The sequence below is a fragment of the Chrysemys picta genome, chromosome 2 (genome assembly GCF_011386835.1).
Source record: "Chrysemys picta bellii isolate R12L10 chromosome 2, ASM1138683v2, whole genome shotgun sequence".
Lineage (NCBI taxonomy): Eukaryota > Metazoa > Chordata > Testudines > Emydidae > Chrysemys > Chrysemys picta.
Window position 1 is genome coordinate 102,739,959 of NC_088792.1, and position 288,358 is coordinate 103,028,316.

Below are 288,358 nucleotides of genomic sequence, written 5' to 3' on the forward strand. Positions count from 1 at the left end.
GCTCACCTGGGCTTTGCAGAAAGGGTGCAGGTGGGTTCAGAGGCAGAAGATCCATCTTTGTCGCCAAAAAGTTGTAGGAACCAGGCAAGGTACTAACAAACTTCAACAGGACGTTATTTTTAAAGTGGAAAACTCTTTACCAAGCAGCTGCTGCACCATCCGTAGCTCTCACTCAGCTCTTCTCTGCACTTTCCCCTAAGGCTATGTGATGGAGGAACTGCAGGAAGTACCACCTGGGTCCTAGTGGCTCCACAGTGTTTGATGTGGGGTCTTTCCTGCACCGTTCTGGGCTTAGGGAATTCTGAAGGAGGGGTGGCCCCAACTGGGCCCTATTTTACCCCCGCACCTGAGCCCACCTGTCTAGGGTTACCATATTTCAGCGAGCAAAAAAGAGGACGGGAGGAGCCCCGCCCTAGCCCCGCCCCTGCCCCTCCCACTTCCCGCCCCCCCCTGACCTCCCAACCCTCCCCCCGTTCCTTGTCCCCTGACTACCCCCTCCTGGGACCCCTGCCCCTAACTGCCCCCCAGGACTATCTAAGCCTCCCTGCCTCTTGTCCCCTGACTGCCCCAACCTTTATCCACACCCCCACCCCCAGACAGACCCCTGGGACTCCCACGCCCCATCCAACCACTCCCCACCCACTGACAGCCCCCCCCCAGAACTCCCAACCCATCTAAACCCCTCTGCTCCCTGTCCCCTGACTGCTCCGATCCCTCTCCGCACTCCTGCCCCCTGACAGCCCCCCCCAGAACTCCCAACCCATCTAAACCCCTCTGCTCCCTGTCCCCTGACTGCTCCGATCCCTCTCCGCACTCCTACCCCCTGACAGCCCCCCCCAGAACTCCCAACCCATCTAAACCCCTCTGCTCCCTGTCCCCTGACTGCTCCGATCCCTCTCTCCACTCCTGCCCCCTGACAGCTCCCCCCCAGAACTCCCAGCCCCCTACCCCCCCCCGCTCCTTGTCCCCTAACTGCCCCTCCTAAGACCCCCCCCCAACTGCCCCCCAGGACCCTACCCCCTACCTGTACCCTGACTGCCCAAAACTTTCTCCACTCCCCCCAAAAAGCCCCCCCCCGTTTCTTGACCTCCACCTCCAGAACCTTCCTGCCCCCTGACCTCCTTACCCTGCTGCTCAGAACAGAGTGTTGGGCTCTGTGCAGCCGAGCCGGACACGTGGCTGAGCTCTCCAGCACAACAAAACCTGGTCCCTGGCCCTGCACAACAAAACCCGGTCTGGCCCTGCACAGTGTTGCTGGACTGGGCTGCAAGGCAGCTGCTGGCTCAGAATGCAGGGCGGATCCGGCTCCTCTACAGCTGCTCCTGAGTCCAGCCCGGGACTTCCCTGCAGCCCTCCCAGCCACTCTCTGCTAATCCCGGACATTGTGAGTGCTTTACAAATTCCCCCCGGACGCTATTTTTAGCACACAAAAGGAGGACATGTCCGGGGAAATCCGGACGTATGGTAACCCTACACCTGTCCCTCTGTAGAGACATTCAGTTGGCTGAATGAGTCTGAGTCTTGGGTGTGTATTCTGTTTTGTATGTTGATTCTGAGTTGAAGTGGCTGGAGACAAGGCCGGCTCCAGGGTTTTGGCTGCCCCAAGTAGCCCCCCCCCCCCCCCAAAAAAAAAGCCACAATCGCAATCTCGATCTGCGGCGGCAATTCGGCGGAAGGTCCTTCGCTCCGAGTGGGAGTGAGGGACCGTCCGCCGAATTGCTGCTGAATATCTAGACCTGCCGCCCCTCTCCGGAGTGGCCGCCCCAAGCACCTGCTTGCAAGCTGGTGCCTGGAGCCGGCCCTGGCTGGAGACAGTACTCAGGAAATGTGCTCAGACTTTGTTTTTGCTGTGGCCGTAGCAATGAGGCTGCTGGAAAGTACTTACATAACAAAATTCATTCCTGCATAAAGATATTTTCGTTTGAAACCCAAAAACCTGGTGTGACTCTCTCAATTTGATTGAGCCTGAAATGGGGTCTGCTTCATTTTCATTGGGTGGAAAGAAGACTTACTTGGAAGCTGGTTTCAGAATAGGTCTTCATTTGTGTACACAAGCAGCTGGATTGGCACAAAAGACTATGGTGCCTACAGGAGCTGTTACCATCCGTCTGGTCTATATACTATAGTCTTTTGTCTGGCGAAAATAAATTCCCTGGAACCTAACCCCCCCACCATTTACATTAATTCTTATGGGGAAATTGGATTTGCTTATCATCGTTTCGCTTAAAGTAGCATTTTTTTAGGAACATAACTACAACGATGAGCAAGGAGTTACTGTAACTATGTTTTTTTTTTAAAAGCATACAAATGGATGACTCTCACATATTTTGCAATCTTTCAGTGTTGGACAGACTATCACAAATTTAATTTTCTGCTAGTGGACCACAGACCATGAGTGCTCTATTAGATTTCCTGGAAATTAAAATACCTGCAAATAATGGTATTCTTGCCAATCATGTGAAGTGCACACATAGCAAAAATACTTGCAAAGCAATATTATCTCATTATACAGCAGCTGACTAAAACCCACTAAAGACTTGGAGTGATTACATTACATTGGATCACAGCTCATATTTTTAAGGGTATCTCTTTTCTTTTTCCTTTATTCCTAATTTCAAGATCCTATCTTGTGTTTTCATCTTTAAATTTAGAGCTGTATCTCTTATAATTGCCCACTAAAGTAATGTTACTGCTTGCGTCCTTCTTATATCGCACTGAGGTGTCTTTGATGCTTCTACTACTGATGTATTTTTAAGTTTACTCTTTACTAGTCCCTGCCCCAATTATATACTGTATGCGAAGCACCAACTCATTGGCGTAAGTGATTTTTTTTTAAATGTGTGTAACAATTTTTTTTTAATGTCAGGATAAACAAAAACTTCTCTCCAGCAAGGATGTCCTGCTGGTGTTTGAAGGAGTTTGAGGGGTGAGGGGGAGGGAATGAGGTACATTGGCATGTTGGATTACAAAGAGATGCAGTGCGGCCAACTCCAAATATTCACAAATCATCCTCTCCAAAAAGATTCTTAAATATCATTAGTTTTTTATTTTTAAATTTTGGGTTCTTATTAACTTTCCATTTTTTGACTCTTTAGCATGCACTCAAATCACATTTTCAAGTTTTTCTCTGCAACTATGACAGCTAGAAACTTTTTTTTTTCTTTTTCCATTTTTAGGCAGTGATTCTTATGTATCTAGGCTTTGGAAGGATTAGATTTTTATTGGTAAATGTTGTAAACATCAATTTCACCATATGCACAAAAACAATGAAAAATATTCTGTTGATAAGAATGGAAATTTACAGATAAGCAAACTAAGAAAAATGTGGCTTACAAACTTTGTTCGGTTTAAGGATATTTTGTATATTTTGACATGTAATGTTGACAATTTGAGTTTTAGTGGTTACAAAGCTTTAACTTTTCAAATCTCAAATTCTATTGTCATTAAATAATTTATTGTCTGACACCCCCCCTGAAAAAATCCTGCAGCTGTGAATATTTAAGTAAATAGAAATTTAAAAAATGCTTAAAAAGAAATGTGGGTGTTATCCATTGAAATTATATGTCAGTTCTGCCAAGCCTACATATATTCACATGACTCATGGGGCTGAGGCTTTAGGGGAAAATGCCAAACATCATGAGACTCTTGATAAAATTGTGATAGCTATCAATGACTGCAAGGAGGTAGTGCTTAGGGAACACAGACTGAAGGGGGAAGCCTCCAACCTTCCACTACCACCAAAGCAAAGACAAAGAGTGGAAAAGTCACAAGCTGCCTAATGGAGAGAGATAAATCAGGGGTCCTTAGCCATATACCCTAGAAAAAGAAAGGGGAGAAATGTCCCCTGAATACACAGACTTACCTGAAGTCCAGGAAGGGGTAGTAGGCTATAGGTCTTATTTAGTCCTTATCCAGTAAACACTGCAGCTAGGGTGAGCCAAATGTTGAACTGGGGAGTTGAGTCATAGACCCGCCATAGCTTTGGTCATAGATCTTTATCCAAATCCTAACCCTATTGAGCATCTGATAACAAAGATATTCTCATTAAAATGCCCCCAAATTCACCCAGATGGACAAATGTCCCTCTGATGCCTCCAGGTTATTTGAAGAATTGGATCCCACACCCCCCCTCCCCCCAACCAAATGTTGGCTGCTTTGTGAAAGGGGATATGGCAACAGCTGAAGCTTTATGCAAAACCTGCTGTTTCAGAGCTGGGAGCCAGCATGTTGCTCAGGGCAATGGCTCTCCTGGGAGAGCAATGTCATCTGTTGGTTAAAGAGAGTATGACCTATAAACTTAGTGCGAGGCTTACCAGACACAGCAGCATTACATTTATTCTTAGGTACACCCAGTGCTATAAATATACGCAGTAAGTGATCGGATTGGGCAGCATGCACAAATCCCATTCAGGCTTGTCTGCCTTTCATAAAACAGAGCGGTTTGAGCTGTTACTTAGTTTGCATACCGGTTTCCCAGCATGCTCTGAAGATCTGATTCCCAACTGATGTTGTTTTCTTCCTGAAATTTTCCTTTTATTTGCTCTCATGTCATTCCTACCTATGACAATAAGAAATACATGAACTATGTTGTAAACATAGCATTACACTATTGTCCAAGTTAAACTATCCATAACAGTAAAGAAAAATAAATCTATGAGTTATAAATACTGCTTGGTCAGCTTTTTCTCTCGGCTGGTCCGAAGGTAGTGGGTTATCTCAATTGATTGTTCACAGTCAGTTACAGATTGATCTCCTTGTTCTCTCTTTCCCCCCTTCCCACTACTGCACTTGACTAGTCTTTTGCATCTAGGATTGTTAAATATTTGCTTTCTTAATGCTATTTAAATTTTGTTTAATCAAAACAGAAACAAAGAAAATGTGATGTGATTTAGAAATTGAGCTTTCAGCTTTATCAAAACCTTAAAACTGTACCTATAATCTCAATTTGCCCTGTATTTTATTTTTACTAAGTACATCAATAAATTACAATACTATACTTCCAGGCAAAGCAAAATAGTTCAGTTTACTCAACCCTGCCTGCTGGCTGTGAAAGAAGGAATATACTCTGCTAAATAATTCTGAATAGCCTGATGGCGTATGGAAATGTTCTATTGTATTTGGGTCAGGGGACAATTGCATCCTAACCATGACATGATTGTGTTTGTATTGTAGACAGGGCCTTATGCTCCAGCGCTGTAATATCACATCGAATTTAAAAACAAAAACAAAAAGACATGCTCAAAAGAAAGTGATTGTTTTTAAATAGAAGGGAACAGAAGGGAGCAATTCCTTTTTTTTTTGTGAGACAACAAATGCGCCCACCGTACAATTATATTTTATATTTGTGAGTGCATCTGTCCCAAACTGGCTAACTCTTTGAGGTAACCTGAGTACAGTTCATGAAGCACCTCAGCTTAGCTCGGCTGTGTTTGCCTGTCGTAGACGCACTTGTATTTAGCAATGCACTTTGGGAATTCTGCTCGGTCTTGCTCTGAGGCAAGGAATATGTCCCCCCTATGGGGCAGCTTTTGGTTAAGGGATCAACATGAACAGGCTTATGGAAGCCATATCTATTGTAGTACATGTTTCTAATGTAAATGTCATGTAATTGTTTTATATGAATATGCTTCAGAACTGTTTTGTAAAGTGTGAAGAAATTATAGTGTTGCGCATGATAAATTTAATCTGTTTTATGAGCACGTGCATTGCAAAACATAAAACCCCACCTTGTTTCCATGTTTAATGGCACCTTTACACTTAAATAAAACTGCTTCTTTTTTTGCAATCTTCAAAAAAAAAAGCACTTTTGTTTTGCCAACATCTATAATACTATGTGATCGCAAATGTACATATATTTGGTATGGGATAGTCTGAAAAGAGAAAAATCTTCACATTAGGAAGTGGGCTTTCAAATTTATTGGAACAACCATACAATCATATCTGTAACCTCAAATTGAATGATTTTGCTCTCTTCAACATATTCCTTGATTAAAGTCATGTACATGTTAGTGCTACCACACACTTTTATAGATCTAGCTATAACATCTGATAATGGTTATGTAGATGGTGCATTGTGATGTCTCTTAATGATTGGCTAAGACATTATTTTTGTTTCCCTGGCCCTCGCCATCTGATTCTTTGTCTCATCCACCAATTATATCTTGTCTTTGGGGCAGACATTGTCACTTACTTTGTAGTTGTACAGTGCATAGCCCAATGGGTCCTCCTCAGGCAGAGGCTTCTTGCAATATAAATCTTTAATAATACTTATTGATGCAGGTTTCAATAAGTTGCCCATACTTGTTATTTGAGAGCGTAAACATTGGCAAAATCAAGCTGTATTGTTAGATATAAAAGAAAATTGTTGATGTGAGTGTGAGTTATGCACCACTGACATTTGTTGTCACGTTATTGTGATCAAAGAAAGCAAGCCTTTTTGATCTTTACCACAGCTTTCTTTGTTTGGCTCTCTTCTAGTGCATGGATTATTTACATTACAGGAGTCCTGAAAACAGATAAGAGTCTAAGGTACCCCTCACATTGTGTTTGTAGTATGGTTTGGAATGGAAAGAACATGGGATGTGGGAGAAAACCAATTGGTATAGCATGGTGGTGTGATATGTGAGGAGAAGAAGGAAGGAATATGACATTTTGGGGACCACCCAGACCACTTAGGGGTTCTGTCACTGCCTGCCCTGTAACCTTAGGGGCCTTTGTGCTGTGCAGCTATGGTTCAGATCCCTGATACCAATAGCCTGCCCACAAGTATAAAGTTTCACCCTGGTCTTACCAGCTCAATTACTCTTTGCAGGGTAATACCAACAGCCCTTCCAGTCTCAGGTCTCCCCAAATCCATCCTCCCCAAGTTCTTAATTACCAGACACTTGGACTGTTCCCCTCTGATTTGTTACCCCAGATGGCATGAAACCAGCCCCCCAGATACCAGCTTACTCTGGGATGCACATTCCACACAGTTTGCACACTAGAAATGTGAATGGGCTGGAAATAAACAAAAAAATTATTTAATAGAAAAAACACAGAATCAAAGATGAAATAGGAAGGGAAAGCACAGCTATACAAGATGCACAGAAAATAAACATCAAGATGCAACCTCAGGCGTTACACTTCCATGTTAGATAAAAATCCCTTTACTAATAAAAGTTGCCTATTGCCTTAAAACAGTTTTTGAGCATACCCCCTAGCTATGAGAGGGATCCAGTGTTCACAAACAGCTTCCTGCTTTGAAACTGTTCTCCAAATTCTGAATAAAAGACCCCATCAGCTTCAACCCATTGATTGGGCCAAAAAAAAACTGATGAGGTTCAACAAGGACAAGTGCAGAGTCCTGCACTTAGGACGGAAGAATCCCATGCACTGCTACAGATTAGGGACCGAATGGCTAGGTAGCAGTTCTGCAGAAAAGGACCTAGGGGTCACAGTGGACGAGAAGCTGGATATGAGTCAACAGTGTGCTCTTGTTGCCAAGAAGGCTAACGGCATTTTGGGCTGTATAAGTAGGGGTATTGCCAGCAGATCGAGGAACGTGATCGTTCCCCTTTATTCGACATTGGTGAGGCCTCATCTGGAATACTGTGTCCAGTTTTGGGCCCCACACTACAAGAAGGATGTGGAAAAATTGGAAAGAGTCCAGCGGAGGGCAACAAAAATGATTAGGGGTCTGGAGCACATGACTTATGAGGAGAGGCTGAGGGAACTGGGATTGTTTAGTCTCCAGAAGAGAAGAATGAGGGGGGATTTGATAGCAGCCTTCAACTACCTGAAGGGGGGTTCCAAAGAGGATGGAGCTCGGCTGTTCTCAGTGGTGGCAGATGACAGAACAAGGAGCAATGGTCTCAAGTTGCAGTGGGGGAGGTCCAGGTTGGATATCAGGAAAAACTATTTCACTAGGAGGGTGGTGAAACACTGGAATGCGTTACCTAGGGAGGTGGTGGAGTCTCCTTCCTTGGAGGTTTTTAAGGCCCGGGTTGACAAAGCCCTGGCTGGGATGATTTAGTTGGGAATTGGTCCTGCTTTGAGCAGGGGGTTGGACTAGATGACCTCTTGAGGTCCCTTCCAACTCTGATATTCTATGATTCTATGAACTCTGCTTTTAAAGGGCTTTTTATTTTTCCTCTCAGTCCATGGTGACTCCTGTTTATTCAGATTGGGGAATTACCTGTTGGGTTGATGCTCAGGAGCTGGGATGCTTTGTTCAATTTTGAGTTGTCTCAGTGTCTTTCCTTTAGTTCCAATGGCCCATAATTGTCTTTTTCCTGGGCTGGACAATAGATAGTTACTTGAAGCTGGTTTCATGTAAACACCTGGTTTGGGAGGTGTCCTTTCCTGCTTGACTGCTCATCCGTGATGCATAAGGGGGGCATTCAGGGTCATGATCCCCAGATTTCTGCTTGGCCTGCCATGGGGGACGGAGGAGGCTCTGTCTCTCTCCTGGCTGCAGCTGCCCCCCCACCTCCCACATGCTCAGGCCCTGTCCCTGGCAGCTGGGTCTGGGCAGGGAGCAGAAGAGGCGTAGGGTTGCCAGGTGTCTGGTTTTCAGCCAGAACACCTGGTCGAAAAGGGACCCGGACGGCTCTGGTCAGCACCGCTGACTGGGTTGTTAAAAGTCTGGTTGGCGGCGCAGGCAGGCTCCCTACCCCGCAGTGGCGGCTCCAGGCACCAGCGCTCCAAGCGCGTGCCTAGGGTGGCAAGCCACGGGGGGCAGCCTGCCGGTCCCTGCGAGGGCGGCAGTCAGGGAGCCTTCAGTGGCATGCCTGTGGGAGGTCCATCGGTCCCGTGGATTCGCCGGCGGGTACGCCGAAGCTGTGGGATCGGCGACCTCCCGCAGGCATGCCACCGAAGGCAGCCTGCCTGCCGTGTTTGGGGTGGCAAAAAAGCTAGAGCCGCCCCTGCTACCCGGCCCCTCATGACTCCCAGGAAGCTGCCAGCATCTCCCTCTGGCTCCTAGGTGAAGGGATGGCCACGGGGGCTCTGTGTGCTGCCCCTGCCCCCAGCACCAGCTCAGGAGCTCCCATTGGCCAGGAACCGTGGCCAATGGGAGCTGAGGGGGCAGTGCCTGCAGGCATGGGCAGCACACAGAGCCATGTGGCCCTGCCTCCGCTTAGGAGCCAGAGAGAGATGCTGGCAGCTTCCCCAGGGGCCGCCTGAAGTAAGTGCTGCCCGGAGCCCGCACCTCCTCCTGCACTCCAACCCGCTTCCCCAGCCCAGAGCCCCCTCCTGCACCTTAAACCCTAGCCCCACCCCAGAGCCCGCACCCCCTGCCAGAGCCCTCACCACCCCATACCCCAACCCTCCGCCCCAGCCCAGATCCCCCTCCCACACCCTGACCCCCTAATTTCTGGCCCCACTCCAGAGCCCGCAGCCCAGAGCCCCCCTCCCACCCCCCATGCCTCAGCCTGGAGCCCCCTCCCACATTCCAACCCCCTGCCCCAGTCTGGAGTCCCCTCCTGCACCCCAAACCCCTCATCTCCAGCCCCACCCCAGAGCCTGCACCCCTAGCTGCAGCCCTCATCCCCTCCCACACCCCAACCCTTTGCCCCAGCCCAGAGCCCCCTCCCACACCCTTATTTTTCTACAAATAGAACGTTGACCATCCTAAAGGGGCAGGACCAGTCACTTCTCATGCTGGCTGCTCTGGGTCACTGTTCTGTGCAGTGTGGCAGCTGCCTGTGAGAGCCTGGCTGGGGAGGACGGGGGCCAAGCAAGCCGGAGGTCTCCCCCCACCCAGCACATTTCCAGCTCGCTTGGTCACTGTCCTCAGCAGCCAGGCCCCGGTGGGGAGCGGGCAGCTGCTGCCACCACCTACCCAGCCAGGCTTTCTCTCAGGCAGCTGCTGCACAGCACAGAGCAGTGACCCAGAGCTGCCAGCTTCAGCCGTTGTGAGAAGCCACTCCCTCCTGCTCCCTGCCCAGGAGCTGACAGGGAGAGTGGCCGAAAGTGCCACAGGGCAGGAGCAACGGGAAAAGGACAGAACCCCCTCTCCGCTGACCCTGCAGGTAACTCTGGTGGGGCAGGGAGAGAATAGCAGCCACGGGCTGGGAGCAGGGCGGAGGGGGGTGTCGCTGGGCAGAGGAGACCTATGGGGCAATCATGTGTCCTCCTCTTTAGATTGTAGCTCAAGTAGCACAGATTGAGCTCAGTTTTCTATATACACAAATATATAAATTTATAACCACAGTCCGTATTCATATCTCATAATGACCATCAGGTCAGACCATTACAGGCTTATAAAAGACCTTACTCAATATACTTCTATAGTAAAACAATACAGTCTGCAAGCAGTTGGTTTTAACTGCTCATTTTTGGGGGTTTAAACCTGTTTGCTCCCTAGGGTGTCTGGACCCTGAATAAACGAAGAGATTGAGCACAACCTATTGTCTCCTTGATTTAAACTGTTAGGAAAATAGCCTGTAATATAAGGTCTGAATCCAATCAATTAACCTACCATAGTCGTTGAATTTTAAAGGCAACCTTGCAGAAAAGTGGAAAAGGTGGTTGGATTAAGCAAGTCTGTTTATACAGTGTAATTAACTGGCTAGTGTACAAAGCAATGCCTTCTATGGATTGGTATCTGAAGTACTCACTTGTGTGCAAACAAAGATTTTTCCTTCTGTTGAATTGGAAGGAGCTGGAAATAAATGGAAGCATATCTATTACTAAAGCGTCTATGGAGTTCTGCCTGGTTGTGGTGTGGTGTGCTGTGCTGTAAAATCTAGTTATTTTAGTATAGTTCTAGGTGACCATCAGTTGTTATATCTTCTTGCCACAGCAAAAAAATCAAACAAAAAACAAAAAAAAACCTATATTGCAACACACTTCATCACTGTGCAAGAGAATAAGCAAAGGAAGTGCATGAGACATTTAACGTGGCAGATGAGACAACTGAGTTCCTAAGACAGAAATTTGCTAAATACTGTTACTAATGGCACCAAGGGATAACGTCAACTTTAGGGATGTGTCCTTGTGTCTCCTTGATTTCAGTAAAGACTGCTGCAGTGTCAGCATTGTAGGGTCATGGAGCAAATACCCAGTGAGTGCCTTTTTAGAAGATGTACTTTAGTCAAACACAAGTTATTGGGCTCCAGAGAAGAGTAACTGGATGAAATTCTATGGCCTGTGATACACAGGAGGTCAGACTAGATGATCTAATGGGCTCTTCTGGCCTTAACACTTACAAATCTAAGACCATTTAGATCATAATTTGCCTTTAATAACCCCACCGTCTGCTCTGTTTCCCCTATGTGTAGCTATATCACCTTGGGCTGTGATCTTATAGGATCTCAAATAATTCTATTCTGGTATAAATAGAATTTCAGATGGATTTATATAGTTTTGACAGTAATTACGGTATATATATATATATATATATATATGTCTCGTCTGAGCAGAGATGGGTATGTATCCGTCAAAAACAGGTTGAAAATGCATAGTAAGCAGCAACTGTGAAGAGCCACTAGGCTCTTCAGAACTAAAGTAAGTAGAAATTCAGCTGAAACTTTATTTCTAGCGGCCTGGATAATAGTTAAAGTGTGATGAAACTTCCTGCATCCTTGCTTTGCTGGGTAAAATGCAACTTTAGCCCATGCTTCCTTTCTGCAGCCACTTGATAGTGTAGTGGCATTTCTGAAAGCAAAGTCCTCCACCTTTCAGTCTTAAGTATCCTCAATAATTCAAAGAATAAAATCATTGCCCATATTTCATCTTGCAGATTGCAAACTAGAGAATGGCCATGTCCCTTCAGCTCTGAAGTGGTTCGACTTAAGCAGTGTCATCCAGCATATACAGTGAAAATGTAATTTAAATTTCATCATTAACCCAGAGGTTGCTCAGATGATCAAACACAGTGCATGCTGCAAGGGCCGCTGTAGCATGGTACTTATGTACAAAGTAAGGTGCCCCTAGCATGGAAGCTCCAGTGCTAATGTAGGAAGATGCCCCTCCTAAAGTATGCAAGACAATGATTCAAGAAACTGACAACTGTATGGTGTAGTCTTCCCAAGGCCTGTAGAAGCCAGCATGTAGACTTGTGAACTCCATGGGATTCCTAAGATAGGCATAAGATGTATTTTAGAATTATGGGTAAAATGTGGCTGTGCAAGGGAGTGAGGAGTTGTGTTCTCTTATTTACACCTGCATTGGCATGTGGGATCATCTTTGATTGTGAGAAAGAGCAGGGGTGCACATCTGACACCCATCTGATGGTTGGGGGAGAAGCTGGATCACTGGGCTCCTCACTATCCCCATGCACAGGCCCATGGAACTAAGTAAGCTGCATTCAAAAAAGGGATGTTGCAACTTATTTTTTGTAAGGAATTGACATAAGCAGAATTCAATATAAGCCATTTTACAACTGATTTAAGAGCATCCACATAGGGTTTTGCAGCAGTTTAGCCAAATTGTTTGTTAAACCAACCAAACAAACAAAAACACACCTTGAGGCTACGGCTACACTAGAAAGTTTACAGCGGCACAGCTGCACCTACGCAGCTGTGGCACTCTAAGGGCCACTTAGAGTGATCGATCTATTGAGGGTCGATCTATTGATCGATCTATTGAGGGTCGATTTATCATGTCTAGTGTAGACGCGATAAAATCGATCCCCCTCGAGCTCCCCGTTGACTCCGGAACTCCAGCTCACGAGAAGCGGAAGCACAGTCGACGGGGGAGCGGCAGCAGTCGACTCGCCGCCGTCCTCACGGCCAGGTAAGTCGACCAAAGATACGCCGACTTCAGCTACGCTATTTGTGTAGCTGAAGTTGCATATCTTAGGTCAACCCCTCCCCCTCCCCCCACTAGTGTAGACCTGGGCTAAGCTTAATTACTCCAGCCAGTGAGCAGCGGTAGCTTGTCGGGAGAGTTTCTCCACCGACATACATAAGCACCGTCCACACTGGTGCTTATGTCGGCATAAACTATGTCACTCAGGGGGTGGCTAATTCAGATCCCTGAGCGACATAATTTATGTTGATTTAAGCTGCAGTGTAGCCATAGCCTGAGTTAATCCAGTTCAAATCCAGTTCAATCTCCTCTAGCATCAGAAAAGGCTAACACTTTATATGGGTGTTGAGGAACTAGGTACAGTATTGCCTCCACTGGCAATTAGTGTGACAACTTCAGAGCAGCTTGTGCTCACCCATTCCTGAATACCGGGCAGTGCTAAAATCCAGAAACAGAAACAAACCAACCAGTGTGTAGGCAAAACATTCAAGAAGTCTCTTAATTTAGACTGAATATTGAGACAAGTACTGCAATTTACAAAATTATTTCTAAGCCCAGTGTGTGCGAGGGGGGAAGGTGTAGTTTTTTCTGGAGCTGAAAAAATAGAACTAATCACTGCCATTGAAAGTGGAGATCTAGCCAGAAATGCAAGAGAATTGTATTTACTGTTTTCTTAAAAATGTGTTAGTCATGTTAGCTATTAGTGATCAGCTACAGAGTTTTATTTAATGCCAAGGCCAAACCCATGAAGCCATCCCAGTGCCACACACTTGACAAATTTAGGGTCAAATATGATAGCAGCTCTGTTAATGAAAATATTAACAGGACACAAATGTAGCAGAGGGTATAAATGAAAGGTGGAAGGAAGGGTCGGCACTGGTCTGGGATTGGGAAGACCAGTGTTCACTGCTCAGCTCTGCCCCAGCTTTCCAATGCGACAATGGACAAGTCTGAGGAGAAGAGCACTTCCTCTACCACAGGGGAGTTGTTGAAAATTTTTTGGACTGCTTTGAGGTATTAAATAAAAGTAAATTGTTTATAGCTAACTTTAGCAAAGCATATAAAATTTAAAAAAATTATAACCCAGTAAAGGTTAATAAACTATATTTTGTAACATTTTAAATATTTTTTAGCTATAACAATATGTTAGGGGCACCTAAAACCAAGGTTGCGATTTTTTTTTTAAACTTTTTGTATTTTATTGGCTATATTTTAACTTTAAAATTACATCTTTAATGCCTAATAGCTAATAGCTTATTTTTATGGAGATTACGAGGTACATGATGCACATAATTAATTATGGACCCTGGACACCAACTTTTAAAAAACACAATTACCACCCATGTACATAATTCCAAATTTATTAACAAATGGATTAATAGTGTAATTTTTAAAAATAATTTTTAAATATACATTTTATGGCTGTAAGATATTTGTGGTACATTTACTTTAATTTTACATTATTTTAATTAAGCTTTTAATTTTTAAGTAGATTATCCCAGGGCCTTTTTTTTTTTGTTACCCATGTAATCCATGGGCTTCATTATTATTTGATTAATGTTAAGGCTCAAGGTTACAATGGGAAAACCCCATTATTTCTGCATCAGACATTAGTAAAACAAATAAAGGATTTAAAGAAATCACTGTATTATGGTAAAAATTTTTTTTTTTTTAAAACCAGGATTGCAAAGCTTTTTTAATCTCGGGGTGGAATTTTTTTAAATAATGCTCCCAATTTTCAATGGGACTCTCCTGCTTATACCCTTTCAAATAATATTTATATTAATAATTTACATTTGCATGCATGCCAGAGTCAAGAAACATTACTTTGGAGGGCACCAACAGTCTGCAAGAGGCGAGGTAGTCCTTTATTTGGGATTGCTTTTATTCCTTTAAAACCTGTGCCACCCCATCCTATATGCAGTTTAGCTGATATAAGGATAGCCTCAAGGATGCGGCTAAATTTTTTTAAGTATTGCCCCACTGCATTTATTTTATTTATAACAATTTTTTAATTTCTACTATTAAGAACTTTTACCCCAGTACCAATTGCTCCCAAAATATTCCTTTCCCCCCCAGTTTTTGCAGGGTTTAGAAATATTATAAAGCTTTATTTAATTCCTTCAGCCCTTATATAATCATTGGACAAACTTTCCACAATGGGGTTCTATTGCCAAGATGTGAACCTCACCTTAGCAGACAACTTTTTAAAAATACATATTTTATTGTTTACTGTACAGTTACATACTGACCATAATTTGACTTTTTTTATTAATTTGAACCACATATGCTTTGATTAATTACAGGTGGTTTCAGAATTTACATTTTTATACCTTTTATTTTATGGGTTTTTTGAAGGAGCCATTTTTCTGTTATATTGGACTACATATTAATAACTATGTTACCAAAGCACTATTTAACCACCCTATTATTCAGAATTTTTTTTTTTAAATGTTTGAGGATCCAGGGCCTTCCAAATGGAAGGCAAAAGAACCTTTCATTCCCCTTCTGGTGTCACTATCTGTAGTCTTGCCTCCCCCAGACTTTCCTGCCCAATGTTTGGGTATAAATGGGACTGCTTCAGCCTAAAATGAAGTCTTTCCCCCTGGTGCTGTCCAGTTTGGGATGCCAGTTTATAAATGAACACAAAGGGGTTTACAGGTGGAAAGAGAACTCAAATTTAAGCTAGAGTTTGTCACCAATTTGCAGTCTCAAAGTCCCATATCGGTGTTGCTTTTTTCCTTCCACCAGCAGAGAGCCCTTCATTGTGTCATCTGCAGGTGTGTCTTGGGTGGGGTTACTTCTGTCCCATTGATAACCACTTCCAGGAGGCCACCAAGTCACCAGGGTCAACATCAGTTTCCACTATGTCATTCACTTTGCACACCACTGTCACCCACAGGAAGTTTTTCCACACTGTGGGAACAACAGGTTCTGGATTCACACTATCAGAGGAGTAGGCCTGCAATCCAAATGCCAGTCAAAACAGCCCACAGGAATGCATCATCTCCAAGGTCTTTCAGCATCCACACAATTAATAATCTAAAACAATAAGCAAAAAAAAAAAAAAAAAAAAAAAAACTTTTCCTCCCTGTATAGCGGGAGGTATACATTTAAGCATAATTTAAACATTTAACTAAACTTAACTTGTACTTAGGCCCAGATTCCCTTTTTTCCCCTCCCCCTTTTTCTCTGGGAAGAGGCTCTTTAACTTTTAACTGTGCTTTGATCTCTCATTTGTGCTCAGCAAATTCATTAGCCCTGATTTGCTTAGGGCTTGCTTATGGCATATTTCACTAGGTAGTGGGCAGTTTTCAGTAACATAGGGACCAATCCCACCAGATATTTTCAATGCTGTAAAAGCCCAAACTAGTGCCAAAACCACCACCTCACAGGGGGCAAATTCTCTCTCTAAAGTTTTGGAGACATAAGCTCCAGGCAGTGGTGCTGGAACCAGGGGGGCCAGGGCCCTCCCACTTGTTGAAAGGGCAGGGGGAAGGGGCTGGCCTGTCCACTTTTCACCAGGGCAGACCCCAGCCCCTTTCCCCTAAGGCCCCACCCCCTGGCCAGGTTAGTGTGGAGCCCAGCCAGGGAGTCCAGGCAGCTGCAGTGGACCCTCCACTTGCCCTGGGTATAGGGGGGCTGAGAGCAGTCCTCCATCGGCAGAGTCACCCAATTAAGAGGGGAAAAATCCACTACCAGCCTCTAAGTTCTGCCATCGCTTTTAAGGATGGGCCAGAGGGCAGCTTGATTATTCCACTAAAAACACTTTGGTTCAAAAGCCCATCAATAGTTTCTTTCAGGTTGGCTTCTGCCTCCTTTGGATACCTATACTGCTTCTGGGGTTGAGGATCAGGGCTGTAACTAGGATTTCTGCATCAATTTTGTCATATCTTAGCTTGATATTCTTTGCTGCCATAACTTTTAAAGTTTCACTGGCAACATGGTTTTGTAATCTTAAACCTTCCATTCTCTTAGAGGGCTGTGTTTTTATAGCATCACAGAGCTAATTCTTATGCTTTTTGCATTAAGTTTCTTAAGTGTTGCATTTTGCTGGTAAAGACTTAGCCACCAAGTACAATCCCTGCAACACAGCTACCTTTTCTGGAGTAACACTAAACTTGAAAGATTACGGGCAGCTTTCCCTAATGCTGCCTTGATCATATCTTTCTCTGGTTTCGGCTTCATGTCATTACAGTATACTTTAAATCCCTTATAAGTGGGCTAAAGTGCTTCCTTTCCCTGGAAGGCATCCTGTCCCCATGGGGACGGACTTCATTCCGCTACCCATTTAGCAAGGAGGGTGGGCTCCTCAGCTAGCCCCCACCCTTCCTGATCCCCTTTTTTGATGTCTGGCATGGTCATCCTGCCACTAGGTTTCAAACCTTGGCTGGTAGAAAGGCACAGATATCCTGTCCATCTACTGTGTCTGGTTCTATCAGTTCAGTCCAAATGACTTAGGTTGCCCGCACAATTTATGGGTGTCATTTAGGGCTCCGGGCTCTGCCCTCAGGACACATGCCCATTCCCAGTGGAAGAACCTTCACACAGTGAATAGAAACATGTACATGGCATGATATCAACAGAATACACACACCAAGCATCTAATGCTCACCACTCCCAATAAAACAGACAGGTCGTCCAATGGCCAGTCAGGGTCATGTTGCCTGGGGCTCTAGCTTCTACACAGTCTGATTGTGCAGGGGTTAAAAAGTTCTAGCAGCTTTGGTTTTGAGCTGTATCCCAGAATTAAGTTCCAACAGCCCCTCTCCAAATTTCCACCCACCAGGGATATGGGCTCTGCCCCAACTTTTGTAGGGCCTGTTTCCCTTCTCTTTTCTCCTCTTTAACCCTTGGCTTCCTTTAAAACCTTAAATGGGAGGGTTATTGCTTTAAATGAGATTGGTTCATGCAGAGCCACAGATCCTTATGGCAGTGGTCCCAATCCTTCTTTTGTTTAATTACTGCTTTTGTCAAAACTGCTTCCAAGCAGCCTTATTGCTTGGCAACCATATCTTCAAGGACAGTAAAATACTTTCAGCTGTGGCATTAACTCTTAACTTTCAAAACAAACACACACAAAAGAAGAAAAACAGCAGAGACAGAGGAAGCGGGGGGGAGGGGGGGAGAAAAGAAGTGGAAGAGGGAAAAGGAGTGGGAGAGGGAAGAAGCAGAAGGGGGAATAAAGGGGACAAGAGGAGCGGGGGAAATGGTGTGTGTGAAGAACACCATAAAAAACAAAGTCAAGAAAAGTACAGACAGCAACAACCCTCTCCTAGGCTACAACTCCCTCTGATCCTAGCCACTATTCCCGTTTGCTCTCCCAACATGGCTCTGAGCGCAAAGATTTCTCTTACATTCCCTGTGACCTGCCTGGGTCTTATCCTAGGACTCCTTTGGCAACTTCGCTAAAACTGTCGCTGCCATCCACATTCCCACACTAACCTAGGTTTCCCATTGCTTCCAGAGCTGCAGGAACGCTCTGGGGCCAATAAAGGCTCCAGACTTCCAAAAACCATTACTATGCTCCTGTACAAAAATCAAGTAAGCTGTATTCCAACACTATCTCTAACTTTCCAGATGTTCTGCCCTTCTGACATTTTCTCACTCAACCAGGCTTATTAGCCTGAGCCCTGAATCAGTAATGGAATGTATCTGTACATCAAATCAGGACTACACCACAGAAAATTACAGGTTTGCAACCCTGTTCTGTGTCCTCCTCCCCTATGCCAAACACACAGACCGTTTGTATCAATTGTTCCCTTCCTCTCCACCATGCCTGGCTTGCCAAATCTGTTATCTGGGGTTTTCAGAACCCAAAGCAGTGGTAACTTAACTGTTGCTCTTTAGGCAGTGTCAGGAATAAATCAATGGGAACACAGCAATTCCATCTGATTGATAAAAGCAAGTGTGCTCTTATTTAAAACTATTAGATATTAAGCACACACACGCAGTAAGTTTAGGACATTTACCCATAGTCTGAGGCTTGGTCTACACTAAACCCCCAAATCGAGCTAAGGTACGCAACTTCAGCTACGTTATTCACGTAGCTGAAGTTCCAAGTACCTTAGTTCGAACTTACCTCGGTCCACACGCGGCAGGCAGGCTCCCCCGTCGACTCCGCAGTACTCCTCTCGTCTAGCTGGAGTACCGCAGTCGACGGCGAGCACTTCCGGGTTCGACTTATCGCGTCTTGTCTGGACGCGATAAGTGGAACCCAGAACTTCGATTGCCAGCCGCCGAATTAGCGGCTGGGTGTAGACATACCCTGAGATGGTTTCAAGTGATCACCAGCTGGACTTCTAGGGGCCCTCTTTCTGTCCAGCTCATGGGGAGTGGAAATGTCAGCTCCTTGCGCTAAGAAAAACTCCCTCAGAATGCTCTGAGGTATATACTTTTACCTAATTTTTTATAGCTAACTTAAGCATATAACCTCTAGTGACTCCAAGTGGCAACCTTTACTGCATCACCAATTTTTTAAATGTTAAACTAATTATTATTTAAAAACTTGATATTTTTAGCTACATGTCAGGGGCACCTAAAACCAAGGTAGCTTTTTAGCTTAAAACAAAAACAAAACAACCACACCACACACTCTGGCCCATCCTCCCAGTCTAATTAACAAACTGCAAGTAGGCAGCTGTTGGACTGTCTCAAAGGCCTAAGATTTCCTAGCTATGTGAGGTTTGGTTTTCAGCCAGCAGTGGCTGAACATACAAAATGGCTGACTGCGATACTGTCAAGTCCTGGGGTAACAGGGTGTTGTGAGGCATAGCTAAATTAGAGGGTGTGAAGTGCTCAGCTACCACAGTAATGGCAGACATAGGAGCACCTAAAAGAGAGTAAAGCAAACCACCAGAAGGAAATGAATGACTGGCATTTGGTTTGCTGTACCACTCAGCTCACAAATGTTTGCACACAGTGGGTGGGACAGAGTTATTCTGCACCTCACAGCTGACAAATGTAGTAAGCACTATTACAGCCAGCTCTTCCTATACCTCATCTGATCTCTCTCCACTATTCCCCCCCAGAATAAAATTCAGAATAAAACTCCTTGCACTGCAGATTGAAGTTATTTTCTCCTGTTACTAAGTGTGGATAGGGAGGAATGTACACAAGGCTGGAAAACTCTTCAAATGTTTTGAAAACAAAGCTCAATTCAGGGTCTTCACACACAAGCAGCATCATGAGCATTTTAGCGTGCGCTGGGAGCAGTCGTGCTTGGAGAAGTTCTATTTTTGAAGATGCAGACTTGGTTTGGTTTGGGGGAAGGGCATCCTTCTGATCTTGAAAACTGGCACAAATGTGTAATTGTTAAGATAACACTGAGTATGTTGTAGAGCAACTTCAAAAGTAACAAGGAGTTTGATACCTGCCGCTCTTGGAAAGGAGCCAGAGAAAGCTTTTGAACAAAATCCAACCTATTTTGTCTGTTCAGAGGGACTGTAAAGGCACAAAAGGAAAGGGAAGCCTTAGGCCTGAATGACAAGTGTTGCAGTTCTCACCCTTCCAGTTGCAATTGGGGGGTTAGTGCCTTTCCTTGCTGTCTCTTAACAGATATTCCAAAACAAATACATTTTAACTAAGAGCCGAAAGGGCTTTCAACTAGCAAATCTTGCTGGGTGGCATAAAAACAAATAAGCTGACTAATACTATTTGTTCAGCAAGAATAAGAAATAGGTTAGCAATTCAGACAAGCTGAAATATATTTAAGAACTGAGCACCAAAAAAAAAAAAAAAAAAAAAAAAAAAGTGTCCATTTGCATGTAGAGATTGAATGACTCCAGAGGGTGGGGAAGAGATAGAGGGTTCCCCACTTATTTTCCTGTATCATTTGCTTGAATCTAGCCCTAATCACACATCCTAAAGCCCAGAAGGGCTTAGTTGACCAAACACATATCAGCAAGTGTAAGATCGCAGTCCTGCTTCAAATGCCCAGGTGCTCACATCACAACTGGCAGCAATCAGGAACACACAGTAGGAATAGAGAATGACCTACCTTTTCACACAGGAGAGAGAGAGAGCTCCTGCCAGAGTTGCCACAGTGGCAGGGTGGCATCAGGGGACATTAGGAGGGCTACAACTAATGCTGTTTCTGATTGTGACAGAGTTCAAAGGGTTGCATCTTTCACATTTTACAAGCACGACATTCTACAAAAACCATCTCCGCACTTGTGTTATGAATCTCTCAGTCTCTTTTTCTCCAATGACAACCTCCTTCGCTTTACGGCAGAAGGAAGGAAACAGTCATGGTGGCTTACTAGGAAGTGATCATAGTACCTAAAACCAAAGCAGTGACTCAGACCTGATTGTGTGGGGGGTGGCGAGTAACCTTAGTTCTGATAAATAGGAGTTGAAGGCCACTCAACAGCCCACAATATTTGAACCAGAATATTCTATATAGGTTCTTCTCCTGTGCTCATCTCTGCAATATCGAGCACATTCCAGCAGCAAAATCTGTGTTCACTAGCTTCAATTCAATTCTTTAATAAAAGGAAGTCAGAGGTGGAATGTAAAACTCCTGTAACACGAACAATGAGATATTCATTTTTTCCTAGGTATGTTGACAGCTCAGGCATAACATGAGTATAATGAATAGCCCATCACAGGCAGTGGAGTGTCATATTGCTCCAATAAGAGAGCATAGAGGGAATAAGATAGGAGCATAATTCTGCATGTTACCGCAGATCTTAAGTTTTCTTTTAGACATTGTGGAGAATTAACAAACAAGTTATAAAGGAAAAGTTAGGGGCTATAAGGGTCATTATAGTCCAGGGTAGAGAACAACATTGTTAGGGTCTGGGATCTGCCTGTAAACAGTGTTATACTGAGAGTTTTCTCTGTGGAAATACCTTAAATGGAGCACGCTGCAATATTAAACCTCTGAGAAGAGAGGAGATACAGTGCTCCTAGAGATTTATTTTTTAAAACCTACTTCCTATAAAAGGCACTTGTTTCAAGCACATTACAATCCGGGTTTTTTACAATCCTTCCTCCAATCTAACAAAGGAAAAAAAACAGTCAAGCATGGGGTCTGGAACTGGAAACCGCATACGAGAGAGTCAGAAATTATATGACAGAAGCTTCTTTGTTCCAAATTACAAGGGGCAATTGCCCCTTAATTGGCTTTCATCAGTATCATTTAGGGAAACTCTTAAACCTGAGATTTGGGCAGCTTTCTTTAAAGTAAGCAATCCACCACTATTTCTCTTTACAACCCAACCTTTGAACAATCATTAACTAAACTCTGGTCTATTTTCTGGGTGGAATATATGGATTTTTAAGAGTCTACATGGCACAAAAACATTTGAATCACAAATAAGGAGAAGGGTCACTAGTACAGAAATACTCTGAGCTTCAACACACCCGCCCTCTTGCCCCTCCTCTTTTTTGGGAGGGGAGGGGCGCTAATTAGCTCTGTGGTATTCCCAGAAGAGCCACCTTCTACAAATTAAGGCCAGACTTTTCAGTTTTGTTTTTTAAAAATATTTTTGCATGTTTAACATTAGACACCTGCAGCCTGGTTTTTCCAAAGAATGCCGAGCACTTAAAAAAATAAAAAATAAAAAAAAAATCAGGACCCACACATGTCTAAAGCTGCGCATGCAAAGTTGAGGAGCACTTTCAAGAATTTTAGGACTGAGTACCTGAAGAACAGTCCACGGCAGCTGCAGTTAATTCTGTGGTAACCTACTGCAGGTAGGCATATAACAGTGCATTGTTAAATAATGGGATTCTGTCCATTTTCTTTAAAAGACCACTCTGAACAAAAAGCCCTAACCCTTTGCCAAAAGAAATGAAGCCCATAATGCTTAAACCGACCAGTATGTTTCTATTACTATGGTGATGAACACCAATATAAGAAAGGAGAAGATTTTATCAAGGAAATGGATTTCACGGTCCATATTCCACTAGCTTGTTGTATTAAAAAATTAACTAGCTAGCTAGCCGAGGTTTCAGAGGGTAAGTTTTTTCAGCTGGTGAAGGTCACATCTTCCCTTGTTTGAAATGGTGCAACTACACTCCTTGCTGGCCACCAATTGTTCAAATCAGGGTTTATTCTCAGAATATTAAAGCCTCTCTCTAGACTGCATTACAATACTAAGCAACACACGTCATCATATACTCCTACTTCAAGCATTACACTTCACTTTTTAAGAGTATATTCAATACAGTCCCTGGGAGTAAAGGAGTGAAAGGGGAGAGGGGGTGGAGCCACTGATTAACAGATACATTTTCGTATTTTTGTAGGGAACAGAAGTGTAATCTTAAAATGACATGCATAAAGCGGAAGCAGACAGGTGCAGAAGCATGTTGAGTTAGCACCTTTGTTGTTTGCCTCTGATCTTGATAAGACAGTTGTCTCTATTTTAAAATTCCCTTCTCATCCTTCAAGACAGAAAGGGATACAGCCACATGAAACAGCTGTTCAAATTCAAATAGAAAAAGAACTTAAAAAAACCTAACAAACATGAAGAGGCAGATACAGGCCTGTTTGGCAGATTTTTTTTTTTTTGATAAATCTTAGAGAGTTAAAAAATACCCAAAACAAACTGCACTGTAATCAAAAAATAATCAAGCTCAAAAAGGTAGTCACAAAAAATAAAGACTGTATTTTTCCTCCAAAGATCAAAATTATAACTAGTCTATAACTATAAAGACATTCATGTCAGACAGAAGTTCAGTGTCCAGAATGATTTTTTTGTAATACAGAAATCAGATACTGCAATATTTTTTCTGCCCCAAAATCCCCTTTGCTTAAACTGCTGAATTGTTCCCTCAACAAATTGTGTGAGTAACTTGCTTTCCCTACAACGTACAAAATTCTTTCTCCACCCTCAGCTCATCTAAAGCTCTTCTTTTGTCCTCGTTAGTTTTGTTGCATGTTCCTCTACAAATTTACTCAAATGCTCTAAGTCTCTATTCCCGCCTTCAAATTTAATAGGGTTCTTTTTGTTGTTGCTGGGAGCAAAATAGATGGTGGGAAATCCTTCCACTTTGTAGTGATCATTTGTCACATCATTGGCAGTAGCATCCATCTTGGCAATGACTAGGTTTTTCTGGTTCTTATATTTTTTAGCCAGCTCAGCGTATACAGGTTCCAGTTGCTTGCAGTGTCCACACCAGGGGGCATAGAACTCTATTAGGACATCAGTCTTTGGATCCATTACTATGGCGTCGAATGTTTTACCCACCACAATCTTCACAGGCCCTTTGTTATTTTTTGGTACTGGCTGGGATTTCACAATAGGTTTCAGTTTTCCTAGGGGAAAATAAAACAGAAAGTGAAGTCAACAAGAGAGGCCACCATTAGACTGAATTAAGTTTCCTCTAGAGAGAGGCTTTAATATTCTGAGGATAAATCCTGATTTCAACCATTGGTGGCCAGCAAGGAGTGCAGTTGCACCAGTTCAAACAAGGGAAGATGTGAGCTTCACCAGCTGAAAAAAAACTTACCCTCTGTTTGAAACCTGCGTTAGCTACTTAATTTTTTAATACAACAAGCTTGTGGAATATGGATGGTGAAATCCATTTCTTTGATAAAAATCTTCTCCTTTCTTATATTGGTGTCTATCACCATAATAATAGACACATACTGGTTCATTATACTAGCAATGAATATGAATAAAGGACTGCTGTCATTTGAACATACATATTTCATAAGCAAGTATAAGAAAATTTGGGGCTTACCAACCCTTTCAAGTGACTGACAGACACACACAGTGTGTTAGTACGTAGCTAGAATTGTCTAAATGCCACTGTGTAGTCTGAGCAACACAAAGTTAACGAAGATACAAATGTAAGAAGGGGGCAAGAGATAGCTATCACCTGTCTAACACGGAGTTCTGTTTCAGAAACAGATCCAGGAAGAGGGGTGTGGTGGGGAAGAACAGGACAAAACACCCAACCAACACCAAAACAAGAAACCCAAAAAACACAACCTGCCGTCATGTGCGCACAGTCCCTTCACCACCCCCACAGATCACCAACTCTGTGTTTTAAGTTTTTTACCTTTTTTGAATGCCAAAATGAATTCCCTGAGCACATCAGAGTCAAACTCCTCTGGTTCCATGGCATATTTCTTGCCACCCTCATCCAGGATTGCAGCATTAACATCTTCCCCACTGTCAATCAGCCCCAGATCCTTTATTTCAGAAGAATAATCTTCCTCATCAGAAATGGCAAAAGTATATTCAGGGAAGTCTTTGGCTACCTCTAAGACTTTGCTTCTCCAGTACTGGGTAGCTGAAATCACCAGAACACAATAGGATTAGCAATTTCTCTCTTCCCCAAAGGCAATTATTTTGGGGGACGCTCACGAGAGTTAAACTCACCAACACGATAATCAAAACTAAAGTCTACAGTATAGTAGACAACCACTAGAGGACGCTTAGCATATCTCTTAGCATCATTGGAGGTTTTGCGATGACCAACTAGTGGCAAAGCATGTTTTGCCACGTGATCCTTTATTTTAGACCCATCAGTAGAATCCTGTTTAAAGTAAAAAGAGTGCTGCACTTAGTTTAAATAAATAAAATAAAATTTCAAGTTGTACATTTCTATTATAATACAGATGTATTTTGTATATAAAACATGCACAATAAAACTCTGAGGTCCTTGAACAGGAGAAGTAGTTTATGCCTTCAGTGGGGCCTCATGAAGCCTTTGTGGTGGAAAAGGCACAATTAGAGTGATTTCATTCCACTTTAGGAGGCAAAATAAAAAAAAAGCTGGTTCCATTCTCATTCGTGTAAGTAAGAGAAGGAGTAACTCCATTGAGGTCAATGGAGTCACACCAGCATAAAACCAGAGTGAGGACAAATCAGTCCCACTGTAATTAAACCAAAAGTAACAGTTAGGGTCTGATCCAAAGCCCACCGAAGTCCGTGGAAAGATTCCCATTGGCTTCAGTGGGGCTTGGATCAGGCCCTTATAATCTTAAGGAAATATCTAAATTAACTGGACTATTAAATTCCAATTGGAGGATATGAACTGCTCATGTATATGAATGAAAAGGGTCTTCATACATACTTGTAATCAAGCAAGCAGACTTCATTTTTCCTAATAGCCTGGAAAACTACTCACTTTAAGATCCAAAACATTCATTTTGGGCTCATGTTTTGACTGAAATTTTTCAGGTTGCATGACCACCAGTTTTCCAGGAGTCACTTTCAAGAATTTTGCAATCTCACTGCTGAAGGTGTGGTGAAACTTGTAATCTTCTCTTAAGCCATTAGCTGAGAAATGAAGGTGGGGGGAAAAAAATAATTAGCAACTAAAAGCTACTGCACCGGAGGGCTTGTTGACATGGCCTTGCAATTTGGTCTACGGTGTGTACCAAAGTGCTGCACTGTAACTCCCCCATGTGGATGCTACAGGCATGAATTTAGAGGCTCCTAGTTTGCATTAATTTAATCCTCTTCAAACAGGATTACATTAATGCAGACTAGGAACCTTTTAGGTCATGCCCACAGCAGGTTTAAACTAAACTAGTGTAAAATGGTGAATTCTCTGTAACTTGGAAGTCTTTAAATGATGACTGGAGGACTTCAGTAACTCAACCAGAGATTAGGACCCTATTACAGGAGTGGGCAGGTGAGGTTCTGTGGCCTACAAAGTGCAGGAGGTCAGACTAGATGATCACGATGGTCCCTTCTGACCTTAAAGTCCATGAGCATCCACACAGGAGTTAACACAGCATTTTTTGGTACCCCGCCCTCCACAATCCAAACTTCAGGGCAGTGTAGACATAGCCGAAGATTAAAATCCTTTAACTCTAGTTTATAGAAATTCTCCCCTTGCCCCAAGATTTGGAAAGTAGTGGCATCTTAGAGACTAAACTTTTAGAACTTTATACTGCCTCAGGTATTACTATATTTCCACCCACAGGTGAGAATCTGGAGACAAATTTAGCATGCACCTTCGACTGCGCCTGACCTGAACTCTGCCCACCAATCTATCTCCCCTGAAATTTATTCTAGTATTCCAAAACCCTGAGCAACTTCAAATAGCTGCTTTATAATATTTATTTTAATATATTTTGGAATAGGCACCTTTCAAAGTAATATTTGTGGCTCTCTCCCAAATGAGAGACAGTGCAACCGTTTGCTGTGTTGGAATGGCCAGATTAATTGTGAAGCTGTACTGCCATGCAGGTGATCAGAGCAGTAAGAGCTAACAAGTATGCTTTGCCATGGGGAAAGGAAAGAGGGAATGTCTTGCTGCTCTCTATCCCCCTCAGGTTGCTGCCAAGAGCAGCATTGACTAGTTCAAATGATCTGTGTCCAACCTTCTCCACCAAAGGGAGGGAGGCAGTAATGCTTAGCCTCTTGTATATTTAAATACTGCAAACCTCCCAGAGCACTGAATAGGAGCAACTGGATTGTCAATGATCTGTACTGAGGGACTGGAGAGCAGCACCCCCATCCTCAATACTTCCCCCTTCCTCTCCACTCCCAGCCACCAAGGTTGAGCCCCTATTCTCCAAGCTTCTTCTCCCTCCCCTGAGGAAAGTAAGACCCTTCCCACCACTCTGACTTTGAGCTTCCTCTGCACCCCACTGTCCCCACCTGGTGCTCATACACCCCAACTCATTAACTGCCTCTCAGCTACCAGCCTTGCCTCTCCACACACTTGTACTGCTGGTTCTGTATCAGTTCTCCTCCCACACCTGGCCTGGCCTCCTATTGCAGCCATACAGCCAGCTTCTTCCCACTGGCTCCCTACTCATGGAAGTGTGAGGCAAGTGTCATCTGGAACAGTCAGGAGGGAGGCAGCAGATGTCAGCATGGCAGGCAGGGGAGCGGAGAGGTCAGCATTGGTCTCTCTCAAGAGTCTTAGAGTACGTCAGTTACCAGCAGACAGAAATCCTCCCTCCTTCCCTGGCACTACACACCGCACAGTTGTCCCAAAGTATTACGAAATAGCTAGTCCTCAGAGGACCTCTACCTGAGATGTTAGCCAGTTTCCTAAGGATTAAAGATAAACTGAAAAGCTAAAATAAAAATTAAACTCAGAGCAGAAATAGGTGAACACTCCCCCTAGGCAGTCCATGGGAGAACACAGAAATGCCTTTAGCTTAGAGCTGTGGCGCAAACGTAGTATTTGAAAAATATAATTTACCAGCATCTTGATACAGCTGGTAGGCTTTGTCCATCTCTCCATTAAAGATGCCAATGATTATGACATCATCACCATCCTTCAGAAATTCTTGTACCTGTTTGGTAGCCTGAATCTGTTTGGATGGAGGACCAGCCTGGTCAATCATATAGTCAACAATACCTGGGACAAAAACAAAAAAAAGTTATTCAGAAGATTTACTTGAAAGCAAGGTTCAGGTATTGTGCCTCTGAGGCAATTTCCATCTTGTAAAGACCACATTTCAGTTGGAGATCAAGCTTTCTAAACAGATGTACTACAGCAACAACAAACAACAACAACAAAAAATGCTAAATGATCAAGATTTAAAGGCCCTCTAATTTCAGGTGTTCAATTTAGCATTGCTTTTCAGAAGAGCTGAGCAACTGCTACTTCTACCAAATTCAATTGATGTTGCTATTACTTGGCTCTTCTGAAAATCCAAGACCCGTTTATTTGAAATTGAGCATCTAAAACACAAGACACCACCTGAAAATGCTGACTTTAATTTCTCCTGGGTTTTAACCTGGTTAAGAACAGCACTCACTGTCAGCACTTAAGTGAGACATCTTTGTGTAGCGGAATGGCTGCCCATACTGGCACTGCTGTGTCACCTATATTCAACTTCTTGTTTTTGTAAACTGGTTTGAGTTGTCTCCCATATGAAAAGGTGCTGTAAGTAGGGCCCTAGCAAATTCATGGTCCATTTTGGTCTATTTCACGGTCATAGGATTTAAAAAATTATAAATTTAATGATTTCAGCTATTTCAAATCTGAAATTTCATGGTGTTGTAATTGTAGGGGTCCTGACCCAAAAAGCAGTTGGGGGGGCAGGGGGTGGGGGCGCGAAGAGGTCACAAGGTTATTGTGGGCGGGGGGGGGGGCTGTAGTAATGCTACCCTTACTTCTGCACTGCTGCTGGCGGGGTGCTGCCTTCAGAGCTGGGCACCCGGCCAACAGTCGCCACTCTCCAGCCGCCCAGAAGTAAGGGTGGCAATACCACGACCCTCTTAAAGTAACCTTGTGACAACTCTCCTCCCCCCCCCCCCCCCGCAACTCCCTTTTGGATCAGGACCCCCCATTTGAGAAACGCTAGTCTCCACAATGAAATCTGTATAGTATAGGGTAAAAGCACAGAAAAGAACAGATTTCACAGGGGGAGACCAGATTTCATGGTCCATGATGCATTTTTCATGGCCGTGAATTTGGTAGGGCACTATGATAAGACCCGGGGTTCTGTGAGATTCAGTTAAACCTGTTAACCTAGGCAAAGGACAGAATGCAGTTTTCCATGCCCTATCACTCCAGCTACACCAACAGCAGAATTTACACAAGATTTTTTCAAAAGGTTTGTGGTTCATCCTTCCCTCCTCCCCTAGCCCCCCCAATTCTAACTCTAAATAGTAAGACCCGTTACCATATTTTTCTCGTGGGCCGTTGTAGTCAAAAGGCTTGCCCTTGCGGAAGATTTTCAGAGTTGGATAGCCAGAGACGTCAAACTTCTTTGCGAGATCTGTTTCAGCAATGGCATCCACTTTAGCTAGGGGAATTGGGGGGGTGCGTTTGCTGAGTTCCTGGGCAGCTTTCTCATACTCTGGAGCGAGCCTTTTGCAATGTCCACACCTAAAGGAAAAAAAAAAAAAGGGGGGGGGGGAAGGCAACGATATTTTATAGGTAACAATATCTAGTATGTGCTTCTTACCTTCCAGGCATGTGAAGTGGGGAAATTCACATTTCCAGAATGTGAAATAAGTAGGGATGTTACATTCTTAATTTTTCCCCCCTAGTGACTCTTCAGAGAGGTGCTTTCTTAATGAAGGCTGTACCGGACTTGGTTTTAACCACATCAAGACATGCCCTCAGCCTATTAAAACATGGAATATCTCAGGGAGGATAAGTTGCACAGAGAGTTACTCCTCTAGCTTTTCACCTGCTGAGAACTAGATCTCAGCAAATGGATTAAGTTTTGAGTTTAAAGTGACCAATGATTTTGTCATAGCCTGTGGGGAGGGAAAAAACAAAAACACAAACCACAAACACCAAAGCCACAACAAATAGCAGTTAACTTTTTCCTCAACAGATGCTCAGGACTGGAGTAACGGTGTGATAAAAGTCAGAAAATCAATCATGTTCTAGTGTTGCCAAACACTATGCAAATATCTCCAGGTCTATGGGGCTCTCCCCAATGCTACCTCCCCACCCACTTTCATGAGGAAGAGCTCTTTAAAATATCAAGTTCAGTATAAGGAGTATTCCCATTTAAATACACAACTCATTCAAAACAGAATACCATTCTAAGGATGCTGTCAAGCAAGCAAGTCATTTTAAGAAGGGATAGGTTTATAGAAAAACTAAATTTGACAGGTGGGGGCCCCCAGCTGCCCCTCCCTTCCAGTTTCACAGCCATGCCACATCTGTGAAAAAGGAGAAATTTGCATTTTGTCTTACCATGGGGCATAGAACTCCACCAGCATTATGTCAGCATCATTAACTACTTCATCAAAGTTATCTTGGGTCAACACCAGTGTAGCTTCTGGAGGAGGGGTCCAATTTGGATCAGAAACCTCTTTAACTTTAGCCACAATTGCTGAAAAACAATTGAATACACAAGTTCGTAATGCTGCATATCCATGACACCTGTATCTTTCCTAGTGCTGTAGTGTCAGTTTATGAGGAAGATTTGAGATCAAGAATTTGAGACATGAGTGACTGAGTATTGTCTTGGATTGAGCAGGACCAAGGAACTCCTGAATTCTAATCCTAACTATACCCTTACTTGTTTGGGCTCCTTTTGTGCCTTACTTCCTTGTTAATGGACCCCACAGAAATGCAAACAAACAAAAAGTCAGTATTTCAATTCATGCTCCTCCAGATTTATAGAGCGCAAATACAGTACATTGCAACAAGTTATTTCAGTGTCTCCTTTTCTTATTGAACATTTTGGAATGACAGCTCTGGAAGAGCCAGCTTTTCTCCCAGCCTGGACTGAAGTATAGTAACATCTCCTTAAGTGTCAAATAAGTAGCGGCTTCACAGCCATTGCCAATATACCAATACTGATACTACTGTTAGCTGGCCTCTCTCAGAGCATGAAAGAGTACTATTTTAACAGCCAAATTGCTGTACATTAGTAAACGGGCGGGGGTGACAGGTGAAAGAGAATCCATTGGGTATCAGTGACACCCAATATCCGGTGAAGTCATACTATAACACGAAGCTATTCAAAAGGCCCTAAAAATAAATAAATAAATAAATAAAAAGAATAATCTTGGTCTTAACATTCCTCCATTTAAAAGTCAACTGAAATGAAGGAACTGTGCACTCAGGAACAGACCATACAAATGGATCAGCGTGTTTAAAAAGCCCCACTTATACGTCATAAGATGCCACTTCACCCTTCCATTCACTTCATTACACTGAACTCAGAGAGAGCACTGCTTACCATCTTCTGTTCGGGATCCATCATAATCAACTGTCTGCCCCTTCTTCAGAATTTTGATGGTTGGATAGCCGCTAACATCAAAACGACCTGCCACAGCAGTGGCTGCAGTAGCATCTATTTTGGCAACTGGAATGGGAGGATCATTTTCCTTCAGAGTTTTGGCTATCTTTTCATATTCTGGAGCAAACTGCTTGCAGTGCCCGCACCTGTAAAATCAGAGACATGAATTTGAAGATATAATTTTGCTACTCCGCATTTCCACAGAGCGTTCCACAAGAAGACCTCAGAATTAGTGTGTTATTTTTCTTGCTATGATTTCAGATCTAGAATAGATAAAAGTGTCCAACTGTATTGTTTTAGTAACATTTGCCCCTGCTATACACAATCTCTCCAGTTCTTACAGTCACAACAGTTATCATAAGATAGTTAAACTTAGAACACTGGCCTTCCTCACTATCGAAAAAGGAAAGCTCTCTCTCCATATATTTATAATCGTGCACAGGGATAGGCAACCTATGGCATGCATGCCGAAGGCGGCATGCGAGCTGACTTTCAGTGGCACTCACACTGGTCCTGGCCACTAGTCTGGGGGACTCTGCATTTTAATTTAATTTTAAATGAATCTTCTCAATCGTTTTAAAAACCTTATTTACTTTACATACAACAATAGTTTAGTTATATATTATAGACATATAGAAAGAGACCTTCTAAAAACATTAAGATGTATTACTGGCACACGAAACCTTAAATTAGAGTGAATAAATGAAGACTCGACACACCACTTCTGAAAGGTTGCCGACCCCTGGTATAGATGTATGATTTCCATTGACACCAGCCAGAGGACTAAATCCCTAAAATTTCCCATCAGCATTTTACTCATGTCAAGTTCTTTATCCTGGTCATAATCTAGGAATCTTGATAGGGCTGATCTGCAGGTAGGGTGACCAGACAGCAAGTGTGAAAAAAATCGGGATGGGGGGCGGGGGGGGAGTAATAGGTGCCTATGTAAGAAAAAGCTCCAAAAATCGGGACTGTCCCTATAAAATCGGGACATCTGGTCACCCTATCTGCACAGTCACTTATGAATGGGTTGGAATGAGGTAAGGAAGAGAAGTGAGAGTTGCCTCTTGGTAAGATGGGAAGGGATCAGGTCACTCCATGAGTTGCAAATCCAAGCGGTTGCTTGTGCATAAAAGGTGACATTTTTTAGGTGAAACGGGATAAGGAGACAAAAAATGAACTATATTGCACACAAAGTGGTTTTAGAATGTTGCAGCAGAGACGGGAAAAACCACACAAAACACAAACAAAAAACACAGTCAATACAGCAAATAGTCCTTAAATTGCTGTGCATGTGTGGGCCCACCAGTAGAGAGAATGCAACAGTCAAGTTTGGTGATCCGGTTGTCAGTGGACGGCTCTTGTATGAAGCGAGAGCAGAAGGGTGGTGAGCACTAGTTGAATCAATGGTCTGATCCAAGATGACGGGTCTCATACTCCTATCTTGGAGTCCAAAGTTATTGCTGTACTTGCCCACCCAGTAACTACATTAATATTATTTAACTGATATTGTAAAGTACTTTTGAATGGTAAGATTATTAAGAAGTGCTATCTAGATGGAAGTTCGAGGCTCTGACTTTCAGCCATAGTCTCCATTATGACCTCTGTTTTTAATATCAAGAAACATTCATACTTTGATTTGAAGTTGTCCATGCCCGAAGAGGAGTTTCAGAAAGTTTAAGCAAGATCCATTCAGCTATTATTGAGTTAAAGGGCAACCAGCTCCTCCTATCGACCTCCAAACCACTCCACTGTAAAAACCGTAACCACTATTTGAATAAGGCTACAGCAGAAACAACAAAACTGTGACTCCTGGCATAGATGTAACCATCATTAAAGACTTTGGGTGAAATCCTGACCCTCACTGAAGTCTTTTGCTAAAGTCATAAGTAATGATTATGGGAGGGAAATAAAGACAACTGTGTGAGCATGTGTGTGGGGGGGACCACTACGGAGCATGTTCAGTCAGCAGCTAAGAAGAAATAAAAGGTGCCTAATAGAGTCCCATCCACCTATGACATCACTGCACACTCTCTCTGTCTGGCCATCCTAGAAATCCATACAGGGGCTGGGGCTGCTGGGACAGCCTGCATGACAGAGAGAGTGTTACTCTTATTTCCATAGGAAAATCTTAAATCAGTTTTGTTTAGCATCAAGGCCAGGTGAAAAAAGTTAAAAGAAAAAAGTGTTTCCATCTTTTTCCATTACAAAGATGCAACCATCACACATATGTAACTATGCCCTACAAAAAAAAATTGCAGGCAAATTCCAGCTACAAAGGTGGAAACTCATCCCTGCCTGATTCTATTCAGATATTACATGATGGAGGCCAATATAAGAAGCTAGATAGGTTCATCTAAATGCTAATTGGGACCAAATTTTCAACGTTAACATTAAGCGGAGACCATCTTTCTCACTCAAAAAAAGTGTTTCGCATTTAATTTCCTTGGCTGCTTTTATGTTAATACATTGTTAAATTACAGTTTAAAAAATAAAATCACAAAGTCAGGCAATGCAAAAGGTTCCTGCAGCAGTGCTAACTCAGCATCTTGCCAACAATTTCTGTTCCTAGGTTTTCCTTTTCTTTAGTATATTACTGTTTGTGGTGTAAAATGCACTAGATTAAATATACTGGCCTAAATTTTGTTTCTAGTTGTATCAATATAAATCCAGGGTAACTCCTCTGAATGCACCAGAGTTACACCAATGCAAATTGAGTATCTGCAGAATTGGACTACTGAGATGTACAGCAAAAGGCTGTCAATAATGCCGACCTTAAGCAGGTCAATTTTTAGTTATACCATATTCCTATTACATTGTTCCACCAATGTCAAGTGGCCTTAAAGTGGGCAGAAATAGCCTCACAACAATACCCTTGAACAGGGAGCTCCCCAACCAGAGAAGCACTGGTTTAAGGGGCCTGTCTTAGCCCTGCTCCCAGCCCCCAGTGGAGATGGATGATCAAAGGCTGGCCAGAGTGTACTGTATTATGGCTACTTTCTGCTTCTCAGGGCCACGGAGTACCAAGGGAAGCAAAGCCAGCTGCACCTACTCACAGTGGGGAACCCCTGCATGTCTTTGGAATATAGGCAACTATATACTAAGGTAATTTGAAGCTGCCTTTGCCCCCCAATTCAGTCCCAATTCCAGACGCATTAAGGGGGTAACTGAGAATCAGGCCCAGAATCCCTAGCCATTTTCTGATGCTGGGCTGAATTCTGCCCGGACCTTACCTGGCTGTGCAGTGCGGAGGATGCAAGGGGCCTTCTCCTTCCTTATTCTCCCACATGACCTGCATGAGAGCCAGGCACAATTGCAACGTCTGTGGTCAGAACAGCTCGGTCTCTACTCCCCCTGGGATACACAGTGCCCCAAGAGCATAGAGCCATGGCTCTACCTACAGTGTGACCAGCAGTCAGAAGGAACAGGCTGCAGTTCATACATAGGTGCAGCTCCAGGCATACTCCTAGAGTAGGCTGGGGAAGAGTTCTACTTCCCAGTGCTCCCCCTGCAATTATGCCGCTCTAAGTCACACCTTATTCTAGGCTCTGCCTAACTGGCACAATCCAGACCTGTGATTTTAGCTATGTAGATTTGCATGCTATTAAGCTGCAAGTGACAAATCTGTCCACTGAAAGCGATAAATGGATCACACAAACCCAGCTGAAATATATACACTAAAATAAATTTGACTGACTCCTGAGGAAAGTATTTAATGGAGGGCTCAAACCCCATAGACATATCCATTTGGGATAGAAGGGCTATTAAAATGCTGCAAGTTTCAAACCTACCATGGTGCATAGAACTCCAACAGCACGGTGTCTTTGTCTGCAGTAAAGGTATCGAAGTTTGCATCATTCAGAACTAAAACACCATTTTCTTCTTTAACTTCAGAATCATCATCCTCATCGTCATCATCTTCACTGTCGTCATCATCATCGTCATCATCATCCTCTTTTGTAATAGATTCTAGAAAAGTGGGGGGAAAAAACAATACAGGTTAGGTTGTTTCAAGTTTAGTGATAAAGCAACACTGTCAGGTTAAAAATTATACTTTTTTAAAAAGTAAAAACAAACAAAAAAACCACCACCTCTTCAGAATATGATCAGAGTGTAACCAATGCAGCTATGACTGCCAGAGTTTGCAGAGAGCCTGAAACAATAGCTCTGAAGTGTGGTGTCCTATGCATTTCAATGGCTGCTAATTTAGATGTTAATGAGGATGACACCTGAAATATCAACACAACTGTTCTGCTGCTCAAAGCATATAAAAAGAGAAAAGCAAGTACATTATGAATATTTACATCAGCATTTCCTGACGTGTGGGGCATGCCTCCTTGGCAGTGGGTGTGGGGGAGGGAAGAGAGGCATGGAAGACGTATAAATTAGCATCTAAGTCTTTAATACCACATGGTGAGTGTGCAATTGTTTTCATTTAAATTTTTTCCCCAAAGTATGGGAAACATTTTATTCTTGCATTCGCTCACTGAAATTATACTAGTTAGTTTCACTTTCTTGTTCTCAGTTCAGTAGATTGTTCAATCCACAACAAGATTTTCATTACATTAAAAAACAAAACAAAAAACCCCAAACCCACCATTTTGGAAATTTTATCTAGATACAATGGTTTCAAAGACTTTCTTTGTGTTGTACCCATCATGGCCTTGCTCCTGTATTGGGATCCTCTAGTGCAGGGGTCAGCAACCTTTCAGAAGTGGTGTGCCAAGTCTTCATTTATTCACTCTAATTTAAGGTTTCGCATGACAGTAATACATATTAACGTTTTTAGAAGGTCTCTTTCTAGAAGTCTATAATATATAACTAAGCTATTGTTGTATGTAAAGTAAAGTAAATAAGGTTTTTAAAATGTTTAAGAAGCTTCATTTAAAATTAAATTAAAATGCAGAGCCCTCCTCCCCCCCCGACCGCTGGCCAGGACCTGGGCAGTGTGAGTGCCACTGAAAATTAGCTCGCATGCCGAAGGCAGCACGCGTGCCATAGGTTGCCTACCCCTGCTCTAGTGCAAATCCCTGTGTCCATGTGGAGTCTCCTTAGATGTGCTAGATGTAGTAAAATTCCGTGTGATAATGCAGACAAATCTGAATAAACAAAGAGCTTTGGTTTTGGCCTTGAATTACCTGACAGTGTTTAACAATGATGGAAGAGAGCAAGAGACTAACTCAAGAGATCACGACTCTGGATATATACTGAAATTAAGGCGTTTGCTTGGATTTATACTGAGTGTATAATTTGACCTGCTGATTATGCTGTTGCCAGCTCCAGGATAAATGGGCAATATACCAGCTACAACATTACAGCTTTCATCATTTTATTACTCAGGGTTTATTCAGAGTGCTATTTTAAGAATGAATGTATCTGAAGCATTTCCCCCTTGTTTAAATATGTTGTTTTAGGAGGCAACCATGATTCAGGCTGTAGAACTTACTACCTCAAGTCTACAGATATTGGGGGGAGTAGAGGAGAGACAGAGAGAGAAGAAAGCAGCCATTCTCTCTTGGGTGAAGGTTGTCCTATCTTTGGTTTGTATAGGTTATTTCCACTGCCATGTTCATTCTTGGTTTGGAATTAAAGATGTCGAGTCTCATTAAGATGCCACTTGAGGGATCAAACCACACCAGCATTGGATAACACTGATATCATTCAAGATAAAGTAAGCCTTACTGAAGAACTTTCAGGGAGTTAATTTAATAGAACAAGCACTAACAAAGTCAAAGCTCTTATTAACTGCAGGAAAAAGTATTGCCACTGAAGAGCCCAGATTATTAATTTCCTCACCCATGTAGTGGTGAATGTCCAGTCAGTTTATGAACAAACAGATCAGCATGTAGTAAGACAAGAAACCATGTAGGTACCTAGCCAAACATATCTGTTCCGGGCAGGATTCCCAGCTGGGAAAATGTTCTGGCTGCAACTAAAGTTTGTGCATCCAGGATTAAAGGAACACATGATGGCTAATGGGCAAGGGAGTGGGAATAATAATGGACTACGTTCTTTTCTCAGTTATGCTGGTATAAATCCACTGATGTCAAATGAGTTACTTGGATTTTCAACAGTGTAACTGAAAGCATAACTGGACCAGAGAGCAGTAGCTTCTAGGGCCACAGGAGGTAAGTTTTACTGCAGGGAGAGTGGCATCGCTCAGTAAGTTTCTCCTGTTTTTAACTCCCCTTCAGCCCCAAAGCAGTTTGTATTTCAGGTGGATGTGTGTTACTTTTAATTAACATTCAGCTTTAAAGGGTATCTGATACCATAGCTTCTGATTAAATGAGTGCTTGCAGGAGCCAGAAAGCTTGCAGAGGTTATCTATCTTACAGTAGCTGACATCTGGATGCAGATTAAGTTTCTTTAATCAACACTGACTACTGTTTCACCTGCTCTCAAGCAGCAACTACAAACACAGATTTAAAATTGGTCAATGCACTTGAAAAACGTGTTATTACTTTGTATTTCCAAAGCATTTCCCCACATAGATCCCAAAGCACTTAAACAAAAAAAAAAAAATCTCAAAGCATTCCTGAGAGTTAGAAAGTCTTACTATATCCATTTTATAGATAGGGAAACAAAGAGATTGCATTTTCAGAGCTGCTTAGCACCCAAAGTTTCCAGTAAACTTGTAAACAGAAGCTGCAAGTGAGCAACAAGTTTAAAAAAAATCAGGTCTCCACAGGTGTTGAGGACGCTCATCATTTTTGAAGCAAGTCACTCAAGACTGGATTTTCAAGTCACAATGAAATTCTGTGACAGAAATGGGAAGTCAGTTCAGGACTCCTAGCCTTGTCACTAACTACCAGACCACTCTGTGCACCATTGCTTACTTATACCCACCCACCACCCTTTAGGTTGCAAAGTCAAACATTCAGAGTTAAATGTCAGAATTAATATTGCCTCCACAAAATGAAGTCACAAGACCACGAAAGTTTTGCATGAGTAAGAACATAAGGAGTTCAGGCCTAGTCTTACTAGTTTATTAAATGGAGGTGTAATTTTACTGCAGCTTCTGTAATTACCTCAGTATCCTTAAAACGCTTCATAGCTTTCTACAAAAGTACTCCTTGATAGGCCACACAGATCATTCTACACTGCTGACAGTAATATTACACTACTTCATTCCCTTGCCCCTTTTATTTCACTGTCAGAAACACAAAAAAGCATATTCAGGGCAGATTTAAAAAAAAAAAAAAAAAAAAAAAGGACAATTCCCCAATCAGATTTTCTTTTGATTTTGCTATTTAAATTATAATAAGTTTTTCTTTTTCTAAATAAACCTGTTTAAAATGAAATCTGAATTTAATCCAAAATGTGTTAAGGTCTAAACTTATTATCTCTTTTAAAATATTTAAATAAAAATAAATATGCTGAACCCATGAGCTTCTATCAAAAACTTTAAGTTCAAGGTTGCTTTTCTATATAAAGAAAGAATCAGGGGACAAACATTTAACTTTTGAGGTCAGGCTTTATAAATATGGCACAATAGACCAGCCTATGTAACTTAGGAGACTCATTTTTAAGAGACTTAAGCAAGTAGGAACTTATATTCCAGTTACTTTCACTTAGGCAAGGGCATATTTGAAAATTTTCCCAGGCTGACCTGAAATAGTCAATTTAATTCACTGACTACAGTTAACTTCTCAGGTTAATAAATCATTTAGTTGTAAATGTGAAACATGTTTTGATAAGAGAAGTTTATGTAATCAAAATGTTTAATGTTTTGTTTAATACAGATAAATTTTATATGCTGTTTTGTGTGTTTAAATTCTAGTTGCCATCTTACTGCAGCTGGACACAAATCACGATAAAGTTAATTACCCAGTAAATAAGCAATATATCATTCACCCTCTTCTAACATACTAAAATGTACAATTAAGAATCTGAAAATATTAAGCTTTATAGTTGCTTAAGTTAGTGTACCCTCCTAGGTAGCAAAAAGATGTACTAAATGTAGTGTAAAGGCTCTGTTTAGTTGTAATCAACATTTTTAATGGTTATATCAAAACAATAAGAATGCACCTTTCTTTATAAAATAACTGAAGTACAAAAAGAAAAATTTGATTAAAAAGAAATCATTGATTTAAATCAATCCACCTCTTGCACTTTCAAGAGCAGACTTATAATTCGCTGGTAGTAGAGTTTATCCACTTTTGCCGCTAGTTTCACTAGTGTCATTGCTTCTTAGAGGGACATTGACTGTCTACCTTCAAGTCTGCTGTCAGTGTCAGAAGGATAAGACCTGCTAAAGATGTGATGCAAAAACCACCCCTACACACACAACCCAGTGGATGAAACTTTAAGTTAGAGATTTACATTTTTAAGAGTCAGGTGCCCTGAGAGTTACAGAATGAGGCTAGCCTGTTGAGTGACTACAGCTTAAATTGCAGAAGTAGCAAATAAATATTTGCATGTAAAAACAGAGGTCTGTGTGGAAGGAAAAAGAGAAATAGACTTAAATTTTATTATAGCTATGTTTTTCTTTAAGCTTCCTGCAAAAGAAATTGATGAGGCAGTTAAACAACAAATTTTGTTTAAAAATAAAACCTCATGCAAGCAGTCACACTAAGGGTACGTCTATACCCAGCCGCTAGTTCGGCGGCTGGCAATCGAACTTCTGGGTTCGACTTATCGCGTCTTGTCTGGACGCGATAAGTCGAACCCGGAAGTGCTCGCCGTCGACTGCGGTACTCCAGCTAGACGAGGGGAGTACCGCGGAGTCGACAGGGAAGCCTGCCTGCCGCGTGTGGACCGAGGTAAGATCGAACTAAGGTACTTCGAACTTCAGCTACGTTATTCACGTAGCTGAAGTTGCGTACCTTAGTTCGATTTGGGGGGTTAGTGTAGATCAAGCCTAAGTGACCAGCAAATTCATCAAGTCATTATTGAGGGTTAAACTCTCCCTTCTCATGAATATGGGTAACTTCTGATCACTTCAGTGGGAAGTGAGCACACAGAGGACGGAATTTTAAGAAAATAAACTTGTTGCTTCAATCTTGCCACAGGTCGTAAGAAACATAACCCAAGCCCTGGGTGCATCTGGATGATCTTCATGCATATTTCTGGCTGTGGTCGATCACATAGATAATGTTTGCATATTTATCAGCAATAGGGCCTATTCAGGGTTTTTTTTTTTAAAGTTACATATGGTCCCACACCAAAACCCTGGATCCAAATACTAATGACTGTTGTATCTAGATGCAAATTTCACAGCTGGCTCCATCTCTAAGATCTTGAATCTGAACCAGATTCCATTGAACTCTGAGGCAGTTCAGTCTTGGATTCAAATCTGAACTTTGGAGCTTGGGCCCAGCTCCAAAATAAATATGCATATGCATACGAAATGAGGGAAGGACACTCAATGTTAGAACAAAGACAAAATATCTCCCAGAAACTTATTCACCTGGGGAGGATTCTTTCTTAGTTATAATTAAGGCTCCAATTATGTCACAGAGGTCTCAGAAGCTGACCTCCATGACTTTTTCTGCCCTGGGGCTGGAACTCCCAGCCAGCCCCGCCCTCACTGCTCCCAGGAGGACCCCGTGCAGCTGCCCAGCCATGGCAGGCAGCTGGGGGACTCTGCAGCTACCAGCTGTCTGGGGCGAGGGGACCCCACAGCAGCCCAGCCCCAGGGGCAGTGGGATCCCGGAGCTCCCACGCACCGCATCGGTGGGGGACCCAGGAGCCCCAGCAGGAGTGGGTGCTGGACCCACCTACCCCTTTTGTCAGGGATATTTTTAGTGAAAGTCAGGGACAGGTCATGGGAAATAAACAAAAATTCACAGCAGCTTGTGACCTGTCCCTGACTTTCACTAAAAATATCCCTGACAAAAATTTAGCCTTCGTTATAATGTAGTATGTTCTAGTTCTTATAGTTTAGATGCTCATGCTACATGTTCTTCTAATGTGATGCAAAAATCAAGGACCTGATAACTTGTAATCATTACAGAGCCTATGGCACTTTTAATAATGTCAGTCATTCACAATCTTTTCTGTACCTGTGTTCCCTCTTCCATACTAGGATCCACCTGTTACCACCTTCCCATTTAACAATTTAGGAAGGACATGGTGGCTATGACTCCCAGACACTTGGTCACAACACTGAGCTTGATAAATCCACCTGTAAGAATATTAACTCAGGTGTCCAAGTGGACACTCACGGCAGGAAATGTCATAGCCAAACTACCTCTCTGGTCCCCCACAACTTAAACTATATTTAGTATTCTTCTTCTTCTTCACTTCTGATACAAACTTAGTTAATGCAGAGTAACACTACTTAACTGCTGTATCCCCAGACACGTGGCCGCATTTCAGTGGTGAAAGTAGTGGTCTGAAAATATACCCCTTACTTATCTCACAGGGGTTTTGTGAGAATTAATTAAGATCCGTAAAATACTTTGTGGTCCACAGATGCAGGGTATTATGGGTATGTAATGGATTACTATTAAACTAATGCATATCAGAGGAAAATAAACCTCCAGTTTACATATAAAAGTCTTTGATATTGGCAGTGTGGTACTGTATTCTGTACACCAGTCATCTGCAGATAGAGGGAAAAATTCTGGCCCCATTGAAGACAATGGCAAAGCTCCCACTAACTTCAATGGGACCAGGATATCATTCTGAGATGTTTGTGAGCAAATACTCTGCAAATAATAGGGAAATAAACTCTAGGACAGCTGTATTCTGAAAGCTGACCACAGCAAGTGTTCAGGTGAACAGCCAAGCAGCATGGACAGTGCCATACTAAAGAAGCTTCCTAAGAAAGAGTAAAGGTGTCTCCTGATTGCTGTTCAAAATAAGAAGTAAAACAGAGAGAGCAGAATATACCCTCCCACATAAAGTTCTCCTGATCCTCATATAGCAAAGCTGGAGAACCTTAATTGTTGTGTTTCCCCCATGGCCCTAATCTGGTAAATGCTTATGCAGGTGAGTAATTTTACACACAATTACTTTCATTAAATTCAACTATCCACAGGATTGGGAGCCAAGTGATTATCTCAGAATCTCTGCTCCCACAAAACTACATAGAGTGCCTAACATTTTAGAGGACAAACAAGATTATTGTTTTAATTTGTGTGTGAATAAGGTTTTTAAAAAACTGAAACACCATTTTATATTATGTCCTCAGTCCTATCTAGACTATAAATTATTTCTAATGCAAAGCAGCTTTGTTTCATCTAATTTTGGAAGTGAGGAAATATGCATGGATGACCAAGATACTTAAGATTCAGCAAAACAAAATTGCAACAGATTATTTGAAGTAAGTGTCCTGTGAGAATATAGAGGTTGTAGATATTGTAGGTATTCTGTATTCTTTTTAATTTTGAAACACTCGTTATTTTTAATGTGAAAGGAGACAGTGAATACTGAGGATGCTAGCACTTCATTTTATACTTTGCAGGAGGAGACAAGAAGAATGAGCTGCAAGTCAAAGTACTAATGTCCACAGCCCAGGACAAGTAGAAGCCCCATAAGAATATTAAAACCCTGAAGAAAGCAACCGGCAGAGTTAGCAAATTGTGATGGATTTTTATTAAATCAAAGTAGGCTTTGAGGTCTGCCATTATTTAGCCCAAGAAAAGGTTTAGGGGGGAAAAGACCCCCAGAGATTATTCCACACAACTTCATGAAGTTAATTCTTTTCTACCGCCTATAAAAGCGCTCTCTTTTTATCATGGTAGTTTCTTAATTTGGAAGGTAATAATTTTTAAGATAAGTTGCATTAGGCCAACCACTATCACTACTTATTGATTAGAGGTTTAGACTCATTTCAAGTTCACCTTCGAAAAATAAATGTATGTGTTTAGAAGAGTACAATTTGATCACCACCAACATTAATTTAAGTAGCGGTACCTATTAAGAAGCGAGAAATTCTTCAAATATAAGAATAGTTATTTCGTGGCATTATCCAGTTAACATTATGTTAACATTTCAATATGGAGTTGTTTTCCAGGCCATTTAGTTGCTTCATAAGTTCAAGTGCAATAGTTAGTTCTAGTTATATTAACATAAAAAGATTGAAAAATATATTTTTTCCTCTGCCAAAATAAGATTAAAGATATAGAAGTTTTGAAATAACTTCAGTCTAATTTTTAAACCATGTTTACTTTGCATCACTCCCTCAGGATCCAATCCTAGAAACAGTCTTTATTCACCAACATGTTTGCTAGAATAGGTCTTAGAAATGAAATTCACCCTATTACATAGTATTCACCTAAGGTGTTATCCCTCAAAGTTCTCAGGCCCTGAGCCTACAACTGACTGTGCACAGACACACACCTTGTACTGCAATTAAAATCAATGTGCAGTGCACCCATGTGCATTTAATTGTGCAATTGGCCCTTTAGTAAATGCATAGGCCTCATGCTGATCCTCTGCATTGAAATTAATTTCTCCCTTGGAATTTCTAACCTTATAACAGAGTTTTCATTTCCAGTGTGAGTGACCCAAGGCAATGAGTTACAGAATACATATTTTATGCTTTGTTTATGCTTTCTTTATAGATATTTGCACAAAAAGAGAATAGTCAGTCTTTGGGTTTCTGCAATACAAATAAGAACAGGACATAAGCTAGTTGATCAAAAGCAATCAATGAGTTTCATAGATATTGTAAGGGATGTGGCAATTTTATCTAATTAGATGATCAATAGTCTTTAGATACTCTGGCAAGCATTTTCCTCATTTAACCTCAGGGTTTTAGGATTACAACTGTCACCTCCTATTTCCAGAGATTTTGGCTTTTTTACACGTTAACCCCTGTGATCCACTAACTGCCCTTATTTTCTCATACTTTTTCTTGCATTTTTTATCATTACTTAACATTTTACTTTTCCACACATCCTCTAATTCTTTTAATTGCTTCCCGACCAGCCCTTGCTTCCCTCCCCCCTCCACTAGTTTTAATCTATTCCTTTTAACTCAACAAGAAACCTCTAGCATCTGTATAACAGTACCTTCGCAGGGTACAGCGGATTTTATCCCTTTACCAATCCCTCCTCCCTTAAATGTTACAGACCACGACATTCTAACACAAGCCCATTTCCTTTTCAGACCTGAGACAAACCAGCTCTCATCCACTACAGCAGAACTAATCACACACTCACCTCCACCTTGTTCTTCTTCTTGGCAGCTTGCTAATATAGCAAGCTGAGCCAGCCCCAGGAGGAGCACTAACAGGCAGACTTTACTGACATTCATCCTTGCATGTACTAGCAATACCCTAAAAATTGCACCTTTCACCACCTGACTTGCTTTGCGTCTCTCTTTTTCCCCCCTTCTTTCTCTTCCTCTTAGGGGGCTGGGCCCACACTACACGCCTGCTCTGAGGTGCCTCTCTCCAATTGGCTGTCTCGGGGACCACCAATCACCAGCTGCCACTAGTTTCAGCTGCAACAGTCCTGAAGCAGAAGGGGTGGGAATGAGAGGCGAGAACAAAGAAGAGGAGGGGGCGGGAGGTAGAAGAGGAAGGGGCGTGGCTTCTCTGCGCAGAGTGGCCACTTCTCGCGTTGGGATTGGTGGGTAGGTCAGAGCGGGAGGCACTAAAGGGGGCGGGGCGAGGCGGGGGCGGGCGCTAGCAGGCGGCTAGCAGCCCGTGAGGGTGCAACACGTGGGGCTTGCGCGAGCGGGGCTGGGTGCGGCGCGGCGCGGCGCGGCGCGCTGGGCTCTCGTGGGGGGAGCGGGGTGTGCGCGTGGCTGCTGCAGTGCAGTGAAGTGCAGGGGGCGGCTTGGCGGCTGCTGAGCGAGAGGCGCTGGGGAGCTGCGTCCCCAGGCACGAGCTGCTAGGGCCAGGCCCAGGCTTGTGGGGCGCTTGGTTCTGAAACGCACGCTACACAATCGTTGCTCGTCACATGTAGGGGAGGGAGGAACCACAAGCAGCTGGAAAAGCCCTGGTGCCTGAAGCTAAAGCCAGGGAGGCCGTCTGCACTGATTAGCTCTGTGTTTCGGCCGTGGTCTGCAGCTTAATCTTGCTATTGTAAAGTGTCCGCTTTCTGTCCCTAGGGTTTGCTTTCAGTCGCTCCCCCCTACCCCAAAGGCTGTAGGGAAGGGAGAAGCGGTTAGCGCCTTAAGAGGAGAACCCTTTTTGTTGATAGGGGATATCCTCTGTTATCTTTACACTCATGTAGGCTCCAATCTGACCAAATATTTTTTGTAAAAAGTAAAATACACAGATGTCAAGTATTTTCATTCACTTCAGTTTACTTCAGTAAATGAGTAGCGGAGAAGGGGGCATATACTACAAAGGAGGTTTCTGGAATTATGCTTCTCCACATACACCTGACTCATCTGCAAATGTTCAAACCAAATTTCAGTTACTAGTGTGACCTAAAACAGCTGTGGGAGATTAGAGAGGATGAGGCCTTAGAGCTCTATCTGTGGCTTGCCTTAACTCCCCCTTCCCAAACTTTTCTGAATTACTAGAGAGCACCACATAAACAAGGTGCTCTAGAAAGGGCTAGAAAACTGACACTCCCCCACCAAGTGTTTGTAATCTGATTTCAAGATGTTAACTAGGGTAATGGCCCAAAAGCAACTCAAATTTATTTCAAATATTTAATAGCATTAGTATATCCACAATTTCCTTTGTTGTTGCTCTGAACAATTTGAGTGAGGATGCATTGAGGATTATGTGTGAACAGCAAATTAGATAGGAGTTTGCAGCATACTTAATTGGACAGGGAGGCACTATACTAGCTCCTCTAGTGAGAGCAGAGATATAGAATCTATTAGGGTACCTCATTTCCAGAAAGGTGTAGACAAATTTGAATGAATCCAGAGAAAAAGCAACAAAAGTTGGAGGATTTAGGGATTGACTAATGTCAAAAGTTATACTTTTAAGGGGTAGAGTACCTGAAGGGTAGAAAACAAAAATAATTATTTAGGATTGTACAAACTTGTAATTAGGAGTAACTAGGTGCAATAAAGAAAGGGAATTTTAAAATCTAGTATCAGAGAATTTCCAGATCGGTTTACTTGTGCTGTAGAATTTTTTCCCCACTGTAGCCTTATTGGAAAATGTGGTGCCTGCCCACTTCTAAAGGCCCCCTCCCCCCAGCCTAGTGGGAGGGACTGCTGGACCCAGGAACCAAATGAATATGGGAGACAACTAATGAAAAATAGGGAGTGGAGTGATGGTCAAAACAAGGGTACCGGATGGGGACACTGAGCAGAGGACCCCGGACAGTGCCCACTGCTCCTCAAAGGTGTCTAGGGAGCCAGTGGATGCTGCCCAATGGAACTCTGCCCGGAGGCATGAGACCAGGGAGGAATGGAAATAGGCCCCACAGTCGCAGAGCACCCCCTCGTCCAACAACCTCCTACTGGTGTTATAAATGGTGACTTTGGCCAGAGCCAGGAGGAGGTTGATGAGGAGGCCTCGTGACTTTGTGGGGCCACGGATAGGATGTGCGAAAATGACCAAGCGTGGGGAAAAGTGCAGCCAGAACCTCAAGAAGAGGTTGTGGAGGAGCTGGAATAGGGGCTGCAACCTGGCGCATTCGAGGTAGGCATGTGCCAGGTTCTCCCTCACGCCACAGAACGGGCAGGCCTTGGGCATGGGGATGAACTGTGCCAGATACATACCCGTGCTCACGGCTCCATGAAGGAGCTGCCAAACGAAGTCCCCGGCGGGCCGTGGGACCGAGGTGGAGTAGAGACTGGCCCACCGGGGCTCCTCACCCTCCACAGGTGCTAAATAGTCCTGCCACTTGGTGTCGGGGCGGGCCGAGAGGATGAGGAAATGCAATGCGCAGAGCACGAGCGTGTACGGTTGGTCCCTGGATGCGGTTCGGAAGCGAACCGGCTGCAGGGTGTGCAGTCGACTTGGCGTATGGGAATGGGGAAGCTGGGGGGGCTTGCGGAACAGGGGCCCGATAAAAAGATCTGGAGGCCCCAAGGTGAGGGGTGAGCGGGGAGCGCCCTCTTGCAGGGTCTGCCGTAGAAAGACAAGAGGAAAGGGGCGACAAGGCAGCGCCCACCTCCCACTTTTTCCCACTGTAATAGGTTGGAAGCCTTATTTCCTAAGATATTAAACATGGGATAAAATGGTTAGGAATATACAATGGTGAGAAATCTTAACGCTACTGCAAACTCTCTCTTCATCTCCTTTTCTGATATTCCTCTTAAGGATCAAGATGTCTTGCTCCCATCCTATCCTTGATAGAGATTCTTCTTTTCTTAAAACAGCTGCTGAACTTCTCTTTTGAAAGCCATGTTGTTAGAGTGGGTTCAAAATGCACTGAAAAATGCCTTGTTTTTCCCATTTATGAGTGTATTAAATGGAAATTTTCTTGATTAAAGCAACTTTGGTTAGAGCTTTCATCAGATAAATATTTAAATGTGAACTTGGACAATATTAGAATTCACATTTTAAAAAAACTGGATTTTAAGAACAATTTACAAAACAACAGGGAAGAGATTGTATTTATATAGCTATTTTGCAGGCATTTTTATAGATGAAATACATGGACCTGTTTAAAACTTGCCACTAATCTTCCCCTTAAGTTATATTTCTCCTTAACTCCTACAATGTTTTCTTTATCTGACCAGTTATAAATGGTAAATATTTCACTTAGTTGTGCAGTCTTTTGCACATGTTCACTATTTTTTCCACAAGTTGTATGAGGGTTATTACCATTCAGCCTTAGTATGTGCATATACAGTCTACTGATTTATGCAGGACTAACATGGTTGACATAGGATGATAACTTTAATTTTCTCTTTTCCCTTTTATATGGCAGCATTGCTCTGGGATTCTATTCAAAACAGAAGCAGGTATCTACCTCCTACCTATATTGGTTGTGGGGATGCAATTTTTGTAAGCTTGCCACTGAGAAACTTGGCAACATTCAGTGAAAAGGTAGTATAATTTTAGTCATAGTTTTAAGTACACTACCCCCAAACAAAGAACCCCCCTGAATACACAGCACAGCATGGTATAAAGTTGTGACCCATGAGTACAACACAAGCTGTGTATCTATTTTCTCCCTCTACAATTAAAAGCACACTATGTAACTTACCGTAACAATTATCAAACTGGGATTTATGAACATCAAGTACAGGAAGGGAGATACCGAGTGGTCAGGACTCTTGGGTTCTGTTACCAGCTGCGCAACTGGCTTGTTCTTGTTATTTTGGACAGATCACACAAACTCCTTGTCTCAGTTTCCTAATCTGTAAAATGAGGATAATAGCTACCTCACGAGGTTAAGTATTTAGTCTGTGATCCTGAGTCAAAAAGGCTGCATAAGAGCCCCTTTATTTCATTCAGTTCACAATACTTGCACCCTGTCATAAAAAGATGTCATAGGTGCCAAAAATTTTAATATCATGCAGTGATTAGCAAGAATTTCCAAGTATAAAGAAATATTTTAGTATTGGGAAAAAATTTAGCATGGCTTAAGGAACATAGAAGATGTCACACTGGAAGACCATTAATCCATCTAGTCTGGCATTCTGTGTTTATATGAGTGGCCTGTACCTTATGGTCTGGAAAAAAGAAAAACAAACCACACAACGCTCTGGCCAGTTTTGCAATGCTAGACTATAGGGTAAGCCGCCAATCAATATGCCTTAAAGAAAAGATGGCAGATAGGGTGGAGCTTGCATCACAACTCTTTCTCTTGGTCTTACAACTTTTCAATTTAGTTGCTGAAAATGCAGATATTAATCCTGCCTGCAGAATTCATTCAATCCCTTTTAAAATGTTAATGTATGACTGTTGTTCTGCTGGTTTCATGATGCTTTTGTCACTTTTTACATTAGCCAACCTGTTTGTCTCTCATAAAATGTGATCCTGGTGAGAGCTTGAAGCTCTCTAATGAGGTCAAGCTACTCTATCATGTCCTGTGCCTTCTCCCTTTTTGGTTACTGGGCTGGGAGCTTGTTCTGTTGATTAGTTAGCAGTCTGTCTCATTGAGGTAGATTTTTTTTCAATAACACATTGACAGTATTTGGATACAAAGCGTTCTTAATGGGGAAAACATTTGAGATATATGAAGTCCCTTTACATTCAAGAGGTCAATATGTGCTGCGCTGCCAATTTTTTTGGTAACGATCGTGCCACTAGTCAATCACTGGTGACTAGAGGCAACTGACATACTTCTAAACACTGTTAGATAAAATGCTGTTAATCAGACTACAGGGCTGTGAGAAAGTATCTACCTGGTCACATCTAGCTTGCAGTGTATGTAAGTAGCTGGTGCTGCCCACGGAGGCTCATTGTTCCCAGATATCAAAGCAGTGTATTAGTATGTGTAGGTGATGAAAGGAGTTCCTGGGTTCAAAACTGTGGGATGAGTTCTGAAACAGGAGCCATTTCTAAACTGGTGTGTCCAGCCCTGCAGAAGAATCCAGCTGATGGTTATTCTTGTATGCTATCCAAAACTAAGGCTACATTTTTAACAGAACATGTTCTCACATCAACCATATCATATTGTATTCCATATAAACTTCACCTTTGATAGCCCAACATGTTTCAGAGAGATGACACATTATGTGGTCAATAGAATGCCTTCCCAGTACTTATGTTAGTCATCTTTAGAATCAAAATCATGTATGATACCCCCCACTTTCCCCCCCAAAAAACATCTGCACATGTGAAATATCCTAGTTTAATATATGTTGGGTCTGCATTCCCAATACTTACTAGTAATGTACACAAATAATTACACAAATCAGCTTATGAAAACAGCGGTCATGGGAAAAACAATTGCTATTAAACTTACTTCTGATAAATCACTACAAACAACTTGTGGCGCCACACCTTGTCTCTTGAGGGCATAGATGTTGACAGAGAATCAACATTGTTTTAGACTCAGGCCAAGGTCATGCCACATGTCACAACACCCTTGCTATATGCTGCACCCATTCTTATACGCAGTGCCTACAGGCTTTAAACGGTGTGGTGCTTGCCTCTCCCTGGGTTCCTGTGTTGCTACAGACACTTGACTAAGACTGTCATCACATGCATATTCTTTGTCTAGAGATTAGGTAGTCTCACTAAGCTAAAGTGTTGAGGCCCTAAACATGTTTTCCATTTCTCTCTGTAGAATCATGGATCCCCTGAATGCATCTCTGGTAATAGTAGATCTAGTTATAATTGGGGGAAAAGGCAGGGTGATTAAGATTGCTCTGCTGGAATTGCACCCACCTGGCAGGTGGATCCAGGATATTATGAAGAAAAACACACTGAGAGCGCAATTAGGATTGTGGGTCTTGCTTATGAGCACGTGGAGACCATGCGGAACTTCAGGTTGACTATGTGCTTGTTGAGTTCCCTAAGGTCCAGAATGGGTCTTATGCCTCCTTTTGCCTTGGGAACGAGGAAGTAGCGTGAGTAGAAACCACTGCCCCATAACGCTTGAGGCACTTCCTCCACTGCCCCTACGGTGAGGAGTGTCTGTACCTCCTGGATGAGAAGTTGCTCATGAGAGGGGTCCCTGAAGAGGGACGGGGAAGGAGGGGTGGGGGTAGACCGGAAGTGGATAGAATATCCCGCCTCTATTGTGTGAAGGACCCAACAGTCTGATGTAATAAGTGACCAGGAACGGTAGAAATGGGATAGACGATTCAGGAAGGGATATCTGGATGGGTTTTGCACTGGTAGTCCGTCCTCGAGCGCACCTTCAAAATGGGCGCTTAGGGCCTGGGGGAGGGCAGGGAGGCCTTGGATTGGCCCTGGCTCTGTCCCGAAGGAGGGCGTGATGGTCTACGCTGTGGGTACCTGCTTCTCCTACAGGAGAAGTCCTGCCTAGGTCTGGGCGGGAAGGGGCACTGTTGCGGAGGCTGAGGCTTAAACGGCTTTCTTTGAGTTGCCGGGGTATGCATGCCCAAGGATTTTATGGTGTTCCTTGTGTCTTTCAGGGTATGCAAGGGCGAGAGTCAGTTTGCTCAGCGAACAGGCCCTGGCTGTCAAACGGAAGATCCTGGATGGTGTGTTGCACTTCAGGTGGGAGGCCGGATGACGAGCCAGGCGTTCCGACGCATGGCGATGTCGGAGGCCAAAGTGTGAGCTGCTGGGTCCGCGGCATCAAGGGAGCCCTGGAGGGAGGTTTGGGCTACCAGCTTGCCCTCCTTGGCAATGGCCCCCAGTTCTGTGCGGGACTCAGATGGGAGGAGTTCCTGGAACTTAAGGATCGCAGACCACAAGTTATAACTGTATCTGCTGAGAATCGCAAGCTGGTTCGCGATTTGAAGTGAGAGGCCCCCCATAGAATAAATTTTTCTGCCAAAGAGGTCCATGCATTTCGTCTCCTTTGATTTTTGGGGTGGACCCCTGTTGGCCCTGTCTCTCCTTTTCATTAACCGTGTCCACTATGAGAGAACATGAGGCAGGATGAGTGAAGAGATATTCGTATCCCTTGGTGGAGACAAAATACTTTCTCTCCACCCCCTTGGCTGTAGGGGGGGATGGAGGACAGGTTTGCCAAAGTGCTTTGGCATTGGATTGGATGGTCTTGTTCATCGGGAGGGCCACCCTGGAAGGACTGTCTGGACCCAAGATGTCTACCATGGGGTCATCTTGCTCCACAACCTCCTCCACGTGGAGGTTCATGTTTAGGGCTACGCGCCTGAGTAGCTCTTGTAAGACCCTAAAGTCCATGGGAGGTGGGCCAGCCGCGGATGTGCCAGCTATGGCCTTGTCAGGGGAGGACGAGGATGACGCCACCGGGAGAGCCGGGTCTGACATGGCCCCTGAGTCCGTCATGCCCGGGTCTTCCTGGGTCCATGGGGTAGCTTCTACCGCAGGAGGAGCTGACTCCGAGGGTTGGGGCTGGTCTGGAGGTGGGTGGCTGAGGGTTGCCTTGGGGGGGGTTGGTCGCCTGAGCATGATGGCGGGTGGGCAGTGGGAGGGACACCTTGGGCCTGGTGGTATGCCCAAGAGGTCCAAAATTGCCACTGAGGTTGCCAGTGTGGTGCTGAGGAATCCTGTCCCAGGCTTCCTGGGCCCGACTGAGGGATGTCCGATCTGATGGAGGGGGACCGCTAGCGCGACGGCCAGGGGAAGCGGTGTGGGAATGCGTGGAGGGGGGCACCGATTCCCTCAAGGGGCGAGGATCATGTGATGACCAGTGCTGGTATGGGGAGCGGCGCTGAGAGGGTGATTGGTGTCCCGCCATGGAGTGGTGCCGAGATGGTCATTCCACATGGTCAACATGAATACAAAGTCTAGTTCTTGCATCTTGTTTGCAATGTTTTCTGCCTCTCATATAGTTTCTCCCTTTTGTGATTGGTCTTCAGCTATACTTTCTAATGCATTCACAATCTTTGAGTAGGACTCCAGAATTGCATTTGTTGCCACTGCCTCCCAGCAAGTATTAGAAAGATTTCAACACACGATCATTGCCCAAATATGTTTTAAGAACTGCCCATCGGTGTGTTGAAGCAGAGAAAAATGTATAAAGTAACTGGACTGTTGAGAAAAACCTTACTGCCACCGGACAATAATCAACAGCACTGCGGCCAACAAGATTGAGAGAGTGTGCAGCACATGGTATGAATATGGCATATTTGTTCTGTTCTAAAAGCTTCTTCTGCATTCCTTGATAACGCCCTGACAAGTTGGCAGCGTTGTCATAAGATTGCCCTCTGCACTTTGAGAAATGTATTTTGCAAACTTGGCACAGATAATGCAGTACTTGATTTGCCATTTCTTCACCAGTGTGGCTTTTCAAATTGAGGCATATTATAAATTGTTCAACTGGTTTTCCATCTGTGGGAGATACATATCTTAGTACAATACTCAATTGATCAATATGTGAAAGATCAGGTGTAGAGTCGACAGATAAACTGAAGTACCCAGCAGTACTTATTTCATCCACAATAGCTGAATGAACTTTGTCATTTGATCCCCGGAAAGACAGCCCACGTTCAGCTAATGTTTGAATAACAGCTATAACACGCTGCAAGACGTTGCCAGTATTCACGCTCCCCTTTAAATTGTTCTTCCAATTTTTGTGTCAATCCAAAGCCCTGTCTTCGATTTAAATATGTCAACATTGAATCTCTGTGAATAGTGCTATTTTCATGTTGTTCAATTAAAACAGTATTCCGCCAGTCACTAAATCCATCTGCAGCAAACCGGGATGTTGAAGGTTTATATGCAAAAAGTTTGCAAACAAAACAGTACACAGACCCTGTTGATGGTGAATACAGTAGCCATTCTCGAGTGTATTTCTCACCATTTGCTTTCATGCCGAAAAATATTTTTTTGTGGACAATATCTTGTTTGTTTGCCATTGGTAAAAGTCCGACGTGATTTCTCAAATGGCCCAGTGTGGTGTTGACAGTCATTTGGTCCATGATCTATCCAGTAAGCTACATCATCGGTACGGAAATCAACCCACATACCAGGATCTTTTCTCCTATTATTTACAGCATGAGCAGGTTCAGTCTCTGACACAGCCACATGTTCTGGAATGGTGTTTGTTTCACCAATAGAAAAAGGGTCATTCTCTGAAACACCTACAGGTTTTGGAACTATGTCTGTGCTACTGAGAGAAGATGTTGCTTCTGATGGATTCGCTTTGAAAAATTATGTCAGCTTTGGAAGATTTTGGAAAATTTCACTAGTTTTTTGTTTTCTTCTGCCAGTTTACATTTCTGTGCTCCACTCAATTGGTTACATTTCATCCTGCCCCTTATCTCAGTTATCTGAGCTTAAAACCCCCCCAACAAATTACACAACATACACTATTTTTATGTGTGTATATATATAATATATAAAAGAAAAAAACAAATCAAGTATGTATAACTCAGAAGACTATATCAATAATAAAACAAATTCATTGCAATACATGACAGGATCTGATTGCCTCACATTATTTCCATTTACGTTAGTAGGACTCCCCCTGGTTTAGGTGGGGATAAGTAATAAAAAGAGAACAGAAAAACGGGGGAAGAGTGTAGTGGAGTGTAAGGAAGTCTAACAAAGTTCTTATTTTTCCCATGATGACTACTTCGATGCTTTTTTTGAAATATCAAATATCAAATTTTTTCAACCCTCCCCCCCCCAAAAACCCTCTTTTTTTGGTGCCCCCTGCTTTGCTGGTGCCCTAAGCACATGCTTAGTCTGCCTGTTAGGTAATCCAGCCCTGACCACCAGTGTAGTCCCAGAGGCAGGCTGTCAGTGTTGTCCTTCCTGTGGCTTCAGCCCAAGTCCCTCAGCTTAGCCTGCACCATCTGCTACCTTGTTGCTGTATACACATGTTGTGCACCAAACTCTGTAAAATACCAAAGCAATAGTTACAAATGTGGGCATTTTGGTGGCATTGCTGGTTTTTACTTTAGTTGCCTCATATAAAGATACAGGCTCACATTTTAAATCAGAAAAAGAGAGGAAAAAATGTGCTCATTCACCAATAGGGTCCCTGTAGGCACTATTCATAGAGTACTCCAAGAAAAGGTCCTCCACTTCATTGTCCTAGTCTTCTGTGCTTGAACTTTATCTGATTCCTGCTGCTGGTATGCAATGCGTTGAATCTTTGTAGAGTCTCCACCATTGGTGGGAAATCCTTGGAACACATCTAGTCTTCTCATTCCATAGACCTCTGAAAACAAGCACATGCCAGTTACAGTGGATTAAAGTGAGGCATGTAAGTATCAAAAAAGACATTCATATTCCACCTCCCTGCACACAAATGTAAGCAGGACGTATCCCATTCTACTGCAACCCCCTGGAACAAAATCAACAAAATAAAAAACTCCCAGACAGACCCCTGGATGGTGCAGGGTGCCTGAAGCAAGTTAATTGCAAGCGGCTCAGACCTCCAGTTGTGTGGCTATGTGCCTCCAGAAGTCGAAGGGTGGTGGCTATTGTCAGCAGTCTATCAGTGTTGCCTTTTCTGTGGGTTCAGTGCTATGGCCCTCAGGTCTGCACCATCTTCAAGCCTTTTTGTCTATGGTTCTCCTCTATTCCTGGGGTCTGTTGTAAATCAAACTCTGTTAAATACAGAAAACAAACAATACTTAGAAATGTGTTCATTTTGGTGCTGCTACTCCTGAATTTTACTTTAGTTGCCTATGACAAAAGATAAAGCTTACATTTTTAAACCAGAAAAAGAAAGAAAAATGTGCTCACCTCTCCGAGTATCCCAACTGTAGGCATTAATCCCGTTCCAAGAAAGTCTTAGGGCTGGTCCACACTAACCCCCCACTTCGAACTAAGATACGCAACTTCAGCTACGTGAATAACTTAGCTGAAGTTGAAGTATCTTAGTTCGAACTTACCGCGGGTCCACACGCGGCAGGCAGGCTCCCCCGTCAACTCCGCGTACTCCTCTCGCGGAGCAGGAGTACCAGCGTCGATGGCAAGCACTTCTGGGATCGATCCGGGATCGATTTATCGCGTCTAGACAAGACGCGATAAATCGATCCCAGAAGATAGATTGCTTACCGCCGGACCCGGAGGTAAGTATAGACATACCCATACTCCCTGTCGTCCTGGTCTTCTGTGCTTGAACTTGGTCCTCCTGCTGCTGCTTCCACTGAGCCACTGTACACTGATGTATTGAATCACTGTAGCATCTCCTGTTAGCTGGAAATCCTTGCAGCAGATTTCTGGTCTCTTTTTAATCTACAGTGGATATGCAATATGCTAGTCACTGTGTTTTGTCGAAGTTGATTTCTAAGCTTAGATATTAGTGTTCATTTGAGAGAATATCCTCTCCACATCCGCATTGCTTAGTGGCATTGACAACCAAGAGTGAACTGTGCAAGTTCCATAAAGCGGTTCTCAACCATTTTTCATTTGTGGACCTCAAAAAAATTTCGAATGGAGGTGTGGACCTCTTTGGAAATGTATGTGTGTGTATAGTTGAATTCTATTCAGTCATTCAGTCTTTTGTGGACCCCTTAGACATAGTCCACAGATTGAGAACAACTGACATAAAGCACTTCTAACCGCTTGTATTAGTGTGTTTGTACACCTATACCCAGAACTGTAGGGCATTCTTGTCCTCTGTTTTGAGCAAAACTTGAGCAAGGCTTGAGAAATGGCTTCAGCTGTCCTCTCCTCCAAGGTAATCAAACCAAGAAACACCTTTTTGTAAATGTTTTGCTGAAATATCAAATTATAACACATAGCTGGCATTGAGCTCTACATCGCAGTGTTGTCAGGCCGCCGGCTTTGAATCTTGAGGCCGCCAGGAGAAATTTTGTACACCTGAATTGATTTTTAATTCAGAAATTGAAGTCAATTGTTTTGGTGCAATATACTTCTTGGCATCTTAGACTTCTCGCCAAAATTGGTGCCTGTTGATCCATAACGATCGGCAATTATTTCCAGTTTCTCGTAATCAAGAAAATTTTCACTCTTTGGATCACAAGCAGAAAACAAACTGGAGTTGGAGGTGAATCATCTGTCAAGTGCAGCAAGAATTCTGTCCAGAACAGGATAGTAAAAATCAGATTTTATAGATTCTTGAGTGCTCTTTGGAACATCATGCGTAGATGACTGACCCAGCCTACTAGGAACAAAAACCAAGGCGAGCTTGGATGATATTTTTGTTAGGTCTTTTTGACGTTTTTGTATCATTGTGCTCAGCAGTTGTGACTGCTTGACCCGGAATAGAAATTTCAAGTTACTTGGCAATGGTTTCAACGTCATCAAATAGCTCCTTCCATTTGCTTTCAGATGTTCTCATTTCTTGAAGAGCAGCAACATTGCTACCTTAATTACTATTCATACTATAGCTTTAACTTTAAAACATATCCCTATACCTTTTGTTAATGGGAATGTACTAAACTTATTGTCTTTACTCTGGCTGCTTGTTTATATGCTTCAGCAATAGATTTTGAATAGTTGCTGCATCCCTTGGTCTCATGCTTAACACATTATCTAATACCTAATTGAACCCAACCCATTACATACTTATTTCCTAACATTACTATCTATCTTATATCCTATATAATTTAACTTATTTACTATATAATTATTTATTCATACTTTATCTAGATGCTCCCCTATTAAATTCCACATATACAGTAGCTCTTCCGCAGTTATTCGTTTGTAGATCATGCTGATTTACTGGCAGTATCTTCTACTGATATCAGGGAGATAAGGGGTGCTCCATATTCCTATGCCTGATCTTTAAGGCTAGGTAAAGTTGTAGATATGTTATTTTCATGGTTATCTAATCTTTGGCGCAATTCTTCTGTGGGTAAACCATCAATTTCATCTCTAGGCTCATATTGCAATAACTTTTTCCAGAGCCAATTTCTTCTTGCTGTTTTTCCTGTTACGTCCAATCGTGGAACAATGTTTCTTTAGATCAGGGATCTCAAACTCATATCACTAAGAGGGCCACATGAGGACTAGTACATTGGCCTGATGGCCGCATCACTGAAACCTTTTCATACAACGATACAAAAGTATGTAAAAAATGAAGAGTAATGTAGTATGCTATTAAAAGTCAACATATTAACTTTTTTTTAAACTGTAATGCAAAAAGTCAGTGCTAATTTTGACAGTCATTTCATTTTTGGCCACTTAGCTGGAAACGTTTTGCATCAACCAGAGCATCATTATTAGGTTTGATATCCTGAGACAAAACCAATCTCAGTGTTGCTTGCAAATGTTCGACAGTGAGCCTTGACCTTAACACAGATTTGTTAATCTTCATGGAAGAGAAAAACTGTTCACATTTATATGTACTTCCAAACATTGCCATTACCCTTGCGGAAGCAGAGAAAAACATGGGAAATCTTTCTTGTGAAAGAAGCCGGTAGAATTCTGGAATTCCAACATCTGTATATTTCTTCAAAATGGTATCACACTGAAGCTCCACTAACCATCCGCATTTCCTGTGCAACATTGTCGTCAATTTTCACAGCAAATGGTGTGGAAAAAAGTTGAAAATGTGGTTCAAGTGCCTTGAAATCTTTAAACCGCACATCAAACTGTGTAAGTTAGAAATAATATCTGCATATTCTTTCAAGGATTTGGGTTCAAGTTTTCCTAAGGAATTCAGAGTCAAGAAATGGACCAAATTGCCAGCAGTTAGCTGTATCCCCCTCAAAGTAAGCTTGACTTTGAATGACTTAACATTGTCATACATCTGTGTTATCACCTGTTTTCTACCCTTAAGTTTCAAGTTCAGTATATTCAGGTGATCAATTACATCTGTTGGAAAAGCAAGGTTGCAGATAAAAGTGGAATCAGCAAGCTGTGGAACCTCCTTGTTTTTCATTTTCATGAAGGAATCAATCTCCTGTCTAAGTGCAAAAAAACACTTCAAAACATTTCCACGACTCAGCCATCTAATTTATGTGTGATACAGAAGTTCCCCATATTCGCTGTCCATACTTGCTAGAAAAGAAGTGAACTGTCAGTGATTCAGCCCTCGTGCACGTATAAAATTAACGGTGTTAACAACTACATCTATATCTTCCTTCATTTGTAGACTTTTACTACACAGGGCTTCTTGGTGCAAAATGCAATGTATACTGGTGAAGATAATTCCTGGTATATTGAGGCTGTTCAGTTTGTTCTTCAGTAATCCAACCACACCAACGTTTTCAGAGCACATTGATGGTGCACCGTCCATAGCCAAAAATACGAGTTGTTCCATGGCAGTGCAGATTTTTCAATGCACTCTTCCAGTGCTTGAAATATGTCCATCCTGTTGTGGTACCCTTCAGTGACATTAAGTCTAGCAATTCTTCAGTTATATTCAAATTACAGTCCACACCTCTAATGAACACTGCACACTGTGTAGTATCTGATGCATCTGTACTCTCATCAAGAGCAATTGAAAATGCTTTGAAGTCTTTTGCCATTTGAATAAATTGTTTTTGCACATAATCTGTTATCCTGCAGGCAACTGTATTGGCAGACAAGCTTATGCCTTCAAAAACTTTCTTCCTATCAGGACATAAAATTTTGCTGGCCTTCACAAGACATTCTTTTATAGATAGGCCTTCTGTAAAAGGTGACGATGATTTAGCTATCATTTCGCTTATCACAAAACTTGCTCTTACTGAATCTTCGCTAGACTTATTAATCTCTGAAAAGAAATGTCTTTGGTTGGCAAATGCTGCTTTAAGTTGCTGAACTTTTTCCTCTTGGATTTTTCCGGTGAATGCATCATATTTTTCATGGTGCATCGTGTCATGCCGACGCACATTATACTCCTTGGGAACTGCAGTCGTTTGCTGACAAATGCATTGAATTTTATCTTTTACCTCTGTGAAAAAATAACTTTTCTTCCATGAGTGTTCTTTTTTTCGATGCTGAAGTAATTTCCGAGGGGTTTTAATAAAATATAAACACTCAGTAATGCACCTCACTCAAACGACAAAACACGCATTTACTTTTAGAATTACTTCCGTTCAAGATGGCGGTATCATCAGAAAGACAAAGAGTAAGTAAGTAAACACACTTACAACTAGGGCTTGATATTGTATGTTGACTGTTCTAAATATAGATTTACTGGTAAATTGTGAGCATGATCAAAGGCGTGCGCAGCACATTTCATTAGGGTGTGCACCCAGGGAATTTTTTTATTTTTTTAAAAGGCGAATATTTATTGAATACTCAATCATAAAGGATGTTATTTTTATTCATCAAACAAACTAAGGAAACTAAAACTTAACTAAACTTCTTTAAATTAACAACTAAACTTTACTTAAAAAATACAAACTAAAAAAATGAGAGACAAAATACCAAATTTTTGCTGTAGTGATAACCAGGCGTTGTGACAGACCCAGACCAGTGGGGTACAGGAGTCTGGTAGAGGGCAAATATACTGGTCACTGGATGCGTAGTTTTCTGTTCCCTGAGTGACCAGAGAAGGGGCTGCACTAGAGTAATCAGGAACCTGCTAGAACCAGTTAAGGCAGGCAGTCTAATTAGGACACCTGGAGCCAATTAAGAAGAAGCTGCTAGAATCAATTAAGGCAGGCTAATCAGGGCACCTGGGTTTTAAAAGCTCACTTCAGTTTGTGGTGTGAGTGTGAGGAGCTGGGAGCAAGAGGCGCAAGGAGCTGAGAGTGAGAGGGTGTGCTGCTGGAGGACTAAGGAGCACAAGCATTATCAGACACCAGGAGGAAGGTCCCGTGGTGAGAATAAGGAAGGTGTTTGGAGGAGGCCATGGGGAAGTAGCCCAGGGAGTTGTAGCTGTCATGCAGCTGTTACAGGAGGCACTATAGACAGCTGCAGTCCACAGGGCCCTGGGCTGGAACCCGGAGTAGAGGGTGGGCCCGGGTTCCCCCCAAACCTCCCAATTGTCATGGACTGTGGGTTCTTCCAAAGGGGAAGGTCTCTGGGTTGTTCCCCAACCCACATGGTGAATCTCTGAGGCAAGAAAATCCGCCAATAAGCGCAGGACCCACCAAGATAGAGGAGGAACTTTGTCACAGCGTATACAAAGATACAGTCAATTTTCATGATCTTTATCTTTAACCAGATAATGAGCTAACCCAAATTGATCAAAACAGATTAAGGTTTCGTCATCTTCCTGACCTAGAGAATGAGACATCTCTCACCAGGTGTTACGGACTTAAATTCCTCAATCACATCATTGTAATTAACTGACGAAGCCAATTCTTGTTCAATGTACAAAATCATGAGTGAGTCGAGGTGCTGTTGAGACATTGTACTTCTTAGTTTATTTTTTACATGTGCTAGTTTTGAAAAGGCTCTTTCACATGAACAGCTTGTAACAGGTAAGACTGCAAAGCATTGAATAGATTTGTAAAAGGCCTGGAACATTGAAGACCGATCGGATTCCTTTAGCCAATCAAGCCACTCTCTGGTGGTGTTTGTAGTGCTACCTTTAGGAACAGATCCGTCATAACCCCGAAGCAATCTGACTTCAGCTTCAAGCTCATCCAAGGACACTTTAAATTTGTTGGTAATGATTCTCATATCGTCCCTGCCGTGTCTAAGCTCAGCAGTTTTCCCATTGCAGTCACAATTTTACAAGTCTTCTGTTCAAATCGCTGGTCAATGCAGGTAATCATTGAGTCTAGGAGTGGGTAAAATGAAGTTATTCTCTCCTGCTCCTCTTTTGTATCAAAGTGATGCTGGGACTCAAATGCGTCATCAATACGAGTGGACGTTTTTCTCTTCTTAACTGGGGGAATTGATATGTCATTCTCTACACACATTTTCACACTGTCATTGAAAATTGATTGAAAATATTTTGGGCCATTTATATACCAGCTAAACAGCAAGCACTCGCACTCCCCAAGCTAGCTACCCTACTGCCCTGGCCCCGGCCGAACAGCCGATGGCTTGTGGGCCCCCACAGGCTCCATAAACAGTTGGCTGGTGGGTGGGTGCCCCTGCCCCCTATAGGGGCATGCCCCGACCGATCCCCTTCTTCCCCAAGGCCTCAGCCTTTCCTCCTCCCCAGGAGCCCAGCTTGCTGGAGCTCAGTTCTTTCCCCCTCCCCGCCTCGCAGATTAGCTGTCTGTCTCCCTCCTGCTGGGAGACAGCGGATCGCCCGGCAGGGAGGGGACAGGGTTTATGCAGCACACTAGGGGAAGCCGTCAAAGCCTGCCTGCAGGAGCCCAGCTTGCTGGAGTTCAGTTCTTCCCCCTCCCCTCCCCGCAATCAGCTGTCTCCCTCCTGCTGGGGGAGACAGCTGATGGGCAGGATATGCAGCATGCTGGGGGAAGCCGGGCAGGCCAAGCTTCAGAGCGGAGCGTGGGCCCCGCCCCTGGCGCCATGGTAACCCCGCCTAAAGTGCAGCTTTTTTTAAAATGCTGAAGGGAAACGATGGCTTCCCTTGCCCCCCCCCCCCAGCTACGCTACTGCTCCCTGATGCCATCTTGGATTCTAGACCTTTCTAAAATCCTAAATTTAGATCTTCACCATTTTAATCTGCCATGTTGGATTTTCTAAATTTCAACTATCATTAATTTCTACTTAACGAGAGCCTTAATCTTAAAATTAATTATTGTTTTATGCAAACCAAAGTGTCCTGATACTGTCACCACCTTAATTATGTCGTGAGGGTTTATGCCCCTGGTTGCAGGGCAGCACGGCCTAATGGCCAGAGTCCATATAACCACCCCTGGTTGCAGGGTGTTGAGATGAATTCCTGTCTGCATCCTGTAAAACTTGCCCATACCGGTATTGCCCTGGCCTCTTCTTTTGTCATTCAGTGTTGCACGCATTCTAAAACAATATGCATTTCCTCACCTTTTGGGGGCGAAGCCAGACTTTGAGGCACCTGCTCCCCTACTTAGTGTAAACTTTGCTTGTGCCAATCAGAAACGAACACAAACAGGTTTTGGGCCCCGTCCCCTATGACACTTCTATGATGTCATAGTTGGTACTTTATGAGCCTGCCTGCCATGTGCAGGCCGGGAGAGGAGAAAGAAAAACGAATCCTGTGTATCCTGTGTACACCCGTAACCGAGCCTGATCACCTCGAAGCCTCTCTCTCAGCTCACGTGTTTCAAACAGAGTTTCTATCTTTGCCGGTCGTTATGCGTTGGTTTGTATTTGTAAGTATCAGTTATTACTAAATGCTGCATCTTTGTTTATAAATATTGTTAGTAGATATTTTAGTCATTGTGTGGTTTAGGTTTCATTAACTCTATTAGCTAATCAAACGCTGCTCCCTTACCCCTTGTAATTATCCCCAATAAAACTTTAAATTGATTAATTTTAGTTGTTTGTGTGTGTGTGTGTCTGCAGTTTGCATCGTGACCCATATTCTCCTTGCATCCCTTACCAATATAGTCTATTGCCACGTGCAGCCTGGTAAATAACTAGGGTTACCATCCGTCCGTATTTCCCCGGACATGTCCGGCTTTTGCGTCTCTAAATAGCCGTCCGGGAGGAATTGGTAACAAGGTTAAAATGTCCGGGGTTTTTTTCTCCCTCGCCTCCCTCCCTCCCTTCCATGCAGAGTGTGGCTGCTGATTGGGCGGCTAGGCCGATTGACCCACTCCCATTGGCCTCCAGCAGCCAGAGCCCTCCCCTGCTTCCCCCTCCCTCTCTCTGTAGTCCTCTGTAACACACAAACCGACCCACATGGAGCCAGAATGGTAAGAGGAGTGGGCGGGGGGCAGTCAGGGAGTGGGGGAGTGTTGGATGGGTCCCCAGCCTCCACCTGCCACCCCCCCTCCGTGCATTCCCCCCTCGGTGGGTCCCCCATTCCTGTCTGCCTCTCCCTTGTCTGCATGTGCTGGCTCTGGCAGTACACGCAGACAACTGCTGTCTGCTGCCCCCGGGTCCTAGCGTCCCCCATCCACTAATGGGAAGACAGGCTGCCCTTACCCTGCCCTTCCACCCTAGCCCTGAGCCTCTCCAACACCCCAAACCCCCCAGCCTTCATCCCCACACACCCTAATCCTCTGCTCCATCCCTGAGCCCCCTCCTGCATCATGAACCCCTCATCCCCAGACCCACAGCCCTCACCCCTGCATCCCCTCCTATCCCCAAACTCCCTCCCAATCCCCCTCCCTCTTCCCACACACCCCCTCCTGCCCTCAAACTTCCTCCTAAAGCCTGCACCCCCTCCCTTTGCACCGCCTCTCACCCCCAAACTCCATCCCAGAGCCTGCACCCCTCACCCCCTCCTGCACACCCACCCCCTGCCCCAGCCCGGAGCCTGCACCCAGCACCCAAACTCTATCCCAGAACCTGCACCCCTCCTGCACCCTAATCCCCAGCCCAGGACCTGCACCCCAGACCTCCTCCCCCCACCCAACCCCCCTCCCAGAGCCTTAGGCAGGTGGGGTGGGGGGTTCTGGGCACCACCAAAATTTCTACAACCCTGCCACCCATGCGAGTGGATAAGGGTCAGGGCAGTCAGGGGACAGGTAGGGTCCTGGGGGGGGGCAGTTAGGGTAGGGGGTTCTCAGCAGGGGACAGTCAGGGGACAAGAAGCAGGGGGGGTTGGGGTTCTGAGGGGAGCAGTCAGGGGGTGGGAAGTGGGAGGGAGTGGATGGGGCGGGGCTAGGGCGGGGCTTCCCCCCCCCCAGTGTCCTCTTTTTTGTTTGTGGAAATATGGTAACCCTAAAATAACAGGCCTGCATTTTCTTTCGCCCCTGAGTGCCCACGACAATCCACACAGGGCAGCACGGCCTAGTGGCCAAAGTCCATATAACCGCCGGTGGTTGCATGGCAGCACGGCCTAATGGCCAGAGTCCAGGAAATTAGCCTTTGGCTACAGGGCAACACGGTCTAGTGGCCAGAGTCCATAGAATGAGCATTGTGACGGTATACACCCCTCGTCACAGGGCAGCACAGCCTAATCGCCAGAGTCCAGGGAATTAGCCCTTGGCTACAGGGCAACACGGCCCAGTGACCAAAGTCCATAGAACAAGCCCTTAGTTACAGGGCAGCAGGACCTTGCTGCTGGCTCAGCGGGGGTGGTCCTACCGAAACACGCTGAGGCTTACCGAGGGCAAGGTACCAGTCTGTCACCCACCCCAGGTTGGTTCCTACCGGTTTGGGAGTCGGGGTCGCCCACGAATCCCAAGGTCCTCCGCGGGTCTCCGGGGCCGTCGCCTCCTCTGGTTCCTCCCCCGGTAGGGGTTCGTGCTGGTCAGAAGAAGCCCCCGCTCCGAGCGGCTCTGAGAGCGTCGGCTGGTCCTCTGTAGGAGTTGCCTGGTTAGGTCCTTCAGCTGCCACCCCAGACTGAGCTGAGTTCCCTCCTTTTATACTCACGGAGCATTTGGAGCATGCCCAGTATGGGGGGGGCGGGACTTCCGCTGACAGAGCTACCTGTCTGTCACTTCCAGGGCTAGTGCGGGGCAGAGTTGCCCCGTCACATATGTCAATTGGAAAAAGTGAATTTTATGGTGTTTTAAAACCCCTCTGGGGTTTTTCTGCAAGCCTTTATTAAGGTGCTGCAAGGTATTTCAGAACCTTGAAAGCAAAAATCTTGTTACGCACAGATGCTCCATCATACTTAATATCAAGCTTCAAATGCTGTAGTTCTTCAACAATCATTTTTGAAATGGAAAATCTAAATGCTGAATCCATGTGGGAGCAGCCCAGAGTTCTTTCCTGAATGATTCCTTTTCAATGGCTGTGTAAAAGGAGACACAGCTGGTTTTTTTTGTTTGTTTGTTTTTTTAATGCATCTTTAGTTTCATCAGCAAAGACAGAAAATACTTGGCTTGTCTGACCTCTTCAAAATGTTTTCTCTAAAGACTTCTACAGCAGATGTATTAAATCATTTTGGTACTGGTGAGAAGTATAGTGTCCATACCTGGATACCTTTAAGGTAAGATGACCATATTTTACAAACCAAATCCAGGGAGAGACAGGTGGGAGCACTGCAAAGTAACTAAGACTGAAAATGTAAGTTGCGGAGCATAGTGAGGCAACATTTTTTTTTTTATCATATAACAGTTGCACATGTACACTAAAAATACAAAACAAACATGCATATAATCACTGCAAATGTGATGTCACACTAAAGAAGTGCATTCAGACACTGGTTACAATCAATACAAAAACCCTGTTCAGGAACGGCAGTTTTTCGTACCCACTGTCCATACAGCTTATTTAAAGAATCTCTTCACACTGCTGCCACTGCCATGTATTTTTCACAGATTTATCAATGAGTGCTGTTACCTCTGCTTTTCAAGAAAACCAGCATGATTATTGGTGACCAGATTTCTACTGTATCAATAGCCCAAAGGCACTTAAAATGTAGCCGAAAACACTAGCCCAATCAATTTATTGAAAGTTTTTTTTAATTAACACAGTGATCTATACAGCCCCCAGCCTAGTCATGCCATTGTCCCCTATAGCCTCTGCTCCCATTCCCCATCCATGCCACCGCCACTTGCCAACCCCCCTCTCCCTCCAACCCAAGCCCTTGACCAATTCACGATCCCCTTCCCCCCACACCACACACAGACCTCTGTCTCCTGCTGTGCCATCCCCTGCCCTCCCAGCCATGCCACCAGCCCCCAACAGACCCCCCCCACCACAGGTGCACCATACCACACACACAGCCCAGAGTTGCTCCCACTTCAGTCTGCTTAATAAAATAATAATAATAATAATAATAATAAAGGAAGTGAGAGGAGCCAGCCAACCTGAGCCACAGTTACCTACTGTGTGGCGTGGTGCTGAATTTGCTAGAGATCCGTGTCGTGTGACCATCTGGAGTCCACAGCCACTCTCCATTCCAACAACAGCCACTTGATTGCTTTGCTCAATGGTCCGAGGGACTGTCCGAGTCTGTCTGCCCGTTGTCCGTTCCGCCGCTGCCTGCTAGGCTCTTGTTGTGCACGACATGTGAACTCGGCGGCAGCTGTGATTGAGGAACCACCTCCCAGCCAGCAGGGCTGGCTTTAAGGAAGTGCGGGGCCCAATTCGAACAGTTTCGGCAGGGCCCCAGCAGGGATGACTTAAAAAAAACAAAAAACCCTCTCATTTCTTCCATGTATTATTTACTTTCCGTGACTATATAAATAATAACAAAATTATATATTACATACATATTGCATCATATATTATAAATATCAAGTTCATTAAGAGGAACTGTATTCTACATCTCACCTATATGTTTTTAAAACTTTATCTTCCTTGCTTTTTGTTTGACAAAATCTTTCAGTATATTGCCTAACTCTAAGCTCTTCATTACTTCGCATTCAATTGACATGATTACAATGCAGGAAGACCGATTAAACAATTTGGCAACTTCTCAAAGTTAAAATTGATAAAAACATATCTGTGTTCAACAATGGCGCAAGAGATTTGTTGGACTGGTCAATATCAATAGAGCATTGAAATAGCTGGAAAACTGCATCTAAAAGAACTAGTGACTGAATTTTCAAAATTAAAGCAAGAAAAGATATGTTTTAAGAGCACAGAGTGTTTTTTTATTCGGAGTGTTTTGTAAATGCAGGTTAACTCTCCTGCCAGAAACCCCCATGCCCACCCCTAGAACCCCTGCTGGCTCACTGCTCGCCTCTTTGCCCACCCGCCGCTTGCCCACCTGCTCGCCCCCGACTCGCCGCTCGTCCCCCCCCCCACAAGTATAAAGCCTCATTCAGAGACCCAGGGATCACTATATTACTGCACGCAGCAGTCAATCAATGCAGTTGTAGATAAATCTCTGCATTATGCATTTTTGTATAACTTTTATATGACTTTGTATTGAACCTTGGTAATATAATATAGCAGGCCCCTAAGGTAGTATAATTAAGGGAGAAGAAAAATGTCTTTTTGCTAGAAGTAGAATAAGAACTTCCCCCCACTTTGTAATCAATTGCCCTGTTGAATGAATGAGGTGTGAATGAGGAAGGTGTGGAAGGCAGGCACTTCCAGACAGCTGCAACCCTTGGAGAGCTTTGCCCAGGGCTGAGTGGGATGGAGTTTGGGTGCTGGATGCAGGCTCCGGGCTGGGGCACAGGGTGGGGTGCAGGATGGGTGGAGGGATGCATGCTCTGGGAGGGAGTGCGGAGGGGTGGGTGCAGGCTCTGGGACAGAGTTTGGGGGCCGGAGAGAGGGTGGTGGGTGCGGGGGGGAGGGGAGGGGACTGCCATTACATGTGGCTTCCTTCCTCCCCTGCTGCCGCTCACCATCACCTCGGTGTGGGATGGGGCTGCCCCTTGCCCAGTGTTTGCAGGAGTGGTGGCTGGGGGGAAACCCAGTCAAACTTGGTTTTACTCTTTCGCCGATGGGTCACTTTAACCCCTTACAAACACCTTCCCGCCTCTCTCACCCCCCTTTTCTACTGGGCTTGTTTGATCTTTTCGGTGGAGCCAGCTGAAAACCACAAACCCCAGCGAGAGCAACAGGCTGGAAGACTAGACTGAACCCACCAGCCAGCCTAGTCCATCCCAGAGCCCAGGACTGAGGGCAAATGTCCGCCCACCCCCGGGCCACCTGCTTCTACTCCTGGCCTCTCCCAGCGCCGCCAGCGATTCTGTGTGGCTGCATCGGACGGGATTTCAACTGGAACCCCCCCCCCCGCTAAATTGACCCCTGTTTTGCAACCACTTTGCACCAAGAGCACCTTCCTTCCTTGCCCTAGAACTGCTGGATGGCTAGAAAGCTGAGCTGGGCGTTTGATTGATCCGGAATATTATCGTGCCCCCCCTCCCCAAAAAAACCCTTAATGTCCACACAGCTTTGTGTGTGTGTGGGGGCTATTCCTCCCCCCCAAAGCCGGTCTATTTTATTGTTGCAGGGCAAACGAAGGAGCCAGAGTTTAATGGAAATATTCAGCCCCTACAGCGGTCTTGCAGCAGGGGAAGCAGAGTTGATGGGAAGGGAACTGGTTAGGATAGGAGCCCCCGTCCCCTTCCTTTGCAAAATAATTTGGGGAGGGGAATCAGATCACTCTGTGCCTCAGTTTCCCCTCTCTTGGGGGGGGGGCGAGATAAGAGTCTCAGCCTGCCTGTTGTAGACCTTTCGCATTCTCCCCTCTTGATGTATTTGATTTCCTCGTCCAACCTCCCCCCCCCCCCCCCCCCGCCACCTGGAATTCACAGCACTAAGTACCAGCTCGGGGCTTTCTTCCTGGGTTTATTGGGTTACATGATCCTGAGTTTAGTTTTGAAACAGACACAGGCAGGTACAAACTCACCCTCAAACAGCAACACCACCGAAAACCACAAAACCAACCCAATATTACAAACCTATGGGGAATCACGGGGTCAAACACTCACTGACCGAAGCCCCAGCAGCTGCTCAGGTGAGTGAGGTCCACACTGCAGAGATTCCTGTCTCCCACCGGACCGGAAGTCCCCTCGGTGTCTCCTCCAGGTGAGTGCAGGGGGGAGGGGAGGGAAAGGCTGCAAAGCACATGTGCCTTCTCCCCCCCCCCACCTGCAATAGCCTCTGCCTCTGCCCTCTGCCGGCCAGCGTCTCTGGTTGCCTAGCAGCAACAGCTGCTACTTCCGGGAGAGCGGCACAGCTCTGTGCGGAGCCCAATTCGGGGAAATCGGCCTAAAGCCGGCCCTGCCAGCCAGGCGGTGAGGGGCTCCCCGCGGGAAGGGGCAGCGCAGGAGTGGCTCCTCTCAGCAGCACAGTTAGAAACTTGCTCCCTGCTGCTCTTCCAGAGGCACCAAATCTGGGCCACCTCCTCATCCTGCGGTGCAGGGGTACCCCCCCCACGCAGGAAGGGTCCCCTGTGAAGGTTCCCCCTGCCCATCCACGGCTCTCACCCAGTTGCTCACATCCTGTGCCCTGCAAGGGGAAGCTCAACCACACCGAGCCCTGTGCCTGAGCTCACCAGTCGCCGCCATCTTGTGCAACCCGCGCCACCACATGCGCTGCCTCCCTGTGATGTTGGGGGGGGGGAGGGGGAAGGAGACTTGGACTTCATTATGTTCATCTGAGAAATTAAATTATTATTAAAAGTACCATGACTGGGTGAAGCATTATGAACCAAGCAGCACATGTCTCACTCGCATCTGTACTAAAAATACCTTCCCACCAGTGTAGTTTCCTCCTTTACTTTCTTAAGGATTCGCTTTATATTAGCTACAGAATGATGGACTGTAAGGAGGGTCTTAAGACTTCTGACCTTAAGTTGTTGATGTAATACGTGAGCTGTTTATAATGTAATAACCTTTTGATTGCTTCTAGGTCAGCTCCAATATGTATGGGCTCAATATAGTCATACAAATGATATTCTGATTGAATAACCTAGGGTTACCATTCGTCCGGATTCCCCCGGACATGTCCGGCTTTTTGAATTAAAAATAGCGTCTGGGGGGAATTTGTAAATGTCCGGACTTCCCCCCCCCCCATGGAGAGCACGCACGGCTAACAGGGCAGCCGGCTGGATGGTGCCACTTACATGAGGCTCTGACAGCCGGAGAGAGCCCCTGCTCCACTTCCCCCTCCTCGCCCCTGCAGCTGAGAGCACTCCCTCCTCCCTGCATTCGCAGATCGCCTCCGGCAGTCTGGAGCTCCTCCCCCGCCCCCCCCTCCACTGCTGCCCAGCCTGCCAGGACGAACGGCTCAGGCCGTTGTCCTGAGCAAGTTCACAGAGACGTTAGGCGAAGGCCAACAACAAGGGAGCCAGGGGGTCGGAGAAGGGGCAGGGAGGTTTTGGAGGGGGCAGTCAAGAGACGGGGGGGGCTTTCTGGGGGTGGGGGTGTGGATAAGGTTTTGGGCAGTCAGGGTACAGGTAGGGGGTAGGGTCCTGGGGGGCAGTTAGGGTGTGGAGGGTCTTAGGAGGGGGAAGTTAGGGGACAAGGAACAGCGAGTCTTAGGTAGGGGGTGGGGTTCTGGAGGGCAGTTCTGAGCAGGGGTCCCAGGAGGGGGCAGTCAGGGGACAAGGAGCGGGGGGAAGGTTGGGGGTTCGGGGGGGGGGGGGCGGGAAGTGGGAGGGGCAGGGGCGGGGCTAGGGCAGGACTAGGGCGGGGCTCCTCCCATCCTCTTTTTTACTTGCTGAAATATGGTAACCCTAAATAACCTCCGATTCTAAATCATGCAAGGCGACATTTATGTTACAACACCTTAAACTAAACACTTTGCATAAACATATATTTACGGTGAAATTAACAATGTTATGGAATCTATTTACAGTAAATACTGGACACAAACTTCTTATGCATAAACAATATTTATCTACTTGCACTGTGGCGGACTGGTTATTAAGGGAGTGGTGGTGCAATTCATAATTATGTGCCCCTGACTGGAAGTTTAGGCACACATGGGCTTCTTCCAGTGTTCCAGATGTACAAGTCTACCCCAACCCCTTCTGCTCAGTACAGGCTTGTAGGTTGATTGGCTTATATTCCTTGCCTTTGAGAGGTACCCATTTGCAATCTTCGATTGGCACCAGTAGGGACTGATTGGCGAAGAGTACCAATGGAACCAGAGGGTGGATGTTCTCCTCGGTTGCTGACTTCAATATAAGTACGAGTGCTATGATGGTCTCATTGTGGGAATAATATGTAAAATTAACGAGTTTCCACCACTCATTATGACTGTTTTTCAAACTCATTGGAGTTACTTCTGATGATTCTCTTTAACTCCAAGGGCATGTCTCCATTTAGACCATCTCTCACAATCGATTTTACTACACTTGCCGTTGCTGGGCTTCCACACAGGTAAATACCTCAGACAGGTTTGACTGGAGGATGCCAAGAGCTCCCAATACTTGCAGATGATCCTGTTCCTGTATATCTAACCAGTAGGGAAGGATGTTTACAATATTAAATTCAGTCTTTCCCAGCCCCATCAATGCTGATGACACGGGCTCTGACAAGGTGGAAACGTCATGTCCTAGATCCCCTATTCTCTTGGTGAGGAAGTTCTGATCCACTGCATTAATTACTTAGCTACAACATCCCTTCTCTTCCTCTGTTGTGTGGAGGGTGGCAAAATCCCTTCTAACCATGCCCTCCATCCCATTAGCAGAGGCGTCACATAAGGTGCGCAAGGCAGGTGCAATGGAATGATGGAAAGTTGGATAGGCATTATTATTTTCTTTAGAGCAAATTGAGGATCTATCATCATGACTTACCACATCCTTTTTAATAACAAAAGGTCCCACATAGCTAACTTGCGGAGGTGGAGCAATTGTTAGCTTAAACAATGTTTCTACTTCAAATGGGCCTTTAACTGTCCATTGTCCAGTATGCAAAGTGCTAACATTGAACATAAGAGTGCCTGTGCAAGTAATATTGTGATATATTATTGAATCGTCTAACTTACAAAACTTAGATGAAACAAAACCATTTAATGAGATAGAACATTGATTTCTGCAAATATGACAGAACAGTGTAAGCGGGCGCAGACTCACCCGGCAGCGCCTCCTGCTGGTCGCCTGTGGGAATTAGCTCACCAGCTCTCTGGAGCATCCTCTGTCGGCCTGTGATCCGCTACCGCTGGGCCCCCGTGTCCCTCCCGGACCCCGGTGCCCCTTTCTCTGGGTTGCTGCCCCCCCTGGCATTACCCCCACACTCTCGGGTTCTGGGTCTCCCCACCCAGGGGAACCCCCACCTCGCCTCAGTCTGGGCTACTTCCAGTCACTATCTAGCCCCACTCCCTGGGGCAGACTGCAGTATAAGCCACTCATCACAGGTAGGGTGACCAGATTGCAAGAGTGAAATATCAGGACACATTGGGCGAGCGGGGAGGGGAAGAGGACGACAATGACAGACACAGGTGCACAGAGCCATGAGAGGGGGCCCTAGGAAGCTGCAAGAGGGGTTGTATGGCCCCTGCTGCAGCCTGCACCACAAGCCACAGGGTAAAGACACCTATTGAATTCAATGAGAATTTTGCATGTAAATTGATGTACCTAGTTCTGAGATTATAAAGCCAGAAGGGATCCGGTGATCACCTGGTCTCACCGCCTGTATAGCACAGACATAGAACTTTCCCAAAATAATTCCTAGAGGATAGCTTTTAGAAAAAGCTTTTAGAAAAACACCATAACCCTTAGAATATTGTTAATCGTTAATTACTCTCACCATTGAAAAGGTATGCCTTATATCCAGTCTGAATTTGTCTAGCTGCAACTTCCAACCATTGGCTCATGCTCTACCTTTCTCTGCTAGACTGAAGTGCCCATTATTAACTATTTGTTCCCCATGTAGATACTTACAGTCTATAACCAAGTCACTTCTTAACCTTCTTTTTGTTAAGCTAAATAGATTGAGGTCCTTGAGTTGATCACTGTAAGGCATGTTTTATAATCCTTTAATCAGTCTTGTGACTCTTCTCTGAACAGTCTCCAATATATCAATATCCTTCTTAAATTGTGCACACCAGAACTGGACACAGTATTCCAGAAGTGGTTGCACCAGTGCCAAATACAGAGATAAAATAACCTCTCTACTCCTGCTTGAGATTCCCCTATTTAGGCATCTGGTCACCCTATTTCTGTATGCATTTCCCCAGGTTTTTTTGTAAAAATCAAAACTGAACTGCCCCAGAAATTCTGGTATGTGGAATCATCGTGAAACTCGCATGGCTCCAACCCTGCCAATGAACCTTTAGATCCACTGCACAGACTTCTGCCACTTGAGCTAATGGAGTAAGTGATGGCAGAGGCAGTAGATTGTCATCCTATATGTGATAGATCAGCTCTATAGGGGGATGAGACACTTTTTTTGCCACTGGGTTTCACAGATATCTGCTGACAGAAGAGGAACTGTGAAACTCGGGAATCCTGGGTCTATTCCAGGCTCCTGAATGGAGTGGTCTCTAGTAGTCAAAGACCCTTCTTCCCCATCCCCTCCAGTCTATGTCTATCCTATTGCTGTCTAACCTGCCCCAGCTCCTCATCTGATTTCAACTGCCCCCCACTACCGCTCTGGATTCCTTGTCCCAGTTTCCTGGTCCTGTCTCACTCTCCTCTCTCCCCGCCCCCATCCCTCAGATGGGATGTTCGTTCCAGACTGGCAAAATTATAAGGCTTCCCAACATTTCAACACTTCTCATTCTAAATTTTCGGTTGCTTAACTATAGGCTAGTTCTGCCTACAACAAAGCATATTCAGAACCTCTGATTAAGGGGATTATAAGTGTAGCAACCTCCATCATAGCTAGTCACCAAAGATTGAACCCGAGCCATCCAGACTTAAAAGCATGAGCTTCTACAACTTGAGTTCAAGATATAACTCCCTTAGCTGGTAGCTACACAGTTATCCTTTAAAAATCCACCAGAGGAGGGCACAAAACACATGTTGGACAGTGAATTACAAAAGTGCCAAATATTATTATTAGACCTGCAATACTTTTCACAATGAACATCAGAGGGGGATAAACTGGGAGTTTAAGAATATTTGGAAAACAATTTTAGAATAACATTCAGTTCTGTGGTTTAAAAGAAAAAAAACTGTTAAAACTCATAACTTAGCAGTATTCAGTGTTTGAAAAAAAAAAACCCCAATTTTTAGGAGCTATGGGATACAAGTTAAGAATGTTGAAACAGGAAGATGTTATGCTTAGTTACCACTTGGGCAAGGCGGCGTGCTATGTAATACTTGCAAGATTTCACTGTAATGTTTTACAATATATAGCAGCGCAATGCTGATTCCATTGATATTGTTGAGCAATTCATGCTTATTTTATTTCAGCCCACATCTTAATAGTTTTGAATACTATAGATCACAATTTTCAGTTCAGTTGGTCTGAACATGCAGAGTTTTAAAACTGCTATGCTCTAAACTGTATATTAACTACAATTTTATAAACCTGCATGTCAGAGAACTGTCTGCCACTACTACTAGACAGTGGCACAAGGCAATTCAGTGTGAATCACAGAAATGTAGGACTGGAAGGGACATCAACAGGTCATCTAGTCAAACCCCTGCACTGAGGCAGGACTGAGTAATAACAACACTAGACCACCGTTGACAGGTGTTTGTCTAACCTCTTAAAAAACTCCAATGACTGCAATTCCATAACCTCTCTAGGTAATTTGTCCAGTGCTTAACTACCTTTACAGTTAGGAAGTTTTTCCTAATGTCTAACCTAAATCTCCCTTGCTACAATTTAAGCCCATTGCTTCTTTTTCCTGCATGTCCTGAGTGGGACGGGGGTGAGTCCAGGCAGTGGGATTGGGGGGAGGGAGGTCGAGGAAGTCAGTGGGTGTGTGGGGATGGACCAGGGGAAGCAGGGTGGAGGAACTGAGGCGGACAGGACTGGGACTGGGGGAGTCTGGCGGGCTAAGAGGGATGGGACAGGACTGGGATGGGGAGAGCAGGGTAAGGGCTGAGGGGAGCATGAATGGGACAGGGTAGAGAGCTGTGTAGAGTGGGGCGGGGTGGGGGGGACAATGGGGCTGGGCTGGGGAGGCTCGGGGGGGTTGGGGAGAGGGACAGGATCTGGAGGGGATGAGACAGAGGGGAGCAGGACTGGAATGGGGGGAAGTTGAGGGGATGGGACAGCAGGGGGAGCGATGGGGGTGGGATGACGGGAGAGGCTGAAGAAGAGATTTGGGGTAGGGCAAGGACTGAGGGCAGTGGGTTCGGGGTGGGAGGTACAGGGGGGACTGTGGGGGAGGCTGAGGGAACAGGGTCAGGGTGGGGGCTGAGGGCAGTGGGTTGGGTCTACACTGGCACCTCTCAGCATTGCTGTGCCGGGCGGCAGACCTGTGCCAGCGCTACCCTGGCAATGGAAGAGTCCTCAGTGGAAATGCAGACTTCATGACACAGACCCTCCTCGTCACTTCAAACCTGATGCTGCTCTGGTCAGTCGCTAGGCTCTTGTCACTTTCAAACCCATGCAGGGTATCTGGCTCTTTTTCAGTTCTCAGGTTAAGAAAAGCCTCTGCATTTTGTGAGGGCTTCAGCATTCACATTCCTACTTCACAAACTGTCTGCCTGACACATTGCTCCCAGGGCATTCATCTTTATTCATTATCGGCAGGTCCATCAGATTAAGGAGCAACACAGAGGGAAGCAACACAATGGTGTCAAGGATTTTTAATTTTTCAAACCACTTTGGTCTCAACAGGGATAACAGCAAATCTGGACAGAGTAGATGGGTGTCAGGATGGGTTTGGGTATTTATTTTTTTATTTTTTTAAGTGAAAATGTTTGGGTCTGAGCAAAGGCTGCAAACTTCCCTTTGGAAACCTCTGCTGATCTTTTGCCCCAGGGGCTAACGACAGCCTGGAATCCGGGAGAGATTTCCACATCCATGCAGGGTGAGATGATGGTGAGGGGAGAGAAGGAATGTTGGGGAGGCTGTTGGAACAGGGGCAGGGACTGAGGGTAGTGGATTGAGGGTGGGGGGGCACAAGGGGGACACTGCGGGGGAGGCTGAGGGAACAGGGTCAGGGTGGGGGCTGAGGGCAGTGAGTCGGGTGAGATGATCGGGGGGAGGGGAGGGACTGTGGGGGAGGCAGAGGGAACAGGGTCAGGGTGGGGGCTGAGGGGAGCCCCCCCCAGAGGGACCTGCCAGGGGGCCAGGTGAGCCCAGCAGTGCTTACCTGGAGCGGCTCCCAGGAAGCATCCAGCAGCCAGGTCCCGCTCTGGCTCCTAGCCTAGGGGGGTCGCGTCGCTGGCGGGTCGTGTCGGGTCACATCGAGGGGAGCAGGGGGGGACTCAGTCTCTATGCCCACTGCTGGCGTCTACAAGCCACACACCCCCAGCATGCAGCGGAGCTGCGGAGAATTCCTCACTGCCTGCCTCACCTCTGTGTGTGCCTCGGGCTGCTGCTGCATTCTGTAGGTTCCTGCCGGCTGGCAGGCAGACACCAGCTGGGAGCTCAGCTGTGCAGCGCTGCCCCGGGGGCCTCGGAAGAACAAGTGAGTGGCGCCGGTTTGCCGCGGTCCCCCGGATATCGGGACAAAGTGCGTCCTGACCGATGTAAGGTCGGGACGCGGGACAAGTCCCCTAAAATCAGGACTGTCCCGTCAAAATCGGGACGTCTGGTCACCCCAATCACGGGCAAGGGGGTTTGGACCTGCTGCCTTCCTCTACCACCCAGTACCCTTTTAGGCCTTAAACCAGGCCTTGCAGCCTGGGGAGTTGCCAGCCAGGAGCTCCTCTGCTCCTTTGGCCTTTCCCCAGCCCTGCTTCACTCCCAGTATCTTTTCTGCTAGGCAGCCAGGCCCTGCTCCCTCTCAGAGAGAGAGAGAGAGAGAGAGAGAGAGAGAGAGAGAGAGAGAGAGAGCGCCTTCTGAACGCCTAGCTGCCCTGACCTTTATAGGGCCAGCTGAGGCTGCCTCCCAATCAGCCCATCTTTTCTCTCAGCCTCTCCCAGGGGTGACTTTAAGCCCCTCAGGGCAGGAGCAGGTGTCTACCCCGCTACACCCCCCGCCTCAAAATCCCCACCCCTGGGGATCAGGGTGGCCTTCTGGCCTGTGCAGCCCGGAGGTGTCCCGCCAGCTGTTCCCGCCTCTCCTCAGTGTCCTTTAATTTTAAGTCCAGGTCTTCCTTCTCGTGGCAGGCTTTTTGGAGTTCCGCCTCTGCCATCTGACAGGCCTGCTCTGCGACTTCAGTGATGAGCTGCCAAAAACTTAACAACCGGTTCCCTCCTCACTCCATGAGGGGGTCGTGGCCTGCCCCCCAGGACTCCTGCCCCATCCAACCCCCCCCGTGTTCCTTGACCCCCCCCCCGGGACCCCTACCCCATCCACCCCCCTTCCCTGTCCCCGATTGCTCCTTGCTGCCCCATCCAACCCACTCCTCTCATTCTTGATGGCCCCCCGGGACCCCTGTCCCATCCAACCACCCCTTCTCTCTGTCCCCTGACTGCCCCTGGAACCCCTGCCCCTGACTGCCTCCCACCGCCCCATCCAACCCCTGCTCCTTCCTGACTGCCCCCCCGGGACCCTTGCCACCATTCAATCCCCCTGTTCCCTGCCCTCTGACTGCCTCGATCCCTATCCCCACCCCCCTGAACTCCCCTGCCCTCTATCCAACACCCCCTCCCTGCTCCCTTACCGCGCTGTCTGGAGGTAGCTGGCGGTGCTACAGCCACGCCGGGCCGGGCCAAGCTTGTAGCCCACCGCCCAGAGCATGCGCCGGCAGCGGGGCGAGCTGAAGCTGCGGGGGAGGGGGAACAGCCGGGGACTAGCCTCTCCGGCCGGGAGCTCACAGGCCGGGCAGAAGGGTCTCATGGGCCACCATAGTGGGTGCCCACCCTGCCCCTAAGAGCCAGAGGGACCTGCCAGGGGGCGAGGTAGGGAGTCCGGGTGGTGCTTATCTGGGGCAGCTCCCAGGAAGCATCCAGCAGATCCCTCTGGCTTCTAGGGGTGGGGTAGCGTAGCTGGGGAGGGGGAAGCAGGGGGTTATCTGCTGCGGTGCGTGGCCCTCCTCGCACCCCCTGCCCCAGCTCACCTCTGCTCCATCTCTCTGGGCCTGGGCACAAAGCCGCTGCTTGCTTCTCAGCCCTCCCAGGCTTCCTGCACGAACAGCTGATTCACGGGGAGCGGGTGGGGGGAGGGGAGGAGGAGGAGGAGAAGCGAGGAGGAACGTTCAGCAGTGGTGTAGCCAGGTTCTAACATCAGGGGAGCAAACACATAAAAAAGGGTGCCACCCGACATATCAAATTAAACCTCTACCTTGAGGTAACGCGACCCGATATAACACAAATTCGGATATAACGTGGCAAAGCAGTGCTTCGGGGGACGGGGCTGTGCACGCACCCAGTGGGACAGCCCCTCTCATCTCTCCTAAGGGGGCTGCTCTGCAATCTGTGGCCCCTGGAAGCAGGCAGCACACAGGAGCAAGCGGGGGGCACAGCCCCCCGCATGAGAGAGACAATCGGACAGAGGTGGGCAGGGTCTGTTGGGGGTTCGCATGGGGGAGGCGGGGGAGAGGGGGTGGAGGGCTGCACTGGGAGACTCTCCAATGCAGCACCTAGCCAGCTGGCTCTAGGCATCATGAGGCCACTCAGGAAAAGGAGGCAGCAAGAGCGAGAGACAGAGGTGCCCTTCCCCTCCCAGCTGGGTCTGTGAGTCCCTGATCTCGCAGAGTCTCAGCGCTGCAGGCACCCAGCCCCCAGGTACTGGGCTGCAGTGCAAGCTAGAGGGGCTGATACAGAGAAGTCAGGACCAGTCAGAGCACTTCCCATGTCATCATGAAAACTCACTCCTGGAAAGCTGGGTGAGGTAATATGGGGGGGAGGGGAGGTAATATATTTTATTGGACCAGCTTCGGTTGGTGAGAGACAAGCTTTTGAACTTTCACAGAACTCTTCTTCAGGAAGAAGAAAGAACTCCGTGAAAGTGCCAAAGCTTGTCTCTCTTTCTCACCAACAAAAGTTGCTCCAATAAAAGATATTACCTCACTCACCTTGTGGCTCTAATTTCCTGGGAACAACAGGGCTACACCAACACAGCATACAAAAAATGCAAGATTCACATGAACAGCACAGAGTGACCACCATCACACCAGGACACTATTTTCAGGATTCATCTTAGCATAACGTCATCATCACACCAAGGAAGTAGCACTATCAGCACAATGAGATAAATATAGCCACCTGTGCATGCCAAAAATTCACAGTACAAGCACACTGGGATCCACACAGCAGGAGAGTAGGGTCAGTTTAGCTCTCAGTTTAGTGGGGATACACTCAGGGACTGAGTCCAAAGGTTCAGCTAAACACAAGGGCACCTGCAAATAGCTGTACTAACAGCAGGATCTACACTGGCACAATAGGAGGAGTTGCATGTCAGGGCACTAATTCTCAATCCCAGTGCAAGGCAATATGGGCTCCAGGCACCAGGTCTTTAGTACCAGAATTTGTACTCCCAGGATGGAATTATACACGTTACAGAAGGCAACTCCCAAGAAACAACAAGGCCCCTTGACCAAATGGCTGGGTGAATGTTAAACAACCATCACCAGCCATTGTGCGGCAAGTGAATGACAATTAGCAATTCAGTGTACTGGGCTATCTTGATTATCACTTCAAAAGTTTTTTTTCTCTTAATTAATTGGCCTCTCAGAGTTGGTAAGACAACTCCCACCTGTTTATGCTCTCTGTATGTGTGTATATATATATCTCCTCAATATATGTTCCATTCTATATGCATCCGAAGAAGTGGGCTGTAGTCCACGAAAGCTTATGCTCTAATAAATTTGTTAGTCTCTAAGGTGCCACAAGTACTCCTGTTCTTCTCATCACCAGAGAATTACTCAACCCTAGGACTCAGCAATGCCCCCTCCAACATGATCACTAGCCCTTCCCTTAGGAGACAATTCAGGTTTCCCCTTCCTACCTCCCCCCCAACATGGTGCCTGGACTTGTGTTTGCCAGAGCACATGGACTAAACACATAACAGGAGATAGTTCCAGCCTTCCCTTGGGAGACAATTCCATCCACACCCCCAAGGCAGAAATTGCACTGCTAGGAAGATTTCCCCTGATAGCCTCAGTCAGTTCCCCTCTCCTACCCGCCCCCACCCCTATCCCTTCCCCACTGCCTCTTCCCTTCCACCCCCCACCCCCTAAGAGGCAGTCACCCAGATGCCAGGGAGGGGGACTAAGCGCACGATATGGACATGGCCACTGTCTCTGAGAGGCAGGCATCTCTGCCTAGGCAGGGAGGGCAAGCAGGAGGGGCACCACACCCTGCAGGAGACCAGGAGATGCCCACCATGCCCGTCCTGGTCCAGCTGCCTGGCAGGGGCTGGTACTCTCAGTCTCTCTGTGCTGCGGGGGTGCAGGGGATGTTTTTGGAGATGCCTCTGGCTGAGCCCTCTGCCAGATGCAGAGAGCTGGGTGGCAGCTGGTGCCCCCATGCAGACGGCCACCCTGCCAGCAGCCAGGTGCCGGCTCTCAGCACAGCCACCTGGGACGGGGTTTCAGTCCCCCACCACAAGACCCCCTTTGAAATACACTTACCAGCTGCTACTACTGGCTGCCTTTAGTTGGGTGAGAGGTTAGGAGCTACAGAGCCAGAGAAAGCACGCCTGCCACAAGAAGCAGGTAGGAGAAGGAGGAGGGGCTGCACTGCACAGGTGGGGTCGCTCAGCTGAACCCTGGGCCCTGCTCCAGGAGCAGAGTTCCCCTCGCTGATTGGCTGGTGCCCAAAAACCAGCTAAACAGCACTCCCCTAGCTACCCTACTGCCCCGGCTGAACAGCTGATGGCTCACAGCCCCCACGGGCCCCATAAACAGTTGACTGGTGGGTGGGTGCCCCTGCCCCCTATGGCTGGAGGGGCATGCCCAGGGGTGGCATGTTTGTAGAAATTTTGGTGGTGCCCAGAACCTGCCCCTGCCCAAACTCCACCCCCCCACCTGCCCAAGGCTCTGGGAGGGAGTTTGGGGATGGGAGGGGTGCAGAGGGATGGGGTGCAGGGGTGAGGGCTGTGGCTGCAGATGAGGGGTTTGGAGTGTGGGAGGGGCTCAGGGCCAGAGTAGGGATGTAGGGGGTGAGGGCTCTGGCTGGGACTGGGGTTAAGGTGTTTGGGGTGCTGGAGGGGCTCAGGGCTAGGGTTCAGGGTGTGGTGTGGTGGTGAAAGCTTTGACTGGGGGTGTGGGCTCTGGGGTGAGGCAGAGCTGGGGATGAGTTTGGGGTGCAGGCAGACTGCTCCAGGACAGGGGCCAGAGAGGAGGACTCCCCCCAGCCCTTTCCCTGCTGGCAGCAGCAAGCTCTGGGGGAAGAGGAGCCCCCCTTTCCTGCCCCCCCCAGCAGCACACTGTCACTGCATGTGCTCCTAGGGCCCCTCTCAGGTCCAGGAATCTCCCTCACCTCCCCCATGGTGGGTGCCGGGGGGTGCTGCGTGCGCCTCCTCCCCTGCTGTTGCCCCTGACTAGCCTCACTGGGGGTGAGGGATGGGGCTGCCTCCTTGCCCAGCATGGGGCAGGAGCAGTGGCTGTGGGCGGGGGGCCCCCTGTGCTGCTGGAGGGTCCTGCTGGAAAAGGGAAGGGTCTGAGGGGGAAGGGCAGGCTCAGAGTCAGTCTTCCCTGGCAGTGGAGATGGGGGGCACTAGGACCCTGCAGCAGCAGTTGTGCCGGGAGGCAACATGGAACTGCACACGGAACAGCCAGGGACATTGCTCCCAGGGCTGTGAAAGGTGGGGGCAGCAAGTCAGGGCCAGGGGACACTGGGGGAAGGCGTGGGGGGGGCCGCAGGTGGGGCCGGGGGGACACACCCGGCCCCAAGTATTGCTGGAGCTGGGCCCCCGCCTCTCCTCCTCCCAGGAGCGGCCAGCTTGCTGGAGCTCAGCTCTTCTCCCATTTGTTTCTATAACAAATCAACCTCCGATTTCGATTAGAAATAAAAGGCTGTTTCCCTGGCAGAGTTTCCAATCAATTGAAACATTACACACACATAGTATTTATAAAAATAAAGTTATACACAGGCACACACATAACACAATCTATATTATAACATTAGGTTTTATAAAAGTTTATTTTTTTAAAATTCTGAATGTTGTGGTTAATCTGACCTTATCAGTGACAGCGACTTCATGCACTATTGAAATGTAATTACCTAGATGCAATCTTTCTGCTTATCTAGAAATACTTTCCGGCCGTGTATGAAATTGAACAGCATACATGTTTTTTAGTTGTCTTGCTAAGTCTCCAGGAAGGTTCTCCTTGTTGCTTCGGCTCCTGGCATTTTTAAATCAGGAAGCTAACTTCAAATGCTTATGGATCGAGGAACACAGGGTTTAAATATTGATGAAAATGAGCAATGTATGGTTTCCCCCCCGGATACGATCATGCAGAGATGAAATGGCAGCATTAAAACACATTCAGCATTTGCTTAAGGCTACTGGCTATTCTGTCCTGGAATATATATTTTATTAAAGGGTAGCGGCTGCCGATCTATACATATTAAATTTTAAATAACACATTGGCATTTGAGATAACTCATGATGTCCTCAAGAAAATGTGATGAGAAAAGGTGTCGAGGAAGATATCTCAGCAGAAGTTTAGCTCACGCCAACTATGCTCGGAACAAGGGATCCCTGGCAGACGGTGCCTGCCCTAGACAGCCTGTGGGTGAGAGTTGCCAAAGAGAAGAGAGAAAAAGCCCAAACTTCCCCCTTTAAAGGAGAGGTTTGAGACTACAGCTTTACTGATCAATGGGCAACCGGGGCCCGCCCCTTTTCTGTTTGGAAGGGGAGACTGACGAGAATAGGATTACTGCAGACAGACAGATGGACACACGAGCCAACGGAGACAGACCCACAGACACAAAGGCAGGCACTCAGCAGACAGGCACATAGGCACGCTGCGGATGATCACCCAAGGAGCCACACAAAGACACTGAGGCGCTCAAGAGGCTCAGATAACACACAGAGAGACAAGCACACACACAGCTAGCTCCCTGCTGGTCAGTTTCACGCTCGCCCCAGACAGCTGTGCTTGCCTCTGTGGTGGGCCTCCCCCTGTCTCCTCCTTCTCAGCAACCTCCAGCTGCGCGAAACTTCCCATCGGCTGCCCTGGAGGATCCCAGAATAGCCACAACAACATCCTCCTCCTTCCTCCCAGTCCAAAGGCGAGCCGGAGAAAGGGGGAGGAAGAAACAAGGCGGGGGAGCAGGGGTGGGCAAAAATGGGAAATGGAAGTTGGAGTTGATTGGTGCTGCTGAGAGGCTGATGATCGCATCTCAGGGTAGGGAGGGGGAGGAGGAGTGGAGCTGGGGGAAAGCTTGCACACCCGCCCGCCCAACCTCAGTTGCCGCTGGTTCTGCTTTGATGCAAAGGAATGAAGAGGGGTTTCCTGAGGGGAGAGCGTGTGGTTGATCCGAGGTGTGTTTGCTGGTGGCTGCAGACCTGCCGCCCTCTTTCCTCCCCATGCGGGCGCTTTCCCCCAGAGGCTCTGAGTCCTGGTTGCTCCTACTGCGGGATGGAGACACATGCTTTCTGGCTAGTGCAACTTTTCCTTTTCGCGCTGTGGGGTAAGTAGCTGGCTTGCAAGATGATGCTCAGAACATCTCGGGCAAATGGTCAGTAAAAAGCACCTGGAGAAGTTATTAGCACTCCTCATTTACTAGCATGTATGAGTCTCTGCTGTTCTAGGAAGGTGTTTTGTCTTAAATAACTTAAAGCATTTATTATATTACCCCAGCAACAAAAGTGTTTAAGGTACTGGTTTGTGGGTTTCTCTTACAAGATAAAAGGAACAGATTTTTGCTAGGCATCTTTAGCTGAATGTAAATGTGGAAATGTAAACCCTTTCTACAAGTCCTGATTCTGCTGGAGAAGCAGAGCCCTTCCAGAAAGGTGATTTCATAAGGGGTTATTACATGCCAGAGAGAAAACAATCATACACAACCTCCCCCTCCATAATTCCCATCTCACTTAAATTATTCGGTAACAGTCTGAGTAAGGGAATCTGAAAATAAGCTCTTCTCTAAGGCATTAATGAGTTTGTGGCTGTCCTCGAGGAAGATGTGCTGAGTTGTATTTTGTAAGGTTAGTGGCTTTTTAGTGTCAAAGGCATTTTTGTGAGACTATATTAGCTGAAGTCTGATTTTCACCTCATTTGCTGGAGCTGTATATTAAAAATAAAGACTAGGGAAAGGCAACTTGGGTTATAAAAGAATAGATCATCTGTTTGGGAAGAGGATTTTTCTAAGAGCAGAAGGAATCTCTTCCTATGATATCAAGCACCGGGAACAGACCTCTGATAGTGTCCTGGTGAGAAAGGAGAAGCTGTCTCCAGCCCTCTCCTTGTTTCCCCACACACGCCTTATCAATTAGTTACAATATGAGAGATGTGTACATTTCACCCAGGGTGTTGATGATGCTGTGACAGGCACGGAACCACCTCCTTTTCAGCCTTGCAGCAGATGGCTGCTGTAAGACGGAGAGAACAAGAGTGAATAAATGTAAAAATAAGATGCCAAATCCTGAAAAGCATTGAGAACTGAATTGGGGTTAGCTTGCATCCGAAGAAGTGGGCTGTAGCCCACGAAAGCTTATGCTCTAATAAATTTGTTAGTCTCTAAGGTGCCACAAGTACTCCTGTTCTTTTTACACAGGAACTGTATGGCTTTCCCCCCCTTTCTTCTTGCAGTGATATTAACTAAGGTAGCACATTTTTCTGTAAAATAGTTCAAAATAATCGTCTTTGATATGGTAGCTGGCTGCGTATAGATTTGGCCAATTCCCGAAGTCCTCACTCAGGCACAGTGGTCATTTTCCTTGAATGAGAGCTGCAAGATTGGTAACTTAGGTTTTGACCACCAGCCCAACATCCCGTAAGCCAATTTTGCCAGGAGATGAGTCAAGACATACATTACTATAGACGCTCACTTTCCAGGAAGAATGAATTGACTAACTTCTGAATTATATTCATCCTTTTCACACCAGCTTTAGTGTGGGCTCCCTCCCCTCCCTTTGGGAAGCAGGGAATTTTCCTGGTCCGGAGGCTGGATGATTCTATTTAGGATTTGCTCAAACAGTTACTTGTAACTGTGCAGATACCTTTCAGATTTTTCACATTCTTTAACTTCAGTTTATACTATGTTGTTAATCATTGATATTTCATTTTCCCCCCTTGTAGCTGTCTTTAGGAATTCAGGATTTAAAACCTTATAGTCACATCCAAAGTTACCGTCAGAATCTTATTCTGATCTTATTTACACCAGTCTAACTCGGGTGATGACAGTGGAGTTACTCTTGATTTACACAGATGTAAGTGAGAGGAGAATCAGGTCCAGAGTATTTAGAAGGGTATTCCATGTACTTTATAGAAGATAAAAACTTGAGACCAGAAGTTAGAGATCTTTACATGAAAAGGCCTATAAATAAAAGGAACATCTGGTTCTGACAATTTTCAGAAACGATGGGCCTCTAGTAACATTTTTTGCTTTAAAAAAAAGTAAAATGTCCATTTTGGTGGATTTTTCTCGCAACATTGTTTGAAACCTACCTTATGCAGTCAAATGTTTTGTACATTTCCATTTAAAATGTATTTCAGAATACAAACTTTCCTGACACCTAATGGTTGATTTCTTTACTGCTGAACATAGGGAAATAATCAGTAAATTTTGAGTAGGAGAAACTTCCAGTGTTAGATTTTGCCATGACTCTCACAAGTGAAACATGTTTACTAAGGATTTATTCCCAGAGAATGAACGGACTGAGGACTACTCTTCCTGTACCTCCAACAATTACACACAGTTCTCACCAGAGACACTAACAGGTCAGTCCCAGACTAGAGTTTCTTGCCTAGGCCATTTGCTCACCTAACTGAAATCTACTGAAGAACTGATTTTCATGGTGGTCTACAACTGACAATGGATTGCTTTTGATGAAAAGCGAAGGGATAGATTTTGCATGAACAACAAAGATGTAAATGGAATCAAACTAATTCCCTGATTTAAAACCAACTTTTTATGATTACTAAAAAATTCACAATGTGGAATCTGACTATTATAAATAATACTCAATAACTGTAGTAAGTGTAAGCCAACTACAGTTTGTGCTGATTCTTCTGATGGCAAATAATACAAACATGATTCCTAGCATCAGTGATTCCCCAGGGATATTGATTATAATTGAACACTTTGAACCATCATTGTTCCTGCTTGTTTTTATTTCCGTAAGATCCAGTTTAAACACTGACCCTTGTGCCTTTTCTCTTTCGGTCAAATGTTGTTATGGTTGATCAGTCAATGCTCCCGTTGAATTACTCAAAGTATATATTTTGAGAGCCTGTTCTGCACATCTATTTATCTTAGGTAATTTACATGGCACCCATTACCATAGTATATGAGTGCCTCACAGTCATTAATGTATTTTCATCACAACATTCCTGTTAGGTAGGGAAATGCTATTATCCCCATTTTTTTACAGATGGGGAACAGAGAAGCTAAGTGACTTGCCCCATGTCACACAGGGAGTCAGTGGTGGAGCAGGGATTTGCATGCACAGCCATTTAAGAGTCCAGTAGCATATTTTACAAGAGTAATTGTTCTGGCATCCTTTTTCAAACATTCCCCCTCCATCCTGTAAAGATGGTTGCTTATTAGTAGTGCTGTGTCTGTAGGTAAGGATGAAAGATGCTATATAAGTGTAAGAAGTTATCATTTATATTGAAACTTCATATTTTTTTAATTGTACAAGCATCTGTCTCAGCAAAACATGTTAAAGTAGAAATGTGATAACTATCATGATCTTTAGCACTTTTAATGCCCAGATCTTAAAACATTCTACAAAGTTGTAAAGTATCATTACCACTGTATTTTACAGCTGGGGAACTGTAGACCAGAGAAGCGAAGTATTTTGCCAGAGTTGCCCAGCAAATCAATGTCAGATCTGGAAACTGAATATGGCTCCAGGCTCCCACTCTTGTATCTTATGCTCTGGACTACACCTCCACACTGCTAATTATCACTAGAGCTGTATAAGAAGGACCCAATCCTGGAAGGTACTTGCGTGCCTTTTGTAAATACAGAATGCCCTCAAGTTCAACTCCATGTAAGATTGGATTCTAGTGAGAAAGAGAAACGCATGAATGATTTTAAAAAAAATTGATTAAATTTGAAAAAAACGTCCCTATCATCTTAGTGATGAATCTAGTCCACTGTTTTGTGGCTGAAAGGGTTGGGATGAAGGGAGTGAAAATCAGCGTGGGAACGACATTGAATACAATAGATCAAGGTGTCAGTCAGTCAGACATAAGTACGAGTCTGTGTGTACTCTTAAAATGAGAACATCTCATTTTGAAACAGACCAGACCAGCTTAGCAATACACTACTCTGCTGTTTGAAAACATGCAGGATCCCTAACAAACGAGAGCAGCGCCTTGGCAATCAACAGGAAATATAATCAACGAACTCTATTGCTATCACTTTTGAAGCAAAGCAGACAAATTCTGATGCAGCCTGTGCTTCCAAGTTGCTGTTAGATCCTGGCACAACTCCACCATACTTCACCGTTTCCATCTTCCTTTCGCCTCCTCTTCCTCTCCCCCCGTAACCTGAAGATTTCTAAGGTCTGCCCAGACCCCAGACTCATACTCGGTACAGTTAAGGTGACTGGAAAAAATGTACTGTGTTCATAAGAGAGAGATCTTCTGAAATGTACATGGATGTGCTGTGGGTGGCAGCAGAGAGCATCAAATATTCAAGCAAAACCAGGCTGGTCCCAGAAGTCAAGAAGAATGACATTTACAAGATTAGAGGTACATTCCAGATTAAAGATAGGAGATAGACGGACACACACAAATTGGCAGACTGATTCTGATCCCATTCCACTGATGCAATTCCACTTAATTCAGTGGAGTTACTCCTGATTTACACCAGTTTAAGTGAGAGTAGCACTTGGCTCTGACTCTTTTTTTTTTTTTTTTACATGGGAATGAAATCGTCTCGTAGTGTGTGATTTAAAAAAAAAAGTATGTTGTGTATATATACAAACACATACACACAATTTTATAAGGATATTATTGTGGACGAGTTCCTGGTGTAGGACAGCATGTCCTCAGTAAAAAGTGCACTAGGTGTGGTGGTTCTGCTTTTTAAGCCATATTTCTTTATTGCGCTGTCAAATTGTTATTTGTTTGAGACGCTGTTTTTCCACCACCTCAGTGCTGATTACAGAGCTTATTCACTGGTTGCCCTAATTGCAAGCAAATGAAATTCCACCTACTTCCACCAAAAAAAAAGGAAAAAAACAAAAAAACAAAAAGAAATTGCGCAAAGGGGTCAATGAAAAATTTCACTTGCCAAATACCATTTGTCATCAACTTGTGGCTTTGTTTACTTCTCACATCTCTCTCTCATAGCAAACTACCTTCCCCCATATTGGTTGTCCACATACACATTTCCACTGTAATAATGACACCAATCTTAATTCACACCTTTGGTGGAAGTCTGTATGTGGACACTTTCTGATTTAAAAATAAGAGTCCTATTTCAATAAAAAACAAAATTGAAATAGGACACTTATTCCAAAATACAATTTAATTTTGAAATAAGAGTGTCCATACAGACTTGCACTGAAATAAAAAGGTTGTTATTTTGGTGCAAATTTATATGTAGGCCAGCCCTAAGAATGCTATGTGACTAGCCCCAGAAAAGAGGTGGGAATGAGGCAGAGATCTTGATTTTAGTATAGCTTTTGACATACTCATCACATTCTCATAAATAAACTAGGAAAATATGGTCTAGATGAAATTAATAAAAGGTGGTTGAAAGGCCATATTCAAAGTGTAGTTATCAATGGATCACTGTCAAACTGAGGGATGAATCTAGCGGGGTCCTGTAGGGGTCTGTCCGGGGTCTGATGATATTCAATATTTTCATTAATGACTTGGATAATGGAATGGAGAGTATGCTTATAAAATTTACACACGATACCAAGCTGGGAGGAATTGCAGGCACTTTGGAGGACAGGATTAGAATTCAAAATGACCTTGACAAGTTGGAGAATTGATCTGAAATCAACAAGATGAAATTCAATAAAGACAAGTGCAAAGTACCACACTTTGGAAGGAAAAATCAAATGCACAACTACAAATGGGGGATAACTGGCTAGTTGGTAGTACTGTTGGAAAGGCTCTGGGGTTATAGTGAACCCCACACTGAGTATGAGTCAACAATGTGATGCAATTGTGAAAAAGACTTGTATCATTCTGAGGTGTATTAACAGGAATGTTGTATGTCAGACACGGGAGGTAATTGTCTCTCTCTACTCAGCACTGGTCAAGCCTCAGCTGGAGTACTGTGTCCAGTTCAAGCACCACAATTTAGGAAGTATGTGGATAAATTGGAGAGAGTCCAGAGGAGAGCAACAAAAATGATAAAAGGTTCAGAAAACCTGATCTATGAGGAAAGGTTGAAAAATCTGGGCATGTTTAATCTTGAGAAAAGAAGACTGAAGGTATGTCTACACTGCAATTAGATACCCATGGCTGGCCTATGCCAGTTGGCTCGGGTCTGCGACTGTTTCATTGCAGTGTAGATTTGCAGGCTTGGGCTGGAGCCTGAGATCTGTGATCCTCTCATCTCACAGTGTCCTAGAGCCTGACTCCAGCCCAAGTCTGCAAATCTACACTGCAATTAAGCTGCCCTTCAGCCTGAGCCCTGTTAGCCCACGTCAGCAGGCATGGACCAACTGCAGGCTTTTAATTGCAGTGTAAATATACCCTAAGGGAAACCTGATAACAGTTTTCAAATATGTTACGTGCTGTCAGGAGCGGTGCCAGGGTTTTTGCTGCCCTAGGCGGCAGTGCTCCTCCTCTGAGCATTTGGTGGCGGGGGTCCTTCTGCTCCGCGTCTTTGGGGCACTTCGGCGGCGGGTCCCGGAGCGAGTGAAGGACCTGCCGCCGAATTTCTGCCGAAGACCCGGAGCGGAAGGACACCCCGCCGCCGAATTTCCGCTGAGGGCAGCAAAATGCCACCCCCCAAATCCTGCTGCCCTAGGCGACCACCTAGGGTCGCCTAGTGGAAGCGCCGGCCCTGCATGCTGTTACAAAGAGAATAGTGATCAGTTGTTCTCTATGTCCATTGAAGGTAGGACAAGAAGTAATTGGCTTAACGTGCAGCAAGGGAGATTTAGGTTAGATATTAGGAAAAACTTTCTAACTACAAGGGTAGTTAAGCTCTGGAATAGACTTCTAAGGAAAGCTGTGGGATTCCCATCACTGGAGGTTGTTAAGAGCAGGTTGGACAAACACCTCTCAGGGATGGTCTTAAGTATACTTGGTCCTGCCTCAGCACAGGGGGCTGGACTAGAAGACCTCTTAAGGTCCCTTCCAGCCCTACATTTCTCTGAGTCAATAGGAAATGTTAATGTGAGCCAACAAAAGGTTTCCTAAAACTTTACAGGACTGCTCTAAGATAATATCTTGACTTAATGTCTTCTCTGAAACTAATCCAGAAAGTACTGGGGAGAAGATTGTTCTTCACTGAAGTGAATGTCAGAAGTGTGTGAGCTATTCCAAATAGTTCAATGGCTAGAAAGGAAGACAGCCTCTGTCTTGAGAACAGCATGACCTTATCTCATTGGTGTCACTTAGTAATGGCCTTCATTTCTGATGGGAATTCAGAGCTATGTTTGCCAAATGCTCTGTTTTTTTTGTGTGCATCCTCTTGTCTGTTGAGGACTACATGTTTAAGGATCTATCCTTTTATTTTCTGTATTTTCTCTACGTTATCTTAAAGTAAAGGGTATTGTGTTCTCAGTGTGTTGCCCACCTGTTTTCAGTTCTGGGGAAGCGGTGACTGGGGAAAGGGATTAATAGCCAAGTTGCTGGTCTGAGCATATTGAGAATTGTTGGATCAGCTGACAAGCAGTGATGCTGGAACAATTTTTATAACGGGGGTACTGAAGGAGGAAACCATGGATTGTTATTACTACTTCAAGCCAGGGGCTGTAGCAGCACCCTAATTCCAGCACATATGCAGACAAGCCCTCCAGAAATTCTCCTGGCATGGTCTAAAGGCAAGCAAAGCACCAAAAGGAGCATGGATAACGTCCCTGATCCTTCAGACTTTAAAATCTTTAGCTAAGTCTTTATAGGATTGGGCACAAAAGAGCAAGAACAGCGAAGTTGTTGACATGCCTGCACATACACAGCCCCAATTCTATCTGCTGCTGTCTGTCTGAGTGGCAGAGTTGTGCACTAGGGAGTTTTTCGAAGGCTGGGAGGAAGAAATTCCCCTGAGCGGGCAGTGCAGCAACAGGAGTTTGCTGCTCCACGGCCAGTCCTACATTCTGAAGGCTGAAGTAGTATTTGCAGCATCTACAGCCTGCCCTGCGCTGGGGCAGGGAAATGGCCGTTTGATCTAGGTAGTGTCTCAGCCGTATCACCAAATCTCTGCTGCTTGGCAGTGCACAGGGAGCTTCTGTGGAGCAGGGTGTCTGGTTAGCACACAGGGAGAGCAACCCCAGCGTGGGCTCCTGCCCCACTCCCTGAACAGTAGAACCACCCCAATTTTGCTACTAACAGAGCTCTTCATGTCACAGGAGAGATGTGGCCAGATGTTCCCTATATTGTGTTAATAGATTACTGCATTTAATAGCATAAATGTGCACATTCATATAACTGCATCCTTAATATTAATGCAGCATTAGGCTTACACAGTTATAAAAAACAAACTGGGAAATAGAAGTTAAAATTCCTACAACAACATTAACTGTCACATGGCACATGCATAACCTCACCTACTCCTGTTTTACTGTTAAATGAGCAGCCTAATATAGTGTTGTTAAATATATACCATAAAACAGGAATTCTCAAACTCCCATTTATGCCATAGACTTTGTGTGACCTTTGGCAAATCACTTAGGCCCAGATCCACAAAGGTATTTAGGCTCCTAACTTCAACTGATTGCAATGGGAGTTAGGAGTCTAAATATTTTTCAGGATCTGGGTCTCAGTCTCTCGGTGTCTGTAAAATGGGAACAGTGGTACTTATCTACCTGACAGGGTGGTGCGAGGATAAAGACATTAAAGACTGTGAAGAGCTTTGAGATCTACTGATGGAAAGTGTGATATAAGAGTTAGGAATTATTATTGTTAAACTTAAGACCTAATGTACCACACTGAATATTCAAACCCACCTGGCATCCCAACTTCATTTTGATCAGCAGACCTAGAAGGGATTTTTATTCTGATAAACCAACCTGCATCCCACCTGACTGGCATGCATCTCACCAGTGGTACATGTTCCCACAGTGTCAAAACAGCTACCACAGAATACTCACTAATGAGCAATGGGGCGAGTGAATATTGCTGGAGGAACCTCGGGCCTGATTTACACTCACCTATGTCAGTGTAAATCAGAAATAGTTCTATCAAAGCCAATGCAGTTACACCAACATGTAAGTGATGTGAGAGGAGAATCAGGCCCCTTAAAACATTTGAATTTCCTGGCTTTCTTTATCTTAATTCAGTGATTTGAATGTCATATGAATGTAGTTTTTTGATGTTTGCATTTGATTGATTTTAAGACTGGAAGAATATTCCTGTGCTTAATCAATAACGTTACCTTTTTAAGACTGGGATTTCCAAAGTGGTCTAAGGGCATCAGGTGCCCAACTCCTGTTGTGCGGTGCCCTTCTGGCTCTGACGCAGGACTGGAATGTTGTAAAAGAGTTTGGGTCTTCTGCTTAAGATCTTGGCTGTTGCCTACTGAGCAAGCTTAGATGTGGGTTTGTTTTTCCACCCAACCGCTTTGTACTTTATCACCAAACCAATTTGTTTTAAAAACTTGTTTGTAGACATAGGCCCAGATTTGTAGGTTTGGCTCCACTCAGTCTTTCAGTGCATAACTGACTTAGGAAACTAGTGCCCAGAGTTTTAAAGCTATTTAGGTGCCTAAGTCCTATAGAAATAAATGAGAGTTAGGTGTCTAACTAAATACCTTTAAAATTGGGCCCTAAGTCTCACTTTCAAAAATGATTTAAGCACTGAGGTGTCTAAGTGTCATTGAAAGTCAATTAGATTTATACTCCTAAGTGCTTAAGATGCCTTTGAAAAAAAGACTTCGGTTCCAAGTCAATTAGGCATTGCAATGCAGAGCAGAGCAACAGCTAAATATCTTTAAAACTCGGGGGCATGCTCCAGAATGAACACTTCGCTGGGGATGGGGTGGCTATTCCACCACTTGCAGTTTTTAAGTCAAGACCGGATGTTTTTCTAAAAGATCTACCCTAGCTCAGACAGCTGCAATGGGCTTGATGCGGGAATTACTGGGTGAGGTTCTATGGCCTGTGTTTATGCAGGAGGTCAGACTAAACGATCATAATGGTCCTTTCTGGCCTTAAAATCTGAGCCGCTCTATACTTTCAAAGTTCAGCCATTTTTAGTTCTGTATAGGAAAAATGGTTGATTCATTTGGGGGGGGGGGATGGAGACGTGCCCCTGCTTCTTCTTCTCCAGCTTCATATAACTCAGCAATGGCTAAAAGGGCTTCCTTCAAACTTTCACCAAAAAAATCGCCTTTTGTCTGAGATCAAGCATAGAAAATGTCAGTCTAAGAAGAATGCTTTGGGCAAGTGAAAGCGCGGAGATTACAGATACTGATTTGCAGCCTTAATTATAGCATTTGTACCAAACATATCTTGCATTGTGAAGAGAGATAATAAACACCTGGCTCAGACTGTGTCAACACTTCCATTTTAAATCATATTTGCCAAGCTGAAACTTCTTTGCATTCAATCAAGTGACCAGAGAGTTTATGGATTAATCCTTTCTCAAGCAGTCAAGGCTAGAGTAAAGCGCATGCTATTAGTGCTGTCGATAAAGAATTATGAAAAGTCTCCTGCAACAATGCAGGGAGTTTGCTACCTTAAAATAAGCAATTGGTTCCAACCCTATTATCTGTGCCCCAGTTGTAAAATAGACATTCTAAGCCTAGGCGGGAATAACATAGGTACACAATTAGTTCTGATGCTTTTTTGAGAAACAAAACATACTTTTGCTTTTGATTTCTGACTTATATACAGACGTATATTGTTCCTGTACAAACAGGCACAAAGCTTCTTTTAAAATCGGAGATTTTGTAGGCATTTTAACTATTTAATCTACACTAGTGTCCTATGAGAGTTTGAGGGAAAAAAACATGTTTGAAGATGGTTTGGATAGTGTATAAAATGAAATTGCTGTGTAGTTATTATGGTGCTTGATGATACTGCTTTGGATCAAGGGATCATTATCCTTGAGCTCAAAGGAGAATCCATCTCAAAGCCTGTCCTTGAGAGCAGACTCACTTCTGTTTTCCAGCCTGCTTTTTAGGTACTTGAATATAAGGCATTAGGGACTTTTGTGTACTTTCACTGAGTTTGGATTACTTCCAGGGATCCAGGGGAAGAACTGAGTTCCTTGTTTTCCCATATAGTGTTTTATTTTTTTGTTTCCCATGCGTGTTCATTGGCATACCCCTAATACAGCCCTTGTTTCCCACAGTTTCCAGTGTGGCTGCAGAACATCTCCAAATAGAATGTCTTTTTGCGCTTGGGCTGGGAGGTGTTGTACATGTTATCTTCCTTCTGATTTTTTCTTAATAACATGTTGAGATAAAATACAGCAGAAAGGTAAATTGACAAAAGCAAAGAAAGCCATAGTTTAAAGGTGAAACACAGACTAAGTCATCTTGTTCCTGTAGGTATAACTTAAGTTCTAGAAGATGTTTATGGAACACTTAACTGTGAATGGCCTTGGTTTTATTGTTTTCAGTCATATCTGTAATAAATCTGCAGTGTAGTTCTTATGCATGAAGATAAGGAGGTGGGTAGAGAAAAGAAGTGACAGGATTAACCCTCCATCTAATGTTTCTTTGTCCTGAAGTGTTGTCTTCACCACTGAAATTTTTTAAATGGACTAGTGGTATTTTGTAAAACATGAAGATCAAAGAAAATACAGATCTTCAAATATTTGCCTCCTCTAAAAAGAACCATCACAACTTTCCCTTCCTGGAGAAAACTTAATTCCATTAGCCCCAGTTCTGCCCTCAGCTGAACACGTGTAAATTCCACTGAAGCTAATGAGTGACACCAGTGTAACGGAACTGGGCTCTGTCATTTGGGCTCAAGTCATTAGGGATACTTGGGTTCTTTTTTGTGCAAACGTGAATTGTTGCAACCTCCTTCTGCTCCCCCATGTCACTTTAGTATGTTACAGAGACAAGGTGGCTGAGATAGTATCTTTTATTGCACCAGCTTCTGTTGGCGAGAGAGACAAGCCTTTGAGCTTACACAGAGCTCTTCCCTCGGGGCAGGGACCTATTATTTTATTTATGTATTGAGTGCTATGCATACCTACCGTATGATGCTATATAAATAACAATATGTGCCAAGGTCTGGGATCTTGTTGCTACTTTGTGACTGCCATGGTGAAAGTACTGTTCTGTCATAAAACGTCTTATGTGCTCATATGTGACCTGACAACCTTGAATTCAGGGAGGGAGGGATAGCTCAGTGGTTTGAGTGCTGGCCCACTAAACCCAGCATTGCAAGTTCAATCCTTGAGAGGGCCACTTAGGGATATCTGGAGCAAAATCAGTACTTGGTCCTGCTAGTGAAGGCTGGACCCAATGACTTTTTAGGGTCCCTTCCAGTTCTATGAGATAGGTATATCTCCTTATTTAAAAAAAAAAAAAGCTTGGGCAGTTTAAAGAACCTCAGGCTCAATTATTCCCTTATGGTACATATGGACTTTACTGGAAAATTGACTTTTGATGAAATTACATCAACATTAGTACATTTAACCTGTTACTGGTTAGCATGAACAGGCTGCAAGAAGAGCACACATAAACCTGGGGGTGGGCAAGGTAATTAGGGTGGTAATCTTGTTGCAAGGAAAAAACATTTCCCTGATCTCCTGTGATATCAGGATCATGCTTTAAAATGTCTGCTTCTCAGGGGAAAAAGAAGTTTTAAACGTCTTTAAGTATCCCATGCTATAAACACTTCCTCAGGAGGGAGTGTGCTGTGACCCTCGTGTGTGAAACTTACGTGGGTCACTTCCCCTTCCCAAGGCTTAAAAAAATATAAGCTCATTTGGCTGTCCCATGCAGTTCCTGTGACTAAAGTCCTTATTTGCCTTGAGGGACTCATACTGTACTTGACCTTCACAGGTGAATAGATGTCGAATTAAGCCAGTATTGGGCTGACCTTTATATTTCCTTATTATAAGTAAACTTTATGCCACATCACCTTTGCTTTAGTCTTTTCATGCTTCTTTGGCTAAAGACTACGTAGCATCACACATGCTAAAAATATTTGCTTCCTGGTAATCATGTGGTACATTGTAGATTGGTAGGCCAAGGGTCATATACCATCCTAGATTCCCATGATCATCTTACATTGCAATTAGTGGACTGAAGGCAATACCTCTATAGGAATAATTTAGATAGCTGACATTTTTTGTACTCCATTTCAGCTGTTACCTCTTTTTTTTTTTTTTTTTGCACGCACCTTAACCATATGTTGCACAGCCACATCTCACATACACCTTTTAGATAGAGATGTTCATGACTATAACACACTTCATTTGGACAGAAACTGTTTCTTTGAGACAGAGGGAGCTGTGATCTAGTTGTCCTGGCACAAAACTGGATGTTAGGAATGCATTATCCCAAACCTGATACTGACTTCCCTCTGTGGTCTTGTGTAAATCACTTAACATACTCTGCCTTTGTTTCCCTGCTTATAAAATGGGAATAACAAAAACAATACTTCACAAGGGTGTGATGAAGATGTATAAGTTCAAATGCTTGGAAAATAAAATATCCAAAATATTATGGTGTCTTTTCAAACCCTTGGCTTTCCCCCCTTTATTGGTATTGTCCTAGTATAATAATATTGCCCACTTAACCCTTTTGCTGCTAGCATCTACCATAGCAGGACATGGCAACCTGCAGTGCACTTGCTGTTAACAGCTAGGATGACCAGATATCCCGATTTTACAGGGACAGTCCCGATTTTTGGGTCTTTTTCTCACATAGGCATCTATTACCCCCCACTTCCTGTCCTGATTTTTGACACTTGCTATCTGGTCAGCCTATTAACAGCTCACTGAGGATTTTAGCACCTGGATATTGCACTGATTGGTGCGCTATAAAGGCCCATGAAAAGATTTACCATGTACATATGGGAGCACATAGGGCAAAATGCATCTCCCTGTTAGACAGCGCTGAAGTGGTTAAAGGAGTAGCACTTAAAATAATCCACTTTTAGTGCTCCAGTCACAAAAACAAAACCGAAAATTTAACTGGTAAAGGAAGGTTATTAAGTTTGCCAGAAAATGTAACTATCCAGTGACTTTGATATTTTTGTCAAACTATATTTTATAAATTAGCAGAGCCATTCTAAAAATAAAGGTCTCTTACAGAAATGAATTTATTAAAGAACAGTTTTGGTGTAAAAATGGATGGCCAGGGATGGTCCCTAGCCTCTGTTTGCCAGAAGCTGGGAATGGGCAACAGGGCATGGATCACTTGATGATTACCTGTTCTGTTCATTCCCTCTGGGGCACCTGGCATTGGCCACTGTCAGAAGTCAAGATACTAGGCTAGATGGACCTTTGGTCTGACCCAGTATGCCATTCTTATGTTATGTTCTAAAAATTAAACATCCAGGCATACTCTATTGAGAAATTGTGCAGAATATAATAGGGATGAAACCAATAGAGTTCTATAGAAGCTACACTAAAAACCCATATAATTGAATAGAAAAAAAAATCTCTTTCTACAGTTTTTTAAACTGTCCTTTAAAATTCTATAGCTGGAATAGAATTTTCCATAGAATGGTCCAAAAAGCCTATAGGAATGTCCTCATTTTAATTAAATTCTACAGAACTTTTCCATAAGGTGCATGTGCACTCAAGAATCAGAGTAGAGTGTTTGTAGTTCAGTGGCACTTAAAGATCCCAATCAGGACCAGGACTCTATTGTTCAAAGCAACACATGAACATAGAGAGAAACACCAGTATGGTCCTTAAAGTTGAATTGAACAGCTTATGATGAGCCAAGATCTAAGTTTAAGATTTAATGTTTCTCTCGCAACAAAACCACTTGCAAATTACAGCGCTCCATAGACAGCTGCAGGGAATGTCAAGGTAACATCAGTGGGCGTAAGATCAGGCCCATTATGTTGTATGGGAAACACGGATCATTGGTCTACGGTCTTGTGTGGTAAGCAAAGGAGGAAATAATTCCCCCCTCCCATTTTATTTGAAATTATAATTATCTGTATTTTTAAAGTGCATACACATATTTTCGGCTAAGGAAAAATTCATCCCAGTGCAAAGAGCTTGTGTAAGGCTCTCCATACCATTTTACACCCTTAATGTGTGATTCTTGTGTAGCATGCAGGGGCCTGTACACAGACGTGAATTCAATAATTAGCGATTTAGGAGTGTTTGAAAAGCTCTTCTGCTTGCCTTTGAACAGGTTTACACTGGGTCATCTTTTGATTAGCTTAATTCTCTGCAATTCTGCACTGCTAGACTTGAATTGATGCAGACCTCTTGGAGAGTGCACCATAGACCCCCTGCATGTGGTGCTGGGAGTCAGCCAAAAGCAGTTCCTGATTCCACCAGCTCAGTTATACTTTTGAAACAAAGGGATTTTTTTTTCTTTTTGGAACAGTGTTCCTCTGGGAAGGATTTGAGCTATGGTTCCTGGGAGGGGAAAAATCTACTTGAGAACTAATCTGGATAATTGTTTGTGTCACCATTTAAGAACGTGAAGTGAATTTACTTCATGCAAATGATAACTGACACTAAATAATTAGTTTCTCTGCCAGCTACAGATTAGTTGTTGTGAAGACTGTCACGTTATATTTCTTTCTGTAAGAATTACTTCATCTAAATTTGAATAAGACAGAAAATTTATGATGGAATCATAATTTAACATCTCTGGTTAAGTTTTTGTTGCTGAGTAGGGGATTTAGATGCATAGCTCCCAAGATAAAATAGAAATTTTGTGTCTATAACTTACTAGTCACCTTTGAAAGTCTCTGCTTGGAACAGTAACAGTGGGTAGAGCCCTGCACGGACACCAAATTTATATCCGCAGATGCGGATACCCGCGGATATAAAGGGGGTAGCCGAGGAGCTGCAGGGCTCTACCGGGAACGGCAACAGCGAAAGCAGCCGCACGTCTGGTCACTGCTCGCAGGAGCCAGCACCCCACGCAGGCAGCTCCTCTAGCATTACTGTACCGTCCCCAATTCCACCCAGTCGGGTTGGCACCAGGCTCAGCGGCTTGCACACTCCTGGACTAGCGTGACCAGGGACAGCTGCTGCTGAGCCTGGTGCCCACCCCAGTGGGCGGGGTTGGGAACAGTACAGCCACACCAGAGGACCTGCCTGTGAGAGTGGGGTGCTGGCTCTTGTGAGCAGCGGCCGGATGTGTGGCTGCTTTCACCGCTGCCATTCTCGGTGGAGCCCTGCAGCTCCTCGGATATCTGCTTTATATCTGTGGATATCCGCATTCATGGATATAAATTTGGCATCCATGCAGTGGTCTAACAATGGGTAAGTCTACACTGCAATAAAAAACCTGTGGCACTGAGTCTCAGAGTCTGGGGCTTCGGCTGCAGGGCTAAAAATTGCAATGTTGACATTCAGGCTCAGACTGGAGCCTGGGCTTTAAAACCCACTTCCCTTGTGGGGTTTCAGAACCTGGGATCCAGCCTGAGCCTGAACATCTATACTGTCATTTTTAGCCCTGCAGACAAAGCCCTGTGACCCCAAGTCAGCTCATCTGGCCTGCTGTGTCTGTGCCAAAGGTCTTTTATTGCAGGGTAGATGTACCCAGTAAGTAAAACAGTTTAAAGTAAAGAAGCAGAAAATCTATCTCAGAGACTTTTGGGAATACATATTGGTTATTCAGAAATTGTCAAGTATTTATATATTGCCAGCAGTGAGTTAAGTGCTTTACAAACAAGTGGGAGGACAGTGTTTCTGACACAGTTGAAGTAAGATTTCAGAATAATTGGCAGGCTTCTTGGCAGTCTCAGAAAGGGTTGGGAAGTTCTGAACTGACAGGGAGACTTGAGCGACTAGTAACATTAGTAGTGTTCCATGTTGAGGTGCACCGATGGATGAATAAGAGAAGTTTGAATTACTCCATCTTCTGCTTTACTGGCTCTGTGGAAGGAGAATGCCAGTGCCCAGGGTTGTTAACCTGCCTAAATTCCCTTACCAATTCAAAAACCAGACAATGATATTTCAGACTCTGACATAATACAGCACTGCCTTACACTGTTAGTTCCAAATATTAAAATACATCACTTAGTACTTGTTTTTCATACCACCTCTACAGGAACAGAAATTGATTGGGGGAAGTAAATAAAAGGGCCAGGTAGTAGGGCAAGGGTCAAAGCAAAATGGTTTTTCATTCAAACCTGGATCTCCACTAAATTCTTCATAGGTTTTCTTTCTTTCTTTCTTTCTTTCTTTCTTTCTTTCTTTCTTTCTTTCTTTCTTTCTTTCTTTCTTTCTTTCTTTCTTTCTTTCTTTCTTTCTAGATTTTGGATTAGCCAAAATAGTAAACTGGTAACACCATCTCTGGCTGCATTCTTTTCATGTGGCCTACAAACAATTAATGCTAACTCACTTCCCCCTCTGTGCCTCAGTTTCCCTGTGTGTAAAACGGGAATAAATGATGCTGACCTGCTTTGTAAAGCATTTTGAACGCTACCAATGAAAGAACTGTAAAGAAGATAGATATTATTATTATTATTATTATTAGAAAAATACAAAGCAGATTGGGGATATGGCCCAGTTCCCTCCAAACTCCCACTTCTAGTGAGCACAAACCACTCACTGTGAGAAATACTTGATCCCTCTTTAAAGTGCTGACCCTAAGGAGAGTCAGCTTACATACTTCTCATTACCTCCCAGCTGTGAGTGCTCCTCTGAGCAGCCTCTGAACCTGTGCTGGGAGTAACCCCCCAGAACCAAAGCTGCTGTCTAGCTTGGATGCAGTGTTGTAGTAGTAGGGGCAGTGTACAGCAGGGGTGAAGGGACCTCTTCTAGGGCACACGATCACTATACCTGCCCTTATAGATTTATTTAATCTTTTCCCTTTTGTCCCTGTTCCCTCTCTGATATAGGATTCCCCCCCCCATCCGAAACTATTTTAAATTGTGCCTGCGATATTTCTTTCATGTGCTATATTTATTATGTCTTGTTTGTTTCCTACTTCCTTCCTTTGTGTTGTGTTCCTTCCATTGCCCAGATCTCTGAGCTTTATTTGCCTCATTTCCTTTGCTGCTTTCACAGTACATTATGATTGTTCTCTCTCTCTCTCTTCTATTTTTCAATAGCCTGCTCCTCTCATAAAGGACAAACATATAATGGACAATTAGTACCAATGAGAACAAAAGATGACTTTCTGAACCATGCACTGGCACTTATAATTTGGGTTATTAAAATTATTGGAGGTGGGAGGCAACCTTTTTGTTCTGATAATGTCATTTTTCCTCCCAGTACTGTAACCTTTATACATGTCAAAAATAAGGATGTTTCATATTAATTTTCTCTTTGAGGGTAGGCTGCCTCATAACCACCTCTCCTCCTCCACATCCATGCACCAGATATATTTTCTTACCTTATTTAGCAGACAGGAACTTAGTACAGGCCCAGTTTTTCAAAGCTGAGATGGATGCAGTGGCACACATTCACTTGTACCTACCTATTTTTCGGTGCAAATACCAAATGTATGCACAAATGTCAGGCATATAGGCAGGTAAATGGCCCACTGGGTACCTTTGCCCCCCTCCCCCTTACCTCTGTTGCTTTCATCTTAATTTAGACTCAAATCCTTCAATGATATTCACACAGTGAACCCCCCTAGACGTCGAGTGTTGCACCATGCATGCAATGGTTTCTGCTTCCTCAGAACAACTTCCAGGACTGAGGCCTCAGAATGTAAATTCTTCAGGGTGGGGACTTTGCACTCTTGTAAATAATTTGCAGGCTAGTGATGTATTGGGCTCAAAGTTGAAGCTACCATCAGGCCCTGTGACCTCATATGTTTTTGTAAAGTGCCCTACTCCTCTATGGTGCTCCTTTTAGGTGCCGCTAATCATAACAATCAACTGAACCATTAGTGTCATTTTTAGTTGCTTCTGTGATGGAAAATTCAATTTTCAATCAAATCTTTGGCTTTTTGAGTCCCAGCTCTAATGCTAAGACACCACTCACTCTTCCACAGAGTTGTCCACTCTCCAAAGGCCTGTGAGGAAGTTGGTGCTAGACACCCAGACCAGGGTGACGTTTCAAACAGAAACATTTGATTGTAACTGTTGTAAGAATACCGTAACACGGCTTGTGCAACCCCCTGCTGACATGTTTGCCTAACACCGAAACCCATGCTAGGACCTTGCTCTGCTCACCAGTGCAATGTGCGGCCAACCTTTCAGCAGAGAAAGATGATGGAAATACAGCCCTGGCATTCCAACCAGATGTGTATAAAATGGACACTTTACACCAATCTCCCTCCCCCCACCCATACTCATGCTGAATATTACTTCTGAGTGTTACACTCACTGTATGCCTGTGCCTACTACAGTCATCAATCATTGTATTGGAATATAATGCAAGAACACATCCAAGGGAAGTAAGCTCAGGTATTAGTGAAATTCTAGTCCTGCTACTAGGAATTTCTGTAGTGCAAAGTTTGTGTAACAGAAACTAAAGCCAGGTGAAACTAGCTTGGCTTTGGGTTTCATTATGAACCTTCAAATTTGGGCCAGATTCCCAAATTTTTCAGGAAAACTGGTTCACTTTTCATGCAAAACAATTTAAAGTTTAGGCAGAAGTAAGAGCACTTAGTTAGACATTGAGAGCAATGACTTGATATTGTTACACTGTAAACATCAATGCCCAGACCTAGGGTTACCATATTTGAACATTGAAAAAAGAGGACACTCCATGGGGCCCCGGCCCCGCCCCAACTCCGCCCCTTCCCCTCCCCCGGTCCCACCCCTTTCCCCACCCCCGGCCCTGCCCAACTCCGCCCCTTCCCTGCCCCCATTCCAACCCCTTCCCCAAAGTCTCCGCCCCCTCCTCTGAGCACCCCACATTCCCCCTCCTCCCTCCCAGCCACACGAAACAGCTGCACCAATTCTAAAGTCAGGCACTCCACTAGTATAGACTCCCATGACTTTAATGAAGCTGCTCAGTGGAGGATCTGCCCCGGCGCTCAGTTTTTGGGAGCGGTCAGGACACGCAGCTCACACTGTTCTGTTTCCCAGCTCCCCAGATGCCTTGGAGCACCCAGTTCTCCTCCCTGCCCGGTAAAATCCCGGACATTTTGAGCTATTTAATTCTTTAATTCTAAAACGTAATTCTTTATATGTAGTGAACTTTGTATTTTCGTTTTGGCATTGTGTTTGCTCCTAGGATCAGGGGCAGCCAGGGTCTCCACGTGCTGGGCCCGCCACAAGCCAAGCTCAGAGGCTCCCATTGGCTGGGAAAAGCTCCAATGGGAGCTGTCGGAGCCAGCCCCTGCAAGCCCTGCCCCCGCAGCTCTGATTGGGCAGGTATTTCGCAGTGATCCACCACACTGCTGTGTCTCATCACAAATGGGGAGCTGAGTGCCATACAGCACACCCCAGCCCCAGGAGCTCTGATCCACTTGCAGGCAAGGCAGCCCGATGCCCATCGCAGCCAGAGCTCTGATCCCTCTGCACACTCCTGCCTTTTTCACACTGCCCTCCCCTCCTCCCCCACCACAGTCAGTGCTTTTTGGCGACTCCCCGGAGCAGCTCCCCCAGCGCTGCCCCCCACCTGTGCAATCAGCGGCGCATGGTACTCCCAGCTTTGCTGGCATCCCTGGCTTACCTTAGAGCAGGCTCTGGCGACTGCTGCTGCTCCCTGACTCTTCGGCTCTGTTTAAGAGCCAAGCTGCCCTAGTGCTACCGGCTTCAGGCACTTCTCCTACCTGGGCTCCAGCTGAGCTGCTCCTGCCAGCTCAGACTGTAAGAGCCGAGCTGCTGGCTTCTGGCAGCCCTCCCCTACCTCAGGACCCAGAGCTGGCTGGACACGTCCCTTCCCCAGCTCCAGCCGAGCTGCTCGGCTCCGCCCCCTCAGACTTACAGAGCAGAGCTGCAGGAGCCAGCGTTACCGGCTTCAGGCAGCCTCCCCCCTGCCTCCGGACCCTGCACCGTGGGAGCAGCTCAGCTGGAGCCGGGTAGGAGAAGTGCCTGGCTGGGGGCTCGGGGTCCGGAGGCGGGGGGGGGGGAGCTGCCCGAAGCCAGTAGCGCTTGCTCGGGCAGCTTGGCTCTGTAAATCTGAGAGAGGAGGAGTGGAGCAGAGCCACAGGGGGAGAGGAAGTGCCGGCCATTTTCCCGGACATGTGTGGCTTTTCAGCAATTCCCCCCGGACGGGGGTTTGATTGCTGAAAAGCCGGACATGTCCGGGAAAAAGAGGACGTATGCTAACCCTACCAGACCAAATGGTTTTAGTACAAACACTGGGGTTTTTCCAGTAAAGGAAATTCTGAATTCTTATTAAGACTTGAGAAGACGGTAGTTTCTATTTAAGCTCCAGCAAGCTACCTGCATGTGGGCTTTCCTATGTTGCCTGGACTTTTAGGTGAGAGTTCTGATTGCAGGAAGGGTGAGTTTAATTCATTTTTAATGACCTACGGCAGGTTTCTCATTGCTTCAGACCCTTCAGGTTGCATGCTTGTGAGATCATCCATTTTCTCTCCCTACTAAGCTAAAGTCACAATCTTCCTGATCAAGATTTTCCAAAGTGACTAGTGATTTTTGGGTGTCTCGGTTTTTGGGTGCCCAACTTCGGACAGTTTGGGTCTGATTTTCAAAGGGTGTGTGCTCAGCTTTTTCTGAAAATCAGGGCCCTTTAAACAGTTCTTAATTTGGACACCCTTAATCATAGTGACTTTTGAACACCATGGCTGTTGTACTGAGCTGTCTCACGCTGAGCTTGATCTATGTTACAAAAAGTTATTTTAAAAAGCACTTTATCCTCTAAGGTGAGCAAGAACTGGATTTTCAAATTAATCTAATTAAAGTAAAAAATTAAATGAATTCTGTGAGAATGACAGCTGTGAAAGCTGAAGTTCTCTGTATGGGCGCAGAACAGGTACAACGTAGACGGCAGCAGGACAAGCGTGGCAGTGCTGCCCCACTCCTAACCTGGAGAGATCTACAGATGGTAACTTAGCCTTCATGGTTTGTTCTCTGCTGATGGTGCAGACGATGCCAGTTGCTAATGTTTCTGTGATGTGATTGCGAACACATGTGTGGTAGGAACAGTACTGACCCCACATAGGCTATCAAACAGCTGATCAGTGATGAAATATTGGTTACTACTGACCTGACTAGAACCAGGCACCTAGACGTGAGCAAACTGTCGAAATTCTCAGCTGTGAGTGAGTACATGAGGACACGGTTGTTAGTAGCCTGGGAAAGATTTTTTTCCTCTAGCTGTTCCAAACACACTTTCTAGTACAGCTGAGACGCAAGCAGATGCTTTGAAGACCAGTCTAGCTATTGCTGTGTAATGACATGGTTGGAAAAACTAGATCACAATGTACAACTTTTGAACTCCTTTGGGAAGGCGAGGAAGGGCTTTACTCTAGGATCACCTGAGCCACTCTGCTCAACACTAAGCCACAGCTCCCTTAAAATAAATGGGAAGCATTTGTGAGAGAGACAGAAGCTCGATTGTTTTACTGTCGATTCCCCCACCCCCTATACCTTTCACTGCTTATTCCTTCTCGTTAGATGTTCTTTAACATGAGGGCCAAGCTACTTTTCCCTGGCTCCTCAGTGACATCCGTTTGTAATGACAGTGCTCATGAGTAGCCCTAACGGTCACTCTCTTTAGTGAGCTGTGTCTCGGCTGTCTGAATGGGAGCTCGTGTTAGAAATGTCAGTCATCAATTTTCGCTTCCATGAGCCTGTTCCAGTTTTCTCTCTATCATCTTGCAGGTTTATGGTTGTAGGCCTAATCCATTTCGCAGAGTTTTGCTAAATTACGATTCAGTCTTTTCAGGTGCCGCATCTCCGTTTACAGCTTAACATCTTACTGTTGTTGGTAAATGAAAATTAGGCTCGGAAAAGCATTGTAAAATCACTGGCTATGTTCAGCTGCGGGTGTAACCCAGGCCACAGCCTGGGATGGTGAGAAATAGGTCAGAAAGGGCATTCACAGTGGTACAAAGTGCCTGAAACCCAGGTTGTACTGGAGGGATGGCTGGCCTTATGACATCCAGTGCAGCTCAGAAAGTGGGCTGTGGTGCCTGGGGAGGAGATGTTCCCAGGGCTCCCAGGAAATGCATTAATTCAGGCATCCACCGGATAGCCACTGCCTGTCGGGTGTCTGTGGAGACCAGTCATGATATAAAGCTTGTTTTCCTTGGCAGAACTCTCACTGAGGGCAGAGGTATAAACACTGCTGTCTTTCCTCTTGGGATGATTCTCTCTGGGCACAGCCCCTGGCACAGAAGGCTGCAGGGTGAATTTTGTTCAATATCTGGGTGTTTGCATTTTCCCATCATATATGATTCATTTACAAGTTAAGCCAAGATGCACCAGGGCAAATCCTCAGCTGGTGAAAATTATCATAATTCAGTTGAAGCCAATTGGACCATGACAATTTACATCAGCTGAGGAGCTGCTGCTTTCAAAAATCCCCCTTTTTTTAATTTTATATTCTTCTAATTTTTTAATAAAAATGTTGAGCAGTACTAACTCAGACACCTTACAGAAGTCTAAGAATATTACATCAGCACTATTGCCTTTATCAGCCAAACTTGTAATCCAACATAAAAAGATATCAAATTAGTTTGACAGGATCTGTTTTCCATAAACCCATGTTGTTTGGCATTAATTATATTACCCCCCTTTAATTCTTTATTAATTAAGTCCCGTATCAGCCGCACCATTATCTTTCTCAGGATCAATGTCAGACTAACAGACTTATTATTACCTGGATCATCCCATTTATCCTTTTTACCTATTGGCTCAACGTTCGCTTTCTTCCAGTCTCCCAGTGTTCCCAGACTTATTGAACATCAACATTAATGGTCCAGTGGGGTCCTCAGCCAGGTCCTTTAAAACTCTGGGGTGCAAGTTATTCAGACCTGCTGATTTAAAAAATTCTAACTTTAGTAGTTGGTGTTTAATATCTTCTGGAGATACTAGTGGAATGAAAATAGTGTTATATTATATGACTACATCATCTATATTTTCCCCAATGCAGAACAAAAGTATTTATTGAACACTTCTGCCTTTTCTGCATTATTATAGATGAACCTGTCACATATGTGGAAAAACCTGTAAAGCATGAATTAGATTCCTCAGCCATCTTAAGTCTGATCAGTGACTTTCATCCTTCATCAGACATCATCCTTGTATTGAGGTTTAGCTGATGATTGATAATTCTACCATTTCCAATTGGTAATGGACCAATACCATAGATAGGATTCTTTATCTGCTTAATATACTATAAAAACTCATTCTTATTGTCCTTAACTCTGCTGGCCTTAGACTTCTCCTTGTGTCCCTTGGCTTCCCTTATCAATTTTCTACATCTTCTGATTTATATTTACAACTATTAACTTCTCCTTTCTTCTATTTGTTATTGTTTTTAACTTTTTGTATAGTTGCCTTCACTCCCCCTTTAAACCAGGTAGGTTAAAAAACCTAGAAGGATATACAATTAATATTGTTGGTTGCAGTATTGTTGTCCCAGGACCACATCCTGAAAGAAATCTTTCCTCAACCCCCACTTCAATTCAAATTGGCACCAGACCCTGCCAGAACAACAGATGCAAAACCAGCTGACATATCTGCACAACACACTATGATGATCAATACCCCCCATAACACACCTTTCAAGATCCACGAGTCCTATACATGTGGCATACCTTGTCCAGTTCACTAAGTGCCCCAATAACAACTATGTGGGTGAAACCAGACTATCCCCATACTCTTGAATTAACTCACAGGAAAAATGACAAAAGACAGAAACACCCCATCATCAATGGGCAAACACTTTTCACAAAACCGTCTCTTCATATCTGACCTCTCAGTGCTTGTCCTCAAAGGCAACCTGCACAACACCTTCAAAAGACGAGCCTAGGAACTTAAATTCATAACTTTGCTAGACACTAAAAAGCATGGTCTTAATAAAGTGGATTGAGGGCTTATTACAACAACCTGTAACCCACTAACTTATTTTTTCATGTCCTATGATTGGAAGGTGTTAATGGGCCCCTTCACCTTGAATGGTCTCTGAGAATATGTGTTGACTACTTATGCTAAACAATCTGTTCCATCTTGTATTTAGTTGTGACACTCTGAGTACCGTTCCAAGACCTATTTCAGTAACAGAAGTTGTTCCAATACAAGATATTATCTCGCTCACTTGTCTCTATAAAATTAATATGGCACACTGTAGCAGGGTGCTGGTGCAAAAACACCTAATTAGCCCCTGCCCAGTCAGCTCCAATCAGGGGAAACAAATTGGAGCTGATGGAAAAGGCTTGATGCTTTATAGGCCTGACAAGCCAAGGCCTATAAAGGTTGGGAGGGAGCCAGCAGGAAGGGAGCAGTCAGGGAGGGAACGGGAGGCCTCCTAGCTGAAGGCTGCCTCTGCCTGTAAAGGAGGAGAATAATCCTGTAAAGCTTGTACATAGATGGACACTGGTGGTGGGATGAAGTTAAGTAAATAAAGACATGGGTGTTGCACAACCCTGAAGCCTCTCTGAGCCTTATTGGGGAGGCAAGTGGGCTCCAGGAAGAGGGGCGGTCGTGAACCCTGTTACACGTGGGGGCTTGTCTGGGATCCTTTGCCAGAGACACAGTTTGGTGACCTGGAGATGGAGGGCACTCTGCAGTTGCTCACGGAGCAACACGGGGAGATGCAGAAGACACTGCAGGCCTTTCAGCAATTCCACCAGCTAGAGAGGCAAGCTTTACTGACTTGGCAGGCCAAGCAACAGTGGGCTTTGCAGGACTTTATTAAAGAACAGGCAATGGTGCAGCAGCAGCAGCTCCTGCAGAAACTGGAGAGTCCTGCGGCGGAAGATGGCACCCGCCACGGCGGGAGATGGCACCCACCCCCTGGGCCTCAGCCTCTGTAAAGTGGCTCTGGCGGATTACCCTGATGCCTTTTTGGGTACCTTTGAGCGGGTGGCCCTGGGCACAGGATGGGACAGGGTAACCTGGGCCCTGCGGCTAGCCCCCATATCTTGCTGGGGAGGCACAAGCAGTGTATATGGCCCTGATGGATGCCCAGTTTAGAGACTATGATGCTGTGAAGGCAGCCATCTTGGACCGCCTGGGGCTTTCATTGGAAAAATACCGGCAAAAGTTTTGGGCAGCCCGGTGGGCCGGGGACATGCGGCCCTGGGCCTTTGGCTAGAAATTGATGGACTGGGCAACACGGTGTTTGAGGCCCAATGACCAAACAGTGGGGCAGATCATGGATCAGGTGATCCTTAAACAATTTGTGCAGTGCAGCTAGCATGCGGGTCTGGGTGTGGCGACATCAGCCTGCCACCGTGGAAGCCGCGGTCAAAAGGACAGAGGAATATGCAGAGGCAGACTTCCCCCCGAGGGAGCATTGAACCCTGCAAGACACAGAGGGAGGCAAGAAATCCCGTGAGCATCCCACTGGGAAGCCGGTAGACAAACGATGGGAGGAGCACAAGGGAACCCCTAGCCGTCCGGGACAGCTTGTATGCTGGCACTGTGGACAGCTGGGGCATAAGAGCTGTGACTGCCCAGTGATGGAATGTGGGGCTGCTGAATTCTGTGGTTGGACAAAGGTTGGGGGGTGGAAGAAGAGGCATGGAATAGCCACCATCCCCGTGCGGGTGGGGAGAAAGCCCCAGAGGGATCTAGTAGATACAACCTCAGCCCGCTCCCTCATACAGTGGCGGTTGATAAAGCCGCATTGGCTTATCCCTGGAGAAAGGATGCTGGTGGAATGCATCCACAGAGATGGGGAGTATTGTCCCGTGGCCCAGGTACCCCTGAAGGTGCAGGGGTAGGTTTGCCTGGAAGCTGGAAGGGGTAATGGAGGGGTTGTCCTACTCCGTGGTCCTGGGGGTGGATTGTAACCCTGCTCCAAAAGGGAAAGAGGGCATGGGGAGGAGACCAACAGAGAGTGAGAGGGAGGAACCTGGAGGGAGGAGACAAGGCCCCTAGGAGGGTGGACCCTGAGAAAGGAGAGTCCCCACAACCTCAAGGAGGAAAAAAGATACGAACCCTAGACAACACAGCCAAGATAGAGACCCTATGGGAGTGACCGATGAGGGAACAGAGGTCCTGGGAGGGGACCATCCAGGGGAGGGAATCCCCATGATGGAGGAAGAGAAGCTAAAGAAAGCTCAGAAAATAGAAACCCAAGAGGGGGAGGCCCAAACTCCAGTTGGCAGAGACCCCAAACCGGAGACTCAGGGCAGCCTCAGGGCAGTTGGCGCCAATCCGTCTCCCCCACCAGGGAAGGAAAAAGAGCGTCTGGGTGACCTGCCCAAGGTTGAGACTGGTGTGATGACCTTTGGGTGGAGGTGGTCTTGTGGGGTGGTGCACCCCCTGCCCAATGCACCTTTGGGTGGGTGGGGCATGCCAAAACCCCACAGAGTTGAGCTGGGGACTGCCCAGGTGGGCAGGGAGGCCATCCCCAGAGTAAAACCCCAGGCCGAGAAAAGCAGGGCCGAGCAAGATCAGGCCCAGCATCAGATTAAGGGGGGAGGTATGTAGCAGGGTGCTGATGCAAAAGCGCCTAATTAGCCCCTGCCCAGTCAGTTCCAACCAGGGGAAACAGATTGGGGCTGATGGAAAAGGCCTGATGCTGGCCTGAGGATTGGCAACACCTGCTGGCCTGACAAGCCAAGGGCTATAAAGGCTGGGAGGGCGCCAGCAGGCAGGGGGAAGCCAGGGAGAAGTCAGTCAGGGAGGGAACAGGAGGCCTCCTAGCTGAAGGCTGCCTCTGCCTGTAAAGGAGGAGAATAATCCTGTAAAGCTTGTACATAGATGGACACTGGTGGTGGGACGAAGTTAAGTAAATAAAGACACAGGTGTCGCACAACGCTGAAACCTCTCTGAGCCTTATTGGGGAGGGCAAGTGGGCTCCAGGAAAAGGTGTGGGTCGTGAACCCTGTTACACACACGTTAAATGGATTAAAAGCTGGCTAACTGATAGGTCTCATGTAAATACGGAATCATATCTAATGGGTGTGTTTCCAGAACCTTAAATTATTTAACATATTTATTAATGACCTGGAAGAAAACAAAATCATCACTGATAAAGTTTGCAGATGACACAAAAATTAGGAGAGTGGTAAATAATGAAGAGGACAGATCACTGATACAGAGTGATCTGGATCGTTTGGTAAGCTCGACCCAAGCAAACAATATGCTTTTTAATGTGACTAAATGTAAATGTATACATCTGGGAACAAAGAATGTAGACCATATTTACAGGTTGGGTGATGCTGTCCTGGGAAGCAGTGGCTCTGAAAAAGATTTGGGGGTCCTGGTGGACAATCAGTTGAACATGAGCTCCTAGTGTGATGCTGTGACCCCAAAGGACTAATGTGATTCCTGGATGCATAAATGGGGGACTCTCAAGCATGAGTAGAGAGGTTATTTTACCTCTGTATTTGGCAGTAGTCTTACTGCTGCTGGAATACTGTGTTTAGCTCTCGGATCCACAACTCAAGAAGGATGTTGATAAATTGGAGAGGGTTCAGAGAAGAGCCACCAGATTGATTAAAAGATTAGATTTGAGTGATGGACTCAAGAAGCTCAATCTATTTTGCTTAACAAAGAGAATGTTAAGGGGTGACTTGATTACAGTCTATAAGTACTTATATGGGGAACAAATATTTAATATAGGATCTTCAGTCTAGCAGAGAAAGGTATAAGCTGGTCCAATGGCTGGAAGTTGAAGTTGGAAAAATTCATGAAACGAGGTGTACATTTTTAAAGGTCAGAGTAATTAACCAGTGGAACAACTTATCCAGAGTTGTGATGCATTCTCCATCACTGACCATTTTAAAATCCAGATTGGATGTTTTTCTAAAGGATACATTCTAAGAATTATTTTGGGGAAGTTCTATGACCTGTGTTCTACAGGAGGTCAGACTAGATGATCTGGTGTCCCTGCTGGCCTTGAAATCTAAGAATCTATGTACTTTTAAGTAAGAGGATAGATAACTAAATTTTGTATATTGAACACTAAATGCTCAAGAGATCAATTTAATGTTTAATTACTTACAAAAATTTAAATATACGGCATGCTGCATACCTACTTGTTAATGTAAGGCCAGTCTTAGCATTTAGCATTAAGATAATATGTGGATAATGGTATATTATATATATTATAGAGGGGAAGCAACAGAATTTTGTAACACTGTATCATAGCTTCTGTCTTACAAATCAGAAATAACTCTTGGCCTGTAGCCACGTCACTTGAAATTGTAATCCTGCTTGTTCTTACAAACTACGTGGTGCCAGGCCAGTACTTGGATAGGACGGCACCAGGGAAGTTATGGGTTCTTTGGGAAGTGTCAGATGGTGATTTAGTAGGAGTCATTTACACCTCTATTCTTCACCTCTAGTCCTATACTAGTTCTATTGTGCAATATTACATTGCTAGGTTTCAGTCCAGATGTAGCTGCATTTCAGTACTGAATAAAGGGATCTCATTGGTTTCTAAAGTTCACTTGTGTGTAGAATATGTTTGTATCAGTGCTTGTCAAATGCTTTGGAATCTTTTGGGAATTAAAGTGGAATAAATATAAGAAGTTATAGCAATATAGTAAAACTTCTGTGATAACAGAAGAATAGGGAAATAAAATTGCTTCTGTCCATCAGTTAATGAGAAATGGGATTGAAGAGAAAGTAATTTTTTGGAGTGGCAAAGACTAGTGTTGATACACCACAGGACACACTATACAGGGTATTCCAATGCTACCATTATTGAGGAAAGCACTGCATACGCATGCCAGATAAAACAAGAGGTACTTCACACATCCTGTGGGAAATATGTAATTCTCTAAAATCATTGAGTCTTGACAGAAATTGCAGCTTCCTGAAGAAATATTTAGGCAAGAGGGAAATATCAGAATAACATTTTCTGTTATGAACTTTCAAAAGGTATGAAGGTCATTACTGAAAAGTGTTTTGGGGCACCTTTAGTAGGTATTGACATTAGAGCGTCCAAATGCTATTTTAAATGTATGTGGCAATTGAAGTACTATATAAATAATACTGTGGGGGAAAAAAGCCAGTACTTAATAAAACCACACTCCCATGAAGGAGTTCTAGTGATAGCATAAATTGTAAGAATGAACCATGAGCAATTTGTCAATGTCACCAGGACCCAGTGATTATAGCCTCACTTTCACGATTATAGTGCAAAAATTCTCCACTTGTGAATCCACACTGTTACTTTCTATATTGCCCTAGATCCCAGTGTAAAACTCATGTTGACATCAGTAGGAATTCTGTGTACAAGATCAGAGTGCAGTGTGTGCAATAAAAGTCCACGGTGCAGCTCTGAGAATCGGAGCTCATTCTGGGGGTATGGCTTCCCTGCCAGAAAGACGTGTTTTTACCATGTGCATTAGCTGCCCTGCTGTAAAATCCTAGTAAAGATAAGGCATTCTAGTAGTTTTACTATGAGGTAAATAGGCAAGATCAATCATGGGGTGGGGAGGTGGGATCTAGTGTTGATCTCACCTACATCATTGTAAAAATGACAGTGCCTTGTCTCCACTAGGGTTTTACAGTAGGATGCATATCACTCATCCCACAGTAAAAACACACCCTTTTTTTGGCAGTGAAAACAAAGCCTTGATGCAGATGATTTTTAAATGTGTGGTAATAAAAGAACACTTGTTTCCTTATTGCTTTTTACTTTCTCCTGTCTCCCTCCCCTGTCATTTTTTTACAACACCTCAGCATCTCCAAACCTGCCTGTGATCAGGTTTCTCCCATGATTTGCTAGAGAAGGGGAAAAAAATCCTCAATTAGAGGCGTGTTCTGAAACTGTGGGGTGATTGACTGATTGCCTCCTGGCCAGAGGGGGTGGAACTAGGTGATAATCCATTAGGTACCTGGGCCTTATAAGGAATCTAAGGGAGCTCAGTTGTGGGGGAGATTATAGAGGAGTCAGGATTCTTCTGCAGGGAGCAAGAGACGCTCTTGTAAGGAAAGTCCTGAGGGAGGACTGTGAAAGAAGTGAGGGGATCTTAACATAGCCCGAGGGAGGAGCAGAAGGCCGTTTTTGTTGATGGCTGATTGGAGCTTGTGATGTTGGACTTTTGATATCTCAGGAGGGAATGAGACTGGAGAATCATCTTGACTAGAGGACTGGGCCACAGAACACAGACAAAGGATGAGCCTATGCAGCACAGAGGAAGTAGCTAAAGGGGGCACTGGAGCTGCAGATCAGTGCAATACTGACTCCTGATGCAAAGAGATGCTATAACCATCAGCAGAGATGGTTATGCTGCCACTTCCCACCCCCGCTGTCCTGTAGCTTTAGCCCCATCTCCAATTCCAAACTGATTGACCCCTTAGCCTCCAATTTCTGTCCTGCTTACTGGTAACCACTGTAGCTTCTATTTATATATGTAGAAAATAAAACTTAGTGGCATCTGTGATTAAACCAGCAGCCAGTTGGTGTGTTCAATCTTAACCTCTTTTTTCAACTATTGGTTCAATTAAGAATGTTTGTGAATGTATCTTCATGATCATTTACTAGTGAAATACTACAGGATCTTTCAACACTGTAACTACACTTTACTTGTAGCTATATATATTATCTAAATGAATTTAATAGTCAATTAATTAGTAAGGTTTTTTAAAGTGGAATACTGGAATCAGCCCTTCCTAAAAGAAAAGGCATGATGTTGAATCACAAGAAAATCGTCAATCGTGTCCCGTTATGGTCTCCTAGTTAAATCTTTGTCAAGAGAGGCATACATGATGTTGCTAAGTCAATAAAGGGTGAACTTCAAAAGGTTTGGAGGTTTGGGGTCTTACACGAACGTTTTCAGACTCTTTTGGTTGAGAATAGGCACAGAAACAATCAGTCTTGTGAGACTTCCCATATTACTTCCTTTTGGTGAGATCAAAAATGCTATTAAAGTTCCTTTTCATTTGACTGATGGTCTTGTGTTTAAAACATGAGACTGAGAACCAGGAGCTGTGTTCCATTGCTGGCTTTGCCACAGTCCTCCTATATGACACCGAGAAAGTCACTTAACCTCTCTCTGCTCTGGTTATCCCACATGTAAAATGTGGATAAATTCTTACCTCCTTTACCTGTTTTCTTATGGCAAGCTAAGTTCTGACTTACCTCGCAATGGCAACGTGAGGAATACTTCACTCATGACTGCAAAACACTTGGAGATCCTTGATAGAAATTTATAAAGAAGTGTAATGTAAGATTTCAAGAGGAAATCAGGAATTGTAGGGGTGAACTTGTGGTTGTACATCAAAACTTTGGTTGCTTGGGAGTGGGTAGTTTTATCCTTCCCAGAAAATGTTTACTTAACCTCATAACACAGTTGCCTGCAATTGATAAAGCACATTTGAAAATGTAGATTTAAAAAAGTTGGTGGGGAATCCACTACATTTACCATTACATTGACAGACTTGAAAAATATGTACTGCTTTTACAAAATAGATACAACTATTAGGTGTATAGTTGAAGCTCACATCCTTATGCTATCAAAGCATCCTGATACTTGCATTCCTGTTCTATTGGACAAGAATTTACTAGAATTCTGCAGAAGTTTGTACTTGACCATAATAAAAGTTTATTCCATAGTAAGGGCTGAATTCTTCTTAGATATGGGTGCACAACAATTCTCATTGAATGAACTGGGGTTTGGGCATATATTAACTAAGATAGAATTTGCATCTATTTAATTTGAGTCATATTCGGACCTCCCACACTGTGCAATCCAGTTGACTTCAGTGGTATTGCACAGGATGTCAATGAGAGCAGAACATAGTCATCTGCATGAAGTTACTCACTTAGTTCCCTAAAAAGCCTGTGTGATTTGTGTAGATTAAAAGACAGACAAGAGGTGATTCTTTTTTACTAAATGTTGAGCAAATGTTAATCTTCCCACTTCTAATCAAAATAAACCCTTATGACAGTACTTAGGGCATGTATCGACTTGGAATGTTCTGTTGAATCATTAACTGTGGTCAAGAGTACTTATGTATTAGATCTAATACTACACAAATTTTCATCATGCTGGAATAAAACCAAGAAATTCTAATCAGTCTCTTCTTTTTTTTCCCTTCCAGTTAATGGTCTAATGACACTTGGATTTACAGGTGAGCTTTTTAAAGTTCAAACATATATTACTTTTTTGTTAATGAGAGCCCTTTAAAAAACACACACAAAACCACAACATAAGTAGGTTCAGCTAGTCAACTCTAGACACTTTTGTCCATTAGCAGTTTGCTTTTAATTTGGAATATATCTGCGGGTTTTTCAATATGTCCTAGTCTTTAACCAGTCTAGATAGTGATGGGAAAACTTTAAAATGTTCCTTGGGTCCGATTTAGCTAAGAAACTTAAGAATCAAAAAGCTGTGGTCAGAGAATCAGACTGAAACGACTGTGTGATCAGATTCTCTCATGAGTTGTGTCCCTTTAGTTTTAGAAGATATGCACTCATCAGGCTCTATTCATTTTTTCTTTAAATCACACAAGTAAAAATATTTAATCTCTGAACAAAGCGAACCAAAAAATCCAAGTCTACGAAAAAGAAAAATGGAGCCCACTTCAGAATCTGAGTAAATAGCTAGATTTTGTATCGTGGCCTAAAAATCAACAAATTTAGGTTTTATCACATCAAAAAATGAATTGTCTTTCAAATTAGACTCCTGCCACTTAGAATACCCTGCCTCTAGCGCTCTCCCACCCCACAGATTTAGTGAACACATCACTGCTGATCTCCGGTTGCCAGACACATTGTCACATCAGTTTTTGAATTTGCTCAGGGCTAGTGTTGATCAACATTAGCAAAATTCTGATGCACAATTTACCATCAGTGCTGCGCCACAGATGGTTGGAAAAGTGGAAATACTAGTGTAGACAGAGCTCAGGCATTTGTTACCACCATTTTGTCTAACCCCGATCAGAGCAGAATTATATGACAAAAGAGTAAAAATACTAAACTCAGCTTCACAGCTTCTACAATAACTACCCCCAGTGATAAATTATGGGTTTGAATTTTTCTAATGCAGACAAAGCCTTAGCAATCTTTCTTTGATAACTGAAGGTGGTGAAAGAAGTAGGATAGGAACGACAGTGCTGTCACTGTTTGAAAGTGCTTGGAAAGTAATGCAGTGCTGTGAGAAAATGTAATGCTACCATCTTGGCTGCACACTTGGGACTGAACGAGAAACCTCCAGAGCTAAAAAAATGAGCTGCTACAAATTGAGCTAAAGAACCAATATCTCTAGCTGCCACTGTAAGAAACACCTATCATCTATGGATGGGGGACCTGTAACATGCACCAGGGAGTTACACAAATATACTTTTCATTCTCAGTGAAGATATTCCTTTATGTAATTAAGTACAGCCCCATCTTAGCTGAAATCGGTCTGTTTACCTGAGTCTGAAGACTCTAAACTATATGCATCCTGTTACAGATGGATCCATGATCAAAGTCCCAACAACTGAAGACTGCAATAACCATGCCATTCTCATTTAGTAATGTTCCTGTCTGACACAGCATCTAAGATTGTAATACAGGGTTGTGTGTGCAGGGCCGGCTCCAGGCACCAGCCCACCAAGCACGTGCTTGGGGCGGCACTCGGGTTTTTATTTATTTATTTATTTAGGTTCGTAAGGGCAGCGCTGGAAGGTTTTTTTGTTTGCGTGGCACTCGGGGGGTGGGGCTTCGGGCGGCGCTCGGAGGGGTGCGGGGGCTGGTGTGGCGCTTGGATGGGAGGGGCGGGAGTTGGTGCGGCGCTCGGATGTGGGGCGGGGGTTGGTGCAGCGCTCGGAGTGGGGGTGGGGGCTGGCGCGGCGTGGCGCTCAGAGGGGGCGGGGGCTTGGCACGGTGCTTGGATGGGGGGGCGGGGACTTGGCACGGCACGGCGCTCGGAGGGGAGGCGGGGGCTGGCGCGGCACGGCGCTTGGAGGGGGGGCGGGGGCTGGCGCGACGCTCGGAGGGGGGCAGGGGCTTCAGGTGGCGTGGTGTTTGGAGGGGGGCGGGGCTTCGGGTGGCGCTGAGGGGCCGGGGGCTTGCGCGGCGCTCGGGGGCGGGGCTTCGGGAGCATGGTGCTGGGGGGGGTGGCGATTTTGGCTGCGCGGCACTGAGGGCGGGTTCAGCAGCACGGCGCTCGCGGGGCGGGGGGGTACGGCGGGGTGGCGCTTTTCTTTTTTGCCTGGGGCGGCAAAAAAGTTAGAGCTGGCCCTGTGTGTGTGTGTGTGTGTGTGTGGTTTTTTTTAAATTAAAAAAGCACCTGGACTTGGTGGTAAAACATCCTTAGTGACAGGCCCAGATTGTTAACATTTGCTATTGTTATAGCAAATATTAATTGAAATAACTGTAGATGAAAGAGATTTGAAAAATCCAAACTAGTGGCAACCTTAAAGGAGCTCCTGGTTAAGTAGCAGTAAAGAGTTTTTCCACAGAGGAAAGCAGGAGTGCAGGTTCTCTGAAATCACAAACAATGCATCTCTCTGGAGCATAGTGGCAGGTTCTTCCTACCACTGAAAGGAGCCCATTCCTGAAATGTAACTCAATAATGAAGAGAAAGCAAAGGTTCCCTTCCCTTCCTGTGATGTAAACAGGGTGCAAATAAAACTTCTCCTTTTTCTGGCTGCAGAAGGAAAAATGCACAAGTGCGAAAGTCTTCCACTTCCTGATCTACAGACTAGATCCAAATAAAAATCCTCTCTTTTCTGAGGTGTAACCAGAACAACCCAGTCTCTTCTCAGGACTGTGAGTCTTGACTTTCCTCCGACAACTGGCTAGCCCTTCCCTTGGGCTTCTTTCATACAAATAAACTGGGTCCTGTAGCACAAGCCCTACCTGCATCCACTTGCCAGTCACGTAGGCCTCTCTCTGTGTGATTCCATGTTCCTGCAGAACTGTCGGCCTTGGCTCTTACTGGGTAGCCCCAGCCAACTTGCCTTATAGGCCTCCTGGGACCTTGACAGCTAGTAAACCCGTCTTCACTCAGAGACTTGTCTAATGCTTTGAAGGCCTTGGCATTTCAAACTCCTGAGATTCTACAGGGTGGAGGTGCTCTCATACATAATAGCCTATTTACAGATCAGATTCCTAAACAGTGCCGGCCCAAAGGTGTTTTAGGGCTTGCCAAAAGTGTAAGCCCAGATTAACTATTTTCTTTTCTTCATGGCTATGTGCTTATAACACCAGTGCCAACTAATGCTAGCCAATCCCTCTAAGCCAGTCCCACGAAGAGAAGAGTCTTCTATCCCACCCTAGATCTGCTTCTACCCAGTCTTTTATTAGTGACAATTGATTTTAAAGTCCTTTGTAGATGAGATGTGCAAACATTCCTGGTATTAAAAATATTATTTTATAGCTACAGCAAAACAGTTAGTTTAATATGTTAAAGCTTGCCAAATTCTTTCCTAATCTATACTCTGACCCAAAGCAAATCTATTTAGTCAATCACTCCATTTTGTCTTCACTAATAAGGCTTAGAAATACTATACGATCGTAAATGCAACAGGTTAGTTCCCTCTATGCTGGGCTCCTAAAGACAATGCAATATATGGTAATGTGGCTCAGTTAGCTACCTCTAGCCCAGAAGGACATGCATGAGTTCAAATCCCACACCAGGAATTAGGCTCACAGTCAGTGATGATTCTGCACTTAAATGATGATTTATTACTTTTTGTATTTAATTATTCCAATCGTTCTACATAAGTGGGTGGGGAAGGGAGTGTATTGCACTATTTAGAGTTGTAGTACTTCCAGATGAGACTTTACTGTCCATCTCTAGCAGCAGCTGGAAACTGCAGATCTCATGGTACTTTTTCAAGATCCGAATCCAAGTGTCATGGCCAAAATTCTTCCTCTCAGTAAAAAAGGTTTCTAATTCTTAGAGTTTTGTGAGTTATCATGAGCATAGTTACTGCTGCCTTTGTCTGCCCAGTCACTGTAGTTCTAACCTATTCCTTAGTAAAATAGTTTGCTATATCTAGAGTATTAAAGGTTTGACATATAAAAACATTTTCTATTTTAACTGTAATATCTATTGCATTATAGATAAACTAAGAAGGATTTTTTTGGATAAAGCATAGGACTTTTAGCCAGAACACTTGGATTCTATTCTTGGTTCTAGCACAGACTTTTTGTGTGATCTGAGGCACTTCATAATGTTCTAAATTCAGTTGTAGTATAAGTGGTTCCCAATTCCCATTGACTTCAATGGGAACTACACCATCTTACACCAGATCTGAATTTGGTCCTAAATTTCTTTGTGCCCATTTTCCTCATTTACAAAATGAAATAAATAACAACCCGAAGTGGTGGTGTGTAAAGTTAAATTCATCAATGTCTGTAAAGTCCTCGGAGATTCTTGAATAGAAGGGGTGATACCTTGTTAGTGCTAAGAGTTGTGAAGAAAATAATTCCACATTCATGTTCCTACCATCATCAGTGTCTTGGGATTTAAAGTGCTATCTGACTTGTTCTAGGTGCACATCAACAAGTGATCGTCTGCAATGAATCGCTCATGTTAGAAAAGTTGCCCAGATGTGGAAAATCCTTTGAAGAGATGATGAAGAAAGTGGACTCTAAAAAATGGTGCAACCTAACAGAATTTATCCCGTAAGTTTCATACTTTTGTCTTTATTATTTATTATTTAAGGGTGTCAACCTTTTAAAAAGTCAATTGCATCAAGTGTCAGGAACAGCTCTATAAATGCCAAGGATGTATCCTACTGCAGCAGCTTGCCAAGTGACACTTTGGGGCTTTCTGGGCATTTGTATCCCGACCCCCACTGAAACCTTAAAGTGAGTTAAAATGTCACGTGATCTGGCAGCATATTAACGACCTAGATACCATCTTCTGTTAGTCTTTGCCTTTGCGCGCACAGTGTCATTCTAAAGGTGACTTTTTAAAATACATATTTTCCTTCAACTTTTAGGGCCTGGGTGAAATCACTGGGGGGGAGGAAGGGGTAAGAGGGAACATGCCTCTCCCACTCAACTTCTTATCCTCTTGTTTATGTCCCAGAAGTGTTTAGAATTAATGCATTCCACTCCTGGCTCCACCCAGTTTTTTCTAATGTAGTTGCTCTCCTGTCCTAAGACCAAATCCATATAGTTGGACTGGGCACTGGGGACATGTGTGGGAGGTGGGTGGAGCAGGAGGAGGAATCGACTTGCTCCAGGTTGTGGAATGACTGCAAAAGGGCTCCATGGAGCCTACTCCCATCTAGTACCTGGAGTAGCCTACACAGCCCTATGTGATCCCTTTTCAGCAGCAAGAGGGATCAAGAAAGCAGCAGATCTTCTGGCGCCACTCCTCCCCTCTATATATGTCCTACCCACACATTTTCCTAAGGCGAGGTAGGGCGTCACTCTAAGCTGGGCTATATGCTATGTAAGGGGGATGCACTCCCGTGTACCATTCACTTAGTCTAGAGCCACCTCCTCCTTTCCCTCAGTGCAGCAGAATCTCTCACTGGTTTTGCTATTGTGGGACCTTGGTAGTAATGGAGGTGAGGGCTGGGTTTCTCACTTGATGAAGAAACTTGTTTCTCCAACTCCAGAGGTCCATATGTGTTGTATTTGGAGGACTGCATTTGATACATGTTAGCAGTGTGACCAGCATTGCCAACTGGTTGTCTAATTATCCCTACACTATGGCCAGTCCTTGCCCACAGACAACCCGCCAACCTTAAGCATATTCTCACCAGCAACCACGCACCGCACCATAACAACTCTAACTCAGGAACCAATCCATGCAACAAACCTCGATGTCAACTCTGCCCACATATCTACACCAGCAACACCATCACAGGACATAACCAGATCAGCTACATCATCACCGGTTCATTCACCTGCACATCCACCAATGTTATATATGCCATCGTGTGCCAGCAATGCCCCTCTGCTATGTACATTGGCCAAACTGGACAGTCACTATGTAAAAGGATAAATGGACACAAGTCAGATATCAGGAATGGCAATATACAAAAACCTGTAGGAGAACACTTCAACCTCCCTGGCCACACAATAACAGATGTAAAGGTAGCCATCTTACAGCAAAAAAACTTCAGGACCAGACTCCAAAGAGAAACTGCTGAACTTCATTTCATTTGCAAATTTGACACCATCAGCTCAGGATTAAACAAAGCCTGTGAATGGCTAGCCAACTACAAAAGCAGTTTCTCCTCCCTTGGTGTTCACTCTTCAACTGCTAGCAGAGGACCTCACCCTCCCTGATTGAACTAACCTTGTTATCTCCAGACTGATTCTTGCCTGCATATTTATACCTGCCTCTGGAAATTTCCATTACATGCGTCTGACGAAGTGGGTATTCACCTACGAAAGCTTATGCTCCAATACGTCTGTTAGTCTTAAAGGTGCCACAGGACTCTCTGTTGCTTTTTACAGATCCAGACTAACACGGCTACCCCTCTGATACCCTACACTATGTTGACACTTGAAAATGATGGCTCCGTATAGCTTTCTTCTCTAGGAGTAGGCAGTAGACATGCCTGCATGGAGGAGCTGAGAGCCTGATGAGTTCTGATGACTTGTTGTTTGACTTCCCTATGCTCTCTCCATCCCCTTCCAACTCTCAACGTTTTACACTATGAGTCTAAAACTGCATGCTGTGTACCCAGGCTAAAAATAAGTTCTCATTCTGTGACAACTACACAGTTGGATGGCTGCACTATATTTTCTGCTCATCTGAAAGATTTAAAAATAGGAAAAAGAAAGAGAAAAATAAAGGAATAAGCATTCCACTGGAAAATTTATTCTGAAAAATGTTGAGGATATGAAACTGTTCAAGTGCTGCTTTGCCTGAAGAAGCCAAACCTGTGGAAGCTGTAAAAGAGCAAGTCTTCTCAGTGGAGAGACAGAGGGTGATAAGTTGCTTGTAAGGCAATAGAAGAAACTGTGATTTGAATTTAGTTGTCCTTCCCCCATTAAATAGGCAGGAAGAAAAGTGTCTTAAATACACAGAGGAATCCTTGTCTCCTTCCAAGGAAAACTTGGGAGAATGTATCTTTATGGTGTAACCTTGGGTACGTCCTTGGACAAGTGTTGAAAGGACAGGAGAGCAGTCTGACACATTGGAGATCTTGGTCTCTTCTTGTTCCCATCACTATAATGGGAAGTTAGCTTAGTTTGCTGGGATCACAGTATGAGTATCCTCTGGATTAGTGTGTTTTGCAACGTTCAGCATAAAACTTCAAGTTCTGGAGCTTAAGCATTGCATTAATACAGATAGTGCACTTTTGCAAGGAAGTATCTGTTTTGACTTATATCTTAATTGCACAATTTCTAATTAAGGTCTCTTCTGAACTGAGATATTGCAGAGATGTTTAGCACTTTGCACTAATACCCATTTTGTCATAAGAGTATACTGGCATGCTACAAAAAGCAACACATTAAGGGCAAATTCATGCACCCGATGGATCTATTTCCTTCTCTAATATTTTCCTCTCCCTACATGGGCAGCAATCTCATTGACACCCCCATGGGAGAAATGTATGTGTGCAAAAAACATAGTGTTGGAATCAAGATCCTGACATATTTTTGTAAAAAGGAATTTAAAATAAGGTATGGAGCAATAATTTAACATTTTAACTCATCAGATAGGACATATTTTCATCTTTAAAGAGACACTGTCATTCTGCCCTCCCCCCCGCAAGAGCATGATCTGCATTATAACTATGTTATGATCTTCTGGGGGAAATAAACTACTTTGAATCAGATTCTGATACCCTCATGTTGAGTAATATCTTAAATTTATGGGACTACTTGCAGAACTAAATACTACTCAACATGAGTAAAGGGATCAGAATCTGGCACTGTTTATGCAGGATCAACAAGTTTCCTCTGCTGACTTTGCTAGAGCTGTTAATTCCTTGGAGAGATTTTAGAAGGCACCAAGGAGACTCAGGCTTCCAATTCTCACTCACTTTCAGTAGGCACTGGGTGCTTAAATTGTCATAGAAAACCTCTTCTCCTATCACGTCATATAGCTTTCCAATATCAGATCAATTATGTTTGTGTACAAAGATTAATTTTGTCTGACAAACTGCCCTTGCTGAACAGCTGTATTCATTTTACTTGACTATACAACACAGTGGGAGAAAAGTATCAATCTTTTCCAATGCAAAATGATACTATATGCAGGGAGGAATTACACTGTAAAAAAAACCTCTTTAAGAAAGAATTTCAAATATGAGCAACAGAAAGACAAAGGGAAAAAAACGCTCTTTAAAAACACATTGGATGGATAAAATATTTATTGGCAATTTCTTGTCAAGACTGCATGCTCTCCTTGAAGTTTCATTGCATGGAGGAAATAGCAAATTCAGTTTCAGCTTTAGCAATTTAAGTGGTAGCCGGAGGAATGATATGATGCTTTGACCTCACTTCATAGGGTATGAAAAAAACACCATGAACTATAAATTAAATGTTGTCCCCTCTCTAGCTCATCTGACAGAAAAATCTTGGATGATGAGAAAGTTATGATACTCAGTTTTTTATTTGGAGTGAAGATACATAGGAGAAACTTGTGAAGAAATGGCATTTTTGGTAATGGTCTCTTGTAGCTCAAATGTTTTGCTGGTAAGCCTGCAATATATAGTGAAGCCTGATTTCAGATCTCCTCTCTAATGGTAAAAATGAGTCATGACACAGCAATCAGTGGAATGAAACTAATGTAAATCCAATATCAGAGGAGACTATTTTTTTGTAGGCATGTTGAAAGGGGTAGAGCAATTGCTGTATTGCACATTCCATAACAACAAACCTTTGCTTGTAAGAATGGCTCTGAGCTTGCAAAATTTAGATCCCTATCAAAAGTTTGAGGGTGTTTGTATCTGGGGTTCTATTTTGGCCCACCTCTGTTGGCTTGTGAAGTAATTTTGTGTCTTCATGGCAAATAGTTATACACAGTGTTAAGTCTTAGAAAGAAAAAAAAAACATTATTGCCAACTGGTTTTAAATATAAAACTTGCTTCACACCTGTTTGCCAAAGGTCCCTAATCCTGAAAATTGGAATACAAGCTTTTCAATTCTCACATGGAATAGGGTCTAGTTGAGAACATATTTAAATATACTATTCATGTTTCAAAAATCAGTTTCATTTAACTTGTATAGAAGCACATTTTGGAGAATATTTCTTCAACAGTTTATGTACAATGTTCCCCTCATATTTATGCCTATTTTTGGGGGGTTATATAAGGGCCCAGAAGGATTCAAGAGCAGATTTTCAAAATGATTTTTTTTAGTTGTAGGCACCTAGTAGGATTCCCCAAAAGTATCTAAGCTGTTTAAGTGCTTAACTCCTATAGATTTCAATGTTTGGACATCATGGTATTAGAGTCTTAGAAATTCCTAAAATCAATAGCTAAGATAGACATGTAAAATCTGCACTTGGAGATATGCATTTATGATAGTGGAGAATGACCAGTTGTTTCTTCATGATCACATTGATGTAGGGTGACTAGATGTCCCGATTTTATAGGGACAGTCCCAATATTTGGAGCTTTTTCTTATATAGGTGCCAATTACCCCCCACCCCCGGTCCCAATTTTTCACGCTTGCTATCTGGTCACCCTACATTGATGATTAGTCTTAAATTATTCTAGTTCAGAAATCTTCCTAGCAGCTAAAATGTAGCAATATATTTTTAAATGCCCGGAGGTAAACACAGCATATCGCAGACAAGTCAAATAGAATATCAAATTTAAGCATACGTAGTGGGTTAAGGACAACAGGTAGTTCTAGAGTGATTGGAAAGGTTTAAGATTTGCAGAAAGCTTTTTTTCATGTAGTATATCAATGACAGCTCCAATCATATTAGAATTTGGTCTATTGCCTGAATACTTCAGTCCCTGATTATAATTAATCAGCTGTGCAATAAAAGTTCTAAAACATATGCTATGTGGTGTGGATGAGTCCCATCAGATCACAATGAGACCATGGTCAGGGTGTTGACTGAAATGTCCAGTTCCTTAAAGAGGTGGCCAGAGGAAGAGAAAGTTACTTACTGCTGTCTTAAGACAGCCTTGATCAGTGTTACTTATGGGTAGTTATGTGGATTATTTTTCTTTTGGCAACTTTTGTTTTGTTATCTAAAAAACCTGGTATTTTAATCAAGAAAACTGGCTCCTGGAAGCAGTTTTTCGAAAATTAACAACACAAAAACCAATCTCTCTGGCAATCAGTCTCTCCTAAACCTAATCTCTTTTTAGGAATATGCATCTTCAGTATTAAACCCTTGACATTCTTAGTGCTGTATTCTCTATTACTCTTACCTTCCAACTACTAGCAGATAACCAGCTAGTCTGAACTCTTCTGTTGATCTCCTATGAAACTGAGCAATAACAACAACTGTATAGCATTGCAATACATAGAGTAACAGTTTAACACAAAGCTGGGGTTTATAGCACCATCTTCTGACTGAAGTATTATCCATACTAATGATCACAACTTGCACTGCTAGAAAGAATCTCTTCACTGATGGATTGTGTTACGGTGACCATAAGTCCCTTGAACAGTCAATGCTCCTGACTTGTAGAGCAGACTGTAACCTAAAATAGAACTAGATATTCAGTTTGTGGAGGGCATTTGACATAGGAAAAATATAAAAAATCATATTCATATTTAGATTTTGTACTAATTTATATTTGATGTACCAAATCAGTTGTAAATTTACATGTGATGAGTCTATATATATGTATATACATGTGTATGTACACATAAAATCTTCTGTAGGTAGGAATGGAGATATCCTATCTCCTAGAACTGGAAGAGACCTTGAAAGGTCATCAAGTCCAGCCCCCTGCCTTTACTAGCAGAACCAAGTACTGATTTTTGCCCTAGATCCCTAAGTGGCCCCCTTAAGGATTGAACTCACAATCCTGGGTTTAGTAGGCCAATGGTCAAACCGCTGAGCTATCCCTCCCCCCATAATTCTAAGTACATATTCTAGAATATGTATAATACATTAGAATGTATTATACATATTCTAGAATACCCATTGGTATTTACAGGGTAATATTTAACTTAAAATATTTAGAGACATTTAGACTATATTAGATAATATAGGGAGGGGAGGGCCAGATGGAACTGAAGCCATTAGGGATCTGAGCATGTCCACCTAGGCTTGTTTTAAGTCTGTTAATTTTTTTTTGTTTTCTTTTATAAATATACTTTGGAAGACACATGATATTTAACTATAGATCTTTTTGTATACCTGATGCTCCTAGAAGCTCAATTGAAGGCTTCATTCATTCAATTCATTCAATTCACACCAATTCATTCAAAACTAACCAGTACCTAATAAATATAGACCATATTCTAGAGATGTGGTTTTACAGTATCAACAGGGAAAAATATGTATCTTTAGAATAAGGTTATATATCTTAATATAACTTTTAAAATTTTGCCATGAATTTTCTAAGAGTATGCTCCTGGAATGTGAGGGGACTTAATCAAGCTTCCAAAAGAATTAATATCCTGAAATACCTCAGATAAAAAAAGTGCTAAGTAGCTTTATTGCAGGAAACTGATCTAGCAGAAATAGATACCCACAGAATCAAGAAGAGGTGGGTCGATATTGAGTATCATTCATAGTTGAATTCTAAGAGCAGAGGCATTTCCATCTCAATTCATAAAACCATAACTTTTCAATGTATACAGTTTTGGTCTGATCCTGAAGGAAGCTATGTTCTTCTTGAAGATGGTTTCAACTCAAAAAAGTTAATCTGAGGAAGCATTTACAATCCAAGTGGAGGTAATACTGAATTTTTCAAAGGCATTGCAGATATTCTTTCTAACAAAAAAGGCATTCTTGTAATGCTGGGAGGCGACTGGAATACTACACTAGACAGACATCTGGACAAGTCCAATTACATGAGACCCAGCTCTCAAAGCACAATAGGCCAACCATCACTATTAATGAAATAACTTGATTTAAAAGGTATCTGGAGACTGAGACACCCCAAGGAGCATGACTATACATATTTCTCTACAGTACATTCATCTGAATCCAGAATTGACGTTTTTCTTGTGTCTTCAGAACTGATTCCAGCATGCCTAGAAGCAGCTATTGATAATATATTAATTTCAGATCATGCTCCAATTGTACTTAGCATCGATGCTGGTTACACATAATTAAAATGTTCTAGGTGAAAGCTGCGAAAAAAGATGCGAAGTTTTGTTCCAAGGTTAATTGATTCACCTCTAATTTCACACAAGAAAATAAGCACCCAGTTACCTCAGATACCTTCCTTTGGGAAACTCTGAAAGCTTCTGTAAGGGGTGAATGCATAAAGTATATCTCCCCAAAAAAGAGAGAGACTCAAGTTAATAGACTCTTTGGACAATGAAGTAGATGAATTGCAGAGAAAGCCTAAAACTGAACCAAATAATGAAAACCTATGTTCTGTAATCAATGCCAAATATAAATATAATGAATGCTTATTCAGCCATGTCGAATTTGCACTCAACAGGGTCAAACAAAGATATTATGAATGGGGAGATAACACAGGTAAACTACTTGCCAGAAGACTTAAGATGGAATTAGCCAACAACAATATTTCTTCCTTAGTGCAAGAAGATGGGAGTGCCATCCTTGAACCAATAGATATCAATTTAAATAATCAATTTAAGCAATTATATTAAACTTTATATAAATTAGACAGTCAATTTGACTCTAATAAATGTGATCATTTCATTGAAGGCCTACTTTTTAATACCTTCACTTCAGAACAAATATTGTTTAGGGACAAAGCTGTCACAACACAAGAGATCAAAGAGGCTATAAAAATATGAATTCCAGCTAGGCCCCTAAGATGGATGGCTTTCTGGCAGATTTCTGCAACACATTTTGTGATCAGCTATCTTCTATTCTTTCAAAGGTCTTCACTGAAACATTCCAAAAAGGAACAATGTCTTGTAAGATGAGAACTGCTTTAATTACTTTAATATTAAAGAACAAAGATGGCTGCAACTGTGGCAACTTCTGCCCCGTATCTCTATTGAATACGGATTGCAAAATAATTGATGGGATCATGGTGTTCAGTCGCCTCACTAAAATTTTTGCACTCATACACTCAGATCAGTTTGGTTTCATTAAAGGAAAATTGCCTGCTAATAATATGAGAAAAATCACTCACTTGATCCAGCAAGCTCAGATGTTAGATGTTCCCTCCACAGCCTTATCTCTAGATGCAGAAAAAGCCTTTGATAGGGTGGCATGACCCTAATAGCTGCCCTAAAAAAAATTGGCTTTGGAGCAATATTCCTGAACTGGGTCAGTGTATTATACAACTCTCCCCTTGCTTTAGTATCAATTAATAGAATTATTTCTCCCACATTTCAACTAGAAAGAGGGACACAACAGGGATGTCCCCTCCTGCCCCTTCTTTTTAAGGTTCCTGTTGAACCACTGGCAATGTACATATGTCGGCATGCAGCCATTGAAGGTGTGACTCTAAACAGGAAAGAATACAAAATCAATTTATATGCTGATGAAATTTTTGTATGACTGAAGAATCCATCCTCATCAATCCCATCTCCTCCCTCTATCCTTACTGGGGAGACTAGAAATAGCCAAAATGAATATCTGCTCAATAGTGACTCGTATCATTAGCCTGTTGCCTTTCAAGGTCTCTCTCTTGCTCTTTGGTCAAATAGGCTTATCATGCCATTTATATGGGATAAAAAACAGCCTCTCTTATCACACAAGACCCTTAAAATCATGGGGTTGCCAGATCTGCATCTATATTATCTAGCATTCCAAATGCATCCTATTGTAAGGTGGTTCCTCCCCAGTAGCTCTGAATATGCACTGGCCTGGTTTGAGATTGAAAAAAGGTTAGTTATGCCAATTGGTTCCCTCTCTTCTTTTATATACCCAAACCTTTAAGGAAAAATCCAATCTTTGCATCTACATGTGACATCCTGCAATGTGTTAAGATGATTACAGCAGCCAATCTTACTAATTCTCTTCTTGTACCACTATAGGATAACCCTTACCTCAGGACCACAGAAAACTTCACATGTAAGACAAATTTGGATAGAAAAGGGATTAACAAAACAAAGATATAATACAGGACGATAGACTGGCCTCCTTCGATTTTATGTGTAACAAATATCAGCTACCGCTATCCCACAGTTCCTTCTTTCAGCAGCTATGCTCAAAGATTCAGATAGGGATAGGGGACAATTGGTCTGTTTCAACTCTCTCACCTCTAGAAGAACATGTTAAGAAACATGGAAACAAAAGTCGCTTTGTAGGAATTACTTATAGGTGGTTTACTGCTTCGCATTACCCTCCCAATCTCAGTCTCAAAGAAAAATCAGAAAGTTAACTTAGCCTTACTATCACAACAGAAACCTGTGGCGATATCCTGCTTAATGTGAAATATACTTCAAATGCCTTATTCTTGCGATTCTTCCAGAACAAGATAATAAACAGGTATTACTGAACACCAGAATATTTGTTTAAAGCTAGATTGGGAACACATAGTGAATGCTGGAAATGCAAAATGCCCCCATGCCAACCTTTCATACATCCTCTATACCTGTCAAAAATGCATGTGTTCTGGAATACCATATTCAGTGCTCTCTCAACAACATTGTCTTGCTATTTTTTCCTTCTTCAACCTTATGTATGTTATGGGTGCTGAATGAGTTGGTATTACCAGTTAAAAAATGGATTGCAGTAACTATTTTAGTGGCCCAAATAGTTATTTTGAGAAAATGGAAATCTGCAATTCCTACCTCATACACAGACTGGCTTAGTGAACTCTCTACTACTGCCTTAATGGAAACAATGACTCTGTCTAATAGAAAGGCTTGGAAAAAATATGAAGATGTCAGGTCACACATGAAACTATTGCATGCTTTTTGCAGTTTAGTATATATTAGTCCCCAACACTCATAGGTTATGTTCTCACTTATTTATCTATTTAATCACTTCAACAATTGATGGACCTCTACAGGGTCAGAGTTTTGCTTGTTTGTTTTGTTTTTGTTTTTTCCAGGTTTTACAAATAATGAACACTGAATTTTGTTATTTATATGGTATTTCAATCTTGTGCATGATTACATATGTTTTGTTTCATTATGTTGTTTATATTTTATATAAAAACAATATAAATAAAGTTTAAAAAAGAAGAAAATGCTATATGTATGCATTTCTTGTTGGCTGGCAGCTATGATAGGAACAAAGATACATTTGTGTACATGGCATGTCATTAGTAACAGTTTCAATAATAATGTGTACCATAAAAATGGAATTTATAAAAGGTTTTGCTAAATTAGAAGTCTATATTTAGTAGCGGATATAATCAAATCTTGCTTTATTACTCTCAGTCTTAGCTACTGGTTCATCCTGGACTGGATATCTCTAAGCACAAATATGTTTGAAAGTTTATGAATAAACTGGGTATTTTCCAAGTCTGTCTTACCTCAGCACAGGTGGTTGTCATATTCTCTACTGCTGTCATTCCCAGAAGTACTCATGCTAAAGTGGAATTTTTAAGAATGATGTAGACTCTGTAGACATGGAAGATATTTTAGTGACATCTGTCATTGGTCAGATATCACCACTTCAGATGGGTGAGCCTAAAATGGAAAAGCCTGCTATCAGGTATTTTTTACAGGTAATCTTCATATAGTTTATAGTATCTTCTTTCTCAGGGGTGCATCCAATAACCCCATGCAGTGACAACACTTCAGAAGAAAATCTTCCAAAATGATCATACATCACAGCATGGGCTAACTAGCTCCTCTAGTGCTGCATTGACATAATTGCTGGAAGAATCACTTATCAAAGGTGTCTATAGGACCAAAACCATTGTGGTGCTCACTGCCATTCATAGGGAAGCTATGGTGGGAAATACCTTTAATGTCCACTGACCACAAAAACACCTCTGGGTTTAGAAGTCTGTAAATTGTTTTTCTATTCTCCTCTGCCTATTACCGGTAAGTATTTCCACACGTACTGATCACAGATTATATGAATACTGTAAGATGTCCAGTCAGCAGCTTCTCTCTCTTTGCCTCTTAATACACTTGGGTGACATTTTTATGTCTTATCATGCCAATAAAATTATATAATTGAATTCCCATATGTGCTTGTGTGGTTGGGGTTTGCCATTTGAAGAATGCAGTCCAAGGCCAGGTTTTCATTGAATCAGATAGAATGGGAGCTTGCTCTCTAGCAGCAGTCACTAAATGCAGTAATTGGTAATAATAATTCAAGAGACGGAACATAGTGCTGAGGTGTAATTCCCAACATTTCAGTCCAATAACCAGTTCTTCAGGGAAGATATTAGCTCTGATAATTTTTTATTGCTATTGGACTGAAATATAGGAATGTAGGATTTGGTTGTTATCTTTTGTCTCTTGATTTAATCATGTATTATATATTTCAGAGCAAGGTATAATTCTCTATCAGTTATTTCTAGCCTGGGCTGCTATTGCAAAAGTCATCTTGCAGGCATAAGAGCACATACCAGTTACCCAAAGGAAATATCATTTTGGGTTATGTCAGCCAGGCAATAACAATAGATCTGAAGGCTGAGGGTAAAATTATATTTGTTGCAGACAGGGAAGCAATGAGACACCCATGCCAGAGTATGGTGAAATGCATAGGCTGCAACTTTATTAAATTATTAGCCAGTTATCCCCAAACTACCTGCCAGGGCCATTTCAGGGCAGAATTTAACTGGGTGCCACTGGCCTTGGGGGGTAGTTTGATGGGTATGAAACAATGTACCATCTATACTCCCAGGCCTGCTTGGGGACCCTACAAGAATATAGAGTCCCAACCCATTGTCCTCATGACACCAGAGAAATGAGATGAGCCCCATACTATGTGAGACATGGAGGTATACCCCCCTCACCAGGCAGGCCTTATGCCGAAGCAGCCCATTGGGTGGCTTGGACCACACCTGAAACCCTTTCTTAGGCCACCAGCTGCACTGGAACCCACCAAAATTGTGATAAATGTAGTGTAAATCCCTAGACCAGACCTCTGGTGCTGGATGGAAGGTGACAGTCATTTGTCAATTTGCCATATAGCAAAACCCATCCAGACCCCAGTTAAAGTGTGGCGATCGGCCTAGCACTTGGCTTCTCAAGAGATCCAGTATACAAGTGGGACAGGGTGGAGCTGAAACAAAAGCCAAATTGCAGAGGGCAGAAACCACCTCTCCTTCCTCGCTCTGCAGGTGGGAGCCAATCAACTGGTCCGCCCTAATCCCAATAATTTAATAGCATCAGGAGAAGGTGCGGGTAGGAGGGGAGAGAGAACTGGCTCAGAGTTTAAACAGTTAGAGCCAAGCCACTTGTCCCTCCCTGCCCCTGAGGAAAAGGAGGGACCAACAGGAGCTTCCCCACCCCAACCCAAACAGGCTGGTGGCAGGGCCGGCGCTTCCATTTTGGTGACCTAGGCGGTCGCCTAGGGCGCCAGGCTTTGGGGGGGCGGCATTTTGGGGGGGCTCCAGGACCCGCCGCCGAAGTGCCCCGAAGACCAGAGTGCGGAAGGACCCCCCTGCCGCAGAATTGCCGACGACGACCGGGAGCGCGGAAGGACCCACGCCTAAGGCGCCAAAAACCCTGGCGCCACTCCTCGGTGGTGGTATGTGGTCTCCATCACTCCTGGGCCCACCAATTATACATGTCAATTAATGAGTGAGCCTTGGTGTGTATTACACCAGCAATCTGTTGAAGGAGTATGTGTATTGAAAAGAAATGGTTTCTCCATTTTAGAAAACATTTTTCTTTGGTGTGATCAAAATTCATCGTATGGAATCGGTTCCAAATAATATCCTACAAAACTGGTGTCCGATCCAGAACCGCTGGCCGCAGAAAGTTATAAATTACATTTTGCTAAGCTCCCTATGCTCCAGGGGTTTTTTCTCCCTGACCAAGGGTAGGTTATGTTACTGCTACCCCCTCCTCTGGAGTATCTGTCAGGTTGGGGCAGCTTTACTTCACACTTGGTTTGTATAAGAATTCTTCCATTTGGAGCTGCTGAGGGAGACACTTAATTAGCACATTCCCTGTCCACCTGTGTCATTCTTCCTTTTCTGCCAGATCCAACTTATGGTGTGGCCTCCGGCTTTATTAAGACTGCAGTGTATTGGGCTACTGCAGTCTCATGTCCCATGAAAATTTCTGCCAACTCACAGCTCCGTCAGCACTTACACTGGGATAAAGTGATGTAAGCGGCTAATGAATCTGGTGCTTGATTTTTAAAATACCTTTTTGGGAACTGAATGGCTCAGGGTATTGACAAAGGAATGCAGAATCTGAGCTACCCATTCAAATCCAGCCGTATTTAGTAGTGAATCAATGAAAGCAGTTGAGTATTCAGTAAAAAAATCACTTGGTGGTCTCTGTCCCAGTCCTAGAAGATGGATGTTCACATCATACAAAACATTTAATTGAGCAGTTTAAGCTGGGGAGATAAGGAGTGAATTGTAACAGAGACTGTAGTATCATCAGCCCATGCACTCACTTCTACACTATCATGCCTCCGGCTCTTCACTGTGACAGATGTTGTAGAATCCTCATCTCTCTGCAGAATTAAACTGCATTTAGGGCCCTCGCTACCAGCAGAATGGACAGGATATTGCCTTTAGCCTGGTACTGTTATGAAGACAGTCACCCTACAAGTGTATGTGTAAGACTGATTCACATCACAGTAATTGTAAAGCTAATGGGGTTATTTTTCACTAAGATTTGGTCCAAGGTTTTGTGCTTACTCCAGTCAATCACCTTATTTTCTATATAGTCTCAGTTTAAACTCCCCAGAGCACTTTACATCAAAATAAATTACATACAGAGAAACAAGTAAGGCTAGAGAAAAGCAAAGATAAGTAAATTAAATTTGAAAACAGTCGACAAAATCTGCCCTTATCCTGCACTGATCTAGAACATTTCACAAAGCAGAGGATCCAGCAGGGGAAAGTAAAAGCTCCAAACAGTGTGGTCCAGACAAATGCTGTTTTCAGAAGTCTATGGGAAACGGAATAGAATAATCTCCCTGGGACACATGGGATCAGTGTTATTTAAACAGCTTGGGAAAGCGGGGGGGAACTATGGGGTGAAAATTGAGCAGACAGCAGCTATAGTGAAATACAAATACAGATAGTTTCTGTGGGGGAAAAAGGAGCAGAGAGGAAAAAGATTGAATTAAATATATACTGTAAATGGCATAACTCACTTTGCTTAGTTTCTGGTGGGGGAGAGGTGGTTCTTCTGTCACTGATTAGGGCTGTCAAGTGATTAAAAAATAATCGTGCAATTGCTCACACTGTTAATAATAGAATACCATTTATTTAAATATTTTTGGATGTTTTCTACATTTTCAAATATATTGATTTCAATTACAACACAGAATACAAAGTGTACAGTTCTCACTTTATATTTTTTGATTACAAATATTTTCACAGTAAAAAACAAAAGAAATAGTATTTTTCAATTCACCTAATACAAGCACTGTAGTGCAATTTCTTTATCATGAAAGTTGAACTTACACATGTAGAATTATGTACAAAAAAACCCTGCATTCAGAAATAACACCATGTAAAACTTTAGAGCCTCCAAATCCACTCAGTCCTACTTCAGCCAATCACTTAGACAAACAAGTTTATTTACATTTGCAGGAGATAAGGCTGCCCGCTTCTTGTTTACAATGTCACCTGAAAGTGAGAACAGGCATTTGAATGGCACTGTTGTAGCCAGGGTCGCAAGATATTTACGTGCCAGATGAGCTAAAGATGCATATGTCCCTTTATGCTTCAACCACCATTCCAAAGCACATGTGTCCATGCTGATGACGGGTTCTGCTTGATAACGATCCAAAGTGGAGCGGACCAACGCATGTTCATTATCTGAGTCAGATGCCACCAGCAGAAGGTTGATTTTATTTTTTGGTGGTTTGGGTTCTGTAGTCTCCGTATCTGAGTGTTGCTCTTTTAAGACTTCTAAAGCATGCTCCACACCTCCTCCCTCTCAAATTTTGGAAGGCACTTCAGATTCTTAAACCTTGGGTTGAGTGCTGTAGCTATTTTTAGAAATCTCACATTGGTATCTTCTTTGTGTTTTGTCAAATTTGCTGTGAAAGTGTTCTTAAAATGAACATGTGCTGGGTCATCAACCGAAACTGCTGTAACATGAAATATATGGCACAGTGTGGGTAAACAGGAGACATACAATTCTCCCCTAAGGAGTTCAGTCACAAAGTTAATCAACGCTTTTTTTTTAAACGAGCATAATCAGCATGTCCTCTGGAATGGTGGCTGAAGCATGAAGGGGCATACGAATGTTTAGCATATCTGGAACATAAATACCTTGCAATGCCAGCTACAAAAGTACTATGCATGTGCCTGCTCTCACTTTCAGATGACATTGTAAATAAGAAGCAGGCAGCAGTATCTCCCGTAAATGTAAACAAACTTGTTTGTCTTAGCGACTGGCTGAACAAGAAGTAGGACTGAGTAGACTTATAGGCTCTAAAGTTTTACATTGTTTTGTTTTTGACTACAGTTATGTAACAAAAGAAAATCTACGTTTGTTAATTACACTTTCATGTAGAAAGAGATTGCACTACAGTACTTGATTGAGGTGAATTGAAAAATACTATTTCTTTTGTCATTTTTACAGTGCAAATATTTGTAATAAAATAATATAAAGTGAACACCGTATACTTTGTATTCTGTGTTGTAATAGAAATTAATATATTTGAAAATGTAGAAAAACATCCAAAATATTTAATACATTTCAATTGATATTCTATTGTATAACAGTGTGATTAATCACAATTAATTTTTGTATTCACAATTAATTTTTTTGAATTAATTGTGATTAATCGGCAGCCCTATCACTGATACATAGCAGACAATTCACTTTCACTAGAAAAAAATATGTGGTCCATTTTTATTTAATTCCCTTTGGAAAAAATTGTGATTGACCTTACACAGAGAAGGAGCCCTCAGTAAGTCTGTAAATCTAAAATGTGTTTGAAAGGTTTGCATAACCCTGAACTCTATTGGATTGCCCCATTCTTTGAATAAACTATTCAAATGCTTACAGGCAATTACTGGAACTTCAGAGTTAATGGGCTGTCAAGTCAGAAGCCAGTGAAGGTCAGATAGAAATGGGAAAATGTGATTAAATTATTTAGTCTGTGTTATAATTGTAGCTGCAGAATTTAAATACACAAGATGATTTAAGCTGCTGAAAGTATCAAGTATGCTGTGGGACAAAATGCAACTCCAATGCTGTCTGATGTGCCTTTGAGAATGTTGAGAGGGAAAAAAGGTTAATAAGGCCATAAATGTAAATACCATGCATGAGTTAAGCTTGCATTCAGCAGTTTAAAGGGATCAGGAGTTGGAAAAAATAGCAGCCACCAAAGAATCAAAATAGTTGAATTATTATTTGTATTACAGTAGTGTGAGAATATTGTAGTCAAATTGCGGCCCTACAGTGGTAGCTGCTGTTCAAACACATCTTAGAGAATATCTCTGCCCCTAAGAGCTTACTGTCTAAGTTAAAGGGCTAAATAAAACCAATTAGTGACCCAAATTTTCGAACCCTGACCAGCGAACACGTCAAAATATGGAAATAGTAATTAAAATGATAATAGGGACCATCAATGAAGTGCCACATAAAGAAAGTTTTCTGAATTCAAAATAAAAGTTTTATTAACTTTAGCTTAACTTTAACTATGCACATTAATAACTAAAGTTATCTAAAGCCAGATGTGATCTAATTGTTTGGACAAAACCTGAAGTTCTTGCTCAATTTTAAAGTCAATTGGAGTTTTGCTGGTGTCAAAACTAAGTAAGAATTTAGCATCCGGCTTATAACTGGTTCAGTTTATTAAAAAATGACGAATTTTCAGAGGAACATGGTTGACTATGAAGTGAAGAAAAAAGATAACATAACATTAACGGAAAAACTAAGCATGCAATAACTACAGTGCGACCTAAGATAAAGTCTTATTTTTGCTTTCAGAAAATTATATATCCACGGTCCTTTTAGTGAACACTGTTGGCTAATTGGCCTTGTTGGCTGAGTGAGCAGAGAGCTCTCCAGCTCAAGACATTGGCTTTTGGCTATGCCTTTTTACCTCCTCCATTGACTACTTCAGGAAGTCTCACCTAGATGCTGGATTGTGAGCGCATCCAGCTGTTGGTTTTACTACATCTGTGAAAGGGTGGCAAAGAATACAAATTTCAGATATGACCACCAGATTCATTCTGTGGCCAAGGTGTGACACAGTTTCATGTGTAGCGAGTACTTTCCCTTAATTACATATTTAACAGACAAAACATATTGGCTTTATTCTAACAACCTGCAAATCCAATTTTGGAATGTTACTAAATAAGCTGCTGCTGGTTATGTATCAGATTTGCTCCTATGGAAGACAATAACAAAACAAGTATCAGAGGGGTAGCCGTGTTAGTCTGAATCTGTAAAAAGCAACAGAGGGTCCTGTGGCACCTTTAAGACTAACAGAAGTATTGGGAGCGTAAGCTTTCGTGGGTAAGAACCTCACTTCTTTAGATGCATCTGAAGAAGTGAGGTTCTTACCCACGAAAGCTTACGCTCCCAATACTTCTGTTAGTCTTAAAGGTGCCACAGGACCCTCAATAACAAAACAACATTACTTTTCTTTTGCAATGCATGCATTTGTTATCCAAAGTGAAGAAAAGCAGTTTATAAATCAGTTAGGCATGGTCAATAATATTAATATAATAATAATTAATCATTATTATCATTCTTTTATTATAAAAGTGAGTTTAGTCTTGGAGCAGTCATGCTCACACCATGCTGGCTGCTGAGAACACCCAATTCTTTATCATAAAAGGAATTCTGCAAGCAGGGCCGGCTCTGGCTTTTTTGCCGCCCCAGGCAAAAAAGCCTCCGGCCGCCCCCCCCCCACCCCACCCCAGCGCAGCAGGGGAGGGCGGCCGGAACCCCAGGGGAGGGCAGCAAGCCCCGGCCGGGGCTCCGCTCTCCCCGGCGGCGAGACCGCTGCGGCTCCGCTGTCCCCAGCGGCCAGAGCGCCGGGGGGAGGGCGGCGAGCCCCGGCCGTGGCCCCGCTCTCCCCAGCGGCCGGAGCCGGAGCACCGCACCGCCCCTCTCCAGGTGCCGCCCCAAGCACAAGCTTGGTGGGCTGGTGCCTGGAGCCAGCCTTGTCTGCAAGATAGTCTTTGCGATCTGTAATTTAAAAATTAAAAATAAAGGAGCCCTACATTTTATAAAATCTCACCAGATTTTAATTCTGTGCCTTGAAATGATCCAAAGTTCAATCTGTGAATACATAAGCCTCCAGCACTGTATGGAGCAGGCCATTCTAACTAAGAAATAAATGTGGAGACATTTTTAAAGTGCAGCTGTACTCTGAAAAGGGACTATATGAAAATTACATTGTGGAGTTCCATTTTTATTTTTCTCAATTATTTCTACATAAAATGTGCTTAGTTTACAAGTAAGAATATTTTTTCCCTCTGACTGCTGGCCCAACAAACTCAACCCGGTCTCTGAATGTCAAACTAACTTCTTTACTTCTCCCATGTGAGGATTCCTTCTTGCCTATGTAGACAGAAAATAAAGCATGTTATTGCTTTCATCCTGGTAGAGACAGAGGGTGAAATATGGTTCCTTAACATGGTTATGATTTATTTCTGTCTGCATAGGCAAAAGGAAAATGTGCTATAATACAATTGAACCATGACTGCAATATTGGACAAATGGTTTCAATAGTCTAAGTGGATATAGGAATCTAGGTAGGCAGCAGAATTTTTCATAAACTGGAATTGCAAACCACCTGGTTTCCATGCAAGAATACTGATTTTGACAGGTCTGTTCCACAGCTTGCAAATGAATTCTGCAGGAAGCAAGATTGCAGAGTTCCTTTTGAGGGTGTAACAATGCTATATATTCATGATGCTTTATGCTGATATAATGTTTTCAAATTGTGATGCAACATCTGAAGGTGATATGGGGTTCTGGTTAATTATCCTTTCTGTTACTTTAAATAATTCTCCACCCATTGTAGAGTCCCATAGATTATTTGGTTTTATTTAAATTTTAGAACGTGTCATGGTTCTTGGGGTACCCAGGACTGTGAGTCACCTGGTTATCTCCTCCCTCCTTTCACTGAGAGGGAGTATTGCTTGTGGCTGGGCGTTAGCTCCCTAACACCACCAGCTACTCAAGCCCTCTCCTCCGGCTGGGCCAGCCCTACCTTTGCCTTGCAGTTAACAAGAGGTGCACCCCAATTCCTGAGGTCCCGTGAACATTTGTCTATGATATCCAGCCCCTGGCACTGGCAAATCCCAGATCCTGTGCCCCTAAGAAACAGTGCAACCCAGTTTTACCTTAAATCACTGCTTCTGTATAATGCACAGCACTTGTAAGCACTTATAATAAACCAGAAGAACATTTATTTAAGAGAGAATAGAGATTCCACTAGAAACAAGAGAGAGTGATAAAAAGAAATGGTTCCCATAAAACAAATCATAAAGTATGAAGTAGGGCCTGCATTAATAGTTACCTTTCCTACCTAATAGAGCTTTCTTGCCTTCTCTGCCTCCTCCCTCCCACTAAATTTCAGTCTGTTGCAGAGCTGGCTGGCTTTCAAGGAACCAGGATCCAATCTTTCACAAAACACCCCCACTCAGCAAGATGTCACCTTAGTGAATGGATGCAGAGTGTCTGTCTCCACCTTCTGATATAACTAATCAATGTTTGTCTTTATTCACAGACAGGGCAGTCCCCTATCTGTTATAACATTCCTGTTTAACCTCCAAGTGGTTTTTATTGTTTGCAGTCGACTTTGATGGTTATCCATTGACTGTTCTGGATTGGGGCAAGGGTAGACAACTAAGCCTTGACTTTACATCACCAGCTAACCCAAGGAGGGGATAACAACTCCATCCCACTTGAATGTGCCATCACAAAGACACATGATTCTCTGATGACTAACTTCTACTAGAAGACCATAAAGCATAATTTTCAATTGTGTTACATTATTCCTTAAATAGTACTCCTACATTCATCTTGCAATGATGATGAGTATTGATAAGTTATAAACTTTCAGTAGAGATGTCACATGCTGCTCTTTATGGATAAAAAACATGAAAATGTTGTGTCAGGTATAGTGAGTTTGTCAGGTCTGAGACAGGAATTGCTTGTAAAGAACAGTGAACCTTTTGCCAGTTGCACCAGTGGCCGCCTCTCTATCACAGAAGCTAGAGCTGAAAAAAGTTGGATTATATTGTAAACTTCCATACAAATATCTGTCATAAAAAGGGAATCCATATTTTATATTTCCATATGGTGCATTGTGTAAGCATGTAAAAGTCCTAAAACCTATTACTAATATTATCAAATCAGTAAACTTATGTGCCAGTGCATTCCTAAGTCCAGTCCACTGCTGTAACTTGACAAGATGTAGAACAGTGGTTCTCAAAGCCGGTCCGCTGCTTGTTCAGGGAAAGCCCCTGGCGGGCCGGGCTGGTTTCTTTATCTGCTGCATCCGCAGGTTCAGCCGATCAGCACATCCCTCGGCCCGCGCCACTTCCCGCAGCCCCCATTGGCCTGGAGCAGCGAACCGGGGCCAGTGGGAGCCGTGATCGGCTGAACCTGCAGATGCGGCAGGTAAACAAACCAGCCCGGCTTGCCAGGGGCTTTCCCTGAACAAGCGGCGGACCGGCTTTGAGAACCACTGATGTAGAAGACAGCAACACACTTGTTGAACCTCTTACTTTATAATGGTACAGTCATTGTTCTAACATTGTCATTTCAGAAGCTTCATGAAACCTGAAGAGCAGTTTGTATAAAACCCTGAGCCCGTTGCTCAGTTCAGCAGCATGATGTAGACCTAGCCGCAGGATAAACTAGCTAAACCTCTCTACAGTTTTTCATCTTTGTCTAATTTGCATGCTTCTCAGCTTCAAACACAGAGAAATCTGGAGATTCCTCTTTACAAAACTTCTTTGAGATTATTATATGGGCTACATGAACAGTCGGAGCAGAAATACAAGCTTTTATGGTCCAGCCATTCTGGTGTCGGACTTCCAGGAGCTCAGATTTGGTAGACATAGAGTTAAAATAATGTTGTTTATTTACATCACAACACAAATATTGTCATGCCGTAGCCTCAGCCCACAAGAGCCTGCGCTCAGGCAAACCATCCCTAAGGAATGGGGAGAAGGAAATGTGATTGGAACACCCTCTTTCTCTTTGGGGTAAGTGTGGCTCTCATCAGAGCACAGGAGACTTCAGGTCTGGCATTGCAATGTGATGGTGCCAACAGAGTCATTTTCTTGATCCTGCTCAGTTTGGCTTCACCAAACTTTTTGGGTTATCATCCCTCTCACAGAAGAATTAACAGGAGGGAGCAGGAAGAAAGTTCACTGACGTTCTACCTGCTGAGATTTCTTCAAATCGTTAGAATAGATTTCCCCCTGTCCTCCTCACCCCCGGGATGAGCAAAAGGGTAGAGTTGGGTCCCCAGATACCTCTAGCTCTGCTGCTGACTACAAGAAAAATCTCCACACTGAACACTGAGCTCTCCATCACCACTCACCAAAAGCTCATCTTTCTTTAATATGAGATTTCAACGGTTCAAATGCTTTTTTCAGCTAATTTTGAAATTTGTTGCATTCCTTCATTATGAACAAGTGATTACAGAAAAGAAATTGAAATATGACACCTGTACCATATATCACTGAAAGATCGTCAATGAAAATATTGATAATTATATTACGTTCTCCTTGAGGAGATCACGTTGGGTATGAGACCTCCCTCCATGGTAGTGAAGTCAAGGTAGGACAAGGCTACTTTTTCTATTTACCTGATTTTAGCCAAGACAGTTGTCAGAGGCAAGCAATAGGCATCAGAGGCTGGTGTCTGTAAACTGGACTCCTGCCTGCTTGTGAGAGAATCAGTACACCAGTGATATCTTCAGGCACTCCTCTTGTTTACAAAGCTTGGCCATCCCATTGGGGAACAGAAAGCATTTGATTTTTTTGCAGGCAGTTCACCAGGAGAAGAACCCAATCCAATGAATGAAATAGTTTGCAACAAATTTAACCAGCTCTAACCACTGATTCAGAGAAGCACTTTTTGAATAAGTTATTGGAAGGGCATACCAGCCAACAGTCATGAGACTTAAGTGGTTTATGAGAAAGGCAAGGATGATTTTATTATGGTGAGTCAATTAAAGAAAAGAATCATTAAGGAACAAAGTATTAAAGACTATTGTATAAGGGCAACATGTGATTTTCTTGTTTGAAAATCTTTTAGGTGGTAACATTTCACATTACAGTTTGTGTAGACTTGTAGCTGTTATGCAAACTAGCTAGCATACCCGACATATTTTAAAAGCGGTAAAAATATTTAAGAAAATAAATCTTTGTTATGAAAATGAATACTTGATACAAACTTTTGATCTAATTTTGTTCTGTCTGGAAGACCTAGTTCCTGCATTATTGTGCTGTGAATCAATCAGCAACGAATATATTATAACCCAGATTAGCTGTGCAAAGGCATAGAGAACTGAGTTTTATTGCTTCAGGCTATATGAGGTGTTACCTGTTGGCAGCACAACAAAGTAGGAGTTAATAGTACTTATTTGTTCAATGTTCGGTGCCCTGTTTCAATTATAAAAGTTTATTATATAATGATAATTTTTAAATGATTGTATGTGGTTAATTGACAAAATTTCTAGTTACCATTGCAACACAATGTATAGTTCTGTGAGAAAGTAAGTTCCTAACCATGAAATGCACAGTGGTGCAGCCACTGCTCACAATTCTTAAGAGATTGGTTGATTTCTCCAGTATATTGTGTAAAAATATATATTGTTGGCTGCATAGAAGAGGTTGAGGACAATTTAAAAAAAAATGAAATAGTTACTTTTAGAAAAAAACTGACATCCAAAAATGAAACCAGTTTTGTAAAATTATAGATTGTTTTTAGGGTAAGAGTTGAAAGTGGAAGTGAAGAGGAGGGCTCCAAATGCTAAATGAATAGCTTGTATGAAGTGTAGTTGTAGTTGGTCTGAGGATACTAGAGAGTCAAGGAGGGTGGGGGTGTGGCAATATTTCTTAGAAGTTGGTCCAATAAAAGATATCTCAGCCACCTTGTCTTTCTAAATGAATAGCTTTAGAATTAAGAAAATACTTTTTTCCATGTTCAAGAATCTGTGACTTGTTTTTCTAGATGTACACCTATCAATGTTTTTCTATTGGCTATGGACAGACTGCAAAGAGGAGCATTCTACACTATTTAAAGAAAGCATCATTTTATAACATTCTATAGGGTGGATTTTGAAAGGGGAAAGGATGGTGTTGTGGCTCTGTCACAGACTCTGTGAGACACCGAGTTAGTCATTGATCCTGATTTTTGTCCCGGGGAAATAATTTAATAGGCAGAGAGCCAGTGAGGTGGTATATGATAAATGTATCACGCAGTCACACAGTCAATAGTTTATCACATTTGTAATTTACCACGTGGATGTTCCCATCACATTTGTGAGGCTTATGAGTATGCCTACACTATAACGACTACACAGGCTTAGCTACATTGGCGAAGCTATGCCCACATAACCCCATAGTGTAAACGCAATCTCGACGGTAGCTACATTGATGGAAGCATTCTTCCATTGACATAGCTGTGTCTATACGGTTCAAGAATGTGATTTTTCATATCCCCTCACCAAAGTATTTATTTCAATTGAACGTTTAAGTGTAGATCAAGCCTTAATGTATGTGCATGTGTGCATATATATATGTCCGTGGGGCTTTGGGATTCTTCAGGCAGAGAGATATTGTATGTGCATAAGATATTAATGTTATATATTATTATAAAAGATGGTCCAAAAATAAGTGTCTGTGTCTTAGGCAATATAGATGAGTGTGCTTCTGGTTCTCTGAGTGAATGATCAACTTTCAGGACCGTTTAGATTTACATATTCATGGTGGAATTGAGGTAACTTTGGTTTTTACATCATCTGAATAGGAATTAGATAACGATCAAAAGCAAAAAAAAAAAAATTACTGGACTGATCAATGATTAAAAATCACCAAAGGCATTATTGGTCTCTTAAGTAACCTTCATGTCTATCACAAATGAGCATGCAGAATGGGTAGGAGACAACAATCAGTAGGGGCAGAAGTAGCCAAAGCAGGAGCTGCTGCTTGGGGGAAAATGAGGCTCAACACCCCTCTCGGACCCAGAATGGGGCAGGAGATAGCTCCTTCCCCCAGGACTTTATTTGCTCTGTACTGATCGGCTGTTTGCTTCATCCCTCCCCTTTCTCAATCTCTTCAACTCCATGTCTCTCCCTTTACCCTCATCTCTCTTTCCCTATTCCGATCACCCCCCCATTCTCTTCAGTGTCCCCTCCTCCTTCCCTTTAGCTAATCCTCTGCTAACTAAACCCACTCATACATCATCTATAGCTGTAGCTAAAGGGGCTAACATGCTGTTTGCTGCCATTACATTGTTCACTTTGCTGGTGAGTTCTACCCATTCTCCCACCTGGTGTCTGTCTTGTCTATTTAGATTGTCAGTTCTTCAGGGCAGGGACAGTTTTGTTCTGTGTTTGTGCTGTACCTAGCACAATGGGGTCCGGGTCCATGACTTGGGTTCCTAGGCACTATGTAATACAAATAAGAATAAACAATAACTACTGGCTCCTCTGCCTGCTTCAGCTCCTCTGCACTGAGGCCCAGAGGATCAGTCAGATCAGAACAGAGCAGCCACTCAGCACAGCAGGGTATCAGTGTGGGAGATGAGGGAATGCATCTCTACTTCACTGAGTGGGGAAAATGGGGAATGCATATTCTTGGGTCTGGAATGAATTGGAAGGGGGAGAAGAGGTGATGAGGAAACTGGGGAGATAGTTAATAACTCTTAATACTACCCCAATCAACTATCTATTTACATATAGAGAGACAAAGTGGGTGAGCTCATATCTTTTGCTGGACCAACTTCAGGTCAGACGTGAAGAAGAGCTCTGTGTATCTCGAAAGTGTGTCTGTTTCACCAACAGAAGTTGGCCAATAAACGATATTACCTCACCTGCCTTGTGTCTCTAATATCCTGGGACCAACGCGGCGACAACTTTATTTACATACAGTAGTACCTCAAAGTTACGAACACCACGGTAATTGAGGTTGTTAGTAACTGAAAGTTTCGTAAATCAGAACAAAATGTTATGGTTGTTCTTTTAAAAGTTTACAGCTGAACATTGACTTAATACTGCTTTGAAACTTTACTATACAGAAGAAAAATGCCGCTTTTAACCATCTCAATGTAAATAAAACAAGCGCAGAAACAATTCCCTTACCTTGTCAAATCTTTTTTTAAACTTTCCCTTTATTTTTTTTAGTACTTTACATTTAACATAGGACTGTACTGTATAGTATTTTCTTTTTTTTTGGTCTCTGCTGCCTGATTGCGTACTTCCAGTTTCAAATGAGGTGTATGGTTGATCGGTCAGTTCGTAACTCTGGGGTTGTACTGTATATACATACAGATCTCCTGTGCAGAGCACAGAGTGGTGGCAGGGGAGGGGGATATCCAGATCCATATTATGCAAAGTATATGGCCTACAGCTTCAAAACACCTTTGCAAACCTAACATACATTTGCAAAACTAAGCACTTTTTTCATATTCAGCTGTTGCCCCATCTGACTTTCATAATATTCTTTAAACCCCTTTTCTGTAACAATCCTATTCCTCTAATCCTGAACTTTTGTAAGCAGATATTGCACTTTTTCCTATTTATGAATTGTCCATGAGCAGGCTGCAATTTTTAGGAATTTGTTTTATTCAAAAATGTAAGAGGATTTTGTATGAACTAATTTCAGCACATGAGTTGCTCACGAACTGTTCTTTGTAAGCTTTGTGTAGACAATATTTGTGATTTAATATTCAAGGTGTATGTTTGGTCATCTGATTCTCAAATTGCATTATTTCTATTCCCTGATTGGTTGACCAAATTCATATAAATAATAACCTCTGTCTCACCCCCAAATTAATTAAATTTTGTGATGAAATTAATTCTGGCTACACGCCTGAAATTCATTTGCTACATACAATCAAACAAAACCTACCTCCTAGAAATACTCACAGAGAGAAAATAAGAAAGACACTGATGGCCAGTTTTATTTAGAAGCTTTGGAACGGTTTGTGGATGATTTTTTCTCTTTGTTCACCAGCTCCAGTGGAGATATTTCTCAAAGCATACACCTGGCTGACCCGTAATTTATGTTCCACAGATGGATATCATTACTTAGTTTCTCCTTTGTTTCCAGTGACAAAACTTTACAGCATCAATTCTTAAAGTACTTGTGATACTCTGGACTAAGTGAAGTCTAATAACAACTGTGTCCCTAGCAGATGACACTTTAATGTCTTAAAAAATAAAAAAATCTGAAAATGTATATTTGTGGATGATAGCTAAAATGAATGCAGAGATCTGTTTATTAATCACTGGCTCCCACCCCTTCTTTTCTCCCTTTGTGTTTTTGCCTCTGGGTCAGATCAATGACTCAGTTCACAGATGCCTTTAGGGTTGGAGTTCCAGCTATGCAGTACTGATCTGGATCTAAACCAAACTCTCTCTGCTTGACTGTCAGCTCTGTCAATCTAGATAGAAAGAAAACACGTAGAGCTGCAGAGGTGATATGGAAACATCTGAGAAATGACAGACTCAGTCAGAGCAGTCATTAAGGGTGGAGAACAAACCCTCCCCCCCACATTGCAGCTTTCCCACAGATGTTATAGGATTAGATGAAAGCCAGTTGAATTTGGAATTTTTTTTTAGGGAGATTATTGTATTTTTAGTATTACAGCTGAAGATGAATCTTTTCAAGAAAGATAGCCAACAGTCTAAACAGAAGTGGAAGATAACTAGTGTGAAAAAATGGCACATGTTCACAAAAACAGTTGGTAATTTTGTTCCAGGATATGTCAGGAATTTCACTTTTCATGTCATTTTCACTTGAAAATAGGAATACAAGAGCAAGTGGGCCTTTTTACTCAGCCATGTGGAATAAAAGTCCTTTCAAGTTCACTGAAGTAACTTGGGATAATCAATCAAAGCAGAACTGCATTATAAATGGATTCACTTTGAGAAAGGTTATTAGGCATGTCTGTAGTTTATTCACATCATCCCTGATGGTTACTAGACAATATTAATATATGACTTTATTAGAAATATACAGAAAGGAATCTCTTCACCAAATGATTCACTGGAGATTTAGGTGGGTAACTCTCAATGAGAGCTACAGTTACTAAATATCCTGAAGATCAATGGCAGAATAGAAATCACTTTCCCTCCTTTCTCTCTCCTCTTTCCTTTTTCTTGTTTCCTCTTTCTCTTTCTCAGGATTGTGTGAGTTGGGCTCAGGATTTCTTTGGTTTCTGCCTTTTTTGAGATTGGAGAAAGGTAGTTTTGGTTTATTTTGGATGTAGAGGCTTTGTCTGCCACCCAGAATGGAGAAAGTCAATGTGTTGGAATGAAACCCTTGAGCTTTGGACCCACAGACATAATTTTTAAGAACTTGCTTCTGGAAAGTGTTTGTGTAAAGGGGTGGGTGCATGAGTGCTCTTGGTAGGAAAGCGTATTGGCTGTAATATAATGTGCAATATAGTTCTTGAATGAGCAAAACTGTGGATGTGTGTGGGAGTAACAGTTTGTCAACACAGGGATGCTCAGGAAAGTTAACCCGAATTCACTAAAGGTGTGAATTAAAAGTGGACTAGCTAAACTGCATTAAGTCCCTGTGTGGACACGTTCATTAAGCATTAAAGAGGTCTTAATTCGGTCTACCTTAATTCAAAAGTGAATAGTGTTTTGCCTTAAATAAGTTTGAATGTGAGAGAAATGTGGAAGATGAGCTCACTGAATTTCTGTCTTCCTGCTGCTCAGCTATTGAGGGAATAAAAGTTTTCTTAACGAGACCAAAGGGAAATGCAGAGTTGACAAGAAAGAAAGTGTTCCAGCTCTTAGTCTGGTTTTGTTGTCTCCTCAGCATATTATGAAGTAAAACTCTACACCTGAGTTTAGCAAAAACAAAACAAAAACAGAAGAGGCTGCAGCAACTAATGACTAAAGTGTGTGTTTCCTCAATTAGCAGCGATGATGGAGTTCTTTCTGCTTTCTCTCTCACTTTCCCCACATGATTCCCAGAGCGATGAGTAAGCTTACATGTGAATCCTCAAACGTTAACGGTTGCAGAGACAAGAAGACACATGGCTGTATTTGAGTATCTGCCACAGAAGCACATTCATTTCTTTTCCATGAGAAACACAAACTGGTGACCTGAATCAAACCCTTCTGCTGATTGACTGGAGGGACAGAAGCTTTTCTTAGTCATGGGCCCACATTTTCAGAAATGTGAAGCCTGGTTTATTTGGTTCAAAAGAAGTTAAAGGCAGTGTGATGGGTGTATAAATTCCACACTGCTGGGGAAGGGGCTAGAAAGGCTCTGAGGGAGGAGGTTACCCCATTTCTCCACCCCTGCAAATCATGCATGGTAGGAAGGAGGCCTTTAAAAAAGAGGAACATGCAGTCAGCAAGGGGGAGGGGGTGCGGAGGACACCCAAAGCTGGAAGCTGTGGGAGTGGGTCCTGAAGCAGCAGGGAGAACTCCCATCCTGGAGACCCCCAGCAAACTCCCAGGGAAAGCCTGACAGAGAGAGCCTGATTGAGGTACCCAGCCACAAGGACTCCTGTAAAACTGCTACATAGGCTTACCCAAAGTAAGTGGGTATTGCTGGCCTTCTTCTCTTGAGTTGGCCCTGAGAAGAGTTTATTCTTAGCCACATTGGAACATTTGCTTCCCTTTTGATCCCTCTCCCCCCTCCCCATGGTAAAGAAATATAAGAAAGCTCAGAAGGGGCGGAGCCCACAACAAGGGCTAAGAGACCTGAGCTGGGTCCACCCAAAGTTGATTTTTGGTCAGTTCATTTTGCTTGATGTTTATGCTCCTGTGGGCAAGGAGAGAGAATATAACATTGAAGGCCTGAATGCTGTTTCAGTAAACTACCTGGCATATGATGTTTTGATAGTAGGGGTATTTTTAATTGTGCAGCTGATGACGGGACTGACAGAAATCGTTAAGAACTTTACCTATTATGCTTTAACCAGCTGTCTTCTGCTTGGCAAGTCAGTTGAGGTGCGGAGGAGTTTTAACCCTCAGATGAGACAATTTACTTGGCGGTGGATACCAGTACTAGTTGTTTTCCTTTAGCAAGATGGGCTTTGTCTTTAAAAAAATCCCATAAATATATTGCACTATCCCTAATGGGTTCCCTGATCATAGTCTGGCTTCTGTATTTTATTTTGTCCTCCATCCATAAACATTGTCTGTACTGGCACATTAAATATTAAACTTTATGTATAGTTTATTGGGCTGTTTTAACTCTTTTTGTGGAGAAGGGGCCAAATCCACGTACTTCTTTGAGGTGATGGTGGTGGGATAGGGTTCACCTTAATATATATTTGTCAGCAATAAATACAGCAGGTATCACTGAGCCCACACCCAACCATGGAAGAGTTAAGCAGAGGTGTCAAACTCATTTCATATGATGGGCCTAAACTGATATCCTGCCCCTGGGCCTGGGCCACATTCAGCAAAAGTTATTAAAGTAGAAATAGATAAAGATAAACCAGGCTGGTAATTACTTACATTTATTTTAGATTTTAGTGACTGCTTCTGCTGCTCCCAGATAGTTGGCATCTCTTAGCTAGAACCGATGCATCAACATTGGGAGCAAGTGACGAGGCTGAGGCTATCCTGAGCATCGAGTTCAGGTGTGTTCACTTAGTTGAGAACATAGTTTAGATTTGTTGATATTAAGGATGTAGAAAACTTGTTCACATGTGTCTGTGTTCCCAAACATGGAAGGAATTCTTGATGCAAAGGACTTCAGTTTGGGATAATATTATCCCAGGTATTGATAAAACTTGGGAACACCAATACTAGAAAATTTGCCCCAGAGTGTCACACTGCAGTTCAATAAATTCTATTTGGAGCTTCTCCGGTACATCATGCAGACTGACAGAAAATGGTCTGCTGAAAATTGTAAACTCTGGTTCCTGAAGTCAGAGAATTGTTCTTAAAATTGCTTTCTTGGTTCATCAGTTTTTCCCATGGCTCTTTATGTGATGTCATCAAACTGAGTTCAACAGTGTTGTACAGTGATTTCAAGATGGGAACATGTTCCAAGTTATGCTGGGAAAGTTGCTTTTCCCACAGCAGAAACTTAGAATATCAGGGTTGGAAGGGACCTCAGGAGGCCATCTAATCCAATCCCCTGCTCAAAGCAGGACCAATCCCCAGATAGATATTTACCCCAGTTCCCTAAATGACCCCCTCACGGATTGAACTCATAATCCTGGGTTTAGCAGGTCAATGCTCAAACCCCTGAGATATCTCCCCCCCCCTTCAGATGTCATATATTCTGTCACTGCTTGGTTGCACCCCTGCATTCTTGTGTTGAGCGAGTTCGGTTGCTCTGTAATAGCTTCCATGAAAGCAAATTCTTGAAGCCATTGTCTGGTACTGAAGTGACATCTTTCTCTTTCTGATCCATGAAACGTTGGATCTCACCACACAATTCAAAAAAGTGCTTCAGTGCAACTCCCTGGCTTAGCCACCGAACTTCAGTGTGATACAGCAGTTCTTGATGAATGTCACTTTTTCCTGACAGCCGGCTGAACTGGTGGTAGTAGAGACCTCTAGCTCAAATAAAATTCACAGTTTTATCATGATTCATTTTTAAAGTTTTACTACACAGAGCTTCTCAATGTAAAATGCAGTGAAAACTGCCGGTTATGGTTGGTAGTTTGCAATTTGGCCTTCAATTTTATCACAATTCCAGCTTTCTTGCCCACCATTGAGGGTGGCCAGGCTCACAGCTCTTTCCAATCTACATCCATTTTGTTTAGAGCTTCCACCAAGTTGTTGAAGAGGTCAGTTGCTGTTGTATTTGCTGTTGTGTTTTTCATCGGCACCAATTCTACTAGCACCTTTGCTATGCACATGTTCTCATTGACTCCATGAATGAACACTGCTAGCTTAGACATGTCACTTACATCTGGGCTTTCATCAATAACAGCTGAAAAAAGCAGCAAAGGACTTTGCTTTTTCCTGGAGTTGACTGTTCAAACTCTCAGCTAAATCACGGATTTTCTCATAATTGTGTTTCTTGAGAGGCTGATGTTTGAAAAAACTTGTCACTTATCTGGACACATGATTTTTGCAAATTTTAGCATACAGTTTCTCAAACATTACTAGTTTTGATGACAGCTATTTCATGGACGGTCACACAGCCCACTTTAACAGCAACATCACTTAAATGATGAGTATTAATAAGCACTGATTGATTTCAGTGACTGTGCTAATTCAGTATATTTATATTTATCTACTCTGAAACCTATATTTATCTTTGTGTAATTTTCCCGTGTACTTATCACATTTCTCACCACAGCTTGCTTCATCATGTCTTTAAATGCGGCATTCTTTTACCAGTTACCTGTTGCTTACAAATCAAGCATGTGGGCTTTCTATTCACATCCACACAGAAATATGAAATTCCCTATTTCTCTTGAAACACATCACACTCTTGATCTACCTTTCTCTTCGTGGATAAAGACACGGTGGCCACTTGTCCCTGCTTTCTTTCTGTCTGTCTGTCAGCCACAATAGACATTCATCCTTTGACTTATTTAAAGTTTCCTTTTCTCTGACTTGCTAGGTTGGGGGTATCTGCTTTTCAGCTGCCAGGTGAGTGTTCTTCAGTGCCATTTCCCCTCATCTGGATCCATAAAAGCTTCTGCCAGACTTATGGCTCTCTACAACACCTGAAACACAACTAAGTGATTCTACACCTGTATGCGAGGTTTTGCTGGATTGCTGCATTGGAATCTGGACTACGGGGGTGTGATCTGTAGAGCACACTAGAGTGCTGCACTCTAACTCTTGCATGTGGACCCTGCTGGCATGCACTAAATGTTCCTTAGTGCACATTGACGTGGTCCTGTTTGAAACAGGACTATATCTGCACACTAGCAGGGTCTACACACAGGACTGCACACTGGCAGGGTCTACATGGGGAAGTTAGAGTGGACCACAGTAGGGCTACTCTACAAATCACACACTCATAGTGTGGACTCTGGATTCATGTAGACAAGCCCAAAGATCTGACAGCCCTGAGCTAGAGAGAATTAAATAATAGAAACAGAAAAGGCACTTGATGAGTGCCTGAAGTATAAGAAATGGACCTTGATGGAGTTGGATTGCAAGGCCCAAGGTGCTCTTGTTAGAGCTCAGTATTAAGGAGGTTGAAGCATCTGCTCAATATTTCTTGGGGCCAGAAAAGAAAAATGCAGAGTAGAAGATAACTAACCATGTGACAATTGCACCTTTGGAACCAGGTTAAGTGAACCTGTGAGGATCCAGACATTAACACTCAGAGTACTTGGACTTGAACTCTGCAGAGGCACGCATCAGTCTTAATCTAGCAGTATCTTGAGGATCTCAGCTTTGCAAGCAGAAGGACTTGAAGAGGATTGAGCTCTTCAGAAACTGACAGCAGCCCTTTGTGAGCTGACTACCAGAGACTCTCCTGGCACTGGTGGCTTTTCTGCAGAGGTTTATAAGGAATTTTTGGTCTTCTCTGGGATGTGATTTAGTGCTGGTCTGCATGGAAAGCATCAAGGAGAGACAGTTGCCTCTCTCACTTGTTGCCAAGAGGGAAAGCTCATTTGTTGCCCCCACCCCCACCCCAAAGAAGATATCTGTGAGCTGACAAATAAGAAACCCCTATGGCTGCGCTGATTGTAAAAACGTATCCCAAAGCCCTAGGAAATAGACTGAAAATGTTTATTAGCTCAGAAGTGCACCTTGATCAGACCTCTTGCATCCCCAACAGGCCTGTTTTGTCTTTTAAACTTCTTCAGGGATATTAATCATTGGTTGAAGCAAAGTGTTTTATCCCTGCCCCCAGTGGAAGGGGTTCAAGGGCTAATAGATCTTGTAAGCAGAGTAGGTGCTTTCTAGCTGCTGTCTCTGCAGAGGCTACTTCAATTGGAAAAAACTTTTACTATGGATGGTTGGCATTCACTTTTCTCTGGCAGGTGGGGAGGGGACTGGTCTTAGGTTTTGATCCAGGGCTTTTTATATTAAACCTTGATAGATTTGATGGTGATGCATATCTGTTCTACACGAAAGTGTATTCAGTGCTTGGAGACTTTTGGAGGTTAGGAGACAGAACAGGCTTCTGCAGTTACTAGGGCTACTTGTAGGACCTCTTTCCAATAACCCTGTTCTAGCTGTTGACAGCTCTAATTCCAGGAGTTTGATTTTCTGTTTCCTTAAAGCAGGTATAACAAAATTGTAGCACATGATAGATTTAAAAAGTGTTAATTGGATCTTAGCAGATGCCCTTGCTGCCAGGCTGCAAAGTAATTCTGTTCACTGTTCATCGAAGATTTTGTTAGTGGTAATATCTGCCCTTCCCAGAGAGAGCAAAGAAGAGTTAGAACATTGTTTCTTAGCGATAATTGTCCCTGAGAAATGTTCCTTTTTCTCACAAACAAGATCCTGTGTCGATCAGGTTACTTACAAAACAGTTTATTTCCAATAATCTTTATAAATTACCTTTGGCATTAAGCACCAGTTTAGCATAGCGGCAGAGACTATGCTTACATGCTTCAAACCTGAGCTCTGGCAGTTATTCATTTCACTGACACAAGGGGTAAATAAAAGAGAAAATATTGCCATTACATTGTCCCTTTTCTAAGACACCCCGACACTGTGTACTTATACTGTCTACCCAACACTTTCAGGGACCCCTACGATTGTCCTAGACATCCATTCCAGGTCAATGACATGATTTATGCTCCGTGACAGCATTCCATTCTCTGAGAATCCTCACCTCCATCTTCAGGTGATATTTTCATTCTTCACTGACCAGCAAGCACCCCAAGTTCACTCCTTTGTGTCCTCCATGCTATCAGCTCAGTGATATGCTCTCTTGCTGTGTCTTTTTGCAAAATGTGCTGATATCCTTGATGTGACACAGCAAATCAAGGCAGAATTCAACCCTTATTTTTTTAATGTATTCACCATAGAGCGTATTCATTGCTTAATTTATACCTCACTTTTGTTGTTTGGTATTGAGTTCTGTAAAGTGTTTTGGGATAGCTCGCATCACGTACTCCATGCAAGTTAAATGCAGATTATTATTTATTGATTTGTATGATCATAGTTACAAGGAGCCCTGATCATGGACCAAGACCCCATTGTGGTAGGTGCTGTACAAATACAGAACAAAAAAAATGGTCCCTGCCTCAGAGAGCTTACAATGAAAGTATAAAACATGAGACAACAGGTGGAGACGGATGGAGGAATATAAGGAAACAATGAGACAATATTGATTAGCATGATATACTATTGTATGAAACACTAGCCATCATCTAATGAACTTACAATGGAATTTAGGCCAGAATTCTCTAGATGCCTAAGTGCATGCTTAACCTTAAGTACAGGTTTCAGAGTAGCAGCCGTGTTAGTCTGTATCTGCAAAAAGATCCAAAGAAGTGGGCTGTAGTTCACGAAAGCTTATGCTCTAATAAAGTTGTTAGTCTCTAAGGTGCCACAAGTACTCCTGTTCTTTTAACCTTAAGTAGTGACTTTAATAACACTACTCAGATGCATAAATTATAGCCCACAAATGCTTGCAGGTTCAGGGTTTTTGTAAGGGCCGGATTTAGGGGCAGGCAACTGCCTGGGGCACCGGGCTTGGGGTGCCAGGGCAGGTATTCAAAAGTTTAACAAATGGAGGAGGAGGGGGGGGGGCACTGAATATGTCCCTCGCCTGGGGCGCCATTTAGTCTAGGGACAGCCCTGGCTTTTGTAGTGAACAAATGCACATCTTAAATTATAGTGTCTTTTGACAACAGATGGCAGCTGTTTTTAACACCTATTTTGTATTATCACGAGCAATTAAAATTTTGTTTTCTGAGAGTTAATACCACAAGATTCTTTACATTGTCTGAGATGATCAGCTCCCTTGCTGACCTGATTCTGTCCTTTACAGCCCCCAAAACTCTACTTCTTCATAATCCTTCAGTGACCATGTCTAAATGGCTGCCTAACACTATTCTTAAATATAAAAAGCCACAATGGAAAGAAATGGCACTGGACTGCACGTGTAAAATGCATATGCACAGATAACAGGTAATTGGTATAATACCTGTAAAATATAGTTGGGTGCAATTTGCAAAACAGGTTTGTGTATATAAATACCTGCTTATGCACATGTAACTGAAAATGTTACTTCTGCAACATAGCCATCTGTTTTTGCATTTAGTCCAGAAAGACAAAGCAAGGCAAACAGGGAAAAATATGACAAGTGTATGAGTTAGTTCATATTTGGGTAGGGTGCTTGAGAAGTCAAAGTCAGCAGCTGCATTGCAATCTTTATGTAGAATGTTTTCCTTTTAGAGAGAGCATTCTGTGCAGTTAGCACATTCACAAATTAGCCAGGAAGGAAAACATATATATTGGAACAATAAGAACTCGACATTTAGCCTTCACGCACATTGTTCGGGTTCCCTCAGTTTTGTTGTATCTGACCCTGCTGATCAGGCGATGTCGTCAACAAATATGTCAGACCCCTTTTCCTCCTGTTGTTAATTTTCATTTACTTTCAGCTGTGCTGGTATGCAAGCAGCAATGGGACAACAGATGTCCTTGTAACAATGCAACTTATTAGTACTGGGCAAATGCTGCTAAGGCATTCCTCAGGCTTTCAGTAGTGTTGCTTTGAATACATTTGGAAGAGAATGAGACTGGCAAAGCACCGCATCAGCCGTCCTGGTTTGCGGCAGTCCTGCTTACTCAGTCTTCAGAAGAATGAAAATGGAATGAATGAATGAAATAAATATTTTACCAATAAGTTGTGGTGACCTCTAGTGATCTCTAGGATCTTAGTAGTGCAGCCAAGTGGAAACTTTCCTCTAGCTCATGTAGTTATGCTCCTGGTTCAAACTGCAGTAGGAGCAGAAATCTCACAGTCTGAAAAAGGTATCTGTCAGATTAAAGAGACTAAGGGTACGTCTATACTTACCCGCTGGTTCGGCGGCAAGCAATCGATCTTCTGGGATCGATTTATCGCGTCTTGTCTAGACGCGATAAATCGATCCCGGAAGTGCTCGCCGTCGACGCCGGTAATCCTGCTCTGCGAGAGGAGTAGGCAGAGTCGACGGGGGAGCCTGCCTGCCGCGTGTGGACCCGCAGTAAGTACCTTTATGTTCGAACTAAGATACTTCGACTTCAGCTACGTTATTCACGTAGCTGAAGTTGCGTATCTTAGTTTGAACTGGGGGCTTAGTGTGGACCAGCCCTAAGTTTAAAACTGTTCAGTGGATCATAAATGTGGACTCCTGATATATTTTAATTGCATATCTTTCACAAAGCCATCCAGCCTTGATCTGAGGACATCAAGAGATGAAGGATCCACCACTTCCCTTGGTAATTTGTTCCAGCAGTTAACCACCCCCTCTGTTAAAAATGTGTGCCTCATTCCCAATTTAGATTTCTCAGGTTTTAACTTCTAGCGATTGGTTCTTGTTACACCTTTCTCCACTAGATTAAAGAGCCCTTCAGTACTTAGTATTTCTTCCCTGTGAAGGTATTTATACACTGTAATCAAATCACCCTGATAGGGTGATTTGCTTTATTAATACGTATACTAGTCCTGAAATGAGATGGTCAAAATAGCATGCAGGGCTATTCCTTCTTCCAGGAATTTCAGCCCAACAGCAATGCCTAAAGAATAGACTCTAATCAGAACCCAAGGCAGAGAGCAACCTCTCTTGCTGCTCACATAACTCCCTTTCTCCATTGAAGCTGCATCTACACAAACTCCATTGTAGCTGCATCTACACTAACACAGCACAACATGTCTTCCCAGGAGTCAGAACTTGCTTCTATGCAAAGAAAAAACAAGTGGAAGACTATATGTAACAGTTCAACCTAGTGATGCCTATTTGAAACATTATATATCATATGCTCGAACACGTCAGCAAAATGTGAATAGCTGGATAAATCTGGGTGATTTCAAACATGGAAGAACATACCATCTCACAAGCAAGTTAGGTATTTAACTAAAAGACCTACCCTCAATTTATTAAGGAGAGTCATTCCTTTTGATATATCAGGCTTCATCCTGTCATACTGAAAGAAGGAGAGAATGTCTCACAACACCACTCCATGGTCACAGGAATGTGATGCTAGAAGCTAGACTTTCCACTCAGCATGATAACAGTAATGTTTTTCAAGCCCCAGCTTCCTTCTGTGTGTGCCTGGGTGTGTGTCTTCTGAGCATAAATTGAAAGTTTCCTCCCATTTTTTTGACAAGGTGACGCACAATGACTGGCCTCCATCTAAATAAAAACATTAATGACCCCACATATGCAGAAATCACTAACACTTCCTTAGGTGTGACTGAATTCAAAGGTCTGGTGTATTGTTCATTTGAATTATGTCTTTCTCAGCTCATTTCTTTATTGCATACCATACATTTTTCCAGACATCAAACTAAAATTTTTACAAGATGTTGTGGGGGGAGGGGAGAAAGAGCTAGATGTGAAAACTGAGTTCTAAATAGTTGTGGCAGGATCACTAATTGTTAAATTCGCTTTAACTGGTTGCCTTTACTGCCTTCTTTTTGATGGATCTAGAAATCATGATTTCAAGTAGTCAAAATGCCCAAGGATTATTTAATAACATTTATTTTTGTAGGCTTTTCCCCATTTTTTTTCACCATGGCAAAAAACATGTACCATAGAAATGAGATATGCTTTCAACAGAGAATCTTGGATGCTGTTTTTCATATAATTATTTATAACTTTCACTCTATATGATAGGTACATGGTGTTTAACCCATGATGCTGTGGGAAGTCTTGGGAAGTCAGCAGTCTTCCAACTGGAGTTGTACAAAACTTACAATGAAACACAAAATTCACTCCAGTTTTTCAACCTATTCATTGAGTTTGGGTTGGTTTTTGTGTGAGCCTAGGTTAACTTCTGGTTTGGGGTGAAAAACACATCAAACTGGATAAATTTGCATGGGTTAGGACTAGGAACAAGGCAACCTTTGGTGGTTTCATTTGAGCTTTGTTTCAAGTTTCTGAGTTAGTTCAACCGAGTGTGTGAACCTTCTCAGACCTAAATGAATTTGAACAAACTCCCTGTGGATGGAATCCACCAATCCCCCTTTTCATCTTAGACATCTTCAAGACAAATATAGAGCAGCCTCCTCTATCTCAAACAGTAGGCAATACTGAGCAGTCACAATTTCAGTCTTTATGTAATACACAATTGATAAGGGCTTACAGATGCTTTCTCTTTTAAAATCTTAACCTTGCATGTTGAAAGATAATTTGTCTTACATAATGAGAGAACTCAGCTGTTGCTGTAATTAAGAATGAGAGAATCTGAATAGGTGTAGATTCAACGTTTAGCCACAATGTTTGGTGGAGAGTGAACCTAACATGATGGTGTTTATAAGCTCTTTAGGACTAGGGTCCTGTTTGCTTTTGTGTTTTGAATCATGCCAGGTGCCCTGATGGGGTTAATACATAAATAATAAATATGCTAGCTCAGAACAGCCTTCAGTCTGGGGCTGGGTTCAGGTGGTAGCAGGAGAGAGCCCTAGACTCAGAAGTGGCCAACTTGCTTCTCCTTCCTGTGTTCTAGGGATGGCTTCTCTTTGTGGCTTGTCCTCTCTTGCCACTCATGCTCTTTGGATGGACATGCAGAGCCTGGCTTCACTGGACTGGCATCATGAGACAATGATATATGATATTCTGATTTAATTTAGCACATTACAAAGGTTCCAATGGGTTCATGTTTTCTTTTGCTCAACTGTGCAGATTTGAGTCTCAGTTGAACAACTTGTTGCATCTGATCACATTGCCAGGGTTGACTCCTGCATACTTGATGGTGCCTAATTCTGTTTTAGTACATGGGACATCACTTAGCTACCTAGTCCTGGGGAATGATTTGTCTTTTTTTGTGTGTGTTTAAGAACCTGGATAGATATATTTCAATCTATTACTACTTCTTTTATGGCCTGGATTATTCATTACTCATGCCTCTGGATGAAAAGTTTAGATGGGGCTCTCTAATTTGCCTGGTCATACATGGACTCACCATGGACAACATTTTCCCCCTGGTATGTATGGCAGATTTGTCAGAAAGAGGACAGGTGCACAGGGAATCTTTCACTTTGCCCTCCAGCTCATCCATGCAGAAACAGAACCAAACCTAGATATAGCACTTCCATGGCCAGCTGATGCCCCTGAAGGTATAGTGCTTGGTGGTTCGGAACTCCCAGTTCCCTGAAAACATTCTGCTTTCTGGCAGCAGGTGCTAGGGGAGTGCACAGTTCTCCTTTTTGAAGAGACCGTAAGGAGAGCTGCTGAGTGTACTGCTTCCAGGCCTCTTCTCCTTTCTGCCTGAGCTATTTGACCTTGCATGGGCAGAGTGGCTCAGTAAGCCTCACATTGAAAACCACCATGTCCCTGTGCAGCTCCAGAACAATGGTAGAATTTAACCCTAACTAAGGATACTTTTGAAAGTGCTCTGCTGTATCTGTCAGTGAGGTCTCTGTGCTCTGTTTTGGAGCCCTTACTACAACATACATATCTGCTTCCACATGAAGAAGAATGTTCTGTTTCATTCAGAGTTCTGAATGGGCCATAGAATTGGGATAAAGGTGATTTTTTTTCATTCTCATTTTATTGTCTTATTTAAGAGGTGACCCAATAGCAGAAGCAGCCCAACATACTTAACTAGGCTGGGATTTCTAATGGGGGTTCGGCACCTAATTTTCTTAGGCTCTTTTTTTAAAAGCCACCCCCTTACTTAGCCTTAGTGTTGCATATTGGCTGAAGCACTGGACTGGGACGCAAGAAACATGGGTTCTAGTCTGCTGGGTGACCTTGGGCAAATTGCTTCACCTCTCTCTGCCTCAAATTTTCCATCTGTAAAAAGGGGTAATGATACTGACCTGTTGTTTTGAGATCTATGGATAGTAAGTGCTTTATAAGAGCTAGGCATTATTAATATTTTATTTATGTTTTACATTACTGACATACAAACATCAGTAATAATATTAACTATTGAAATGGTGCATATAAAGGTGACAATCTCAAATACCATTCGCGTGTCTTTACATAACATATTCCCCCAGTCTCTGGTTAGGAAGCAATTATTTTGTTTTAACTAAGAAGACATTTGAAACTGGGAGTCTTCAAAAGCTATTGAGTCCCCACAGCTGTTTTTATTTATTTCTTCTTCCTTTGATAGTGTCTGGTCTGTCACGCACTGCAGGGATGCTTAGATGTGTCTGAATTTGTACCTTTTATAGCAAAAGTTGTAGGAGATAGGGCTTTCTTTGTTTAATGTACTCGACAGGCTGATGTGTTTTCATGCTTAACCTGTTACCTGTAGCTTGTGCAGCACAGCAGGGGGAGTTGTGAGAAGAGAGATCCTTTGTTGTATGCTTACTTACAACATCGGTAAAGCACTCAGATCCCACAGCGATAAATTGGAGAGGGTTCAGAGAACAGCCACCACAAGAATGATTAAAGGATTAGAAAAAATGCCTTATACTGATTGAGCTCCTTAAATCTATCTATTTAGTTTAACAAAGAGAAGGTTAAGCGGTGACTTGACTACAGTCAAGTACCTACACGGGGAACAAATATTTAGTATTGAACTCTTCAGTCTAGCAGAGAAAGGAATAACAATCCAATGGCTGGAAATTGATGCTGGACAAATTCAGACTGGAAGTGAGTGAGTAATTAACCATTGGAACAATTTACAAGGGTCATGGTGGAGTCTCCATCAGTGGCAATTTTTAAATCAAGAGTGGATGTTTTTCTAAAGGATATGCTTTATGAATTTATTAGTTCTATGACCTGTGCTATAAAGGAGGTCAGACGAGAAAATCACAATGGTCCCTTCTGGCCTTGGAATCTATGAATGACAAGCATAGTATAAAAGAATTTTTCCAAGTACAGGCAGGTAAAATTCAACTATTTGCCATGGGTACTTACATGGCCCCCAACACTGTAGTATTTGAGTGCCACACAGCCTTTAATGGATTTATGTTCACCATACCCCTTTGAGGTAGGGAAGTATTGTCCCGATTTTACAAATGGGGAACTGTAGCACAAAGAGATTTGGGGCCAGATTTTCAAAGGTATTTAGGTGACTAAAGATGCAGATAGGCACCTAATGGGATTTTCTGAAGCTTCTAGGTGCCTCTCATAAATTTCAGTGGTAGTTAGGCACCTGGGTGCTTTTGCATCTGCTCATCTGCATATTCAGTCCCTAAAATACATTTAAGAATCTGATGTTAAGTGACTTGCCCACAAAGTCTGTGGGGGAGCCCACATCACACAGAGAGTCTGTGGTGGAGCCCACATATTCCAAGTCCCAGGCTAGCACCGTTATTACTTCGTCTTCCTCTCTTTAACTGTGTTACCAGTAGCCAAGCATTCCACCTACCCCATCCTCTGCTGAAATAGAATATCCCCCTTGATATGCAGCACCACACTTTTCTGTAGATGATGATTCCCAGGGGAGTGGCAGAATAGAATTCAGTTACAGTGGCATGAATCTTTGCTACAAGCACGGCAAAGCTTCACTGATGGAGGAGTGCAAGTTTGCTGAAATGCACTGAAGCAATTTAGCATTCTCTCTATAATCAGGTTCTCTAAAGGCTTGATCCAAAGTCCAGTGAAGTAAATGGAAAGACTCCATTTCAGTGGGCTGAGGGTCAGGCTGTCAGTGTAGGATGCACAGTATTTATTCTAAACAGTTCAGAACTTCAATGATTTATGAATTATAACTAAAAAATAAAGATGATATTAGCACGCAGTAACTGCCTAAGCCTTTCTCCTTTAGGGACTTGTTCCTGCAAGGTGCTGAGCAACTCCTGGAGATGCTGACTACCTTCAGTTTCCACTAACTTCAGTGAGAAGTGAGGGCACTCAGCATCCTTGTGAGTCAGGCTCTAGATGGGTCAGTTCAAATCCAGTCCTGCTCAAAATATAGGTCAACTCTCCTTACACATTGAAAAATATTTACCATTTTCCACTGTGGGCTTCCAAAGACCGCTGCTAGTGCAATTTATTTTAATGAAGTTAGAAGGTATGTCTCTATTATTTCATCTAGATGTAGCTTTCTGATGTTGGTGGGTAGGCAAGGGGGTAACTAGAACAGCCTTCAGACAGAAATGGCCTGTGCAAAAGTAGTTTGGTGGTTTGCACTCAGTTCCCAATAGACAATTGCAGAAGCCCTGCCACAATAGCAGCTAATTGGCAGCCTCAGCAGAGAGGATAAATTGAATATGTCATGGAATTTGAACCATCCTTATCCCTAGAAGTGTTACATCGGCGTTAGAGTTGGGGAACAGAAGTGGGTGGCAAGTTTGTAGCGCCACCGCCCATGCTGTTCTGTACATAAATGGGGGACTCCATTTTTTAGGGTTGCCAATCACGCAGCTTATGCAAGCACTGTGTGATACACAATTTAAACGAACAACCACAATGAACAGCCCCTAAGCAATCCATCTGCAAGGGGGCTCCAAGAAGAAAAAGTAACAGAATGCTGCCATTCTGATTGGCTAACACATTTCTCAACAGGTAAAAATTTGATTTAGCAGACAGCTTTCTTTTAGTTCTAATTAATCCTCATCCTCCTCTCTGCCTCTCTCCCTTCCTTCTCAGCCATCCTCAGATTTTCTATCAAGTTTTCTGGTCAAAGTTCAGGAATTTGATCTCTTTTTCTAGTCTCAAAACTTTAGTGTGTTTTAAATGACTGCGTTTCTTTCAACATTCAGTTGAGTAACATCTCCCCTCTCAGTGCCATATTTTCTGTGCTCTGTCAAATGTTAATATTACCATAATATTGGCCTGTAAAGGACCAGAACAGACTTTCTTAAATAGTACCAAACGCAGTCCTCAATCTTATTTTCAGTCTTACATGTTAAGTTCTTTCTAAATTCAAATAGCGGGGTGGCTGCTGTGTTCCAGAACAGATTTGATTACAAATAACCTTGGTTTAAAAAAACAGCGTTAGCATGCCTCAGAACTTTAAATAGGCTTGAAACAGAAACTTAATTGCAATCTTAACTAAGGGTTGACTAGTGGCTGCTCTGTCATCAAAAATGGTGTTTCAGCTGAACTTTCAAAAGGCTGTGGTTTGAAAGTGAACACAAGCAAATTCTGATTTAATTCTGCTGTATTTAAAGCATTGATTCCCAAGAAGTCATGACTTAAACCTAGCATTAGACAAACCCTGTCTTTTCCTTATGTTGGCATAGGGCACGTGGAAGCTGAAATGGCTTGTTGCAAGGAAACTTTTATTCACCCTGTTTCAGCAGTGAAAGACATCTATAGTGTTTATGTTCAATCAGCCACACGTGTAACCCATGTTGACACAGTATGGCTCTTATTTCCCTCTGGTGGCAGGACCAGGTTTATGAATCTGCAGCTGTCTCTAAGCTAACAGTTCTGGGCCTTTAGCTCAAGTAGTTCAGGGTACTGATTTTAGATCCAGGAGTCGTGGCTCTGGTCCCCACAGATAACTTGACCAGGAGCATTGTTACATAAAGTAACTATAAAGAAATATGTAAAAATATGCTGATTCAAGGCACCCACCAATCAATGAAAGTAGTTTTTTTGTATAAATTAAGATTCAATCGCCCTGGGAAGCCAGATGATTTTTCTCTGTTTATTTAAATTAAAAATACTTCCTGATCTTTGAAAATATTATTTTTAGGATACACAGGTGAATTGGACACAACCATTTGTTCTAGAAATTTCCAAGACAAGACATATATTTTCCCTTGTTTGTTGAAAGATATGCAGTGCCACTATTTTAATTTTTAAATAGGTGTAGTTTAGAAGCCTGACATATCATGGGTAATATATATAATAAATTAGGGAGATATTTGTCATAACACGGACATTACTAGTACAAATAGTGTGTTCAGTGAACCTCTGTGTATCCTAAAATTAATGTTTTCAAATATCAGGAAGTATTTTTAATTTAAATAAACTAGAAAAAACATCATTGGCTTCCCAGGGCCACAGAATCTTAATTTATAGTTTTTAAAAAAAGTCTTGGTTTTCCCATCAGGTTATGTCATAATTAGGGAGAAGGGTATAAAGCTTTCCAAATTGTTTCATTGACTAGTGTGTGCCTTGAAATAGTATGTTTTTACATGTATCTTTCTTGATGCATTTTTTTCTCCTAAAAACGAATCCCAGATTATTTTTTATGAAGTAGCTCAACCCACTCGCTTGCTTTGGATTATTTGTGCCCCTGCAGAATTTGTGACAAAGCTTTGTATCTTGTGATAAAGAAACAGTTTGCATAATATTTTAGAAAATAATAGCTTCAAACTAGATCAAGTTATTGCCTCTGAAGCTTTTGAGGCAGTGTCACAGAGTCACCGGGGTGATGCTCTGGAATTACTCCCTACAAAGCCAGTCAGGACTCTGGGGGTGCATGCCTCCTCTTTCCGAGCATACTGTCTCCAGGGCAAGAATCTTACACAGCTTCAACCTTCCTGGGTCTGACCTCAGAGCATTCAGCATCCGCTTCCACACCGTGAGCTTCCCACAGCAAGTCTGCTTGGGCGGGGCTCCTGGGGAAGCCAGAGGGCCCTGCCCCTCAGCTCCGCAGTCAGACGTGACTCTCAGCCAGCCGGTAAAACAGAAGGTTTATTAGTCGACAGGAACACAGCGTAGGACAGAACTTGTTAGCACAGAAATCAGTGACTTTCAGCCAAGTCCATCTTTGGAGGAGGGGAGCCCAGAGCCAGGACTCTGGTCTTCCCCCTGAGCCCCAAGCCAGCCGAGATTGACTCGCTTCCAGCTGCCTGGCCCCTGCCCTGCCCGTTGCTCCTCCTCCGGCCTCGTTTCCCAGGCCAAGAGTCACCTGGTTGCATCCCCCTCCTGGGTCTCAGGTTACGAAGGGGCGGCCATAGCATCCATGCAGGCAGCTGGAGCAACCCCCACAAAGGTCACACATGCTTATTCCCACCACCTAGACATTGGTGCAATACTAGGGTTACCATATTTGAACATTCAAAAAAGAGGACACTCCACGGGGGGTGTCAGCCCCGCCCACAGTCCACCCCCGCTCCTCCCATGCTCTGCTCCCACTCTGCCCAGGTCCCACCACCACACCCCTACTCACCCCCTAGCCTGCCACTGGCTTGCTGCGTCCCTCCTCAGTCTGCCACCCACCGCTCGCCTCCTCCCACCTGCCACTCACCTCCTTACTCCCCTGCCAGAAACCCCCATGACCCCTGCTCACCTCTTCAACCCCTGCTGTCCACCGCTGGCCTTTTCACGCCACCCCCCCCCCGCTCACCTACTCACCCCTCATCTACTCAACCCCCACTGCTCACCCCTCACCTCTTCACCCCACCTCGCTTGCCTACTTGCCTACTCACCCCTCCTGCCACAAGTCCCTCTGGTTCCTAGGATCAGGGGCAGCCGAGGGGTCTCCACGGGCTGCGACCATCTCAAGCACGAGCTCTGTGGCTCCCATTGGCCGGGAAAAGTGCCAATCAGAGCTGCCAGAGCCACGGAGTGGGGCTTGCAGGCGCCGGCAGCGCACAGAGAGCCCTCCGCCCCCTTCCAACCCTAAAGAGCTTTCGGTTCATAGCTGTACCGCTGAAACAGAGCAAGTCCCTGGGATAGATCACAGCACAGGAAGTGTGGCTGCAAAAACCAGCATGTATTTTGATAGATCATTTCAACCAAATCCTCTGTTTGGATCTGATTTGTGGTAGGACCCACTGAGAAGCATAAGCGGTCTCTACAGAGATTCAGCCTACCCGGGAGGTTTCGTACTATTTGGTGGTTGGAGTTTATTTACATATTTTAATCCCAAAGCAGAACAGCCTCTCTTTAAAGATCTGGAGAGTCCAATATCAATCTTAGTAATACGTTGCTTTCAAAATTCCGTGCAGGCTACTAATATTAATGGACTAATAAATCTGCGGGGCGCAGAAACTGGAAATAGGTGATTGATTTCAGCTTCCAGATTTACGGCTTGGGGGTGGGGGGGAAATCCAGCTTCCTTTGCAGCTTCTGAGGAGAGAGGCAGCAAAGGAGCTTGTTTGGCAAGCTGCATCATGATCCCCAACCTCCAACAGCCATGGTGAGCCCTTCCAGGGTGGGCAAAGAAACGCTGCTCCTCCAGCCCCAACCTAACCAGAGTCCCTCCCCAGCACCAGGCTCCTTCCTCCCGGGAAACAGAAGCGAGTCTAAGCTCTATGGTTGTCCCAGGGAAACAAGCAGCCTATTCCCTAAGGGGCTTTTTTAACCCTCACTGGACCACCCAGCCCCAAGGCAAGACAATTCCTCCTCTTTCCCCTTCCAGCATTTGAGAACGAGCCGGGTTTTGGGAGAGGATGGAGGCAGGGATGGAGGGATGCCCAAGCTGCACCCTGAAATGACGGGGGTAACACGAGGGGAAGGGGGCCCCGAGTGGCTGCAACTTACAACTCCCAGGTTCAGGCTATCGGCCGTAGGGGTCAGCGCTGCGAAGGTTTCCTGCCAAGCCAGCCAGCCGGCGATGGTGAGGAACGTTTCCCGGGAAACCCCACTCTGCCTGGTGGCCATGGTCCACAGCAGCATCCCTCCTAGTCCTGCGCCACCTCCTGCTGCCGCTCCCAGGGCAGTAGCCAACGCCGGGCTCCAGCGATCTGTGGGGCACAGAGGCGGCGGGCAACATCCGAGCGCACAGCCGCCTCCTCCCCAGGCTCCAACTTTCCTGGCTCCCATCACTCTTCACCACGGGGCCTGAAGCAACTTCCTGCCCCACCGCAGCTCCGGCTGCTGCTGCGCGGGGGAAGCGCCTGGAGGCACACCCCTCATGTTACTAGGGTTACCATACATCCGTATTTTCCCGGATGGTTTTAGATACTTAAAAATTCCTCCTGGATAGTGATTTAAGGACTAAAAAGCCAGACATGTCCGGGAAAATACGGACATATGGTAACCCTATGCAATACACAGGGAAACGGAGGCACACACAGCATTCATGCCAAACAGTAAGACTTACATAGGTTCACATACAACATAACAAGGGGAAATCCCCACTTCTTCACAGGCAGGCTCATCCTAAAGAAAAGAGGGGGAGTGCACCTGTTGCACTGCAATGTTATAACCCCATGGATCGGCTCCAAGAAGCAAAGCAAGCCCTTGATTTGGAAGGCAAGGGTGTGGGATTGACTAGCTGTGCTTAGCATTCCAGGCCATCACATGTATTTTTGTATGTTCTTTTCTTTGTACATTTTGTTGGAAAGAAATAATGTTATTATGTCACCAAGGGCTACACTGTGCCATTCAAGTATGGGACTGAGTGGTGGGTGGTATGGAACTGCAGTGCCACAGAGAGGTGGCCTGGGCATAAGTTACTGGAAGTCCTGGCCCATATTGCTACTGTGTTACTCCTTAGGTTGGTGCAGCTTGCTTACTCCTCTGTAGTCAGCCAGATCATCCCTGCCCTATTTTGGAAGGCTAGTGCCTGTCAGGGTGCTAGCCAGGAACAGACCTGTATTCAGGGGAGTTCAAGGGTGCAGATGGGGTTTACACACCCACAAAGGGCCCAGCATAATCTGTCCCCAAAATGACAGATGGCCAGGAATATATCTATAGTATAGCACATACAGAGGTAGGCCTGGTCTACACTTAATTAAATTGACCAAGCTATGAAAAATTTCTTGCCCCAGTGCCGTAGTTAGGTTGATGTAGCCCCCATTGTAGATGCAGCTAGGCCGGAAAAATTCTTCCATTGGCCTAGCCTCTCAGAGAGGTGATAAGCTCCAGCAATGGAAAAAAAAACCTTCTGTCAATGCATGAAGTGTCTATAGTTCAATGGTACAACTGTGGCACTGTCGTGGCTGTAATGTAGACATACCTGTACTGTAAACTCCCAAGCTGCCTGAGCAGTGCACCTCACCTACAGGAACCATATTTTGGGTGGAAAGGACAGATCAGTCTTCCATTCCACCCTGGTGTTCTCTACTACAACTACCAACCAGAGTGCTAATTAGTTACAATTGTGATGTAGACATGTGTCCGTAGGTATTGGAACAAGGGCTGCTGGGGGTGCTGCTGCACCCCCTAGCTTGAAGCAAATTCCATTAGATACAGGTTTTACAGTGTGGTTGAATGGCTCTCAGCACCCATACTATAAAAATTGTTCCAGCACCCCTGTATGTGTCTACTACTATAGGAACTTACCTGAGACAACCAACTCATTTCACACAGATCAGTGAATAGCCGTATATCTGATGGTAATGACTGGGGCTAGTGGTCTATAAGGGTAAGTGATAGGAAAAAGAGAGGGAGAGTTCTTCAGGGGAGAAAAAGGCACATGTAATGAATTTATATAAAAGAAGGTGAAGTTATGAGCTGTCTCATTTAAATCAAAATAGCCTTTCTTTCAATAAACTGTTCAGACCCTTTAATAGCCTCTAATCGTTTAAACCACTTAAAACTAGCACACTCTTTTGATAAACACCGTTAATTGCAGGGTATTATCCTGGCATCACGGAATTCAATTTTTTACCCAAAATAACTCAGCCTTGGCAATTCTGCTGGGGATAGAGTAGTGGCAGCTCTTCCAATACATACTGCTTCTCTGCCTCAACTGCAAAGGCAGCAGCTCTGTAACGATGGCTCTTAAGCCAAATAATCTTCTATGGGGCAGATTCTGATCTCCCTGGCAGGATCAGGGCCCTGCCACATGAAAACACTGAAGGATGTGTGTGACTTTATTGACCTCAGGAATCCCATTGATGTCAGAGGTGCCCAGAGACTGATCAAATGCTGTAATATAAGTGTGTACAGCATGAGCTATCAAAACAAGACATGCCATTGTGATGGGCTTTAAATGGTCTACAACAGTGGTTTCCAAACTTGTTCCGCCGCTTGTGCAGGGAAAGCCCTTGGCGGGCAGGGACGGTTTGTTTACCTGCCGCTTCCGCAGGTTCGGCCGATCACGGCTCCCAGTGGCCGCGGACCGCTGCTCCAGGCCAATGGGAGCTGCTGGAAACGGCGTGAGGGACGTACTGGCCGCCGCTTCCAGCACCTCTCATTGGCCTGGAGGGATTGCAGTTTTCATTCTCTAGCAGCCTGGTCAGGTGTAAATATCTCAAAAGGAGCCCAAGTGTATTTCTGGTTTTCAGCCCCGAGTGTGTAAATCTGTCATAACGTCATCCATAATTTAATGTAGGAACAGTCAACTATAAAAAGCAACAGAGGGTCCTGTGGCACCTTTGAGACTAACAGAAGTACTGGGAGCATAAGCTTTCGTGGGTAAGAACCTCACTTCTTCAGATGCAAGTAATGGAAATCTCCAGAGGCAGGTATATATCAGTGTGGAGTCAACTATAGTGTATCATTGTCTCAAATGCTGGTTGTTTTTCACTTTCATGTTAATTTCTTTCCCTATGCTTTGTGGAATTTTATTTTCTTCTGGCTGAATTCTGTGTCATTCCATCCAAAATGGAAGATATGATTTAATTAGGGAAGTACAGTCTAATAATAATACCTCACTTCTTATATAGCACTTTTTAATGTTAGAGCTGAAAGTGCTTTTAAAAGGAGGTCAGATATTATTATCCTTGTTTTACAGATGGGGAAACCGAGGCACAGGCAGGGAAGTGACTTGCCCAAGTTCCCGCAGCAGGTGATCTGGATTTGTGTATGAGATTGCTCCTTCTGGCGAAAGGGAAGCACTTTATCTTTGGCAGTGTTTAAGTGAAGGAGGGTGAGATGCAACCACAAGTTCACTTGGTTAGATGTTCATATGAAAGAAGTAGAGATGCATTCCACATCTTTACAGTGTCTGCTTTGTCCAATGTAGCTGTGGGGAATTGTTAAACAGAAAATTAAACTTTCCTTGTGTAGTAATGAGGAAACCTTAAGAGATAATCGGTTGAAAGGTTGGATCCTTAATTTAAAGTTTATCTAAACTATTCACACCCTTTAATTCTGCAACATTTGGCTGGGAATCACACAAGAAGAAGCTTTCTTGTGAGTTTTTTTGGTACTTCCTGCTTCCACTACAGTGGAAATAACATGAGACCAGCCTTTCTCATGGTACGATATTTATAATTATTATTATTTCAGCACTTCTGGTTCTAGTTCTGGCAGGGACATGCAAAAATGAAAGAATAAAAATGAAGACTTTTATCTGAATATTGTTTGGAAGGGAAGCTGTTATTTTTTTCAGACTGGTTTAGCAATTCCTGTTATTGGGTAAATGGCCTGAAACATATGAGCTCTTTTCTTCTGACAACCCCAAGCTTTTTCTTGAAGGCAAGTTGAAAGCATTGTGCTAGATATTTGTTCTATAGTTGTGTTTCTAGCTTGAATTCCTTTCTCCCATGATGGTAAATGAAAAGTCACACTATTGGCCAGATTCATTCCTGATGTAATTCCACTGAAGCAAATAGAGTTGCAACAGGGATAAATTTGTACTATGTCACCTGATTACCCGATTTGAAACCCATTTTTAGTTATGTGACTATATTAGGATGACATTTCTAGATTGGAGCTGTGCTTCTGGGGTGGAGACTCATGTATTTGATTAACATATACTGTTAGTTGAGAGGCATGAAGTGTTTGGATTAATTAAGAAAATTGGTCCACAGAGGTCAGTGCTGTAACTAGAATTTCAAGCAGCTGTTTTTAGAGGTGTAGGTAGCCTTGGTTGGGGTGATTATAGCTTATCCTATTGCCCTCGGGATGTAAAGCTTAGTGTGGCCCATGTCTGGGACTCCAAGGTTCTACAATACTACTGGTACTACTTATATATAAACTGAAGGTTAGCTGAATGAGGAAGCTTGTCCACTCTGAGGAATACAACGAAGGGATTTTATTTCTCTGTTAATTTAAGAGTGCTACAAGAGAGACTTTGGAACAACAAAAGAAGAGACTGTCTCTAGAAACTCCATTGCAAGACTTAGACTAAACCCTGAGAATGCTGGGACAGGACTTTGGGAGTTTAGTCTGTAATGTGTGAATACTCAGAGTGGAAATTTGATCAATAAGCTCATGGTTTATGTACCTTGCTATCCAATTTCAGAGCTTGGTTTAAAGAACTCTCAGGAGCTTAGGGCATAACATAATGATGAAGCTAATTGTATACAGGGGCGGCTCCAGGCACCAGCGCAGCAAGCGCGTGCCTGGGGCGGCTTGCTGGTTGTTGTGAGGGCGGCCGTCAGGCTGCCTTAGGCGGCATGCCTGCGGGAGGTCCGCCGGTCCCGCGGCTTCGGCAGTAATTCGTCCGTGGGGATGCTGAAGGCGCGGCACCGGCAGACCTCCCGCAGGCATGCCACTGAATCCGCGTGGCCAGCGGACTGCCCGCAGGCGTGCCGCCGAAAGCCATCTGACTGCCGTGCTTGGGGTGGCAAAAACCATAGAGCCGTCCTGATTGTATAAAAGGTAGATTGTGACATTATGGTAAAAGTTTTCTTAAAATACGTTACCCAGGTAAGGCAAAGCACTTTCTTAAGCTTATTGCAAAGTGTCTGAGGTTCATAGGCGTATAGTCAAACAGTAAGTCCATAGTCACAAGTATGGGAAGACTCCACAGAGTTAGCTAACTGCATGCATGCTCCATGTGTGATAGAATATTATTGGATTTCTCTGCTAGTTTGTTCAGTAGTTCCAACAAATGAATTTATGGATCTGTCTGATGTGGCTTGACATATAGTACTGTACGTGACACATCCTGATCTTCTATTCCTTTGCATGGAGGTTCCAGAGAACACTTATCAGGACAAATGCACGTTTCTGCACCATTGAAGATAAGTTGAACAACAGCCTGAGACTGCATGTATGAATATTCATTAAAATTTCACCACAGGCAAAAAAAATCACTGAAAATTCATGTTTTCACATGTCTTTCAAAAAATAAACCACATTGCAGTTGTGATCTGAATTATTCTTTGTTTTCTGGAAAGTCTCAAGTGAAGGAAAAGAAAAGCTATTTGTGCTCTGAAAATAATATAATTGTTTTACGAATATGGCAAATGTCTGAGAACTTACAATTTATTCCAAGGAGGAATTTGGCAATTTTTGTTGCTGTGAAAAGCTGTTTGCTAGCATATATTGGTAATAATTTCAAATGTGACAAAATATGCAGTTTCTCGTGAAAGCATACACAAGTATTTTGGTTAATGGAGCATTACTCACAGACACAGTTCTCAAGTAGTTCAGATTTTTCCTTATCTTCAGTCTCACAACTATATGTTGCAAAAGCAGTTATAATGTAGGTAAAACATTAGTATTTTAAGGCATGAGGTGTTAAGTAAATGTTCTGCAGAATTCTACTTACGATAACGTGTGGGTGTGGATTGGCTTTTAGGGATTCAGTCTTTTGAACACACTATACCAAACCTAATTATTTTTATCTTACTATTTGGGAGAACTTGGCAGCTGTTTAATTCAATTTCTTTGGACTGTATTAGATTTCAAATACAAAAGCAGTGGGTCAATTTTTGCTGAAATCAGCCAACAGTACTGAAAAAGTCCTACGGAACTTATAAAAGAATGATAACTTTTCTACAGAATTTGTAAGCCATCCTGCAGAATTTGATGGTAAGAATATAGTACTTAGATTTATAGAATAATTTATATTCATTATACATACACATACCTGCACACCTCAATTATTATTAAGTCCTATTGTCTATTAGGAGGCAGTGCGTAGCCCAATGGATACGGCTTGGGGCCCAGATCCTTCCAGGTATTTAGCCACCTTTCTGCCTCATTAAGCACCTAAATCCTCCGTTAAATTGCCATTGACATTTTCAAAATCACAGCTCAGCTGCTGCCTAATCCCAGAGGTGCCTAAGTCCCCAAGGTGCCCAAGTTTAAACTTACTGGCATTTGTAAAGCCACCTAAGTGCTGAGACTGCCCTGCTGGTAACAAGCAATTCAGAGCCTCTGCTCAAGCCAAAGCCCTGAAAATCCCAAAGTGGAATCTCAAACTAGGCGGGGGAACAACAGTCCTGCTAATGGGACCGATCCCATAGGTAGGCTCTACAACTACTTAAGCCTGATACCTGTCAGACCTCACGGCAGGAGAGAAGAAAGCAGGTCATCAATATGTGGGGCTTGTGGAGCACAGCTCCTGCACAGAAGACACATGGGGGCATATGGAAACATAGGGCCAGAGTTAGAGAGAAAGAGACATGGTTTTGGCTGCTTGGCCATAGGCTAACTAAGGAGCAGACCTGGCTTAGGCACCCAACTCCATGAGAGGGTTTGTGACTGAAGATCCCAAGCAGAGGGAAGCACCTATCTCTGGTTCATTAGCCAGGCACACTAGGCTGGCACACTAGGTATGTCTACACTGCGTCCAGCCCAGGTTGACAAGCTTGGGTTAGTGGGGCTCGCACTAGTGCTCTAAAAACTGCTGTGTAGACAGCACTTTGAAGTTGCAGCCCAGGCTGGAGCTTGGGCTCTAGAGCCCATCACTGTCCCTAATCTTCAGAGCCTGAGCTGCAACTTCAAAATGCTGTCTACCAGGGCCGGCTCCAGGCACCAGCTTAACAAGCAGGTGCTTCGGGCGGCCAAGGGAGAAGGGCGGCACCTGCGGCAATTCAGGGGTGGCAGGTCCCTCACTCCCTCTAGGAGCGAAGGACCTGTCGCTCCAAAATGCTGTGTAGACATATGCTTTGGCACCCAAGCCCCTCTCTTCACCCCATTCCTCTCCTTGCCATTTCAGTCCCTGCTATCGGCGGTGACTCACAGCTCAGCTTGCTGGCTTCAAAGGATGCCTTCCTTATGTGGCTAACTTGTCTGAGCAGTCTGGGCCTAACTCAGGGCTGATGATTCCACTAGGCAGTAGGGCACTGAGTGGAGCATCACTGCAGTACTTTTAAGGATCTGAGACCATGCTTCTATTCCTGGCTCTGTTACTGGCCTGCTGGGTGACCTCAGGCAAGTCACTTAACCTCACAGTGCCTCAACTTCCTCATCTGTAAAATGGGGATAATGATCCTGCCCTCTTTTAAGTGCTTTTAGACATACGCAATATACAAAATTATTATTATAATCGCCAGGATTTTTGAGTAATTTCTCTAGAAGCATCCTTACTATCCATGGATATCTATTTCATTTCTATAGTATACTGAATTTCTATAGAATCCTATTGGTCTCATCCCTATTAAATTCTCTACCATTTTCCATTAGGGATTCTATTGTTCAGAAGGTGCATTGAAGCGTAGTCAGACAGGGGAAAACAACTGAGTTGTATTATTCTTCAAGTCCTTTGGGAATGTCTCTCCCTTATACAGCTAGTCCTCTTTAGATTCTAATGTAGTCGAGGACATAAAGGATGGAAACTACTGGAATGTTTGAAGGTCACTATTAAAATAATTAGAGGATATTATTTGTGTTTTATTTTTAACTTCTTTACTGTTAGTCCCCTGCTGCTCTTGACCATCACAAAAGCTTCCTTTTTCTTCTTAAAATGGTTGTATACTCTACTCAGCGGTTCTCAAACTTTAGGGTTACCATATGTCCGGTTTTTCCCGGACATGTCCGGCTTTTCGGCAATCAAACCCCCGTCCGGGGGGAATTGCCAAAAAGCCGAACATGTCCGGGAAAAATACCGGCCAGGCACTTCCTCTCCCGCGGCTGCTCTGCTCCTCCCCGGACTCAGACTTCGGCTCTGTTTAAGAGCCAAGCTGCCTGAGCCAGCGCTACCGGCTTCGGGCAGCCCCCGTGCCTCTGGACCCTGCGCCGCCGGAGCAGAGCAGCTGGAGCCGGGGAGGAGAAGTGCCCAGCCGGCAGCTGGGGTCCGAAGGCAAGGGGGCTGCCCGAAGCCGGTAGCACTGGCTCGGGCAGCTTGGCTCTTAAACAGAGTCGAAGAGTCAGGGGAGGAGCAGAGCAGCTGGAGCCCGGGAGGGGAAGTGACCGGCCGGGGGCGCAGGGTCCGGAGGCATAGGGGCTGCCCGAAGCCCGAGTGCTACCGGCTTCATGGTTTGCCGGGCAGCCTCCAGACCCTGCGCCCCTGGCTGGGCTCTTCCCCTCCCGGGCTCCAGCTGCGCTGGGGAAGCGCCGGCCGGGGGCGCAGGGTCTGCAGGCTGCCCGGCAAACCGTGAAGCTGGTAGCGCTCGGGCAGCCCTTTTCACGTGGCTGGGAGGGAGGAGGGGGAGTTAGGGCGGGGACTTTGGGGAAGGGGTGGGTAAAGGGCGGAGTTGGGGCGGGACCGGGAGTGGGAAAGGGGCGGGGCCAGGGCCCGTGGAGTGTCCTCTTTTTTTATTTTTTAAATATGGTAACCCTACAAACTTCATTACACCACGACCCCCTTCTGACAACAAAAAATACTACATGACCCTGGGTGAGCCCTGCTGCTCTGTGTGTGTTTGTGTGTGTGTGGGAGGGGGTAGGGTGGGGGGAGTGGAAGGGGGCGCAGGGCAGAGCACCGCTGCCCCAGGCTCAAGCCCTCAGGCTTTGGCTAGCCCCAGGCCCCAGTGAGTCTAATTCTGGCCCTGTCAACCCCATTAAAATGGGGTTGTGACCCACTTTGGTGTCCCAACCCACAGTTTGAGAACCACTGCCTACATTCTCATGCTAGTGGTGATGTGCCAGCGCATCTGGGTGTGGTCTTACACTAGCCCTTAAATGACCTGGTGTTTGCATAGGAAGCTACAGGCAGTGATTTAGAAACTATGCCAGCCCCAGTAGGAAGGGGATGGGGTAGGGACTTTGACCTGTGCCTTTTTACGAAGCCGCTGTTTTCTCCTATGCACATGACATTAAGAAGGTAGCCATAGACCTTATCCATGCAGTGTTCTGCCCCTACATGGCAATAACATGGCAATGTCAATCCTTATACAATGGAGTGCAATCCTTGACCCCAATGCTGAGTGGTTCACCTCCACTACTGCACAACCCGGGATTGAGTCACCATCAGTTCCCAGGGGCGTTATTTTCCTATTGCAGGAAATGTGTCATTCAAAGGCAATTACTGTACTCATATATTGGGTGGAAGCAGGGGCTTACTGACAATAGTGCAGCATGCTGTCCCTGAAGGCATCAGGTAGTCTCTCCTTCCCTTTGAAATAGTTTTACTAAGTCACTCAACATTGAAGGGAACATTGCGAAGTACAACAGACAATAATTCCTTCCTTCCCCTCTCTATATGCAGTCCAGACACAATTCAACTTCATAATTTCCTCTTACCTCTGACCACTCTACCTCTTTCCAAATCACATTGGCTCATGATCCCATCACAATAATCCATCAAATTATTCAATTTAGTTTATCGTTTCCTTGCTCTAAGCATAGCCTGTACTCATAAATACAAACTTTGGTTACTTTTGAACATTATGTGCATCGTTTTGTGTGCTCTACAGTGCTGAGATTAAGTGCTATGTGCTACTGGGTGTAGCAGATCTCTCTTAAGGGTGTAGATAGGCATTAGAGTCTAACTCTGATGTGGGAAAGGTTAAGATTAAAAAAAAAGAATGCTTTATTTAATTTTGATTTGCCCTTTCTCTGATTATTGCATCCATGCACAGCAGGACTGAAATTATTATTCAGCAGTTCATGATCTCATGCTGGGACTGCACTTGGCCTCAGCCTCCTCCCCAACAACAGACTACGCATGAATTATTTATAATTCACTCACAGTTTGTTGCAGTTGCCACATTTGATTTTTATGGGTATTGTTGATACCTCTGCCAAGGGAACTGCATTCTAATTCTACATGAGTTAAAATGAGAGGGTGAACTACAGGCCACATTAAAATCACTGGGAGCTTTGCCATTGACTCCAGTGGAGCCAGGATTTTACTCAGCTTGTCTAGAAGCCTGACCGGGGCACTCGGAGTTAGGAATAGAGTATTCTCAACTCTGCCTCTGACTCGTTGTGACAAGGTGCGTGTGGTCTCTCTAATATCCTGGGAACAACATGGCTACAACTACACTGCATCTGACTCACTTTGTCATCTCTGGCAAGTCGCACACTGCTTGCTTTTTCACAGTGCTGAACACCCAGAGATTCAATTTATTTCCTTCAGCAGAAGTATCTACACTGGTGGTACAATCATATACATTAGACATGTGATAACCATTGTCAATTCTACTAAAACCGTATAACTCAAATGAAAAACACCATGAGGTTGAACAGATTATCAAAGATCCTGTACAAAGGCAATGTCAAAAACACTTTATTGCAAATGCCAAAATGTTGTCCATAGTTACTGAAATAAAATTACTATTGGATAAACCATGTTTTAGAGAACAAAAACACCGGGAATTCCAAAAGGTTTTTTATTTGGTGAGAAAACCAGGGAGAAGATCTATTTACAGCCCATCTGAAATATCTAATAAAACCCCCCAAATTACATCAGACTAATCTTTTTTAAGAGAAACAAAATAATTTTTTATTCAGATTTACTTTGATTTTCTTCTCTCTCTAGGTATTATGACAACTTCAGCCTCTGCACAGAACGGGAAGCCATCGCCGCGAGATGCTTTTGGCCAAACCGACTCGCACAGGGCTTCATCATTGGAATTCATAAACAATTCTTTTCAAACTGTACATCAGAAAAGGGCCACTGGGAAGATCCACCGGATGAAATTCTCATAACTCTGATCTTAATCCCAGTATTTCTGATGGTTACCATGATATCTCTAGTGGTGTGGTGCAGTAAGAGAAGTGACATTCTAGTGTAAGTCATGCCTCCTGGCTTTTCTCATCCCATTCCTCTCTCTCTCTCTTTTCTTTTTTTGTTTGTTTGTTTGTTTGGTAACGAAAAGAAGAATCAGAAATATCAGATCTGCTGTGTTCTAACCTGTCAGGTACTATGGGAGGAAACTGTCCTGTACTCAGAGAAGCATTCTGCCTCTATCTAAAGTCAATGCTTCTATACTGCAGGTTTTTAATATTGCTTATGCAAAGACACCTTTTTCCCCTCAAAACTGATAATCACAGCTAATGTGTAATGGAATTCACATTCAGTTCTGGATAACGGGAGACTTATGATGGAAAGTGAACCTGCTAACTTCAGCAGAGGTAAAGTTTCTTACCCAAAGTTAAAGCTTGTCAATAAGCATCGTTTTCCAGTATGTGTGTGCATATACACAATGGGTGATTAATTTGTAATACTGACAATGGGGCTCTTTTGAAATTTTTATGCTGGACACTTGAGGTTTTCATTTGTGAACCTTGTGACTTGAATGGAAATTTGTCACCAAAGGAACTTAACATGGATGTTGCTGAGGGACACTTTCTTGGTGGTGAATAAAAACCACACCCTACCAAGGACTGGAAGTATTGTCTTGGTAAGAAAGAATTCATATGGCCAGTGGATTATCCTTGTGGAGAAGAGACTGTGCTAGGTTAAGTAGTTTTTAAAATGTCCTTAAAGATGACTTCTTAGAGCTTGATGGCTTGAGAACACACTCCAGGAAGGATGCAGGCTTTTCCCTAGAGGTGGAAAATGAGAGGAAATGGGGTCACCATGAATTTACCAAGGGCTGGTGAAGGAACTGTCATATGCCAGACCTATCATTTTATTTTTTTAATTATTATTCTTATGTTGATGAGTGTATTCACTGTGTGCTCCTCATTCTCACTTCACCATGAATCTTTTGTGCAAGTGATGTCCTGTAAATAAAAAAAGATAAGAAGCTATGTCAATTGAGGTGCCTTTCAGTGTTTGAATACTTCATTTTTCATCACTTACAGAATGTGGAAGCTTATGTTGTTAACAGCAAGGCAGTTTGAATGATGCTTGGAATTGACAGAGGGCAGAGAAATGGAAACAGATTCCATTCAACAAGTTTATATTCATCACATTCCTCTGTAATGAAATATTTAGATACAGTATGCTCCAAATAAAATAACTTTAGTCCCTATTGAAAACTTTTCTTGTCTGTCACATGAAGTGTCCTCCAAGCCAAATATTCTGTTTTTACAAGTGCTGAAGATCTCTTGCTCATGAATACACATTCTCATACCTCACACACTTAAATAAAATACAGCTAGTGGTGTCTTCTACATGTATTAGTTAGATAGTCTTCTTTAAGATTTTGTTCTAGTAGATGGGATGCGGGTCCACGTGAACAAAGTGTTGCCAGGTCTCAACACAGAAGTGCTCCCTGTATGAAAATCACATATACGTGGAAAGTTACAGTACCTATATATCTTGGTTTTCACATTCTTTCCAAATATTTTAACATAATACAGATATGCTTGTATTCCTATCGGATTGATTATGTTGGTAGGAATGACTGGTTATGTCAGATATTTCCTATGTATATTGTAATAGATACTGATTCATTCTCTTCTTTGATGCTAATAAGTTAATATTTGTAAAATGTTTGAAGAAGAAAAGTGATGTGTTAAACATTTATTATATTTAACATAAAGGTAAGAAACAGCTATTAAGGAGCCTGGTATGTTATTGTCATTGTGCATTACCTAGACTGGCCTTGGAAACTACATGATGGTGAAAGTATGTTGTGTTTTGATTACACCTCCTCAGAGGATAACTATTATGCTCTTAAACCAAAAATTATCTTTAAATGAACTGGTTTCCAAATTCTGTTCAATTATCTTCATTTGTTTTGTTTCACATTTTCCCCATAGCCTAGGGCTAAAACTTTCAAAAAAGTGACCAAGTCCCTCAGGCATTTTTGAAAATTATACCCTAGATTATATAATTTAAAATGAAACAGAATTGGTACCATCCCATCAGAGAGGTAGGAAAAGAGTATGGAAAAAATGACGGATTTTTGCTTCACAGCTAATAATGCTCAAAAAAGACAATTTTGCAGACACAGAAATATCAATTTTCCCTGGATGTGAAACCTGATACAATCCTGTTCAAGATCTCTTCCAAACAGATTAGGACCTTCCACTATTGTTGACAACGTAGTGAGATCATTTAAAGAAACGAGTGGGAAATGCTATTGGCAGTCAGTCCATCCAAGGCAAGACTGCCAAGAGTCTGCCGAAGCACTTCTAGCACTCAGAGAAGCAGAGAGCAGGCTGTCCAGCCTCTAGCAACTCCATTATGTTAATAAGAAGCAACGGAGACACGTGAATCTTTTGATTTCACGTAGGTTGTGCTGGGGAGGGAGAATGTGGTCCATGGTTAGTGAAGGAAATAGTCAGGACTCCTGAGTTCTCACCCTGTCTCTACAAGTGATTTGGGGCAAGTCATAAAAAAAAATCTCTGTTCCACTTCTGTTTAGAGCTTCCTGGGTCCTGTGCTAAGCAAACCTTTTCTGGGTCCAAGACTATTTGATAGTTGCAAATTAATTTTATATTACAACAGAATCTCAGAGGAAAATGGACAGACTAAAAAAACCCAAACAAACTCACAGTGAAAAAATCCTATTTAGAATTGGAGTAGAGTTCATGCAGGGGAACACTCTGTGAAGAAAAATCAGAAGACAATGCTAACACCAGAGGAGGATTAGCATCCTTGTTAAGCAGTTTTGAAAAGACAAGTAGTACCACTGGTACGAGGAGGCAGAAACATAGATGTTTAGGGAACTGCAAAAATGTAGATGCTGAGCAAGCTTAGGCACTTACAGGTTCTGTGGCTGTTGAATGGGGGTTCTGTGAATCCCCGCGCGGTCCAATTCTGGGATTTAGGCATCTAAAAGTGGCAATTAGGCACCTAAGTCCTTTTGTGAATCTAGCCGTTAGTGGGATTTTCAAAAGCAGCTTAGTACCAACTCTCATGATTTTAATAGATGATAGGTATCCTAGTTCTCTGCAAAATGGCCATACTAGCATTTCTCTACCTCACAGGGGTAATGTGAGGATAAATAATTAAAGACTGTCAGGTGCTCACATACTGCAGCAATCAGGGTCATGGGTACAATAGGTGCCAGATTGACATAAATTAAAAAAAAAATCAATGGCAGCTGAATGCAGGGAGAGCTTTTAGAATTGAATCTATTAGGTGGCATCTTTTCTATTGCATCAATTATTTAACAAGAATAGCAGAGTACAACACAGAGTAGTGTAATTAATTAGCAGTAACCTTTTATATTTGCAGGGATACAGTTTTATTACGCTCTACTGTGAGCTTTCACAAAGTCCTTTTGACATCTTCATTCTCATGAGGCTTCTGGTTAATTTAAAAGCAATTTTTGGAAGACAGTTTCAGGAACATTAAAGATGCAAAATGATCATGCAATGGAATCTATTATTACCTTAGAGGTTGTTTGTAACTGAAATTCCTTGATTTGTATGGTAACTAATGGCACTATTCCATGGAGTGCCCATAAATGTACCATCTCAGTAAACAGATAGCTACTGCCTGGGAACACAGATATCACCTCCACTTACATTGTGCTTTTAAGGATATTGAAGCCTTTAAAAAACTTTTACCGTGTATCTAATAAGTGATTATACTTCAAAACTTAATGACCGTACCATCTTCTCACCATGAATTACAATGTGAAAAACCAAGCTGTGGAAGCACAGTGGGCCATGCACACAGGAGACTAGATAATCCCCACCTCCCTTCTCAAGAATACTTCAACGGGAATGTCACACACAGCTCATCCTTCAAGGGTATGAGCCTGTACTTTGCGTGTGGATTAACTGTATACACAGATTCTGTAGAGAACAAGTACAGTTTTATATACAATATATATCCACTCAATCTTGGACAGGCACACCCATTCCAAATGGACAGTTGGTAGTAGGGATGTGGATGTCTCTGCACATCCCATCTGTTAATTTGTATGGTAGAACCTCCTTCTGGTATCTAGAATATGCCATTTCACTGCTTCTCAGGAACACAGTGCCAAAGGGAGCAATAGAAGCAATGACATGGGGATTGGCTAATTGCTTACCTAGAGAAGCCCAGGCTTGCAGTTATGTCTGGTCAGATTTCTACTGCGGCTTTACCTATATGTGGTACATCTTGTCACCTAAATTTGGAGAGGGCTGTCATGCTGACTGCACTTTGGCCTCCAAGGAGGTGGATCCACAAAGGTACATAGGCACATAAGTTCCATTTTGAGGCTTCACTGCAACTCACAAAACTCTTGCCAAACACTGTAGGTGCATAAGGTTCTTCCTCTTGGGCAGAGTGTATCTCCCGCCTATGCCTAGGAACGATTCACAAACAAGGGGCAAGACAGGCATTTGGCCACCTAACTCAGAGGTAGCCTGCCAGGTGGGGTCCCACTCAAAATCTGGCCAGAAATCAGGTGCCCACCTAACAACTTTTAGCCCAGTGGTTAAACCACTAATCTGGCATATGAGAGATCCAGGTTCAATTCCCCCATCTCTGCCAGGAGTGGAGGGAGAGGATTTGAGCAAGGATTTCCCACACCTTTCACTTGAGAGCTCCAACCACTGACATATAGCACAGTCAAGTAAGTGGGTAAGGTCTCTCCTGTTGAAGCTGTTCCACTGTGGATAAATAAGAGAGATTAGAGCATGGGGCAGGACTTCGGGTCTCCCACCTCCTGTGTGGGTGCCCTAATCACCAGGCTACAGAATCAGTTATTCTCTCCCTCTTTGGCTCAATGACTGCTCTGCTTTGGATAAATACTTAATAGTCCCCCCCACACACATCAGCATGTCCTATAGCTCAGAGTTCATATCCCTTCTCCTCTTTGGCAGACAAGAGGTGATTGAACCTGGGTCTCCTGCATCCTAGATGAACGTTCTAACGACTGGGCTAAAAATCATAAAGGTGGACACCTCCTCTGACTGTTGTGTGTGGAAGGATTTAAGGGGGGGACACCGCCTGCTCCTCCAGCCATGTTGTGTGGAACAAGGCAGGCGCCAAAATCATTCCTGCACGAACCACTTTAGGCACCTAAACCAGCTGACTTCAGGAGATGGGTTCCTGTTTGTGGATCACTTTGAAAAAGAGGCTCTTACATCTGAAGGGAGGCACCTAACTCAGTGAGGGGACAAGTATTAGCACACACCTCTCTCATAAGCATCTCCTATTGGCTAGCTTAGGTGGCTCCCCACTTAGCATGCTGGATGGATCAAATTGTGGTGTCGCCCAGGGGTAGGGTGACCAGAAGTCCCGATAAAATTGGGACCGTCCCGATATCTAGGCGTTTGTCCCACGTCCCATGCAATCTGTCCTGATATTTCGTGGTACTCTTTTTTTCCCCTCCACCGGCAGCAATCCACTTTTTTTTTTGCTCCGCTGGTGACCCCCTGCCCATGTGTCCCAATATTTTCTTCCTCTCATCTGGTCTGTACTGGGACCAGTCCTGTTCAACATAGTCATAAATGATTTGGAAAAAAGGGGTAAACAGTGAGGTGGCAAAATTTGCAGGATAATACAAAACTACTCAAAATAGTTAAGTCCCAGGCAGACTGCGAAGAGCTACAAAAGGATCTCGCAAAACTGGGTGACTGCGCAACAAAATGGCAGATGAAATTCAATGTTGATAAATGCAAAGTAATGCACATTGGAAAACATAATCCCAACTATACGTATAAAATGATGGAGTCTAAATTAACTGTTACCCACTCAAGAAAGAGATCTTGGAGTCATTGTGGATAGTTCTCTGAAAACATCCACATAGTGTGCAGTGGCAGTCAAAAAAGCTAACAGAATGTTGGGAATCATTAAGAAAGGGATAGATAATAAGACAGAAAATATCATATTGCCTCTATATAAATCCATAGTATGCCCACATCTTGAATACTGCATGCAGATGTGGTCAGCCCATCTCAAAAAAAGATATATTGGACTTGGAAATGGTTCCGAAAAGGGCAACAAAAATGATTAGGGGCATGGAATGGCTGCCGTATGAGGAGAGATTAATAAAACTGGGACTTTTCATCTTGGAAAAGAGATGACTAAGGGGGGATATGATAGAGGTCTATAAAATCATGATTAGTGTGGAGAAAGTAAATAAGGAAGTGTTATTTACTCCTTCTCATAACACAAGAACTAGGGGCCACCAAATGAAATTAATAGGCAGCAGGTTTAAAACAAACAAAAGGAAGTATTTTTTCACACAACGCAGTCAACCTGTGGAACTCCTTGCCAGAGGATGTTGTGAAGACCAAGACTTATAACAGGGTTCAAAAAAGAACTAGGCACATTCATGGAGGCTAGGTCCAGCAATTGCTATTAGCCAGGATGGGCAGAGATGGTGTCCCTAGCCACTGCTTGCCAGAAGCTGGAAATGGGTGACATGGGAGGGATCACTTGATGATTACCTATTCTGTTAATACCCTCTGGGGCACCTGGCATTGGCCACTGTCAGAAGACAGGATATTGGGCTAGATGGACCTTTGGTCTGAACCAGTATTGATGTTTTTATGTTCTTATTGTAAGATGCTTGTCTCTCCCCATTCATCAGACCGAGAGCCCACATGCCTAACTCAGGCTTTATGGATCGCAGTATTGTTTCTGTGATTTTTCTAGGTGCCTTGATGCGGAGTGTTGCAATGCCTAAGTGACTAGATGATTTAACTCTAGTGAGCACGTATTTCTTTGCTACACTAAGCATTCACCCTTGGGTGAGATCGATCCCCGGAGCAGAAAGGCAAGTGGGACTGAAGTGGTGTATAGATTTTATGCTGGCCCTCTGCACAGAGATGCATTTCAACAATAAAAAGGGGAACTAAATAGAGGTGTAGTAGAAGGGGAAAGAAGAAAACAGCAAAAAGACCAAAAAGCTCTTTGAACTGTTGAGACATGGATGGTGTTTCTGCTTATTCTCTCTGAATTATACAGATGAAGCAGAACACATGTACTTTTGCCAGTGAACCAGCATATGGACCTATTGATTTAACCAGCTAGGCAACAAAGGCAGGATTTGGTTAATTGTTTTCCAGTTGATGCTTGAGACATCATTGTTTCTTGCTACTAGCTGATCATTTTTCAAGCAGAGCTTGGAGATGGAAGATACTGTAGCAGAATCACAACCTCTGAACTGTGTGAACTGAGATAACAGGTGGGCCACTTATATATGTTTTGTTGGGCCTGATTGGGGTAGTGTAATAGGAAGGCTTAAAATCACCTGTGGGCTGTTTGGTCTCAGCTTACAAATATAAAAGCCTCAGTTGAGATATGCACCTATTGAAATCTGGGAGGTGGGCTAGCACAAGCAAACTTGTGTGTGAAGGCCCCTCTCCCAGCCTAAGGGAAAGAAGTACTGGATCTGGGTTTCAAATAATTATAGGGGACAACTAATAAATAACAGGATCAGGAGTAAGAGTCACAGGTACAAAAATCAGGGTACTTAGTGCAGGGTTAGCAGTACCTTTAATTAAGAGACCCATCCCTGAAACTGCTTTTCCCAAGAGATACTGTATTTTTCAGCAGTTTTGTGGAAAGAGGCATCCACCAGAATCATTTTCCTTTGTTAGGTTTTTTTTCCTGGAGGAATTCCCCAGGGACTTTTTTTTTTCTTCCTGGAAGAGACACTGACTTGTGGGACAATATTTCTGATGAATTTTCATGAAATTCTCACGTCAGTACAGGATGGGTCCTAATCTTTTGTCTGCCTAGTTTACTCTACATCTGGTTTTTGTTTGTTTTTTTAAAGAAAAAGGTCAACCAGCAAAGTCTGGCCAATATAGGACTTAATCAGCATATTGCAGCTATTTTAAACAGCTTTGGATAAAACACCAGTATTTGAGAATCATGGCTGATGATACAGCTGAAGCCAACCCAATGATCATTTCTACCAGTCAATTTGAATCTTGGCAGGGAAATCACTGATTAAAGGTATGCTTTTTCCCTGGAAGGTTAGTAGAGGCTGCATCCTGGATTAAAATGCCATTTTTTAGTGATAGCTGATTTTGTGATCCACAGAACAAAATACCATGAGAGATGTGCTAGGCAAACATTCCATCTCCCTACACAACTTCTAATGATAGAAGGTATAAAGAATCAAATCAGTTAGCATGTTTTTTGTATCTTTTCTAACTGCTACTGTAATAAGGCAATGGATATACATGGCTTTGCTCCAGCTGGATGGGGTACACTTGTTTGAAATATGACTGGCTATTTTTGCTTTAAATACACAAGTGGTTCTAGAGAGTGGATTGTGGTGTGGGTAAATAAGGCAAATGCAGCAGATAAGCTTCTTAGCAAAAGAGATGCTATCCAAATTGTGTGTAAGAGACAGTGCCACCTGCGTACGGTGTAAAGAAGATGGTTAGAGGTGAAGGAACACACACCTAGATGTATGAGGTGGGAAAGATTTCTCCTATGAGTTACCCATCCCCGTAGGAAGACTTTGTGCCAACCTTTCTTCATAAAAGTCAATGCAGCGACACTGATTTACCCCAGCTGACTATCTTCCCAACAATGTTTGGCTAATATGGCGAAAGCTACAGCAATGTAATCATCCAACCATTTAGATACACATCTAAACTACATGGAACCCTCAGATCTTTTGATATTTGTTCCTCTCTTCTGCAAAACAGTAGCCTATCATGCATGCCTTCATTAAAACAGAAAAAGGCACTAAGCCATAAAAGAACAGATGAATATCTACTCTATTACAGTTCTATCCTACTAAATATCTATTTGCTGGGAACTGACACCTGGAAATCTGTATGCAGTGTTATTGTAGCTGTGTTGGTCTCTCTCATATCCTGGGACAAGGTGGACAAGGTAATATCTTTTATTTGACCAACTTCAGTTGGCGAGTGAGACAAGCTTTCGAGCTTACACAGACCTGAAGAAGAGCTCTGTGTAAGCTCAAAAGCTTGTCTCTCTCACCAGCGGAAGTTGGTCCAATAAAAGATATTACCTAACCCATCTTGTCTACCTGGAAATGGGGATGTTTTCAGGATCTGGTGCTAGTCTGGATTATCTGACAGCTGATTCTTTGGGTTAGTAACTAGCAGAATCACATGAGGCCAGTTAACTGGAAATTTAGAGACATGGATTCCAAAACTATTTGTAAATTATTCCCCAATTACATTTTTGATCGTTCTACCAAACTGCCAGATTTAGGTATGAATTGAAAAGCAATTTGAGATTCATCCAAACTGTGCTTTTAATTAAATAAGTAACTCACTGGTATGGGCTTCTGTTTAATTTTCTCTCTACCCCCAATGATAATTATATGTTCCAGTGTTTAGATTCCTTCCTCCCCCCAGGAATCGTATAACTAGCCTGTGATTTTCCTACAACCCCTGCGTAGGGGGTAGCATGGTGCTGCCCTGACTGAAGAGCAGTGCAGGGAAGCAATTTCTTCCACGTTCCACCTTAACCTAGAGAAGTTGTCACGACTGCTCCTTAGGGTCTCCCACAATACAAATAAATAAGGGGGAATTGACAGCATTATTATGTACCTGTGCAACCACATAGACCAAGACACACTCCAGACCATAATCAGCGGAAGACAAAGTTTACTGGTGACTTAAGCTTTTTGAAGTAGTATCTCAGCTCCGACTAGACAAACTTATCCAGAGAGGGAAAAAACTATGTAAAAATATCCAGTTAATCCCACAGTTGTAAAGCCATTAGGGATTGTTATTAAATGTCACCTCTGTTGTTACTCAGCACCACAAGAAGAGCATTATTGAAATAAACAGACTCCACCACAGTAAGATTCTGTATCTAAAGCTTCTGTGTCTAAATATACCTAAAGATTTAGGTGTCTAAATATTAGCCTCCACGTTTGAAAATTTTAGTCTCAATGTGACAGTGGGGTAAACACACAAGTCTAAATTTTGCTCTTACTCCAGTGTAAGTATATAAAAACTCCATATTTTACACCAGTGTAACAGACTAGAATGGGTCCCACATTTCCCAGAGTTGTTGAAGAAACAGCTTGCTGGATGTTGATACACAACCATTTTCTGGAGCTCTAGTGCTATGAGCAGCTGTGCTGTGCTTTGGCTCCCCAGACTAATATCCCTGTTGAGATTCATAACTGGAACAATCGGTACAAATTGTAATTCAAAGTAGCCTAGGATAAATGTATCCTGTGTATTGCCCACTCATCTTCTCTCCTAACAAGGAAATAAAACACCCCACTTCTAGATCCTAAACCTTCCTGGCCTCTTAGAAGCCAGAAATGATAGATATGTGCATTAAGCTCTATAGTAAAGTATACATTTAAGCCAGGTGTTTATTGAGGAAAGCATAATTACCTCAGTAGAAATCTCATTAACACTGGGCACTGTCACAGTTCATGGCAACTACACCTGTATTTCCCCCTTTTTGGTCTAGCAGGACACCCGCTCTGGGCTACAGGCTCCTGAATGGTCACCTCTCTCGGTTAGAGACCCACAACTCTCTCCTGCCTGACCAGGGTTTTTCCAGGCTGCACAGTTCCCTGCCTATACTGATTTTTCAAGCAAGTTGGACTGGCTAAGCAGGCCTGCTTTGCCTTTTCCCAAGAGGCTGTAAACAGTAAAACTACCTAGAGGTATAAATTACCACACATTTTCTAAACAAGCCATGTATTCTTAATGTGAAAGCATTGGAGAGAAAACATTAAAACAGAAGAACCTACATGCATGCTAATAAGCATGCCAGTGATCACCCCAACTCCAACAAGGACTCTGGCAGGTATTGCAAACCCCACCAAGGGTTTTTTCTGTGGTTACAAGTTCTTAACCGCCTGTGTTCAGAACAACCATGTTCGTGCATTTGAGTCACTCCTTTATGCTGTTTGGGCCTCAGATGCTGTCCTCATGTAACACATGATCAGCAGCCAAAAGGCAAAGCTTCAAAAGGCTGAGTTCTTTCATAACCGGAGAGGGTACCCTTCCTAGGATTTACATTAGTCACGCCACCCCTCAGCGACATTATATATAATCCCACAATACATAAACATTTTCATTTTAAAAACAATTAATTTTTAACACTGTAAGTAATTCCTTATGGAATTAAATTAATCCAATAAGGTTTGTCCAGCATATTGCAGGAAATTACCATGTGTGTCAGTCACCATTACAAACTCAATTTACCAGCAGTTGCAGACCCATGGTATCTGAGATAGTTAGTTTGTATTCTAGCTCAAATGATGTGCTATAGAAACTCTTGTTGAATGTAGATTTTTGATGGTTTAGTGTAATGGAATAGGGTAGTATCCTTTTAAATGATTGGAGTCCTTTAGTGGCCCTCAGCCTCCTATGTTTGAGAAGCCACCATAACCTCGCCTGAGCGGCAATGTATATGGAGCTAGGGCTTGCATGTTGCATGTAGTTGACAAACATGCCTGTTTAGTGCCCACTATGCCCATGTGGTTCCTTCATGTGAAATATGTTATATAAAGAAGACAAATAGCAACCCTTGTAGTAAATATAACCTATGTTCCCTTTCTACCCATTCAGCTCAAATACCTGTGAATCCAATGGGTGCTCTAGGGTGATGGGTTCCCTTAAGAGGGGAAAGCAGGAGTCTAGATGCTGGATTTCAGCACAAGACTTTCTTAACCTTCCTCATCAGGTGTGGCTATTACCCTTACTCTGCTGATCTGACTAAATGTCACTCCCCAATATTATGGAAGCACTGCTCTCCAGCACTCCATCTGCCTGCTCTCTAAACAGCTCTCTGTCCCATAATCTTTGGCCTCCAAAATATAGGTTCCCCCAAACTCCGTTTGTCTCTTTAGAACTCCACTAGTGCTCTTTGCATAGCAGTGGAGAGGGAAAGAATATCATTCATAGTGACCTGCCCCACCTTCTTCTTTCCCCTTTCTCAACTCTTCTCTCCTTTCTTTCACCTCTCATATGCTGGCTATAACTGAGGAGTGAAAAAGCCTAGCGTGCCTAGATTCCCGGATAGGTGAGTTCATGTATATATTCCAAGAATCAGAGGTGAAAACTTTCGAACTTGGGTGCCTAGAACTAGGCACCTAAATCCATATTTAAGCACATGAAAATCAGGCTATTTTTATTCAGAAGTATAAGCCACCTCCATCTCCATCGATTTCAGCTTTGGAGCTTATGGTTGTTCAGCACTTCTGAAATATAAGGCCACCTTTATTTAGGTGAGTAACTCTAAATTTAGGAGCCTATTTTTACACACCGAGGCTTGAAATTTGTACCAAAATAAATAAGCCTCCTAGGCAGGAGGTTACATGTAACACTAAGAATCCTGGCTGGCTTCATTTCAGTATGATGGAAATGTATAGCCTTAAGTATTATAATTCTTTGAGATTTCTAAAGTCAGCTAGGGGAATAGTCACACAATTCCCACAACAGTAACGCGAGTCAGTAGCCATTAGTTCAGAATAATGAGATGGCAGTAAACAATGACTGGAATTCACAATTTTAAAAATAAATTCTCTGTCCTGGCTAACCCTTGATCGATTAGTGTAACATGGAAAGTTCTGCTTTGTCTAGCAGCAGCTTTTAATTAGACCTGGTTGGAAAATTTTCTTTGAAAGATTTTGCCTTTGGAAAATGCAATTTCAACAAAACCTACATTTTTCAGGAAGTCCTATTTCAATGAAATTTCATCTTTTGAAAAAAACAAAAACAAACCACTGGATAGTTTTCAAATGTTGAAACATTCCCTTTCAGCACTTTCAGTATGAAAAGTTTTGATTTTTGTTTTGAGATGAAACATTTTGAATGACCCGTTTTTTATTTTTACAGAATTGCAAACTGGTAACACGCTGGTCCTGAAAATCAACTCTCTCCCTCTTGCTTACTTTTGCTACAACCCTCTTAGTGCTGTGTATTATGGTGGAAAGCATAACCACAGCTGACATAACAAGCTGTTGTGCGTAGAGGCTGGCTCTTTGGAGACAGTGAATTTGGTGTTACCTCTGTGAGGGTCTAGTAACTGGGCTGATGGTTTCGGGGAGACTTGGGACCTGAAAGGGTTGCCTGGGTCACCCTGTATGGAGTAACTGGGCTGCTGACAGCTTTGCTGGACTTTTATGCTGTGGACAGGCTGCTGGTGTCAGGGATCTGAACCATAGCTGCACAGCCTAAAGGTACCCAAGGTTACAGGGCAGGCAGTGACAGAACCCCTTACGGGCCGAAGAGGGAGGGGAAGCCGGTACAAATTACCGGAGCCCGGCGGTCCAGAAGGGGGGCCGGGGCCTGGCTTCCCCCTGCCTTTCGTCGGCCCTGTTTAGCCGGTCCGCCCTTGCGGGGGGGCCCGAAAAAATTCTGGGCCCTGCTTCCCCGGCTTCCCGCCCCCTCTCGTCAGCCCTGTTTAGCCAGTCCACCCTTGCTGGGGGGCCCAAAAATTTTTTTTCACCGGGGCCCGAACCCGCTCTCGGCGGCCCTGCTGGTCTGGGTGAACTTCCAAAGTGTCACAGTGTATTAAAGGTTATAATCACCTACAATGGGTGATCAACTTATTCTCCTTTGTTTGTGAACAAAGGATTTTATGTATAGGAAAATAAATCTGAGAACACTGCGGACTCACATACCTATTGTGAGGCTGGCAATAGCACTTGTAAAGTCTAGCACATGTAGGCAGCTATTCTGGCAGTTTCCTTCAGGACTGAAACAAACAAGCCTTCATATGACACAAAAACAGTATTTTGTACTTTGTAGGGCTTGATTTTGGGGAGCAAGTGTCTTATTGAAGAAGAAAAGGTGCAGTATTTCAATTATAGGAAATGTTCGGGAAGTCACCAACCACATCATTTTCTCCAGTTAAGTGTCCCCATGATCTTGAATAGCAAACATTTAACAAAGGGATACTACTACTTCTGTATTTGCCTTTGAGATGGGTGGCCCAGTGAATTAGTGCACTAGCTCTTCACCTTTGGATACACTGGTTGTAGTGATTTGTTTAGATCACAGGTAAAAATTAGTTTGATGGGTTCATCTGACTCCCTAGTTGTATAATAAAATCACTGCACAATATTTACTTTATTGCATCTGGGGGAATTTGGAAACCAAGGAAAAATATCAGAATAAAACTCATATGTTCATTGTATGCAAACACAGAAATTAGATAAAAAACATAAAATGCCCTTTCGGGATGGTAGCAACATAACACTTTTTATTCTTAGAATATAGAACAATAACACACAATGACCAAACAGAGAGAGACAAAGCAGGCTGCTCCATGAGGCAGAGAGGCCCAGCTCAGTCTACTTTGTTGTAGGTTGGCTTTTACTAAATCACAGCTGCTCCCAGATCATATTGCTTCTCTAAAGAGCCCCCTAGCCTTCAAATAGGATCAAGAATATCCCCCACATGTATAGTGCTGTCTTGCAAATCCAGCCCAGTCCTCAATATACCACAAAACCAAAATAACTACATTACAACAAGAAAGCATCTACAATATTACTAACAATGATCAATAACCTCACTACATCTGATGGTGCTCACTTTTACACACTATGTTGCTGTGGTTGCCTGTAGACTTTCTAAAAATTTACAGTAAAATTTATTAGTTTAATCTGATTTTTCCCAAGAAAAAGCATGACAGCCCTTTTTTTAACTCTCCAAATATTCTATATTCAGCAATACTCATATATGTAGCCTGCCTAGAGGTCAAGATGACAAATGCATTCTCTGGGAGGCAGAAGTCTAGTAGTAATCATCCCTACTTTGGCCCAGTCCTAAAGTGACACTACCTAGAATGTTTACAGAAAACGTGACAATGGTTAGGCAGCTGGTGCACTGAGATCACTGCCTAACATGCTAACTATTATTGCCTCATTGTCTCCTGGTGCTCTCATCTGCCTATCTGAACCCACCAATGGTCACTTGTCTTAGATTGTAAGTGCTTTGGGGTAGGGACCATCTTTAGGTTACATGTTTGTACAGCACCTACCACAACGGGGCCCTGGTCTGCGATTGGGGTTCCCGGGCACTATGATAAACAAATAATAAATATGAATACTAATAACAATAGTTCAGAAATCATTTTGTAACAGAAATTATTCTAGTGTCTTTAATTGTGTTAGGAGATAGGATTGCATCACACAAAGAGTAAGTATAAAAGGTAAGAAAGCAACATTAAACTGATTTCTTAGAAACCCCAAATTTTGGTTACTTTTTCTTGTCTGTAGCTATACCAATTAAGGGCCTGATCCTTCACCACAGAAGTCAATGAGAGCTTTGCCATTGACTTCAATTGGTGGGAATCAGACCCTAAGTACATGACCAGTAATAGGCAAGGACGTGTTAACCGAACCTGGGCCCTGATCCAAAGCCAATCAAGGAGTAGAGGCAATGCCCAGTCAGAAGCAGGCACTGATAGTAACAAGGTAATACTGATAGTGAATAGTGAGCGGTGGGGGAGTAGCAGTGGGGAATCTAAACTTAAGTTTAAAGTACAGGTAGTCTGAAAAATATCCTGTGGACTGGGGAACATTGGCTATCATACCAAGAGAGAGAACAATGTCTAAAGTGTAACCCTTAAAGAGAGTGTAGCCTTAAGACATATGCAGAAGCAGGTTCATCAGATCAAGAGATTTAAGAATTGTCTCTTAAAAAAAAAACATTTTAAGAAATCTTCTATGAATAATTCCCCCCCCCCCACACACACAATTTAAAGAACCTTACATTACCTACAGCAAAACACACATGCATCTGGAGAAAGCAAGCCAATAGAAGGTAGCTGGCAAAAGAGATATACAAACTAGAAGATGTAGCATGAAAAGAACAGAGATTCTGGCAGGGTTTTTAATTATGAAATACTACTATCACATAATATCTTGCAAAAAAAATTAGGCACTCCGATTTCTGGTCTGCCAAGTTTTTAACAGTAGATTAGTTTGGTGGATGAGGAGTCTTCAGGCATCTATCCTCTGGAGCTCATAAATTCAACAGTAAACTTGTTAAGGCTTCAGACTTTCTGAGTTCCTAGAAGCAGTTCTTAGGAGCTCTAAGGGAGTTTAGGAGCTTTAGTCCATGGTGCACATAAACTAAACACCACCTGAATAATGACCAACAGAGATGATACTTAAAACTAATTACAATCATAAATAGACTCCCGTGATGTGCAGGAGGTCAGACTAGATGATCATGGTGGTCCCTTCTGGCCTTAAAGTCGGAGACTTCACTGAGAGTATACCAAATAATTCTCAGAACCACAGACCGCTATTGATGGTGCAAGAATGTAAGGAAGAATACAACATATGCTAACTGTCCCTATACAGTAGAACTGTCAAGAAAAATGGTCAACAATTGAAGTCATTCTAGGCAAGAACACTTTGATGACTCAAATTGTGTGCCCTTTCAGTGACTACTCAGAGTGACTTCACATAACCTTTATGAATGATGGCAATGACTGCGGCTAAATGTGTCATTCTCTGATGTAGAGAGGAAATGATGGAAGTCCATCTACTCGCACTTAATGGCTGAAGTCAATGACAGAATTTGCATTGGCAGAGAAATGACGTTCTAGCTACATTATAAATTCAGATGTGTATTGTGAGGAGAAAAGCTCATGAATCTTTAAGTGACATTCTTCCCCCCGCCCCCTACATGTTCATTAGACAGTAGAGAGAAATAAACGTTAACAAAAACAAAGGTCTTGAGTAGTTTCACCATAAATACCTCCTCATATCACTGTTTGACTTTCAGTACCTTGAATCTTGTGATATTTTAATTTTAGAAGTTTTCTCCAACTGCTACAGAGTCTGAGGGTAGCCAAGAAGTGAATTGCTAATCTAAAAAACAAAAACATAGAAACAAAACTATCTTTTTTGGACAAAAATCTTCTATGCCTTTTTTATACCTATTCTATTGAAGCAAAAAGGGCATAAGCCCATTTTTTTCTTTGCAAGTCTTTAGTGAAGACTAAAATGAATGAAAAAGACTAAAATATGTTTAAAATGTTAAAATATGTATCTGCAGGGTGGAAAACCTATCTATGACTGCACCACTAATGCACAATAGTCAAAAAATGAAACTGATTCTAAAGAAAACTGACCCTAACTACTGTAGCCCCAGGATCCAAATAAAATGAAAACATTACACAAAGTGAATATATGGTAAAAGCAAATTAGATAGTTAAAATTCTCTAAGTTTTGTAAGTGCCATTAGTAAGAGAAGTAAGATGTCAACATAAGAATTCATATGTTTAAAGTGCCCATTTAAGCTCAGCAGAAGAATAACTAAAACAAAACTTAAACTGAATTTATACTTTAGTGGCAGTGGCAAAGGATAGTAAGTTATTTTTTTCAAAAGGCTGCACACGCTTCCCTTGGACATGCTCTCCTCCAGCAGTTTAGCAAATCATTCATAATAATTAATACTTATTTTTTTTACTGAGCCAAAAAGCATGCTAGGTGCTTTATGTCCTATATAGAGGACAGTGGATCTTCATGGCAAGGACAATCTATGGGCTCCATCCAGAAAATACTTATACCCATTCATAACATTGTTTAGGGGAGCAATCCTAGCGATTTCATGTTTCATTCTGAACATTTTTATATGGGAGTAAAGTTATGCATAAGTGTGTGCAGGATATGGCCCTATGGATGAAATTTACCCTGGTGCAAATGGCTAACACAAAGCCAAGTTCTACACTTTAATCCTCCAGGGTCAAGAGCTATATAAGTGGTACTGGCCCTTTCCATAGGGCTGAATTTTATTCTAAATGCATTATTACTTGTTAAGCAAGAGTGTCCTGGTGGAGTACTAATATACCATATACCACTACAACCGTGAAGTAAAGGAGGGGAGAGGATATTTACAACTATCTGGTCCTGTTAGATGAAAAAAAAATATGGCAGTACCTGTGCCAATAGCTGATGAGAAACTGTTAGAAGCATCAAAGGGAGTTTATACCTCAGACAAAGGGAGAGGCCGAGGAGCAACTTTTTCCTTTTCCAAAAGTTACACAAGATCTTGGATGATTGTGAAGCAAAAATAAAAGTGTCTATAAACTAATTGTACGCTGTGTCTGTTGGGACAAGCAGACAACAGAAAATGGAAGAACAGAATCATTTTTAGCCTAGAACCAGAGAGCAAATATTTACATAGCAGTTGGATGGATTTCTCAGTTTTCTTCCTTCCACCTAGAGGATTGTTTAATATGCTACATCTTCTGCAGCTGTATAGAACCAATGAGTGTGTCCTTTTGATTTGTTTGACTAAAATGTGATATGTTTCTTTTCTGTGTTTCTGTTGGTGGTCATGTTGATTTGAGGAGTGAATGTGATACTCATGAAAAGGGCTGTATTGACAACCATGTAGATCCAAATCCTCTCCTTTTTGAAGGATGGGTACATCATGGCCAGCATCGCCAAAACTTCTCCACTGTCTGGCCAATGCAACGCTTACCAGGAATATCGTAAAAGTGAGAGATAATGGATGACCATTCAAAGTCTATTCAGTCCTTGGACTTTCTTCTGAGACTGCCAGTAAAAGGTGTCCATAAGTGTGAATAGTGATAGTGGTGGGTTTAGTGATGTGGTTGCCTTTCTACCCAGATGAAATAAATTGGGGTTCTCAATTTAGTATAAGTGGGGCACTGGAAACCCATCAGAAAGTAAATTTCATGCACTGTTGAACTGGTCTGAATTTGAATTGGCAACATAGAATGGGACTCATTAGAGTTGTGTGAACCTTTCAGGATCAGATTCTGTGGTACATTCTGGCCCCTTTGCATTGTTCTAGTGGCACTAAGGAACTGGAAAGCTGTCTGATGTGGCCATCTGAGAATTCCACAGTGGGAGAGTTCTCAACTGGACAATAGCCAGCGTACATGCCTCCTGTGCCAAACCCCTATGCATCCCTGACATATGAGATGCGGCTGGAGCATGCTGTGCTAAATCTCTCATCAGCTGGAGTATAGTGCCTCGGGAACCCCTTTTAAAGAAGGAAACAAATGGCGTTAGAAGGAGAAAGACGTGGGAGCACCAGCTAACCGTATAATACAACTAGTTAAAAACAAAATAAACTCATTTATTTTCCACACACTGCTGCGGTTTTGCTGGATCTGTTACTTTCAAAGGTAGTGACAGCAAATAAACTTAAAATCACTAGTACAGCAGACATACATAAAACATCTTGTTCATTTTGAGAGATTACAAGGCCCAGACAGATTCCCCATTCTAAGTACAGGGTAGCTGTAACTGGCACAATCTTTCAAAATAGAAGAAAGCTTCTAGAAGTAACCCACATATAAGAATAATGAGAACCATAAAACACTGCAAATGAAATGTTCCCTGAGCCTTAGGATCTAGGCTAAAGTGAATGATGGTGACTAATGTTACCACCATACATGGTTTATTAAAATCCCGGCAGGGACAGTTCAAATCCGAGCAATTAGCAGATCATTTTTTATTATTCCCACAGTCATGTGATCCTTAGCCCCAGGGAGTCTGTGGAGAGGGAAGTGCCTGAGAAAAGAAGAAAATGAAAATATTTAGAGAATTATTTGATGTGTTTCTGCTCTGTTTCAGCTGTGCTTAGTGGGATTTCTGGTTGCATCTGTGACTTGGATTAATATTGTGACTGAACAGTACCGTCAGTGGTTTTTTAGGCTTCGCTCTGAGAGTGGGGATGAGTGATCTGAGCCCACTCAGGGCACCAAAAATTAGGTAGTATCTACTAGTGTTGCACATTACTGTATTTCTTGGGGCAAAGGAGATTTCACATTCTGTCCCCATAGAAGATTTCTAGCCCATTCTTTTGGAGCAGGGGTATTTATTTATTTCCTTGATGGCACTTACCAACCAGCACTGGTAGGCATCTCACATAAATAATGTTGGACCTGGTTCTGCATGCTGGTCTAGGAAGCTAGACCTGGGCACTCATATGGAGCTCCACTGACTACAAAAGTGCTCCATATGGGTGCAGGCTTCCACTCATGTGGACAGGATGAAAGGGGTGTGTGTGTCTCAGACTGAGATGCTGTACTTATTCACAAGTTGGCTTTGGGATACTAAAAATCAATTTATCTCCTACCTAACTTAGATTTTTTTTTCTGTATATCACATTATCACCAGGGAATCTGGGTGCCTTCCAAAGACTATTAGCTAAGTAAACAAGCAGATCTTGGCCACCTAATCTTACCTATGGCTTGCTTTAACACAAATGATGTAAACTTATACTATAGTTTCTGTTACTAGTCCTTATTTCTATTATGGTAGAAGCTAGAGGCCTCAGTGAGGAATAAGGGCTCCATTGGCCTAGGGCTTGTCGACACTTGAAAGCTAACACAGGTTAAGGTAGAGAGTGCATTTAAAACTCAATAGCTGTTCAAGAATAACTCAATGCATGGACTTTTTTATTCTGGAATAAGAGTGCTTTGTATCTGTTCATTTTAGCCCATTTTTAAAGTGAATCACCTTTAAATTAATCCCACTTCTCCGCACTGAGCAGTACACACAAAGGGCCAAATCTTGGCTTCTTTGCACACGTGTATTGTTTGCACATTTGAAGTTAACGGAACTACTGCATAAGTGAAGTAGGATTTGGCCTAGCTCAGGAAAAGTCAAAGAGGACAGATGAATATACTGACAAGAACTGGCCTGAGGATTTCTGGTTTGCATGAAATTTGGTTTCATTCCGAATTGCAATGAAACAAATTTTTATTGGAATTTCCTGTGAACTGCGATTTCCAAAATGAAATAAGCTCTTCAGGACTGGCAGCTGCTGTCCAAAACTGACAAGACTGAACAGTTTCAGTCAGCAGCTGGTAGGTGGGCAGCTGTAAGCTAGCATGGAAATCTGGACGCCCAGGGATCACTGGCCATAGGTGCTGACTTCTGCTGGCGCCGGTGGGTGCTCGACCCCCCCCCCCCGCCCCTGGCCCTGCCCTGACTCCACTCCTGCCCCACCCCCATCCCAACCCTTTCCCCAAAGTCCCCGCCCAAACTCCGCCCCCTCCCTGCCCCTATTCCAACCCCTTCCGCAAATCCCCGCCCCAGCCCTGCCTTTTCCCCGCCTCCTCCCCTGAGCACAGCACGTTCCTGCTCCTCCCCCCTTCCCTCTCGGAGCTTGTTATGCCATGTTTTGCGGCGGCGAGCACTGGGAGGTAGGCGGAGAATCAGGGATGCGGCGCGCTCAGGGGAGGAGGCAGAGGTGAGGTGGGAGGGGCTGGGAGGGGAGCTTGGCTGCCGGTGGGTGCAGAGCACCCACTAATTTTTCCCCATGGGTGCTCCAGGCCCGGAGCACCCACTGAGTCGGCCCCTATGTCACTGGCCTGGGGTAGTCTGTGGCAAATCTGCCTCAGATCTGTGGACAGCTACAGTTCCAGGGCCAGGCAAGTAGCGCAGTTGCCCCTGTGCACCTGCTTCTGGGGGTGCTGGACCTCTGCTGCTCAGCTGTTTTTCCCCCCACACACTCTGGCCAGCAATTTTTGCTTTGCCTATTGGCTTTGTCTGGTTTTGTTATTTTTTTTTGCTTCGTCTTTGCAGGGTGGGGGTGGGGCCACTCCTGGCCATAGACTTGAGAAGCTCTCACCAGGGTTTCCAAGCTCCCAGCTTTGTGTCATAGAGCCTGGAGACAGCTTCCAGAGTCTGTCAGCTTGGGATCTGCAGCAGCTTGCCAAGTGAGCTGGCAGGAAGCCAGAATGGCTTCTGACAGACCCTGCCTGTGATTGGATGAAAATTCATTAAATCGGAAGCATTTTCACAAAACGTTTCTATTTTGTCAGAAAACTTCTGACCAGCTCTGTCACTGACTTGGGCTATGAACAATTTATTGACCATCCAGGCCTTTGTCCTCTCCTCCATCACAGACACTAGGTGGCAGGTGGGGGAGGGAAATCGAAAACTTCTTATTCAGCACATTCCTTTTCAGTATATTTTGTAAGTCAAAACATAATGTTGTAATTAGTATTAAAAACTCGAAGTCTTTGTTTTGTGAGGACTACGCAGCTGGCATCTCAGATTTTACAAGCCAGCTGGCAAAAGGATTCTTATTCAGTTTGAAGCTAGTCAGATGTGACTGTGCTGTAGCTTGTCAAGCACTGAGGTGGTCGTGCTAGGAGTTTTTTTTTTTTTTTTTTTTTTTAAAGTGTTGGTGCCAGTTGTCATCTCTATCCTTCTCTCTCCCCGTCTTCTTTCAGGGTCATGTCATGGGGTTTAATCTTCCGGCCTGTTCTGTCAGGGCCTTGTCGTACCTGATGCACAACTGCCTTTGATATAGATGGGAGTTGTGCACACAGATTGTGGTTCTGTGACACTCAGTGAGGAGGGAAGAGAACTCCTGGCATAAAATAATGCTCCTCTGCACTTGAGCCACATCATTCCTGTCTCTGAACTGCTATCAGTCATTCTATCTTTAAAGAAAACCATTTGGAGTTTACTTGATAGCTGCCGTAACAAGGTCTTGGGTGCACTGGACTGTATAGGAAACCAAGATTTTCAAAAGTAGCTATTGATTTGGGGTGTTTCTCTCTCTCTCTCTCTCTCTCTCTCTCTCTTTTTCTTTTTTTTGAATGCCCAACTTGAAACACCTTGAAGGATCCTGATTTTAATAAGGGCTGAGCAACCACCCTTTGAAAATCAGGCCCTTCTACAGTGTTGAGAACGCACAAACCATTTTCCGTGGTGTGTAAGCCCCAGTGTTCAAACATGGGATGTGACTGGGACTACCCATGTGCTTAATATCAAGCATATGTGTTTGTATGTGCAGGACTGGAGCATCATTTTGGAAATATATTGGTTGTTTCGCTAACTCTTTTCTCTTCCTGGAATTCTGCCATATCTATGCAGGAATCTTTGCCAGCTCTTTTCCTATAGCAATGAAATGTGCCTGCATTCAAGATTGTGCATTTGTTTATTTATACATTTCACTGGCCCCTGCGTCTGGTGCCCCTTTCCCATGAGACACCTTCATATAATCTCCTCAGTGATCTTGAAAGAAGCAAGAACATCAACCTCAGTACTACAAAGCAAGTAGTTCACTGAGATTTCCAATCCACCCTTCTACAGTCTAATACTCTTCTTTTAATTGCTGCCACATTTGTATCTTGAATACTTGGGAGAAGTATATTCTCCCCATAGTTATTGTTTAAGAATCAAACACTACATGCTATATGTGTCTTTATATTCAGAAAGAAAAAACAAGAGCAAAACCCAAAAAGCAAACCTAAGTTCTCATGTTGTGGAGTTTTACATCAGAGTAAGTCCATTAAATCAATGGAATTATAACGGCATAGAATTGGAGTAACTAGTGGTGAATCAAGTTCCAAGCCTCTAGATATTTCAGGCTATTTGTGAATTCTGAAATGGCCACCATTCAGAAAGATGCTGTATCTAATCAATTCTTTGAACCTGATTCTCCTTATTTACACGGGCATAAATCAGGAGCAACTCCATTAAAGTGAATGAAGTTACACTGGTGTGACATAGATGTAAATTAATGGAGATTGGTAGAGCCCTGCAAATCTGCGGATATTCCCTTTATACCATGTTTGTGAATTGCAGCTGGATGCGGATCCAAAAATTATATCTAGAGCTCTGCAAATCTGAAGATATCCACATCCACGGATGCAGATATCCGCAGACCATGTTTACGGATCAGATGTGAATACAAATTTTGTATCCAAGCAGGGATCTAGAGATTGAGGCTCTTATATATTATTTTCTATAACCTATGATTTGAAAATGAGTAGAGTTGGTCAAATAATGGTAAGTCTGTTTCACAAAAACTTTGAAAAAATATTTGTCCTCTTGACATAACTGAGAGTAAAAGTGAAGTGACTTTCCCAAGGTCACATAGTAGGTCAATTGAAGCACCAGATTTTCTGAGTCCCAGTCCAATACCTTATTCTCTGGACCACACTGTGCTCTATTTATTAGTTCTATCTTGAATACACTGACATTCATTGTTTCCTGTTGATGCTCCCTCTTTGTTTAATTTTGTGAACAAACATGAGATCATTAGAGTCCTGCTGACTTGTGTTTCTAATCATTTCTCCATTAACTCAGCTTCCTCCTAGCCCCAAAGAACATGCTGTGATTTTATAGCTGTGCCTTCTGAGGAGGTTCCCAAAGTGAGAGTTCAATTGTATCTTACTACTTCCCAGTTGGATCTGAACCATATTGTTATGGGGGTATATACAACTCCCCTAGGCCCCACGTATCACCAGCACTATAAACATTTCACCAGATTAAAAACATACCATTCAATCAGAAATCACTGGTGGCCAGTGATCCTAGACCTAAAGAAATATCTGATGGTTATGGGCCAGATTGTGATACCTTTACACACAGTGAGCAGCACTTTACTTGACACTGACTTCAGTGTGACTACTCATGGGGTAAGGTGTTGCTCTATGGGAGTGCAGAAAGCAATAGCTGTAGTGAGTACATTGGGCACTCCTAACTCCTTCTCTTCTTATCATTATTTAATGTACTACCAGTGACCTTGGGTATTTACTACGTTTAGCAAGAGATGTTAAGAGTAACAAGAAGGGTTTCTTCAGGTATGTTAGCAACAAGAAGAAAGTCAAGGAAAGTGTGGGCCCCTTACTGAATGAGGGAGGCAACCTAGTGACCGAGGATGTGGAAAAAGCTAATGTACTCAATGCTTTTTTTGCCTCTGTCTTCACGAACAAGGTCAGCTCCCAGACTGCTGCACTGGGCAGCACAATATGGGGAGAAGGTGACCAGCCCTCTGTGGAGAAAGAAGTGGTTCGGGACTATTTAGAAAAACTGGACGTGCACAAGTCCATGGGGCCGGATACGCTGCATCCGAGGGTGCTAAAGGAGTTGGCGGATGAGATTGCAGAGTCATTAGCCATTATTTTTGAAAACTCATGGCGATCGGGGGAGGTCCCAGATGATTGGAAAAAGGCTAATGTAGTGCCTATCTTTAAAACAGGGAAGAAGGAGGATCCGGGGAACTACAGGCCAGTCAGCCTCACCGCAGTCCCTGGAAAAATCATGGAGCAGGTCCTCAAGGAATCAATTATGAAACACTTAGAGGAGAGGAAAGTGATCAGGAACAGTCAGCATGGATTCACCAAGCGGAAGTCGTGCCTAACTAACCTAATTGCCTTCTATAATGAGATAACTGGCTCTGTGGATGAGGGGAAAGCAGTGAATGTGTTATTCCTTGACTTTAGCAAAGCTTTTGATACGGTCTCCCACAGTATTCTTGCCGCCAAGTTAAAGAAGTATGGGCTGGATGAATGGACTGTAAGGTGGATAGAAAGCTGGCTAGATCGTCAGGCTCAACGGGTAGTGATCAATGGCTCCATGTCTAGTTGGTAGCCGGTTTCAAGCGGAGTGCCCCAAGGGTCGGTCCTGGGGCTGGTTTTGTTTAATATCTTTATTAATGATCTGGAGGATGGTGTGGACTGCACTCTCAGCAAGTTTGCAGATGACACTAAACTAGGAGGCATGGTAGATACACTAGAGGGTAGGGATCGGATACAGAGGGACCTAGACAAATTAGAGGATTGGGCCAAAAAAAACCTGATGAGGTTCAACAAGGACAAGTGCAGAGTCCTGCACTTAGGACGGAAGAATCCCATGCACTGCTACAGACTAGGGACCAAATGGCTAGGTAGAAGTTCTGCAGAAAAGGACCTAGGTGTCACAGTGGACGAGAAGCTGGATATGAATCAACAGTGTGCTCTTGTTGCCAAGAAGGCTAACGGCATTTTGGGCTGTATAAGTAGGGGCATTGCCAGCAGATCGAGGAACGTGATCGTTCCCCTTTATTCGACATTGGTGAGGCCTCATCTGGAATACTGTGTCCAGTTTTGGGCCCCACACTACAAGAAGGATGTGGAAAAATTGGAAAGAGTCCAGCGGAGGGCAACAAAAATGATTAGGGGTCTGGAGCACATGACTTATGAGGAGAGGCTGAGGGAACTGGGATTGTTTAGTCTCCAGAAGAGAAGAATGAGGGGGGATTTGATAGCAGCCTTCAACTACCTGAAGCGGGGTTCCAAAGAGGATGGAGCTCGGCTGTTCTCAGTGGTGGCAGATGACAGAACAAGGAGCAATGGTCTCAAGTTGCAGTGGGGGAGGTCCAGGTTGGATATTAGGAAACACTATTTCACTAGGAGGGTGGTGAAGCACTGGAATGCGTTACCTAGGGAGGTGGTGGAGTCTCCTTCCTTGGAGGTTTTTAAGGCCCGGCTTGACAAAGCCCTGGCTGGGGATGATTTAGTTGGGAATTGGTCCTGCTTTGAGCAGGGGGTTGGACTAGATGACCTCTTGAGGTCCCTTCCAACCCTGATATTCTATGATTCTATGATTCTAGAATGGGAAAAGCCATGAGTACCATTAAAACCCTACCTACTGGTGAAAACATAAATGGAAACCCTTTTAAGGGCACCCACCCTAGTATTTGAACAGTCCTTAGGCTGAAATACAACTACACCATCTGCCGAATAATGAAAACTTTTGTAAACATCATCGTTTGCTTCTGCGGCTAAATTAATTGACTAAGTTACTCATTGCCCATCCCTGTTCATTATGGCTGAGTGTGATCCAGAATTCTTCTATTTGCCATTATGGGTTCTCAACACAATGGAGTTTTTAAACTGGAAACTAATTGGTTTAGAACATAGGGCCCAACACAATGTTAACCCATTTAGCACTTGCAAACAACAGACTTCCAGCTCATGCCAGGACTATGTACTAAAAATGATTCTGGTTTTGGCAAAACTATTTTACGTTAACATAGGTTCTCCAGTGTAGATGGGGAATCAAATGTTGTTATGCAAACATATTAGCTTGTTTTCCTAACTGCCGATTCACCCTGCGGCAGGATAATCCACAGCGCAGAGAACCGTAAGTAACATTTTATTGACGTCTTTATGTTTAGCATGCACTGATTACTCTGTCAGTCTTCCTGGTACTTTCTTCCCCTGCATCAAATATTAAGGCAATACTTGTGTAACCAGAAGATACCTTGCTTTTTATGGCTTATAACTTGCAGCTGTCAGCCACAGCCCACACTATATCCGCTTTTATTTCAAAACTTTTTTTTTTCTGTTTGCGCCTACATTTTTTTTTCTTTAAAATGGATTAATCACCTGCTTGGTCTGAAACCAAGGTGATGGCCTTCAGCATGAACTGGATTATCATACTTAAAATAGCATGAATTTGTAGGAGAAGACACTGAAAATGCATTCAGGACTTTACTAGGAAGCAATTATTCTAGTGCTCACAGAAGAAAAATGATGACCAATGGGGAGGGGCAGTGGCTTGCATATTGATGCCTGGGAGGGAAAATATTCATGAGGCAAACACAGTATTAAAACGTGGTCTATGCTATGAATGAACCGGTGAACCCCTGGACTAGCCACTGAATTGTAGAGCTATGGCATGCCATGTGGAATAACCTGAAAGCAAGAGTCTGTCAACCTTACTCATGCTGACTAGTATTTTACTCTTCAGTTAATCCCTTTGATGTCAAGGGAGACAGAATCTTGTCCATTCCATAAAAGAACTGATCCTCAACTAGTGTGCATGTGTCTGTATAAAATATACAGCTCCCTGAGATCCGTATTGTATCTTCTTAGAACCCTGCGAACAAATTAAATATCTTTTCTCCAAAGCAGAGCCGGTGTTAGGTGTAAGCAGACTAAGCAATTGCTTAGAGCCCATAGCAGCTCAAGGGCCCCCATTTGCTTTTTATTCTGTTGTGTGTGAGGGGCCCCCCAAAATATTCCTGCTTAGGGCCCCAATGAGCTAGCACTGCCTCTGCTCCAAAGACAAAATTAGTACCTGACTCCCTCCCTTTCCTAAAGCCACTGCAAACAATGAAGCCAAACATTTTCACAAGTGATTTTCCCCAACCACCACTGTGCAGCTAGGAACAACTGTGAGGCTATTGAAGCCATATGCACCCCCCCATATATGCCAATATACGTACACATTCAGATTTATTGTGTAAAATGATTTCTGACTTGGTGTTCTCCCATTTCTTTCCTCCTGTCAGTGACATATTTGGGAAGCTTTGCCAAATCACTTTACAGCACAGCACTTAGTGACAATCCCTTCTTGCATGATTGTGTTGGCTCAGAAGCAACACTAGCCCCGGCAATAGCCTCAGGATGAACAAGAATGCATAGTTAGAGATTCCGCTGCTTGAGCAGATGATGTAAGTGCACAGCTCCATAGCTTACAGATGCCAGATGGTAACGGAGTTTCTTTAATACTAACTCCAACCCTGCGTAACCCTGCCCCCAATGTATTAATCCATTGACTCTCTTTGCTCTTTGGCACTAAACTGTTCTTGCCTTAGCCCTCATCTTCACTTGCAACGTTTGAAGCTTTCAGTTCCTACCCACCTCAATATGGCACAGACTAGCTCAAGTCTAAATGTTTTTTACCTATAAGTGTATGATAAATAAAAATTATTTTCCTAAAGTGTGTCATGATGATTTATCCTAAAGAACTCCAACCAAACTTGCTGTATCTTTTATGATACTATATTGAGTTGAGTACTTCAGAATAGCACTAGGGATAAAAATAAAATTCTAAAACCCAAGAAATGTCTCAAGTTCTCATATGGAACTCCACTTTCTACAGTAGATACTTTCTACAGTAGTTACTAACTAAATATGAGCATTTTTATTGTAAAGCCATGCAATTCTCATGGCATCTAATAGCACAGCACTACAGCCTTCATCTTCCTGAAGATGAAGTGGCAAATCAATCACATTTCATTAAGGCTATATCTACACTGCAGCTGGAAGCAAGGTTTCCAGTTATTTTTAGCAGGCTAGCTCAAGCAGAGCTAGTGTCTGTCTGCCCATGGTGGGTTGCAGTTAGGATCATGCTTCCTGAAGAGCAAAAAGATGATGACTTTTGGAGCCTGATTTCAGCATTCTAATACCTCCCCCCATGGTACCTTCAAAATTTCCATGGAGTTGCTACAGCTGTTACTCTTTGAGGTTTTTCATCTGTCTCTGCTCATCCCTTTGTTTCAGCAATGGATTTGTATATCGTTCCCCACTTAAAGTATTTTAATTTTTTTGTCTTGCTTTCCAACAGCCATTGCTCTCTTTCATAAGAAATTTACACTTGCTCCAATTAAAAATGTTGGTGCCTCTAAAAGTCTGTACTTTGCTCTGAAGCACCTGGTGAGGGACCCTGTTGAAGAGAGGATACTGGACTGGATGGCCCACAGGTCTGATCCAATATGGCACTTCTGGTGTCTTTTCTTGTACGTGACCTAAAGTATGCAGCAGCATATGGAATCAGTGATTCTTTGGATTGACTAAAGGCACATTTTGCTCTACCACTAACTATAGACTGGAGGTATCTTTTGTATAACTAATTTTGGGATTTAGAGTAAGATTTTTTTGGGTGAGAAATGGAGGAGGGAAAGTAATAAAAACGTGTTTTCCTCTGTACCCCTTCTACCCCCCCCCCCGAAAAAACCCCTCTAGCTTCACCAATCTAATCCCATCTCACCAAAATATTTTCTCCTCCTCTACTGCTATAATTTCCTATTAGATTTAGAATGGTAAAGCTGGATCTGAATAATTTGACTGTTTCACTTTTCTCAGGGAGGTTATAGTATCACTACTTTGGAAACAACTCTTTTTTGGAAATTCTACAAACCAGCGGTATTCTTTCTCAATTCATAGCTGAGCAGAAATAGTTTTATAGCTAGGCTTTAAATCCTGCACAGGACTGCTGCAGGGTGACTGTAATGCTGCTATGACTGACTACAGTATTAAGGATCCACTGTATTTCTGTCCTACTGTTGCAAAGGAGAACTTCTATCTTTATATGTTATGATCCTGGCACTCTTTGCTTAATCCCTTCAGTGGCTAATGAGTGTACACTGTATATCCAGTCTGGAAATATATGGCCATATAAAAATAAGCACAATAAATGCGCTTGGGCTCTGTTAATGTTAAGGTGGAGTTGAGGAACCTTAATAGGATCATGGTTCTTAGAGGTGATGTGTGAGCAGGAAACACAATAGCTTGACTTGCAGATCTCATGGTGAGTTTCTAGGGCTCACCTTATAAAAAAAGAACAAAACAACTGCCTCTGCCCCAAAAATAAACACTTATAAATTGAGCAAATTTTATTTGGACATCACACACAACGGACCCTGAGCGGGCTCCATGATCCCAGTGCTATGGCGTCTGGTCTGAAAAAAGGCACGAAACTGACGGAGGGAGGGAGGTGCGACTGACGGCATGGGTTACAGGTACGGGGAATTAAAATCAACAAAGGTGGCTGTGCATCAGGGAGAAACACAAACAACTGTCACACAGAATGGCCCCCCCAAAACTCAGGGTTTTGATTGAACTCAAAACCCTGGGTTTAGCAGGCCGTTGATTTCACGGAGGGAGGGGGAACCAAATGAATACATCTATTTTTTACATCTTAAGCTGGCAGCAGACAGTGCAGCATGACTGATAGCCTTCGGCATCTTCTGGGTGCTTGGCAGAAGATACTGTACTACGATTGCTAGCCATCATCGTCAAGACGGTTCAATAGGACTGCCGGCAGGACTGAGTCTCCAGGAGACAAAGCATGTCTGCCCAGGTGCCTCTGATTGAACTGGAATACGACGATGACAGATATCAATCTTAGTACACAATCTACTGCCAAAAGGCAAGGGGCTGCCGCTGTGTAGCAATGCAGCCCCATGTCTGCCAGCACCCAGATCACCGATGAAGGCTACCAGTCATACTGCACCGTCTACTGCCAAAAGGCAATTAGCTGCTGCTGTGTAGCAATGCAGTACCACGTCTGCCGGCACCCAGATGACATATGGTGATGCTGAGCTGAGCTGAGCGGGCTCCATGCTTGCCGTGGTATGTTGTCTGCACAGGTAACCCCGGTAAAAAGGTGCGAATCGATTGTCTGCCGTTGCTCTGACGGAGGGGGAGAGGCCTGACGGCATGTTCCCAGAACCCGCGACACTGTTTTGCATCATCAGGCATTGGGATCTCAACCCAGAATTCCAATGGGCTGCGGAGACTGCAGGAACTGTGGGATAGCTACCCACAGTGCAACGCTCCGGAAGTCAACGCTAGCCTCGGTACTGTGGATGCGGTCCGCCGGCTTCATGCACTTAGAGCATTTTATGTGGGGACACACACAATCGGCTGTATAATACTGATATCTATAAAACCGGCTTCTATAAATTTGACCTAATTTCGTAGTGTAGACATACCCTATGTATGCTCATGTTTACGTCTGTTAATGAAGCATACTGGTTTAAACACACTTATGTGTCCTTAGTGACCCTTGCAGAGTTCCTGAATTGTGGTGGCTGTAGCTCATGCTCAGGAAGAATACAACGATCTCAGCCATAAAAATTCATTCTAACTTAATAAATTCCTGAAGGTTTTGAACGGAAGCACTAAAGCACTAAAGACTCTTGGCTGTAATGACTCTATATGATACTGCTATAATTACATTTCCAAGGCTTTCATTAAAATGGAGAGAGCCTTTGTGACTGCAAGAAATTGTGGACAACAGGAAAAAAAATCAATGCAGGCTAATAATCCACTAACTCTTTTTGTTTTGTTTTGTTTCAGGTGCTAAATAAAAAAACAGTGAGAGGTTGCTATCCCACTATGTAAACTCTAATTCTAAAGAGACTAAAGCTTCGGTGAAACAATCATTTCAGTTTTCTACAATGTGTTGGTAATGGTTTTCCATTAGATTCAGAAACATGCATCCCTTTTGATAAAGCCCTTATTTTTATCAACTACCTCTTAATTCTCTGATGGCAGGGTCTTTTGAAAAAGTCAGATTAGCAGCTGGCATTGGGCTACCCACAGCTGCTAATGCTGCTTTATCACTAGGGAGAAGTTTACTTCCTAATGTAGGTAGCAGGGAAGTAAGGAAACAAAGAACCATTATTTCAATATATTATCTCCCCCACCAGCCTCTTACAACTACTTTCCTTTCCTATGGCTCCCTGCAGTATAACTGAGATTGATAAATGCTTCATTACCTGAAATTGTTCACTTAAATAAATACCACTAAAATAAGCATTTACCATGCCATTGTTCATTTTCAAAGGAACATGAGCAAGATCAAAGTCATTTGTCCTGAAACCACTTTTAATACCTTGACTGATGCAGTAGTTCCTACCAAGGCATAATCTGATTTAGAAAAATGAAATTAATAACTTCCAATATTTACATCTGATGTTGAACTGAAATGCTTTTTCTATGCGTGTGTTGAAACAAAACAATACCAAGAAGCTGCATATTCTGGAGGAGATTCCCTATGTTTCTCTGCTTAGAAAATTAGGCTGCAGCCCCTTACAAAACAGAATCAAATTGTGGGGCAAATAGGTGAGGGAAAACAATGGGTGGAGGAAAGAGGACTTTCAGCCTGCAAAGCACGATGGATTGACTTTGGGGGGAAATAATCAGAAAGCAAAACATAAAAGGCAAAATTCTGAAGATTTGGTCCAGTGTGCTAGGTCCCCAGCTGGTGTAAATCCAGAGTATGACCCCAGTGAAGTCATTGACTTCAATGGAGCCATGCTGTTTCACATCAGCTGCGTGTCAGGCCCATATCTGATAGCTCTATAAGAAAGAAAACACATGCTGTCTCCTGAAGCTAGTTTCCTAACGAGTAGACCAACTTCAGACAATAAAGCACACACATCCACACCCAGAGAGGCTTCCTTTATCCACAGCTGCCTCTTCTTTAACTAGTACAATTTGATAGAATCATGTTGCAATTAGATTTACTCTAGCTTTATACTGATACATGTCAGAATAGAATCTACCCATAAGCTTGTATGTCCCAGGAAACGTTTATCATCACTATTGTAATTCCAACGATATTTGGCTTGGAGCTTGGATGTACATACAAACCCTGACTAGATTACTCCTGGCAAGAGCTGGTGTCTGCTAGCTTCGTCCATGTCATGTGATTCACAATAGTTAGTTTAGAAAAGAAGCCTCCCCATGCACCAAATGGAGTAGTAAGAGCATGTGCAGATGTATACCTGCATATCATCTGCTTATCCCTGGTGGCCACTATTACTCAAGATAGCACAACAAGGGCAATCCTCTTGTTTTTTAAATAAAGTTTTCCTTTTGATCTCAAAGTTAGGGCAAGCTAGACAGAGCCTTTCTCTAACATCTAAGGAATTTAGCCAGACATTTTGGATTTATGCTTTAGGATCCAAACTTGTACTTTGTCTTTAAAACTGGAAACATTCTCTCCCCTCTTATCCATAGAGAACACACATCTGTAATGAACAATTGCTGTAATTGATGCTTATATTTTCAATTGTGGTTGGGAAGTTGTTCACACGTAAATGGTTGTTGTTCACCGGTAAAAAAATCACCCTCTCCTGTCATCGCAATGACCCAAATAAACATTGTGTAAAACACAACAACACGACCTTGACTTTTTTTTGGCACAGAAAATACATAGGGCCAAATTAATCCTTGGGGTAACTCTGAAGACAAGAGATACACCAGTGATTAATTTTGGACCATATCCTCAAAGGTAGTAGGTGTCTAACTCCCCATGACATCAATGGAAGATAAGTATCTTTGAGTATCACCATATCCTAACCATGTTTAACAACAGAATTAATTTAAGGCACAGATCATCAAAGGTATTTAGGCATCTAACGCCCAGTGGGAGAGAGATCTGTGCCCAGACTGCTCAATTGTCAGCAAATCTATTTGTATTGAAGTGAGCCAGACTATGAACATCACTACAAATTCTCCTCTGCCTGCAATATAAAACTTGCCTCATAGGAGGTGGCAGAACAAAGCCTCATGTGCATTAAAAGCACAATGTAATGTATGGAGTCACAATTTAAAACAGGAGGAGTATTGGACACTAATATTAAGCCTCCTGTCACAGTTAAGAGCAACTGTTTGTGTGTTCCCTCTCTCTGGTCCAGGAAAAACACCCATGCTTAGTCGCACAGATCCTCATCCCCGCTTGTCTCAGGTGGAGACAGGCATCTCTCTCCTTCTTGACTAGGGTGTTTCCACACTACACAGCTCCCTACTTGAACTGTGAATTAGTGTAGCAAAGTCAGACTGCCTAAATAGGCCTGCTTTACTTTTCTCCTCAGAAACAATAAACAGTATAATGGCCACACAGCTCTTTCTAAACAAGCATGTTTATTCTTAAGGTGAAAGCATTACAGAGAAAACATATTAAAACAATGAAAGAACCTACACACATGCTAATATGATTACCAGAGCTCACCCCAGCTCCAACAAGAGCTCTGGCCAGCAAGCAATCCTTTAAACCTTACCAAAGGTTGTAACAAATTCATAACCCCTTTTGCTCCAAACAAGAACACAAACTGAGCCAAGTCTTTCTAACCCTTCCCCAGAAGAATTGGAGCCCCCCTTGGACAGAAGGTCCTGTCCATTTCCTGGATCAAAAGAAGACTCTGAGTCATTTTTAACTTAGACTATTTTACCGAAAGTCACTTTTGTCTGTTGGTCCCTGAGAATCCAGTTTGAGCCAGTATATATAAACCTTTCCAGGCGGTGTTAGCTCTCTGGAGGCATTACAAGCTGAGTGACTTTACCTAACCACTCCCTCTATTCTTAGTTCCTGGAGGGCTGGGGTCCCCATCCTTCATGGGAATACATACAATCCCTGGCCTTCATAAGAACATAAGAATGGCCAAAGATCCATCCAGCCCAGTATCCTGTCTACTGACAGTGGCCAATGACAGGTGCCCCAGAAGGAGCGAACCTAACAGGTAATGATCAAGTGATCTCTCTACTGCCCCCCATCTCCACCCTCTGACAAACAAAGGCTAGGGACACCATTCCTTACCCATCCTGGCTAATAGCCATTAATGGACTTAACCTCCATGAATTTATCTAGTTCTCATTTAAATCCTGTTATAGTCCTAGCCTTCACAACCTCCTCAGGCAAGGAGTTCCACAGGTTGACTGTGCACTGTGTGAAGAAGAACTTCCTTTTATTTGTTTTAAACCTGCTGCCCATTAATTTCATTTGGTGGCCCCTAGTTCTTATATTATGGGAACAAGTAAATAACTTTTCCTTATTCACTTTCTCCACACCACTCATGATTTTATATATCTCTATCATATCCCCTTTCCAAGCTGAAAAGTCCTAGCCTCTTTAATCTCAATGATACTTAATAAGCTTTAACTGAATTTAGTGAGGTGTGACCAGGATATTGCAGGAAATTGTCCTATCTCCACACCTCCTAATTAGTAACTCTTGAACATTTCATTAAGTATGTTTTGTTTACAAGTTTTATTGAATTTTTGAAGATAATACAGAGCCCAAATGTTAAATGTGTGTTTAAAGTTTGGCATCTAAATGTTTAGTTAGGCATGGACATACAGTTTCTAGACATGTAAATGCTGATATGTGAGCAGCTAAGGTCAAGATTTTAACAAATGGGAGTCTAAAGTTTAAACATCTAAACATATGGTCTGATTTTCAAAATTCCTAATCATCCTGTGAATTCAGTGGGATACTGGGACTGGGATATTTAGACACTTGTTCTCAAAAATGTTGGCCTAAATAAAATATATAGGTTCCAAATGTTAGGTGCTTTTGTTTGAATGTTGGGTCCAACAAACAATATATTACAAATCAGACCTACAAAAAGTGATTCTTAGTCTAAATATGAAAGAGTTATATTATTCTATTAAAGAAATGGGCACTAATTTTACAACTGGACACAATGTACCGGTCACAGATGTCATGCAGATGTGTAATTCCTTGACCCACTTCAAAACTCTCCCAGCATGGCTGTGTGATTCAGAATTGTTCTAACAACAACAGCAAAAAAGATTAGTTTTTATTTTCTCTGAATTAATCCAGTGGCTCCAACAGGAGGCTTTCATTGTTAATTCTTAATTATTGGACCACATCTATGTGCATTGCTCAAGGCAAAATTTCATAAAGGAGTTGTGATCATTTTCTAAGAGCAGCGATGACCAAACTAGTTCAGAAAGTATATTCACTTGACTGGACCTGTTCCAGATCTCAAACCAAACCACACCAAACTCAGTCCGGTCAGAATGACAAAGCTGAATCACTAACAGGGATCACATGCTTTTAAAATATATATCCTAGAATAAGAACAGAGTTTAAATCTGCATTTTGTGTCTGGAATCTAAATTTCATCCCCCTTCTGATGATCTTGATCCATTAAAAGGTTTTCCACTTCAGAAAATTTGAAGGGATTTCATATGTGCTCTATGGTTTGCATTTCCCTTGACAGTATCTGACATCAGGGTTCGTTTGCTTATTTAAGCTTCTCTTTAGTACACAATATGGAAGCAGCACCTGGGAGTCTATCACACCTAGTACACTTTTGAAATAAATCATTACAACCATAGATGTGGAGGTGCTAGAGCAATGGTGGGAGGATATTGATGAATTTCCGGAATGCTCCTGGACTTCGAACTGTTCCTAGCATAAGCAAGAGCATAATGGCACAATGCAGCCCTTAACTTGGATTTATCTGTAGTGCTAGTGCGTCTCTCTGCTCAGGCTCTGCTGCTAATCCTAATGACAGTCTATGTAACAATCTCCAACCTCCCCTTCCCTTCTGAAGTGTGTTTCCAAGAGTTGGCCTGGAGCTCCTGCACATCTAACAATAAAAATAAACTATCTCATGATAAGTGCATTGACTTTCATGAATAGCATGCACCATTCTGTACCAGATCCAATCTACAGCTAAAGAGACACACACAGGAGATGCTGCCAGTGGTCTAGATTCTAAAGTGCAGTATGACCCCTTTGCGCTGCACTGCTGCCAGAACTGGCCATAGGAAGATCACCCCACTATAGACAGATCCTTGAGTCGGTATAGCTGTGTGGTGCCATCCTCCTCTCTTTTACCAGCACAGGGGGCATGTTTGGAGATGTGGCTAGGGTTACCCTATACCCTGCTGACCTCCAGATGTCATTTCAGCCCCTTTAAGCAGATAGTATTGAGCATAATTTAGAGCATCCTGTAGTAACCTACACTGGCAGACTGGCTTGGCACACAGACAGCCCAAAATCAGGAAATGCAAAGATGTGCTTCATTTTACCTTTGCACCTCTTTCCCTACACTCTGTGATTTTCCATCCTAGCTGAGGATCTGGTTTCAAATGAGCTTCAAAGTCTTCTGAAGCGTGTTCCAGCTCCTAGCAAGTGACAATTTTTAAAATTACCTGATAATCACAGTTGTAACTGGGGAACAAACTCTTCTATGAAATCATAGAGGATGCACTGAGGAAAAAATGGTAAGGACATTGTGAATATAATTTGGGGCTCTATCAAGTAATATCATCTATAGATCAAACCGTTTTGCTGTACTTGTGTTTCAGAGCTCTTACATTCAATTTAACGATGGCCAATTGAACAGAGTATAAAGTAACCCCAGAAATGACAATGATGAGATCAAATAGGTGCCCTGGAAACACACTGAATTGCGAATAATGTGACAAGCCTAATCTCTTTTGTGTGTCCTTGGAGGCCAGTCTGTGATTTACATTACCTGTAAAATCAGCCATGAATGTATTTGAAACAGCAATTGCTTGAACAAGTATTATTGTTGTCATTATTCATTGCATTGGGTCCAACTCAGATCAGGGTCTCATTGTGCTAGGCACTGAACATACAAATAGCAAGAGGTGATGCCTGCCTTGGAGAACTCACCGTCTTTAGACAAAGACAGACAAAGAGAGAGAAAAATGAAATAAAGCAAAAGGCCCTAAAATGAAAGCTCAAATTTGGCTTTAATAATACTAATAAGTTCTTGGCAATTCTACTGTATTTCTCATCCATGCATCTCTAAGAGCTTTACAAATATTAATTAATTAAACCTACCACCACCACCTCTGTGAGGTAGGTAGATATTAGTATCCCCATTTTACAGATAGGGAACTCAGGCACAGAGAGTTCACAAGTAACTGACATGCGAAAGGTAACATAGTGAGTCAGTGTGCAGTGTTGTAGCTATGTCAGTCCCAGCGTATTAGCATCACAAGGTGGGTGAGGTAATAACTTTTATTGGACCAAATTCTGTTGGTGAGCTAGACAAGCTTTTGAGCTTACACAGAGTTCTTCTTCAGCTCTGGGAGACATTCAGAGTGTCACAACTAAATACAAGGTGGAACGGATTGTTTAGCATCAGTAGTCTCTAGAAATATGTGTTAATTACTGATGCTAAACAATCTGTTCCACCAGTACTGCAAAGTGCTGAGCTCCATGGGAATTGAGGGCACTTCGTAGGACTAGGTCCCTGGCACTTAAGCCAATATTGATAAAAGGAGACTGAGTTTTAAATGATTATTTGGTTTGAGTTACGGTTTTGGATGGAAATCACGTAGAAGTCACTGATATCATGCTAGTGAGATAAAATGTTACTGTTTCAGCTGAGTTTCTCTTCATGTTTTTGTGCTAAAACTGAAACCCAGAGCAAAGTGGAGAGGATTTTGAACGTAAACTGATTCAAAATTCGGGGCCAGACCCTCAGATGAGATTAATTAGCTCCACTGAAATCAATGCAGCTATACTGATTTACACCAGCTGATGATCTGGCCCTTACACTGTTTACACAAACCTCTACAAAATTAAATGCTGAGTTTTCAAGAGCTCAAATGATGACGAATCTTCTGCTCTAATCAAACTATTTAATACATTCAAATAGTTTTCTACATCTAATGCTTCAAATAGAGTCAGGAATGACTGTTGCAAAAATGTTCCTTTATCAAAAAATATTGATAACATCATATTAGTGACTTTTATTATAGCAGAAGTAGTACTATACCAAACTCAGAGTCCTCATGTATTCACAAGGAAAATAATATTGCTGTCTAAATGAAGAATAGATTGATCATGGAGTAATCTTTCTTTGATTTTTGAATAGGTGGATAAAATAGAAAATGGTCCTTAGCAATTTAGTTCAGAGGTAGTTCTACTTTTTTTAAAAATGGCAGGACAAAAGCTGATTTTCATTCTGAGGCTATTTCAGCTAGACAAGAAACTAAGAAAGTGGGGCAGAACGCATGAGAAGAAAGGGTCAGTTTTATCAGAGGCAAATGATTTTCCTGAAATCTAATCTGAATAGTTTATAAAAAGATTTCAGTTTCAAAACCTGGCTTTAAAGCACATTCAGGATGTAGAATCATGTCAGTTGAGAAACTACAAGTCTCTCCAGCCAAAGCTAAATTTGGATGATTAGGGTCAAACAGAATCTAAATCAGCTGTACCATTGCTAGCAGACTCATAAAGAGAGGAAGACAAAGACATGTTTGGACCGCGTGTTACTTGTACATACAGTACAATTGCTTGTCTTTCTGAAATGTTCCTAAAGTGCCAGCGTTTAAAAGATAGACATCCATGCACAGAAATTTACAAACAGTTCCTTATCTACAGTTGCACACACAGTTACTGCAATTACATTAGCTGACATGTTGTTTAAGCATGCAAGCAGCCATTTTGTGCCTGATCCAAAGCCATTTGAAGTCAATGGACCAATTGCTACTGACTTCAATGGGCTTTAGATCAGGTCCTTTGCTAACTAATAGGCTATTTGCACATGATCTCCTGATTTGCAGGTGCAATGGGGCAGATAGGTGTAGCTGTCCATAGGCATTTTTTCTTTTTGTGTGTACTAATGGGCCTCCAGTTGTAGAAGTTTGGCCCTTAAAAGTTGCTTATCTGTAATTCTGATGCAAGTGAAGGCTAGGTCCCAGGCAGAATACAGATTTAGTGTAAACTTGTTCCTCACCAAAGTGACCACTCGGATCTATAGTAATTATTAGGGACAGTGGATGAGATTTACAAAGTGGCTTAGGCCACGCAGACACACATTTTTAATTAAAATTGATGGAGGATGTGTCTAACTCCCCATGACGGTTTTTGAAAATCTCAACCTGTATATTTTAGGTAAAACCTGTCACATGTAAATCATTCATGGAGGTTTCACATTTGGTCTTTGTTTAAGGAAAATAAAAATCTGTAATAAATCATCCAGATTGATAAGGGTTAAGCATCATTGTCAACACCCTTATCAGCCATTTCACTACTTAGCCATTTTATGACTTCTTCTCCCTCCAACAAGCAGGATAGATTGATACTTTTCCCATCTGTGTAATGTCTAGGCTTCTGAAAGGGGCAGCGTGATGGAAGGAACATTTGTCGAGGCATCTGATGATACGTCATCTTGTTCCAGCATTCTGAGTAACTGCAAAAATAAAATCTACTTCTTTTCACTCATCCATGCCCTGCCCTTAACCCAAAGACTTTAGTCAGAGCCAAATCATTCCAACAGTAAGCCTATATGGCTGAGAGGAAAGTCACACTATCCCAGGTTAAAATGAGCTCACACATTCCCATGGAACCTGATAAGCTTTAGTGGAAACATCTCCCTTTGAAAACTAATGGAAACACCTCTACACAAACTCTGTGGTCTTGGAGTTCAGATAAGTTTTTTTACAGCTTAGTGCAGCAGAATGGAAGACAAGGTGGGCATGAGCTTCTCTTAGTGATATTTTTGTCTTCCAAAACCATGGAGACTATCTCTTGACTATCCTTAATCCAGAGCCTTTAATTGTTAGATAATGTTTAGCCCTTAATGAGTCCTCATTACACCCCATCTCTTGCTCCAGCATTGTAGTATGCTGCACTGGCAGGACCAAAGCAGGAAAACTCTGCAACTAGCTCATATGGGTGGAACTAGTCATTGCCTCCCTCTGATTTTGTTCCCTCATTGGCACATGCAAAATCCCTGGGAGTCCTCCTCAATCTTTGCATGTCATCAGGGGCCTTTTCTGTGCATACTCAGCTTTCTCATAGATGGGATTACCTAGTGGAGTCTTCTGCCTAACTCCTGTGGATATGGACTTCATGGATCTATCTAGAAAGGGGGAAAAAAAGGGTGTGGGGTGGGGGAATTCTGCTCACATAGAGGCAGAACCTAAAGAGATATTGTAAATCCCACCCTGCACTCACCATACTTGTGTGGATTTCTATATCATCATCATCAACAACATAATGCCTAGAAGCTTCAATCATGGACCAGGACCCCATTGTGTTGGTGCTGTACAAACACAGAACAAAAAGGCAGTCACTGGCCCAAAGAGCTGGATCTACATTGACTTTGAAGTTCTTTGAAGTTCTTTACTTTTTAGGAACCTTTTGTGCAAGTTTGACATCTCCAGCCAACTTTGCGATTTTTTTAATCTGAGAACTCTGAGACCATTTGGCCTTACAATTGGCAGGTTATACCCTGACCTCAATTTAGATTGTTAGCTGCCTGTTCTGAAATAATTGATCACTGCCATACTAAATAAAAATGTATGAAAGTAATATATTGAACCACTCCTGGACTGTAGCGATTTCTTGGTGTGTGTTTTGAGGGGGTACTGAATGTTACTCTCTATATTGGAAGCAATCAGCTTATTTTTTCTTTCATCAATGTAATGATTAACTGACTGTGAGGAGCAGTCTGTCAGTGGTTACAACTCAAGGGTGCTATTGTCTGGCACCAGGCCTTGAGCTCATTCAGATGTTGTTTCTCTCTCTTGTTGCCATTTATAGACAGTGAGGTTAAGAACACAAAAGGAAATGAATGATTCAGTCTGCTCACCTGACTGGGGAGCAATGTTAATCACAGTTGTCCACAGAAAACCCACTTACAGATGGAAAAGAAGGAAAATTAAATAAAAATGGAAACATGGCTTTGTTGGCCCAATCCTGCAAGGGGCTGAGCATCCTCAACACCCCACTAATTTAAACTGTGACAGACCCAGGCAAAGGGTCCAATCCCTCAATTTGCCCTTTGTCTGCAACTGTTTCATACTGTACCACTGCTGCTCTTCATTGCTCATTCAAAACTTGTCAGGGTTATAACAAACAGCAGTCACGATTTATTTCTTGTGCCGGTTTGTCAATTGTAGTAGACAACACTAATCACATTAGCTGATTGTTGAAATGGAAGATGATAGATGGATATATCCTTTGTGACCTTTACATAACACAGTGGTTTTCAACCTTTTTTTTCACTTGTGGGCCCCTAAAAAATTTGGAATGGAGGTACGGACCACTTTGAAAATTCAACCTGTGGTCCGCAGACCCCTACCATAGAAGTCTTAGACTGAAAACTGACTGAACAGGATTCATGTATAAATATTGCACATGTTTGGCATGGCATTTGACGCAGCGTGAGAAAGAGTGCTAAACTGTGGGCTTCTATGGTAAGGACAACACTTCTAGGTTTTGACCTGTAGACGGGAGTATTTACATACTTTGATCAGAAAAATGGAATATCTTTTCTGGTATTTAAACTTTATTCTTTCACAGACCCCTTAGATATATTCTGCAGACTCCCAGGGGTCTACAGGCCACAGGTTGAAAACCACTGACATATATTTAGACAAAAACAAATTTAATCTGTATTAAAACCTTATTCACTCATCTGATAAAGAGATACTTTATTGCATCCTGCATGCTTTTATTAATATAAGGCTGGATTTTGCCATCCTCCAGAGGAGTGACAGGAATACAGTAATATCTGTAGAATTCTCCTTGCAGGATTTCTTCAAAATTCTTCCAGTGCTATACGGATCAGACGATAAGATTTAATGGTCCTTTTGGCCTTAAACTCTATGAATCTATGAAAATAAACACAGTTTCTGGCTCTTTACTATTTGCTATATAATACCCCCTTTCCACTAGCGTTACCTTTTTATTCTGAATGGAAGGGGACAAGTTAGGTCTCAAATTGGCAAGAAGTGTCATGCGAATGAATTTCCTTATAAATTTAATTATTTGACCTTATGTATAAGCAAGCAAAGTTTTCTGTAATCAGGAGCACACTGATTTGGGTTATTTGGTAAATATGAATAAGTATTATTTGCCAATAAAACAACATTGGGGAGGGATAGGTGAATTTAAAATTGAATAGACTCCTTCTTTCCCCATTACATGTCAGTCAGTGTCAATGAAAGTGAATAAAACCACCATAAAATTATACCAAGTTGAATTTGCACCAATGATACTGGTGGTTGATGACTTCAGAAGAGTTTTATATGTTTTATTGGAAGGTGATGGTAGCTGATGACCCTACTTCTGCTATATCCCTTTATGCCAAAAAGTATTGTGACTACATCAGTTATTCTCTTACAGAATTTCACTTTGGTGTAAAATCCATGGGCCAGATCCTCAGTTGGTGTGAATGGGCATTGCTCCACTTTCTTCCTTATATTCTGCCCAATATTTTCATCCATCATACTGAATCCTAATCAACACTTTGCAGTCCCCCATACTAATTTACTAATTTAATAAGGACACTTACAAATATTTCCCACTCTTCTCCATCCTTTTTGGCCTTGCTTATGAATATCTGAACATTTAATCTTTCTGGATTAAAGTGAAAATATCAATGTTTTGAAGCTGAAGTGATGCCAATATACTGATCACTTATATAGACTGGCAATCCTGAGGTTTGTATGATGGGGACTATTAAAAACTGATCCACTCACTACAAGTACATGCAGTAATCACGGTCTTTTTCTATACTAGAATAATATATGGATGTACTGCATTCACTTGTGAGTACTAAATGATGAGTTTTTAATGCCATTCACTACCTTTTGATTTTGGTTTGATTTCTAGTACCAAAAAGTAACTTGGGAAAACTGAAGTTATTATTAATGTCCCTGAAAAAATTCTTGTTTGAACTAGAGCATATCTTTTAGAAAAACATCCAATCTTGATTTTAAAAATTGATAGTGATGAAGAATGCACCACAACCCTTGGTAAATTGTTCCAATGGTTAATTACTCTTACTGTTGAAAATGTCCAGTCTGAATTTAAATGAGTTTATGCAATTCACTTAGTCCATCAAACCTAATAAAAATGTTATAAGCATAGCCGCTATGTCTAGCAAGAAATTTCATAAAATACATGAGCTCTTGCTTTTAAGGTTTAACAAAAATGACAAAGTGCTAGAAACTTCAGGATGTAGGAATACAATCTGGTATAAATGTCTTCATTTTTGAACTGCTTAAATATAGAGGCCCTATTACAGTGGGTCCTTCCCCTGGGCCTTTCCATGCCTCCATTTTGGCTTCATCCATTTCTCTCAATAGATTTACTGTGACACTGGAGGATCAGATGTCCTAGTTTTTGTGTGGCAGCCATTATGGGGCTTAGTGCTGAGTCTGGCTATAATCAAAGTCTGTTTTACAACACCTGGCATGGGCTGTAAATTAACTGTAGAATGAACGGCAGTCAGTGAGCCAACAAAGGCTACAATCCATTGTCTCAGGAATATTCCCACTGACGTCAATGGGACTGTTTGCCCTGGTGAGAAGTGTTTATTTGAGTAAGGGTTGCAGGATCAGGCTGCTCAGAGTTAGGGGCCATATCCTCCGCTGGTGTAAATCAGACTACCTCCATGGGTATCAATGGACCAAATAGTGATTTACACCAACTTAGTATCTGGCCCTCTACCTTTTTAATGTATTTGTTTTTGCATCAAAATGCCTGCTTACTTTGTGGGTCTGTATATCAGAGAGGGTCTGATCCTGCAAATTATTAAGGGTGAAATCCTTGCCCCATTGAAGTGAATGGCCAAACTCCCACTGACTTCAGTCGGCCCAGGATTTTCCACCTGGAATATCTACTGATATGTACTGCATGCCTTCAACTCCCATTGGCGTCAGTGGTTTGAGGGTGCTCACTACCTCACAGGATTGGGCACAATGTTCGTAGCACTAGCAACCACTTCATCACCCCTCCCCACTGATTCTCCTTCTTCCTGATCATTATTTTATTGGACTTTTTATTACACTTTAATAGATACTAACCAGTTGTAGCACATAAGATTTAATGGAATGAATGTTCATGCACTGTATATTTTTGATGTTGCTGCTTTAATCTAAGAAGAAATCAATACGAATATATGAATAACACAATTCTACAATTATTTCCATTATTGCTTTTTTACATGTGATCTCACAAACCAATAGAAAAGGGAAAGTTTAATTAAGAAATTCAGGCATCCATTTTTTATGGGATGAGACTAGCAGTCATTTGAGCAACAGAGAACAGAGTTAAGTTTGCAAAAGTCAGATACTTTTTGGGTGAGTCATTAGTTACAATCCTCTTGGCATGCCCCTTTAAGTTATCTTTTATTATAAGGGAAAAATCCAAAGGGATTTATAACCATTAGGGGTATTTTGCTCTTTGTTAAACCCATAGAAACATGATAAGAGATGCATGAAATTTAGTGCTTTAGTACTCATAGGGGTTTGCATGATCATCTTTGGCTTTCTTCATGCCCCCTAAAATACATCACTAAGGGTGATGCCTTTGCCACTGCTACATTTACCGTAAGTTCTCTTTTGAAGGTGCAACATGCCCTTCAACTCCCATTGACCTCAGTGGGTTTGAGTTGTGCATAGGCCTTGGTGAGTTCTCTGCATAGGGGTGAATTTCATCCCCACATTAGTAAGTCTGTGGAAGGACCCACATACCGCTTAAACTCCTAATGCAGGGCTTAAGCAGTGCATTGTATGCATAAGGAAAAAAGGGTTCATTCCATTAAGAGTCTGATCAGTTTAACTAGAGTCTGTGATCTGTTACTACCATTGGTTTTATGCTGGTGAAACTCCACTGACTCCAGTCGACTTACTCTTGGAACTGTGTGTGTGTGTGTGTGTGTACACAGAGCAGTGATATTGCTATATTGCTATGTGGAATAGCCAGCACATTATAGTGGTTAGTGACTCAGTTCAAGAATCAGCCATTCTCAAACCCCACAAACCTTGTACAATAGTTTTGTAATGCAATGAGCAATTACTTTAATGTCTCAAAGGGTTCGTGTAGCAATAAACCCTAAGGATGACCTGGCTAACCTTTGGATTTTGTGCTTTATTTCAACATGTTAGCTTTAAAGGTCTTCTGGGACTTTAATGCCCGGGCTACAAGGGCTACCATAGCTGTAAATTAGATGGAATTATTCCTAATTTCTGCTTCCCTCTGACCTAGATAGTCTTTAAAAATAAAATTCATTTATTTTATCTGTTCAGCTTCTTATTAATAAAGCAGTCACTGCCTTCTTGACTTACGTTGAAAATCCTAAATTTAAAAAAAAAATCTCTCCCTAGTTTTATAATCAATGCAGGATATAAAGAATATGATGCTTTGATTATATTTTTAAGAGCAACAGTGCACATGATCCCTTCAAATTAAATTCAGGTAATACTGATGGGCGAATACTGCCTGGGCCATTAGAGGGGTTATGAACCAGGGATCTAGAAAGTTAAAAGTATGACCCTTTATTGTTTGAACTACAAGAGTACCTCCTTTATCTGGCAGCTGTAGAAGACTGTTCTCTTACATGGACCAGCCATCAGATGGGGACAAACACCCACACTCACTACTGAATACACTTACTATTTCAATTTCAACAGCAAAAAATTGACATTTTTCTGTTGCTTTTCAGGGTCTGGCATGAAGAGAGGGAAGAAGTGAAGTGCATTATGTTGTGATGATAACCAGACATGACAATATTCAACAACAGGGGGAACAAGGCTTCACTGCTATTACTGGGTTACCAAAAGGACAGATCTTTAAAAAGTAAAATAGGTCCCTTCAGATGGCTACTATGATGTTGGCAAGTCTCTGAAACTATATATAAAGTCAGAAAATAAGATCTGTAATGGCAACAGCTAACCTGGGCTCCTCCCATCCACTTCCACAGGACTTATAACCAGATAAGAGCACCAAGAAAACAACAGTGGCAACTCCGCTCTTTTGTTCTGTTTTGGGAACTGGAAACTGAATGGTTCCCATGAAATTAAGGAAACAAAACCCTTTTCTCTTTAATAGGTTTATTATTAGTTATTTTGTTCAGCCACAGTTCAGCTGGAACATGGAACAAATGAAACACTGGGACAAACTGACCTGAAGAAGAAATTCAAACTGGCCTAGGGCAACAGAGAAGCTTTTATTGATTTATTTGTATTTTCCCCCCACCCTCCCACTGCTGCCTCTCTAGTACCTCTCCTGAATGATGTGACAAAAGAATCCTCAATAAACTGCTGTGCCTAAGTGCTTAAGATACTGGAAATTTCAGAGATGTTGGCCGATTCACCTGTCCTAGCACCTGTGGCTCTTCTTTGTCCTCGCTCCTTCCTTTGCAAACTCAGTAGCACCTTCCTGTGCAGGTTGGTGAGGGCGACCCGGGGGCGAGGCCTCACAGGAGAAATAAGAAAGCTTGAAAACACAAAAATGCAAATATTTGTTGGTTGCCAGTGTCTGGTTTTTGGGTTTCCAGTTTTTTAATAAAAACCTGCAAACCATTGAAGATAAATTTCAACAAATACAAAAACTTCTTAGTTTTCGTTGAATTTTTTTGCAGCTCAAAATACATTTTCTAATTAGCTTTATTTATAAGTATTATCAACCCTTTTAATTCCAGGCATGAGCCAACTACTGTCTGGGATTAGGCAGACACTCCAGTGGCATAGTAGTTCATAGTAGTAGTAGATCATAGATGTTGGTTATAGACTATTTACTATAAAGCCGTGTTTCCCAGATATTTGAAAGCTGAGCTTCCCCTTCTAGAAATTAAACCAACTACATGTCCCTCTGCAACTCTGCCATGTATTGCTAAAGGCCTAATGTCTACCTCTTCTTCTGTACTCTGTCCCAAGAAGGTCCCTCATGTCTTCCTCCTCCCCCATGCACTCCGTACTGCTACATAAGTGCTAATGTAGGTCTTTATAATATGATACTTCTCATCCTTTCTGATGTGGTTTGATGTCTAGTGAAATAGTTCACAAAATGTTGATATTTAAAGTATCATTAGCACCTGAGTTAGCTCCCATTGGGAAGTTCACACCGCTCAGCATTATTGTTTCAGGGTTTCTGCAAACTCAGGCACATGTATATCTGCAGGGGTTATACTCACTTCACATTTTGAAGGTTTTCTTCAAAAAGGAAAGTCACATATATTTTCAGCCTCAGCATTGCACTGAGGAGCCAAAAGCTCTGTGTTGTGTTGTTTTTCATTGTAGACATTATTATTGACATTTTTATTTTCTTGCACTGTAATTTCAACTGCCTGTTGGGAACAGTCTTTAAATAGCTAGCTGCTACTGTGATATTTGGTAAAGAACAATGGAAAACAAACTCCCTCTGTTATCTTTTGTAAGGTTTTTGATTTTTTTTGGTGATTCATCTTAACTAGTTTTTTTGTCCCTGTTTCATCAGCCAAAAACCAGCCATTGGTCACCTCTCCAATGTCTGATGAAAGAAACAAGATTTTTTGCACCACAAATTGGCCACTGGTATACAGAGAACTGGGGTTTCCACATGTCCCAGTGCAAGTGTCAACAAGTAAACTTGAATTAATGGAGCCAGTTTCACTCACACTGGAGTGGAAGGAGGATTTGGAGATCAAAAGTTTGCAAGTTGATCAAGAGCTACGGAAAGAATAGACTTGGAAGTATCAATATAGGGATTGTGGGGAAGAAAAATCAACAAATGAAGGAATGGTGGAGATGTGACTCACTGATAGGAACTGTGGAGATCATATCTTTTAAGGGTCGGTAAGAGAAGACCAGTGAAGGACGTCCAAGATTTAAGGATAGCAAGGTCACATTTGATTAGAAACAATGGCTACTGTCCCAAAAGGGGTCTTGATGGCAGATAGTCATCCTTTTCCATCTACACCAGTAAATACCTCTCAGAATCACAATCTGATTCCTAGTCTTGACCAGGCCCTTGACTGTTTCCCAAAGGCATAATTGTACTCATTACTAAGATATGTCACAAGTATAAATGATTATATTTCAAAAATGTATTATATTGTATTATCATTAGGAAAACAGTAGATACATATGTAATAAAGCACTAAATCACATGTAATGAGGGCAGGGTTAGGTGTGTCCTACCTTAACTTTGCCAATTCATGATTTTTTTAATTACATTTTCTCGACTTTGGATTATTTCACTTTGTACACAGTTCTTCTTTTAATATATCTATTTTAACTGAATGTGGTACACACACACACACACACACACATTAGATCTGGTTAAAAAATTCCCAGTGGAAAGTTTATCCACTAGAAAATGCCATTTTATCAAAATTGAAATTTTCCACAAGAATATGTTGGTTTCCACAATATTTAGGGGGAAAACATTGAAATGAAGCATTTTGACCATATCAGAAGAGAAAGTTTTGCTCTTTATTTTGAAATGACTTTGTTTCAAAATTTATTTTTTATTATATTGTACATTACTATATAATATAAACTTGATTGACGATTGTTCTTCTGCTGGCTGAATGCAGTATATATTGCTGACAGCATTGGGCTACAATATATCATGCAAATAACCTATGTTAATACAATTTTGTGGTTGAGACATTAAACAGAGTAAAAAGACAAACAAGCAGACACACACATGATATCCAGACACATATGATTCAATCAATTTGTAAGCACCTAGAGGATAATAAGGTTATAAGGAATAGCCAGCATGAATTTGTCAAAAACATATCATGCCATACCAACTACATTTCCTCCTTTGACATGGTAACTGGCCTAGTGGATGGGAGGAAGCAGTAGACATCATATATCTTGTTTTTAGTAAGGCTTTTGGCACAGTCCCACATTATAGTCTCATAAGCAAATTAGGGATCAAACTAGTCTAGATCAGCAGTTCTCAAACATCATTGCACTGTGACTCCCTTCTGACAACAAAAATTACTACACAACCCCAGGCGGGGGGACCGAAGTCTGAGGCCGCCCGAGCCCTGCCACCTTGGGCAGGAAAGGGAGGACAAAGCCGAAGCCCGAGCCCCAGCATCCTGGGCGGGGAGGGGGCCAAAGCCAAAGGGCTTCATCCCTGAATGGGGGCCTGTAACCTGAGCCCTGCCACCCAGGGCTGAAGCCGAAGCTTGCGCCCCAGACCGTGGGGCTTGGGCTTCAGTCCCGGGCAGTGGGGCCCAGGCTTCAGCTTTGGCATCAGTCTAACGCCAGACCCAGTGACCCCATTAAAACGGGGTCCTGACCCACAGTTTGAGAACCACTGGTCGAAATGAAATTACTATAAGGTAGGTGGATAACTGATTGAAAGGCCGTACTCAAAGAGTAGCTATCAATGGTTCACTGTCAAACTGGGATGCCAAATCTAATGGGAACCCACGGGGTCAGTCCTCAGTCCTGTATTATTCAATATTTTCATTATTGATATTGATAATGGAGTGTTCAGTATGCTTATAAAAGTTGCAGATAAACCAAATTGGGAGGGGTTGCAAGACTTTGGAGGACAGGATTAGAATTCAAAATGACCTTGATGAATTGGAGAATTGGTGAGAAATCAACAAGATGAGAGTCAATAAAGACAAGTGCAAAGTATTTCACCTAGGAAGGAAAAATCAAATGCACAGACACAGAATGGGGAATAACTGGCTAGTTGGTAGCAGGGCCGGTGCCAGCCACCAGCTGAGCAAGCAGGTGCTTGGGGCGGCCAAGGGGAAGGGCGGCACGTCGGGCTCTTCGGCAGCAATTCGGCGGAGGGTCCCTGTCCCTCTCGGAGGGAAGGACCTGCCGCTGAATTGCCGCTGAAGAAGAAAGAGGCTTGGTGGAGCTGCCGCCGATCGCAATCGCAATCGCGGCTTTTTTTTTTTTTTTTCCCGCCGCTTGGGGTGGCAAAAACCCTGGAGCCGGCCCTGGTTGGTAGTACTGTTGAAAAGGATCTGGGGGTTATACTGGATCACAAACTGAATATGAGTCAACAATGTAATGCAATTGTGAAAAAGGCTAATATCATTCTATAGTGTATTAACAGGAATGTTGTATGTAATAGAATGGGATACTTACTTCCTATGTATCAGCAGTGATGAGGCCTCACCTGGAGTACTATGTCCAGTTCTGGCAATGTGGACAAATTGGAAAGTCAGAGGAGAGCAACAAAAATTATAAAACATGGCCTGCAAGGAAAGGTTAATAAAACTGGCATGTTTAGTCTTGAGAAAAGAGGCTGGGGGGGGGGTGCACCCCGATAACAGTTTTTAAATAGGTTAAGGGCTGTTATAGAGGCTGTGATCAATTGTTCTCCATGTCCATTGAAAGAAGGACAAAAAGTAACGAGCTTAATCTGAGGCAAGGGAGGTTTAAGTTAGATATTAGGGAAAACTTTCTAACTATCAGGGTAATTAAGCTCTGGAATAGGCTTCCAAGGAAAGTTGTGAAATCCCCAAAATTGGAAGTTTTAAAAAACAGTCTGGACAAACACCTGTCAGGTATGGTTTAGTTTACTTGGTCTTGCCTCAGCAGAGAGGGCTAGACATGACGACTTCTCAAGGTCCCTTCTAGCCCTACATTCCTATGATTCTATAGATATATAGGCTCCTATATTTTTCCATATTTACACTCCTAATGAAAGTATATTTTTAATAATAATATATTTTCAAACATGTTGATCCCTTGAAGCGCCCATTGACTTTGCTGGGAATTGTGGGGGGCTCAGAACTTCTGAAAATTAAGCACTTCTGCGCCTAATTACAGTTTTAGAAGCCTACCTTAAGGTACCCAAGTCTGAAAAGTGTGGCCACATATATGTGTATCTATCTATAACAATAGTTAGATAATTATATATATGATATACTGGTTGGAATCCATTGTAATTTTTGTACTAAATCATGTACAATATATATGGATTTTTTTTCTGGCTTGTTTGCTGCAGCTGTACCAGGACAAACAGCTTTCATTAAAGGACCAGATACCTTGAACAGTTATTTTGACATTATGTTTGTTCACTAATTTGCTTCCTTTCCCCCCATCTCCCCAGACAGCCCTGCTAAAAGCTGCCTTTGGCTGCTAATAAAAGACAGTGAATAGAAAAATCTGATTCATGTTTTCAAGCAGATAATTAGAGACAATTTTATTAGCTTCAGATAGATCATTTCTGCAGATATTTTTACAAGATTGGCGTGCAGAGTTTACTGTAGTTTTTACACCCAGCCTCCTGACTCCCTGAAATTTCTGTACTTGCCAGTCCTACATTAGCATCCAAGGGAGTCCTGAGCTGTGTTCACATTTGTTTTCCTCTTGGGTATTTAGATGACCCAACACAACATATAGGTTTCTACCTCCTTTTAAGAAAAACAAACAGGAATGTGGCCTAAGCAATGTATGTTCAGTGTTTGTTTGAGAAAACTGCACTTTATATTAAGTGGGCCTGATTCTCCTCACACTGTTTTGGACTAGTATGAATCCATTGTCTTCCATAGCATTACTTTATGTCGGTTTAAGTAGGAGGGGAGGCCTGCTTGCTGCCACAGCCCTCTCAACTCCCTTTTATCTTGTCTTTCTCCCTTGACTCCAGCAGCTGGTACCTTTTCCTCCTTGCCTCCTTCCAGGGGTGCTAGAACAATTTTTATAGGGGGGTGCTTAAAGCCATTAAGCAAACTGTAAACCCTGTATATAATGGAAACCACTTCAGATACCCCCCACCTCGCACCCCTTGTTCTAGCACCCATGCCTCCTTCACCTTGCTTCCCTACTTCTCACTTCTCTACCGTCTGCTGAAGAAGGAACAGAAACCTGCTTCACTCTACTCTTCCTTCCCTACTGTTTCAAGGGTCAGGGAGAGAAGATTCCTTGGAACTGGGCTTCTGGAAGACAAGCCCCATAGAATCCTATTGCCCATAAGCGATACCAGCAGGTAGCACAGGGGGTAAGGTGGGGGAGTCAGTCAAACATGATCACCTCATTTTAAAGATTTACTTGTGCATATGGGGTTTTTTAACATGTGGTTTAAAATGTATGTCCTGGAATTTTGCCATAAAAACTGTGCTTGTATTTTTTGTGGTCCGATGCATGTTTTCTTTTTGAATATGTTGATGCTGGATTTTTTTAGCAACACAAAAATATGTTAGAATCTTAATAAAACAGCAAGAACAGATTGTTTACTGGAGAAAGGTTGATGGCTAAAAATCTGAAAAATTCCCCAGCCTTTGTTTTATGGGCCAAATTAATTCCTGGTGTAGCTCCATTGACCTGAATAGACTTAGGCCAAAGAAGAATTGAGCTCATCTATTTAGTTCAGCAGATGATATTGTAAATCTGCACAGGTTCACTGTGACATAGAAAATAACAGTGGAGCTTATTTTTTCTCATAATCAACCCACTATTATTTGATTATAGCTATATTTAGTTTTACTACACTACATCTATAACAGCATTTAGCAGCGGTCTTCATTTCCCCCAGAGGATGGGCAGGGTGGCAATTTTTGCAAACATAATTGTCATTTTTAAAAAAATGCTTATTAAATGTATTTCTTCCTTTCAAAAAGAAATCACACATTTGGACATGAGAGGAAGATGCTTAGTTTAATTGCATTTCTTTGGAATACACAATGTGTTTGCTTTCTCTCCCTGCAGTAATAAGAGAGCATGTGAAAAAACATTTAAAAAAAAACCCCAGACACAAGAAGGTGAATCTTTGGTATCTATCTTAAGTTCTTATATGGCCCCCATTACTGTAGTATCTGAGAACCTAATCTTTAGTGTATTTATGCTCACAACATTCCTATGAGGTAGAGAAGTGCTATTATCCCAGATGGAGAACTGAGTCACAGAAAGACTAAGTCACTTGCCCCAAATCACACAAGTAGTCTGTGATGGAGTGTAGAGTTTAGCGCTGGTCTCCCACACACCAGGCTAGTGCCCTAATCACTAAATCAGGGGTAATTGACAGGGGGACTGCGGGCCAAATCCAGACTGCCAGATGCTTTTGAATGGACCCCAAAATCTTTTTTATTTACTTATTATTATCTTTATATTTGTATTATTATTTTCTCTGCTGTCTGAACCTTCACTATACCTTGACCAACAAATTTGGACCTTGACTAAAAATAATTGACTACTCTTGTTCTAGATCCATCCAACCTCTCTAAATGCCTAACTTCAGCCAGGCTTATGCAGATCACTTCTGTCTGAAACCCAGGTGCAGGGCCCTAATGGTAGAAAGTCCTCCAAAGAATAGAAGCAGCAGCAAAAAGTGGTTGCAGCCTCCACTCCACCAAATAGGGGGCCTGTGACAAGCTTAATGCCCATCCCCTGCAAGGCAAGGGAAAGAACCACAGCCAGGCAATTAACTAATTGCCTCCAGGCCAGAGGAGGTGGATCTATGCCTTATAAGTAGATTCAGGGAGGTCAGTTGGATACAGACGAGACAAGTTTTGGTGGCAGAGAGAAGTTCTTGTATAGGGATTAACTAGACAGGTAACAATGGAGGAAGAACATACAGGACCAGGTTAGGCTCCTGTAGAGGAAGCCCTGAGGCAGATCCAATCAGGAAATGACATTGAAGCTTGAGAGGGGTGAAAGGGCTACTAGTCTGAAGATTTGTTGAACTATTATTTGGACTTGTTTGCCCTATCTTAGAAGGGTTTAGGCTTTTACATGACCTGGTCAGAGGGCTAAGTCATAGAACACTCAGAGGGGGAGACAAGAGAAGATGCAGATTTGAGGGAGAGCCCAATGGAAGGCACCAGAGATGAAGACCCCCTGTAATGTTGCATCCAGGCATGAGGTGTCACCGTAGAAGTGAGACCATGTGGGGCCATAGGCAGCCAAAATGTGAGGTACAGCAGCTAGGTAGAGAATGTGCTGATTCAACAAAGCTACTTCCATGAACCTCAGCCATAAACTAAAGCTTCTGCTGGAAGAGCACTCTGAGGGAAGGCAGGGCTGGTAACATTGTCTTCCTTACCACAGGATTACTCAGCCGTGGGATGCTGAGGCTGATGCAAGCACAGGAAGTTATAGTATACCCCATTCCCTGCATCATCTGCAGTGACTCTGACCCAAAGAATTCCACAGCATGGAAAGAAAGAAATATCTCTGATAAAAAATGGCCCTAGACACAGAGTGTACATTTCCCCAAGGTCTGGGTGGAGGCATTGGCCTGACCTGAGGTTTGGATCAAGTCTGTTTCATTGGCAATAAGAGATGTGGCAGGGTGACAGAGTTGTAAGAAAGATCTTTACTGTCACACTGAGAGACCAGAGTTACATGCTAAAGCCCTGAAGTTTGTTGGTTAGTGGCCTTGCTCCAGCTTGAACACCGGAGCACTGGTGACACATCGTGCTACGTCCCCTCTGAACCCTGATCCTCACTCTCCTGTTCCACTCACCACACTGCAAGGCCTACCTCTACTCTGAACTAAACCCATACAATTTGTGGTCTCATGAAGACAAAAGGCATACAGACCAATGTATGTGCAGGCACACACAAAGTCACAGACAACTGAAAAAAAATCCAAGTATAGTCAGACAGATCTTTTAAAGGATTACTGACCACTTGTAAAAAAAAAAAAATCATAGTTGGTTGTTAAAATGTTAAGATGTTCCTGTAATTACAAAGAACATCTAAGATTACTGTAGCTGAGAGGAAACAATTATTTACCCTTCTTTTTTTATCAGTTTGTTTACTTTGTGCATGTCAGATCTTTGTGTACAGCCAGTTTCCGTTGTTTCCCTTGTAGTGTGAGCTTCCCTTCTGGTTTTTAATGGGTCTTTACACAAGAACAAGAGATGAAAACATTTGAAATAATAGGAAAATGCAGTGTTGCCAATTCTTGTGATTTTATCATGGGTCTCACAATAATTAGTGTTTCTCTTAAACCTCCGCTCCCGGAATTAAGTGAATATGTGAGAATCTAAGTCTTCATTAAAAAATAAAAATTAAGTTTCTAGCCCTCATTGTTGTGGAGAAAATCTGAAGAATATGACCACAGTGTACCCCAAAGTCTCAAAAACCAACCGCCCTTCCCCCAATTCATTGTTGGTTTTTTTTAAAAGCTCATGATTTTGTGGGGGCTATGACTCGTTATTTGAATGAGTGGGGTTGGCAATGCTGAAAATATGATTGTAAAACCACAAAATAAATTGCAACTGATGTATATATGCTTGTCTACATGAACACTTAGTTCATTGCAAGCTGGGGTGTAAATCTATCCTGTAAAAGCATGCTGTGCACTAATTGTCTGTGTAGACCCTGCTGCCGTGTGCTAAAATTTCCTTAGTTGCTTTAATTTACTCCAGTTTCAAAGTGGGGTAGATCAAAGCGCACTAAGAAACTTTTCGTGCACACAGACACTTAGTGTGTGACAGGCTACTGTTGGAGTAGATTCACACCGCAGCTTGCTGCAAACTAAGGGCACGTCTATACTACCCACCAGATCGGCGGGTAGTGATCGCTCTATCGGGGATCAATTTATCGCATCTAGTGTAGACACGATAAAATCGATCCCCGATCGCTCTGCCATCGACTCCGGAACTCCCACCGTGGTGAGAGGTGGAAGTGGAGTCGATGGGGGAGCGGCAGCGGTCGACTCGCTGCCATCCTCACAGCCAGGTAAATTGACCTAAGATACGCCGACTTCAGCTACGCTATTTGTGTAGCTGAAGTTGCGTATCTTAGGTCGATCCCCCCGCTAGTGTAGACCTAGCCTAAGTGTTCGTTGAGACAAGCTCTTTGAAATAGCTTTTAACTGATATTTTTTAAAACTGGCTTTACAGTTGATGATGTCCCTTTAACAGATCTGCTCTTTCATGAGAAACTAATGAAGCTCTCTTAACACAGGAATAATAAGGTCAATTATATTGGATGGGATAAGCAATCAGGCAGCCAGATTTTGAATAAACTACAAATGTATTTAAGAGGCAGCAGAAAGATCAGTGAAGAGGGAGGCACAGTAATCCTGGCAAGTGGAAATGAAGGCATGTAGCTTCAGCAGCTGTTATGCACAAGATCCCAGGCCAAGAGCTTCAAGATGTTTCTAAAATGATAATATAAGATTTTAACAACCTGGTTTATATTCAGTTCAAAAGAAAGAACTGGGCCAAATATAAATCTGGGATTAACATTATTTCTATGCAAGATGAATACAATTGCTGCCAGAGACAGAAAATGGCAAAGGTGGAAATGCAGCCTGTTATTGAAGTGGGACCAATACAAGCTCATTTATATTTGCTGGCAATCAGCTCCAGGGAATGTGAAGATATCCAAGTCTGGGACTTCTCACACCCACACAGTGCTATAAAAACTGTTGAGGAGCCTATGAGGACTAAGGAATTAATTTGTGAGGCTCATATGACATGGGGTGGGATGGCTAAACAACAGAAAACAGGATCAGAGGGGATAGGTACAAGGGAGTGACAGCAGACCAAACAGCTATATATGGGAAAAAGTGACAGCTGCCACTCACTGCCTCGTGACCATCTATACAGCATTTTGAACACTATATAACTGTTTCCCCCTCTGAATACTGAAAAGGACAGAGAGAAGCATATAAAGGCATATTAGTTTTCCTCTGAGAAGGCAAAAGACCACATACACCTCTACCTTGATATAACGCTGTCCTCGGGAGCCAAAATATCTTACTGCGTTATAGGTGAAACAGCGTTATATTGAACTTGCTTTGATCCGCCAGAGTGCGCAGCCCCGCCCCCCCGGAGCTCTGCTTTACCACGTTATATCCGAATTCGTGTTATAACGGGTTGCATTATATCGGGGTAGTGGTGTATTAAAACAATTGTTAAACACATCCTGAAAAGAAGGAAGGATAAAATTCCCTGATTTAAGGTGTCTCAGATGGGCATGCCATTTATGATACATAGCATAGTGTGCATACTCCATTCACTGTTTCAGTAGGCTCATGACTGAACAGTTGTGTTAATTTGTCATCTTTTTGCAGGCTAAAATTTTATTCCCCCTTGATGGAAAAGGATATGTTGTTAATTAATATTGCCCTCAAACTGTGGAAGGAAGGGGCCCAGCATCCAACTCCATGGATTTTAAGATGTGGATACTGTTCATAATATGGCAAGTCCTCATGAATGACTGTTAATGAAATATTGATGTCCTGGGATAAAAGGTGTTATAAAATTGCCTATTACTTTAGTTTACTGATGTGATTATCGGACACCTTCCCTTCTGTGGGAAATTTGTAGCATCTCTGGGATGTGCGTGTGATGATACCATGTTTCTTTAATAAAACGTTTTTTAAAAAGAGGTTGGCAACATCTTTTAGGGTAAACAGACTATAATGAAATTGTTTCTTTTTAAATCCAAAATGTAGAATAAAAAGAGTGTTACTCATATGCACCAGAAAAGTAACAACTAGGGAAAAATAATTAAATTGAAAGCATATTGTTTTTACATATTATGTTTGGGTTGCTGAATACAAATAGAACACTAATTAGCAAACAAAAAGACCTGTTGTGTACTTCCCTTTCTATTTGACTGGCTCCCACAAAACTGCTGGGAATAAAAGCATTGTAATTGTGATTCCCTTCTTTAAATCAAAATGAGGAAGGACCAAAGAAAGGGTGAACTCTGTTGATTTCGAGCTGATAACACTTCCTGAACAGAACAGGCTGTTAGTTTAGTTGTGCATTGCCACTGGGACAAAGTGAACCCCACCATATGGCAATAAATCCCTGAACACACAAAAACACTGCTTCCCATAACAGATTCCTAGAAAGGGTGTGGTGTATTTTTCTAACTTCTTGCATAATTCTGCGCAGGGACAAGCTTTTTTAGATGGGCTAGAAGTGAAATACTAATTAGCTATCATATTGCCTCTATATAAATCCACGGTACACCCACAGCTTGAATACTGCATGCAAATGTGGTCACCCCATCTCAAAAAAGATATATTGGAATTGGAAAAGGTTCAGAAAAGGGCAACAAAAATGATTAGGGGTATGGAATGGCTTCCGTATGAGAAGCAATTAATAAGACGGGGACTTTTCAGCTTGGAAAAGAGGTGACTAAGGGGGGATATGATAGAGGTCTATAAAATCATGACTGGTGTGGAGAAAGTAAATAAAGGAAGTGTTATTTACTCCTTCTCATAACACAAGAACTAGGGGTCACCAAAGGAAATTAATGGGCAGCAGGTTTAAAACAAACAAAAGAAAATATTGTTTCACACAATGCACAGTCAACATGTGGAACACCTTGCCAGAGGATGTTGTAAAATCCAAGACTGTAACAGGATTAAAAAAAGAACTAGATAAGTTAATGGAGGATAGGTCCATCAATGGCAATTAGCCAGGATGGGCAGGGATAGTGTCCCTATCCTCTGTTTCCCAGAGGCTGAGAATAGGCGACAGAGGATGGATCACTTGATGATTACCTGTTCTGTTCATTCTCTCTGGGGCACCTGGCATTGGCCACTGTCGGAGGGCAGGATGCTGGGTTAGATGGACCTTTGGCCTGACCCAGTAGGGCTGTTCTGATATTCTTCTGTTCTATGTGGCTCTCTTACATGTGATGCCTATTGCATACCAATGAGCAAATAATTAGACTTGCCGTGTACCCAAGGAAGAGTTACATGGCTGTACAGTACCTAAACACATCATAATAATTAAGCACTTGAGACTGTATCAGGTCTCATCATAATTTTATAGCACTGCCTTAGAAACTACAAAGCAAAGTGAGAAAACAGAATCAGAGATGAGATTGAGAGCAATGAGATTTGTAGATAGGATTTGTAGCTAAGTTATTTCTTTTGGGTCACTCTTCCAAACTGCCCTAACATCTGACACATAGTAAGACTGGCTGACGGAGTTGTAGATAGCGTACATATAATGAAGCTGTAGAAACAGATGTTAGAGCTTGTAGTTTGTTAAGAAAACCATTCAGCTTCCTGATACTTATTAGTGGAGTCATACAGTGGATTCAGGGAGAGAAACCCACCACTACTATCAATAAACAATAAATTTGGTGCTTGAGGCACAGCAATTCCTCTTTTATTCAGTTACTGTCTCCCCACCTTTTGAATCTGAGTGACTGGCCTTTGTATAGTAGCCGAGGAGGAACATTCTATCTGAAATTAGCTTGGTTGAGGGTCCCAAGTGCTTTATGATGTGGTTTCTTTCACATTGCTTATTGTATGAAAAATCTAAGCTTGGATGCTGGACAAGGAGTCAGAGCATGTGTGAAGCGTTGACTAAATCCCAGGAGCTGCTATACTGTCCATAACTGCTAAAACTAGTCCATGTACTCCAGCAGCGTCTTATAACTGATGCATCAGCAGGAGAACACCAACAAAACCTAGTACCCCTGCCTCCCTGTTGTGCAATACTGCACTGTCCCAGGGGAGGAACATTCCCTTGTGACTCCAGATGGTGATCAGTTTGTGCTCCAAAACTGAAGACTTGTCAGCCATTGCAAGGTGTATCCAACCAAATGTAGCAACACTGTGGATACACAACTCACAAAATTTAGAATACAATATATACACCAGCATTTGCCAGTTTTCCCTAGAACTTTTTATTTTTGAAGAAAAACATTTTAAAAGAGGGAGCTAGAATTAAAGCAAGAATTTATGCTTTGAAAATGGCATTAGAAAGAATCATAGAGTTTAAGGTCAAAGAGATCACCAGATCATCTAGTCTAACCTCCTATAAAACACAGGCCACTAAACGCCTCCCAGCCACCTCCACACCAAGCCCAACAACCAGAATTAGGCCAAAATATTACAGTTTTCAGGAGACTCAACTATTTTGTGCTGCAGGCAGAGATCAGGAAGGACTGAAGGGCACTGCTGTCTGCGGCCCCTCGAGTGGCAGATTATGTGATATATACCCAAAGTCTGGTCTCACCAAGCAGATGCAAAAACAAAGAGAGCAACCTCTAAAATTGCTCTGATTAATATATTACTTTGTTTAAAATATTTTTTAGATAGCATTATATGTAGATTTTGATCAGTAGTAGCAAAGACAATGATTATCCCATTGTTTTTTATAAACAGTGCCAAGTACTCTATATCTGCCCACATGCAGGCAGTTCAATCTCATTTCCTTCAGGTTGGCAATATAAACAGACCTGCCCTTTAAATGTTGTCCTGTCCTGTCAGAAGGGACATAATTCATACTGGTACCCATTGTTATTCAATGAAATTCCCTGCAGGACAAGAAGAATTGTATAGGGCCAGGCTGAACATGAAAAAATGTTGCTATTAAAGAAAGCTTCATCCATATTGTTCAGCTCAATGTTCCAAAAGTTCTGAAGAGACGTATCCCCTCTCCCCATAACTGTCAATTCTCTTGTGTTTTTCACTTGCGATAACTTATCACCCTGCTGTCAAAAAGTGACAACATTTGTGACACTGGCTCTATGGAGGTCCCCCCAAGAGCAGATCTCTTCTGTTACATACCATACTTAAAACTAAATCCTGCCATCAGATTCACAGGCTGGATCTGGAATACACAGAAGTGTTTGGGCTGAGCTACAGGATTTCCGTGTTGGTATAAGATCTGAAGCCCTTTCCCACCAAGTTACAGGTTCAATTCCAGGCCAGGTCATCAATAATTAATCTCATTATCCTCTCATGGCAGTTGGTGGTCTATGTATAAGGTGGTCTCAATGTGACTCTCATTGGACAAATATCCCCACTACAGAAACCGTCATCACACCTGGTACTACATAGGACCTATGTTAGTTGTCTCAGCTGAGAAGCCAATGGTTCTCCAGGGCCTGGTAAGTGAATTATCATGCCATGTTGTTGGCAAATGAGGCATGTGCCATGAAAAGGAATGAGATATTTTTGATTCAGGGCTGCGCCATTTGTAAGAGTCTTGTCAAAGTGAGTAAAGTTCTGCAGTACAAAACCACAAAGGCATGCAACATCCCTTCTACATCAGGCTGTATTTAAAGATTTGTACTGTAGTCTGCTGGTATTGCCTAAGTAGGTGAAAGAAAATGGAAAAAATATGATTAACAACAGAAACAAAACAGAAGCCATTAGCACCCCCACATTGCTATTAGTTTTGAAAGAGATCATCTGATTGCTTTTGAGTTAAATAAGTCTTCTTTAATAAATTGTCATCTTTTAATAGATAAGGATAATAAATGAGAAGACCAGGCAACCAAAAAAAAAAAAATCCACAAAAAAGTTAATTAAAATTGGAAGCTCTTTAAAAGTGAAATGTAGATAGAATGAATATCTCTGACAGGCTATAGTAAATCAGATGAGGAAAAGGAGATGGAATGATACATCAGAAAGAAGAGTGGCACAGAAATTATTCAGTGTTTAATAAAGTAGAGAGAACGAACCCAAAGTTTTAAAACACAGTTACAAGGCAATCAGAGAGCCACAATCTTCACCTAGTCACAATCTCATTAAATACATACAGTATATTATTTGCAGTTCTGCTAAGTACTATATCTATGTCCTCCGGAAGATGCTTAATGTTAAATGACAACAGAATCTCATTGCAAAAGAACATTTCATCAACAAAATCCATGAGCAGGGATCTGCAAAAATGTTCTTAATGAAGCTTGAAGTGAAAGTTGCCAGGGTCGAGGTTTCATTACAGACTGAAATTTAATCCCAGGTTTGCTGAAAAAGTCACTAAGATTTGTGAACCTTTTGAATTCATTTGGTCTCAGTTTTGAGTGGGTATGGCTGAAGTATTGAGCAAGCATGTTTTTGACATGAAATCAGCTCACACTTGGTAGTGTCTGTTGAATTTTGCACTGAGTGTTTGAGGTAATTTAGTACTGAAACTCCGTTAAGATGCAAAGACCCATGACATGAAAGAGTCCATGATGCTTGCATAAATCCCTTTGAACTGGGGCTGTCAATTAATCGCAGTTAACTCACATGATTAACTAAAAAATTAATCATGATTAATTGCACTGTTAAGCAATAGAATACCAATGCAAATGTATTAAATATTTTTGAATGTTTTTCTACATTTTAATTATCTTGATTTCAGTTACAACACAGAACACAAAGTGTACAGTGCTCACTTTATATTTTTTATTACAAATATTTGCACTGTAAAAATGATAAACAAAAGAAATAGTATTTTTCAATTCACCTCATACAAGTACCGGAGTACAATCTCTTTATCATGAAAGTGCAAGGTACAAATGGAGGCTTTTTTGTTACATAACTGCACTCAAAAACAAACCAATGTAAAACTTTGGAGCCTACAAGGCCACTCAGTCCTACTTGTTGTTCAGCCAATCGCTAAGAGAAACAAGTTTGTTTACATTTACGGGAGATAATGCTGCCCACTTCTTAATTACGTCACCTGAAAGTGAGAACAGGCATTTGCATGGCACTATTGTAGCTGGTGTCACAAGATATTTACATGCCAGATGCGCTAAAGATTCATATGCCTCTTCATGCTTCGGCCATTGTTCCAGAGGACATACTGCCATGCTGATGATGCTTGTTAAAAATATAATGCGTTAATTAAGTATGTGACTGAATTCCTTGGGGGAGAAGTATATCCCCTGCTGTTTTACCTGCATTCTGCCATATATTTCATGTTATAGCAGTCTTGGATGATGACCCAGCACATGTTGTTCGTTTTAAGAACACTTTCACTGCAAATTTGACAAAATGCAAAAAAGAAACCAGTGTGAAATTTTGAAGATAGCTACAGCACTTGACCCAAGATTTAAGAATCTGAAGTGCCTTCCAAAATCTGAGAGGGACGAGGTGTGGAGCATGCTTTCAGAAATCTTAAAAGAGCAAGACTCTGATGCGGAAACTACAGAACCTGAACCACCAAAAAAGAAAATCAACCTTCTGCTGGTGGCATCTGACTCAGATGATGAACATGTGTTGGTCCACTCCACTTTGGATCGTTATCAAGCAGAACCCATAATCAGCATGGATGCATGTCCTTTGGAATGGGGTTGAAGCATCAAGGGACATATGATTCTTTAGTGCATCTGGCATGTAAATAACTTGTGACACCGGCTACAACAGTGTCATGCAAACGCCTGTTCTCACTTTCATGTGACACTGTAAACAAGAAACAGGCAGCATTATCTTTTGCAAATGTAAAACTTGTTTATCTGAGCCACTGGCTGAACAAGAAGTAGGACTGGTTGGACTTGTAGGCTCTAAAGTTTTACATTGTTTTATTTTTGAATAAAGGTGTTTTTTTGCACATAATTCTACATTTGTAAGTTCAACTTCATGATAAAGAGATTGCACTACAGTGCTTGTATTAGGTGAATTGAAAAATACTATTTCTTCTGTTTTTTACAGTGCAAATATTGTAATAAAAATAAATATAAAGTGAGTACTGTACACTTTGTATTCTGTGTCGTAATTGAAATCAATATATTTGAAAATGTAGAAAACATCCACAAATATTTAGATAAATGGTATTCTATTGTTTAACAGTGCGATTAATTGCATGATTAATTTTTTAACCACTCAATTAATGGTGATTAATTTTTTTAATCGCTTGACAGCCCTACTTTGAACCCAAACTTCCATGTTTTCCACAGCCCCGTCCAAGAGTCAGTTTCAACAATCCCAATAGAAGAACTTACTTTGATTATGCTATGAAGCTTGAATCAAATTACTGGACTCAATGCTTGGATTACAGGGCAATGTTCCATGGCCTATGTTATGAAGGTCAGATTAGATGATTGTAATGGTCTTGTCTGATATTAAAATCTGTAAATCTATGATGTTTAGAGAAAACATTTAACATTTTTTAAAATTATGATGCGTTTTTGTAGTCCTCACATGGGCAAAGCTGTTTGAATTCAGTTTGAAGGAGCAGGCCCTCTTTGAAGATCCACCTAATAACAAATAAGGGAATTTTCAGGGTATTTTGAGGCCGTGAAGCAGTTCATTGCACATCAGTTCTAAGGAGGAGTTGTACATTTCACTCAAGTACTGTGCTGTCAGCAGTCTGTGGAATGCATTGACCAGGCGTAGGAAAAAATTGAAAACTTTCCATCTAAATTATTTTGGCAAAGAGATATAGGATTTGGGATGCTAACTGATGGGATCCTCTACAAAGAGGAGAAATGGAGAAATGGATGCCCTCTTGAACTTACTGGAAGCTTCCTGAGAATGTCATTTATGATTTTTAGTCTCAGGACCTGATCCTGAGAAGGTGAAAAGAGACTCTTTCCTTTGATAAAAGAGACTCTTTCCTTTGATGAAAGAGCCAATATGGGGAAGGATACAGAAAACAAGTTACTTGTCACTATAGCAGGTTAAAATGTTCAGACAGAAGTGGTATTTTTAAGTGTCTCCTTAGTGGCAAATGTCAGGTTGTAGACAGGGCCGGCTCCAGTGTTTTTGCATGTCCCCAAGCAGCAGGAAAAAAACAACAACAAAAAACAAAAAAAAGACGCGATCGGCACTTCTACCGCTGCCGCTTCATTCTTCGGCGGCAATTCGGTGGCAGGTCGTTCCCTCCAAGAGGGACTGAGGGACCTGCCACCCAATTGCCGCCGAAGAGCTGGACGTGCCGCCCCTTTCCGTTGGCTGCCCCAAGCACCTGCCTGCTGCGCTGGTGCCTGGAGCCAGCCCTGGTTGTAGAATTCCCTGTGTTTGTTTTAATTTTTGTATTTAATTTCCTGTTCTTTTTCACCCCTCTTCTCTTTCCCCTTTGTTCTTCCTCCCTCTTTCTTTTTCTCCCTCTCCCCAATCTGTTTTTTTACTTTCCTTCCTACTTTCTTCTCCAACTCTTTGCCTTATGCCTTGCCCCCTCTTATCCTCCCTCCCTTGATCCTTTTGAAATTAGTTGTTCATAAATCCATAGATTATGAGGCCAGAAGGGACCATTGTGATCATCTAGTCTGACCTCCTGGATAACACAGGCCATAGGAAATCCCTGAAGTAATTCCTGTTTGAGCTAGAACATATATCTTAGAGAAGCATCCAATCTTGATTTAAAAATGGTCAGTAATGGAGAATCTATCATAACCTTTGGTAAAGTGTTACAATAGATATTTACACTCACTGTTAAAATTGTACACCTTATTTCTAATCTGAGTTCTTCTAGCTTAAACTTCCAGCCATATCTTTGTCTGAACAGTCCTCTGTTATGAAATTTATATTTCCCATGTAGGTACTTATAGATTGTGCTCAAGTCACTCTTTAATGAAGAGATGGTTAAACTAAACTAGAATGAGATCCTTGAATGAATTACCCTAAATCATGTTTTTCAACCTTGTAATCATTCCTGTGGCTCTTGTTTGAACTCTCTCCAATTTATCAACATCCTTCTTAAATTGTGGACACCAGATATGGATCTAGTATTCCAGCACTGGTCACACAAGTGCCAAATACAGATGTAATGTAACCTCCCTTCTCCCAATCAATATTCCCTTGTTTGTACTTCCAAGAATCTCATTAGATCTCTCGGCCGTAGCATCACATCGGGAGCTCATGTTCAACCATCTATCCACTAGGACCCTCAAGTCCTTTTCAGCATCACTTCTTTTCAGGATAGAGTCTCCTATCCTATAAGTCTGGCTTACATTACTTGTTTTAAATCTGACCATATTAAAACACATATTGTTTGCTTGTGCCAGTTAACGAAGTGATCCATATTGCTCTCTATCAATGACCTGTCCTCTATACTATTTACCACTTCCCCAATCTTTGTGTCATCTGCAGACTTTATTAGTGCTGATTTTATATCTTCTTCCAGATCACTGACAAAAATGTTTAATAGTGTAGGGCCAAAAACCAATCCCTGTGGGGCCCCTCTGGAAACATACCTGTTCCACGATGATTCCCCATTTACATTTACATTTTGAGACCTATCACTTAGCCAATTTTTAATGAATTTAATATATGTCATGTTGATTTATATTGTTCTAATTTCTTAATCAAAATGTCATGCAATACCAAGTCAAATGCTTTACGGAAGTCTAAGTATATTATTTCAACATTATCTTTACCAATGAAACCTGTAATTCTTTAAAAAAATCAAGTTAGTTTCACAATAACCTTTTTTCCATAAATTCATGTTGATTAGCCTTAATTATATCACTTTTCTGTCTTTAATTCTTTATTAATTGAGTCCTATATCATCATTCCATTATTTTGCCTATGATCATGTTAGGTTGACAGGTCTATAATTATCTGGTTTGTCCCATTTATGCTTTTAAAGAATTGTCACAACATTACCTTTCTTTCAGTTCTCTGAAATTTCTGCAGTATTCCAAAATGTATTGAAAGTCAACGTTAACAGTTCAGAGAGCACCTTGGTCAGCTCTTTTAAAACTCTTGGGTGTGAGTTATCCAGACCTGCTGATTTAAAAAAGAAATTTAGCTTTAGTAGCAGTTGTTTAACATCCTCCAAATTTACTGTTGGAAAGTATTTCAATGTTTTCACTTAGATTGTAAGTCCCTTCAGGCAAGGACTGTGTTTGAACAGTGTCTAGCACAATAGGGTCCTGGGCCATGACTAGAGCTCCTAGGCACTATGGTAATAGAAATAAATAAATTAAATCAAACATCTTCTGGCTTTTTCCCAAATACAGAACAGAAATATCTACACTTCTCCCTTTTTTGCATTATTATTGAGAATTCTACCATATTCCTCTAGTAATGGACCAATAGCATTGTTAGGATTCCTTTTGTTCCTAATACTTAAAAAAAATCCTTCTTTTGTCCTTAAGTCTGTGTTCTTTTGCTTCACTTCTCAATCTTCCATGGTTGCTGAATCTGATTTATATTCATTATCATCATCTTCTCTTTTCTTTTATCTATTTACTTTCACTTCCTCTCTAAGCCAAGTTATTTTTTAACCAGTATGGCTTGCTTTCTTGATTGTGGCTTTTGGGGAGTCTAGTAAAATGCTCTTAAGCAATTTCCAATGTTCATTCATATTTTTATGTTTAAATTCTTTCTCCCAAATAATTTGGTTCATAGTTGTTTTCAGCTTTGTGAAACTGATCTTTTTAAAGCTCCATATATATATATATATATATATATATATTACTGATTTGGACTTTATTCGGTTTGCACATAACAAATGTAACAAATTGTTAGTTGATGGGTTGATAGGTTTTGCTGAACCAGACTAGACAAGTACATCAAGTTCAGGACTCAGGTCCATCAGGTCCATCTGACAGTGGACAACACCTAAAATTTCAAAGTAAAGCTGACCATCTCCCTTATAATGCACATAGATTCTGATCCAGTAAGCTGTATAAGCTGTTTTGTAACTTTCAGCATGTGAAATCAATGGGACTACTCTGTTATTTGCCGTGGCCCTGGGATCATTCAAAACTAGGGGTCCTAGCTAAAAAGGACCTAAGTTCTTTACAATATGTGGACTTATGGAACTTTCATGTTACAGGGGTTTATATGAAGTCATGTGGTTTTCCACTGTCTCTTCAGTCTTCAGATTTCTGCTTGAAGCACCCTAAGCTCCTCATCATTACAGTACATATGGGGAAAATGAGTAACTAAGCATCTCTTAGAGTAAACTTCAGATAGCTGTTTACACAGCTTGGTAGCCTTATCTAAATGTAATGCAGCTGTAAATAACATAGCCCAGACTCAACAATGGCAGTCACATTTTTCTAGGTCGAAAACTTCCCCTGGCTGCTGAATGGTAATCAGCATCCAATGGAAAAGCATCTGGAAGAATGCAAGAGACATTGCAGCACTGAACTTCATAAAAGAATGAATGTTCACATGGAAGGGGGAAGTGAATGACCAAAGAAGGGAGTGAATTTGTGAGTCCGTTCCTGAGTTTTATGACTATTGAATCACTGTTCCCATGGGAGCTGTTGCTAGTGGAGTGCTGAGAGTTGTAATGACTAGTGAGGCTTATTTTTGCTAGCAGTCTAACAGGAAGTTATACTGGTATCCTTCTGAGAAAAAGTTTGAGAATGTCTGTGCTAATTGGTAGTATCATGACAAAGTCTTATTTAAATTAATGCTATGTTGATTTTTCTAGGTTCCCAGTGTTATCTGTTCAGATTTTGCAATCCATTCAATCCATCCATTCCAGCTAGTTGAATTTACAGATTCATGATTTTCTTATTTTGGTGCTGTTACGCTAGTAGAGTATCACTTTGCGTTTAGGACCCACATAAAGTCTTGCTGTCAGAGGAGATTCCATTTAAGGTTTTATTGTTAACTTTTAGGGTTCCTATACTTTAGTAAGAGATTGGAGGGATTGCCTTATGAAGAATCACTGAAAGGACTGTATATCTACAGTTGACAAAGCAATGATTAAGGAAGGACATGAAAAGTCTACATGTCTTCGAAGGATGTAACCACCAAGAATGGAGAGAAATTATTTAGGCTGATCAGAGAGGCTACCATTAGGAATAACAGGATTACAATCATCAGGAAAATTTAGGATGCACATCAAGAAACAGTTCCTAATGGTGAGATATATTTGAATGTGGAATAGTCTCCATGAAGACTCAGTCTGTCATGCATTCTGCATTACGGGCCTGATCGAAAGCCCACTGAAGTCAGTGGGAGTGACCTTATGGCTTTTAACCACCTGGCTTTCATTTGGTGTAATTCTTTCTAATGTCTGTCTTGTGAACCCAATTACCACCTTTTAGGGCAGGCTTCTAATGCAACTTCTTCATTGTTGCTAAATTTTTTCTTATAAGTTTCTTACTATTGCATATTAAGTTGTATTGGTAGCTTTCTACAGTACATGCTTATTGGCATGGCTATTGCTTAAAGCACTTTGAAACCCAGGGCAAGGGCTACATAAATTACTGATTCTGACAAGCTTTCTCATGTTGCATAGGCCTACTGGAGTCAATAGGGGTACTAACAGAATAAGGTACTACTCAACTTGGGTAAGTGTGTCAGAATGTGACCCTAAGTAATAGCAATATTAAGACCCAAAGTAGTAACCATATTAGATAGAACACTATGCTAAAGCAAAATAAATTCAGAAAAAGCACGTGTGCCAAACAAATATTGTCTAGTAAGGGAAGGACGAAAAGGAAATGATAAATGTACAGTGTGCAACCTGTAGGTGTATCAGCCATGCAGAGTTTAACAAGGTTAAGGAATCTATTCACGAGATAAGTTCCTTAGCACAGAGGTCAGACGCTATGGCTGTATGGAATGTTAAAATTGCTGAAATCACCAGTTTCAAATGTGCAGTCTTCAATGGTACTGAAAGCATCAGAAAATTCTGTGAGATGCAGCACAAAAAAGAGAAATTGTTTTGCAAAACAAAACTCTCGTTTCTAAGTCCTGACTCCAAATGAGACGTGAAAGAAAGATTTGATTAAAATGAGAAAGCAACCCTGACAAAATTACAAAGAGAACAAGAGAACAAAAGAAAAACAAGCCCTGGAGGTCAGGCCTCACACAGAAACATCTGATGTGATTACTCAGACTATTTTGTCAAATATATGGTGTATATATAACATGTCTCAGCTAAGAACAGAAATTTGATCATTCAGCAGAGGGGATTTTGTGGCGTATTGAAAACTGTGTTAAAATTGTAGGCTTTCACTTTAAATGTCAGGGTTTTTTCCTGGTCCTACTTGCAGACTTGGTGCTCTGCAGGGAAGTGTGCAATCTGGGCCTACCTGCAATCAGTCAGCAGACAGCCGAGAGAAAGGTGGGGTGATTTGTGCCTTTGTTTTAGGGGGCTGCGTGTTTTCTCTCTCTCTGTTTTTAGGTTCTTGTGTGTTATTATTCAGAATTCTAAGAAATAAAGTAGTGTTATGTTGTAAGCTTCCTGCAAGAGTATTTTATGTTTTTAGCTATTATCTCTGTGTGCATGCCATGAACATAATAGATTTGTTCAAAGCACACTGAAATCAATGGAAGTACTCCCATTGACTTCTTTGGGCTTTGGATCTGGCCCTTACTTACAAATGATTTCAAATTTTACCATTAGAAATATGTGCAGCTAGCTGGACAACATCATTTTGAACAGGAGCCTCCTTTATAATGACCGAACAATTGATGACTTTTATAAATGATCAACTCATGCATTGCTGATATTTGAATGATGCTTGTAACAGACATCACAGAACCAACAATTGGAACACTATAATTCTGATTTCTGATCACAGTAACCATTCCAGTAGATCTGTGGGCTATTGTCAGAGGATCACTTTAAAGGGGAAAAGAACTATGGATATAGAGATTTCAGATTCTCAGCAGAGCAGTGACTAATTCCTAATTGGAAGAGCAGAAAGCCAGGTAACTGGTGGAACCACAGGACATTTCAAAGCAGACTCCCTACAAGACCTGACCAGAAAAAAAAAAAGCACTCATCACAGAAAGATACCTCCAAACCAGATATGTAGTATGAGAAAAATAAAAAGGTTCTGACTGATGCAAATGATTTCTGCACAATACACTGGAAAAACATTGTCTGCTCACTGGCAACCTATTCTCAGGAGCTGTAATGTTCTGCAGCATGAGCCTTAGAAAAATGATATAAATGACGATTTCCAGTAAGTGTATTTCTATGGTTTGCTCTTCATGCTGCTATTTTAAGAATGAACTACTTTCTCTTTACTAAGAAAAATTGGGGCCTATTGTATTCTTAATAGGTTTATGTAAAGTTTCTGTATAACCAAGCTGTCTTATTAAAAATATTACCTTCAGCTTGCTGGCTGGCATCAACTGGAAATACATTTTCAAGCCTTGAGTCTCCCTTTACAGTGATTTTTCCATCACTGAAATACCACTGATTTCGGTGGAATTTCTCCTAATACATGAGTGGAGAATCAGGTCCAGAAAGTGTGATCCATGCTTTGACAACATCAGGGAATCCACCTTTCTTTTGCTACTGGATGTCCAGATCTTGATAACAATTGGCAGTTCTAAATGCTGCATTACAATGAAAGATCACTTTTATGCCCTTGCTGGGTGCGTACTACAGCACTGAGTTTTTAATGTGATTTCTGAAACCCTATTATCCACCTGGCCCCCTAAATTACATACCTATACCCAGGAGTAATTGACCGGACCAATACCATTTGTATATTAGGATTATTCCACAAAGTGCTATTATCTTCAAACTTCAGACCGTTAACACATTAGCAGGAGGTGGACACTAAGAAACCTGTATTCTCTGGTTATTTGTAGTGTAGTAGTTAATTCTGGGGATGAGAAAAGGCAATGTATTCCTATTATATGCTGAAATATGCATTTGTTTCTTTGTGATCCTAGACTCTCGCTATAGATTTCATTATTCGGTCTCCTTACGTTTAACATCTCTGCGAGAGGCTGTTTGCCAATTGCCAAGTAGTGTAGCAAACTCTTTCTAGATCATAAAGCTGTTGTGCTTAGGGTGTCACTCAGATGTATCGTAATGAATCGCATGGCTCATTAATGAGCAGTGCTACAACTCATCAATAATCCACCCACTAGAGGGATCTGTACTCTCCAAAAGAAAGGTAAAGGAAGTAATATCCTGAATTCACAGGGGAACAGGCTCAGGAGAGAGCAGAGACAGCAAGCTGGAAGCAGCAGCCTGAGAGCTGGCTGTGGAAAGAACGCCAGGTAGTAGGTAGTCAGAGCTGGGCCTCAGAGGGGGTCAGAAACACATCCTGTTGCTGGCAAGGGGGCCAGCGGGAGCCATTACAGGACACAGGGCTGTGGTCTGCAGGCAGGAAGACAGTGTGGAGAGGTTGCATTGTAGCCTTGTTACATGCCTGGTGTATATGCCTGGTCTGTCCCAAATGGGCTGGGTTGGGAGCCACTGTAATTAAAGCAAATGTGCCCAAACTTAACGTGACCCCCAGATGTCTGAAATAGAGCCCTGCACTGAAACAGAACCAGGTGCAACCCAACTACCAGGGTCAGGTTTGGGTTGGATCGGGTCAGAAAACAACCCACTCCGTTGGAGCGTGGGTCAGGTTGGCTCCCCTCCTCTTGCCTGTGGTGTCGGCATGGCGGCAGCTGAGAACCCCTCGTCTGTTGGCCATTTCCACCTCATTTGCTGTGTGTGCTGTGGAGTGAGTGTGCTGACGAGTCGCAGCGCTCACAGTGCAGTGAGGCAGCATATGGCGTGGATGGGGCATTCAGCTGCCTCTCACTGCGCAGCACACATGACTTGTGACTGTCCCAGCACCCTTTCCGGTGGTGGCGAGCCACAGTTCGGGAAGCGCTGGCCTAGGGCACTTGCACCGTTTATTTCTGGCAGTGCTAGTAAAGGAATCATCTCCTACTCAAAGTGTTTATGGGAACCCACCCAGGACTAGAGTCTGTGGAGCCTCATGCTTAGAGGGCTTGTTGTGCTTGCCTCCAAGATAATGGAACACTCAGCCTGCTGACTGATATCTAGGGGCTGGAGTACTACAATGCTCGCAGGGACGCCCTCCTGTGGGGTGGGTTACAGTATATGTGGGGGGAGTTTTCATAGCAACGCATGGTTCTGAGGCCTGCAGCAATGCAAAGAGGCTTAAAACAACATAAACATTCGGTGTGAACCAAGCAGAAAAGGCCATTGTGGAGTCTCAGATAAGTAATACTGTATTTACAGCTTTATTGTTTCTCCATTTTTTTCACCTTAATATATTTATTGCCTTCATTCCTTGGTTCTTTTATTATTTCTTCCCCAGTTCTTGCCAAATGTCAAAAAACACTGAAGTGCAGACATTGAGCTTCTGCTGTGAAATAAGTGCCAGTACTCAAGCGCTGTCAGTCCCCGCTGGCTTTGAGTCCTAATGAACCATTCATTTGCTTTATTATGTTTATTGAATGTTCAGTCTGGGTTCATGGAAGAAGAAGGTGTCACACAGTAAATTTCTATCTCATGTGTTTTAAGGATACACAGGCATCGTATTACATGCATAGTTTGCCTCCCTCAGGCATTTAAAAAGTATTTGATATAGCCATTGACAAGACAAAGGTACCAATGTATTAGTCTGACTTTTTCTAGGATACACAAAAGCTACATTTTCAAAGAGGTGCTTGAGGTTAGCTTCCAGTTTCCCCATTAATACACATTGCAGTTAAATATTTGCCATTACAGTTGTCAGTGTTACCCAACAGATACCCTATGCTTGGAAAAGTGAATCACTGTGATAGCTGTATAGTTTCTGTTGGCAAATGCTGACTTTTAAATGGTGACTACTGTACAAGTGGTTCCTCCAGGAAATCTACCCATAGGTTTCCACGTTATTCGGGTTTACCTAATTTTTGATACTAGTGAATTAATAGTTAATACCTCACATTATTGCTTTAAGGGATATAGGTTATAAGCTCTTTGAGGCAGAGACTATATCTTTACAATTGGTTGTATAACACCTAGCACATTGGGGCCCTCATCCTGATTGGGTTCTTTGGTGACTATTATAATATAAATATTAAATAATAATAATAATACAGTTTATATTTTATATATACGGAGTAGAGATGGATCAGCAGCTGAGATCTAAACTTACAATTTCAGAGCAGTTTGGATTTGAATCCTCATGTCCAAACCTGCCCCTATTGTTTTGATTTCCAGTCAAATTTAAAACGAGAGAGGGCGTAAATTAATTTCAGTTTAGATAGAGCCAAAATCTCATAATTTCTCATGAGATTCTCACCATTCAGGCCAAAATCACACAAGAACAGCTTGTGGAATTTTGGCACTGTCCAATTGAAACTCGATCCTTAGCTATGATTCTGCCTCAAGTCTGTATCCTATCCCTAAATCTAATCCAGATCTACACAAAACTTCCTCATCTCCAGTACGAAACAAAGTTGTGGAACAATATAAACCTGAGTTTTCTCTCACATTAGCACAACATATGTTTATTAATATTATTTTGAAAAGACCATATGGCCTGATTCAATTCCCAGAGAAGTCAATGGGAGTCTTTCAGTGGGCATGGATCAGGCCATATATCAAGTGCAGTTCTTCATGTCCTCTATCATGGTTGAATTAGATTCTCTACTTTGCCTAATTAGAAAAGAATAAATTCCAGAAACTGAGTAATGAATCTTAAAGTGATAGTGTGCATTTTCAACAGACTAATCTCAGACTAGGAGGTTGATTTTCAAGTGCTTATTTTACAGAGGCTAGTCTTTCTCAATTCATTCTTTCACAATTCAACACTTTCATGTTTCTTATTGCTTTTCATTTTGGCAAATATTGCTACCGTGTTGCTAGCAACTTAAAAGCTACTGCTGATTAGGCCAAACATTCCAGGTGGAAGGGTTTTTTCACAAAAGCATATGCTGTTGGAACTGACCACGGATTGTTTAAATTCTGATTCTTACAGAAGGAAATATAATGAAAAAAAAAAACCCCAGAGAGTATGTCATAAAGGGGAGGGATGGGGAGACAAATCTTGACTTCCATAAAAGCTTTTTTCTTGTCTTACCTTTTTAAGACAAATTTTCAAAAGGGACTTTGGCTGTTTTTCCTTTGTTTACCAGCAACTTGAATTTACAGCATGGAAAGTGTGTAGAGGATTCAGTGATTTGACTGAAAATTAGCAATGGATAAACTGGTGGGTGTAAAATAAATACCAGCCTGAGTCTTTACCATGGACTGTATGAAACCTGAATCTTTTTCCAGGTTCACACTGGTTTGGATAAGTCCTTCCAAAACCAGGCCTCTCCCTTCCTGATATCCCATTGTGACTAACCCTCACTTATCCTTGAAGCTTCAGTGCTGGGGTCCTGTATATTTGTCGAGCTTGGGCCTACAGAAGGGTGACTGACCCTTTAAGGGCTAGAGGTTAGAAATATTAGGGGCCTTCTCCTCTCCCCTCCAGGCCAGATCTTTAGATGCTGTGTGAGCATAGGTGCCAACTCCATGGGTTCTCGGGGCTCAAGTACCCACCGAAAAAAAAAAAATAGGGGGTGTTCGGCACCCGCAGGGCTGGATTAACCTTTTATGGGCAATGGCACCCAGACCATGGCCCACCCCCTGCTCTGCCTGTGTTCTACCCCCAATCCCCTTCCCCCACTCAGCCTCTTCCCCCGGAGGTCCGCTCAGGCTCCGGCCTGAAGTCCTGCCTGGCCTCTTCCCCCTGTAGTCCTACCCACCGCCCACACAGGTGGAAAGGGGGCAGAGAAGAGGACCCACCAGCAAAAACAAAAGTTAGCATCTGTGAGTGTGGGTGCATCATATGCATCCTGTGCCCACCAAACTCACCATGAGTGGCTCAAGGAAGCTGATCCAGATTAGGGGTGCTAAGCATAAGAACCTCTGTAGAATAAAATAGACACCCCAATGTAAGGATGATCTGCTGTGGGTATTCAGCCAATGTAGGGGCTCATAGTCCACACCTTTCCTTGCTGCTGGCTTAGCAGATGAAGGTGGGGGTACAGTTACTGTAAAGGGGAGCATGGCCATGATGCTACATCAATCATTGGTTAGGAGGCTGGTCCCTTGTGACCATAACAGGCTGCCATAAATTAGAACAGCCCCTCAGACTACTCTAATACAGCATGTGGTGGAATGAGTACCTGGAGCAGCACCAGCATTAGGGTAGTGTAACCGAGAGCTATTAGTCAGCTTTGCACATCACACCCTGAATGAGCTCTGTGCATTTTGGCCACACCTGAGGATCTGATCCTTAGTGCTTAGAAGCTCTCAGGGAAAAGGAATGTGAAGAAGCTGAAGCTTGGGGGCTGGAAGGGTGACAGGCCACTTAAGTATAATCTCCACCTCCTACTTCCCACAATCAAATTTCTCTCACCATCTGCTGTGATTTTTGTGTGGGTCAAACCCTGAGTGGCCAAGGCTGTCATCCTCCCTCGTGTCTTGTTTTCCCCCTCATCCCTGGCCTTCTATATCCACTGGCCATCCAGAAAAACACAAAGAAATTGAGATTAGGAATATGCAATATTTTAAAAACCTTTTGCTCTTTGCTCCCTTAGGGTATGTGTGCATGGCAAGCCGAAATCTGTGGCAGCGAGTTTCAGAGCCTGGGTTTACAGACCTGGGCTAGTGCTACAGCATTAAAAATAGCTGCAGAGATGTTCAGGCTGGAGCTTGGGCTTGGAAATCCTGCCCTTCAGAGCCCAAGTGCCTGCCCAAGCCCAAATGCCTATACTCCTATTTGTAGCACTCTACGGGGAGCCTGAGTCTGTAGACCCTAGTTCTGAGACATGCTGTCACAGGTTACTGCTTGCCATGTAGAGGTAAACTTATTGTTCTGGACTCCCAATTTTATTTACTTGTTTTCAAGAGATAATAGTATGTATCACTTCCAGGTAGTTCCAAATTTACTGAGTAATTATTGTGATGAGTGGAATAAATATTCCTTTTATTTCTGTATAGAAGTACTTTAAGTTATAAGAAGAATGTCTGAGAAATGTCCACTGCAGCAATCACTTTGCCCCTTACCCTCCTCCACAGAGCAGAGGAGACCAGAAATGGTTACTACTGCAATGAGGTGTGACAGGAACCGATCGCTTCTTCACTTGATCACATCAAATTTCCTTGCAGGGCCGACTTTAGGCCGATTCCCCTGATTCCCCGGAATCGGGCCCCGCTCCGGGGTCTTTGGTGGCATTTCGATGGCAGGGTGTCCTTCAGTGCTGCGGAAGATGCGGAGCGGACCCCCCACCGCTGAAGTGCCGCCGAAGACCCGGACCGCCGCTGGGTATTCGAATCGGGCCCCGCAGGTCCTAAAGCTGGCTTGCTCCCTTGCCTTGGGACTTCGACTGGGATTGGTCCCATGCACCCTGAACTCTAGAGCCTTAGCTATGAACACCACAGCATCAGTACTGGGTGAGCCTTAGAGAACCCTGGGAAAGAAGGCTGAATGGTGCTATTGCAGTTGGACTCCAGCAGAGAGGATTTAGTTAATACAGAAGGGAGAAACAATTTGCTACATTTATCATTCATGCATCTTCTGTGGAAGTGAAGGGAGATTTGGAGAGACTGATTCTAGCCCATTGCAATAGGAGGGAAGGAGAGAGGAAGGTACATGGTGAGTGCCCTTTTCTCTGCTCCTCCTGGGGTGGTACCATGTATAGTAAATACATTGGGTATTCAGAATACATGACTACTTAATCAATTCAATACATGATGGAATCCTGATTTTCACTGCATAGATCCATTACCTATTTTGTAGTCATACTATAGTACAGAGCAGTAAATTATTTAGTGTAGTAAAATATGCAGTACTTAACTAAATACTGTATCTATTTCATTTCTGACTATTGCAAATATTTCTCAGTTCTTGGCTAGATTATGTTTTCTTCTGGAAGATGAATATACTCCCTCCCTGAATGTCTATCTTTCATGGCTTCCCAGTATATGAGTGCTTTTGGGGGTGGGGGGAAATCAACATAAGCCATTACCAAGTACATAGAACTTCTCCTATCAGTCTTTCTTCTGTGGCAGAAAAATGCGCAGGATGGCAGGTATTACCTAACTTTCCACTATATTATCTCCTCACTAGAACCTGAGCTCTACCTGGTGGCTACAGTAGCAACTCAGGAATACAGACTACCAGGACGATTGCTACCATTCAGCTTTCAGGCTGAATACTAAACAGAAGGCTCTGCTCATGCACTGTAATGCACCATGCTACGCATCTGCTTGGGAAACTTGTGGAGAAGCTTTATACAAAAGTTGTATGAGATTTTCCAGCAGTCCTCCACAGGCTGTCCCAATATTGGGAAGTGAGATGAGGAGGTAGATATATATATATATTTTCCCCTCAGAGGCTTTTTCGGGTGGATTGGGCAGCCTTGGGAAGAGACAGGGAAGGAGGGAATGTGAAGGGGATTAAGACACTCCAAATACTGTTGGAATTAGTTACTCTTGTAGGGGGAATATAGTTGGCTATGGTAATAATTGAACACATGTTAAGTTGTATTAGCTGTGGGAGTGAGACCCTGTAGGAACCCCCACCTGCTGTTGGAATTGCTGCTGATGGCTGTGTGATTCTCAAACAGGACATGTTGCAATCCTTTTACTCAAAGCAATCTGTGAAACTACAGGATGTGCTTAACATTGGAGAAGGTTCTGTGTATTGGAGGAGACAGCTCTGATTCTTAACAGCACATTTGGAAATCAGTTATTATTTATGCTCTAACAAAACTGAAATAGCTGGAAACCTGCCAATTGAAAAACCCTGGCCCTTTCACACCATGTTGTGGGTGAGATACTGAATGGAAACTGCACAAAAGAGAGGCCAGTTGCTTTCAGAAGGACTAAACCTTTGGACCACGGCCAAGTTTAAAAGTATCACTGAACATTAAGGGCTAGATTGTACCATTTAAGAACGCCCCTGTGTTACTTCAGTGTAGAGCTGCACTGCGTCAGAGGGAGCACCACTGGCATTCTGCTCAGGCTCCCAGAGGTTCCCCATGCATGAGAGAGGGCACAAACAGCTGCCACAACCTGTAAGTGTTGAGGCATATTTCTTCAGTGTGGTTGGCTAGCACTACACTTTGGCACATGGTATAGGGCCCCAGCACAGGTCTAGAAGCCAGGCCTGCAGATTTACCAAGTATCTGGCATCTCCAGCAGCAGCAGAAACCAGTTTGAGCTTCACTTTCCACAACCTGCTGTGGACACAGACCATGGGAAAGTCTGCCACAAGGATTTGACAGACCACAGCCTCCTGGCTCCTGATTGGCTCCCTGCCCTATCGAAACTCAAGGGGGGTGACAGGAAACATCCAGGCAACAGTGCAGATCTCCTGTAGTTGTCATGACTGTTCCTGCTCCTGAATTCCTGGCTTAACCTCAGCTTGATTTGGACTTTGCCTCCTGGCTTGGACCCTGAAACCTGACTCGGACTCTGATCCTTGTTATTGACCCTGGCCTGGAATCTGACTATGAACTCCTCGGCTACTCCCAGCCGCAGGTTTTTCCCTGCTCTGACCCTTGGCCCTGACTGCCCTTGTTGGGGTCCTGACACATGGTGATGTAGAGTCATGGCTCTACCTACTTCCAGTCCCTTTCTGCCCTCTTTGGGGCTCTGTGCTCTCTCTAGGGAGCGGCCCTTGCACTTCCATGAATACAGGGGCTGAAACTCTGCACAACAAGCCTAACTCCCTCCCCATCACTGTATGCCTTCATCTGTGCTGGCTGGAATCTCTTCCATAGGGATAGTTTCCTTCTACACCACCAACCTCTTACACTAGCCAAAAGTATCTATCAATTTGACTGAAACAAGCAATTTGTCATGTTTATCCATGTGACTGTGGGGGTGCATGATAAAGTTTTCATAGCACTTTATAGTGTGTATTGTTATGTACGTAACAGTGCTTGAATAGCACAAGTTTTATTTCCACAAGAGTCTTTTTGGACCCTTTGATATGTTTCTGTGGACCAGATAGAATTGTCATACTGGATCAGACCAATGACCATGTAGTCCAGTATCCTGGCTTGAAAAGGAGTTACACGTAGGCATCTAAAATAGGACTTATGTCCCAGTTTTGGGACCACTTGATGCATAAAACTCCCTTGTGGGCACCTAAACTCACTCAGTGCCTATGTTTTTACAGTAAAAGTTCCGGTGGCTCCTGTTTATGATCATGTGTACTGCTGCCTCCCTCTAGGTACCTGGCTGCTTATCTCCTGCATAAGCCTTGGAGTGATTCAGAAATAAGGGGAAGTTAGGCATTTGAATGCCTAAAAGTTGCATGCGGAGCCTGATCCAGTAGGCTGATTAGAGAGTGCCTACTGGATTGGGCCCCTTGGCTGAGTTCACACAAAACAGCTCTGGGGTGGGGAGGAGAAGGCCCTCCCTCATCACTTTTTAGCCCCAGAGTCAAGGTAGTCACCTGGGATGTAAGACTCCCAATTCAAGGCCCTGCCTCACCTGCGGGGAAGAAGGAACTTGAACAGGGATCTGCCACCTTGCAGCAAAGTGCCCTAATCATGGAGCTATGGGATACTCTGATGTGGGGCTCCCTCAGTCTCTCCTGTTGAAGCTGTTCCACTCAGGATAAAATCAAGACTCGTTAGATTCAAGTGAGGGATGGAAGCGGAATTATATGTTCACAAACAACTTGGTGCCCGAAGGTCTGATCAAATTAATTGGAGGATCAAATTAATTGCATAGTGATTGAGGACAGAGAAGCTTGTATTATGTTTTCTGTATTTATTTTTGTGTTTTCAATTTTGAGCCTTGGTGGATGTTTACATGAGGTGCTTGTCTCTAGGGGATGGTTTTTGAAATCTGTGATTACAAAATAAAGTACAAACAAAGCATTATTATACCTGGAAAGGAATGAAACACTTTGCGTGCATAGGAAAGCAATGTGTGGGACAGCTGTGCTGAAATGTGTTCTGACTCTGAATGAATAACACCTCCTCCTTTCCAAACAGCTCTTGTAGAACCTGTCAGTGGTGCTTTTAGCATACACACAAGAGGTGCAGAAATCATTTTTTCCCCCTTCTAGCTAACTTAGTGGTACGAGGAAACTGACTTCACTTTCCAGATTTTTTTTTTAAGGGAGCATTTCAAACAACACTAATGGCTTCAGCTATTTGCAAAGAGCTTCAAATGTTTCCAGTGTCCCTTTGATCTCCCTGATGTGCTGGGCCAGGACATGCACTGGTTGCATGGCTCTGTCCACTTCCTCACTGAGGGCCATCAGTAGACTTGTGTCTACTGACTCATCCAGGCAAGCCCCTGAATCCCTGAAGGTCTGGCTGCATCCTATGGCCTGTGCTGCCATGTCCTGCAGGGAGTAGTACACCCTTGTAATCATCTGATTTATTTGAGCAATTACATCTTGGCTCAGTTTCCCCAAGTTCTCAATTGTTGCAGGGTCTATGGCAGGATGTCTGAGGCTTTGTAACTTTGCTGCCTAATAGGCTGATCAGAATCCAGGCTGGTGGAGCCCATCAGGGCTTTTCTGTGTAGGTTGCTCTGGTGGTTGATAGTGCCTCCTACTTTCTGGTGCTTTAGAGATCCTTTCAGTCCCTGGCTGCAGCTCAACCTTTGCTGATCCTTTGCAGCTTGGATGCAGATATCACCATCTGTTACATTGTACGGAGTGACTGACCTCCATAATCAGGGTTGGTAGCAGGGAGTGTAAGGAGAGACAGCTCAAGGAGGGGGAAGGAGAAGTTGGAAGGGGCTGACAACTTAGAGATGGAGGAGGGTGAGTGAAGACAATCCAGGTATGGGGAGAAAGGAGATGGGGAAATAAGGGAGCATATGGCCCAGGGATGGAAGGAAGGGAATGGGAAGAGATAGAAGAGACAGCACAGGGAAGGGGGAGAGATTTGGGTTAATAGATGGGAGAGGAGAGGAAAGAGCCAGGCTGGGGGAAGTCATAGGGTGGGAGGCCAGATGCAGGGCCATGTGAAATATTTTTAAATTACAGCTTAAAGACATATGCTTCATTTTCAAATGCATCAAGTTTGTTTTGAAGTTTTATTTTTTCCATCATTGTGTCCAACTTCACACTCCCTCTCACTAGACATACACCCTTTAGATCCTTAATGCTTTTCACCCTTACAAGGAAAAAAATATCTAATCTTGTTTAAATAACTGTATAGATTGTGCAGAGGCTGTAGGAACCACTACATCTAACTTGATGCTGATGGAGTTTGAGCCACTGATTTACTCTGAAAGAAATGGTAGGGTGTCTGTCTCTGTCATTATCACATTATTGCATTGCCTGCTAAAGAGGTCTGACTTTGCACATTGAATATTCCTGAAAACAACAGGTCTGGGAAATTGAAAAAATATTAATTTTGTTTAGTGGTTACCCAGAGTTTTTCAAAAAATCTGTTTTAAATATCTACTACATATGAAATATAGCTCTATCCACACATAGATCTCTATAGCTATGAATATCTACATATACCAAAAAATACAGGGCCAATTTCTGCTACTCTTACATGGAGTAGCAGCTTACTCTGCCACTAGGTTGGAGCTACTCATGAAATAATTTAGTACTTACTGTAAGTATATAAGTGGCAGAATCTGGCACATGATTATTTGCTGGAAGTTATTTGCTTAAGGGACAGATTCTAATTTGCTTACTCACTCTGAATAGTACCTTACTTCATTAAGTCAGTGGAGATTGCCTGTGGAGTAAAGTACTAATTAACATGAGTAAGGGTAATAGAATCTGGCCTTTAGTCAAATTGGCTCTACTTTTTTGAGTAACAATCGTATCTGAAGTATCAGAGGTGTAGCCGTGTTAGTCTGAATCTGTAAAAAGCAACAGAGGGTCCCGTGGCACCTTTAAGACTAACAGAAGTATTGGGAGCATAAGCTTTCATGGGTAAGAACCTCACTTCTTCAGGTGCAATGTTGAATCGTATCTGAAAGAGCCCAGATGAAAAAAAGTGCTTAATCTTAATATCTATAGGTGCTTCTATATTATTGCTCAAGAATTGCATCAGGTGACTAGCTTTTTTTCAAAAATTGTCTTCCTTCATGCTTGCCTTGGATACCATTTCATCTGAATTCACCTTTATTTCTGAGGAACTGTAACGCTTGAAATTAATTAAATGGAAAAGGCTTTGTAGCAATGCAGTTAGTGATATGACTATATGGCTACTTTACAGTAGAAAGTATTTATGGGTGTGACTGTGTTTCTCTGAGAAGTGTAAAAACACAAAAGCTTTTGATGCCTGATACTAAAGATATCTTATTAATGCTCATGTTCATAAATAGCCTCTTTTGTGCTAGGTTATTCCTTAGTTTCTCTTTTATTTTTGGAGCTTTCCTCTGTTATGTGCTTTGCTTGACCTTTACTGAGCTAACAAAAGGCTAAAGGCAAGAACATATTCTTTAACATTTAGCAACAGAGCTTTCCATTGTTCCAAGTACTAGGGGCAGGAAATAAAGCACCTGAATTTTGCTGTCCTACAAAGAGCAGAGCCATTCACCCACAGTGAATGATTTGCTGATATGCAGCAAAACCTTTGGAAAGTTACAGGAAACTTTTTCATTTTACAGAAAAGAAAAAAAAATCAACTTTTAAAGAGACTTGGGCCTTGAATTATAGAAACCCACAAATCAAATACTTCAAGGTAAAGCATTTTATTGTACATTCCCTAATGACTAATGGAGGATTTTAAGTTAGAGTGAAGCTCATCAAAAGAACGTTTCAGTTAGGGGGAAAAAAAAATACACCACTGGAGGAAATCAGAGTCAGGTTCCATAAAGAACCTTAATTCTGCCCCCTCTTGCATAGCCCTGACCATGCCTTTAGTATATCTTTGATGTAGCCTTACAGTTGCTAACAGTACCATGTATACCCTCATAATGTCTCCTGCTCCGCATTGTAATATACAACCCTCCCACTCATTACATAAGAGCCATTTACCCAGTCAAGGACTGTTAGTGTGTATAATAAACCAGCTGCTAGGGGGAGTGGGCAGATGAACAAGTGGACAACTGCAGGAAGTGGACGGCTGCTAGAACCTTTGCAGGCAGACAAATGGGTGTTGCCTGAATAAAAACTCTTAATAGCTAAAGAAGCAGCTGTACACCTGGTATAATATAACACAGCGATGAGGTGGAGCTGAACTCACAAGAACGAAAATGAGAAAGAAATAGGTCTGGGAAGTTATGTACAAGGTTTACAAACAAGAGAAATGGCTGCAACCTTTGGGACTGTTTCCCCACTTAAGCCACAACACTAAACTTGGGAAGAAAACTGCAAACTAGTCTCATTTTTTCCACTGCTCATGATATTACAGAAAGATGAATGTAAGAAGAAAGCTATCATGCACAACCATGTAGAGGTCAAGACTTACAGATCAATGAGAACTTTTAGCCCCTGAAAAACCTGGAGATAAAACTTTTGATGAGCTAGTAAATCTGTTGAGACCATTTGAACCCAACAGCCAATGGAATAGTAGAACAATTTATGTTTAACTCTCGGTCAAGGAAAGCAGGGGAAGACAGCTGGAGAGTGTGTGGCTGCACCAAGGAAGCGCTCTCAAGATTGCAGTTGTGGTGTGACCCTGACACAAATGCTAAGAGACGCATTAGTTTGTGGCATTAATGATTACTATCTTAACTGCAGTTAACGTTTGAAACAGCTGTGAAATTGGCCCAGGTTACAAAATCTGCAGTCTCTATATTACAGAATTTACAAAAAATGTCACAAGGGCCCAGGGAACTGGAAATAGCACCCAGGAAACACAAAATATGGTGCACAAAATTGCAAGGGAACCTGGGAAACAGAACCAATCAGCTAGCAGAGAGTGTTCTCATTGTGGAGGCAAACACATCTGATGGGCTACAGATTTAAAAAATGAGAAATGTCCCATTTGCAGATTGATGGGACACATTTGAAGAATGTGTTGAGACAAAACCAGGAAAGCAGACACAAAACCATGATAAAAAAAAAAAAAGCAGCCTCTCAACCATGGTGCTTTTCATGACTTGAGGAGGAAAGTAATGAAAAAGAGTGTGAGGAAGTACCTTACTGTCAATGAAACAATGTATGATTAGAGCTTGATGCAGGATGTAGCATAGCTATTGTGAGCCAAGAAGCACATGAGACCTTGTAGAAAGATATCGAACCACCTCTATTGCAGAAAAATAGGATATTAAAAACATACACTGAAGAAGCCATAAAGATACTGGGATCCACCAGTATGAAAGTTTGCCACCAGAGCAGAGTAAGACATCTACCAATGCTAGTGGTCACAGGCATTGGCCCTAACTTGCTTGATAGAGGGCAGTTGGCTGACCTTTTACTGGATTGGAAAATAAAAGTGCATCATTTGAAACCAGAAGATGATTAGTTCTGTGAACTGTTTTAAATACACAAGGAAGTATTTAAAGATGAGCTGCACACTTTATAAGGTACTACTGCTAAGGTCTACATAAACCCAAATGTCATGTTTCATTATTTCAAACCCAGATCAGTATCCTTTGCCATGAAACAAAAAGTTGAAATTAAGTTAAAATGGCTAAAGGCAACTGCTATTATTGAACCTGTACAGTTTTCTGCACCTACAGTACCAGTATTGGAGCCAGATGGCTCTGTACCCATATGTAGTGACTAAAAGTTGATACTAAATAGGGTCTCACACTTTGAATAGTATCCAGTTTCAAAAACTGAGGATCAGTTTGCAATTGTAGCGGGAGGGTAATTGTTCACAAGGTTAGAGCCATGCCTACCAAGATGCCATGAGCCATGCCTACCAACAGATTCATTCTGGAAGAAAATTCCAAGCAGTATTTCACTGTAACTACTCACAATGGCCTGTTAAGTGTAGGTGTTCTTTTGGCGTGTCCTCAGCCCCTGCTGTTTTCCAAAGAACCATGGAAGGATTGATTCAAAGAATTCCACATGTGGCAGTGTAGCTAGATGATATACTAATCACAGATACCACAGACATAGAACATTTATAAAATTTAGTAGAACTGTTAAACAGGCTAAAGGTCTGTGCCTGAAAAGGATCAGTGTTCCTTCTTGGCACAGCAAGTGATATACTTGGGATATAAAGTGAATGCCAAGGGACTACACCCAATGAGAGAGAAAGTAAAAGCCATTAACACTTAGGAATATTTCAGAGCTGAAGACATAATTAGGTTCTGTGAATTACTACAATAAGGTTTTTTTGTGCCAAACTTAGCAACACTTCTAATGCTTCTGCATATGTTACTTAAAAAGGGGGTTAAAAGGTATGGAAAATCAGTTCAGGAACAAGCGTTTCCAGATTCTAAACTATTGCTGCAATCCTCAGAAGTCCTGGGCTGTTATCAAGCTGACAAAGAACTGATATTGACTTGTGATGCATCTCCTTATAGAAGTGAAGCTGTTTTAGCTCACCAGATGAAGGATGGGTCAAAGAAAGCAATTGGATTTGTATTCTAGACTCTGTCTTCTGCTGAACATAATTATTCACAGCTAGATTGAGAAGGATTAGCTGCTGTTGTGGGGAAGTTCCACACACACACACACACACATATATATATATAGTGACAAAGTTCCTCCTCTACCTTGGTGGGTCCTGCGCTTATTGGCAGATTTGCTCACCTTAGAGATTTTCCCCTCTGGTGGAACCCACAGTCTGGGTCAACTCCTCCTGTGTCTGATCAGGAGTTGGGAGGTTTGGGGGGAACCCAGGCCTGGCCTCTACTCCGGGTTCCAGCCCAGGGCCCTGTGGATTGCAGCTGTCTATAGTGCCTCCTGTAACAGCTGCATGACAGCTACAACTCCCTGGGCTACTTCCCCATGGCCTCCTCCAAACACCTTCCTTATTCTCACCACAGGACCTTCCTCCTGGTGTCTGATAATGCTTGCACTCCTCAGTCCTCCAGCAGCTCCTTGCACCTCTTACTCCTAGCACCTAACACTCACACCACAAACTGAAGTGAGCTCCTTTTTAAACCCAGGTGCCCAGATTAGCCTGCCTTAATTGATTCTAGCAGCTTCTTGATTGGCTGCACGTGTGCTAATCAGCCTGTCTGCCTTAATTGTTTCCAGAAAGTTCCTGATTGTTCTGGAAACTTCCCTGTTACCTTACCCAGGGAAAAGGGACCAACTTAATCTGGGGCTAATATATCTGCCTTCTATCACTCTCCTGTAGCCATTTGGCCTCACCCTGTCACTATCTATCTATCTATCTATCTATCTATCTATCTATATGTGTGTGTGTGTGTGTGTGTGTAGGTTTAAAATGTTCATGGATCACTGTGACAAAGCAGGACTCACCGTCACGGCACCTCCTGCTGGCCATCCTGGGAATTAGCTCTGAGCCCTTCCAGTCCTCCTTCAGCTAGTGGTGTCACAGCTGCTGTCATTACTGTCTCCACTCTTTGGACCAGCGTCGCTCCCTGGACCGCAGTGTCCTCTTCTGGGGGACCGGCAGTCCTTAGTCCCACCACTTGCCTCAGCAGCCAACTGCAGTCCAAGGTCCAGCCCCTTGCCTCAGGGGCAAACTGCAGTCTGGATACCAGCCACGCTCCTCATTGGCAAGTGGGGTGCAATGTGGGGGGGACCCAGGCCCACCCGCTATTCTGGGTCCCGACCCAGGGACCTTATAGCTGACAGCCACTGTCCTCCTCCAACGTGCTGCCTATTTTCCCTAGGCCACTTCCTCCATAGTCCTAGCCCCATCTCAGCAAAGGATGTGAAGTAATAATGGATAACACACCCAGGTGCTACTAAAATGAAAGCATAACATATGGTGGCCAAAGATGGATACTGATATTGAAAGTAAGATGCAATCCTGCTCTATTTCTCAAAAGAGTCAAAGCTCCTACTCTGGCTCCACATTACCCTTGGGAGTGACCAGATAACCCTTGGAGAAGAGTACAGATTGATTATTTTGGACCATTTCTGGAGAAAACATTTTAGTACTAATGGATGCACATTTCAAATGGGTAGACATCTATCCCATGAATACATCCCCTAGTGAAGTCACCATAGAAACACTAAGGACTAGTTTTAGTACCCAGGGTTTACCTGAAATGTTTGTATCAGATAATGGACGTTCTTTTATTAGCACAGAATTCCAAAGATTTAGAAAGCAAAACATCATTCAACATGTTACATCAGCACCCTACATTCTATCATCAAATGGATTAGCTGAATTGGCAATTCAGTCATTTAATGATGGTACTTTCATATCTATAGTACCACCAGGTATCTTATTACCTGTTTAATTGTCAGAAGTCCACCATTGGCCTGTCCTCAGCAGAGATGTTAATTGGAAGGAAACTAAGGTCAAGGTTAGACCATATGCATCCCTACTTAATGGGAAAAATACAGCAAAAACAACAGAAGCCAAAGCACCAACTTGATAAATATGCTTAAGAACATAGTTTAACTGTTGGAGAAGCTGTCTATACTAAAATTCTGGTCCTGGTCCAATTGGATGCCAGCTATCATTCAAGATATTACAGGACTAATCTCCTACATGGTAATTCTGGGGGATGGCAGGGCTGTGTGCTGACATGGATCAATTGATAAAAAGGATTATGGTAAACTCTGGAAATGTGAGTATAGCAACAATGGAATTGCCACTGAAGAATGCCCTGTTTAGGTTCAGCACCAGTTTCTGGAAGTCTGGGCAGGTTGCAGCCTGACACAAGATCAGCTATTATGAATAGAACTCACGGAGGAGACAGCTTTGATACATATTGCATAATGACAGGTTTGAACCAGAAGTCAGCAGTGATGGTGGAGATACCTTTTGCAGAGGTTGAATTGGGGTGTTCTACAGGTGGGAAATGTTCACCTACATATTTGGAAGATTATATAGTGAAAAGATGACTGAGTGCCTGTTTGTTTTATTATTTTCAATTTGAAAGCATTGCTAATTATTGTTTGGTTTTGTAAGGAGTTTAGTAAAAACTTAAAAAGGGGGGGCATGTTATGTGTATAATAAACTAGCCAGTAAGGGGAATGGGCAGATAGTTAAACAAGGAAATGTGTAGCTGTCTGGTTTTGGTTTGTTCATTGTTGGAAGGATGGGGGTATGGGGACCTGCAGAACTATTGCAGATATACATGTGGGTTGCCTGAATAAAGACTGTAAATCCTTAAAGAAGCTGTCATAGGCATGGTTTATAATACAACATGGACCAATTCATCTTTCCTGAATGAGGCAGTTACATCAGCCTCTTACCCTCTATATGCAGGCTAAAGGTCTATCCAGCCCTGTTCCAGCTCACAAATCATACTTTCCTTTCTCCAATATCCTCTATATGTCCTAACCAATCTTACTACATATCATCTTCATTATCTAAGCTGAAAGCAACTTTTTGAGGTGGACTTAAGACCCTATCCACTGCATTCAATGAAACACCATCCTCTCCCACATCCACTCTGCAAACACTGCTGACTCCTGAAGTGCCTCATTCTCTAAAGAATCCTATACACAAGAGGTGATGCATGCATAAAATGTACATAGAAATATTTTTTCATTGTAAATGATTTTTAAAATGTAATAAATGCATTTAAATACTCATCACTGACATATCTATATTCCATGAATGGTTCAGTATGGTGAACTGCAGAGGAGGAGTCATAGTTGAGAACCTTTTTGGAGAACCTTAACCCCAGCTTTTGAGTTTCAAATATTTAGGCCAAAATTTTCAAACTTGAATGCCTAAATTAGAAATCTAAACGCATATTTAGAGATCCAAATAAGAGAACTGAGTTAATAGGTACTGCAAACCCTCAGCTCTTCAGAAAATCACATCACTTATTTAGGTGCTTAAATAGAGATTTTGGTGTTTAGATTGAAGCACCCAAGTTTGAATATTTTAAGGTATACTGCAAGGGGTTTGTTTTAAGGCATATACTACTGATTATGAGCTTATCATGATAAATTATATATATTAATTTTCTCTTTTTTGGGATGGAAAGGAATTTCTTTACTTTGATTTTTTTTAACATTTTGATTAATTATCCAATTTTAGATATTTGTGTTAAATCACATAGCTATATTTGTTTTATATTATACTGTAGTTAATGATGTCATACCTGAAGACAGAAATTCAAATACTCTTCGACAGACTAAGTTACTGTCTGGTTACTCATTTCTCTGGAATCTCTGTTACATGAACAAGTCCATGTAGACTCTCTAGTCACTATGTTCATTGTTGGTTTGCATGGGAACATTGCTAGTGGCACTGTACTAGTTTTACCAGGATTCAGTGATGTTGACAAGCTTCACTAGATATTTTGCAGATGGTGCCCACAAGCTCAGTATCACTATACTGTCTAACTTTGTTGCTAAGCTATATTTCTTAGGGTAATTACAAGATCTGCTGGATGTCTACAGAGCTTCTTTATCCACAGCTATTTCATTTACCAAGCTTAAGTTTCATGAAGTACGTCTGTGAATCTTGTAATCTATGTTAGGCCAATCAAGACCTGTTGGAGCCCTGACCAGTTACAATAATTGTAATGTGTGACTCCCAACTCTTTCACCCAAACATATCAAAAGTTGGTCCTGTGCACTGGACCTTATCCAAGACAAATAAATAAAATGCTTGAGAATGTTCTAGTTCCGTGGTTCCCAAACTTGGTTCCCATTGGCCAGGAACGGCGAACCATGGCCACTGGGAGCTGCGAGCGGCCATACCTGCGGACGCTCAGGTAAACAAAGCATCTTATGGCCCACCAGGGGCTTATGCTGAACATGCTGCAAACCAAGTTTGGGAACCACTGTTCTAGTTCAAGCTATTTTTGAGATCTGGTTTTACAACAAATATTACAACAGTTTTCCAAGACCCAGTCTCTCACAGATGCGTTATTCAGTTTACCTCAAAGTTTCCCCTGAACTTTCTTCTCAGGGTAAACATATGACACACAAGACCATTCAGATGAAAAGGAGCTCTTTTGAGAAATGCAAAGTTGTAACCATGTGAGTACCAGGATATTAGAGAGACAAGGTGGGTGAGGTAATATCTTAACTTGGTCCAATAAAAGATAATATTTCACCTACTTTGTCTCTCTATTTTGAGAAAGTTAGAGAAAGACTTCTCTAGGAAAGCAAATTACAGCCTAAACTATGGAGTAATTTTTGTGACTGCTTTATACAATGTATAGCTTATCCTTGCTGGTAAATTACAATGAACTTTTCCTGTGGCAAAAATAGTCTCAACAAATCTAACTGTAATTGGTATCTATATTGTATAAAAATTGGTAATAAGAAAACATTAAATCCATGTTAATCTCTTTTTAGACAGTTTTGTCAATTGCAATCAGCAAAGCTAATGAGAGAAAGCAGATACACAATAGAATATGTGATTACCATAGTTTATGTTTTTTAGTTTTGAGAAACCCGACTTCTGGGCAGCCATCCCCTTTCCAATTGTTTCGAAAGCCCATATCCCTTCATTGTCATTGAAAATAATTAGACACAGGGGAGGTAGAATGAGTTTTCAAAGGCTGATTGGCTTGAGGGGGTGGCCTATGACAGATGTCTGAGGAGGAATGAGAGAGGGAGAATACTAGAGAGGGCTAGGAGAGAGAAGCAGATTGTAGACAGGATGAAATATTGAAAAGAAATGCAAGAAGGAAACAGCAAACACTTTTGACTGGCTCATGGAATCATTCCAAGGGGACGTCTAACTCCCTGACCTCTGTAAGACTTGCAAGTGATGTTAGCCCAGCAATAGAAGTTTTTCATAAGCCCCCCGACTTGTTCCCTCTGTTGTTAGTGCAGCACATCTAATTTCAAGAGAAGTAGTCACATTTACATATTTGTGTGACATTGACTTGTTCAGATTTTATATATTTATTTTGTATTTATTTCTATTTATTTTAAGCAGGTGACCTTTCGTTCAGTGAAATTGTAAGACCTGAGGATCAGGGTCAGTTTACAATAATTAAACAGAAACAAATCCCACCCAGCATGCAACATCTAGTTATCAAATACTTTTTGCCAAATCCAAGCTCCCCACCCTCTCCAATACTCTAAAGAAATGCCAAAACCTCACCCTGGCCCTACAAATAGCTATTCATCCAAACAGCCTTTGCTGAGCCCTGAAGATCATATCTGAACTCTGCTGAACAAGTGAGGGAAGTGAATTCCAAAGACATGGAAAATATCTGCTAGCAGCTCCCTTTCTTATATACAACTTGATTTTCCTCCCACAAAATAGGATGAAATGTATTTACAGTAACAGAGACTTGCATCAGCCACCTAATGGAGATGATTAATTAGGCTATCGTCACTTGGAACAAACCCAGTTATTAAGGCCAAGATCCTCAAAGGTATTTAGGTGCCTAACTCCCAAGAAACTTTTTTTTGCTGGCAAGTAGTCATTAAATTTTCCTTTCTCTCCCTGAACAGTTATGGAATAAGGATTCAAAACTCTTAGTGATGCAATCAGTCATCTTCTAGATGTCCTCTGTAACGCTGATGTCCCATGATGATGAAGCTGGGAAAAAGTGGGTGTAGGGGACTGTAATGGGGTCCCCGGGGTGCAATCTGGATTGTGGGACCACTGAGCCCTCAGAACCCACCAAGCATCACAGTGTCAAGCTACAAACTTCTGGCAGGTACTATACTTATACAGACATCCATAGGCAGGGACACACCCAACTGACTTACATGAATGACCTCCCAACCACTCATGAACCAGTAATAAAGAGGTTCCAGCCAATTTCCCCAAATCCCCCAGCTCCCCAGTCTTGCACCCCAGGACTGTACTATCTTACACTGCTCCAGGCTCCCTTGGGCAGTGAAAGTTCATTAAGCAGTTCACCACTCCCTCAGTGTGGAGTGGACACACACTAGCCTTTGTTAACTGAGCTGAGATTTCCCACGTACTTCAATCAAAACGTACTGTTTTAGGTCAAATATAAAACAGTGTTATTAACTAAAGAAAGATAGATGATAAGTGGTAGGCATAAAGGTCAGAGATGGTTATCTTAAGAATATGAAAAGTAAACACGCATTCTAAATACTAAACTTTTAGTCTAAGCAGAATTTGAATCAAACAGTGTCTCACCCTGACAGATGATAAAAGCAGGTTACAGTTCCCCAATACACAGGCTGGAAATACCTTTCAGCCTGGTACCACCCTTCCACAGTTCAAAGTCTTTGTCTTCCAGACGTTCCTCCAGCTGTTGAGATGGGGGGTGGGAAGAGGCCAAATGATGATGTCACTGCCTCTCTTATATTTTCTCCCAGCTTGCTGGAAAGATCTTTGCTGTGACATAGGGGTTAGGCAGCCCCCATTGGTCAGGCAGTCTCCATTGCCTAGGTGCTCTCTCTGAGAAGTCTCAGGGATGGCTGTTGGGAGAGTGGATTCCCATTAACGGGCTATCGGCACATCTCTAGCTGATCCTTTGTTGTAACTAAAAGGTTGACTGTGGGCATCTCCCAACGTCGCAACATATTTCAGTAACACAGACATAGCAAAACTTCATAACTTCACATACAATGGTAGCACACACAATCCAACAGGATATTAGTGTTCAACAGATCAAGACTTAGAAAAAAGACACTTCGCAAGACATATTTTGTACAAAACATACCATAATCATATCACAGTGGTGAATATGGGGGTTCCAGGGTGCTTCTTTGAGGTACAGAGTGTCATAGGGCCATCTTAATGATAGTTGAGGATAAAAGATAAGTCTAAAGTCACACTAAACCATCAAAAGAGTGGTCTGTGGTCAGTACACTATTGTCCATCAGAACCCTCTCTTAGTTCTCTAGTTCCATTAACTTCAGAAGGGGGCCATGAAAATAAGTTCTTCATGCCGGACATAGAGATATGCCTAGCCTCAAATTGCAGGAGGCAATGATTTTTCCATGACATGGATATACTATTCAAGCAGAAGAAAAGTGGTCCAGTGGTTAGAGAGCTAGCTTGAGAATTACAGGTTCAATAATCTGTTCTGCAATGTTTCTCCTGTGTGACCTTGAGCAAGTCACTGGGGCTCTTGTTGCCTCAGTTCCTCATCTGTAAAATGGGCTAAAAGTGCTCAGATACTATGGCAACAGAGGCTCAGAGGAGTACTTTAAATAGCTAACATCTTAAATAATTATCCAAATGTATTTGAACCTACTATCACATGGGATTAGCTCCTTTAATTCTCAATATTTTTTCTTTGACTTGTTTTTCCCCCCTAAACAAATACATATATCAAAAAGATCCATTTTTTTAATCAATGTTTGACAACTTCTTTGCGTGTTACTGTGATCAGCTGATGCAGAAGATGAGTGCTAATTGCTAGTCATTAGAGAAATCACAGATCACCATAAGACATGAATATTGTGTAGTATATACTAGCAATGAAGAACATTTATATGCAAAATGTGTGATATTCCACTTGCAGGACTGCATTTCTTGAAGTCAGTGGGAGCTGTGGGGTCTCAGGAACTTTGAAAATCATACCATTTTTAACTTAGGTGATTAAATATAGAATTAGGGTCTTACGTCTAGGCACACAAGTTTGAAAGTTTTGGTCTGGGATTATAGCCCTGCTCCCGCTCCCACTGAAGTCAATGGCAAAACTCCCATTGTCCTCAGTGGTACAGGATCAAGCCTTTATATTCCTGGTTGCTATACAGCAGCATCACTTTCTAAACTCCTGTAGCATTTAATAGCAAAAGATAACCTTTCTATAGGTGTCCTTTTAAAATCGCTCTATAAAAGTGTCCTACAGACTTCTATCCCAGCTATAGAATTTGATAGGATAGTTCCATAGGTTTCTTATGTGATGATCAGAAGAATACAGATTTCCCATTTAGTGTTAGGTCTGATTATCAAAGAGCTGCCTGAGGTCCCTTCCAGTCCTATGATTCTATTATTATAGTCCATTTTAAGTAAAGTGTTTTGCTTAGAATATCCACTGTTTTCCTTAATAGTTGCATATATTGTAGAACATGTTATACAAAATTCACTGAAGTACAGTATTACATCCATGTGCTGCATAAGCCTCTTTCTCTAACCAGAGAGCTCTTAGGTTAGGCAAGCCGACTCCAGGGCAGTTTCAATTTCAATTTAAGTTGTTGTGTGGAGATTTTGTATGTGAAGAAAGCATCAAAATTGATAGCTGTTTTTAGAGGCTCTCCAAACCACTAAGAAAACAAACAATCAATAGTAGTTATAAACTCTGAGATGAAAAAGCCCCGACACACAATAAATCTTTACAACACATAAGTGCCACCTCAATTTATTCATTAGTCATAGGAGACTACCTTTATTTTACAGATAATTGTGTTGCCTCTTAAAAAGAGCACTTTAACATTGGAAAGGGGCCCTTTTTCCTGATAAAAACCATTTACTTGGAAGGCAAAGAACTCATCTTTGTTAATAATAAAGCTGAACAAAACCTTACAGCTAACAATGACTGACAAAAACCCATTAGTGTTGATGGTAAATCCATCATTTGCACATAATCAGCTGGTTGCCATAATGCCTAAGTTTTACACCTCAGTTAGTGTTGTGGTCAAGCTGTACTAGCATTATCTCAGCTTCCTCAAAAGACACTGACTGATCATGGATAACCAGTATGCGAAGCAACATTTTCAAACTGGCCCTTAAAGTTGCTCTCCAGCTTTGTGCATGAATTCTTTGTGTCCCTAATTATCTGCATTACTTTGCTCAGCTACCCATGTGCAAATGTATCATTTTGTAGTACAGTGGGTACACATGCACATTTTGCAGAAGTAGGTTTGAGGCCAACTTTTAAACATTTTCCTACATATATCCACAACAAGATTGGGAATTCTTCCCAGACTCAGTATGGAGCATTTGTTGGGAATGCTACATAATGAAGGGTGACCACCTGAAAGCTTAGAGGTCTATTTCAGTTTTGATCAGCAACCAGAATTTTGGATGTATATGCAAAGCATCTCTGAACTGTCTGAACCTCTTAAACTGGCCTAGAAATCTCATGAGATCAGACTTTGTTGTGAGATTTCCAGTAATGAATACTTTTGGGGCAGAAGCCAAGAGGAGGTGTGTGTGAGTGGCAGGATAGTATGTAGAAAAATAGTAAATAGAATAATAATAGGGAGTAGTGGAAATTAACATAAGGATTTCAAACCTCAAAAAGACTTCTGGTTTTAATTGTGTCTGAAAAGTTGGGGACGTTCTTATGAGTACCAATATGCCCAGCACAAAGGGTGAGATTTGATAAAATGGAAGAATGGCAATACTGGGTCAGATCAGTGGTCCATCTGGCCCAATTTCCTGTCTTCTGACAGTGGCCAATACCAGATGTTTCAGAGGGAATGAACAGAACAGGGCAATTATTAAGTGATCCGTTCCCTGTCATCCAGTCCTTTATTCTGGCACTTGGAGGTTCAGGGAGACCTGGAGCATGAGATTGTACCCCTGACTATCTTGACTAATTGCCATTGATGGATTTATCCTCTATGAACTTATCTAATTCTTTTTTGAACCCTGTTATATAGTATTATGCCTCTAGCTGCCAGTGGAGCTGTGTGAGCCATAATTTAAAAATTACCCCTTGAAACGGAGCCACATGTTTGCCAAGAAATCCAAAATTATGTGAAACTTGCTTGGTCTTAAGTTTCTTGACAACCTGAAACCCACACCACGTTTGTTGAAAGGGTCACTGTGGTTCACAGATTCTCTGAATGAACTTGGGCATATTTTGCAGTGAAATCATGTGAAATTCATTATTTTGCAAGGTTTGGCTGCAAAACAAGCTCTGGTGCTGGTGACTTTTTTGCTTCTTTTTTATAGCCAGTGATTCTGTGCACAACCCTTTCTGGGTCTCCAGGGAATTTTAGGGAGTTCTGTGCCCACACAAGAAGAATTGGACTCAAAAAAGATCCCTGTCCCATGTTTGTCTGTAGGATTCAGGATCCAGACAGAAAAGGGTTAAGTGCCTGGAGGATCAAGATGGCTAAACCTCATCAGTTAATGAAATCCAGATGCTTTATGTACTAAAGAAGAAGAGAAAGAAAAAAGACAGTCTGCTCTGAATGCAGAAAAATGTGGACTGGGTGGTTTAGAAGCTACCAGTGAGATTTCTGGTTAACTTGGGACTGTTAGGAAGGGGAGAACTTTATTTTGGGGCTGTATTTGTACATGAGAGGAAGTGGCAAGCATTGCAGGCTGGAGAAGCCTTGGGGGACAGCTTGATTCTGCAAACCTCAACCACATGAGCAATCCTTACTCAATGAGTAATCCCAATGAAATCAATGGTGTTACTCACACGAGTAAGGATTACTTACATGTAGCAGGATTGACTCTTAACACACTATGCTCTTTTCTCTCCACCCCTTTTTCCCCCATCCCATTTTCTACCTACAAGCGTGAGGAATTTCCTGATTTCTTCCATAAAATGATCACTGACATCTTCAGCAACACCACGTCTTCCAATCACCCTACTTTAATCCCTCTGTGTTCACATGCCTCATCTCCTTTTCAAGCTCCATCTTTAGTCTTTTGTTCAGAAGTTGCACATATTAAGTCTAGACATAAATGGGCACCATACTCCCAGAGAATCCAGTGGGAGTTGCATCTGCTTGCACTAGGACTACGTATGCCCCAAAGAAATAATCATTAATACCACATTAGTAATATGAAAGGTGATGTAGCAAAGTAATATGCACTAAAATATATTTAGAATTTTTTTATAAAGGAAAAAGAAGAGTAGATACAAGATATAAATCTGGGAAAAGCACAACTATCATTCAAAATCTATCAACTGCATAAAATAAGGACTCTAAGGTCTGGTCTATACTACCCGCCTGAATCGGCGGGTAGAAATCGACCTCTCGGGGATCGATTTATCGCGTCCCGTCGGGACGCGACAATCGATCCCCGAATCGGCGCTCTAACTCCACCAGCGGAGGTGGTAGTAAGCGCCGCCGACAAAAAGCGGCAGAAGTCGATTTTGCCACCGTCCTCACAACGGGGTAAGTCGGCTGCAATATGTCGAATTCAGCTACGCTATTCACGTAGCTGAATTTGCGTATCTTAAATCGACTCCCCGCTGTAGTGTAGATGTACCCTTGATGATAGTCAAAGGGATGTAAAACACAGTTAGAATTTATTAGATAATATTATATGACTATCTTAATTCTTTACACTGATACAGTATTCAAAAGTCCTTTATACACCATAATGTATGTATAGTCATATGCATACATTATAAGGGGTTGTGCAGGTTCTGATGCTTATTGTTAAGATTTCCTGATACTTCCCATTATCAGACTCTGTTCTCAGTTACTTATAACTTTACTAAATTTTAACTGTTCGGGGTGAAATTTTCCATGCCAAGTGTCTTCCTCAGTCTGAATTTGACAGGCAAGGGGCATGTGGAGGACGTGGAGCTTTGGCTAAAATGGTTCAGTTGTTTCTGAAAATAAAATTAAGGAAAATATATATTTTTCCCTAGGTTAAAAAAATTCTTATAATCATTTGATTGAGAAGATTTAGTGCCCAAATATTTTGGAGCAGGAACTTGAAAGTTGGCAGGGGCCTACTCTGACATCAGGGATGTGCCTTTTGCCATCCCTGTGAAAATTTGCCCCAATTTGGCCAAGTTGTAATTCTCCAAAATGCTCACTTTGCACATGCTCAGTAGAGATTTGTTAAAGTTTGGCAGCTAAATTATCTGAATAGTCTGTCTGTACAGAGCATGCTCCATCTCCTCAGAGCTCCTCCATGCCAGCCAGACTGTACCTACCCCATCCTCACACAACAACAGAGCATGCTCCAGCCCAGGAATACAGGGGCAGAGCAGGACTTTCCCTGCAATTGTCTCCCAGTAATTGGGGAACACTATAGCACTGGGCACTAGAACTGAGAACAGGTAGACTGTCTCTTTTGTGCTCTCAGTGCTCCTCCTGCTGTTGTCTAAGCAGTGTGGATAAAGTGGAGGAGGCACCCTGACTCAAATGTGGAAAGATAAAGAATGGGTGGTTATGGGGCAACAGGGACAAAGGCAGGATCTGAGGGGGATAGGAGCATAGCCAAACAGAAGACAGGTGGGGATAGAACAAGGAGGGGAGAGGGGCAGGAGCGAAGTGGGTGTGAAGGGGGGGAAGAATCAAGAGTGGAGGGGATAAGGGCAGGAACCATGGAAGGAGAATAGAAGTGTGGGTGGGCCAGGAGGGGGACAGGAAAGAGCTGGGAGGCTAGCAGCAAGAGAGGGGATAGGGACAGGACAGGAGCGGGGAGTGGGGCATAGGAGCAGAACAGGATAGGGAGAGGCTGGGGGTGGGGAAGACAGGGGCAGAAGGGTCTCTAACCACTAAAGAACACTCCCCTTTAGAACTTGTAACTGAACCCAGGAGTTGTGGATCTCAACATTCCTTTGCTGTCTAGGAAATAACTATGAAATCCACTGGCAAAGCATGTGTCTCCATCCACCTGTAGTCTATCTACATAGATGATAACAGCCTTCTACTGCCATCAATTACTCTATAGGTGCAAATGGTAGGGGATGCATACAATGATCCCAATCCTGCTGATGGCCCATGTGGAGGATCAGTATGGTTCCACATAAGAAAGTTTGTTTATTCAATTTTTAAGAATTTTTAAAAAAATATTAGATTTTACTAAGTTAAAAGAACATTAAGATTGCAAAGTGAATGCATGGCACTTTTGCACAAGGAAGTGTGGTCAGGGGATTGAATTCTGCCTACATGATACTTCCTCCAAAGTTTTAATAGGCTTTTGGTATTCTTCACTTCTTGTCCTACACTATTGTGTAGAATTGCTGTCATCTGTTGAACAACTGCTGGCCTTCCCTTACCTCAGATAAAACATCACTTCAGTGGTAGTTGAAGTGGTGTGCAGCTGTAAGATATATATACATGGGGGGGGAGGGGAGGAGGCAAGTAGATGTGTGTATGCACCCATCTTCTAGAATTAGCGATGCAAGAGCTGAAATACTAGATGAAAAATCTCTAAAGTGCACTGTCACTGACTTATTTAACTGCTTTAGAATTTCAGTATATAAATTATACGTCAAACGAGGCAGGAAAACAAATAATTGAGAGGAAATCCCTTCACATTTAGGCCAGTTATGTTTCTATAACTGGAAACTTAAGAAAACAAATGAAGTGCCAACTTTATTTTATGTGGGAATGATGGTTTGGTGGGAGATAAAATATTATGGTTTTTTTAAAGGCCTGCTTTATCTTCATTAAGTTGGATGGGAAAACAGTTGAGTACTGTATTTTATACAGCTGTTACTGAGGTTTTGAAATCCATTTTGAAGTGTAAGGATGCTACCAAATGGGCCAGTTGTTCAAGAAAGGAACATTTTTAAAATGTGGAAATGCTTCAGAGAGATTTTGACTCTAATTTCTGTATTCCACCACATATAAATAAATTAGTATTGGTATGCATTACCACCTGCCCTGTTTAAACGATTTAGGGTAAAATAGTTCTAGAGGGAATGAAAACAGATTCTCTTCATACAAAAGGCCTAATTTCACACTTGCATAGTGATGATAAGGATGGAGGGTATGAGAATGGACATCAAGAGGAAAGATAATCTCATTGGTATTGGTATAATCTCATTTTTACAGATTCAGACTAACACGGCTACCCCTCTGATACTCATTGGTATTGGTACTAACAGGTAGGTGATACTGGCAGTAGAATGACTGTGCCTAATCATCAAGGAATCTGGGTGAAGCTGAACAGAGACAATTAAGATGTCTGTGTGCCAATGCAAGGAGCTTGGGTAAAAACGTGGAGGAACTAGAACTGCTGGTGCAGGAAGTGAAACCAGATATAGGGATAACAGAAACATGATGGAATAGTAGTCATGACTGCAGCATAGGTATTGAGTGGTCTGTTTTTCAGAAAAGATAGAAATAAAGGTAAAGATGGTGGAGTAACATATATTCATGATGAGGTAGTCTGTGAGGAAATTAGAAGTGATGGAATGGCTAAAACAGAATATGTTTGGGTCAAAATCATTATGGGAAGAAAGGTAACAGAGGCACCATTGGGATAGTGCTTGGGGCTTAGTACAGACCCTCCAGAATCCAATTTGGATATGGTTAGAGACTGCTTTAATATTTTAATGAAATAAATACTCCTGGGAATTGTGTGATTATGGTGTACTTTAATTTATTAGGTTTCAGAGTAGCAGCCGTGTTAGTCTGTATCCGCAAAAAGAAGAACAGGAGTACTTCGGATGCATCCGAAGAAGTGGGCTGTAGTCCACGAAAGCTTATGCTCTAATAAATTTGTTAGTCTCTAAGGTGCCACAAGTACTCCTGTTCTTCTTTTTAATTTATTAGATATAGGTTGGAGGACTAATGCTATTGATAATAGTAGGGTCCAGATATTCCTGGATATAATAGCTGACAGATTTCTTCACCAAATATTCCCCTAATCAACAAGAGGTGATGCCATTTTAGATTAGTATTTATAAGTAGTGAGAACCTCATAGAAGATCTGGTTGTAGAGGACAGCCCTGGTTTGAGTGATCATGAGCTAATTCAGTTTAAACTAAAAGGAAGGATAAACAAAAATAGGTCTGCAACTAGGGTCCTTGATTTCAAAAGGGCCAACCTTAAACTAAGGGAATTAATTAGGGAAGTGGATTGGACTGAAGAACTCAACGATCTGAATGTGAAGGAGAAAGATCTGAATGTAGAGGAGGCAATCTATCTGAAGCCTGCATCCCAAGCAAGGGGAAAAATTGTAGGGAAGGGATGGAGATCAAACTGGATGAGCAAGCATCTCAAATAGTCTATTAAGAGAAAGCAGAAAGCCTACAAGGAATGGAAGATGGGAAGGATCAGCAAGGAAAACTACCTCTTGGAGGTCAGAAAGTGTAGGAAAAAAGTGAAACTGTCAAAAGCCAAGTAGAGTTGGACTTGGCAAAGGAAATTAAAACCAATAGTAAAAGGTTCTATAGCCATATAAATAAAAAGGAACCAAAAGAAAAAAAGTGGGACCATTAAGCACAGAGGGGGCCGGAAATTAAAGATAATCTGGGCATGGCCCGACACCTAAATGAATACTTTGCCCCAGTTTTTAATAAGGGTAATGAGGAGCTTAGGCATAGTGGCAGGGGGGTTAATGGAAATGACGATATGGAAGTACATAAGAATGGCCATACTGTGTCAGATCAATGGTCCATTTAGCCCAATATCCTGTTTTTTGACAATGGACAATGCCAGGTGCTTCAGAAGGAATGAACAGAACAGGCAGTCTTCGAGTGATCCATCCCCTATCGTTTAGTCCAAGCTTCTGGCTGAAATTATCACATTCGAGGTAGAAGTCAAACTCAAACAGTTTAATGGGAACAAATCTGGTGGAGGGGCTTGGATAATTGCCATCCAAAAATATTAAAGAAACCGGAACATGAAATTACAAGCACAATAACAAGGATTTTTAATGAATCCATAAACTCTGGGGATGATACCTTTTAACTGGAGAATTATTAATATAGTACCCATTTTTAAGAAAGGGAAAATGGTGATTTGGGAAACTACAGGCCCATTAGTTTGACCTCAATTATATGCAAAGTCTTAGAACACATTTTAAAAGAGAAATTAATTAAGGACATAGAGGCAAATGATAATTGGGATAAAATACAACATGGTTTTACAAAAGGTAGATCGTGCCAGACCAACCTGATCTCTTTCTTTGAGATAACTGATTTTTTAGGTAAAGGAAATGCAGTAGATCTAATCTGCCTGGATTTCAGTAAGGCATTTGCTACAGTTCTACAGGAGACTCATGTAGACTCACTTCTCTGCATTTGGCATTCATTGTCACAAAACATTATCATTGATCAGAGGGGTAGCCGTGTTAGTCTGGATCTGTAAAAAGCAACAAAGAGTCCTGTGGCACCTTATAGACTAACAAGGATTTCTTAGTCTATAAGGTGCCACAGGACTCTTTGTTGCTATTATCATTGAGAAAATTCACGTCTATTAATGGGGTCACTCTCTCCTTTTCCTAAATCTTGCACAAACCTTTCTATGAGATGTACCCCAACATGATCCTGAACACTAATATTAGAATTTCCACCTCATCACGCTCTGCCATATTGGCTTCTCAGGAGAAGGCAGGGTTAGAAAATGCCTCTGACCTTGTGAGTTGGGGGACAGCACTTTTATAATAACAGGCTGGAGTTCAAGGCTCAGTTGTCAAAAAATAAGCAATCCAGTGATGCTGTTGGTTGAATCACAGGTGAGTTGCCTTGGGTGGAGGTTCTGGGGGGTTGAGGAAGTAAAGTGGGGGTGTCCCCCTGTGAGCAGGGGCAGGTGGAGGGAATTTCCCCCCTGATGAGCTGATACAGGTATGATGGGTTGAATCACAGAAACCCCCTTGGGGCTGCCAACTGATGTGCCAAGACTACTTCTGCCCCTGCTTTCCTACCCTGGCAGCTTAGGACGTCAGTGCCCTCCCTGGCTTGAGCCAGACCCGCTAGCCTGCAATCTGAACCACGTCCCCTAACAGCTGTAGGCTTAACTGAAAGTAACTTACAGAAGTGTTCCTGTCTTTAACACTCAGATGTCCAACTCCCAATGGGGTCCAAACCCCAAATAAATCTGTCTTACCCTGTATAAAGCTTATACAGAGTACACTCATAAATTGTTCGCCCTCTATAACACTGATAGAGAGATATGCACAGCTGTTTGCCCCCTCGGGTATTAACACATACGCTGAGTTAATTAATAAGTAAAAAGTGATTTTATTAAATACAGAAAGTAGGATTTAAGTGGTTCCAAGTAGTGACGGACAGAACAAAGTGAATTACCAAGTAAAATAAAATAGAACATGCAAGTCTATGTCTAAGAAACTGAAAACAAATAAAACCTCAACAGTTCCAGTAAGCTTTCTTTTACAGACTAGTCTCCTGCTAGTCTGGGTCCAGCAATCACTCACACCCCCTGTAGTTACTGTCCTTTGTTCCAGTTCCTTTCAGGTATCCTTGGGGGTGGAGAGGCTCTCTCTTTAGCCATCTGAATACAAAATGGAGGGGTCTCCCACGAGCTTAAATAGACTTTCTCTTGTGGGTGGAGACCCCCTCCTATCCAAAGTCCAGCTCCAAGATGGAATTCTGGAGTCACCTGGGCAAGTCACATGTCCATGCACGACTCACAGTTTTTACAGGCAGAAGCCATTGCCCACATGGTATCTTGAATGTCTCCAGGAAGACTGCTTATGTGGATTGGAGCATTCCAAGACACATTGTTCCTTAAGTGCTTCTTGATTGGGCACTTAACTTTGTGAATTCCTTTCTTCAGGAACTGACCAAATGCTCTACTAAGGTTATTTAAAATCAAGCCAGTACACAGTCAATATTCATAACTTTGAATACAAAAATGATACATGCATGCATGTAGGATTAATAGATTCAGTAGATAATAACCTTTACATAGATATGTTACATGGCATATGTAGCATAGAACATATTCCAGTTATGTCATATATATTCATAAGAATATTTCCATAAAGTCTTATGGGGAGGGGGGGGACTGTCACAGCAGGTATGGGAGACAGTTGTGTGACCCTAGGTTTGTAAGAGATAAGTACAGCTGATGATGTTTCTGTTATACTAGAAGCCTTTCTCCTCTAAAACAGTTAATATGGGAGGAGAGGCCATGATTCTAGGGCTAGCATCAGAGATCAAATTATTTTTTTGAAATAGTTCCACTGGGTTGCGTTTAGCTTATGTTGGGGACACGATTTCTGTGTGATGCTGAAGCGGGCAGGGGCACGCTGTCTGACTGGCCCGATATCTGAGCTGTGTGTGGAAATTATGGCTGACATCTTAGGCACTTGTTCAGCAGCACTGTGCTTCTATAGTTAAGAGCTGACCACACAGTGCTACTTTGGTCATAAGTGTTGAAAGAAGAAAAATGTAAATGCGGTCTTGAAAATCTCTCTGCTGAGTGAAGGATTTACCTCAGATGTCAGGATACATGACATAAAAGCATTCTTTGACCTTTACAGAAACCTTTTTATAGACTCTGCTGTAAAGCATAGACTGGTCTTGACATGAAATTACTTGCAACGAAATGAATTATAAATGAAATAACTCTCCTTACAGATCTGTTGAGGGGTTTGAGCAATGCTGTATCTTTAAAATTGTTTAATGTCCGGGAAGGCTGTGAGGTGATGCCCAAGTAGTCTGATAACACTGAGCAGTAAGATACCTCCCCAGTATAGACACCCACACTTGAAAGTACTTTAGTGACTCCATTTCTAGGAGTCTTGCCAGACACTGTTCACTGTTCCTAAAAAGCACTGTGGTGGGGTATACAAATCCCACACTGGAGAAGAAGGGTTAAGGAGCAGCGCTGGGCTCAGGTGACCCTACCTTGCTGCACCTCCAGAGCCTGCACAAGCTGGAGGCAGAGCTTAAAAGGGGAAGCAGAGCAGCTCAGAGGGAGGCAGCCAGTGGATCGGAGCAGATCTGCATTGTTGTGTTTGGGTTCTTTACTTTACTCTGTGAGAAGAGGGGACACTGGTAGGAAGAAATCCAGGGAGGCAGCTGCATGGCACTGCAGAGTGTAGATCTTCACTGTCTATCATTGAGCCCTGGATCGGAGCCCAGTGAAGAGGGTGGGCCAGGGCTCCCTTACCAGCCCCTAAAGAGATGATAATGACAGAAGTCTATCTCTTGGTGGGGAAACTAATTGGGAAAGATCTTGAAGGTGCAAGGGTCCAGACCCTAAGACCCTCACCCTAGGGGGAAGCCCTGAAGTCCTTGCTAACTTCTGAAGACTTCCACATTATTGGACTCCTTATTTGCAACCTGACAGGGGTGGACTTCAATGTGTGACCTGGCTGGAGGGCAGCGTCACTAAAAGGACAGACCCTCCCATGACAGAACGATAGTGAGAAAGGGGACTGCCAAGGAGCAGGGCCGGCTCCAGGCACCAGCTTCTCAAGCAGGTGCTTGGGGCGGCCGCTCCGGAGAGGGGCGGCACGTCCAGGTATTCGGCGGCAATTCGGCGGATGGTCCCTCACTCCGCCTGGGAGCAAAGGACCTCCCGCTGAATTGCCGCCGCAGATCGCTTTGTTTTGGCTGCTTGGGGCGGCCAAAACCCTGGAGCCAGCCCTGCCAAGGAGGAAGACAACCAGGGGCACCATTTAGGAGGGGTAGGGAGGCTCCTGCTCCCTGCTGTGTTTGGACCAGTGGTCTGCTCCCAGTGCATGCTCTAGCTCAAAACAGAGCTCCTAACAGCAGCACAGCTTGAGTGTGGAATGTGATAAATTCTGTGCTGCTTCCAGCTTCCGCCCTTGGGCCTGGGAATTTGTTTATAAACAGAGGCAGGGTGATTAAGATAACAAAAGGCTTGTCATTAAATTAAATTAAGAATCATTAGATGTTCCTAAAAGCATTGTCAGGCACTCCAGTTAAAAGATACGAAACAAAGGGTAGGAATAAATAATCAGTTTTCAGGATGGAGAAAGGTAAATAGTGGTGTCCCCCAGGGCACTGGGACTGTACTGGGACCAGTGGTGTTCAACATATTCATCAATGATCTGAAAAAAAGGGTAAACAGTGAGGTAGCAATACAAAAAATTACACAAGATGGTTAAGTCCAAAGCTGACTGCAAAGGGTTACAAAGGGATCTCACAAAACTGGGTGACTGGGCAACACAATGGCAAATGAAATTCAGTGTTGATAAATGTGAAGTAGTGCACATGGCAAAATATAATCCCAACTATACATACAAATTATGCGGTCTAAATTAGCTGTTAGCCATCAAGAAAGAGATCTTGGAGTCATTGCGGATAGTTCTCTGAAAGCATCTGCTCAATGTGCAGTGATAATCAAAAAAGCGAACAGAATGTTGGAAATCATTAGGAAAGGGATTGATAATAAGACAGAAAACATAATATTGCTTCTATATAAATCCATGGTATGTCCATATCTTGAATACTGCCTGCAGATCTGGTCACTCCATCTCAAAAAAAAGATATATTGGATTTGGAAAAGGTACAGAGAAGGGCAATAGAAATGATGAGGGGTATGGAACAACTTCTGTGTGAGGAGAGATTTAAAAGACTGGGACTTTTCATCTTGGAAAAGAAATGACTAAGGTGGGATCTGATAGAGATTTATAAAATCATCACTGGTGTGGAGAAAGTAAATAAGGAAATGTTATTTACTCCTTCATATAATGCAAGAACTAGGAGTCACCAAATGAAATTAATAGGCAGCAGAATTAAAACAATTTAAAAACTATTAGCCAGGATGGGCAGGGATGGAAAACCATATTCTGCATGTCCCTAGCCTCTGTTTGCCAGAAGCTAGGAGTGGACGACAGGGGTTGGATCACTTGGTGGTTGCCTGTTCTGTTCATTCCCTCTGAAGCACCCGCTATTGGCCACTGTTGGAAGACAGGATAGATGGACAAATTGGTCTGGACCATTGGTCTGACCCAGTATGGCCATTCTGATATTCTTATATATAACCCAGATGTATCTGACCCCCACTGTAACCCACTAGACCCCACTCCCCTCCCAGAGCTGGCATAGAACCCAGGAATCCTGACGGAGTCTCTCTCTCCACAGAGTTAGTAACAAAGTAAGAATATACATTAAAATTTTAACCAGTGTCCCTAAAGTGACTTGCCACAAGATGTCAGAACACATTAGTATTAGAGCTCAGTGGGTCTAATATTTAATTCTCTTTCTTTTATATAGGAATTAGATACAGTGCTCCTATCAGCTAATTTCTAAGTTATCTGCCAAAACACTAGAGTTTTCAGGTGCCTAAGTAGCCCCTGCAGTCATGGTTAAATTACCCTCCCTGCCACCACCAAAATTTGAAATGGTGCCCCTGAGTCCACAATACCCTGCTGTGCTCCCCCACAAGAGCTGCATTAACAGGCAACTCTGCAAGTGCCCCCATGCCTCTCTCTTTCCTTAGCCACATGTATTGTGTCCTTTTTCTGGCAGCTAATCCAGAAAAAGAGGAAAAGAGCTCACTCCTGCTACCACCTGAGGGATTTGTTGGGTTGAGATCAGCTGGTAGAAGCAGGCAATAGCGACAGAATCTGAGACTTCAAACTCCTACAGTGACCTCTTACCTTTATAGACCTGCTCTTTAATCATACACAGCTATTTTAAAGTTTAGTGTGATAGTAAAGAGATCCATTTTAAACCCTTCACCACACAAGACAAACCATTTATTTCTACTCTACTGGCTCCCAAACTGCTTTTCCTCCCTACAGCCGCCAGCCACCTTCGAGTTCTCCCTCTTCTCTCCCCGACGGTGGTCACTTGATTGCCGGAGCTCAGCAGATGGTCCAGTTTTGGTCTTCCGCTTCCATTCTCCACTTCTTTGGATGGCTGCATTTGCCATTGAGCAGCCTGATGGAAATACCTGAATCCTCTGTCTGGGCACGCAGGCCCAGCAGCTAATGCCAAAGCCCCACTGAGAGCAGGGGGAGGTTAGCCTGGACAGTCAGAAGTGGAGGCTTTGCCTATGGGGGCTTCCATCTAAGCCTCAATGAGACCCATGTTGCTTGGTGTGACAGGATGAGATCATCTCTCCACTGCTCCCTGAGCTGGGCTGGATGCAGCATACATCTGTGTGAGAGGCTGGGACAGAGACAGATGTTACCATCAGGGTCCAGGCCCCCCAGAAGGAGAACAGAGGGTATGAAACCGAAAGACTAAGCAATCAAATCAGCGGATTCGACAGAGAATTATTGTACCATACAGGGACATCCAATAATGTCTGTTAGAAAAGCTGAGAACATGGTGGTCAAGAATATCCTTGTGTGGTGTAAGTCAGGGTGGAGTATAATGAGTTGTGTATGTGTGCTGGAAATATGTTCTTAAAATATGTTTTGGGATCAGATTTGATAAACAAGTTTGGCTTAGAGACAGGAATGTGGATTCATCTGTCTGGGTCAAGCTTTGTAAGCCATAGGCTATGAAAATACATTGACACTGAAGGTAAAGAAAGCAACCAAGCTAACAAACGGCAGCGTGGGGAGCACACCGGGGGACCAAGTCTGCACCCCAGGAAGCTTTCCTGGCTGTGGAAGCACAGACAATGGACTTTGGGTAATAGAAGGAGAACAAAAGACATTTGAGT

General features: G+C 42.7%; 2 protein-coding genes and 2 long non-coding RNA genes across 15 annotated transcripts; 2 read left to right on the forward strand and 2 right to left on the reverse strand.

Moving 5' to 3' along the window:
- Positions 1-23,328: 23,328 nt before the first annotated feature.
- On the reverse strand, positions 23,329-44,805 carry PDIA4 (protein disulfide isomerase family A member 4). The gene is made up of 10 exons (XM_005300396.5): positions 44,488-44,805; positions 35,167-35,344; positions 31,316-31,521; positions 30,322-30,460; positions 29,291-29,496; positions 27,859-28,017; positions 25,822-25,973; positions 25,071-25,227; positions 24,748-24,981; positions 23,329-23,998 (listed from the first exon to the last, which is right to left on the reverse strand). The coding sequence occupies exons 1-10, from the start codon at positions 44,579-44,581 to the stop codon at positions 23,583-23,585; spliced, it is 1,941 nt and encodes a 646-aa protein (XP_005300453.1). The 5' UTR covers positions 44,582-44,805; the 3' UTR covers positions 23,329-23,582.
- On the forward strand, positions 42,387-51,617 carry LOC135981425 (uncharacterized). 2 transcript variants are annotated; one of them, XR_010598434.1, is made up of 3 exons: positions 45,026-48,154; positions 50,431-50,458; positions 51,245-51,617. It is a non-coding gene; the product is annotated as an uncharacterized LOC135981425 (long non-coding RNA). The 2 variants fall into 2 exon arrangements; XR_010598435.1 differs by lacking the exons at positions 45,026-48,154; positions 50,431-50,458 and adding an exon at positions 42,387-42,644.
- Positions 49,979-78,148, reverse strand: LOC135981424 (uncharacterized). Of its 6 annotated transcripts, none has more exons than XR_010598431.1 (5): positions 78,067-78,148; positions 76,212-77,232; positions 66,414-66,708; positions 55,148-55,321; positions 49,979-54,930 (listed from the first exon to the last, which is right to left on the reverse strand). It is a non-coding gene; the product is annotated as an uncharacterized LOC135981424 (long non-coding RNA). The 6 variants fall into 6 exon arrangements; XR_010598429.1 differs by lacking the exons at positions 76,212-77,232; positions 78,067-78,148 and adding an exon at positions 68,978-69,568 and having other exon boundaries at positions 49,979-54,603; positions 54,740-54,930; XR_010598430.1 differs by lacking the exons at positions 76,212-77,232; positions 78,067-78,148 and adding an exon at positions 68,978-69,580 and having other exon boundaries at positions 66,410-66,708.
- Positions 78,149-82,801: 4,653 nt separating this feature from the next.
- Positions 82,802-229,863, forward strand: RAMP3 (receptor activity modifying protein 3). Of its 6 annotated transcripts, none has more exons than XM_042842682.2 (5): positions 82,802-83,590; positions 85,768-85,842; positions 116,418-116,447; positions 120,804-120,936; positions 130,333-131,841. In XM_042842682.2, the coding sequence occupies exons 1-5, from the start codon at positions 83,398-83,400 to the stop codon at positions 130,427-130,429; spliced, it is 528 nt and encodes a 175-aa protein (XP_042698616.1). In that variant the 5' UTR covers positions 82,802-83,397; the 3' UTR covers positions 130,430-131,841. The 6 variants fall into 6 exon arrangements, with proteins under 6 accessions (XP_042698616.1, XP_065439959.1, XP_065439960.1 ...); XM_065583887.1 differs by lacking the exon at positions 130,333-131,841 and adding an exon at positions 225,691-229,863 and having other exon boundaries at positions 82,808-83,590; XM_065583888.1 differs by lacking the exon at positions 130,333-131,841 and adding an exon at positions 142,148-146,733 and having other exon boundaries at positions 82,810-83,590.
- The last annotated feature ends 58,495 nt before the right edge of the window (positions 229,864-288,358 follow it).

Bases quoted from the DNA above. Each gene is read 5' to 3' on its own strand.
- RAMP3 (XM_042842678.2), top strand. From the start codon at position 83,398: ATGAAGAGGGGTTTCCTGAGGGGAGAGCGTGTGGTTGATCCGAGGTGT. The intron at 83,591-85,767 runs GTAAGTAGCTGG...ATTTATTCCCAG, and splicing joins TTTCCTTTTCGCGCTGTGGG to AGAATGAACGGACTGAGGAC. The intron at 120,937-178,918 runs GTAAGTTTCATA...TTCTCTCTCTAG, and splicing joins AACCTAACAGAATTTATCCC to GTATTATGACAACTTCAGCC.
- PDIA4 (XM_005300396.5), bottom strand. From the start codon at position 44,581: ATGAATGTCAGTAAAGTCTGCCTGTTAGTGCTCCTCCTGGGGCTGGCT. The intron at 31,522-35,166 runs GTAGGTTTGAAA...CTGATTTTACAG, and splicing joins TTGGAGTTCTATGCACCATG to GTGCGGGCACTGCAAGCAGT. The intron at 28,018-29,290 runs GTAACGGGTCTT...TTTTTGTCCCAG, and splicing joins CGGCCCACGAGAAAAATATG to GTATTGTTGACTATATGATT.